We start from the raw sequence: 282,353 nt of genomic DNA on the forward strand, positions 1-282,353 counted from the left end.
ACCCTCTAGTTCACCCAACTGGCTACTACATAATACAAACAGAAATTCCTCAATATTAAACCATCCACACGATTTCATCCCACATGTCTACAGCGATGGTCTGATAGGCTTGCAGCATCACTCGCAAATCCGACCGCTAATTGGGTCACATCACATCGTTGAAATTGAAATCAAACAGGGCTTGAAATAGACTGGGTGAATGTGTAACGTGTCAAATCCTCAGTCTATGGGTCAGCACCGTGTTGGATTCATCTTTGAAACGATTGAAAATGCGAGTGGAAATTGAACTTTTGAAGTTGATTTAGCTGTTCGGGGTTTTTGAGTGAAGGACAATATGTAGATACAAAATGTGTCGGTTGTTTTTAATTTTGGTATTCATGGGATATGAGCAATACGGAGGATTGCTAAGGATTGTGCAATGAAACCGGCAGGTGACCTTTGAGGTTGACCTTTTTATCCAGTGATAATTAAGGATTTGGAATAAATCAAGTTTAAAGTTATTAAAGTCATAGGTGTCTAAAGAAGATGAGTAATCGGAACTTGAAGTGTACAATCTAGGTTATTAGAGTATTCAAAACAATTTTTTATTTGGAGTAGCTCAGTTTGGTCACATATCCGTAAACAAACCCCTCGGACGCTTGCCTAACATATTAATCGGTTAACAAATCCCACTGGTATTCAACATTACATAGCAGATATTACGCAACTTACTGATATATCAATTTAAAGCGAGTACTAAAAAGCTAGACTATCCAAAAACAATTTACCTCGGGCTTCGGAACTAAACCGTAAAACGTATTTCAAACTAACTTCAAAGCCGAGGCCGTCGTTTTTCAATGAACGCGTCACGTAATTAGGTTGCCAATGTTGCCATGTTGATAATTAAACTGTATGGCACAAAGCGAGTAGCTAAGTTCCTACATTACGGACTACTACTGAACTTGTTCGGCGTTTGTTTGACGTTTTTACTCGGATTTTTAGGGAATGAATAAGTAGAGATTGATAAAAAGTTTTTAAGTAAGAAAAAATAGTAAATTCGTAAAAACACACGTAAATTGTCGTTCACCTAAACAGCCTAGTGACTACGGGTGCATTATGAAATTACATAATAATATAGTTAATAAATAAACATATCTATCTATCTACCTACTGAAAAAATCTCTAAGATTTGTGCAGTGCATATTACTAAAAAGTTACTCTGTAAGAAGTCGTTCTACGTTTAGAATAAAAAGAAAAATCAATAAAAGAACAAACAACTCCAAACCAGCAATACATCAAACTTTAAACTGCAGCCACTTGTAAATTCAAACTGTTTGAACATACATAATATTTCGATTCAACTATACTCATAACTCAAATTTTAGAATACAATTCCACTCTACGCAGTTTCATATAAAGTACTAACACAAACAAAAATATTTGCGCGACAAAAAGAAAGCGATAACATAAATCACGCAGAACGGACAAACTCGAAACTGATAGTTGGAAAACGCTCACACACGAAAGGGACGTATCGGCTTATCGTACGAACTGAAACTGCACTACCAGCTATTTGTCAAACTTTCGCCGCCAACGAAAACATAAGCCGCCGAAAACCACTCTCAAGTGACCTCTCATTTCCTCAACAACATCCGCAGAATACCCCAATTCATTTCATGAATAGAGCAGCGCGGGAGCTCCACCAAATTGGCCACTTCATGCGACAGATTGAGAATATCATCTCATGTATAATTCACACACGAGTTTGAATCGAGAGCGTACCAACTTGGAACATAATGCATCGCTGTTGCATTCTATGAAAGATTGAAGCGAATAAATGAATATTTTTACGGTGAACCGATTCGATTTGTGTGAACGCCTGTTTATCATATACGAGCGAGAATTGTTTTCGAATCAATTACTGTAGTTGATCCCTATCGAGATAAATGTGATTTATATTTATTTCGTTTCGCTAACTGTTTGTGAGAGGAAAGTTTGTTATAACCCTACTTTTATATTAAGTCCATATATCTATGAGAGAGCATTAAACATGGGAGAAAGACGCGTCTTCACATCCATTTTCCCCAAAAAACGGGGAAAATTGTAATAAATAGAGAAGTTTTCGCTCGCTCGTTAAAAGTAAACAAGCATATAAGTAAATATGAAATCTTAGAATTATAATAATAAAGTAAGAAATAACTTTACTTTAATGTACGAGTCTGACTTTACAGAACATAAGATAAATATCTTTAAAAAAATATCAATGTTTTTATTTATTAAAAGCCATGAATCACTTGAATCAAAAAAAAGCGTTTGATACTTTAGAGCATGACGTGCTGCTGCGCGCTATGGACGAGTGTGGTATAAGAGGACCCATCAACCGCTGGTTTAAAAGTTATCTGGAGAACAGAACCCTTCGCACATCCATAGACGGCACCGTGGGAGACGAGGTAAGTGTGGACCTGGGCGTGCCGACCGGCTCCGTGTTCGGCCCGGTGGGGTACATAATGCACGTGAACAGCGTCATCAACGTGATCAAACACTGCACCACGTACATGTATGCAGACGACATGTGCCTGCTATACTCGTCCACTAGCGCGGCAGACGCGCAACACCACATGCAGCTAGATTTTGAAAACATAATAAGGTGGGCTCATGACAACGGAATAATACTAAATTTCACTAAAACTAAGTTAATGCTAATATATTCCCCATATAATAACAATAAAAACAAAATACAAATACACATAACAGGTCATACATACGAATGCTTACACAGTAATAAATATAGATGTCAATGTACAAATATAGATAAAGTAGATAAATATAAATATTTAGGTTTAACGGTAGATAGTAATTTGAACTGGAAGACACATGTCAATGATGTGTGTGCTAAACTCCAATCAGTCTTGGGTAAATTCTTTCACCTCAGTAGATTTGTAAATAAAAAAGTATTATCAGTATTATATTTCGCACTTGCTGACTCACTGATTAGTTATGGCTTAAGTAGCTATGGACTTACATTTAAAACACAATTAGATTTAATTAAACAATTACAGATTAGACTGAGTAAGTATCTTGTTAGCAAAAAGGTTAAATTAAAATACAAACAGAATTATGACGAATTATTAAAGTTCTGTAATATTATACCAGTGCACGAAAAAGTTGAATATTTGATAGCTATAGAACAATACAAAATAGATAAATACAAAGAAACCGCAAATCATAAATATACAACTAGGAATGTCGTTCAACGAAAGCTTGTTATACCTTATGTAAGGAACTATTATGGTAAAAGAACTAGGCAATATTTAACACCAACAATATTTAATAGAATAGATTTTATAAGGAACTCGGACATAAATAATATAAGTACTCTGAAAAAAAGACTGAAAAACTACTACTTAAAGATATAAGAATGCCATGTACCTAAGAAATAAATATAAAGATAGATATAAGATAAATATGATTAAAATAATATGTATGTGATAATATGATATATATAATAAGATTTAGTTTTATATAAAGAAAAATAACGTATATAGTATATATTATAGTCGATAAGTAATAATATTTATATAATAATAATAAGTGTAAATTAAAGAGCGCCATTATCGCCAACAAACTGGTTGACAGTTTGGCGATTTTTGTATATATTTTATAATGTGATGTATTATATGAATAAACGTTATAAAAAAAAAAAAAAAAACTTTTTGCTTTGCATACTCTGGTGTTGTAATTCCAGGCTTCAAATGAACTTGTTTTATAGGCTAAGTCGAAATAGAGCCGAAATTAAAAGTGTTCTTCTATCCAAACTGTCCCCAATCATAAACATATCTACAAAGGCTACCAAAAAACTAACAAAACTGTCTGTTTCACGAAATTTCGTTCATAAAGTTGCCTTTAAAAAGTTAAAACACATTCGAAGCAAACTGAGTGCGAAGGGTGCGTTAGTGACGTCATATCTCTCTTTTTTATTACTCAAAGGGTAAACTTTGAGTTTTCTAATTATTTGAGGTCCACTTGGATGAAGTGGACAGTACATTTTAATTCGTGGTCTCCGCAACTGGTTTTGTAAGGGCCGGGCAAAGAATATGACATTTTAGAAAATGTAGAGGGGTTTGTAGGTATAAATAAGTGATAAAAATAGTAACAAATTGAAATCATTACTGGACAATGATGAGAGAAGGTGAAAGAATTCAAAAATGCCATCATGATGGCCAGGTGACGGCTGACTCAACATCCCTTCAAGAACTGTTTTTGTGGAACTACGTTTTGCATAATGATGTTATCATCAACATTCGAACAAGAGCTAATTCTTTCTAAACCATAACTGCTTAAGTCGTTCGTATCTCGTTGAAACCCTATTTGCATGAGAAGCAAATACGAAACCAATTGCCTATCGCTACTCTAATAAGTGATAGTGATGTTACTATTTATTGATCTACGAACGTTTTCGGGTCACTGATTTTTTCCACGCAGCAGGTGAACTGGATTTATTTCTGCACGGAGAAGTTATCTCTTCGTATAATGTGCGTTGAATATTATATGGGCTACGGATAAAGGTGACACAGTTCCGTCGGCTCACTGAAATAGTGCAAATAAGTTGATGTGGAATGAGATTAGATTAGAGCTGCACTCTCGTATGTTTTCATAGAAAGGTACGTTTTTTAAATTGTATTTATTTAAATTTTCCCTATACAGATATGATGTAAAGTTATTTAGAAAGCTGTTTCTTTTTATTATGAAAACTGTAGATACGGCTTTCACTTCACACACTTTAGTAATAAGCCATTCAAATTATGAAAATTATATGCGTCGCCTCCATAAGATAGCAAACCTTTGTTCAACCCGATTTTATAAAAATCGAGCTATAATTTAAAAATATATACAGGGTGAAAAAAAATATGGGCCATGGAGGGAGACACTAACAATCCACATTTACAAGCTTTTATGCCATTCTGCGCCATACATTATACCTAACACCGCATCTACAAAGAATGTAAAAATCTTCCGATTCGCACGACTAGTCTGGCCTACGTCCAAAACTCGCTAATGGAATTCCGTACGTCTGTGGCGGTCCACTTCACAGTAGCAAGTACACTTGGTTGTAAAAATTATGCGCCGTACCGTTCCAAATAGGCTTTTATTAAGAAACTCCTTGACGCGAACATGCCAATAAGTTTTAATGCATCGACTGCTACATATTTATAGTTCAGTCTGTCCATTAAGGCAATACAGCTTGAATGAATAATACGTAAAATTTTACTTTGCCTGTTTTATTTGAAACGCAATCATAACACCAAATATTTGAAAGTAGGGGCTAAGCCACGCTTTATTAAAAATATATTTCACACAACTCCAATAACCTAAATACCGTAGAAAAAAAACACGAAAGAACGTCAAAAGTTCACAAAACGCGTACCAATCAAAAAGCTTACAGCACAAACAAATAAAATTCTCAAACGCCTTACACACTCTTAAGCCCGCACGTGCTCCCTAATACCCAGTAAAACTACCTAATTAGCGATCATGCTTCATAAATCCCGCCGTGAAAAACCTGGAATTTAAAAAATAAACATCGCATAGACGGTATCAAGATGCGGCGCGTCCTTATATCAGGGTTGCTCGTTAAATTTTCAATCTGCCGCGAGATGTTGGCTAATGACAGCAAGAGTCATTACACGTCGCTTTCTACCGGCCCTCGTCTAGTCAATGCGGATCGTAAAAAAACTTCGTGCACCGTATAGATAGATCGATATTGCAGCGCTGCTAGTTATTTTAGTTAAGATTTTTTGCTATATTTTTCAATGGTAGTTTGAGTAATTTGTTTGGTACGTTTTAAATCAAATACAAGAAACTTCTTCAATTAAGTTGAGTGGGTTGCGTTTGTTTATCTTGTGATTTGATTGTCACAAATACTGTTGTAGTTGTTTGTTACTAGATGTTCCTTAAATACATTTTTATGACAATTTTAGCCTCGAATTAAGCATTACTATGCGTGAAGTTTAGCCGTCAATCTGTTAGCAACGAGAATACATGATCGTAAACAAACTTTAAGCGCAGTGGTTTAAATTAGCATATCGTTATCATCATAATCATCTTTTACGTTACGTTTTATATGATTTAGTATGATTTAACTTAGCCAAAAGAGAATTGTATAAGACACATTTTGACTCTAAGATTTTCATGTTTCATATGTACATGAAATTTGTAATCAAAAACGTGGACCCCTTGTTCATTGTCCTAATGACTTATTGTCTAATTAGATGTGTTATATTATTATTTTAGTGACATTTTTAAATATTTACGGCCATACAGCTACAAAAGCTAATGATAAATGATTCTACGAACATATATGTATGTGATTACAGTAATGTTCAACTGAAACATATCGCGAATATCTATTATATTCATCTTGTCTTTCTGCAATGGTCTTAAGGTTTCCACTTCAGAAAACTACGAGTGAAAATGATGATTCTTTACCGAGACCCGACAACGTAATTCAATAATTACAGACAGTGTCTGGCTTTGAAATAATGCGCAAAATATTTTTCAAACGGGAAAATTTAAAATGTAAGAAGACATTGTTCTCTTCTGAAAAACTATTTATTTTTATTATCTAGAAGATTGCGGCCAGCTTTTTTGGGGTTATGTATTGAAATGTATTTATGAGACTCGAAAAAAATATTTTAAATTACCATGTAGGATTAATATAATTTGTTACGTTCGTCCTAACAAGTTTCTAAAGTTAGTATATAGTGTAGTATGATAGATAGTTCATTGTAAAAAAAAAGGAAAAGTTTTGGCTATTAAATTAAAGTTTTATAGAAATGAAATAATCTCATTATATAATATAATCAATACAAAATCTCCCGTCCTATTTATAATCTATCTCAACATTTACAAGCCACGTAAAGTCAAGTTTAATCACAATATTTTATGGTCGATGCACATTGCTGCCAACCTAAGAATATTGAGTCAAAGCGTACATTTTATTTACAAACATACATGTAAAAATACGTGAAGGAGTTCCTTTGATACAAGATCAACGTTCAAGACTTACTTCGGTAAATACTTTAAATTAAAATTTGCTGTCTTGAGTGCTTATTGACTTTGTATATAGGTTAATCTTAGTAAGATGTGTACAGTAAATTTTATACCGTATTTTCTTTAAGTTAGCTTTGAGTTACGAGGCCTGTTTTAACTTAGTTCAGTTTGTCTGTTTTAACAGTTCTATGTTATAACCTAAGCTTGATAGGACTAAAGTTTCATATCTAATGGAAATAGACTTTGACATTTAGTTTTTTTTTCAGAAACTTCATGAGCAAACTATACTGAATTAATTTGGTTTATAAAATGATATCGATAGAATTTAATGTGCTCGTAAATCGATATAATTACGCTTATACTAACACCTGATGGTGTAGGCAGACGTGTGTGAAATATACCCACGTTACGCTATTGATATTGTTAGTCCTATGTAATAGGGGGCGAGCCCACTGCCATAATATCTTGAGCAAATAAAAAATACTCCTGCTATTTGTTATTTTAAAAAAACTCGTACCACAGTCCGAAGGTTTGGCTATAACAGTATATGAACATTGAATATAGTTGGAGGTTTTTACATGCCCTAAATTGCGTATAGATTCTGTCGTTCAAATATCGCTTAGCTCCGTAAAGTTAAACTTCCTTAACCTTGCTGATCGCTTTTTGATCACAGATTTCAACAAGGCATAAATGCTAGCATCAGTCTGATAATCTACTATCCAATCTTAAAATTCTATTCACAAGTCCGTTACTAAATGTCATCGGTCCCTAAGACGACCTTAAGTAGGTAGATGTTATTACATATATGTTTATATTGACTGTTACTCTAAAAGTCGTGCGCTATACAGAATGAAAAGGAATATTTCAAATTATCATACAGCCAATCTTTGAAAAGTACGCACCAAAGGTTGCTTACTTTACCGATCGTTTACTCATAAGTGCCAACGGTCTTATGAGCTTAAAAGGTGTTAAAATGTAAAATAAATATGTTATGTGCAAACTCTACAATATTTGAGAAAAACTACAGCAAGACTAAGCCATCCACAATAAATAACAACACTTACTTTAAAAGTTCTCAAATAAAATTCACTGTTACGTGTTGTAAACAGTTTTCGCTATCAGATACAAACAATTGAAAACTGGGTTGCGATACTACTTTATGAAGAACATTCGAGTTCTTTTGAAAAATGTTGACGAGCAAAGTTTTAGTTTGAGACTCGACGTCTGAAACTTATCGCACCATTTTATCTCGAAACGATTCAATAAAAATCGGTTCGCGTTGTTGAGGTAAAACCAATTTGTCCGGTACTATCACGGAAACTATCTTGAAGTATGAACGTTTTCCAAACGAGTGCGTCGACCCGTGGCCGCTTGAAATGACGAATGTTATATGAATATTGAACTCCATCCAGTTTATAGAGATGGTGCAGTGTCCTTTTATTTTTATGTTTTCTTTCGTATTCGCGTCGTGAAATTGAGAGATTGGTCAGCGTTTCACATTGTGGAGAAAATTATAGTTATAATATCAAATATTTACAAAATAACTTGTGTTTATTTATACTAGGCACTCTAGAGAAACTAAATTTAAATTAACTGTTCAATAGATTTCTCAATATTATCTCATTCTCAGTATCTCTTTAAATTCTTGCCTTAAAGAGAATGTGAACTAAAAAACTTAAGATTGTAAACGAGTGGCTGAGTACTCAGTTTCAAGAATTCAGAATATTTTCTAAGTGTTACTCTTAACTCTATTGCATACAACTATATTTGAACATCTTAAACCGCAAAGGGACTAATTTTTTTTATTCAAAATATCAAAGAAAGTTCTAGATATACAGTAAAAAAAACACAATTATGATAAAACCAGAGATTTGAAACACAAACCCACTGTAATCTCAACTTTCATCCTTTATACCAAAGTATTACTTTGTAACAGTTATGAGTGGTCTGGATTACGTTTTTTGCTATCTCAACAACAGCACAAATAAATTGAATAATGTTAACAGTGCCCCGGGGAAACACTGGCTAGCTTTGTGTACTAGATAGTTCGCACTGATTTACTTTTTCGTATGAAAATACAAAAGTCCTTTCTTCTTTTGGATTTGTTTTAATTCTGTTTTTCTATAGCTCTCTGTATCCTTTGATACAAAAGGTAATTTCATATTTTTAGATCTTTGACCGCAAAATCTAATAACACACTTTTAACTGTTTTGTTCTTAAATTTGACATTGTCTTGACCTAGTAAATTGACTAGCTGTATTTTTGACTATAATAAGTGTCTGTTTTTACCTAAAGAATTTATTCTTAATACTTTATTAAAATCATTTAAACGCCATTTAATTTTGTGATTGCTAGAAGCGTGGTAATGCATAGAATTGATAAACAAACTGTAATTCTTTGTAGAAGAATATATTTTATAGGAATCATGTTGAACTGTTATTTGCACAAATAAAGTTCAAATAAAACTTAACAACCAATTCAAGTACCATTTAAGCCATCGCGTATATTACCAGCGACATCGAAGGATCTTTTGTGCTTTACAGGATGGTCGAAAAAAGGTCTTATTGCAGCCCGCCCTTTAGGTGGAATGCACATAATTCTGGTCCGCCCAATATCGCGCGACGTGAAGACGTGGCGCTATCCGATAGTGAATAGGGTGGGCACGTAATGAGAGCAATATCTCGTTAGTTGTGTCGTTGTCCAATGAGTGTGGAATATTGACACTGGGCAATAAATAGACTTTAAAATAAAAACTTCTGCGCGAAACAAAATATCATTGATTTATGGATGATGACACTGGGTATACGCAATATAACCAGATTAATAGCATTTTTGTGTAAATCATACATAAGTATTTTACCTCTAGGTTTGTGTAAGAATCTTTACTACTAGGTACCTCACCTCATGTACGAGTACCTAAGTGTGAGATAAAATCTGATTCTCTAAACCAGTTTTAGTTTAACAGGTAACCGAAATAAACTTATCAGAAACGAGATGCATAGAACTAATACAAATGAAAACAAAACAATGCTAACAAGCTAAGCGGGTTGGATTAGTTTTTTTTTTTTTATCAAATAGCATTTCAAATATATTTAGTAAAGATTCCTTTTTCCTTAAACCCAGTGCACCCCCAACTTTGTGACAGAACAAGACTGTTATTTTCAGTGCGACGCCCTCAAGGGTGACTGACCCCTCAATGACCAACATTCACTTAGATATATGCACCTTTATTCTCTCCAATAACACCGTGAAGTGAACTCATGTGCATTTGAAACTTATGAAAATCCATACTTACATACGGAAAAATGCAGATGTCTGTCTGTATATAACGCTTTTACGGCTAAACTTGTGATATAGTTCAATTTTATAAATAAACATGGGTTTTTTTAGATGCCAGTAAGTCTAGCGACGCACCTGCGCATTGTCCGGCGCCGAACTTTCCGTGCAACACGCTCGTTGTGCTATTTAAGGCAACGTTGACACACCAGTCTCAATTAGTAGTAACGAAACTTACGTCGTCATACATTCAGCGCTGAATGTACGGCAAGTGTGTCGCTACGCTAAGATACCAAAAAGGCGATGGAACTTATTCCATGAACAAAGCTACGGGGCCAGTTACTATTCCATATTTCCTAAGTGTTATTCAACTTTCGTAAACTTTGGTGTAGTAGTAAGTTGTTATGTGGTTTTCTTTTGTTTCAAAGTTATAAGAACAACCATTTACTTTATTTGAAGTGATAAAAGTCGGTTTTACTTTGAACCAAAATCGTAATATGCAAATAGTGGAAATATCTATGTTGGAACTAGTTATAGTTTTGTAAGAAGCGCTATGACCGCCTTTTTAAGTTGAAATTTATGTACGGAAATCCTACTATTGTTAATGCAAAAGTTAGTTTCGATGTTTTCTTTGTACCTACTTTTTCAACCAAATTTTAATGGCTTTTGATGAAAATGACTCAGATCAACACATTGCACATCTACAACGTAACTGGAATCACGTGGGTTATCCACGTAAAGAAATTCATCTTAGGATTCATTGTTTTATCATGCACTACTGTACTTTTTTATTTTGTTTGTTTCTGGTTGTATGTACTGATTCGAAATGAATATAATTTAGCAACCTAAAAATCTTTACTTACACAAAAAAGCGGTAAAATAGTCAGAATATTAAACAAAAAACAAAAAAAGAAAATACAACGGTTTTGTTTAGTATTCTTTTGTCACAACACGGCGTCACAACGGATAAAGATTTACCTAATTATCTCGGTCAATGACCCGTGAAATCCACCCGAAGACAAATGATATCATCAAGCTTATAGTTCAAAGCTCATTGGCCAATCAGCAGTTTCTTCAAATAACTTTTTACGATAACCTTAATCAAATAAATATAAAGTTAATTTACTTTTATGTCAACATTAGCACTATTTTACAACCAATAAAGGGGCGACCACGAATCACATGATGAAGATATTTAGTATGTATCGTTAAGTTTTTAATGTAGAATTGCGTAGTATATGTCAAAATAATTATCTTGATAGCAAAGACAATCTCCAGGCCTATTTAGGATAGATAGAACAACAGATGTTAGTCCTAACCTTTTCTGAAGTTATTGGAACCGGCCGTAAAACTAACGACCAATGTCAATAGCTTGTAGTCAATAAGAAAACAAATACTTTAGGTCTATAGTTTAGTTGCCTAGACGTTGTAAAAATACACTCCTTTGCTACAGCTATCCGTAAAAAAAAAAAAAAATCATATAAAGATAAAAAGTATATTTGACTGACTCTGCTGTCGAAGCTGCAATATGTATGAATGTTAATCGATAAAATTTTTGGATCGTGCAAAATGCGATTGGTCTTTTTCTAATTTCTGTTATTAAAAGTAGCCCGAAATTCGGTAACGTGCCCGGTATATAACAATATGCTTGCTGCCACTCATTATATGGGATTAACTTCATAAAAAGCGAAACGTGGATATATTTCTTCTTACTTCTAAACTACAACTTTTGATATACCGTGCGTAAATTAAGTATTATTAAGAAAACCTTGGTAAAGTGACACCATAGTTATTGAAAATCCGTAATCGCGCTCCTACTATATTAATGCAAGTAACAGATGCGACAAATTTACGGTTCGAACGTGATGGGAGGAACCCATAAGGAGCCCTTAGAAATCAAACGACACGTCACAGTCACAGCTGGTCACAATAGCAAATAAAAGAGGGAGAGTAAAGCAAATATACTGCGTTTGTCGTCAAAAATACTTGGTATTATGTGAATACTTATCGAGTGCAAGTTTTTAAGACCCTTCTTTTTTGGGATGCTTGCATCCTCTTGAGTTATGAAGCGAGACTGGAAATGGATAGTGTCAGTTGCAGTGTGTTATTTGATTTATGAGTTAAGATATATTTTTGTGAAACTTATGTATGTCATTTAAAAAATAATTTTGTTAAATAATTGTTACGCAACATAATATGGGCACCTCACTTAATCTATACTAATAGCGAAGTTGCGCGGGTCAGCTAGTTCATTATATATTTATTTGATTTAAAGACACATTTAATTTAAAACAATTCATTGAACTGTTTATTACCACAAATGAAATCGTTTAAAAAATATAGTGAATCTTAATAGACATAGTTTTGGCTGAACACTAATTACCTTTTATTTTCCCGATAAACTAATTACCTCATTAACCACGTCACAAATGCCATCAATACTCCATTTAAAGTCACAATAGTCTTAGTAAAAGAACTATTGCAACATTACTGCCTTCGAATAAATAACAAGGAGATTTTCGTCCAACATCCTATCGTTTTACCTGCAACAGGCAACCTAATAATGTTTTCTGCATTAAAACAAAGAACATGAAGGCACCGTGTCCATACGCTTTGCACGATAAATGGTGCAATTAGCGTGGCTAATGGACCGTCGGTGTAATAGTTTCAACTCAGCAAACAAACTAAAAGTCGCAAAGGTAAAAAGATGGTTTAGTTTACAACGTGTTTGTGTTATGCTGCTTGTGTTACTATTACATCTGGATTCGGCTTGAAAATACAGAGATATTTTATAGCTTTGCTACGTTATATTAATTTCGTTTTTATCGACAAAAGCCAGCGTTTTCAATTTGCTCAATTTCTCAACAGTTAGTTGCTTTAAGTGTAGTCTATTATAAATAATATTTTGAATATTTTGAAATCATCGCAATACTTAGCTTACAATTTGTTGGTCTGTTCACTCATCATGTATACAAACGACAAAGCAGACAGAGGGTTTTAGTTGAAAACTGATTTTTAGCATTCTGACGAGCAACAGCGGCAGTTTTTTTATTAAAATATCATTTTTCCACAAGCCTATACATAATCAATGAAGCACTTCAAACAAATCTATAACTGATCACATTCATTTTATTCTAACAAGGCGAATTCGCCACGATTCTTAAGCCCCTATTATCTGTAAGGCCTACTCTATATTAGGGACGATTGTCTGGGGACTAGGGTATTCGTATCCAATCACGGAGATAAACGAAGCCTCATAAATGAAAACCTTTATCGTTGTCAATGTTACGTCTAATAACCTGCCTAATAGCTTCTGACATTGTTTTCGTTCAGAATACGTTAGAGTTAATGGTAATCTCGAATGGTTTTGGGGAGTCGTTTCTTGAAGCATTAGTTGTCTTATGTTGAAAATAATAGAGGTCAAGGAGCACATTAAACTGAGTTTAGAGATATTTATATTTTTTATTATTATTACTAGGAATCAACAAGTCTTTATATGTTGCGACATGCAAATTAAAGGATTTAATGAAACTCATCATCGTTCAAACATTGAAGAATGAATAAAATTTAGCAACAGAAAATTGTACTGCATAGAGCCAGCGTATTTTCTAAAAATACAAATGTAAAATAGCAAGCTAGAGGTCCGGTAAACACAGAATTTCGGGATACATTTATCAAACAAGCTAGTCCGGTGACTTAGTAAGCCAAATTAGAACTCATTGTAGTCCCAGCAAAGTCCTTGTTGAATAAAATAACACTTAAGACTTGTAGAGGCAAATGTTCAACTCCAGATTATTCTAAAGTTTCGGCACTCGAAACCTCTTTATGCTTGATGGTTTTGAAGTACCGACATGGTTGAAAACGTTTGAATTTGTTAGCAATTATGTTTGGCCTTGATTGTCGCGATAGTTGATAATATTGTCAACAATAACATAAGAGAAGGTTGTAGTAGTTTTATAAATTTACTTCTTCAAAAATAATTATTTTCATATACTTTTATTAGTAGGAAAAAAAAGGATTACACTGATATTAGGTATTTATAGTATATAGTATTCATTTCCAACGCTAGTTGTAATAAATGTCACTTATATCGGACTTAGTCTTCTTTACTTTACAATTTTTAAATAATTCTTCGTATCTACAGCAATTGCATTGAAACTTCTATACCAACGGTGTACCGTGGCTTTCATAATAACTTTTACATGATAACTCACTTAAACACTTTAATGTGCCAACTAAAACACTTTAAATGTACTTAGACGACACCTCTAATTATACAAGACGAGTTATTTGAACAAAGCTTCAACATCTTCGCGAACATCTCACTGCTGTACTATTATGTACAGCCAGCAATACATTTCGCTTAACAACTTCTTAGTTTCAAAAACTCTTTCGTGAATTTTAATGGGTAAACTGAATAAAAACAGGTAGAATGAGAAAGTTGGCATCAATTTTTTTTCAATGGAATAATATGCGTACTTCGGAATGTAGGGTTTCAAACGATGTATGCATAACTGCATACTTTATATCACGCTTGTTATACCGAGAAGTAAGTAAGTAAGTGTAAGTGATAGGTACACCCACGTTTCGCCATCAACAGTGTTAGTTCCATAATATGTAATAGGGGGCGAACCTATTGTCATTCATCAGGCACGATACCAAACTCTGCTACTATTGAAAAATGTTCAAATTATAAAAAATCAATAGCATTTTGTCCGACCCGGGAATCGAGCCTGAGACCTCGTGATCAGCAGTCGGACACACCGTACCACAGAGACAGTCTTCTACTACTAGTATTATGTTTTACATCAAATGTACTTAGTAGGTTACCGAATAAATTAGTGCCGAAGTTTTAGGCTCATGTAACTGCGAGGAGCTCGTAAAATATAATTTAGTAGCTGATATTAATGATGGTTAGACGTGTAGTAGTTATAATTACTCACTGGCTATTATACCCTAGGGTGACCTTGACCTTAAGTGACCTTTATGGAGAAATGTAACGATTTTCAAGAGACAACCGTCCGACATAGACATAATATATGTATATTTATTGCATCATAAAAACTGTGTACATAAGTTGTTACAATATAAGAATAGTTCCAACAGTTACCCGTTTCAGGTGTTGCAATTTTAAGGGTACATCTGTAAGTTAAAGTACATACGTATTTGTGTATATTTAAGGACACCTGTAAAGCAGTTTGATTAGAATTTTGTAGGTGTTGATTACGATTGACATGTAGTAGGTAACCGTGCTTAAATGTGTTCAATATGGAGACAAGAACTTCAAGTAGACGTTATTTTTCGTTTTAAAAACGTAACAGACAGAGATTCTCTCCCATTTATAACATTATTTTTAAGTCAATAACAGCTAGAGGGATAAATACGAAATTGAATAATTCATTGGCGATTTTACCCTCGGGTGAACTTGACCTTCAACGGAGCCGTTAATACGAGATATCTCAGAAATGGAATAGTTTCCTCGTGTCTACTGTTCTAGGAAGCAATGGTTTAGTATAAACTGGGAAGGTTTATTAATTCAAAATAACAGTGTTTTATTTATTATCGTCCTTGAAATGTATTATGTAGGTACTATAATTATATATTACATGGAACTATCACTGTTACTGGCGAAATGTGGGTGTATTTCAAAAACTCCTGTCTACACCTTCGGGTATAACAGGCATGATGTTTATTTATTTATTTATTTATTAGATTTGTTTATTAAATTAGTCCAGTTTTTTTTTTCTATTGTTATGAAATACGTATAAAATTATTACTAAAATTAAATGTTTTCTATCATTAGCAAGATTGCTCTCGGCAACGAAAATACAAGATTCTTACCGCCTACAAAGAACCTACGAAATAATTATATTTTTAGCATCAATTCCGAAGGGGACTAATAATGTTTCTCTATTTTCGGAATAAGTTACATCCGTTTGTAATAATTACTCCCACTATCCGTTAATTTTTCCCCATCTATAAATATAATAATGTAATAATGGATTACATACAACGGCTAATTGACGAATACGAGTCACGCTACGCGCTACGCCGTAGCAAATGTGTAGCGTTATTGATGCGTTGGTGTTAGAGCTACGACCGCTACGCCACGTAGATAGATGGCGAACATTTTATGAACTCCATAATATAATGATACTGGGAAAGAAATACGCGAATTAATGTAGTCATATTATTTTCATCTACTTTTTTATTGTAATTTGTTTTAGAAAAAAAATTATAAATCTTAATGCAATGTTTTACTTTGACCTTTATATTTACAATAGTTAAAATTCTGTCATTAACTGACATAGAAAACTTAAGTGATAAAAAAATAAAATACAGTCGAATTGCCTCCTTCTTTATTTGAAGTCGGTTAAAAAACGATACAAGATACTCAAATAAAAAAAATGTCGAATGAGAACGTTTAGTCCAAATCCTCTAGGTACAATAAAAATACTTCAAAACAAGCATTCACAAAGTATTGCATATTTCTAAACCACAAGACAGTATATAAAATAAAACGAACGAACACCACAAAACACTCAATAGCACACGCCAATACATTTAAAGCTGATTTCAAAGTACAATGAAAACTACCAATAACTTCAACATTGTTACTTCACAATGGTCAAAGTATACAACGGATATCGGCAAATATACGAACACTGCACAGTGCACAGTACATCATAGAAATATGTGGACGTTCAAACTTTTTCATTGGCCACTAAGATGAGATATCGCCACCAATTTTAGTTCGACAAAATTCGAAATATATTTCATGTAGGCTACAACTTTTATCGGTTTTAGATTTAGTGTTAGCATGCAGTTTTTGAATCATTTTAGTGTAGAATATTTTAGTTAGAAGTTATAAAAATATGATATTGGAGGAATTTCGTAAAAAACTAAATGACGTTTGAACACTGTACGCATTAAAATTACGCAAATATTATCAAACGTTACAATACCAAAATATTCATTGCATGAAGTAAACTTTAGAACTGAACTGGCGAAAAAGTTATGCACTTTTTTCGAATTCCTATTTTACTCTTATTGTAACTCTGCCGCTATTTCCTCAATAACAGAGACACAATCAATTCATAAACGGCCCACTGATTTAATATTTCCTTTAATGACATCCTGCTTCATTTACCGCCTGACTTAATGATTTTAACGACGACACACGGATTTCATCAACAAAAATGACCTATGCCGTCAAATTGCGAGTTAAATCCGACGTTGTGCATCGTTCCGCGCACGGCGATAATGGCCGTCCGGTGCCGAGGATTAAAAACATCGTTAAGGGCACCTTCCTACTATGCTGACAGTTTCATGCAAAGTAAATATCTAGGTCATATCGTAATAAGGATGAAGTGCCAGCTTGTGCTTTTAAAAGTGCTATAATCGTTGTCAGTTAAAGGAAAACTTGTTGAGATAAGGTAAGTAATTGTGCAAATTTTACTTGCTTTTTAAGCATTGCAAGAAGTGAGTAGGATTGCTGAATATTTATTTTTCAACGGTTATTTTTAGATTGCAGCTCAATTTGTAAAAGTTTTCGACTGCATTGCAACTCGTTTCTTCTCTAAAATACTTAGTGAAATCGTTGTAGTTAATCCTACTTTAATATCCACTGGTACAACTTTTGCCTAAACTACGAACTTGCTTAATAGTCTTAAAGTCAAACAACCACCTACAAAACTATTAGTCCAATGAGAACACATCCTAACTCACAAAATGAAACACAAATATTTGCGTCATTCAACACCGTTATGTGTGTATGTGTCCGACGGATTATAGTTGAAATTAATAAGCTTACCCTGTTGTTTTAGGTTCGAGGAGAGCTTTAAATTATTATAATGGCTACCTGAATAAATTCCTCACAGAATTCAGTTATTTTTGAAGATAATTTTCGGTCTATTCATTACTGAGATTACGGGAATTGCTGAAATTCAATACGAAAGGAGAAATGGCGAAGGGATAAGGGGCATTTTAATCACTTATTTCTTGAATTTTGCTCGAATAATTTGGACGTTTATTCCATTATTAAGCGGCTGAGTTTGTAAGGGTTAAGTACGTTGAAGACGGTTTAATGATGTTCCGATTCAATGCATTTGATAAACAATTTATTTTCGAACGAGACACCAAAAGTCTTTAGAATAACCTTGTATTTTACACATTTTATTAAGATACCTTAACATGTTGAAATACTTTAAGAATAAATAATAAAAAAAAAACATTTCAGCCGGCTGGCTCTCTTAAAGCTACTGACAATACTGCTGTCATTTACGGTTCAAGCCCAACGTCTTTTTTCCCGCAAAGGCGGAAGATGTGTATCATGTTTTGTTATGAATAGGTATAGTGGAATTTTGCCAACCAATATGTTAAAGTTAGGAATTCGATAGCCTATAAAGAGGAGCCCAGGATACGACACCCAGACCCAACATTAGCGTCCTATAAGTATCCTAGCAGAAGTAAAGCTTCATTGTTAATACATTCGATTACGAATCCGGATTCTGGGAGTGTTATGATCCCTACAAAAACATAAAAAATTAAAACTTATATAAACTATAAATGTTTCATGAATCTTCATTTTCAAGACAAGTCCGCCACACAATATCCACACCCAGTCACCCACTATATTACATAGATAGGTGCGCTTAATACCGAAGCCGTTTTTCCTTTGTGAATCTCACAATGATAATATCAGGCCCGGATCTCATCTTCAAATGGGGGATTACATATCCTCGATTCACATAAAATATTACTTTCAATACATTCGATAGAATATATCTATATAATATACATATACGTCTTAAATATAACGTTGAACACAAAAGAGAATTGGTCGGATTCCTAATAAAATAATGCCGAATGATTCTTTCCCCGTTCCAAGTAATTTAACAATAGCATACTTGAGATAAGTATGGATATTATTGAAAGAAAAATATCGGCTTCCTAAGGACTTATTTTATTTTTCCGACCGATTGCGCATTGGTTACATGATTCCTTCAAGCTAAGTTATTGAATGGAACTTATACTTCTACAATGGATAAGTTTGGACTTAGGTGTGACCTTAGAATATATCAGTATTCAGGCATTGAAAGATAACTCGTGCAGAAATGTTATTCTGAATATACGAATCGCGTTTGTAAAAGTTGATACCTGAAAATTCCAATTGAAACTATAGTTTAATTTTCCTACATTATCTCTCAGTTAATCTATGCATATGGTCGACTATTCACACTGTTTTAATAATCTATTTTTATACCTCTATAATACTCTATATGTAAACATCTGAAGTATATTATCATCTTTTTAGTCACAGGTATTCGAAGCTAGAATTTGAATGCGTAATTCTTCAAACGCAAATTAGAATCTGAACCTTAGTAGAATGCAGATTTATTTTCTAACCCTATTCACATTCACAGTATCATTGGAACGACCTAAGAATAAAATCCAGACCTTAATACAGAGGCTCTCAACATCGTCGTAAAGACGTACCATCTCACACATCTCTTTGCAGTCTGGTTTGTGGACGACAATCCACATGAAATATTTACTGTCGTGTGTCTGTGTAGTTCTAATTTATTTCACAACTCAATAACTGACGGAAGACCTATCCAACGGATTAAGTGACAGCAAATGTATTAAACTGCCTGCCTCAATTCCTTCTAATAAAATCACTAATACTTATTTGGAAGTAGTGAAAGCCATAAATGAGTGCCTACTTATTCTTGTCGGATCTAGATGTAGAACAGTAGGGAATATCGGTTCTAGGAAAGGATCTTCATGGACTATGTTACTCACTACGGCGGCTCTCAGGTTGAGAGCCACTGCTTCAGAGAAACAAAGCTCAGAAGCTAGAACCATCAGTCATACAAAATTGTCTTGATTGAAATTCTAATTAAAACACCTTTTGAGAAAGACTCTTTGATGTCAGTTTGTAATTATTAAAATTTCTAGGTAATACATACATTAATCTCTTGTTTCTATTCAACACCTTTGGCAGGTGTTGAATAGAGATAGTCATATAACTTTTAGATATAAGTTTAATGACGTGAACCTTTCATTAATATGTATTTTATTATTTTGATAAGTGAAGCTTAATGGAAAGTGCAGGTAAACGCATTTTTTTATTTAACTCGAGAAAAATAAACAGCTCTTGCTCTACTAATGACTGCTTTTTTTCTAGTGAGAAAGTCTCTCTGTATTAACCTTTATTTCCCGATAAATAATAACTAATTACGTAGATACCTATCCCGATATAATTATTTATTTTCAGATTTACTACCTAACTTTTCTTAACAAAATCCATAAAATGGATGCACACGTTCGTAACGCAATGTCACACTACTACAAGTTAAGTCTACAAGAAAGGTAAGTGTTTCCAAAATATAAAGCATTGAAGATGTTTTATTACATACCTAATAAGTGTAGCAGCGTAGGTAGGCTGGTGCGTAGGTACTTTTGCATATTTACACTCGCAGCTCTACAAAGGTAACTATGTAATAAAGTAGACTTATTCACAAGTAGGTGTTAAATTATTTACATAAGTAAGTTGGGTCACTAATTAAAGACCACGGCCGTACCCCCAGGGCACTGCACGGTACTAATTACATCATTTATATTGTCTCACTCCCCCACATATCCACAAGGATATCCCAGAGAATATACTCCGGAAAATTAGGACCTTATTGACTGACGTACCTTCTAATAAGCCCCCTAGCTTCACAACGCTAGCATATTTCCTAGGAATATTCCCTAGCTCCACTTCATTTTCCCAGTTACTGTTGCACAGTAGAAAAAATGTTTTAGAATTGTTTAGAACATTTCTCCGAATAACGGAAAACTATTTTTAATTGAAGCAGTAGTTCGCTCGTCTCGTGGGGATTCGTGAATATCTTTTTTTTCCCAGAGGGTTGCTTCTAGCGCATGAAAATATTTTTCTCTCGACAAAAAGCCTTGAGTTTTCTTGAAAATAGCCATTAAATTACCGCCCTCATAGTTAATAGAAACAAAACACTAAGTTAGGCATTCGAAGAACGAAGAATGACATTATAACAAAATTTGTTTAAAAACCAATCAGAAAGCTACATTTACTTTCCCGTTGCACAAAAATCCAATTGAATGTGTTCTACAAAAGCGTCTACGAATTCGAGTGCAGTGTTCTCACGATAACAACTTCAAATAATTGCTCCTTTACGTCCCTAGACAATATAAATGCACGGAATAAAATTTTCGTACGTTCGAGTTTCCCCTGAGCCAGAGCGCGTAGCGTCCAGTTTGTCGTCTGGATCCAATAAGAACATGTCACGATCATATGCATCGTCCACGTATGCTATATTTCGCTATTACCGGTTCGAACGTCTCTGCAATATTTCCGACGGCAAATGAAGCTATTCAGCTGAATAAATAATGTACCCAGTGAACAAATCGACGTGGCATTTTTGTTTTTGTAGGAGCAAACGGTCGAATAGGTTTTCGATTAACTGTTTATACGCTGTTTCAAAAATGATATTTTAGTTCGTTTGTTAATTCGGAGCGTTCAATTAGTTTTTGCGGGTTTTACTGGCCTGGATTTTCTGTTATGAATGTGAGGTGATTTTTAAAAGCACGTTGCATGATTTGAACTCTTTCCAGTTTAACCTAGTTATTTTAGTTGCTGTTAGGTAGTTTTTGGTGATGGAATTTGTCATTTTGAATTTTTTTTCATGAGATAACCACCTAACTTTGTAACTTAGAAATCGTATTAAGTACCTACCTACCTATTAAGTACTTACCTACTTACAGCGAAATTGGTTACAGCGGTATTGTACGTACCTATTAATCTTAGTATCTAATTAGGTAGGTATATACCTACATACCTACCTACAAAATTTTGATCAAGTAGGTAGGTCCATGGTATGGTATGGTATGGTCATATTATGTATGTAGGTATAAGAAGGTGCCGCCAAACAACTTGAACAATTTCGCTACATCTTAGTGAACGATTTTTAGGTCAGTTTAGGTATAATAGTTTTGCGCAAAGGCGAGGTCGTTTCAGCTTCGACCACCCTACTGGTGTAACAGCAAACCAAGTGTCCTCTGCACTGGGTCTACATTCTGTTTACTTTCTAATACAGCAAATTATGTTCAAGTTGTTTGGCGACGTCTATACCTACCTACACGAGCAAATAATACTTTGTTCGCTAACTCATAAAGGCCTCGATAACGACGAATTGTCGATAACGCATGTTACATTACATACCTTTACGAAGCTATTACGTTTATGATCTTTCAATAATCTGTTTCAAACGATTGACTTTTACGAGTCGCGCATAGCGGTCAAGATAAGCAAACGGCACATTATTTTGGGTATGTTATTGAACGTAGGTACCTATTCTGAGCACTATAGATAGATTTTAGACTGAATTTGATAAGTGACTGGAACATTGACTAGTAAGGTGGGTGTACCAGTAATTTAATATTAATAAAATAAGAAATAAAAAAGAACCGGATAAAAAATCTCTTTTTGGAGTCGCTTTCAGCCGAAATAACTAGACTAATTATGTAGGCAGGGGTATACACGACAATGAATACATGCAGTTTTCGTCAATAACAATGTTAGTCCCGTGGGGGCGAGCCTATTGCCATTTATCGGGCACGTTTTACCCGGTTATCGGCAAATAGATTCTGTATGAAAAACTGAACGATGCTCCTGTTTCGTAAGTTTTTTCCTGCAAAAATATCAAACGGTGTCTAAAAAATGGTCTGACTGACGGTATAATGTCTGCGAGTAATGTTCGAAGGGTCAAGAAGAGTGCTTGTATTTTGGAATGAATGCAATCCTCTTAAGGTCAGCTGACACGGTGGCGTGATGCATTGCGCACTTTGAGGGATTTAAAAAGCTTAATTTCCTACATGAAAAGATACACATTTCTTGAAGTCTCGAAATGTGTCTTATTGCCTACGATTATAAGGGACTAGCTGACCCGCGCAGCTTCGCATGCGTCACATAAGAGAATGGGTCATAATTTTCCCCGTTTTTGTAACATTTTTTACTGGCTCTCTGCTCCTATTGGTCGTAGCAATATATAGCCTATAGCCTTCCTCGATAAATGGGCTATCTAACGATTATGATATAACGAAAGATTTTTTCAAATCGGACCAGTAGTTCTTAAGATTAGCGCGTTCAAACAAACAAACCAACTCTTCAGCTTTATAATATTAGTATAGATTAGAAGGTGTAAGATGCATCTCGCAGAGCAGCGCGAGCTAACTATCGCGCCTCGTCGCGTCTCAGTGTGAGCTGACCTTAACTGTACGTTATTCTTAGTTAAACATTGAAAAAGTCCCTTTTAATTCGTTCCTATAGCGTTTCATTCATACTACAGCTAGCCAGTTGTAGACAGTCGACAGTAAGCATGCCCCAATGCACACATATTATTATTACCAGCAATCCCTACGATTTGACTACTTTATGATAGTTTGATAACTAGACTAATTTTTTGTTCAGTTTTTCTGTTCTGACTTAAACTCTGAAAATACTGGGGAAACTGAGTATACTACTCGTATAGAGACAGACTTTATCAGTAAACGTAAAATGATGTTAAAGCAAAACAATACGTTATAAATTTATAAGAATATTATTTAATTACACTTAATAATTATAATTTGGTTCGGGCGGGTGTGGGGGGAAGGGAGGATGTCCGAACGGTGGTGGTCCACGGGGCGGGAACTGGGGTCTGAAGGATGGTGGCGGTGGTCTCCAAGGCGGGGGAGGTCTTGCACCTGGAGGGGGTGGAGGTCCAAAGCCTGGGGGTCCGAAGGGCGGTGGTGGGAAGTGATGGAATGGGGGCGGAGGGGGTGGTGGTCCTGGCGGTGGTGGTGGCCCAGGTGGGGGCGGCATGGATGATGGTGGCGGGGGAGGGGCTGTGAGCGGGAGGGGCGGCGGTGGTCTCGCGTTCATCGGCGGTCCTTGCGGCGGCATTGGTGATGGGGTCGGTGGCGGCGGCGGCGCCATTAGCACTGGACCCATCATGGTTGGAGGAGCGTCCGCGAACAGTTGATGAGGACGGTCCGCGTGTGATAGTGGGTTTTGGGCGGCGAGTAATCTGGAAAAGATAAGTCGATTTTTAGTGAAATGCCACTTCACCAGTTAGAATACGCTAAACATTATTACATAAAAAAGCCCATTTACTTTAAAATACCCATTAAATAAGCCAATATTATACATTCTCGAAAAGAACAGATACAATATTGTGCCTATTCTAAAACTTTTAACTATACACTATATTGATTCCATCCAACATTAACACTGGTGTAAGTTTTCTAAAACATGATGTGAATTCTTTGTTCTAGTCATTATGTTCATCATTTTAGTAATTGTTTACCTAAACTTAACAATTCCTTTAAAAATATGTAAGTATTTATTTATATGTGTACTCTTTACCTTTCCGCAGCAGATCCGTGCCTCTCTCCCTTGACATCTTTCTTGAAAGCGTATGACACAGATATGGGTCTGTTACAGAGATACTGATTATTCATAGCTTCTATCGCCGCGTCGGATGCTTCGAATGAAGCGAAGTTTATAAATGCAAATGCTTTTGAGTTACCGGTTTCTGGGTCTCTCATCACCTGAAGGAAAGAGTTTGCATTTTGATTATAAATATCACATTGACACAAAGTACAATCAGACCCAATCTTATTATTTATGTGTCACAGATATCTGTGAGACCCAAATTTACTGCACCTCAATGGCAAGGAAATGACAGAAACCGTTATAGTGTATCTCTTTGTAAAATTGTGTCTACATTAAAATGATACTCAACTAGCTAATGGATACAAGTCACTTAGCTGAGCTGATTAAGAGATATTTTTCAAAAAACAGCTGCCGGTTCAATCCTGAATTCTTCAACTGCCATCATGTATTTCATAAATATTGCTTTTAATCAATTTAACTATGAAAAAATCTTTATTCTTACCTTTGGTGTTTGTAATATAACTCCAAAAGCAGAGAATGTATCATACAATAGTTTTTCATCTACTTCTGGGTCTAAGTTTCCTATGAACACATTGGCACCAACGTCTAGATTCTTCTGATGAGCTGAAGCTTTGTTCACTCTCACCGGTTTACCATATAGCTTTATCATATTCATTACCTGGAAAATAAGACATGTCATGTACTTTTGTAAACATTTCTACTTAACTATGTATAAAGTTTTGAAATGGTTTCAATGTTGTAACAAATATAACTCGAACAAGAGTGACTAGTCAATGAGAACATACAAAAATTGGGCTCATAGTAGTTATGCTATAGTGACTATAATATTAACAAGCAAAACATAACTACTATGCTACTATACATACTTACTATACAAACAAGTTTACTATACATACAAGCATAACTACTATGAGCCCAATTTTTATTTTTTTGCTCTGGCTATTATAGTATAGTCTAACAACATCATAGAGAGTACTTACTTTTATAGCATAGTCTGCATCCTCCTCTCCCATGAACTCCACAAATCCATATCCTTGATGTGTTTGGGTAACTCTATCTTTGGGCATATGGACATTCACTGAAAGAAACAAATATAACTCATAAATACAATACTTACTATAGTCTTATGGCATAGTAAAAAATTTTTGATGAATTTGATGAGATTATAAAATAATCCTGCTTCTTTTTTGAGAGTAGCTTTATACATTACTAGCTGACCCGCGCAACTTCGCTTGCTTCACATAAGAGAGAATGGGTCAAAATTTTCCCCGTTTTTGTAACATTTTTCAGTGGTGCTCTGCTCCTATTGGTCGTAGCGTAATGATATATAGCCTATAGCCTTCCTCAATAAATGGACTATCTAACACTGAAAGAATTTTTCAAATCGGCCCAGTAGTTCCTGAGATTAGCGCGTTCAAACAAACAAACAAACAAACTCTTCAGCTTTATAATATTAGTATAGATATACCAGGTCTATGTCAGCTGTATATGCAGGTCACTGTTGTTTTACATTCTGGCAATTGTATACTGCCAGCCATTAACCTAGCACACAAGGATACTTTTTCATATGGGAAATAGTCTCCAACAATAAACAATGTTCTACCTGTTAATTTTGGTCAAAGATTTTCTTGCAGAATAATAAGTACGCACAATCAAGCATTTTTCAGCATACATAGTGCCTAATTTGAGCATTTAAATTCCAATAAATGCCAGTAACAACATTAGATAAAATTATTAGATATTTAAGGTGCGTATTAATAGCACTGTAGTTTGTTAAACGTGTAATTTATTAGTCGTTTACGTACCCACGGGTCCTGATTGTACAAATAGCTCCCACAACAAGCTCTCCGTGACTCTGTCATCCAAACCGCCAACGTAGATCGTAGCATCTAAAAAACACAATAAAACAATGTTTTACAGAAAAATTATATTGTATTCACAAGAACATAAACCATAGAAGGTAATTTGATATTCTCGCCGAGCAATGTCCTCTAATGTAATTAATAAACGAGTTACAACAAACTTAAACACAGTACTTAACCTCAAATATCTGATAACTTTTAAACTTGTTATTAAAACTATCTCATGGGATTCTGTTAGTGCACACATGACAAACATTATGTTATTTGAGGATAGTGGAATATAAATTCATTGAAATAAGCGAAAATACCTTGGTTTCTTTCGGCGATAGGTCCCGCTGCCATTTTTATTGACAAGCGTCCGACCTGATATGACACTTGACAGAAAAATAATGAATGAACTAATCTTTCACAGCACAGATATGATATCAACCGTCCTAGCTTGTCTGATTTCGATCCAATGGTAAAGATAAAAATATTTCTAAAATGTTAGTCGTTAGCATTACTATTAACTATTTACTAAATAACTAATCTAACGCTCTTACTGTATATTACGAACAGTGCCTTTCAATCTTCTATACAATTTAAAAATATTAGTAAGTCAGTGAACTGTTCCTTAAAGTAAACGCTTATTAATAGTTTACATTGATATATTTTTCATGTAAATCCTTATTTATGTCCCCATTATATAAAAACTACCTAGGTACATTCCCTAATATAAATCATCACATAGGTAGGTAGGTACCGCACGTCGTCGTCACAGAAAGCTTAGTGTTACCATTATTTAGCAAATGAATACGCCAGCTAAAGTAAATTTATTGCAGAATGTGCGCATTTGTTATGTTTGTGTTGTGTGTGCTTGTCAGCTGTCACTAAAAAAAACAAACTCATTAAATTTCATTCGAGCGCGCATCTTCGATAACTTCGTTCGCGTGTATTTTTCCATTAAGAATTCTGGAAAGAAATAATAAAAATGCAGAGTGCATCTGATGTGTTATCTTCTTTGTTTTGGTTTAAAGACGACAGTGATGTGGACGAAGAAAAAGAACACCAAATAATAGAACAGTTTGTGCACAATGTTGAAGATTTTAGTTCACAGTACGGTAGCGAAATCAGTGTTTCGTATACGGCGTTCAATCTTCGTGGGCCGCCTTCCAACTTTCCTGATTACGGCGATTATCCCCAGGCTTTCGTGATGGTATTATTTTATAAATTTATATAAATCTCTATTTTCGTTACATTTGCCTTTTGCTTTGATGTTATTTCAATATTTTTCCGCGGAACATGGGTTTGTTATTTATTACTAAACGGTACCCCACGCGGCTTCTAGAACTTAGAAGCACTTGCATAGTTTTCCTGCCTAACTAGAGTTCTTTTACTTACGTTTTGTTTCTCCGCATACCGAAAATCAGTATAGTATAATTAGCTTGCGTATTTTTCTTAGAAAAAGTTATAAATGAAGACCATCATTAATCGGCGTATATTTTTTAAAATTAGAAAGCTTAGTAGTCCTGAATATTGAGTCAAAGATCTGCATTATACTTCCTGATGCATAAAAATCAAGGGCACCCTATTAATAAACCACTTCAACCAAACATTTTCTTTTAATATGTGAAGGGAAGACAAGTTTGTGTGTTTTTTAAAAGTAACCATAACATTAAACAATCATTTAATAACTAGCCTTGAAAAAGTATAAATGTCACTGGACTTTTTTGATAGTGGTTTATTTACACTTACTTTTTTATTTTTTATTGTTGATCACTAACAAGGTAATAAATAAAAGTATAATAAAAAAAATCTTAACAGTTCCTTGTTTGAATTTTGACTCAACTTACAATGAAATTGTGTTTTATTAATTGTAATAGTTTACAAGCAATTTTTAATTATTTGATAAGATTGTCTCTATGGCTATGTAAACTATCCCATTATTCTGCAACTGACCGGTTGCTATGTACTATTTATGATAATATGATAAAATGCATCTATGATCATTATTACAAGATTAATGCATTTACCTTTACTATAAATGCTTTGAATCACATAGGAGGAATTTTAACTAAAGGTATAAAAAGCAATAAATAATTCATCATTTTTATAGAGAACCTATGGGACTTGGTGGGAGGAAGCCCCGTCAGCCCAAGAAGACTATATGCCACAGAATGCTAATGCTATAACAAGCCAAGATTTTGTAGGTAAGTTCATCAATTTAATTAAAAAACAATACTTGATTGGATGAGGAAATCTGAGGAGGTAGTAGTAGTCAGAGGAAAGAACTTTCCCTAAACCTTGGGAATAGAGGATTATTTTCTGTAATCATAATCTATTATGTATTTTTATTCTTTATTGTTAGGATGGGCAGTACCTAGTTCAATTGTTTTACTGGTATGGTTGGACATAAATTGTCCCAAACCAAAAAATCCATTCACTAGATTAATTATTTAAAAAAAATCTTTTTGGGGAAATTTTTCTTTATGCATGTATTGTAAATGCTAAAACATGTTGTGTTTGTTAGTGCCAGTTATTTGGCAAATATATGTGGGGGTCAACCCATATTATTTATCTTGACCTTGAGTTTTCACCTAACTAGGTACCTATGTAGTAATTCATACATAACATGTCATGTGTCATCAAGCCATGATATTAATTGAAAGGAAAAGACACTAGACTAGAATATAAACAAGATATAACTATTTAACTGTTTGAAATAGATATCTATTGTATGAAGTCACATAATGCACATTGTCTTTACTTCTAACTTTCTCTATATGTGTTAATTGTTTTATGTAAGTGTAGGGCAAAGGCTAGTAGATTATGAATGGTAGACTCAGACTACATTATTCTTCATACATATTTCTATACACGATACGAAATATATATAAAATCATGCCCTCTTCCCTAGGGCCTCTTACATAGGGGTAGGCAGAAACTAAAGAACGCTACTTGGTACGACCTATACGAACTTTAATAATCGTTATTATCTCTACCCTGATTACTTTATTTGTATCGCATTTATAGTATACTAGCTGACCCCCGCAACTTCGCTTGCGTCACATAAGAGAGAAACATAATTTTCCCCGTTTTTGTAACATTTTTCGTTGTTACTCCGCTCCTAATGGTCGTAGCGTGATGTTATATATACCCTAAGGCCTTCCTCGATAAATGGTCTATTCAATACAGAATTTTCCACTTCGAACCAGTAGTTCCTGAGATTAGCGCGTTCAATATTAGTATAAATGTATCTATGGAACTTTCTAGTAACCTACTTCAAAGTGGCGTACCTTATAAGTTCGTGGCCGTAATTTTGTTTGTATAATGGTACCTTTATCCGAACATTTCTCTCTCTAATGAGTTTTAACTGCTATTTATAGGTATATCCAACTTGAAGGCGTGTGAAGTTTTCAGTTAAGTAAAACAATGGTCCTTGAACCGTTAATGAACTAGTTTCTAGTGCTTTAATTACACGATGCATTCACATTGTTAAATATTGGCATATTCATTGAAACTAAATATGTATATGTATTTTGTACAAATACATATTTACTAATTTGACATCTAAAAATTGCAACAACTAGGGGTGATATTTTTTAAAGTCTCACCTATTTTACATAATTTAAAAGTACCCAAAATTCCCTCGAAATAAATCTGTTTATAAGCCGAAAGCTTCGCGGAAATATGCAAATTATCTAAACCAGAGACGCTCTATCCGCAGTCGTCAAGTTGCTCATTCTTCTCTCTATTAGAATTTTCACGCACTTTCGACAGTAGCCAGGCAACATCATTCATCCAATAAAACAAAGTGCGAAAGTCGGAACAGTTGCATTGGAGCTCGTTTCAACTATATTAATGTACAATTACCAACAACCATAGTCGTCAGTGCGTGATAGTACTAGTTCTAGATGCAATATATTTGTAACTTGATACATCTTGCGTCTATTGAAGAAACCCAGTTGCAAACAACATAATTTTCGACAGAAGTATCCTTCGAAAAAGTAGTGTACCCACTGGAGGTGTCTGTCTTCGAGACTTACAACCCTGGTGCGTTGGTGAGGATCTGGGCTAGAGGTCCTTCCACCTGGATATTGCTGTGGGAGGGAGAGCCTGAATATGTTGGAGACACTCCTAGGATCTTCAGCCCGCCAATTAGGCAGCTTAATGTACCAACGAGGTAAGTTCTTTAGATTATATTTTTGTTTATTTATCTATTTAAACCGGAGGGTATTTTTTTTTTAATGTCGCAAATCTATTCGAGTCTAGTCGCAAGACCGAATATCCTAAAAAGTTACATGGTACTGTAAGAATATTACGAAATGCTTACGACCATCTCTACCATAGAAATGTTCTACACAAAGATTTCAGGAAACGTCACTTACATTTAAAATAAAATATATAAAATAAATTTCGTTTGACAGGATCTTGCGGCTGGAGTTCAACCATAAACTGCTGCCTTATTATACGGAACTAGACGCAGTGTTACTTCGCGGGAAACAGCCCCCTGACTTAGTGAAGACTATGAGGAACAACTTCTCATACTCCTCTCTGTTTTATAAGAAAACTCAGCCCGTGGTTGAAGAAGGTATGTGCTATTTACACGGTCATATCCATTTCAATAATTTTAAGACTTCTTTTTCATTTATTTCGTAAAAAAAATCCACAGCTCTTATTTAAAGGTGTTATAAACTTTATGAAAACTGAGACAACAAATATTAGAGATTTTCTTCCCCGCGATCGATAATATGAAAAGTTATTGTTCCTTTTTTAAGTAAACAAATTATATAATTTTTGTTTATGCCGGTAACCTGTAAACACGAGACGAAGGTCCAATCGTGATTCCATTATGTTCGTGCAGTCACTTGTTTGACACGAAGCCTGCTATTTTTCTAACTTTTTCTTTGTCGCGTGCTTTTCCGGGTTAGTACAAAGCCCAGCAAGAACTGCTCGTTTTCCTGCTTCCTACTCTTTGATGTTTCAATTTTGTTGTAAATATTAGGTTGGAGTTTGTAATTTAAGTAATATGTACTGCGGAATTCAATTGGTTATAAAACTGAACAATATTTACTTATACTTGAATGCAACATTTACATTATTTTGTTGTTAGTTAAAATGTGATCATTCATGTGATGTACGTCATTACTATTTTTTGTCGTATCGGCTGTAATCATGAACCCAACGCAGGAATCAGTAAAAAACTAACAAACAAATTATTTTCGATATTAGATTTTCTTTTCCGAAAGTTGCATCAATAAGATTCAGTGAGACCAGTGTCACCTGCAATTATTCAGTACCTTTTTGCTATAAATAGCTGAATCTAAATGTAGCACGAATAATTATGTTAATCACTGACGCATGCAGTATTTTATAACGTTAAATCTACGACCTCGTAGGTCTTCTGGACTAATTTACGGTATGATGAGCCACACACCTTATGCAAACACCTTTCCTATTAATAGGCTTAAAGATAACATGTATATAAACTGTTTATGTAAACATTACATCATATAGACATTCTTTGAAGGTTTTAGTAGTATATTACGTTGAGTATGTAATAGGGGATGAGCCTTTTGTCGGCTGTCTAGTAAAGTAGTAGTCTGCCAGACTGATATTGTTACATGTGTTGGTAATATAAATCTATTTATAAAATTTCTTCATAATGCTGGCTGTTGCGAAATTGGACCTAAAATTGGAAGTTCTTTGGTTGATAAAAAAATACTATAGCAAATAGTTTCGGACAATTTTTAAGCCCGAGAGTGGGAAAGATCCTTCATAAAACTTATATTAAGTCAATATATTAAAGGAATACTGTCGAATACAGAACTTTAATTTCAACACTTTTTAAAGTTTTCCTTATCCCAGATCTTATTGCTGCATCTAGTACATTAACAAAAATAGTAAGGCTTTTGTACTGTTTAAAACAAATTGATACATATAGATCCGTGAGAAAACAATTTGAAAAATTTCTTCCATCGATTCAATTGAACCGTAATCAAGGTACTCACGTGACTATAAACACGTGATTGCTTCAGTGATTAAAAAATGTTATAAGATAACAGAAGCGATCAGTTATCCTCTGTTTGTTTTGCAATAAATATCTCGAGTATGCATAACTACGTAACAGTCATTGATTGATATTATTGCCTATGGTCATGTTCAATGACACATGCATTTAAAGAACTTTCAGCCATTTGGCGAACGTATTTAGGTTCAAATTTGCATTTTCGTTGCCAAGTAAATCTGTTAGTACGTAATAAGTGGTACATTTAATTTAAGTGTTTCACGTTTTCACTGACGAAGTATTGACGTAAAAGTATCGAGTTGTCTGAAGTTCCGTAACAGAACGAGTATTGAATTTGCAACCAGTAGTTTTAACCACCATTTATTAACAGTAGAATTTCTTTCACCTTACATCAGAGAAACTATATTTTCCTAACAACTACTACCTACATTTTTTTTATTTCGGCCAGTGGCGGAATCGACTATATTTATCCTGTAGCCCGTCAACTGATATTCTATATTGTAAATTTTATACACTACCGCCACTCGGGCGCCTCGCATACAAGGCTCTAATTACTAAGTTGTCTACTCTACTAAGTTGTCGAATTACACCAGTTTTTCTGATCGGTAGATGTCATAATACAGTGTTATACATTATCTTGCAGGCAATAAAAGAAGGCGTGGGCTAGGATAAAATAAGTACATAATTACGTAGCCTAGTCTCTAGAACATCTAGGATATTGACGTCATTCTGCAAGATGTTAGATTGTGTGATAACATCTCAAGACGGGGATAATCTGTACTATAAAACTTAAAAGATTTGTTTATTTGTTTGAGTTTAAACGCATAAATATTCTTGTATAAGCCATACTAACGTTGAGCAAGCTCTCAACGTTAATATGGCTTATACAAGAATGTAACATCTCTATGTAACATCACGCCAGCATCGTTTGAAAGTGTCGTATTCAGGAAATACGCAAATGATACGGCTGGGCTTAGTTAGCAATGTATTCAAGGAAGTGAATTGTCTACGCTATAAAATATAATCAAGCAATATTAGAATTATTGGTCTGTTTATTATCTAAATTAGTGATTGTTGACTTCACGAGGCATTTCCCTTCTAAGTATGTTTTGCTTGTTTCAGGTCAACTTCTGAACAGGATCATAGCTTCAAATCTTCACGAGTCCATCGTCTCCCAAATTCCTCCGCCGCGCACTCAGAAACAGATCGACACAGGACCACCACTTGGGGATTTCCAACAACTACCGGTAAGTTACTCAAACCATTTGATAAAACAAAAAAACACCTCTTTTTTTCGATATGTGTTGCTGAACCAATTATCAGGGATATCGCATTTATTAAACTGATGTCACTGTTATCAACGACAGCACTGATCTTCAATATAAGTGTCTTGACTGTTTTCTAAATTCGCAATTTTTCGGCCATCACTTACCCATAAATTCAACATCTAAGAAGATACACACGTAGTTTTGAGAGAGACAGACACTCAACATAATAATATATTCTTGTTCTGTTGGTTAAGTCCACTATTAACCACTGAACGCAGTGGTGGCACATCAATTCCTTATTGCGACCAGTCACGCAAGACTCAGGTTAGTCTTAGAGCAAACGGCAACTTGAGTTATTCACTTTTCATAAAATCACACCAGTCAGAGCCAGTCCGATCTGAACTAACGCCACTTGGTACGATCCTTACAAACTTCCCTTGCCTCATTTTCATCTATAAATCTTGTCATACAGGACAATAAGACATAGCCGATTTAATCTGTGTATCTCTTTCTAGAATTTTTAATCTGGTTGTAATATATCCTCGTACTGTTCAAAACTCATCGCAATAAAGATATTTTTCCTGCAATCGTCTAAAGAAAAATCTTATCATCTCGACTGTATTTAAATAGTACCTATTCTATAAAGTTCCTATCTACCTAGTGATAATTTTTGCACTAAGGTTACCAAAGGGGGCGATGCCATTATGTTTTCGTTACCTACAAGGTGACCTGCTGTTTAGCATTTTTTAAATATATGAGTTTGTTTAAATCATGAGATACTGATAGATATTACCATGTACGTATGTTGTTCTCGAAACATTTTCAGTATTAACATAGAGACAGCTGTTGTTGCCTACCAAAGGCTGTTCTGTGGGGTACATTTGAGACGAAGCTTGACGAAAGCATTCCTCTATTGTAACGTATAATTGAAAACGTTATTGTATTAGTTACTAGTGGATTTTTATGCAGTAGTCTTCATCAGTTCTCAAACTCAGTTTTCAATTGATAACAGTCTGCAATAAACCGTTCAGTGATGGGTTGATTAAAGAAGGTGCGAAAGCTTATGTAGCAGTTTATAAGTGTTAATATGTATTTAGTTTACGTGAAGATAGATTGTTGCATTTATTTATTTATCTCGAGTCATTTATTTCCAAAGAAACGACAGTATTTGCGGCAGGATAGTGCAAATAGAAGTGTATGAAACACTTATTAAGAATTCTGTTTTGCGAGCGAACGAAATACCTAGCACAAATAACAGTAACAAAGATTCCTGGATAAAACCGAGATTAGAAGCTAGCTTATCAATATGAACAGTAGTTAAATTAAAACTATGTATAGATGTTATCGCTATGATCGTTAAATCTCGCAGTGTCAATGTTACGTAAATAAAACTGACCTAGACAGTGAGTCATGCGCATAACAATAGCTGCAGTTCAACTATATAATATGCTTGTGGAAAATATCAGCGGAAGAACTCTGTCTATAAGACAATGTGTTTTGTCTAGTGGCTTCAGAATACAGGAAGGAGTTATGTTGTATAGAGACTTGTTCTTTTAATTTTAACCTGCCCAAGTCAGTTAAACTCACTAGAGAGTATTACAAGTATTTTGGCACCCAGTAGCCAGCGATCGGCCACTAAATGTGTTTTTTTTTTATTAGACACACAAGATAATTTAACATTTTACCAGGGAAAATCGGGTATCCGAAGTTTTTTTTTTCAGGAGTCTTTTACTACGTCGATCCACGACTGAGACCTTCGACTACTTCTGTTCCAAAAACATTTTCTGCACATAAGTAACCACTAAAGTCTGCTTTTTCGTTGCCAATCTGAATTGATTCTGATTGATATTGACATTGACTGATAAAAACTGATATAGTCCTATTAGTGGAATGAGCTTACGACAGGGCTACAATCAGATACTAGGCAACTAAGTGCTCGGAGTAGAGAACCGGAGTGTATAACAAAGGTATACTCTGTTTCATTACTCTCATAACCCGATTGCCTGTAGACCTACACACTTATAGAGGTCAATCAGCCTTGATAGTTAGCACTCTTAAAAACAAATTATCACCAAAAAAGCACACAACTGCTAGACTCACAACAAAATACTATAGTAGTTAATTTACTCTACGGCGAGACCGTGTCCAAAGATTGCACAACTGACCCGTTCTTATCGATATATTGTGACTGCATATCAACATCTCGGTTTTATTCCTGCATTAGACATACCATATAGCGTACTATTTGATACAAGTAGACATGGCAACACGTGGGAATATGAGTACAGTCACGTGATGAATGAAAAGTAAATTATCGGTTTTTATGAACAATCGTAAACTATCGCATAAAACATCGATTCAATAATATCACTATGAAATTACATTTTGGACTGTACTGCAATTGTTTAAAGTACAAATTTAAATGCAGTTTTTTTAGAGTAAAGTAATTGGGACACGCTTATCTGAGCTATGTATGGTTATTATGTCATAATGCATCGAGTAACAAATATTTACGTCTATAATTCGTTCTTTACATACCGATATCGCATTTCAGACATACTTGCGATTAGTGATCACACTAATAATAAACTTGTTTTAAACTAAGATAAAGTCTGAGAAGTAATGTAAACATCATGTGTTTACATTCTGGTAGACGTATGTCGCTCTATCATAGATAGACGACTATACGTATACACTCTTGTACGTATACGTAAAATGTACTTACTAATCGTGCATATATTCTTATGCTTTAGTTTAGGTACTCGTGAGCCATAAAAAGCTAATGTAGGTTGGTACGTACATACATAATAATATTACGCCTGATATATCCGAAGGTGTAGGCAGATGTGCAATACACCCACGTTTCGCCATTAACAGTGCTAGTCCCATGTAATAGGGGGCAAGCCTATTGCCGTTTACCTTGCAAGTTCTCAAACTTCAGGCTACTCGACATTCTAATATAAATTAGAAAATATCAATAGCAATTTGCCCAAATGGGAAATCGAACCCGATACCCCCTCATGATTACCTGTCAGAAACGCTATTGACCACGTCACAGAGGTTTTAACTACTTCTTTCTTCTCTTCTTCTAATCCGAGTTTTAGCGCTACAATAATTCAAGCACTACTCTAGCAGCACAGACTAACTACTTTATATTTTTTAAAGCAGTCATAGGTTAGCCGTAATTGAAAATTATCGCAGCTTATAACTATAGCCCAATTAATAGCTATATGACTAACTGCCATAAGTGGTTGACGATTGTTATTTTTCATATAATGGAAATATACAAATAACGCTACGGGGTGCACGTTGTACGCGTCAAGGTCAAACATAGTAAGATTATAAATGTTGCGAGTAGGTATGAAATTATGCGTTTACTGATAACCACGAAATTATTCATAATATTTGTATAGGTATCTATCTTATGCTTGATTATGAGATATTTATGTAATTATGAATGTCAGGATTTTGTTATCAATAAATATTTCAGGATTTATGATTCCGAAAATAAGTTTCACAAACAAAAACGGACATTTCACATCACCATTTAAAAACTGGAACCTGTGTTGCAGTATAATAAAGGTATAGGCACTCACCACACAATAAAAAGGAAATGTATTACAGATTTATTTGACTGTTGCCATTAAACTACACTATGAGATGTACATATATTTGCTATCATATTATTGTATTAAACTGCATGCTAGGTTTAAGATTTTTGTCTGAATTTAATTTAATTTGAGTATATATTATTTGTTTCAGGACGAAACCATACTATGTGTGATGAAGTACTTAGACATCCAGTCCCTGTGCCGCTGCGCGCAAGTCAACAAACACTTCAACAGACTCGCTTCAGACGCTATCTTATACCGGAGCATCGATCTCAGACCATATTGGCATTGTGTGCAGTCTCAGGTAAAATATCTCTAGACAGTATTTATTCTACATTACATTCTTATTTATTGTGAGTAATTCGCAACGTACCTGCTACGGTATAAAGGGGCCAGGAGACACAAAGAAGATTCAGGCGATATGTTTCTTATCACTAAAAACAATCAAAAAGATCTTTGAGGTCTGAAGAAAACATATCTACATTTCGGATACGGATACCTTTTTGGCGATGCCTAGCTTATGAATTTATACTATCTTACAGACTTAATAAGCTCATGCTAGACTACCAAATACTAGATTATGGTCGTGTGTCGATTCGTTGGTTGTTCAAAACGTGCACGTGCATGCTCGTGTACGTTCGACAAAATATGCCGCTAAATGGCAAACGCTTAAAGATACTTTGTATATGGATTAACTTTGAATAAACAACAACACCTAAGAAACAACAAAAAAAGACAATTGTACTAAGTTCTCATTATCCATTCACTTTATGCATTCATTTTTCCTCAACAGGTACTAGTTACACTATCAATGCGCTGCAAGTTCCTTCAAAAACTCGACCTGTCTTGGTGCGGAAGCCATCGCATGATACAGTCTAATTACGTAGTCAAGTGAGTTGCAATTGCTATTTTACTTCGCTATCGACATCACATTGTGTGAATTTAAACAATGAATCGCGTGTATAGTTTACATTTTTCTAATGAAAAAATTATACATTTTATAGTTGCACTGATTGAATTTATTGAAATTTGTATTCATTGTTGCAATGATGGTAATTAAACAACATTTGTTGTAAAACTTATGCATGAACAGCTGCATCTATCCATTTTATTTTGGCGCATTCTTCTAGACTTTACGTTTTTACTCTGCGTCTAATCCTACATAAATTATTGTCTTATTCTCGTGGGGCAAAAACCTAAAGAACGCCTTTTGCACCGATTTAAGCAAATCTTTTGTTTCTTCCTCATTCGTATCGTATGCGCACCTGATAGGCAGACAGACTTTCACATCAAATAATACTTATTATTCTGGAAGCGTAGAAGTACTAAATGGGTCGATGCATATCTTATCATTCGGGAAATGTTTAATTACATAACGTGCTTGTTTAATTTAAGTTATTATTAATATATGTATATTTGTTTAATAGTAAATGAGTCAATGTAGGCAACTTCAAATTTGTCTGTCTTTTGTTAAGCTATGACGTCATTGAAGTACGTGACGTCATTATTAAACTGTAATTTAACTTTATGACTATTGTTTCTGCGTGATTAATACTTTACGGCCTATTTGTTTCAAATACTTAATTTTATTGTTTGTTTATCTATGCCTACTCCTTATTAGTTAGCCTTGGTGTTGTATGACATCAGCGTTTTCCTATTGAACAATAATATCTAAGTTAGGCCATAAAATTTTACTTTATAATATTATTTTGCACCGATGTACTAACAAAGACTTAATACGACCTAAGAAATCCCTAGATCATACGAATTTTATTTCCAAATAACATTTCAGAAAGTATTTTACGTTTACTATTATTTTCTAATCCTACATTTCTAACGCAGAGCTAACTTCTAAGACAAAACTGTATATTTCAATCATATTTATTTCATTTTTTCGATTTAAAATGATCGTATCTGTTAAGTGATACAGTTCAAAGTATTTCAAGGTTTTGTTATAATTTGCAGTTTCCTCAAAGACAGCGGGGCCGAATTAACACATCTACGTATGAATTGCTGCAAATTCGTTGACAATTCAGTGCTAAGAGCGATTGTTGACACCTCCACTCACTTACAAGGTACTTCTTGTTCTTATTGTATCAATAATTAACTTTAAAATGTTAGTCATTCTATTTTTACTTTTGAATATAGCTTGCTGATTCAAATAATATTTACAGGTAGTTAAATTTCGGACTTAGTTAGTTGCATATTTATGTAAGAATTTTTGGTCCATCGTATAATTCAGACCCTAGTAACTTCAAACTCTGTCAATCTTCAATGTATGTACTCTCGCGTTGCATGTTTAATGTATGCATGTGATTGTTATAATGTTTAATGTATGTTGCACTCGCCGTGGTCGCTGGCTGGCTGACTGGCTGTCAGCCTGCGACCACAGCGAGTGCAACTTGCGCCGAAACGTTAGGCATTTTGAGGAAAAATGCGAATTCGCGTTAATTCCCGTATTCTATTATACATTAAACATGCAACGCGAGAGTTTAAAAGTTCTGTCAATCTTATATCCTCTGCAGTGTTAATTGTTTCTTTCGACATTTATAAATATAGTCCTTACTTAGTCCCCGTTGATCACGAATATACGAACGTGATCTCCTTTATGAACATTACCTAACTCCTTTAGAGAATTAAATCAAAAAACAGCATTGCCTTTAAATCACTTTGGCATGTGAATATCGTTTTACTCAAAACAATATTCGTACTCATAAAGTATATTGTCTATTTCAGAGTTATGCCTCCGATCAGTGGTCGGCTGTTCAAATTGGTTGAGCCTCGCGTCCCTCAAACGACTGAAGAGATTGGATGTGTACAGAACAGATATTACTACCATAGCTGCGGTGGCGATTGTCAGATCCAACCCTGGGTTACGCCATCTTAATGTTGGTATGTTGATATTAAAAATTGTTATTCTTTTAAACTTATTTTTTGATTTAGTTTACAGCACGTTGAGAAGCTTCCGAGATAACAAAGACAATATCTTGCGTAACGTATAAGCAAATATTAAATTATGAACCTAAAAGTAATATTCCTTTTTAATTTTAGGTCTTTAAATGTTTTATTAATAAGCAGAATATAACTCATATACAATAATATAATGTTCAATAAAGTCCAACTTTAAAATGATGAATGGGTACATATTTTAAAGAACACTAACATTGTCGTATATTTCATTATTATACAGAGAGCACACACTGCAAACATACAACTACTTTGTACAGAATTTCAGATACCTCTTTTAATATTTCAGGCTCATGCAAGATGATATCATCAATGGATGAGGTAGCGATCGCTTTGGGTGCAAACTGTCCGGAACTAGTATCAGTCGACTTTTGGAAGTCATACTCTTTGACTCCCAACGGCATTAGAGCTCTGGGCAACTGTAGGAAGCTGCAAGAACTCGATGTAGGGTGGTGGTAAGTGTCAGGGGGTATTACAGTTTATTTTTAAGCGGGATAAATTTTTGGACATCATAGATTTAAAACACATTATTATTTTATTATAAGACGAATGTTTTCAACTTAAGTATATAGGAATTATTACAAAAAAACTGTGTTAAAAATACTTACTTTTGTTATGATAATCGGAATAAATTGACTGACATGACGTCACCTTGTCACTATTTAGACAACAGTTAGTTGCTAACAACTGTTGTGTAACTACTAAAAGTTAGGTTGCTAGTAGTTCTAATAAGGCCCTAGGTATGTTTTTTCCCAAGAACTGTCCATGGAGGGAAAACAAGGCGTTTTTAATATAAATTTATAATTATTTCTTTAATAAAGTAACTAATCTATGCAATTTTTACTTAAGCTCTCACTACAATACAATATTAAAACACTAATCTTTAACAATTTCTCTTACTATTCCAGTCTGCAAGCCGGTGGTTCAGGTGAATGGCTAGCGTGGTTATCGGGAGGGGAACTTCGCAAGCTATTCCTCGGTGCTCTCCGCGGTGTGTGTGACCGTGATCTTCGCGCGCTACTGCCCCGTGCACCGAAGTTGGCACAACTCGACCTGTTGGGTGTTAGAGCTGTTACACCGGACATTTGCGACGCGTAAGTAACATTATTTAAATAAATAAATATTAATAAAAAAACTAACTAGTTACTGTTGCTGACACGCTCATCACGATTCACGAGTCTCAAGGCCTAATTTTGCTCTCTCTGGTTACGACTCCGCCATACCAGGCCACCGTCACTCGGCCGTACTTACAGCTATAAGTGCCTACAAATTCGCGTGGCGTCGGCACCACTCCGAGAGTCGAGTGTCGACGCTCACGCGTAGAGCTCGTGTGTGCGTTTATTAGAAGTTTTATGAGTAATATTATTATAAAAACGTTTAAAATAGAATGGCAGGTTTAAAGCATTGCTTATTTGATGGATGTTTGTCGAAAAAGAAGGACGAGGGATTGACATTTTTTTCATTACCTACAGATAAGGAAAGCTAAGTTCAAATTCATTTAAAAACTATAAAACTTTACAGTACCTACCTACCACAAAATAATAGTACTAACTATAATTAGTTACTTTGTTGATACTAACAATAATATGGACTCATGTCTGAATTATTAAGGAATTTGATACTTTATAATTACGAGAGCAACTTGCAAATGTGACTTTTTGTTTATGGAGATATTTCAACGAATTTGGTATTAAATGAAAGGTCTAAGACTAAAACTATTTTATCCGTTTGAATGATATAAATCGGTTCACAGGTTTAGGACATATGAAGAATATAAAATAGTAGAAATGTAAACAAACCAAAACAGGTAGCAACGATGCGGCGAGCCGACAACCCTAGCGTCATAGGTAACGCGTTACTCTACGCCAGTCAGTGAGAGAGTTACGCGTTAAAAGAGAGCGGGAATACTTAGGTGAATATGTCGCTAGGTACGGAGCGCTTATACGAGCTGAATTAGACTTTATTGCTTAGCAGCAAGAGTCGTTATTTCTATAAATTGTTACGGGGAGTGCGTGTTCTGTACTATAGTACTTATTATTCTGTGGCCATACGTTGAAAATTTATTGTAAGCTTCCCCTGGTTTCATTCAGAATGAATAGATGACAATTAATCCCAATTGTACTGATTGTTTTTCTCTTAAAAGTACGTAAAAACTAAAACTACGGGCTTTAAATGGAGTTTAAGTTAATCTGGATTATTTTATAATTTCAGGATCCTAGCAGAGTGCAGAGAGCTTAGACTTCTGGACGTGAGTTTCTGCGATCAGATTCAAGAATCTCAGGTATGACAATCTAATTAAATTTATAGTATAACTACATTTTCATTTGCTTATCTTATAATAATTCTTAATGGTTACATCGCAATAATAACAATTATTATATCTATAAGTACTAATCGTAATACTGTATAAAGGGTAAGAAAAGTAATAAAAATGAATTATATTACAGGTATTAGAATGGCGTCAACAGTACCCGCACGTGAGTATCAAAAGGTCATTCCAATCCGCCAACCTCAACACGGCTCCGAACCCACTCTTCCTGGCTCCGAGTTTAGAATAAAACAACCAACGACTTCTGGAAAACAAAAACATCTGTCAAACATTTTTGTGCCTTTATTTTCTATATTTTGATTACACTTTATTTTTTATACCAGTGGAATTTACATAGTCTAGTACTGCCATTTGAATACAAGATTTTCAACGACGGACGTGACGCGATATAACAAAAAACCGAACAGAACTATTGTGACTTGCTTCTTTCGTTTAACTTTCATGTTGTAATGCAGCAACAAGCTGGTTATCAGAAGGCAGAAAATATGTACAGTATACGCATAGTAAGGCCAACAAGACGAGATACAGAATGTTAACAAAGCTTCAGGGGTTCAAATGTTGACAACTCCGGTACTTACTTACGGTACGTACTGGCTGCTTTCGTGAACCACGAAACACAACGACATCTACTGCGCGTATGAGTTATAATGACAGAGATAATAATCGCTCGCTATCGCAATGTAACCTAGTAACGGTCTGTTTGGTTAAGTTTTTTATCTCGTTTGCTTAGCCTTACTTTAGACAAGAAGTCCCTCCGTTTTGTCATGCCATACTTCTTTATGTTCAGAACACACAAAATTAAAGCACATGCGGTTTGGAAACCGAATGCTTAACTGCTTTTTGTTGTGATGCATCACGTTTGTTGGTCATGTTGAATCACGTCTAAGGAAAAAAAAGAATCTTGACCTGTTTTATATTGAAAACAGACAGATGGGTTTGATGCAGATGGTAGTGTCTTCTAAAAACGGCTACTGTAAGATACTTCTTTTGTCTTCTGTATAGAGCAAATTTAATGAGTGCTCGTCAATGTTAAGTAAAAAAGTAATAAAAATGGAAAAGCATATAGTAGAATCGTTGTTGATGTCGTTTTGATACGATATAAGAGGGATTCTTTCTACAATTTTGATATTAATTTCTTAAATAAAGGCAAAAGAACTGAATTTCTGACTTCATAAAAACAACATTGCATTTTCGTATATATAAAAAACTACTGCAAAGTGTTGGCAGATTAAAATTTAAAAAATGTACTGCGCCGTGTTGCTAGAATAAAAAAAGAGCTATTGTGTATGTCGTGACTGCTTCTTATTGTTTATAGCAGTGTTCCTTTACCAGCTGTAGACGCTATTTAATTTTAATATATTAATGTGAGAAATGTTATGGAACATATTTATTGCTTTTAAAAGCTTGGGATATAGAAATATGTAATTGTACGCACTTACATTTTTCTTTCAATAAAGTATTGAAAAATAAAATTAACAGTAACTTTCTTAAATAATCTGTAAATTAAGCGACTTTTGATATTCAGATCGAATAAAAATCAGTTAAGTCTTCATCAGTAAAATACATTACTGTGCGATGAATTGAATTAATTATACCAATGTCTCATTGTAGTGATTCGTCGCTTAGAACTGAGAAACATTTTCTATTCAGCCATATATCTAAATTAAAAAATAAATTTAAAACCAGTGCATTATAAAATTCTAACGTGAAATTCTATACAGTCTGAGTCTCATTCCTATTATGCTCAGAAAATGTATTTTCCAACATTTAGGATAAAAAAATGTGTCATAAAAAAGACAGGACGTGTGATCTTTTATTTATTTGGCTTTAAACTATTACGTATCGATAGAGACTGCGCTAAACTTGACGCGAAAGACTACATTTTTGAATGCCAAAACATTTTAGACTTTAAGGCTTCTTCAACTAAGCTGAAAATGGAATAGCACAACCTGATAAAAAAAAATATAGCTAGTTTCAGGAAACAATCAATAGGCTAAGCAAAGGCTAAGCAATAAACTCAAAGGTTTATTGCTTTGTCAGGCCCGTTAAAGTTGGTGGTTGTTAGTTGTCTACTATTATATTATTAAACCAGTTTCAGAGGTTTTCGGGCGTTTCCAACCTTTTGACACTAGTTCCACCTTGTCGATGATGTTTTGGCAAATAAAATTCTCTCTTACGGTTTAACTAAGACTGACTAAATTTAAAACAAACATTCGTAATCTTTGTACGCATTTAAAATGGCGATAAATAATCTCCAAGTATAGGCAAAGCTTTTATTTGCTTGCTATTTTGTGCTTTTTGGAGAAAAATACGTTTTTACTTTTCGTTTTAAGGTCGCTTCCACTTTGTCAGCCATATTTTGCTATAAGAAACTATTATTATTGAAACAAACATTTTAGAAAATAGTTATATGATAACTTTTAAACATTTTGCATTGTAATACTATTATATAATATTACACGTTAGCTTGCGACCACGTCCAGTGTAACCTGTGCCGAATCGTAAAGCGAGCCAAGGTAAAATGCTTAATTGCATTGACTCCCATAGGAGAGAAATAGTATATTCACTTGAAGTGAAAGATTTAATATCGCAGCTTTGAAAGACGCTTAACGCGAAAAGAACATTATTTACTAGGCTTATAGAAGCTTATAGGAATATTATTTTTGCATTTGAATTGATATTTAAACGTTCATTTCATAAACTAAGTGTAATGGGGAAGAATGTTGAGCCTATAATTTAAAGTTTTAGATTTTATTTAATAATATAATATTCGTAATTGTAAGTCCATGTATCGCTATTTTTTATTATTTGCTCAAAATAATAATTTGATATTAGTCATTTTGTTAGATATATTATAATTATAATTTCAGTTGCATGTAATTTCTATAGTTTATGTAGTTTTAAGTATTGTCTTTTGGATTTATTGATGCTTGATGTGTGACTTCTAAACGCTATTTCAAGAACTGTGTGGTCAAATGTCAAAAGTTGATGAAAATCTTTTGGAACGAGAATTGACTATACGGTATCGAAAGAATAATATTGTCATTTACATTACCTTATATTATATATCTCGAAAGTTCTAACAACTGTCTTACAGTTCTTTAAGTATTAACGCCGTGTTCACTGCGTGCACGTCCATGCACGTGCAAACGTGCAATTTTTAGAAAACGTACACGACCTTTAATTATTTTTTTAAGTTCCTACAACTCATTACAATGTTAGAAAAACTATTAGATATTGCGTCATAAGAAAATTGCGGTCATTCAATTCTCGTTTCAACAGTCTTGTCCATGTTTTAGCGTTTGGATAATATCTACGTCTTACCTTTATGTAGCAACGAACTTTACTTGTAAGATTAAAATGACAGTTATCTTTACATACAAAGATATCTAAGCTGAAATTATTCATATTCTAAAGTACTATGCCCAATATTTTGTAAACACTTGTATGGGGTTAAATTATATTACTCGTCAATTTATATGTGTAGTTTTTCATGATATTATACGTATTGCAATTTAAAGTTTAAAACAAAATAATAGTCTTTCTAAAACCTTTTTAGGTGGACGTGACTTTCTTATTGCATAAAAAAAATTATACTTCCTATAAATAAAAATAATAATATTTGATTTTTGAATTTCATCTCATTCATTAATTTTATCCCCGGATTCACAAAACAAATTTAAATTAATGTTTGGATAAAGGCGTAGCGCCTTTTATTGACGCGGCTGTAAATTGCAATATTTATAATATTACTATACTATCTATCTACTAACTATTATAATATTATTATACTATCGGTACATAACATGATCTGAGCATAATATATCCTCATAAATTTTGGAAATATTTTACACAAAAGACATATAATATTTTTGCATACTTTGTAGTTCATTGGTAAGAGTAACTGTAGCTATGATATTGAGACTTACATAATTATAATATAGTATTATTTAAAAAGACGTTGGACTTGGGAAATGGCTAATTCTTTTACGCATCTGTAAAGCCAACAAAAGAGATATAGATATGAAACAAATTATTGGAAAACCTTTCTACGCGTGAAATTTTCTGAAACTCGAAAACGGCTTTTACCGACTGAAAGTTGAGGTCGTGATCATCATTTAATAGAATAGAATATCAACAACTAGAACTTTATTTGTATGACTATAACATTTATGTGTATTTTCGATGATCCGTAAAATGTATGGTCTACAAACAAAAGAGATATTGCTTTTGCAAAGCGAAAGAATAAAGAAACGATGTAGCAAAAATAACATTCTTATTGTGTATCTGATCTAACGTGTAACTAATGTCTAGGGGTGCGTTTCCACTTTAGCGGAGCTAAGTAGCACGGAGTGGAACCGATCACGACCGACCAATCACTTGGCTCGAAGCCACCGTTCTACATCAGCAGTGTTAGTCGATTGTCGATATGCGCTAACGTGTAAACGCACTCAAAGTATAAAATGATTTTTAAATATGATGCGTAAAAGATATAAGCCAAGATACAACAGCGCGCGGGGTGTCAGTGCAATGTCACAAGTCCAAAATTTCAGTCATAGACGCTAAGAATAAAGATTTAATGGATATTTTATTTGTTTTTTTTTTCTAATAAATGTATGAAACTATAACCAGTGTTTGATTTGAAATATTCCTTGATATTTATTACTCGAAACATAAAAAAAATTAATTGACAGATTTTTGAATCTATGAAAAATACGGGTTTTTCCTATTGCCTTGATGATTTTTGTGAAATCGTGCTTTGGGTTTCCTCAGATTTTCCGAAATCGAACTCCAACCTTACATACTTCAATGGATAAGATAAATAGTTAAGTATAATTATTACTAACTTCTTACCACAAATATGTATTTTTTTGATAATTAACTCATCTGTTACACATTAATTACAACATTCACCAGCAATCATACTAGATTTTCAAAACACTGATAAATTCTTAATTCTCTTGAATTGTCATGATAATACCTTACCTACGTTGTGACGTGTTACCAATCTTCCCGCTCAGCCGACTACAGAAATAGACTAATCATGTACCTATTTTATATAAATCGCAGTGGCTTCGCAGTTGTGAGATGACCTTCGTCGCAACGATTGTAGTTGCGTTTTTCTTGCTTTTCGTAATGTACTATGTACGATGTAGACGTAAACGTAGATGTGAAGCTCTATAGATCTAAGTAATCCGACAATATCGTTTTAAAATCCAGCGGTATAAACATAGTTCTGAGTGCTTATCTATAAAAGATGAAATGAGCGTATCTTACAGATGTGCTGTAGCTAGGAATGGAAAATGGTGAAAAAATGTATTTACTTTCTATGGATTTATTATTCTATTATTTTATTACATATTTATTACATAATGTAAGTTAAAAAAAACCAAGAACAAAATGTGTAGGTGTAGAATTTTTATACTTATTTACAGCGTTAGGAATACCCTCATCTAACGCTGTAGATAAGTATAACAATTTCCATATATTCGCACAATCACACCATAAGAAAGGAATGTAACCCTTACGTAAATTGTATTTAAACCATTTGAATCCCAAGACTAAACTCTACACTATCTTCTTTATCGTTCAAAATTATGACCTTTTCCCAGAACAGTATCAGCGATATTTTATAGAGTTCACGACCGGTTGCTCATTGCTATTGCGGAATAAGGCCGAACTATCGTAAACAACTTACGTATAAAATTTTGCCTTTGTCACTCGTTCTAGTGTTTAGTACAGTAAATACGTATAGATATGAATATATAATATAATGGATGTATTTTCTAATATAAATAGTGATTGTTTAGATCAGTATCGTGATAATCAGTGAGAATAAACTAGTCCACAATAGTATATATATCATCGGCATTATTATTATAAATATGTAAGTATTGTTAGGGTAATGTTTTTGAGAAGGTTTTATTCCTATAAATTACTTGACCGCTTTAAGTGGTGTTGCAGAGGTGGTATAGTTTTTGCCAGTATACATACCTCTCGTATGTTAAATGGTCATTTACATAAGTGCGTACTTGGTTTGTGTTTCTAATATCTTCAAAAGCAATGAGTTGTTGAGAGTGATTTGAAATATATAATATTGTGCAAAAATAAGGTAAGTTGTACAGTTATTACTAATCATGATTAAGAAAAACTAAGCATTTATTAGAGTATCAAATATTGTTATCTAAAGATATCTATGCGTTATTCATAATGTCTCGTAGTTCGCTATAAAATTTGGATTTCCGTAAAGTTTTCTCCAAAAAAGTCTGTATAAACGTATTTCAAGACACACTTAACTCCTAAGCCTAGTAAAATACTTAGGCGCTTGACATTTCCAGACAATGAAAGTACTAATACCGTCACTGTATCTTCTATTATGTGGTGTGGTGTATTGTTTCCGAGACTATCAGCACCACAAAAGAACTAATCTATTGGCAAATCGCACGGTCATCGTTCAACTGTTTGAATGGAAGTGGCTGGATATTGCTGATGAATGCGAAAGGTTTCTTGGACCTAAACGATATGGAGGTGTTCAGGTGAGAAATTACTATAGCTTTATTTTATCTAAGAGATCAAGTGGTTGTATTCAAGATTTGACTTGTTGGTATAATTATAGTTAGATAAAAGCATTTTTTCAAATTAGTTAGGTACTTTCTAAAATTTGTACTTACCGGTTAATGTAAATTAGTGCCTTAAGGACGATGTAAGTTTATGTTTATTTGGTAGAATACTTTAAAAAGAATATTGTAAAATAAAAATTACGGCAATACAAAGAGCTGACGAGGTACGTGACGTCACAGCTATGTAGAGTTCATACGTACTAAGTTATCACGTAATTGCCAAACTTCAATTCACGTCAGTTATGTTCAGGGGCGTTTATGTAATCAAGGATAAGGTTACTACAGATTACTTGTGATTTTTTTTCGCATTGCGACACTATAATTAATAGGTATTAAACTGAAGTACCTACGTGAATTTACCTTGTATACCTACCTACTAGCATAATAAAGATAATGCAATTCCAAAGAAATCCCCAGTTTAGTTTATTTTGCCAACTAAATAGTAGGTAGCTACCCTGATATTAGAATAGCAGCTTATGCTTGCTTTTATCATGCGAATAGACTATGCATAAGCTATTCGTGAGAATGCAGGTACCTACATGTGTGATTGTTACTCTTTGGCGCAAACACTACTGAACAGTTTTTTATGAAATTGGTACACAGGTACTTTACAATCATTAGAGATTAACACATAAAACTTTTTACCTTGAGAAATCTCCTCACACGATTGAAGACGCAGACAGTAGCTAGTTATTTAATAAAGCCTCTTGCCCTTGAAATCCTTTCGTGCAAGATGTCAGATGAAGGTGCCATCCGGTCCGTCACCCACATAAATTAATCTCAGAGTCTCAGAGTACATAATTACTTCGCAAGTCTATTAACGAATTAGTCACGTAAGTTCATGCGTGAGAAATTGCTTTATAATGATGTTTTGATTTAGGCGGACTAAACGTCTGGTGAAAAATTACTATAATTATAGGTACGTTTTTTTTGTAGATTTTTGGTAGTAGCCATGAGGTTTTCTTAAATAAAGCTATGTTTTTTTTGTGGTGCTAAAAAATACAATAGGCAAGTGCCGTCAAAATCAGAGTTATAAGTTTTTCTTTTAATAATTCAATCGAAAAGGTAACCATTTATCATAGTAACCAGATGTATTACGCCTGATTTTGCACTATCTGTATGGAAAACCAGCTCTCACTGCCTATGCGTTATTATTGTTTATTTATTTGTGTATTTTTCTTTAGGATACATCTATAGATCCTATGTAACAAACGTTTTCCTATAAATCAAAAGCTGACTAGGTTATAAAACCAATCAACTCTGATAGAAATCATAAAACACTAGGTCAATTCTACGTTTATATTTTAGACATCACCACCCTCTGAAAATGTGGTCATCAACCTTGCCGATGTGGGCAGACCGTGGTATGAACGATATCAGGTCATGTCGTACAAAATCCAAACTCGTTCAGGCAGTGAGGCCGACTTCTTGAACATGACTACAAGATGCAATAAGCGTGGTGTTAGGTAAGTAAATAACATATTTATTTTTTTTAAACATACCTATACTCACGCATCTACCTCGGAATGTCTGATATTTTGGAGCAGGTTGTTGTAGTTGCCACGCCGCGATCACGCACCTCAAAAGCTGAAAATCTATGAAGCCTGATGTTATTTTTGTTTTTCTACCAACTCATTTGATGTCTTTACCATGTCATATGAATCGTGTTAGTTCTTTATTAAACTAACCTTAATTAGAGGTCCTTCTTTAAACTACAACTGCTTTCACATGAATACTCGGTTTGATAAAGAATCCCGCATAGAGCAAAAGGCTCGCCATCTCTGTAAAATAGTATACAAGTTGATGTATTTAATACCTAACCTACACTTGCAAATGTAGCAGACGACTTGATATTATCTATGAATGCCCAAAAGTTCCATCCCTACCGATTTGATATGACTATATTCGCACTTGGTAGACAAAGCGGTCAAGATAGCGCGAATTAAAAACAAATAATTACTTTCACCATTCCGGTTGGTGATATGATGATGCTATTACATTATCTTGTTTACATGATTGTACATTCGATTATCCGTATTATCGCAAATTATATTACTATCTTATTCTCTTACGAGCACATTCTTAATCCGTCCAATTCCGCATAACAAGATGATAACTAAAAACACTAGATTAGTAAAAAGCTGGCTTAATTATTATCTTGCATGTCTGCCAATTATTTCAAATAGGTATTAATAGAAAAGTAAAAATCATTAGCAATACCGATACTGAATTTAGGCACTGAAAAATTGCAAAGTAACACAAAATAAGGAATTGTTAAAAGCAATTTATATCTCCCGTCGCATGTCTAAAGGGTGTAAGTAGAATCGTTTTAATAAGTAACCATACATATATGACATGATCACACTGACGAGACGAATATTTATTGCACCATTTAGACATTCAACAAAAACATTGTGATGTAATTATTCCAGAATTTACGCAGACGTCGTAATCAACCACATGACTGGCAACGGTGCTTTAAACATAGGTACCGCTGGTAGCACGGCTGAGTTTGAACAATACGACTATCCTGATGTACCGTATAAAAGAGAACATTTCAATCAGCCAGAATGCGATATGAATAATCTTGATAATGCTACTGAGGTTCGTGTGATTTGAGTACATACATAATTTTCTACTTCATTTAACTATTAACATAGACAATGCGCTTCGGTTAAAAATAAAATGGATCTGTCCCTTTAAATAGTTGTTAATCACAGAGGCATTAGAGAAAGTTTAACTATTCTTTAAAAAGGCAATGTGTTCGTGGACTTTAAACCAATATAATCGTGCACCAACCGTATCATATTCGTGTTATTTTTATTTGTTACGTGTGAAATCTTACATTTGCTTATCAAAGCAATAGTAAGATTTCACAACTTTGTCTTGTTGCATAGGTTCGCGTTTGTCAATTGGTGGGACTCAAAGACTTGAATCAAACTGAGCCCTACGTTCGTCAAAAAATCGTAGACTATTTGAACAAACTCATCAGTCTTGGTGTTGCAGGTTTCAGGTAAGTGTTGATAACTGCATAGGTACTATATCTTATTGTATTAAAAAAGAGGTCATTGGGAATATCATAAATCTAATAAATTAGTTATCTGTATTTTAATCGATAACATAGAGTTATGCTGCCCTTCCTGGGTGAAACCAATATAAAAATGTGCTTCTTATGTATTTACATGCGTTGTGACTTGTAATTGGTACAGCTTCTCCCAGCGCCGGTAGAAAAGCGCTTTGAATCTGGTATCCTTGACTTGAAAGTTTCACCTACAAAGAAATAATAACCTGGCCTATAAAGAATGCAAAGATTTTTTGTCTATTGTTCAGGGTTGATGCAGCTAAACACATGTGGCCAGAAGATTTGGAAGCAATCTTTGACTCTGTCAATGATTTGAACACCACGTTTGGGTTCCAACCACATTCAAGGCCTTATATTTATCAAGAAGTCTCCCGAGGTGGTGTGGTAACTCCATTTAATTATACGAGTATAGGAGATGTTACGGAGTTTACAGTAAGTACTAAAAGTATTTTTACGGAAATTTAAATAACTAACCATCATTAACCTTTGCTTGCGAGCACGGCTGGTTCAGCCTGGCTAAAACGTAAAGCAAAATCAGAAAATTTAAAGTTACGCACACTACGTACTTAAAACACTAATTTGATGCTTTGCTTGAAGATGTTTTTGACAAAAAGAGATTGTTCTGTGGGTTATTAACTCCAATTATGCATGTATAAGTAACTAAGTATTCATAAAATATTCTATAATGGTGATCTTGAGTAAAATTGTAAGAAGACGTGAATATGAATTTCAAAATTTTTGTTTACGTTACTTTTGCTTGTGTTAACATTTCTTCTTTATACCGTGAGATGAGTTTCCACTTTAAACGTTTTTAATTTGGATTAACGATCGTTCTTAAGTAATTGTTTTCGAAGTTTAACCTTACTGCTAAAACATGTTAATAATAGGCTGCAATAAATCCTCGAACCTCTTTAGAAATAGGGTCCCAAGAAAATCCGAATCATGGTTTCAAATGAGAGTGAATTGTTTAAAGAGGTCGAAGGGCTTTTCTGTTTTAATATCCGGCCAAAAGCCATGTCGAGTCAAGTTGTTTTGGAAGTAAAATGTACCATAACACGTTTATAACAATTTGCTTTGTTAGCCCTTTGTGTGGTTGCTTCAAGTATTAATCTCGTAGCAAAATTCAGGTAAAAATCAAATTGTGACTGTTAGTACAGACTGTTTTGATTTTCTCGTTAGATTTTTTTGATTGCAAACTTGCCAAAGCTATTTCATTTTTACTATTCGTCGAATTGGAATAACCCCGGCTTTGACGAGACTCGAATATGTAGTTCAAAAATCCTCGATATTTCTCTTCGATCTATCATCAATCTACGTTGTTTTTCTTGTATTGTAAAACTATGCTGTCATAGTACTAAAATACAAGGAAAATAAGGTAATGGTTTTCATTGCAAATCTAAAATCATAGGCGATGAGAAAACGTAGTCATGGCCAATATTTTTTCTTCTATAACAAATTATATTATTATTATATCCTTAGCCTGACCTATTAATAGTAGGGTGTTTAAGCCCTCTGCAGAACAGGGGTCTCCACCCTAATTTGTAAGTTTCTGGTTGATTAAAACAGTTTTTTATATACACTCTTGTCTAAAGCTTAGTTTTACTTTAACATCGAGGCTATTTTCTCTTTTAAAGAATATTCGGCACGCCTAATTGTGACCTTTTTAAGTTGGACATTACAAACAAAAGGCGGTGATTTCAAAAGACTGATTTTCTTCACCTTTGAGGAAAATCACGCAAGAGTGTATAACAATAACAGGAAACATCTTTTGATCTTGTATTTCGACGGTTTCTCGGGATCTTCTTCGAGAAAGATCCGGGGATTTGCACGGCTTATGGGAGACATGGGTTAACACGGTGAACTACTTGGAGAGCTTTGATATAAAATTGAATAGGTCATTTACTTACCCACTGGAAATATTGCGGCTTCGAAGTACATAGGAGTGACAACGATAAGTCTCTATACATTCCGATATATATTGAAATGGTCCGGTCTTTAAAACAGATTGAAAGTAACACTGTCTTATATTTCTATTATCTTAGTTATTTTATTTGCCCTGAGATCATAACCTAAAACGTAACAACGAGTTTAACGAATAATATAATATCTTTCTTTGTTTTATAGTGCCCAATTTAATTCAATCTTTGTGCTTTCAAATAAAAGAGCGTAAAAGATTTTTTTATATCGATTCTGATATTGCATTCTATCTAAATAAGAATAAATCCAAATTTCCTTTAAACACTTCGATAAAATTGTGCGCCGTCTTCAGTATTCTTAGTAATAGAATGATACGATCTTAATACACTGTAAAGATGATAGCCAAAGCACTAAAATGGGTACTTTTATAGACCTTGTTGTATACAAACTCTTTTCATGGAAGGCGCCTCAATGCGGAGGTTTCGTAATATTCATCTACTAATACTTCGTTGTAAGAAATACGCTGAATCAGTTTACCCCATTAATCTTTTAAACTCTTTGTAAGATTTTAAGAATATTAGCCTTTGATTGTAATAACATTTTCTGCTATATTTAAAGTAAGGTGAAAGTTGAGTTGTAACTTCACGTTGAAAGAAGCCTGACCCTGGAAATTTTTGCCTAAAGTACCTTTACTGTTTTTTCGTGGGTTTATTTTCAACGTATGTTTCTGAAGATTTTTGCAAACATTCACGTTTTATATATTATTAATATATTTTGTTCAATTGACCCCCGTTTCAATAACTATAGTATTACATTTTATGACTGGTTTGAATGCATCTAATTAAGTATCGGTTAACTTATCACGTAGAATACTGATAGTATTTTTAGTGAAACTGGTTTTTAATCTTACTAAAGAAGTTATTTTATTATTTTTTAGAGAAGGTTTGCATACAAGAAATCAAATCACGTTTTAAAATTGTATTAATTTCTTCCTATGACCGCTGTCTCCATTCCGAGAGGAAACTCATGCTCAACAGTGGGACTTTAAGAAATTTACTTTCTATTTAATTTATTTAACTATTGTATATTATTTTCAGTCAGTATCAGTACTATACGCAGTGTTTACTGATCAAAAAGCCCTAAGTTCGCTGAGATCATGGGGCAGTGCGTCTTGGAGTATGTTGCCGAGTTCACACGCTCTGGTTTTCACAGACAACCATGATACACAAAGATCGAGTGGCTCGTTGAATTATAAATATGGAGCCAGGTATCAGGTAATGTATTTTTTATCGATATTTATTTAGGAAATACGACAGAGCTGGCTGGGTCGAGAGAAAAGATTTGAATACATCCGAATTATTTCGTATTTTTGTGTAAAGCACATGTTCATGAGTGAATCTATAATTTTATTTATTTATTTATTTATTTTAAACTTTGTATACAGAGCTGTATAAAGGCGGACTTAATTTTACAAACATACTACAACTTTCGTAAGTTAATAACATGAATAAAAAAAAATCATACGGTATCCTTGTAGGTATTAGTACCTAGTATTTCAATTAGAAGTTACATAAAGTTAATACTTGCGAGAGTTTATAGGTTTTACCTGAAGAATACAGATGTTACTTGTATTTTTCGCAGTTAACATGCAAATGTTCTATTCTAATCTTGCCCTTCAAGTAATATTATAGTCATAGCACTTGTGATAATAATTTGAATAGGGACCTAAAATAATAAAGTTAATTATAAGCAATAGAAAATAAAATAAATGTTTGTTCAGAGCACGTTATAAAAATATACCTGACTTATTTATATTACCCAAAGGTGAGATTAAAGAATTAGCATTTATATAACACTATTACTTTATTAATCTTAGGTATATTTTATTTTTGAAAAAGTTAGTTACGTAATTTTTAATTAAAAACATGATTCAGCTTTCATTATTTTATAGTAGTCGAATAACAATTAACATAATAGTAAAGAATATGGGTATTATAATTCTTTTTCAATCTTCTCGTTCTGCTCAGCGCTATTGACGAAATTGTAGCATAATCAAACGTAGTAGGCCGTCAAAACACTTTTAAAATGCAGTAGTTGGCGAAAGGTTAAAAATAAAAAAAAATACTTGGCGTGCTCATCACGTATCTCAGTTGACAGCTAGCTTACGTCAAATTGATGATCACTATTCAGTACATTGCTGCTTTGACGTAACGTGTTAACCATTATTATCTGAGGGAGAAAGCAACGTACAGCTAGCTTTCAAATAGTTGTCAACTGAGGATACGTGATAGCCCCTCAGGCACAGGTTCAAATATTACCGCGCAAAATAGTATGTGGCATTGACCATACCACTTTTCGCGGTAGTAAAACAATCTGTGGATTGTATGCTTGCAACGTTCTGTGCCACAAAAATTAACTGCACGTTTGGCGCAGTCATTAAAGTGGTCAACTCGCCGCAATAATTATAGCGCCTCGTGTGGTGGGTTCGAATCTCACCCATGACAAACGTTTTGTGTGATGAGCATTAGTAGTTGTTCTAAGCTTGGTAAATTTGTGTATATAAGTAGGTATCTAGATAGATGTATGTATATAAATACGTATGTTTCTTAGTTATCTGATTATCATAACACAATACAAGCTCTGCTTAGAATCAGATCGAGTGTGAGTTGTTTAATGATATTTATTACTTACTAGCTGACCCGCGCAACTTCGCTTGCGTCACATAATAGAGAAAGAGTTTTTGTAACATTTTTCACCGGTACTCTGTTCCTATTGGTGGTAGCGTGATGATATATAGCCTATAACCTTCCTCGACAAATGGACTATCTAACATTGAAAGAATTTTTCAAATCGGTCCAGTAGTTCCTGAGATTAGCGCGTTCAAACAAACAAACAAACAAACAAACAAACTCTTCAGCTTTATAATATTAGTATAGATTCCATTAAACTCATTTTTTTCACATTTTCACAGGCAGCTGTAGCATTTCTTCTAGCACATCGTTACGGACAACCTAGGTTTACTAGCAGTTACGACTTTACTAGAAATGATCAGGGCCCTCCTAGTGACGGTAGGGGACATATATATTCTCCAATTATAACTAAGGTAAGAGTTTATTATACCGAACCAGTGCTTACGAAATCAAAATACCTTTATTGGTTGACAAGAAACTTAGTAGTAACAATACTCCACAAATCATCAAGTACTTCAGCTTTGGTTGGGTCAATAGTTTTCCCGTCATTAAAAACGTTTCGAATTATATCAGTAGCTGAATTCGTCTACATGGTTTGCCTTATCCGTTCGAAACAAGGAAACAAACTGTTCTAAGATAAATTTATATTTTTTGTACATTTTGTTTTTTGTGTTTACTTACCTCAACATATCTTCAAGTATTTATATTGAAGAAAACCATAAGGAAACCTTGCCTGAGAGGTTTTTATAACAGTTTTTAAGAGTGCATAACCAAGCAAAGTGAAGCCTAGTCTCTTTCTCACTCGCTACGGCACTTTATCTTTAATTGTATTTCAGAATGGGTCTTGCAGTGGCGGTTATATATGTGAGCACCGATGGGACACCATTAGAAGAATGGTTACATTCAGGAACGTAGTCCATGGAACCAAAGTCCAAAGATGGTGGGATAATGGAACTGACCAGATTGCGTTCAGCAGAGGCGGCAAAGGGTTCATTGTGTTTAATATTGGATCAAGTATACTGGAAAATACTTTTGATGTAAGTTCTATTTCATAATGCTAGGTTATATTATGTCTGAATTAAAAGTAAGCTTGATTAGTAAAATGTTGTAGGATTTTCAATATTTTCTTTTCAATTTTGAATATATAAATTTCTATTTACAGTTGTTTATAATAGTAACAACTAAGAACTGCTGTATTCGAAGACAGTTGAATCTAATATCTATTAATTTAAAATAAGAAATTTCAAAAAACATGTCGTTGTGACGAAATATTCTCGAAAAATCGACTGAGTTGGCAATAAAACTGCCAAACAAAAGTGAAATAGGGCAAGTAATGTCGTTTGTATGCATCCAGATATGTAAGCAAGTCTTAGTGTCATCATACAACGGATGCCAAAATGTCGATGACGATGTTGAGGTAGGCCAAGAATACATTGGCGTGACGACTTGGACACATATCTGGGTGTTTAGCAGGGAATGATTGAGAAACGAGCCCAATGGAGAAGTTTGGGGGAGATAATGAGATAGAATAGGTTGAAAAATGACAGATTAGCATTTAAAACAATGTTTCGCGAAGAAATTTTTTAATTGATTTAAATTTACGTTCATTTGCAGACTGGACTACCCCCAGGTACTTATTGTGACATAAAAACTGGAGAGACCAATTGGGAAGAGTGCACCGGCAAATCTGTTACAGTATCAAGCGACGGCCAGGCTGATATACGCTTAAACGGCAGGCTAGGCGATTTGTATCTCGCTATTCATGTGGGCCGAGAGGTATGACATAAAATCTGTTACAATAGTCCTATAATCAGTTACAAATGTGCGAACTACGTCAAAAGAATGAAATGAATGTGACAATGTGTAAGTGCGAGCGAGAGACTCCGATAAAATGATATGACTTGGTTCGCACGTAGAGAGCTTTGTATGTAAGATTCGCGGCTGGCGGCGGTATATTGGTAATTAAGAACATCAGTTGCTTACACAGCTGATGGTTAACTGATGCCTTTGCCATCACAATCGACATTTCAGCCAATGTTTAAAAAACATCGAGTAGCAAATGTCCGACATTTGATATTACTTGAATAGTTCATGAGGACTAAGCTAAAGGTGCTGATCATTTTTTCATACATTCTCGATAGCTACTCGGTTGGAGATAGTGGTAGAAAAAACCTCTACAAAAAAGAAACACATTTCTCCTTTAATACCATCTCTCTTAGGCTAAGTTCATATGACCGCGCTATACCGCGCGTCGCGCTATGACCCGCGCGCTAGTTCTTGAACCGCGAGAAACCGCGCGGTTTCTCGGTTCTGTTACCGCGTGGTGATGTAGACAATACTAGTTGTTTACTCCGATCTTGTACCGCGCGGTCGAAAGTTCCTCGCGGCTCCGTACGGTCATATGAACTTAGCCTAATTCCAGTGTAACACATTTTTAGTACAATTAGAATTATTATCAGTAATTTGCGTAGTTTATTATTATATATTATTATCTTGTTTTTGTTTTCTTTATTTTGCTTTATATTTTATCAGTCTACATTCTAGATTAAAACAAGCTTAGTCGTGATTGTTTAGATGTCTGTTCGATTTTATTACTCAATATCTGCAATACATATAACAATATTTATATAATTTAGGTATACGAGGTAATCTTTAAGGAGTTTTTAAAAGATAGATACTGTCTTACTGTTATGTGGTTATTTAAATATTCAATTATCATAATAAAATATGTGCCTCATAGGATACAAAAGAAAAATAAAATAAAACATGTAGCAAATTATTCTCTGGTAACAATCTAATCAAAAACTATCCATTTAATCGCAATGTCAAGGTTACCACAATAACAATAATACCGCTACACTTTTAAATGTATCTTGATCAATTGATCAATATTTAGATAGATATCTGAAATATTGATCAATTGATCAGTATCGATAATTATATTTTCAAGTTCAATGTGCGATCAAGTGACGTCAGTCTCTGATAAATCTTATTTGTTTTCAGTCTAAAATTGAAGTACTGTGAATGAAAAGAAGCTCTGAGAACAAAATCTACAGGATTTTATCCCTTTTTCTTCATGTTATTTTAGTGCATTGTTGTTTAGGAGATAACTGAATTGTTGAATAAAAATGCAGTATTATATATATGTTTATAATTTTGTTTTATTTACCACCATATTTTTATTATATCGTTAAATATTTTTTAGAAATTTTAATTCATTTAATCATCAATTATTTTCATACGTTAGAATCTATGTTTCATTGTCTTGTTATACACATTACATGGTTTGCCTGTATACGTTCGTATTAATTGTACACACTGATTTGCATGCATAAAACTCCCAGGTGTGTAAATGCTTTTGAATGAAGATGTACGTTAAAGGGCTGTTACCAGCAATTGCGTATTTACAAATTTTTATATTTGAATTAATACAGATAAAAGTATATTATTATACAAACTTATTTAATGTTTGGTTAAAGGTCTTTGATTGTCGTAGCACAAAAATGCGGAAGATGATTAAATACCAGGAAGCTTGATACTTCCTCTTACATAATTCATTATTACTAAGTCCTTTCGGCACATATCTATTTGAATTGAATTATAACATTACTTGGAGTTAAAATAATAGAAAGGAGTTAAAAGAATAGAGTCAGAGATCGTAAGCATAAGTTTGTCTCATCGCACTACCAACATAACACAGGCCACGGCAAAATTTGCTTGCCGCAGTTTTTTTTTATCGACTGGTGAAAGCAACACAGTGCTTCACTATATATTCTAGAACGACGAGGCTTACGTAACTGAGATTCAGAACATGATGACTCGATCAAAAATAAATATCAATCGATGTTATTTGATAATTATCTGGGATTATAACAATTATGATGATAATAGGTCGTATCAGGACAGAAACTGTTGTTTTTATCTTCTACTATATAAGAGTTGGCGATGTGGGAGGGCTGCAGTAGATATATTCCTTCTGTTAGTGATAGCTGGTGGTAAACAGGTGAGCGAATGTTCTAGAAATTATTTCGAAAGTTGATTTTTGTTTTGACGCGGCTTGATTCTCTTGATAATTTTCCGGTAAACTGTGATATAGGACTTTTAACTTCCTTATTACCATTTAAGAAATAAGAATAACATCGGCTCGAAAAATAATAACGGCAGAAATCTGGATATTGTAGGATACTATTCTGCTCACAATAATTTTTATGAATTGTGATTTTACTAAAACAACGACCTCGGTCTATTAGGCTATACGTATTTACATTTATTTATAAACTTCGGACGCAGAACAACTTACTCATTCATTCACCTAGCAGTCGTTAAGGTATTACTTAAACATCATTTTACTAGACATCACTTCCAGTATTAAGTTATTTTGTAGTTTTTATGAGCACCCAATAATACAAGTTAACATTGTAGTCACACAAAGGCAATAGATTCATGAAGCTTTTAGTACATACATTCAAAATGTATCTCTTTTATTAAGTACAGTGCAGTATACCTAACTTAAGTTGACATTAAAATTTCTTCACGAACTCGCATGATATAGAGAATGTGTGTTTCAACATATTAATCTGCTAATTTGGCGGGAATCCAAATCGATTTGGCCGTTGGATGCACTTTGTAAATCTTGTGACTTTGTACGTGACTTTATCTTGTGTAGGTTCTGAGTTATAGCATATTAAATGACTACTTAGTTACTTTTTAGTGTTATGTGATTTTTTGAATGAGTAATTTTTTATTTGACAAAAATGTATTAAAAATTGTCAATAAGTAAAAGTGCTAAAAGGAGTATGCAACTCACCCGACTTCATTCAAATTATGGGTGGTAATTAAACATTAGTGTCTTTGTTGATAATGTTCATATATTCATTCTCGGGGCTCTTCGTAGCACCATAAATAGCGGCTACCAATCAATAAACTGTTGCATAAGAGGTTGCTTAACAAACTGATCGTTAACCAAACCGTAATCAAAACTGGCTATGATCGCTTCAATCATAATAATAATCAACATAATCCGATACCGCCTTCGTTAATTTGGATACCCCAACTTTTCCTTAATAATTTTCCCCAAACAATCTCGTTCCCGTAACGACTCGGCCCTAATTCCATGGGAATGTCGAGCGTAGATAAAAACATGACTTACAAGTGTCTGCCGACGAAAACGGCTTGTTTTAGCACTTGTAGTCTCAGAGAGGCCACCTGTTGCCATTTATTACGATTCCACTTGTCTTGCCAAATATGAAGAGAGAAATGTATGGTGCTATGTAGAAAGATGGTGTTACGACTTTGATAAATGAACATGTCGGAACAAGAGTTCTATTTGCGTTGAATTGTTGTTAAACATAAGTTATGGGCGTTCTTTTTATGTTATGTTATTTTTATCACTTAAATTCTTTGGATAAAATACGCGACGTATATTATTACAATAATCACTAACGGCTATTTTGGTACATACTTAGATTAATTCAAATTTTAATTATGTAGGTATAGTTAGTATCACATATCGGTTGACACCAGTCACATGCAATATTTATATTCAAGTGCATTTCTGAGTTTTTTAGTATTTCCGTGTGTTTATACCTATCAGGAAATAATCAGCATTCATCATACCGTACGTAATAGCATAGGAAAACCTGTACCAAAACTTAACCATCAATATTTATTAAAATCGTTCCTATTGTCCTATTGTTTTTTGTTTGTTTAGCTTTCCACAAGAAAACATCATTTCTAAATTATGATTTAAGATTAACTTTGTAAAGTAAATCACAATAACCAACACCGGTATAACTGTAACAGCTACAGTTAGCATTCATAGATTATATACATTAAGTTAATGCGAGTCAGTCGAGTGCATTTCGCGCACGAAACTAGTTCTGTTAAAACAATATTCACGTAAGGAAAAATCATCTTGAAAATATAAATCCGCTGACCTGCAGAGCGTCAGTTGCGTGAAAAAGTTCGACCTGTATTTAAGTGTATTAGAGGTTTCATTTAAGAAAACGTAACCTATGTTTTGTCACGTGTCTTCAACTATTTCCATGTGTGATTTCAACAATCAGATTAGTGCTCTTGCCGTTAAAGCCTAACAGACAGACAGACAGACTTGCGCATTTTTTATAGTTCTTCAAAGAAATTTGTTGTTCTAGGATGATCCGTTTCATCCTCCTCCTTATGGCTGCGAGCCTGGTGGTGGCTTACAAGAATCCCCACTATGCCGATGGTCGCACTACCATGGTGCACCTCTTCGAGTGGAAGTGGGACGACATTGCAGCCGAGTGCGAGAGGTTCCTTGGACCTAGAGGATATGCTGGTATTCAGGTAAGAACAGCTAATTATTTGGGACAATAATTATTGTAGAAATTTTGCTGTCACATTTTTTGGTTTAGTTCTTAGTCTACTTTGAAAAATATCGAATCTTTACTTTGAAAAGTAGGTGTGTACAGTGTGTTATTCTGATATACCTAGTGATCAAGATAATGATGTGATCGTATACGACAGCGAATTATTTGTGCTGATTTTTAATATACATATCTATAGCTTATCATTCGCGATTTTCTTGAGATATGAAAGGAATAAATACATTGATTTTATCAACTTCAATTTCGAGATCAAAAAAACTGATTTTAAATCAAAACTTGTTCTGGAAAATACTTATAATTATATTCTTTAATTCCTAGATCTCTCCTCCCAACGAAAACTTGGCTATCTGGTCTCGTAATCGTCCATGGTGGGAGCGCTACCAGCCGATCTCTTACCGCCTAGTCACCCGCTCTGGCAATGAACAACAGTTCAGTAACATGGTGCGCAGATGTAACAACGTTGGTGTCAGGTAAGTCTCCATACAAACCTTAACTTGTAAATGTTACTTTCCTGAATACTATGCAAGCAACACCTTAGTTGCTTTAAATGTTAGAGCTAGTGATCTTCAACTGTAGTGTAGTGCCTTTGTCGCATAAACTAATTAACTTACGTGGTTAACGTGTGGATAATTTATTGGTTGCATGTGTTAGGGCGCTTGTAATGATCTCTTTAGTTACGAATATAACACTTAGTATTAACCTTACTGAGATGAACATTACTGTTATTTCCATGAAATGATCTTTAAAATTGTAATTTTCTATATAAGGTCTTTAAAAAATTATGACACATTTTGAAATGTCGAGTAGACTTAAATGTGTTGCCTTATTTTGCTAGCTCTCCTATTGGCTCGTAGTGACACTTAATTGTTTTCAGGATCTACGTTGACGCCATCATCAACCACATGACAGGCACATGGAACGAGAATGTTGGTACTGGTGGCAGCACCGCCAACTTCGGAGAATGGCACTACCCTGGTGTTCCTTACGGCAGGAACGACTTCAACTGGCCTCATTGCGTCATCTCTGGCAATGACTATGGCTGCTGTCCTGATAGAGTGAGTTACGAAGTCTACTTCAAACGTTTGTATGATTTAAGGTATTTTTATGACCTGTTCTGATGTTTTCTTTTTTTATTTTAGGTTCGTAACTGCGAACTTTCTGGCCTCAAAGATCTGAACCAAGGTTCCGAATATGTACGTGGCAAGATCGTTGACTACATGAACCACCTTATCAACTTGGGCGTTGCTGGATTCAGGTAGGTACCTTAAAAATAATTGAAGCCCCGCATTTTCGAAATTAATTGATCTGTTTATTAAAATCTTGAAATTTCCTTTAGAATTGACGCCGCTAAACACATGTGGCCCTCTGACTTGAGAATCATCTACGACCGTCTACACAACCTGAACACCGCTCACGGTTTCCCATCTGGCGCTCGTCCTTACATCTACCAAGAAGTCATTGACCTCGGAGGCGAAGCCATCAGCCGTGATGAATACACACCAATCGGAGCAGTTACTGAGTTCAAATTCGGAATGGAACTGTCCAGAGCTTTCACTGGTGGCAACCAACTTAGATGGCTCGTCAATTGGGGACCTAACTGGGGTCTTCTCGCTTCAGGCGACGCTTTGACCTTCATCGATAACCACGATAACCAGAGAGGTCACGGTGCTGGTGGCAACATCCTTACCTATAAACAGTCCAAGAGATATAAGGGAGCTATTGCTTTTATGTTGGCGCATCCTTATGGATACCCTCAACTCATGAGCAGTTTTGACTTCCACGATACTGAAGCTGGCCCCCCAATGGACAGCAGCGGCAACATCATTTCTCCTTCTATCAACTCTGTAAGTATATCTTTTGATAATTGGAACAGATACAAAGAAGTCGTCATATTTTTATCGCTGTCAGTTATGAATCGTTTTGACCCTTGACGTCAATTGATCAATATCTCCTTTAGTAACAAAGTATAAAGACACTAATAATATTATTAAACTTTCTGTTGAATCATCGGCTATTAATCTAATTCGATATACGAGTATAAAAAGGTCGAATTATTAGAATCTCTTTGTAGAGGATCGTCATTAAATCGACACAATTACATTTTGGTTATTTGCTGAAATCCCTAAAGGCAATGTGTGTCCGCAATTTGAATAAAACACGAACATTGTTGATTCCCATGTCTGTTGGGAATGTTGGAATCTAGTCATCATGCAGATTATTATGATTATTGTACAATTGTAGAACCATCCACTAGAAATATTTCGATATCTAAACTAACTAATACTTGGCTTAAGCTGGCTTGGGTTTAAAAAACATAATAGCCTGACACAGCCTGACTTACATACTTACTCACGGGGGTAACATTGGGCCGAAAGACACAACCGGTTCTTTTTTGTCTTCGTTTCAATAATTAATTGGAGGGAACAGCTAGTAGACTAGCTTGTTATTGATTATTGTGATTCAAGAAATAAGAGGAAAATTAAACAAATACGTCTTCAATTAATTCATTTCTCCCAGGATAATTCTTGCGGTAATGGATGGATTTGTGAGCACCGCTGGCGCCAGATCTTCAGCATGGTAGCCTTCAGGAACGTAGCCGGTAACACTGGTATCAATGACTGGTGGGATAACGGCAGCAACCAGATCGCTTTCTGCAGAGGAGGACAAGGATTCGTCGCTTTTAACAATGACTACTGGGACCTCAACCAGACTCTTCAGGTAATTACTGTCTATTATTTTTTTTGCTGGAAATTAACTCATAATTTGTCATGTAAATCAGTTTAAATCATATGTATTTAGTGGTAAAACCATGGTTTCCTGGCGAGTTTCCTGAGATTTTGTAAGTTCAGAGTTAAATCCTAATATTCCTTTGTCTGTTCAAAGTTGATTTTTAACAACATAAACATCAATGCTGTAATACTTAACAACAAAACTCGAAATTTCCGAGATTTCCCAAAATTCAAAAGTCCCTTGAGGGTCTGCGAAGTCACGACCCTTTAAGCTCATTTAACTCACCTATCTTCAAGTCATATAATTCTAAAAACGAACCCTTAACCAGTTCTTTCACAACAATCACAAAACAATTTTCTTCCTCCAGACTTGCCTCCCCGCTGGCACCTACTGCGACGTGATCTCCGGTTCAAAGAGCGGCAGCAGCTGCACCGGTAAGAGAGTCACCGTCGGCAATGATGGACGCGCTCACATTTCCCTAGGAGCCAACGAGTATGACATGGTGCTGGCTATCCATGTTGGAAGCGAAGTGAGTAGAAAAATATTTAGTTTTATTGCAATAAATGAGACCTAACGAAATTTCATACTACATACATTTCGATGAAACTAGTAATCATAAGGGTTAATAATAAATTATCGTATCTATTTAACTTAGTGTTGATGAAAGAATAATAACATTTTTTATAAGTTAAGTTGGGGATTCGTTTAAATTTGAATTTGCATGTTGAAGGCAAACTTTGAGTTGGATTTATTTTTCATAAAGTAGTAGAATTTTACAATTTCTAACCCGCTTTTTAATTTCAATCGATTTTTCCTATTTCGTACATCTAAAATATGAGTGTGTGGATTGTATTTTCTAATGTTATGTTTCTTTTGTTTCAGTCAAGACTGTAAATATCAACGACTTCAAGCTACAACAACCCATCGATGATCTAATTATAAAACTAAACTAGTTGTTACAACTACAGTTACTTTTAATATAACATTTGTTTCGTTATTCATCAATAAACATAAATAAACTCTGTACAACAGAGATTTACTCCAAAAAGACTGAAAATAAATTACACAATACAACAAAATATTGTAGAAAATTGTTTAAATGTACATCGTTTTTCATTTACATTTTAGGTTAATAAACTGTTAACAATTTTACAAAATAAAAATATAAAAATTAAGGAGCTGATTTATTATTTCATTACCTTAGCTTCCAACTTATATTAACGCAAAACAAGTAAAATTACACAAAAAAATTTGAATCTCCTTTAATTTTCATTGAAAATACGGGAACTAACGCGAACACGCATTTTACTCGGCGCAGGTTGCACTTGCCGTGGTCGAAACGTTAGGCATTTTAAGGTAAAATGCGTTTTCGCGTTAATTCCCGTTTCCTATCAACGCGAAAGGTTAAAAGTTATGAAAAATAGTTTTTGTTACCTTCTATATATCCGGGACCAATATTGGACTGTATTTGACCATCATAAGTGTCTATCCTTAACCTAAATTAATAATTATTTTGATTTAGGTAGTACTACAAATCGTTCTTTTCAAACCCTACACCAAAGAGTATGTATAATACCTTTTTTAGATGCGTTAACTACAGAATAAAAATAAATAGAATAACAACCAATTCACGTAATCAAAACCAATGGTTTTCCAAATAAATCTCTCACTAATACTCCTCCCACAAATCGCATTAGTCAAATATAAACAATGGAGAATGTTACTAGGTATGCCAAATCGCTTTAAATTTTGACTCAGTAAAGCCTGTACATGTACATGAAAACTAGTTTTTGTTTTAGTCAAAAATACCAAGTAGTTTTGATTTTACAAGCATTCAAAGTTTCGAAAATATCGAGTCCCGCAACAGCGTGACGTCATTTTACACCACGCCGCGCGAGCCGCATCCCGCTTAGTATCAAGTCTCCAGCCGTAGATTTAAATAGCTTACGCAGTATTTTGTTGTGTTTTCGTCCGCTTATTACATTTATAGTGTAATAATAGTAAATATTATTATTAAGGACTGTGTGAGCCAGACTTAGCGTAATGTACAATGACGTCACACCGTCACCGTGCGGTTACAACTTGTTTTACTTATAAATCGGAAACGAATTGACTTATTAAAGTAATTCTTTCACTAGTATTTTTTATTTTTAACAGAGAATATGGAGTGCTAATCATCAAAATTTGTTAACATTCTCCATTGCGGTTGTAAATCGACTGTTATCACAAACATACCGACAACTCGTGGACGAAAGAGTACTGAGCCAAAGTAAATATTGTACGCTAAAAATATACTGTTGAAATTATGTATTTGTAAATACGATGAGTTATTCCTATGATGTGTTTTTGTTAGTGAAATAATCGTTGACTGATATTTGCGTATAATATTTGGCAAATTTAGACTTACATTAGTTTAGTTGTTATGTGACTTAAATAATATAATAGTCATTTTAAATAATTATTTGGATTTCCGAGATTTCATGTAATTGTTGACTTATTATTTGTAAAGCTTTTGGATTAAACTCATAAAAAAATGGGTTTACTAATCGGTCCAAAAAAGAAACCCTTTTGTATACATGTACTTGTTTATATTATCCTATTTATAATGTTTTTATTTATATACTGTTATCACAAATTTTCGGGTAGTAAGATGTCTTTTTTTAATGTATGTTTTTACTAAGAGCATTGAAAAGTAGACTTCACTCCCGATACTAACTTCACGAAACCTTCAGTTTGAAAGAGCAGTTAACAGTCAAAAGGTGAAGTGATTCACGTCCTTGATTGCAATCAAAGTTCAATGACCGCTTACAAAATAAATTCTAATAAATCCACTCATACATTTTTATTGGATTAAAACATTTTGTTTATTGATGTACTGAAGACCGATTTGTGCTTAACTGATTTGTCTTGATCTACAACTTGAACTGCTGCCAAGATTGAATTTAGATGCGAATTAATGCTATTGCTGAAAAATACGCCTTCAGATTTACTAGAGTTGATCTAGGCTGATTTTGACATATTGATAAATAGGTAGAAATAGGGAGATTTTACAATACCATATGTTGATAAAGTTAACTAGTTTCTTTAATAAGTTTATAAAATTAAACCTGGGTTGTAAAAAAATGCCCTGTATGTTTTTATACAAACCGGAAAGTTAACCTGGTCATTTATATTGATATACGAGTATGTAATGTGTCAAGTGTAAAATATGTCCTTCATCCGTAAATGAAAGTGGTTAAAGAACTAATCTTTTTGTTTAAAAAGAATAAGTCGGCGAATCCACGAGCATAAGTTAGTATATATTCTAAATACCAGTCACTGATCATTCGGCAATTGTATTGTAGCACCATCGTTATCAACTGAGACATCGAAATCTATTTTATAGCAACAAGCCCAGAACGCGAATTGATAGCTATGACTGGTGTGTGGACTGACGCGTTCGTATGAGTAAGCTTGCGAAAAGCTGTTGTCATCGGACGTCGATCACTGACGCTAAATGCAACAAGGCTTTCAATGTTCCTGCACTATTTTTCAATCAAATCAAATCGTTTATTAATTGAGGTCAAATATTTACACTTATGATAGTCGTTACAATTAGTGAATCTACCACTGGCTCGGAAAGGGGGTAGAGCCTTATGAGAAGAGATAGCAAGAAACTCTCGGCCATTCTTTCGCTCAATCGCTAAAAGATTTAAAATGTGGTTGATACAATAATTAATCATGCGAGGGGCTGCCAACAACCAGCGATATTTTGCTGTTGTACACAACTCTATTAATTTGTCTATGAATTGTGTGCATTTAAAAGCCATTTTCAATGTACTTCTGCAACAAAAAGCAAAACACGAAAATAATATTCAAGAAAAATAATCGAACAGGTAAAAAAATATATATCTACCACAAAATCTTTACTAATAATAAAAGTAATTCCGCTTGTGCAGTTTAATTTCAAAAAGTGGTTTGCATTGTCCATTCAATAGGTCGAATAATCAATAAGCTTTTGTCATTATTAGACGTTCTTTTTAGTGTTCCGCACCCAAAGGGTAAAACGGGAACCTATTACTAAGCCTCCGCTGTCTGTCTGTCTATCTCCAGGCTGTATCTCATAAACCGTGATAGCAAAAAGCTGAAATTTTCACATATTATGTATTTCCGTTGCCACTATAACAACAAATACTAAAAAAAATATTAAGGGGGTTCCCCATACAATAAGCTTGTGTTTTTCGTATTTTTTTTTGCTGAATATTAAAACAACACAACAAACAAGTAGACGCTTTAATTTTTTTTATTATGATAGTATGGAATGTTCCGTGCAGGAGTCCGACTCGCACTTGGCCGATTTTTTCCAACGTTAGGTAAATGTAGTGTTTGAATGATTATTATGTCACTATGATTCTATTTTTGTGTGTCCTATTTTTGGCAACAACCATTGTGAAGTGTAGACATAGTTATTTTTGTACGAATTTGATTTAGTTAGTGACTTGCTTATTATGTAGGTTAGGGAGTATTTTAATGTAAGGATGTGCTTTTTATAGACTATATTATTTCGAATAACCGTTACGTGCTAAAATTGTACACATACTAGATGTTTATAATAGGTGGTCTTTTAGTTTGAGCTAGCTTTAATTACTGATAAAGAACTTATTTCTTTTAAATTGATTAATCTAATAGCGATGCGGTGTTTGAGTATATTTGGCTAGAAGCTCTTTTAAGATCATATTTATATAAGCGACGGCCAAAATAAGCCAAACTTTCCTATAAGCTGTATTTAATTACTCACTGCTATCTAACTAATACCCATACCTTACTACACTTAACGATCTTAAGTATAAAGTCTTAGACAAAGTTGGGAAGAAATTCTAGTCTTTAATACGTCTCCAACAGATATTGCCTCAGGGAGTTCGGGACACCATCCACTAAAGAAGGCACGTAGGATAGTAGTAGGTATCTAACTAAATTTTACGAGGTACTTATGTAGAGTCTCGAACAATCTGAATGTCAGGTAAGACTTTTTTTAACGCGCTTAGGTGTAGATTTTAGTGTTACTTATTTGATATGCGATATAATATTGTGTGAAGTTATATGTGACAAGCGCAGGATCGTAAAAAATGGCGTACCTAATGAGAGGCCTCAACTGTGTGTCGAAGTGGGTTGAATAGATAGACAGAAAATTTTACACCTATTATTCTTTTAAGAAAAAGTTTAAGTAAATGGAAATAAGGTTTTTTGCTATTTACACTAAAGTAAACATTACTATATACAAGTATACTTACTAAAAGATAGTTTGTTAAAAGGAAAAAGAAGTAGACAACTTTATTCGTAATAGTTTAGTGTAAATAAAACAATAAAAATAAAGAAGTAAACTTTCGAAGAACACCAACAAACAAGAATCCACAGCACCTAAACAGAAACAGGAACAAACTTAATACTAGAGTAGAGTTGTCCAACAAAAACTTATGACGGTCGCACAAACTTGGTTGCACACGAACTTTGGCCCATAAAATAAGTTTTACAAATGTCTCGGACATTTCATAGCTTCGGGGGATTGGTGAAACAGTGTACAACTTGTAAAACGAACGATCGTTAGCAGAATGCCCGCGGCGTGTGTTACATGACTCGAATCGCTAAATTGAAACTTTATATTCCTGTTGCAGGCAGCTTTTAATTTGATATTTTTAGTCAATTCTGTTGTTTGGGAATAGGAGACATGTTGACTTTTTTGTTGCGATGCAAATAGGTTTTGTCTGTTTGTTATTGGAGTTGAATTGGGTTTTTGTAAAAATAGATACCAGGTCCTGTTATTTTTGGATAACTTAGTTTGTGCATGAATTTGCCTTGTAATGGAAGGACGTTACACCAAACAATTCATATAATAAATGACAATTGTATGTTCTGTAATATCGTTTAACCGTTTGATGAACTTAAGAACAATTTAGCGTAAAAAACTTTGTCACTATACATTTCAATTGATTTTGTTGGTTTTACCGATATCTATTACTTTTATAAGAATAAAATATTATTTAATATTTGTTGCATACAGAAGTAAGATTAAGTCATAGACTGTAGATTCCATATTTTGAAGCTCTAGTAAAACTATCTTGACATTTTCGCACAGGATGTGTCGTGACATTATTCAGATAACCGCTTATGCAGGAAGGCCGTATAAAAATGTTAAGCGGCAGATGATTTGAATAATCGTATGTATAGGAGGATTTATCTGAAGCCTGCTATATTCTACACCCTTCTCGATAAAATTGTAAAGGATTATGGGCTACGGAAGCATTACTACAGCAATAACTTCAACAATACATTTTATGGAAAGACTTTCAACTTGATTTCAAAGATAAATCTGAGTGTTATATAAAAATGGAGTTTACAGAAGTTGTGTCGTTTAAAAAAGTGCAATAATATAGAGTTTTCAATTTTGTTAAAGTAGGTACTTAAATTATAAAGTTTCGCGTTGTTATAAAAATATTTTAGTACGCTTTATTGGTGATGTCACCAATGGTGTGGGTGGTAGAAGATACGGCTGCTAGCTACGAGGTTTCAGATTTGATTCTCGGTTTGGACAAAGTGCTATTTGAATTAGAACATCCTTAACTAGCTGACCCGCGCAACTTCGCTTGCGTCACTTATGAGAATGAGTCAAAATTTTCCCCGTTTTTGTAACATTTTTCGTTGCTACTCCGCTCCTAATGACTGTAGCGTGATGTTATGTAGCCTATAGCCTTCCTCAATAACTGGGCTATCTAACACTGAAAGATTTTTTTAAATTCCTAAGTAGTTCCTGAGATTAGCGCGTTCAAACAAACAAAGAAACTCTTCAGCTTTATAATATTAGTATTAGTATAGATAGAAGCCCGGAGTTTGGTAACGTGCGTGGTAGGTATAGTAATACACCTACATCTTACTACAAAGGACTAAAATTATAAAACGTGGGTGTATTTCATACACCTCTGCCTACGTCTTCGATTATAACACAATATGTGTATGCTAAGACACTATAGAAGTAATACAGTATTAAACGAAGTTAAATCTTAAAGTGGTAGAACTCAGTTAATCTAAAGCAAGTTCTCAGTAACACTTCAATATAATATTCTATTTAAGCAATAAGTATTCATTACATCTTCAGTTAAATACTAGGTACCTCTCGAATTCCAGTAATCAACTAATTGTCTTTATTAAGTACCAGTATTTTACTCGAAGAACAGAATACATAATATCCGTCTCAAACTAAAATGAAGGCACGACAAACGAACCATTAATGAGATTTTCAAGACTGTTTTTCGATGTTCACCCTTAAATTTACAAAAAAAAAACAGCCTTGGCATGTATTGTTAAGCTGGATTTTAAAATATTTCCAAAATAAAGAAAACCACCGCGCCGACTGCTTAGACTGCGGGAAACAAAAGTTCTCAATTCGGAATTTTATATGCGTCTGATAGCTGCGAACCTTGCATATAAGGCTCTTTACTAAGTTGTTAGACTATAATATCCGTAACAAGTGTATGCCAGTGAATACGTTATGCTTTAGAGCTAAACCACTGTACTAATTTTGGTATACAATTTAGTATAAGAATAGATAGATAGTAGAAGACTCGGGGTCAAACATTATACTACTATTATTATCAAGAAGGCCTGGATTTCCATTATTTACGATAAAAAGACGTTTTCTCATTTAGTCCATTACAATTGGACTAACGTCTTGTAAGATAATGTTATTGCTTTCTAAAGCCTTGACCCACTCACCTTTGTAAAGCTTTTTCTTAGAACGAATTAATTACAAATATCGATCTATATTTCAAGGCTACGTTATTTATATCGTACATGTAACCAAGTATTATTTGAAATTATAGGAAATCAATTTCGAGCGAGTTTTTAGTGGAAGTAGGCAGATGGTTGGTTTTATTCATATTTTTACAGTTAGGGCCTCCTTTCCGTATAGTAGACTAGAGCTTATATCCAATGTCTTGCTTGCTAATATTTTCAAAGGAAATGCATAGAACATTTTTAAAAAGACAAGTTTACATAAGGTTTCCTAAACCAAGTTATTACCATTAAGAAAATTCTTTGAAGCAAAACGAAAAAAACGAAGGTTTGTGGAAGTACGATAGTATTTTTTAGTTTATGTATTTTTACTGGACTTACAATTAAAAGTAAAATAATTGTGCTAAGCGTAATAATATTATCTTTTGTAAAAACCAAAAATCAATTTTCTCACACGCAACCTAGACATCATTTCAGAATATCCAAAGCGGCAGCGTTACAAGAGGGCTCTTAACAATGAATACGCGAATGAAGCAAAAATGGTTCAAGCATCATTTGCAGTACAAGTAGCCACGTATCGGGTATGCTGTGGAAAAGATATTGGTTTAGAATAAAATTCTACATATTATATAATAATACTGTAAAACATTTAAAAATAATAACGCAGACATCAAAATTTTATTGATACATGCATACATTTATATGAATTTATATGAATATGTAATGTGTTTTAACAAGAACATTAAAAAAAATGTATATAAACTTATTCGTTACAGTACTTATCGATGTTTCTTCCTAAATAGGTACGTACTCGTCTAAATTATTACGCCATTTTGAGCCACTATTATAAAAAACGATTTCAAAATAGGACGACATAACCATCATACGTTCAAAAACAATGCTATATTACACCTAAAATATTTCATTACCTTCTCAAAATTTCACACAAGAGATTCCTAGACACCATTTAATCTCTAATTCAAAACCATAACAATAAAATGGTACATAAAACGGCATCATTTCACCCATTCCCGTAATTCTACATATCTTCACGCTCTGCTGGAAAAGGGTTAAACAAATTATACAACTCGGAAATTGTAACGTCAAGCGAGCTGGCAGAAGGCCATCATTAGTCGAGTTTTTGTCGCAATGAGAAAGGATTAACGAATATACGACGCGCATCATAAATTTCATTTAGAGCACATAATTTTCTTTATCAAAATAAATGAATTGAGCTTCATTGAACGATTAATGTTGCCCATTTAAGGATATTAATGTGTAGATTGCTTCGTAAATTGAGTGTTTATGGCTAGATGGAGTACAGGCGTTTCAGTGATGTACTCAGTGTGGAGAAAAACAGCTGTAAGTTCCGAAAACAGTATTCCCTATCATTATCGACTATCGACAAACTTTCGAGAAATGTGGTTTGAAAATCGGACCAGTTTTGAATAAAAATATTTTGAAGGATGTGGTGATAAAGTCCTTGTAATGAAAATATAAAAAGGCGCTCTATATGTAATTATCATTACTATATATTATAATTCTACCTACGAGTTATTTCAGCAAACGACATTAAATACCTGGAAAACTCAACCAAATATTAAAGAGGTATTCCTTTATATAACCGAAGATGTATGTCCGACCAAAATTCGACAATTGAAACCCAAGGAATTATGTATTCCGCTGACCAATTTTCCGCTAGCTTTGCTTACAAACCCAGTCATCTTTCTATTCAGTGGTCGGACTCTTGCCAAGGAAAAGGGCTGAACAATACCTGTCAACTCATTGCCGTTACAGCCTTCTTTGTTTCTCCAACATTTCTCCACTTTTTATTTTAAAGAGGCTGTTGTTCAAGCATTTTCATTTCGCTTTGCTAATATTAATTTTTACAATGTGTGATTTCAGTATTTTGTTTTACCTAATTTGAGAATAATATTTGAGTCAGTGAGATGCTACTTAAGAATCGAGGATCAGCTCGGTAGCGGATATTACCAAAAAGCTAAATGGCATTAGTTAGTTAGTTAGTTCTAAAATAAGTCCGTAACTAAATAATAATAAATATAAATAGCACTGGACAACTCACATGCGGTCATTTCATTCCATACTAAGCAGAGCTTGTTCTATAGTAACAAAATAATTTATAAAAATACTAATATACTTCTAAATACATACTTATACAGATTAATTAACAATCAAACTTCTTTCATTATCGAGCTTAAAAAGAATACAAAAACGGTAAATTTTATATCATTGGGAGAGTATTAACAGGATTAACAAAATATATTTAAAAAAGTCTCGCACTTTCAATGGATAAATAATTATAGTTTGATAATATTAAATCTGAAAATATTAATCCTCATTTGCATAAAATTCATGAATAATCCCGCGGCGATATTGGTAATTGAGTTGCATCAAAATACAGAGATAGTGAACGAAAATCAAGCGATCTTCAGACCGAATAATCGGATCTATAAATTGAACGAACTCGCTTAGAGTGAAGTGGTGAATAAAAAAGCTAATAAGACTGATATTATTAGCACTATTTAGAGGTGCTTGCATCGTTTGATAAGAGGTATAGCAAGCTAGTAGCAGTTTAATAGAAGCGATTTACCTAATTAACAGCACAACCAGCCTAAAGTGAAAAACAAAAGCGCAATTTTCACTTCACATCGCAACAACAGTAGGCATAACAAAATCGAACTGACCAAAGCATCCCACATAATACCTATCACAAAACAATATCCATCACAATCCACTCAATAAAGGAAATGTTTGCACTTAAAAGTAAACTACAGTACGTTTGCAGCCGCCCTTATACGTCGTACCCTCAGTTCTGATCGAGTCGGCCTCTAGTCCGCACGTCCGCGCGACCGCGTTGCTCGTTCTCAGCGTAAATTTTTAATACCCGACCAAATAACGAAGGCGTAAAGCCGAAAACTTCTTTCGAAATATCCTTAACGTTTTTAATAATTCGTGTAGTGCTGATGTGGTAACAAATGGATGTTAATTACAAATGTGAACTGTTGAGCACGGCTTTTTTCTAGTGTTTAATAAGTTTTTTGAAGTGTACGCTTGTAGAGGCGCTTGGGCGGTCGTCCTGAAGATTATTTCGAGAGGTAAGTGTGTCTTGTTTTGTTTTCTTGGTTTTGCGTTTTATTATTGTTTAATTTAAGTAAATGCGATCGACTCATTTGGGTTATTATAAAAGCTCTATTAAGTACTATTTTGTAAGATTCTACGTGTTTCATGTTTTTAAGTGCGTATAATGTATAGATGTATAAAGATTTTAAGCAACTAGTTTTATGTTCTAATTTTTAAGAGAAAAAATATTTTAAAAACCTCAGTGTTTTTACTGAGTCAAGTGATTTTCGAGTTTTGTAAGTTATATTCGTAGTCAAAATGCGTAGCCGTTATATTAAACGAAAACTGTGGAACATAATTATTTGATACCGTACCTAGTGATCATGTATTTATTATGAACTCCTCACTTAACAACAAGTTAGTAAAACATTTCATTTGTACCGTCGAACTCCATCAAGGTCGAAGAAAATCGTTTGAATACCTAATTTTTATTTAACGCTATAAAATAATATACCATTTCGACATTTCTAATACAACACTTTGTAGAGAAAATATACCTGTGTATTTGATACTAAAATACAAAAATAATAACTACTTAGGTTTTAACGTAAAAAAGGCGAAAGTTTGTAAGAATGTTTGTACGTTTTTTACTCATCCAAGTCAAAACTACTGGATTGATTTTGATGTAATTGGCACCTAAGTCGTTTATAACCTGGATTAATGCAAAATTTTCCTTTTGACCAGAAGAATAATACTTCCCACGTCGTAGACATGAACTAGACAATATAGAACATTTTATATAATTAATTACCTTTTTAAAATAATAGCCTACAAAAGAAGCCTAAAAATTTCAAACGAAATAAGTATTAAAACAATCTCAGGTTATCTTGTAACGTTTTAATTAGAAAGTAGGAGAAAAATGATTGCTATTAACAACATCGGCAAGTCTTTAATGAATCGGGAAACAATAGGAACTTCTCAAGTTTGATTTTTATGTAATTGATTTTGTAGGGGTGTTTTAAACAAGGCAATGGTTTAACAAAATATTTTATTTAGACTAGAGGAAGTTTTCATATCTTTAGGGCATAATTTTGTCTTTCTTCATATATTTGAAATGCAAAATAACTTAAGAGAGATTTGTAGGATACTTACCTTCATACTATTAAACCCGAAGGTGTAGCAAAGGTATATAAATACAGTCGCGTTTTGCGTTTACTATTTTGGTCTCATGTATTAGTAGAATAGAGTTAGAAAATAGGAATTTAATAGATTTCGCGTTTTCATAAATTGAAACTTTCACAAAATTTTCTATTCCATCTATCTTCTTGTTATTAAGTGAATGGATGAGACTCGAACTCGTAACCATTTTATGACCGGTCCGCCGTCTCAACCATAAAACTATCGCAGCACATACTCTGAGTAATGACCGTCTTACGTTCGAAATAAAATATATTGAATAAGAAGTTTGTTTATAGAAAAAACTTTTGAAAATTCGACAAATGTATATGCGATTGGAGTTCTATCCAAAATTATAAGGAGCTAATCGAAGCAGGAACACTTCAACAAACTTCAGAACGATGGAAATAGAGTCTCGTCGAGTACAGTTTACTTTCCAACACAATACACAATCAGCTTCGTATTTAACAAACGAAACATCCTGAAATAGCAAATCCAGCGAAACGGGAACTCTTTAACAAGAAAAGCAACTAATTTCAACACGTTAATACGAATACAATGTATCGTATCAAAATGGTCGGTATAATTTCTGTTTTAAAAGCGTATTTTAACACATATCCTTTGTTTCAGTTATGAATTTTAAATTTGGGTAAACGTATCAATTTTGCGGTTTAAGGTAAAACAAATATTTGCTTGCGGGTCTGCTGTCAGTTTAAGCTGAGATTGATCGTATGAGCTGCGTTTTCTTTTATATCATGAGCTAGGTGTGTTTGGTGTTGATAGACGTTGTGTGTTTAGAAGGGAGTAATTCGGTTTTAGGTAGTTGGATGCAAATATATAGTACTTTTGTAAGTGGTTACGGTGAAAATTATATATTTTCAATATTGTAATTCTAAAATACTGTAAATATCGTTGTAAATGACTTTCTGATCATTGTAGATTCTTTCCAACTTTATATAACGTTCACTTTTTGCGGTTTGTCATTAATAGCTGAAATAATCTAAATACAAATGTATAAAATATATCACTTGCAAAATCTATCACCAAAAAACAATACCAAAGTTGTTTATAGTGAGTATATCAAACTGATATACAAATCATTGGCATATTCTCGGAATATAGAAAGGTAGTGTCTTGAGTAAGCGTCAAAGCGAGGCCCCTGACAAGTGTCACGACACAATTCACGAGGAAATTCTGAACGACATCGACATCTACCTTATATTTACGCGTTGACAAATCTTTTGTGAATTTCTGTATTTTTAGTATTGGGAGAATAGAGAGAATATGTCAAATATCATATAAATTGTAGCAAAAAAGTCTTTTCTGCGAATAAGAATAAAGAAACTTCACAATAGAGGTTTAAAAATGTGTCATGTATTGTATTTTTACGGGGTTTAAGTATTTCATGTTTTTAACCGACACAAACATCAAAAATAAACGAAAGGTTTACTTAAGTTCTACTTTATTTAAAACGTAATATAATTATTAATATGAAACTTATATTTTAAAAATGCGTTCAAGGTAGGTATATAGGAATTCAAAAGTAATTTCATTTAAGGACCCAGCGCAGTTCCTTGCGGCACGCCACAATTTTCTAAGATAAAAGCATTAAATTTTTCTCGTAATAGTCTTGCACAGAAACCGCTGTTGTTTACCGGTACTATAGCCTAATTAAGTTACGCATCTACCTTCAAGTAATTAATTCTGTTTCATGTCGCTTAAGCTCGGATCTGTTTTCCAAGAGATGCTTTCGTAAAAAATAAATTTTAAAATAATTAATTTTGCTTAAAACGTGTTTTTTATTGTAATTTGATTGTGAGTGTGTTTTATATTAATGATCATTTGATTGAGTGTATTTTGATTCTCATTAGGTATTGTAAAAAGGTTTTATCAGAGCAATTATACAATTGGTTTTTTTCTGATATCTACTAGGTGGACTTGAAAGGTACTTTAAACGTTAATGATCAAGAATCAAAGGTCCCTAATCATTTAAGCAATAATTGCTACGAAAATCTTTACTTTTGACATCAGTTTTGTACGTCACACGTTTTATTTTTATGTTTAATGTAAATAACTATGTTGCTCTTGAGTAAATAATCTAATTTCATAAAGTAATTTAGACTCCTACAATGACATTTAGACAAGTCCATTACATTCACATAGAAACAAACGTGTTCAAGTTTTTATAAATGTCATTGGTTAAGTTTCTCGAACTTGTAATATTTTATTCGTCCCACTCAAATAAAAGTATGTAGACATTTAATGATAATTCGTCGACCTTTCAACTCACCTACAAGTCATTACGATTCTTAGAATTTGGAAATAAACATATACTAAGTTATTAATCGACGATTATCTATACTTTGTAGAATTTGTTTTTTTAAATATCTTTGATGTAGGTATTAAAGATGATCACGAAGAAATTGAAATAAAATAATTGTAATGTATCTTAACCGGGTATATCAAACAGAATCAGTCTTTTAAAGTTAGAAATAGACAAAGGGACAGTTTCCTTTAGATTTTACTACCGTATTTTTAAAAGAATAAACTTTAAACTATAAATTGCGTTTAAGGAAATAAATCTCAACCTCTATTCAAAAACCCGTCCATACAAATTAAACAATTTAAACCTAATAATGTTATAGTATACATCAAACGGAGCTTTCACATTCTAGTTTATAGCCCACTAATATCATCAAAGCGACGCATTATGTCCGCCGAGTTGACAGAACGTTGCATCAGACTGTCAGATTAAGCTGTGATGGATCAATGCTATGCGGTGATTATGACATTGTTTCACAGCTCCGTTCATTCAGAATGAGACTACATTCACTAGGCCGTACACGACTAGATACAATTGATCTCATAGCATATAATTTACATGGGAACCCAAACAACTGACAGTCTGAACGTGTTTTATTCCAAGAAATATCATGAAAATAGAATGAGTTAACTCTATACTGACGTGACTTGATTAAGCCTACAGCTATTTTCTTAGCGGTAATTTTTTCTTTCAAATATTTTTTTAGGAACCTTTTTCTTGATGGTTCGGAGCAGAAAAATCTGAACTGTGTTTGAAGAATTCTTGCTGGTTTTTTACTAAAGCAAATTTTACTGACACGTGTAAAACGGGTGGAAGAGTATGGATCGTTTTTCTATTTGAGGATGTGGTATTCAAAGCAATGAAAAGCTTCAGGTAAAATCCATGCAAAAAAATAAAAACTGGAATCAAAGCATTGTATTCCCAATTTCTGTACAAATAAATCAACCTCACATTTGTGAACTCCATTCAATGTGCTTAATAACTCATATGGCCTTGCCCAATCGATGGTACTAGATGCCAGTGACGATACCAGAGTGGACTATGGTACTTTTTGTAGATAAAATCAGGCAATTTCCGTTAATACGTGACTGGAGTGAGCGGTCCCCAAGTACTTATCCGAAGTCTACGTCACATCAATGCTCGGATTAGGCCGATTGTAAGAAAGAAACTGCTAATGGCTGTACAAGTGTTTTGTAAGTTGATAAGCGTCTCCTTTTAAGTAGTAAGTTTGAGGTTGAAGAAGTTTGTTTTGGGAGGAAAGTGAAACCAGCTTAAGTTTTTACTTAACAACTTTACGTACTTTTTATGCGTGAAAAGGGCTTGTTGCTTTTTGTTTCTTATATTCTGGTCTACAGATGATCACGTTTTTGCTTTTTTTTTGTTACTCATAGCTATTGTTGTATACTAAATAGGTAGTAATTTGTCAGCCTGTGTCCCTATGATGATTCATCTGGATGATTCATCCGCAAAAAGGAGTATTGAGGATTACGAACCGCTTGATTAAAAAAGTCTTCTACAGTATAAAATAATAAAAATAGCAAGGTTTTTGTATAAAACTAAAAAAGCAATTTACGTATTAAAACAAATTCTAAACAAAAATATTTTAAAGCTTTAGAAGCGAGGTAAAAGCTAATTCATTGCTGTCCCGAATGCACAAAAGCTAAAACCGCTGTCATCAAGTGGCTATTAAAATATTTCACAAGTGACACGGCCCTTTATAGTTCTAAAATATGTTTTTATTAAATACCAACTTTGTGGTTAAAACCTTCGAGCAAGGACAAATAAAACTGAGCACTTAGCGTCGAGTCTTTGGGGACCTCCAGGGAAAATGTTTTAAAGTGAAAATCTTTTTCGTTTAGTTTGTCTAGCGAGACTAGGTTTCGTACTTTTTGATGTATTAGACATCAGACGCTCACTGGACTCGAAGTTTGAGGATCTAAATTACGTCGAAGAAAATTTTTGGTTGATTTTTTAGACGCGATTTTCTTTGAGACGTCTCGCGCCAGTGTCGTATACAATTTAATATTGCTTGATTTTATTTCATTGTTTGCATGAAAGTAGAAACCAAAGGAAATTAAGAAAAGGCACTCAAAAAAATTACAGCATTTTTTTATTTTAACCACGCAAAGCAAATAATAAAATCGGTTGTATAAGTACACTTCTACATAACTACATACTCAGAAACCAGTGATATGTTTTTCTGTGTACTCAAACCGTAATATCGCAAGTTGTTCCAAGTTTCCTGCACTTCTCCCCACTTCACAACTTTTCGGTATAGTTCAGTTTCCCTTACAGACAAAGAACTTTACTTATTATTCAGTCGCCGTACGAACTTTAGTCACTTTAGTACCTCGGGGAAGCGTTTCGTTAAAAAGTCAAACACTAAATTTAGTTCTAAGTCCAATCTACGGGTAATGAAGCAGTGGAATTGAGTTGTAACGAACTAATGAAATATCCACAAAACTATGTGTGGACTTGTTCCCGTTCGATATTATTCGAAGTGTATTGACCAAGTTTGATTGTACGTCGGTTTTGTGCTAGCATTTGACTTGTTTAATTACCTACGTATTGTATTGAACACGGAATGGGGTTTCATACCAATCTAGTTTCTAGTAATTGAATGCTGCGTTAATAGAAGCCGCGTCTTGCGGTGTTTGGTTCATATCGGAAGTTTCGTACACAACTTTGAGCTGCATTGTTACGAAATCATGTTGTTTTGTTGATTGGTTTGTTTGCCAATTGTCCAATACCTACTCGTACATAAAAATTTTGAAAACAACAATTAAATAGAAAGCTTGTTTACAACCGACATTGGCAATTTATCTTTTGTATTTATATTTGTTTTCGATACATATTCCGTAACTGTAAATACCGTCCCGTAAAAAAAGTCAAATTTTCTCATATTTACACAACAACACGGCAGATAACAGCACTCATTATTTTCAAGAGCCTTACAAGTATTGCAGTTATTCTTCCGTGCAGTCTCCTTTGTCCAATTTAAAGGAAAGAAAAACCGAAGCTGTGTTTACTTTCCTTGTTACTAACTACTTAAGTGTTGAGGGAATATGCCAACATCAAACACTACGATTTATCATAGAATTCCAAAGAGTGGACTTCACGTAATTTGACTGTTCACTACTACATAAGGTAAAATAAATCTTAATGTCTTTTTAGTAAGGTTCAAGTTTGTGTAAATGTAATTACAGTGGCCAGTCTTTCTATTCACATCTTGTAATAAATTATTACCTCGGACGGCGTTATTCGAACCGCTATTTAATTCTTATTAAGGGTTTAAGTTTCTTCAAGGTGAAAAACTTAACTAGGAATATTACTTGACGGTGAATGACAGGAAGTTGAAATAATATTTTATATGGATACAACTAAATAGATTAAAGAAATACTTTTTTTAAAGATTTCAAAAAGGAAAACGTTGTTAGAAACGAAAATGAGACGATTTTTGAACCCAATAAAATAAAAATTTTGTAATCTCTCCTCCCTCATATTATACTTCCAGTATCTTTCGATAAAAAAATGACTTAAGTAAGTGTTGCAAAAATGTATAGTAGTTTTATCTTCTTTAAACAAATTTTCAAATCTTCTATCACAAATACTAATAATAAAGACATTTTTTTGTAAGCTTATAGGCATTATACACCCAAAACATATTATAACCAAAATGTGTTCTCAAACAGGCCTACACATTTAATTTACATAACAAAGTGCCGTGTAGGTTCAATTGACCTGTTTGCGACAACACAATCATTTGAAACAACACATTCTTGCATTGCTATGTTTTAATTCCATTGATGGCGAGGCCCGCAGTTTTTCCGCCTATTATTTAGTAGGCAATTTGTTAAGCGTCCAATTATGGAGAAAAAAGAAAATTACCCACACGAATAGCGGTCAAATATTCAGAATGGTGTAGTCATATTTCGTTGTGAACCTTTGTTTTGTGAACTCTCATTTGCGTGTTTTTGTAGCGTCATCGATGCGGAAATGTTGTTAGGTTATTTATATTCTTTTAGCTATTAATGTAAACGCAAAGCTTATTAGAATATTATTACACATACTATATATATTTAAGATACTCATACTCATCCCCCCAACATATAATTTTAAATACATCCACTCAAAATCATTAATCAGCTGTCTTTCGAAACGAACACTTCATAATAGGTACACAAAGATATTGGAGGGTTTCAGTTCAAATGTAAGGTTTACCAAAAGGCAATGGAGTGGATATTTTAATCTTAAAGATCACTGACTTCAAACTATCAGACGTCTGGAAACGTCGTGTGTGTACCTTTAATCAGTTAGGCAGAAAACAGATTAAACATTTCACTCAATAAGATAAACTTTCGTATGTACAGTCAGCACCAAAAATCGCTGAACATATTCAATCTTTCGAAAACCTATATTTGTAGTATTGCATATTTTTCCACCGAGAAAACATCTGACGTTGATCTAAATGATTAATTCTACAACTAATTTCAAATTTCAACTTATTCTACCTGATTTTGTTCATGTATCTATTAGCATTTGGTAATAAAGAGGTTTTGAAAACGTGAAGGTGTAAAGCGACTTATGGAGCTGACTGTACATAATTTTTATAATTGGCAAAGTCTATACATACATATATTGTTACAATGAATATGTAGTACAATGCGGAGATGAATAAGATCATATTTACAACCGTGTCGCGAGTCACAAAGACTCAAGTTACAAATTCAATCTACTTGAGACTGAAGATGGGGTTTAAGAAGTTATGTGTATGGCTGGTACAAGGTGGTTTTATTACTCTTCATAATTTTCATATAACTCAAGCATGTAAAAGTTATGATTTAATTATGTTGAAATCGCAGAACATTTTGTCCTCTACGCTTTCAAGTGACAGTGTGTACCTACTCCAAATAAGACACTAAACTATTATTTTGTCAAAAGTGTACAACTTTATTTTTTAGTACTTAATGTGGTCTTGCAATGCATACCGGTTATAGTAAGTCATAAATTAGCATTCTATTTTCTCTTTGAACTGTTAAATCTATCGTCAAGAGTTTTATAGTTGATTCAACCCATTCTGACTTTAAAGGTCAAAAACCCATAAAAATACATAAAATTAATACCCGTATATATTTAATATTGCGTGTCAAAACATAGCGTGACTTACATAATTTAAACATGTCGCTTATTAAAAATAAGTTATACACTAAATTGTGGCAATGGGCAATATATTAATGTAATTACTTATAATGGCTATACGCACAAACGTAGCTGTAGTTCTAAATTATCTTTGCGCCGTAGAACGGTTGACAGTTGAAGGCTGTTCCAATGGACGGTGTATATCGTAAAAAAAATGGTTTGTTTTGGAAATAAATTAGAAATGTAAACATAATTATTTTCTTAAAATTAATATACGGAAATCAGATGCAACTTTTTTATTAAAAATATAGTAAAACATACTTGTTGATGTTCACTCTAAATAGCATATTGTTACGATATTTTCTTCTGGATACTCCCCTTCAGATATAACAGGCGTGATATTATGTATGTATTTTCTTTAACTTGTCTGCAAATATTTAACTAAATTATTCTTTTCAGAAAAATTCGTAAACTAGTCAAAGGTATACTTTTGAGAAACACAAATTAAACAATTTGAATATCAGGAAGAATTCAGGAAAACTCAATTAGTTTTACCTAGAATCACTGTCAAGTAAAATATTCAATACAAATACAAAATTATTTCTGTTATTGAAAGTACGCTTCAGTACGAGACGAGTTGACCTAAATATCATTAAACAGGTCACTTACAACGTGCCATTACATTTTATCTTTTGAAATTGAATACAAATATGAATGTTTTCCAACAACAATATAATCTCCTGACTGCACTTAAAAAGCCCTTTAAAATTCCTAAAGCTTAATACTTCATACACGGTAAATTTAACTTTATTGTCACAAGTTTATGGTCCATTTTCCTAAAGCAACATTGTAAGGATGTATTACAGCATGTGATATTATGCCGTATGTTGAAATTTATCTTGAGAGAACATAGGTTGGGTTAATCTTGGTGTAACAATGTTTTGAGGGAGGCTTTGTTACACCTCTATATGTAATAGATAAGGTATAATACCTATTCACTGAAATGGAAGATTGTTTTTGTATTAAAATGAACTGTGAAGTAAATGGAAATGCCGGGAGAGGACGCCATAGAAAATATACACAGATCATATCGCCCTTGTCTTTCAAAAAGGTACTCATAATCGGCGGTCCTGTATGACAAGATGTGATGCGATTAAATTAAAACATGTTTTTCAAGGGATCGGAGCATGTGGCGTTCATTGGTTACTTACTGTCTTGATAAAAATTTCATTCATAAGAATAAAGCGTGATTTTCTTGTATCTATGTGAAAAGATCTGAGAATAGTAGGGTAACTGAATAATTAATCGATCATACACCGCATTATTAATGTATATATTAAAACAATGACTCAGCGGAAAATGAATGTAGAGTCTATGACCTCATCGTAGCCTCGTAGCGCTCGTAGCATGTCGTAGCATTTCGTAGCGGTGTGTAGCTTACTGTGGTAGACGTTTTATTAATCTAATACATAATATATGAAGGTGTTTTAACACTTACAATTAACTACCGTTTTCATTAAAAAGTCTTGTCATTTAATTCTTCTTAAAGGAATATTTGTCAGAGGGTCTCATTTGCAGGCTTAAATTGTAAAGGGGAAATCTCATTTCACACCGGGAAACGATACGTTTTAGGCTCTTAATATGACCGGGATTGACGAAATGAGTTAAACTTCAAGAGAAAATATATCCATTTGAATCCTCTTTGAAGTAGTAGTGAATTCATTGTCAATGTAATTTCGTGGGGTTTCTTGTTACGTGGTGGTAACCGGCCTTAAAATTGAATATGAGTCACTTAATTTGTATTAAACTGTTGTTATTCGAGTGAAAAATTACATTTGTTTTTTTTGCATAATATAGCTTTTACTGTTATTTAATTTTGAATCAAATTATAATTTTTAATGACAAAAAGCTCATTGAAGTTTTTGTTGCGTAAATAGAACGAAAAGTACCAAAATATCGTGAATTATATGAAAATGATGAATCGTCATGACTAATACTATTGTCTTATTTCGCATTATACAAGTAAATGAGTACGCATAGTAAAATAAATACGCACATATTTTACTGCGATTTCACCATTATTGAGTACGATCACTTCACCTAACACCTCACTACTTTATACAAGTACCAACTGCCACATCCAAACACATCGCGTGAACATTTCCACTTTTTCTGTATAAATGTTTGAAATACTTCCACACGCGTGCCTTGTACGAGCTAACTTAATTTTCATGAGCCTTATGTGAGTGAGAAAGTATATAAGTGGTTACGTCGTTATGGTAAATGCTATGTGGCTTCGGGAAGCGTTAGCTTCGCCGGTGTATGCTCAGGCTAAATATTTTTGACTGCAGCGCGATTTTATACCTTTAGTACTATTGTAGCGTTCATGTATCGTATCTTACGGTTACAAGGTGCTTGAAAAATTTAGTGTCTTTACAATGTTGAAGGCACTGATTCGATTTTGATACATCGGTTCTCTATAGGAGTAGAAAATCCCCCCTTTCTTGAAGCTGGGGTAAGTTTGTTTTTTTGTGGAATATGTTTATAATCCTTTGTTTTACTTGTACCGTGAACTCAGCCTTCCTTCATTGGTTGCCGAGTATAAAATAATAATTGCAACCTCACCCACAGAGCTTACTTACCAGTTCGCTAGCTTATGAACTTGCAAGATCTAAATCTTCAAGATCTTGAAATAAATTTATTAATACACGAACACGAAGGCATAATATAATTAGCTTTCTACTCAATATAAACGCGCTGCGTGTAAATTATAATTATGTATAAAGGAAAACTGCCTGAAGGCTAAGTTAAGACTAACAGGTTATTCTAGAGATTAAATAATTCACTTATTTTTATCCACCTTACCTTTTATCGCTTCGTTCTATTACTTTCAATTACAAATAACTTAAAACATCAAATCTACATCAGAATGTCTCTTTCTTCACGAAACATATTTTATATAAAGCCTATCTACATATATTAAGAACATACATATAAAATCACGCTTTTCCTCTACGAGGGTATACAGAGACCAGAGAACGTCACTCGGCACGAACCACACAAACTTCCCTGGGTTCATTCACATCCATACATCTTATTATAACCCTATTTGTACTATGCCAAAGTTATTTCTAACTATACATATTTGCTTAACATAATATAGTTTGTATATGTAGGCAGATAATTCACTTTGTATCTCGGCAGGACAAAGTTATTTTTGCCCGGGTGTTGTTAAAATTCAGAACATTTTCTTTTAGGCGCTGTTTTATTGTCCCAACAAGATGGGAAGGATTATCGCCCGCTTTTGTATACATATGCTTCATAAGAATAATGTGATAGTTTATCTTTTGCGAGTTTATAAAAGTTTATTGCTCTTGGCAGTGAAACGATATTTTGTGTTTTAGTGTCTGCGATAAGTATTGGGATTATTGTTGCGTAGTAAAAAGAAAACGTGACGTCTTTAGGTAAAATATTTAAACTAACGCACGAAAAATTACTGGCTGTGTACACTTTTCCAGAATTAATACGTTGTACAATGCCAGTGTTTACAATGTTAAGTCGAATAGATCTGATATCTGGATAAGGTCTGAGCAAATTTAGCAGTGCGATTTTCTACAGATGCTACTATCGATTAACGAGCCTTTGACATTTGAAATTATTTGAAGGAAATATTAAAATAGTTCTTATAAAAACTGTCTAGAGTATTTTACAAATTTTATTGATAATGGATAATGGTGGTAATATAATATTAATTTAAATATTCTGTAACACAGCAAGTACTTATCGTAGTTTGCGAAAGATTGGGTTAATAATTAGAAATATCATTCTGTTGAAGACAATTCAATTAAAATTACTATAAAGTAGTAATTCACAATTAGAGTATTAGTATTGTAACGTAAGAATTACGGATGCTTTGAAGTATTAAGCTGGGATTCAGACATCTTTGAGGTTTCCTCTTGTTTTTTAACATTGGTAAATGTTGGGAACAAGTAATACTGTTAGAAAACTCAATTATTGTAGGAGATTGGAATTGTGGCCAATAAAGTAACGCCCCTTTTGTGTTAAGTTCTTGTTCAATGAACTGAATTACTTTGATAGTAGCTGGAGCGTTTTCTAGTTTAAGTTTGTAATGTAAAGGAATCTTGGTAGTCAAAGCAATAGTCTTGTTACTAATCATTTACTACTAATATTATAATTGTTATGGTCTAAGTTCGAAACGTATTGCGAACGATTGTAGATCATGCGGTCTCCAGTTGGATTTGAAACTTGGGAGAGTTTGGCTATTACGATTTGAATATATCTTAGTTCTGGAGGAATGTCCTGGAAGTGGGTTTGAGTCAGGTTACGTGTGCAATGCAATGAGCAACAAAAAATTGGGTTGTCTTTGTAACGGCTCTAAACCTTTAAGTAGCTAGAAAATTTAATAAACACTGTATTTGTATAATAAAAAAGAGCTGCAATATTATCGATTATTTTCTTTTTAAATATATTATGTTACGACGCGTGTTTAGAGATTTACGCTAATATCCCACATTTTCCGCGAAACGCGTGTCTTACTAAAGTTGACGACTTTGTTACAATGTTGTACGCCTAGGGATTGCTAGTAACGCAATTTTGAAGGATGGTCAACCGTAAGATAGTTAAGAGAACGATCTCCTTCTTCGATCCTTTCACAAAACGTTAGTATGAAGTTGATAGACCCAAGAGTATACCGATATGTGAGTTGGGGACACAGTGAGACTCGTTTAGGAATATTTTCTTACTGTTTTGTTAGCTGAAGTTGAAATTGCTGTATCATTTCAAGCGTTTGAAATTGCGCTCGAATAACTATAATCCTAGCTTTATAGTATCTTTGTGAATATTAATAATATAGTTCAAAATTCAAGGAATTGTAGTAAATTGTTTACGTTTAGTCTACGATAGTTCATTTTCAAGAAATATTAATATAAAGGTGGCAATTTCGTGACCGCTTCTGAGTCGATATTATTTTATTTTAGCCTTCTAGGAACTTGTGTTCTTGAGCTCTAAATTAGTTATTCTTTATATTTATTATCGAAATATAATTTACACGACAAAATATTTCAAATTATTTATTTTCTCTTACAGAAAACTTTTCTTTCTTTCTCTAGTGGTTATAGAATTTCAACTGTTATTGCATCCATACAAATATTTTATCTCGACATTCTTCTTATCGTATGGTTAGTGGTCAACCTAGTGTCAAAGTTGTTCAAGCCACCCAAAGGCCTTTGACGTGACTGTTATCCTAATTGACAACAACTGAGACCGACTTTTTATGTGCCTTCCGACGTACGGAGACGCCCAGTTCGAATACCACTATACGGTTACCCATCTCTGAAAGGACCGCTCCAGCGGTTGGTTAACCCGCAGAACTGCCTATGAGCGTCTCAATTCTCAATCTTGACATTAAAATCCTAAAAGCGCATTCTTCATAGCCCCTTAACTCGTTATTCATAAGTTTGCCGCTCGCGGTGTTAAGTTGTCCAATGAAAGTATTTATTATTGGCTTAAGAAGTTGGCAATACGCTGTTTGTTCAAATCCAGCAATATCTTTTCTTGATGGGAAACAATAATTCATAGGGTATTGTTATGTCTGACATTATTAAAGCGGCAATTTTAACCAGATGAGACTTTAAGTTAGATAATAGAAGTAAAGGCTGACTGTCTTTTTTTGTTAGTTTATTTTAGAGCCCTTAAACTGACTAAAATCAATTTAATTCGTACTTTATAAGGCGCGCTAAAATTCTCGGTAGTTGTCAATTATGATTAAAGCCGTTAAATCATGTGACAGTCCTTTCGGTTAGTAAAAACAACTCGATCATTAGGTTGTCTGTTCTATCCGATAAAATATAAAATAATTATTACAAAAAACAACGTTTTATAGTTACAAAGGTGATCAAAAGTTTTTCCTTGAGTTAGCTTTTCAGATTTGCACGTTTTTTTAGCAAAGATATAAACTAAGGCTAGAATCATCAATTTTCACTATGTAAGACATATTTTTAAAAACCTTCAGTAAAAGCGACCTAATTTTATAATTAGATTTTTTAAGCTTGAAGTATGTTTTGTCTTTGAAATATGATTTAGTTTTTTGGAAGACAGCGCTTTGCGAAATTAATTTCAAACTTTCGAACTACGTTGAAGACACCGCATGGATGTTCGCTAAAATAAAAAATATATTTCAAAAGTTTTGAGCGCTAAATAGCATAAGTATTTATCAAATATTTATTAGTTAGATATTGCTATCACATTTTCTTTTGTTGCGATAAATAATAAGGTATTTATTTCCTAAGAAATGTTCAAAAGATACCGAGTAAAACACTTATTACCTACATTATAATACCAAGTTTCATGGCGTAACCCATCATATTATACATACACTTATTCGTACAGAGAATAAAGAAAATCACAAGCATGATTGCATGAGCACACAATTTTGGCTACAACTCCCTCGTCGACGTGAATTTTAGCGATAAGCATGTGTGCCTCTACCCTTAGTTATATGGAAAGAAAACCTTCTCTTCTCCCAATGGGCCTATAAGGGCAGTTTTCTTGATGAAATTTGTGTGTTACAGTCAAACTTATCTGACTGTACCCATGTTATAGTTTGACGTTTTTATAGACGATAATAAAAGCCTACTCCCAGCTGATTTTAATAAATACTGTTGACGACATGAAATGTGACTTTAGAATTCATGAATACGATAAAAAAACTTTCAATATAACGCTTGTCTCTGTCTAAATGTCAAGCTGAGAATAAAGGCTGTAAATCTATAACAATGACAAAAGTAACTCAAAAACGGAGTACCTAAATAATACATAATGTAATAGTTCTATAGGAATAAAGAACATAAGTTGAATTTAAAATGCAGAAGACGCATAAAATAAATGTAATACTATTATATGCTTTTTGTTATAAATAATTAGGCATGTATAGATTTTTTCTTACACTCGTAATGTAATTCAACAAGATCCACTTTGACCATTTTTTGTTATTCCATTATCAAATTATCTTTGTATTTACTTTGTAGTGTTCCAGACTACAAAAGGTGAAGAAAGGAGTACTATTTTTCTTGAAATAAAGTAAAGGATCCTTCTAGAATAATTTATGTTAACTACAATACGCTTGTGACTAGTATTTTTTGTGTGAAATAAACTAATTTAATACAAAACTCAAAATTGTAGTCTTATCCTTTAAAACTGCGTTTAATCCTGCGGTTTATACATGATTAAACTCTTATCATAAACTATAATAATATTCTATAGTTACTCAACAAAGAAAAAATATTATAGGTATGCGTTAGCTAGTCATTTAGCATTATTTGCATCTATACTGTTTAAAAAAAAGCCCATTATATCCAAATACTGGACATTCATGCCGTCTGAGACTATATACTTATACGAGTATTATGTAGTAAGTCATGTAAAGACTACCAAGTCCTTTACAGCCATGCATAGGTAAAGTTTACTCAAACTTCGTACTAACGACGTCCACTAATCTTACGTGGTCTTGTAGTTTGGTAACAGTACTAATTATAGGAAACTAGGTATCCGGGCTTTAGGCCTGCATTTTGGAGCTCTACGCAAATGATGCCTAATGGTTCTCTCGTGTAGGTATCGACTAGTGACGTCATCGCAATATTTCGATGTTGTCGTATCGAACTAGTGTCCAATGGTCGCTATTTTTACGATACGGGTTGTGATATGATATTAATTTGTGCAATGGTGCGTAAAATATAGTACTTAGTTAAAAGTTTTTATTATGATTTATATTTGGTTTGCTCATGAAAAATTTTTATTCGCTATCAACATAAATAACAACTTTTTTCCTTCTTTCTTATTCTAACGGTGTCACTTCAAATAGGGGTCGTTTGACCTGCCATTAAATTTTATATGACAAGCACATTGCTAATGTCCATTCACTTAAGCCCCCTACTTTCCGGTCCCCGAAGTGTTATTCCGAATCATTCCTATTTCGCCAACCCCATGGGAATTCATTTCATTAGACACCTACGTGGAAAATTCCTGAAAAAAGAAGGTTACATATTGAAAAAAATATTTTTCGTATTTCAATTGAAGGTATGAAAGGGCCGAGGCCCACACGATACTTTAGGTTTGGGTTATTTTACGGCTGTAATAGTCTAATAGACTGCGCGTTTTGGCAACTTGCTGTTTTTAACCATTGTATCGAAATCGGTTGTTTTGTGATTTTGTCGAATTTCCTTTATCTAAACTGTTAAAGAATCGTTTTTTTTAGCTGCATCGTTAAATGAATGAATAGAACCTAGTTCTCTACCACTGGAATTTATAGATATGCAAATTGAAGCATCCGAGCGTAGCATCGAGATTGAAAAAATCTTTGCTATTGCCAATCGCTGACGCAACGTATCGCGTATGCTGTAGCCCTAACAGTATGCCAATGGAAAATGAAAATCGGAAATAATATTCGCAGTGTTTTTCTTGTAACGATACGTACGTTTCTGTCGATATGTAACTACGAATATATGCGCTTCGGGGCATTCCTTTTTGTTCAAACTGTTCCGAGTTCTCTTCCTGTTTCATATTTTTATTGTTTTTTGTATCGGTTTTTTCGATTTCGTTTGTGATGATAACTAGTTTTGCTTGGTCTTTGATATTTACGTTTTTGTACGGATCGTTTACATTCGCCAATTTCGCGGCTATGAGCTATCGGTAGAATTTCGAAAAAGGCTTTTAAACTAAAGATAAATTTAGCTCATCTTGTTTCGTATATTAATTGTTAATATATCACTTCAAAGGTTATTTGATGCGTTTAGGACAGCAGTATAATTTAAAAACTTAATATATATGAAATGTATTCCATCGTTACTTAATGTCCAGCTATTTGCCATATACGGTACCCAATATTTCAAACAAGATTTATCAAATACATTCCGATGATTAGCTTTCAAAAGTAAACTAATAAACAAAACAATATCTTCAGTTTCAAAGTATCGGTAAGTATCGTTTGAAGTTGGATATTGAATGAGAAGTGCAGCCGATGTTTAATGTATGTGTGAGTGGCTGAGTGGAGTGAGAGGCCATCCATGTAACGTGATTCTGTTCTGATCGATGGACCAACGGTTGTAGTTTCTGTTATAACTGATAGGGTTAGTGATGACGTCATATGTAGATATACAGTAACAGAACTGTTTTGACAAGATGTATGAACGTATGGAACAGAAAACCTATGCAGAGATCGAAGCGAATGATGATGTTTAGTCTCTGTTTGTAGAAAGTCAGTTTTATAAACAGTTTGATCCGATTCGTGGCTTACAAAACTATTCCTGTATAATTAATTAATTTTGTTAGACTTTAATTATTAGTAGAGTCAAACTAACATTTTATAGATCACGTTAAAACATATTTTTTTAACGAATGAAATTGATAAACTATTGGAGGTAGCCGACCATATTGCCGATGTCGTAAAAAGCATACATTTTCTCTAACTTATTTAGTACATGATAATTGTATTAGTATAAAGACACATAGAGGTTTAATTTGCATTTCGTATGATGTAATTATTATGAGTTCACTTGCATTATAACTAGGTACTACTGTCTACAACTTACTGACATCTAATTATCTTGAGTGCGTTGTAATTGATGGCCTACACTTACTTGTTCCTACTCGTGTTATTATGGTATTGAATGGATATAAGCGCTGTAATATATGGATACCTATATTATGAATATTTAACTTTTTAAAGGTTTGCCATTGTCTTATTAGATTCTTTGTAAAAATGTGAGTATCGATTAAGATTTGTTTTATATATGTATGAAACCAGCTAACTATGGTTTCATACGTGATGTAGACATACGTTACTGTGATAATCTAAAATATTTTGTGATGGTCGCTAACCATAAGTGTTAAGAAAACCATTGTCGTGTTAACGCATTTAAAACATTACGTATTATACTTAAGTGTATCACAATTCTTCGAATTTGTCAAAAACTATGGCGCAATGCCATGATGTCACCTCATATTTAATTCCGATACGAGGAAGTTCAAAGATTCCAGTTTTCGGGTCGATCACTATTTCACTAAAGAAAAAACAAACCACAATTGGTCGGAATCGATGCCGTAAATAAATAATTTTGAACGTCGATTGAAACTACCTACGCATAATAATCCTGTGTCTACCGTATGTTGGTTAATAGCCTACACATATGGCGTAGTAGAATTACTAGGAATAATTACTACAAAGCTTAGTAATTTCACTTAGTTTAGTAATAATTGCAGCGGGAGCAATCGATAGGAAAGGTTAAGCAATTTTGTTGCTAATGTGCGTGATACTAAAGAATAAAAAACATATTTATACGACTTTAAAGAGTGTACTGCTATAGTATTTTTTATTTTTTCGTGTTTGGAGAGCATGTTGTCTATACAGATTATAATATTTCATTACAGTATACAGTAAATCCTCTCGCCTCGTCTGTCAGTACCTTTATGATAAACATAAAATCTACTGACCGGATTAATCAGTTTTTACAAATAGATAAAACTATGCCCGAGGAGGATTTAAGTTTACATTTTGCTAAGGCTAAGCTGTTACCCAGACAAAGCTAGGGCGGACCACAAGTATACTACCTCTATAATATCCTTATTTCAAGGAATAATTTTCATCAGAGTGTAAAGTACTCTTCTCCTTCAAGCAGTAGTACAAATTCTGTTATTTATTAGCAAAACCGGGTTGAAATTACTACAAACATACATCTACTAAAGATAGTATAGACGTTATCCACACGTATCGTTGATCAAAGCTTAGTCATACCGTAATGAAGTAATACGCTTTAGTACATTACTTTACAGTTTTATCGATTCGTGTGTAGGTGACTTTGTGCGTAAGGTTTCATGTATCGTTTGAATATGTAAACAATGGATTTGATAGGTTTACGAATATAAGGCTTTTGTTTAACATATGATTAGGTAGGATATTTTATTGGGTATTTTTCTAGAGCTACGATCATTTTTTGGTAATCCTAAATATTTAATTTAGTGAACGCGTTATCCACCTTGAATTATCAAAACTCGCCACTATCGTATTGCATTGGAGTCTTTCGACAAATAAATTCAAGAAAATTTAAATTCTTATAACAGATTGAGATGCTTATCAATATTCGATACAAATTTCCTGACAGCTGGTTCAATAGTGCTAGTAAATGGACCCTTAGAAAGTTTTGTCACCAAATTTTAATTTGTGATCTAACTAGCTTTGGATTGCATCATTCTAAATGTCTAAATAATAAAATATTTTTGCGTATAGAACGTTAGAATGAAGCGCTTTTGCAATATGTGAGCTTCGCATATCAATGTATTAATCTCTATTTATAGAATCTAATAAAGGTCATTGATCTATATCCATCCATATATAATATATATGCTCAGCGTTATTCAAATCATAGAAGCTATACTCATGCTTTGTACAGATTACTGGTTCAATTATAATACATACTGTTAAACCAACTCATAACCAACGGCTTCCATCGGGCTTTAATTTTTTTTCAATTAGGAGAGCTAATATTTGGCCTTGTGTCTTCAATATCTTAGTGTTAAATTTCAAATCAATTTAGAGGTATAGCCATAAAATTATAAAAGTATAACAGACACACCATTTAAAATATTAGTACAGATGCACAAGAAATAATATGTATTTGACCTTTCAAATGAACAAGGATATAAAATAATGAGTAACAAAAGGTCATTTCACTCCACTTCAACAGTAATTCCGTTAAAATGATTCGTATCTTTTACTATGAACATATTACAAATTCTTAGTGATACGTAGAACAACTAAAAGTCCAGTGAATGGCATTTTTCAACGAAATTTAAAAGGTTATTAAGCCTTTCAGAAGAAACATTAGTGGATTCTTTGATTTAGTTATAACGCGAAGAGCTTATACACTGAAATAAATTTGATGTTTGAAGAACGCAGAGATATAGAAGAATTGTATTATTATGTAGGGTTTTGTAGGTTTATTTTACAAACATTTACCTACAACTAAAATTTGTTTCAACTGCACGTTCGGCGCAGTGGTTTAAGCGGTCACCTCGCCGCAACAATCGTAGCGCCGCGTGTGGTGGGTTCGAATCCCACCCGGGACAAATCTTTGTGTGATGAGCACGAGTATTTGTTCTGAGCCTGGATGTCAATTTATCTATTATCAGTTATCTGGTTACCATAGTACAAGCTCTGCTTAGTTTGGAATCAAATGACCGTGTGTTAGTTGTCCAATGATATTTATTTATTTATTGTATTTACATTACGTTTACTCTCAGCTTGACTGTACTCAAAAAAGTATTCTCTTAAGTCAAATCACGCTAACAACGATTTTGAGGATATCTACTTTCTCATTCTAGCAGTTAGCAATATACTCAATTTATAAATTATAGAACACAGGGCCGTGATTTGACTTTACAGTGCACAATATATTATTTGTAAGTTTGTAAAAGTTCCCGCAAGGATATATGTATATTATTACTTCGACCACAAGACTTTTATATTTACGTAAACGTATTATTACATTACCTCACCGCTACTAATCAAACACAATAATATCATAATACGTCAGTATTCCACAAAAGAACTTTCAATTATAGTTCCAGTAGTTCGTAGAAATTCCTATTAGTTGTATCAAATTCTTGGATACTATGATATCATATTCACTATTTAAACGTAGAGGCCTACTTTGAAATACTAAGTAATTACTATAGTGTATTTACTTTGGGATGTGGTTCGTGCAAATATAAGTTAGGACTTGAATCGGCAAATATGATGTTAAGCTAGTGGTAAATGGCTAAATGGTAGTGTAAGGTATTCTGTTTTCGTAAGGTTTGCCGATTAGTTGATGATGTCATGTGTCTTCTGGAGACAAAATTATGTCTACATTGTGTGTAGACCTAATTTTGTCTAAGACGAGAGGAGTTGAAGGGATATTTGCATATCTTTTAAAGACATAAAATCCATTCATGATTGTGAACTACAACATGGCATTTAATATATTAAAACTGCAACTTAAACCACTTCTTATTTAGAAGCTTCAAACATAACTGAAAATAGAACATTTAAAATGGTATTCACGTCTATATGCATTACACAACAAAACACAAAAAAAAATATTTTGCCTTAAATTTTAACCTCCCTGCATCTAACTTTTCCTATTTTGCTCTTAATAACTACCATGCCTCAGATGCTAAGATAACCCAAGGACAAATTAAATACAGGGTGAAACTATTTACAATATGTGCTCAAGCAAGATTGTGTATAATCTCAATGACGCAAGCGTCCTACTTTCTGTTCATTACGTCCTCTCCCTAGAGGTGTCAAATTGTATTAACACAGTTTTCTTCAAGAAATAATACACCGCGAAATAGCGGAACGACCTGTTGGATTAAAATAAACAGCAGCTCTATTTTCTACTATCAGTACTTTCGAGTATGAAGAATTTGACATTTAAAATATATTTGAAAAATAGGTTCCAAGGAAGCTCTATACTCTACTACTATCGACTACCGACAACCGACTAGCTCTAAGCAAAAATCTGTTTAGCGCCTCTACCAGGCTCCTTAAGAACTATTTTGGCAGTACATCCTAAATGTCCCACTCACGATACTCGACAGTACCGACTGTAGAGAATTAAGCTACGGTTTATCATTTCGGTACCGAAGTCGCCGCCTCCTTTGTCGACAGCTAATCGGTTGCCGATAGTGGATAGTGTTAGTACTCTGTGGGACAAAATATTTTTTTGGTACAATAGTTTTCGTATTTGGAAGACATTTCTACAAAAACATAATTCCACACTTACATGTGTATTGATTGCTTTAAATAGTAGATCGGGACTTGGGATTCATATTCTATCAGCCGATTTTTTTTCCAAATTAAAGAAAAATAAACAAGCTAGGAATACACTTTATATGTCTATAATAATAAAAACGGATTGAACAAATAAAATGATTAACTTAACTGTTGTTCATCACTAAAAATATACTTTTTTACGAGATATTCAATTTTGAATAAGTCAACCTTGTAAGTGAATGAATTATATGAGTGTTTTAAATGAATATTTTAAGTTAATTTGGTAATTGAAAATTAGAAAGTTAATAAGAATGTATTAGCTCGTTTAATTTTTGTAGTAATTCAATATAAGATTATTCAAAATTTATTTAACTTTGGATTCGAAAACTTTTATGACTAAAGAATGAACTCAATTGAATAAATAATTTCAGAATTGTTTAAGTTAGTCTATACTTAGTTGAGCGTAAATCTTTAATAACTTCTTAAAGTAAAATGCCGTCAGCTTGTTTCTGTATAGTTATTTGCTTGCACTTACTGAAAAAATATCACTATTGGCCTGTATCTATTGCAAATGATTACGGGTCAGTCAGGCGGAATCAGTACATTTTCATTCATGATCAAAAGGGTGCGGCTAATTACTGTAAAACAGAAGATAATGTTTGAAATATTTTAATACACTAGGAATAAATAAACAGTGGTATTAGTGATACACGCCTAAGTTTTCAATAACTAAAATTACTATGCATATAATTAGTGCATAAAATGAAGCCAAAAAGCTTAGACCACTAATTTCGCTATTACCTACTCACAAGGCTATAATTTATAAGCACTATTGTTGCCTTACTTCCGATACTCCGTCTAATACACGAACATACAGCCAAGAGGCCACAAACACGTCGTGTCCGAGCCCACACTATGTGAATCGTAACTGATTACTATTGATCGTCAAAGGTGACTTGTTTATATGTCTAAATACAATACCGTTGGACTATTGGTAGCTCAGGGACAGGTCAGCCATACAAAATCGATACTTTTGAGCTCGCGTGTAAGTAATTTATGAAGACATTTTGTGTGTGAGTAGGTTTTTTTTTGATAATTTAGGAGCAATTATGATTAAATGTATTTACGTAATTTTGTTGGAATGTCGAACATGTTTCTAATGGAAAAAGATATTCGATTGATGATTTAGTTCGATGGCAAATCTTTGAAAGTATATAAATGCCTTCATATTTTTTAAGTCTAAGCGTAAGGGAAAACGTTTTCTAATATTCATCATTATTTATATACAATATTAGTTCAGCATTTTAATATCGAAATAGGTCACATTTTTTCCTCTTTTTTTTAATGACACGAATGGAGGCGCTATAGAATGATTGATCAGAACTTACGGCCAATAAGAGAGTTTTCAAACAGAGGTGGCCTTTGCTCGTAGATCGGCAAATCAAACTATAGCAAAAAATATTCCAAATCACGCTTAGTTTAACTTTCTATACGTTATATAACTAAACAACTCACGCACATACTGAATGTTTTCGTAAATAAGTAGCATCCACCCGCGACTTCGTCGGCGTGAAAAGATTTCACTCGGTAAAAAGTATCCTATGTGTTAATAATGTGTTAATCTAGGATATAAACTGGCCTTGCATCAAATTTAAATAGTTTTTTCGTACTATAGTAACAAGCATATATCTATCCATCCTCAGAAATTTTCGCATTAATAATAGTATTGTATGTACCAACATATTATTATGTAGTTCCACACAACATTGACATTCCATCGCTCGCGAGTTGACTGTGCACTTCGCCGCTTAGAATTACGTACAATTCGATTGTACTTGTATTTGTGTGTTCATTTTGTCAACACTACTCATTAACTAATAAAGCAAATGTTTAGTTTAATTACTGACAAAGCTTATTAATTATCGTTTTGTCTAATTATCTAAATGTTATTTCAACTTGTTGTATTTAAATTAACAATATTATTATATGCATTTAATTAATATTGCTTTACTTTGTATAATATTATCACATTTGTATTTTCTGTTAGAAATTGGCAGAGAGCCGCTCTCGAAATATAACAGCCAGTTATGTTTGAGACGCTGTACTGTACTGTAGCTCCTTAATTCATGTTTCCAGTTGTAGTGATAGTCTAACGCAATCCTCACCTCAACTAGAGTCAATTACTTTTATTTTCAAAGCTAAATACAACTACAATACAATTATTATAAACTCTTAATCAGGCTCTTAATACTATTTTTTGAATTGAATAAATGTAATGCTACGTAGATCAGTGTTTAAATGCATTTCTTATATTTGCTTGACATGTCGACATGATTGCACTAAACTCAAGCTGATTGGTTGAATTACCTTGTCAACTAATAGGTAAAGCATTACGGAGATTAGAATCGACATAATGTATTAGATATTAGACTTAATATTACTACTGTATTTAAGTTAGAATAGTCAATAGAAATTAAACTCAATATACCTACTCTATTTGACTTTTTTGTGATTATGGCGAAAAATTAGATTGCATAATAAATACTTATTAAGTTTAAAATAATTTTGAGGTTGTTAACATTTAAATATCAAACTTTAGGTGGTTCAGTGAATAGTATTTGAATTTAACAAATGTTTGTGTTTTATTAAAATGAATGTTTGATAAATGATATTTCAATGTTGCCCCGGGCGTGCATGTGCGCTGTGTATTTACAATATTGAAACAATGTACGAATATATTCATTAAGTAAAATGTTTTGTGTTACTAACTCTCTCATACGTTTATGTTTTAATGAAGTAAGAATATTTTTGATTCATTCATCAACGACTAGGTTTTAAAATTTGTGTTATTATTAAAAATATAAACTATTGTTTACAATTATTAGCTTTAAATTATATTTTTTGGCGTAGTTTTCTTTTAATTTCATCATTCCTATAATCATCAAAACAAATACAAAATACAGTACATCGTTTTCTTGAAAGTTTACGAACTCGTAACTAGACTGAGTCAGGTCATTGAACCGTACAATTATTTCCTAAGGCACACTTGAATGCACTCGCATTTTTCCCTTCCTATTGTTGGACATTTTCTACAGAATATTTGTCCTCTTGATGTCTGAAACTGGAGAGTGCTTGACGTTTCAATTTCGAGATGTTCCCAGCGTTTGAGAGGATATAATATATTTACAATAATGTATACACATACGCAGTATATTTATTTATTTTAAACTTAATATACAAATTTGTATAAAGGCGGGCTTAATGCCAGAGGCATTTTCTGCCAGTCTACGAAGGTGTTTAAAAGAGGAAGGAAAGTGAGTTAAGAAATAGTGTACAAATAAATAATAACATAAATAAGCGATATGAGTGTAAATACATAAACATAAATAATATGTACATAAACATAATTAATATTATTATACGAAGAAGTGTAGGCATTCTAAATTATTAGCCTGTGCTAAAGTAAATAAGACTGAACCACCTTCATATAGTCTTTATTATCCTCAAAAGGAATATACAGAATACGCATGCTACACTAACATTTCGTTTGTATCATTTTAATTCTGATGACTACAAGAATTCATCGACAAAACTCTACTCGTAAAGATGTTAGAAGCAACACAAAACACAAACATTTACATAAACATTGCAATTTATTTTCTGAATCGTCAATAAAATGTATGATACTGTGCCAAAGTCATTTCGATCACGCTTGTAAAAAAATGTCTTTCTGTCAGACTAGAAAATAGATGCATTAATTGATTAATTTATTATTAAAACATTTTCCAGCGATTGTTATTATGTATATAATATTATAATGTGAGTGAGCGTTGAGCTTACCGGTCGGTAAGTGATCAGTAGGTTAAGCATTCTATAGATGGGTGACCGCATAGTGGTATTTTTGAGCGGAGCGTCTCTATGCTGCGAAGGGCACGAGGGCAGTCCGTCCCGTTCGTTATCTTCTAAGGTAATAGCCAATAAGATAATAAACATTTGGCGCGGCTTTGAACAACTTTGACACTAGGATGACCACTAACCATACCATAAAATTCAATAAAATGACGTTCAATACCCTTATGATCGTTAATATAAAGTGGTATATAATGCTATGCAAAATAAAAAGTTACACAATGTCCGATTGCGAACATGTAAAACAAAACATGATATTCAACTGTTTTAAAATAATAAAGGTATAATTTAAAATTCCTGCGCTTTAAGTTTCATGAAATTCGTTAACGGTACTTCAAAACTGACGAAATTTATAAAATTTTTGACGAAATTTATATAAATTTGATACAATTATGTTCCGGGTCGAGTGTTTTAAATGATTACTATCCCGCGATTTCGTTCGCATGGAAAATTATTTTTGAATTGAAAATATTTAGCGGTACCTGCATACTACGCATGTTATGTGTATCGCAGTTGACCACTGTATGTAAATTTGATAATCACTATGCAACATACTAATCACCATTACTTCAGGAAAAAACCATTGTCAACTGAGATAGACGATAGTCTCCCAAATCATCTGCAAAGTTAAAATCCATGCAATAGTTATCACTGAAAAGAGTAACAAGCTTCCATTGATCCTCACGCATTTATAAAGTAAATAGTAGTAGGAATGTTCCTTCGACAGGAAAGTGCAAAGAGAAAGACAAATGTTTGTATTCACGTCAATTGAAGTTGTTTATCGTACGGTTGGCGTAAACAACAGGTTTGTGTTACTTACGCCGATTTAAGTTAAGTTGGAAAAGCTCTTGATGAAAAGTACGAAATGAAATTTCATTTTATTGTTATTTTTTTACTGTCTGTCTTGATAATCATAAGGTTGAAGTATGTACTGTAAAGAAGTTTTGGCGGGCTTTAAAGTTGTGTTCCAAATTACCTTATTTTTAAAATTTTTAGGTGCCTAACTCTAGCTACAATATATACGCGTGTAACGCGCGCTTCAGAATATCGAGCAAAAAACATCAGATATCGCGTTTAATAACATTACATTAATAAGGGAAAAGAATATCAAAACAGAAACTGACTATCAAATATTAGGAAATAACTATAGTAAAATAACTTTCGGCAATACAAACATGAACATCGGATAAAGTTTACATAAAGTTCCCGAAATATAGCTCCATATTTTTGCAGTTTTAAAACCCAAAAATTCTATATAAAACGTTATCGAAAAATACGGGCATAGTTATTACAAATAGACCGAAAGTCTTCAGTCAGAGTTTCAATATATTTTTGGACCCCTTATTTATTTACATGCAAAAAATTTAACGCTTTTCCCCCATAGTAGTAGTGAAAGAATAAAGAATGCTTGCTACGAGTTTTACTGTACATCTATGCCACAATATCCTCTACATATTATTATGGTCCTATCCAGTAGCGAGCGTTCGACAGTCGATGGCGAATGGGATTTTTTTTTATTGTCACTTTTAATGCCCTAAAGTTTTTGTCGGCTTTTTACTATAATCAGGCCATTACAAACTTGCGAGCTACGTCATAATCAAAAGAATGAAATGAATGTGTAGGTGCGAGCAAGAGACTCCGATAAAATGACATGACTTATGTCGCACGTTTGAAATGGCCCCAGTATAGACGATAGCTTTTCGATAGTTGTTGGTGGTAGAAACTAAAGGTTGCAAGTACAACGCCTAGACAAACATATTATGACATTAATATCATCTGTGTAGAACTGCTTCTAGGGGTCATCTCCCCGCATTATTTCTTGCTTTTTTTATTGTATTGACCGGTCAATGTTCGAGTTACAGCTTGGTCTAAATTGAGTATCAAATAACTTTTATAATTGGACATCGGCGGTGGGGGTTGTTTTTATCCACTTTTTTCCCTTAACGAGCGGAAAAATATGCTACCAATTAAAAGGTTAGTTCAATATAACATTTTAGCTTTTAAGGAAATACTGTGTAAATATATTTTGGTAGTATTCCGGCATTGCTAAATTAATTGGATGGCTGTTCTAGGAATAGAATGATGACTTCTAATTTTGGAATCTGAAATTAGTGTCAGAAAGACTGCCAGGTAAATATTAATTAGTATTAAATCAACAGAAATGTTAATTTTGATTACGTAATTAAATATAATAGTCATATTATTAATTAGTTAGGACTTGGCTGCAAAAAAGCAAAGTACCGAAAGAAATAAGTATATAAACTGTACACATTTTTTCAATGTTAACGTTCTACGTGATAAAAAATATAATTTTTGTTAAAAAGATTTTTTAACAAAAGTAAAAGAATAACTACAAACAGATTCAATCTGATCTACAATCATATCAATGTTGGTTTTTCTTTTGTCCAATTACGGTTCCTACAAAATTGCCACTAAGGATAGTGACGTCAGCAAACATTGTTTGACGTAACGATCTACTAACACTAAGCTAAATATATTACAACCACATTTCATTATTAAGGCATTATGTGTTTAAGTTAGTAATTTTCCAAAAGAAAATTACATAGCCTTTAATTGTTACTCTGTTTTATTTCACTTCATTATATTATGTTCAAAATAACGACGCGAAAGGAACATTTAGTTTTAAAATGGCTCTTAATAAACATCCAACCAGAAATTACGGTGACTAAGTGACTATTTTATTACCAAGGTTTGTTTGTTTGTCGTATGGTTAGTGGTCAACCTAGTGTCAAAGTTGTTCAAGTCGCCCGAGAGGCCTTTGACATGGCTTAACGACTGTTATCTGAATTGACAACATCCGGGACCGACTTTTTACGTGCCCTCCGAAGCACGGAGACGCCCAGCTCTAACACCTCTTGCGGCCACCCATCTATGAAATGACCGCGCCATGGGTTGCTTAATCCACAGATCACACCGATCGGTGAACACAACTGGCTATATGCGCCTAATTACCAAAGTGACTGGGATAGATGTAAAAAAGCGGTAAAATAAAAAATAAATGATTGTCTTTTCACTAGTTTCTTAAAGAATTGATAAAATTTAGGCCAGTGATGTCATAAATCTAATTTTCATTTGTCTTTCAGGTTCGAATTTACTTACTCTGTTTACGCTAAACTTTAATAAAGAAGTTTTGCAGACATCAATCTGCGAAACGAGATTGACTTCTCAATTTCAATCATTCAATCAATCATTGGACAATTAGCAGTAGAACTTCAAGATAAACAGCCGATCAAATGTAAGAGTCGTAGTTCTAAAAGAACGAATATCTTCTGACGCTTTTCCCAACAATTCAGTTTTAATTATTTATTCGGCTACGGCGTAATTTGTTCCAGTTTGAACAAACTAAACTACTTTCAGTTCATTACCACGATTGGCTACTGGATGAACTTTGATATTAAAGATTTTAGTATTTACTTCTTTGGACGTTGAATAATCCTGAGTGCTAGATGTATAAACAATGGTTTCAGTTTAAATAATTAATTATAATAATTCTTTGCTATGAAATCAAAGCTACAACTTAAATTTTTCTGGCGTGGTGGACTCTACTTTCATTCTGAATCTCGCTACAAAGTGGGATATGGGCAATATCTTTAAGTAATAAAAAAAAACGCGTGTTAAAGTTTGATTAAAACTCGGAAAGTCCAATATCGAAACTATACTGAAATTCAGTTTTTCCATGTTGTCCAGAGAAACTATAACAATAATGATTATGTCATATGATTATAATTGATTTTGAAGTTAAATAAGTTAAATTAATATGTTATATTGCAAATTGTAAGATATAATGCCGTGTTAGTTGAATTCGATCCAACAAAAATAAAAATGTTAATCACGTGAAAAGTTAATTTCACTCAGCAAAATTGGGGAAATGACTGTATGCGGTTAGAAGATGCTTGTTTGCGGAGGTAAGATGGCAGAGATCCAAGAACACGTGTTTTTAAACAGCCGCATTGGTAACAGCTGACTACCTACAGCATTGCTTTCACTTTGAAAATATATATCAGAAAATGTTATTCGATATGGAAAGGTCCCTGGAATATTGTAAGTTTTAAGTCAATTTTGTAGACTCGTCTTTTTTGGTTATGGTCAGAATATATTTATAACAAAATATGTTAAGTATAAATACCTAAGTGTAAAGCTTTAATAGTGGAAATTGGTCAAATTTCATTGAAACAGTAAAAGATTAAAGAGTACATTTTCATTTACTACACAAAACACAAAATATGTTATTGAAAATGAAAAGGTGACAAGGTCCAGGTACTTAAAAACTAGATTTCTTATTAATTTGTATGCTAGTAAAATGTTGCTATCGTAATGAATATCTATTCTAAAGAACTCTCGTGTTTCTAGTTACAAGACTCAATAAATAAAAGAAAATATAGTTACAAGAGTGCATAAATTTAATATGATTTCTCTTTAGCTTATTCAAGTGTTTGTTGAAGTAAATGTAAAATTTAAATCCGATGTCAAAGCACTTGTTAGTGATGCAAAAGCTTAAACATTTTAATTAATTTACGAAAGATTCTATAAGAGTAGAAACGACAGTTTTTGCTTTCATATCATTAGTTATAGTTTTACTGCATAATTTGTTTCTGTTTTTTTATCAGAATATTATTCGTGGTATGATATGTAGCTAGAATTTCTAGAATTTCAGCTTTCAAAATTTTTTTCGCATTCTTTCAAATAGTAGACAAAAAATACTACGTTCCGAACACATCATTTCCAATATCAGATGCTCGTTAGTGAACACAGTACACACAGTGAAATACACAGTGAATTCGTTTTTTACCAGATATTTGCAAAAAATGCAGTACCTTCATTTACAATTTTATTACGGAATACAACCAAGATATTGACCAGAGGGATTTTTGAGGAAAATCTATTGTTGAAAGAGTGTTTATTTTCTTTTGTTAATATTTCAACAAGGGTTTAATAAAGCAGGAAAATATTTAATAGGTACGAAATAGTAAAATCGCAAAGTTATTTATGATATTCAAGTTTGAATAATGTACAACTTGCTACTATTGACGGCTACATTATTTCTCGGCTTCATTTTTAATCAGCGTATTCAAAGAAATGGTACTTTTTTCGTCTTGACCTTTCACTTTCAGTCTTTAGCTTCCTACCGATAATGTTATTAAGGAGTTCTCGTAATTTTCCATTGACTTACTTAACCATTAATGTATGGTTGGTTAGGCCTTAGTTGCTGAGTGCTCGGCAGTTTTCGTAGAAAAAAATACTTCGGCATTCATCGGCACTTATTTAATATACTGTTAAATTTTACTTGACTACATTTATTTCCGTTTTTCGTCACATAAGTTTCACCCATTGTTGCACTTGAATTTACTTTTCTGAAAAATTTGGTATTAGTTATCAGCGGGTCAAATTTGATTTAAAGCGGTTCACCAATTTTGAACATGAAAGCATAACAGTCATATTTTATGTCACAATTTTTTAAACATATTTTTAGCTAGTATAACTAAACATTAAACTTTTCAAAGTAACAAAATATAGAATAAGACGGCAAAGTTACAAAGGTCGTTCTCATAAGATTGAAAGTATTCACGATATAAAATCCTAAACCCAGCAGACAAGTCTCGTTAAACCAAGAAGCGATCAATCACTTAAAGCGGCACACAAAATGAAGTGTTCTGCTTCGACCCACAAATCTTTTCTCATACAAAGTTACCTGAACATTAATCGTACATGTATTCAACACATTTAAAAAAATGAAATGAAAATGAAAAATGTTTATTATAGTACAAAATACAAAAGATCAGAGTGAGATCAAAATATCATACTACTAGATTGTACAGTTGAGTGTAAATCAGCGGATGCCGTGGTCTTACTAGGCATACCTGTATCGTGGGGTCCCAGCTATTTGAATCTCTTTGTTCCATCAAAGCCCAGATTAAGCCCAATATAGCTCGTCCCAATTACAATTGGCTGGTATCAACCCGCGAACGGTTAGCTCGGGTATTTTTATACCCAATAAATCCATTACAAATTTGGCTCGGGTTACACAATCGATTGGGTCCGTTTTACTGTGAAAGTTTAACTGAGCTTCAGGTGGATTGACAGTGTTTTTCCTTAAACCGGTGGGTAAAAATATTTATTCAGAGAATCGACATTTATCTACCTTTTGACGAGCCTTTGGTAACACGTGTATATTTTAACAGCTGGAATATAAATAATACGTATTTTATACGAAAAGTAACTTTTTCACTTTTATAAATTGCGTGTAACACAGTATTTTGTGGGTTCCGTTGTTACATAGTCGCCTGCTTCTTCGAGTATAATTGAAATCATAACTACATTATTACCAAGATCACCTCTTTACTAGGTTCGAAACATAATTTCAATTTTATTTTAATCTATCATACTAATTTTACCAAGCTCTGGCAATATAATAAACAGCTCTGATTTTTACTGAAATCTGTGCTTAATGTTCAGATTTGATTTAAATCACTAGTTTAGTGATTCCGAGAAACAAAAGGATCTAAAACATCGCGTTTAAGTTCACAAAATCGTGTTTTAAATTACCTGCCCATTATTTTATAATGACTTCGATGTAATTTGAATAAATTCGTTTGAAAATTGTCCAACAATAAATATATAAAATGTCCTCGAGTAAGTTAATACAGGTCATTGACCTCAGTAATCCAATTTTCTTCGGTTCTTTGTAAAATGTTGATGACAAGTCATATATAAAGTTTTACGGTTGGAATAGCTAAGTAAACATTTAAATAAGTTGTTGGAAATCGACTTGGGTTTCTCACACGGAGGTGCAGTAATTTGCAAGTAAATAACTTGTTAGAATAAGATGAAATTAGATGAAAATAAGTGTTTTAAAAATAGTGGTCTTTAAAGGATTTGCGTTTAAACATTCGTTATTCGAAAACATGAAATATGAGATTAAAACTTATGTTGGGTTTATTTCATCAATATTCGGATACGAAGTATTTAAATTTACGGATTTTAGGATTATTGACATTGGTTAACAAAAATAAATAAAATAAGAAATAATGTGATAATGCGCGCATATGTTATCATTAAATTTGCTTAAAAAAATAAATATTTTAATAACCCATATGAGTAAAACTATCCGATAGTTTGCAAAACTCTTTATTCATATAAAATTCATTAGCGATCACAGCTTCAGCTTCCTAACTCATTTTAAAAGCATTAGTTTTCGATGTTTACTCTCAAAATTAACCCTCCAAACCTCTATTTGCTAGTTCAATCCTTGTATGTCAACGGCACACAACAAATTACTTTGGACGTCCCTAGTCCAAAGTTAATCGGATTTCTGCCCCTAATCACATGACATCGAGTGGTTTTCATTTAACATACACACGTATAATATAATACACGAACAGCTTATGAGGGCTGTAAGTTCATTAGTTATAAAATTAATGTGTCTAGAACACATAAACAAGTCAATTGCTTTAAGCCTTTAATGATGATAATAGTTCATTTGTAAGTGTATTGGTCGTTTGTTTTTTGTATGCAATTTATGCAAAAGGTCGAGCTTTTATTGCTTCGTATTATTCAAGTTTATAAACTCTCACTTTTTATAAAATTGTATTAACAAATTGGTCTGGCTCTGAAGTATTTTTTACTTACTTTACTTTTCTTTTGAGTGGCGATTTACTACGTATTACCCTAGGGCATATATTTATCGCCAATTGTTTTAACTTTATAAAACTTTTCAGGTAATACAAATCATTTGATGAAAATTTATTAACAAATATATTTTTTACGTAAGACCATCCAACAGTGATAAAAACACCTTAAAGATCGAGCAACCTTGTAACGACCTAAAGAAATAAAAAGCAGACAATATAAGAGGAAAATCACATTAGATTTATTAAAGGCGTACAACCAAATAGTAATTAAGAGATTATGTTACTCAAATATGAGATACAACTGATGCTTTTAGTACTAATGGAGCAAACAAAGTTCTGTGTAGCTTCGAAATACGCTGCCTAGCATTTTAGATTCAGAGATTAACAAACGTTTGCAGAAACGACTATGTTCATTTTGGTTTATTTGGACGATGATTTGGTTTATGTAAATGATTAATGGCCCCGCTATTCAAGTATTCTTTTTATTATACAAAAGATAATGCATGATTTTTATGGTTAAGGTAGAATAATATCTAGAAAATATATATTCATAAATATTCTTTCAATGAGTAAAAAGGTCCTCCGAGATTTATATTATGCGATACATAAACAGTTTGAGTTTAAAATCCAATAACTGTATTTAACTATTCATACGTATTACTAGCATGTCAAGAGATTCTTTAAAGCGGAAGAAATCATAAACAAAGAACTTTACACCACGTTGAAAACATTTATCGAAATTAATATCACCATCAGTAGCTTTCATTTCAACTATACATTGAAGACGTGACTGTATGACTGAGCTAGATCTTATAATATTTAGTAATTGCCTTCAAGACCTATGAGAGGAAATATACCATAATTGCCTCACTGAACGCGTCTAATAGTTATTAATCCCTGGGTTCGCACTCCAATTCCTATTTATTATAATTGCCTTTCTCCTAGCGTTTTAGTACTTATTAGTACTTAGAGTCTTATTTACTTAGGTAAGCACATTTAGGAGTACTTTAGTTGTGCAATTTTGTTATCATCGTCAGAAAAATACGTAAAACCTTTGTATATGTCTTTATATTCCAAAATTGTTACGAAATTAATGCCAGTGTCATAGAAACCATCATGATGACATTTATTTTATTGGAGGTACATTAAAAAAATACGGAGATGTCATCAGCAAATGTGCACTTTCATACTTAGATCACACAAACTTTCCTTACACTCACTTGACTCACACACTTCACTTACACTTATTTACAGTCTCCTTACCGTGTTCCAGGTAATTCATTAGAACATTCTTCATTCAGACTCAATTCACACACAATACACTTATACTCACTTGCACTCGATAAGACTCTAGAGAAAGGAAAACGCTGGAAAAAATCTTTAATATTTTATCCAAGCATGTTCGTCGGTAGTGCGATTAACCCCAAAAGGCCCGCAGAGGGCAGCCGCGTCGGTTTCAATTAGAGCCGCATGTCGAGTATTACCGCGACACGACCCAGATGCACTCACAGTTGACTGTTTGTACTACCAACTTTTGTTAGGAGTACAATTTTTGAACGCCGAAACGTCCGTTGTACTTGTGAAGGATTAGGATTAGTTTGCTTGTTGGAATTGTGGAGTGTTTTGCAGCTATGGACGGTTGTTCGAAATAATTGAATATTTTTTGTGGGTCGACTTTTTCTAGGTATTTTTTTTATATTTCTTTGCCATGCTGCAACTTAGGTTTGGACTACTGTCTAACTAAAGTGCATTTATTCTCATTTTAACCGTAGTGCAAGTTAAGTTGTTTGTCTACTTTGTGTAATTTTGAACTCCCTCTGTTTTACTCCTCAATGTTTTGGGTTTTTAAGCAACAGCTGTTATGTGTTAAATTACAGGGACTCAACTTAAATCTAAACTAGACAATTCTATAGAATTAGTCACATTACTTACATTACTTACTTCCCATTAGCTGTAGTGTCAAAACGAATCCCAAAACATTTAATATAATCTTTTCATCAGAATACTAATCTACCATATTACAACCTCGCAAATGTCCCACTAACGTTTCACACAATCGTTTACCCGCTCCGGTCCTTCGGATATAGTCATCATACTCAACGACTTTTGTTTGATAGCCGTATTAACCCTAAAGGTGGCCGCAGACCGACAGCCGACTTCAATTACAGCCATATGTAGCCTATTATGAATCGACACAGGTGCACTATTACGTTTCAATTTATATCCTGGCTTTTACGCTGAAGGGATTAATTGTTGAATGTGTTATGTTTTTTACGACTCGAATGTCCGTGTATTGTGTATTGCGAAATTGTTTTAGGTATTTGAATTTATATTTTTGTTTTACTGTTTTCATTGGGTATTTCATAATTGCAAGTCTGTTTGGATTTGTATTTACGAGTCGCTTTTGATCTGTTTATGATGGATTGTTTAGTCGGTTTATGAAGAGAGTTGTAATATATAATATATATAAAAGTAGTACAGGCAATACATTACTTAAGATTCATACATTGACGACATCGGTAAAAACGTATTAAATATCAAAAACACTAGTAAATTGGATGTTTAAAATCTTGAAAACGAGAGAACAATCTAATTTTGACCTACATATTGACAGAATACATTGCATGCGTTACCGAATATTGTTAAGAATACAAACAACGTATAGTACCAAGCAAAAAACAGTAGAAAACGCGTGCCTATATAACAAACAATTAATCACTACCTGAAGCCTGAAGGAAGATTATACCGAGAGCCCGCACGTTCGTCATAAAATATGATACGTGTATGAACGGTGACGGCGTCGCCTGTCACGTGAACATTTACTACCAACGTAGTCTTTTAGAAGTACATTAGCTACTTCAATTTGCGAGAATCGGGGAATGTTTCTGAGAAAACGTTGCGACGTGACTTTTATAACAATTTGTTTACATAGTGTGTGAATTGTTATTCTTCTTAAAAAGGCATTTCATTTCAGCGTCGGTAATGCTTTAATCAGTATTTTTTCGGAGTCTTACGCGTGATTTAAATCTAAACGAATGAAAAGTATTTTCCGATCATACATGTATTTTAGATTCAGAAGGTAAGGCACTGTGTATGTCCTTGATAAAAATCATGGCAAATAAGGTAATACCAACTTATTCTACAAATTCCGTAACAACATTACTATAGCAACGACTGAAGTAAAATGCTTGCAAAATATAAATGCATTTTAATTCCTTAAAGCGTCTGCAAAAGCGCTAACCATCTTAGCGAGATAAAGAAACTGTAAGCGAATTACTTAGGCATTCTTTTATTGTCTCTGCTTACAACAATCTGTAAAAGGGAGACAAGAGCTTTACGGCCTTAATAGACAATTAGTCGGATGAGAATAGCCTCCATTATAATTATTTAGAACGGCCACAAGGTTGCAATCCCTTCCGCTATGATCCGGGACTCGGGGCCTAGTCGTTGTCGTTTGTAGGTTATTAAATTTTATTAAAAACGACATTAAAAGATATTCCGATTGTTTTTAAGTACGCAATGTTAAGTACTTATGGGGTATTAAGTGGTAAGTAAGGAAGTGCGATGGTAAATAAAATGCTGCAATTTTTCATATTATGAACCTACATATTTGTTTTTGTGATTTTGCCAGAACGTTTCGCATTTGAACCGGACGTAATTTATTATTTTTGTCATTTTTTATACCATTGTACTAATTGTAGACAATGTATGACAATAATTGATAGTTAACAAAGTGTTTCGAGTCTCATTAGGGAAACATAAAATATTTAATGCTATTTATTTTTCCAGCCAACCCAGCCTTTAGATAACAAGGCTTTTTCTCCAACAATGTAAAGTAAAAACTAGAGCATTATACATCACGCGCAACACATGCAAAATAACAATTTACTGCATTAAATTACCCACTAACCCTAAACAGCTAATAACTATCTAATAAATCGATGAGTTAACAACATTTATAATCTACTAGACTCGTCCTATTAATCCCCTTTGGAACTAATTTCCCCTAAACTCATAAACCTACGGCCTTAATACGATAGAACCTCGCATAATAGCATTACTAATATCGTTTGATCGCAATTTCAATGGCGCTTTGGTCAAATGTCCTCTGTGGTGGATTTCAAATGTCATGTTTTAGGTGAAGGGTGATGTAGAGATGTATTGGAAATTTAACTATTGCCGATTTGGGCTTTGATTTTGCTAGGTTGATCAAACTAATAAAGTTAATATTCCAACTGAAATATGTGTATAAGGTTATAAGATATTTCTTTGAACGATAAGAAAACAACCGTCTTTATGAAATGGCTAATTTAAAATGCAATTTATTGATACAATTTTTTTTTTGTTATACAATAATATCGTTTCAAAATATATTTGTCGTTACAATTATAGTAATACACCATGCGTTAAAAAGGCTGGTAAAGTGGTAATTGTGGACAAAAAATTACAAACACATAATATCTACCCAACTTCGTAATAATAAAACCCATAATACAATCAACATTCATCATCATAATAGGATTACTAATATCGTTTACTCACAATTTCAGCGAGCGGATCAAACGTCACTACTTATAACAGTGTAACGCTTGATGCATCAATATTCATGGGACGGACATGATAGCGGGATGTGTACTTTATATTACCATAAACGCTTTACAGGTTATTGATGAATGTTTCCTCCTCTTGATAAGTATTGGTTGGATGAACGTTTTCCATTTTTTTTAAATTTGCTTGTACCCATTGAACACCAATTAACTCATAATCGCTTGTCAAACAATATAATAATAAGAACCGACCGAACCGTGTCCACATAATTTGATAATGTCAATTTATGACGCCATGAACTCATGGAGAATGATCGTTCCAAATGCTGAGTTGCCCCGAAACCTGTCCTCCCAGAGACAATGGGACGCGCCGCTCTGCAGTTTATTAAGACAAAATCTTTTAGAGACGTCATCCTCTCCTGCAGAGCGTGCTCGCCTGTTGGCTGTGGGAGAGTGGGAGTCGGGCCTTTGGGTTCAAGCACTTCCATCTTTTAACGTGGGCACGATGATGGATGATGCTACCTTTCGCATCGCCACTTGCCTCCGTTTGGGTGCTCCTTGCGTTTCTCCGCATCGCTGTCTCTGTGGAGAAGCTGTCGACCGTCTTGGGCACCATGGTCTTTCCTGCAGTAGGAGCTCTGGCCGTATACCCCGACACGCACACCTCAACGACATCATTCGCCGGTCTCTTGCCGCCGCTGGAATGCCAGCCATCTTAGAACCCAATGGGCTGGCGCGCGATGACGGGAAGAGGCCGGACGGTATGTCGTTGATGCCTTGGAGGATGGGACGGCCTTTGGTGTGGGATGCAACTTGCGTCGACACCCTTGCGCCGTCTCATCTTCCAAGGACGGCCGGTGCTTCTGGAGCTGCTGCTGCGGCTGCCGAAGACCTCAAGCGGCGCAAATACAGAAGTCTTGTTGGTGAGTATGTGTTTGAGCCGTTTGGGGTCGAGACGCTGGGACCATGGGGCCCGAGCGCCCACTTACTTTACAAAGACATCGCCAAACGCCTCGTCGACAGTTCCCGTGACCAGAATGCTGGCATTTTCTTGGGACAAAGGTTAAGCATTGCCATACAACGTGGCAATGCTGCCAGCATTCTGGGAACGTTCCCGATAGACAGCGATGTGGAGGAGTACTACGACGCGTAGTGCGCTTCCTTTCTTTTATATTCTTAATTTTTTTTTATATATTTTTTTTTCGTCAATGTGTATATATAGTTTTAATTTTAATAATTTAATGTAAATATTTAGTTATATAAGTTTTGTACTGTATAATATGTAATAAAATTCTATTGTTAGATGAATAAATATATATTTGATAATGCTTAAAAAAAATGTATACCGAAATATTTTTTTTGTTTTATTTATGCTAATGCTATTTATTATTTAGCTATTGGCTCAACTCGTTCGACTTGATTAGCAAAATTTTGTCTTACCAGTTGACCCGCGCAACTTCGCTTGCGTCCAATAGGAGTGAATGGGTGAAATTTTTCCTCGTTTTTGTACCATTTTTTACTGGTACTCCGCTCCTATTGGTCGTTTCGTGATGATATGTATAGCCTATGTCCTTTCTCGGGTATCAATATATCTCCATACCAAATTCCATGCAAGTTGGTTCAGTAGTTTAGGCGTGATTGAGTAACAGACAGACAGACAGAGTTACTTTCGCATTTATAATATTAGTATGGATAAATGTGGTGAAATAATTCGATAAGTCCTGACTACGGTTGCAAAAAGACTATTATGCAGCTTTTTCGTAGCAGCAGTGAAATCTAAATCTAAGGCGTCATGGGCAATTCTGACTCAAGGTCAACCATTAGCCACACGAAAGCGAAAAAAAGCTTGTGAAAACAGCCCATAGTAAACAATGACGAAGCATTTCTATTTTAATGCAGGTTTTTCTAAACTTAGATATAGATTTTCCTGAATATTAGAAGCTGATGTACGTGTGTCATAAAACACGTGTAACCAAACGACTTTATGATTGCAGTCGCAATACGTCACATGTTGTACGAAGTCAAATTAAACTTACGCCCTTCTGGCTCGGAAAATTGAGTGTTTACGCACTCAGGCCTTGTAATTTTAAGTGTGAGTTTTCTCTTTGACGTTGTTTTATTCTTATTCAATGTTGGTATGTAGATAGAAAATTGTTGTGATAAATTTGATAAGGTTTGCTTTTTTATATTGCTGGCTCTTTATAGTTAACTAGCTGACCCGCGCAACTTCGCTTGCGTTACATAATAGAGAATGGGTCAAAATTTTCTCCGTTTTTGTAACATTTTTTATCGCTAGGTACTCTGCTCCTATTGTTCATAGCGTGATGATATATAGCCTATAGCCTTCCTCGATAAATGAACTATCTAACACTGAAAGATTTTTTTAAATCGGACCCGTAGTTCCTGAGATTAGCGCATTCAAACAAACAAACAAACAAACAAACTCTTCAGCTTTATAATATTAGTACAGATATGAATAGGTTATTAACGTAAATAATTTTGAATGTTAAGTTAGTTTTCAATCCAGGACAAAAATGGAGTCAAATATGTGAATTTAGTGTATTTATTTCACGACTAATTTTGTCTAGTTAAATAATACGCTTTAAAGTACTGCATATATTATGAAACTCATGCAAGCTTAAAAACAAAGTTCTTATTTAATTTTATGTAGACAGTATTTTATATGTATATTTTATCGAGAACCTTTCTATTCACAATTTTATTGTTCAAAACCAAATTCATATAATTCGACTGGCCTTAAAACTAATTTCCACGTAGCAAATGAAAACCGTATTCTATTCCATACAGAATGCAATGCAGTTTTATCGCCATTACCTACAAAATGACAGTAATAATTTATTTGTTCTGACCTTTAGTTTTAATGGTACGATTCGAGGCAAATGTAAACAAGCATACAAATCGTTCATAAAACATTCTACTTTTCATGTAGAAATGTTTGCCATACGATTGCTATCTAGATGTTATTTACATTACCAACTCGGCCACTATGGGTTTCGAAAGGAAATTTCAAACGGTCATTTGTTTCACCAAATGCTTAGGGGAAAAAGTGTTGATGGTGCTTTAGATTTCGTTGCCGTTTTTCTGTAGTTTCCGAAGTGTTTTTCTACTCAGAAAATTTATTGGCATTTGCAACGAATGACAGATTGTAGTCAGATTATCGAACTATAGTTTTTAAAGCACTATGCATGTTTTATCTTATATCATGACGTGGCACTCGTTTAGTAAATTTAAATCCGTTTGTAAACGTTTCTCTTTAAACCCGTAAGTACACGTGCGTGCGCGCTTACTCAAATCATACAACTATCAAAACATAAATACAAACGATATAAAAACGCTCAAGCGGAAAGTTTCGTTGAATCGCTCAAAGAGAATACATTTTTTTGAACCAACATTGCAGATATTTGTACACCAACATACTGGATATTTCCGCGAATAAAAACTAGTTCACAGGGACAACTGTCATTAATTTAGACTCGTAGGTGTTAATTAAAATTCGTCAAGGTTTGAAAAACTTGGCGGTACCTTATCTAATGCAGTTTCAGAAGTTCAAATGGTCCATTTTTTTCAAAGTCTTACGTTGACACACATTTTTTGTTGGCTGCATTCCAAGTAATATTACTATGAGGAAGAATGATACGTCCAAATTTGGGTCACGTATATCATTGAAAGTGTAAATATTTCAGTTCTAACGGTAATAAGTTCTAGTGAATATGAGATCTTGGTGAAGACGTTGTTAGTATGAGGGTTATTTATTAAGGCCAATTATGATGACGATTTGTATTCATTATTTGAGTAGGTGTAGAGTAGCTACTTTGTAAGTGTTGATAAATGAATTATTTCTTCTTAGTGACACATCTGACGTGATTGTTTTATATTAATTTCTAAGTTGATATTTAATTTCGTTCCAAGGTTTATTAGTTTATTAATAACAGAATTCATTCACAGATTTATTCTCTGCATACCAAACTTTTAAGGGCCATAACTGCCCATATAAATACACTTAAACTCCGAAGCCATAAAAATAAATAAGAAGTAATACACGAACTGCTTCGTAAGCTTCATGTGGCCAAAACGCACAAAGTTAATTAGACCGCCACTCCCGCCGAGTGTTCTTAACTCTTAAAACGAAAGTAACTTGGAACTCAGTATAAACATAATTATGCTCTTCAGGTTAAAAATGTAATGAAAAACCCGTTGATTTATTTTTTGTTGTGAAAATTTGTATTGTGATGTTGCATTATTTTCGCTATATTAATTAAGGTTATTGTATAAAATTCTTATCATGATTGTATGCGGTCTATTGTGAAACAAAATGAAGGGATTTTCAACCGACTTCATGAACGTCTATGGAACTATCTCGAAACCGTTGATTAGCTTACATAACTGTTACTTTACGGAAACTGAAAGCTTCATAGAGCGTAGACTAAGTGGCTTAAATAATTACAGCTTATAAATAACATTTATCATTAGTACCTAAAGTAAACAAAATATAAGCAAAATAATGTTTAATATACGAATACCTAAGTATGCTTGTTACTAAGAATACCTTATTCTCCAATACTACCTACGCCGCCGCCGTACAATTGTCCAAACTACAGCCTATTTTAGTGTGAGTACAATCATTTATAAAAAAAGACGTCATTTACAATTTTTAACGCGTTTCATTTTGATTAATAATGTACACACTACGAGGTGTGTCCGTCAGAATTTTTATTCGTTTCCATATAACTGGCTTGTTTTGTTCGCGGAAAGGTGAAAGGGTGTTAAATGACGTATATGTTTGGTCAATGTTTCAAAAATATATAATTATAGGTTGTTGAACAAAATACTATTGAGAACAGTTTTCATAATGAGAGGATCAATTACTTGACTACTGCTAATAATCTAATTATTGAAATAAGTATAATACAGTTAAATATTTATTGTTTGTTTGTTCGTGCTAATGTCTGGAACTAGGCTGTTCAAAAATATATTATTTTGTGATAATTATACGTAAAAGTATGAATTATATGTAAAATTTGACTACAAACTAGGATAGCAAAAAAATAACAATATCGAAACAACAGGACGTATGTGTTAAATAAGTAAAAAACGGGACATTCACAAATATACATTATGAAAAGTTTCGTCATTATTATGACACTGTATCGTCGATAAAAATCTTGTTCACTTATTTAGCAAGAAAGATCTAAATATTGCGATCTTATCATAAAGACTGCGTTCCTTTGAACTCTTGAAAGCATCAAGAAGTATATAAAGCTCACAAAACTAGTCCAAACTACGTCGTAACTAAAACCGAAGGACCCAATAAATGTACTCACCTTTACTAAAGTTTTACTACTTTTCTAATACTGCCCAAAGTGTAATTAACTCGAGAAAAAGCACTAACTCTATTAGACTTATTTCTATCAGACTTAGAAGACGACTGAAGAACAAGATGGTTTTCTTTTCAATAGATCTTTGAGAAGATTTTCATTGAATTTTAGTTGAACTTTTAACTGTGGTTAAAATATAGTTATTGCTTTGTAAATGTTTTTTTTTTGTAATACCTACACATGTATTGTAAGAAAACAGCAAAATAAAGATCTTGTTAGAAGGCTCTAATTTGTAGTGCTATATATTTACATACTCGTGTTCCGAAAACTAGAAAATTCAGCCTTTGTGACAAGGAGATTACATTTTTTTCTATGTTTCTAAACATGTACATAAAGTAACGCATATTTTTCGTTATGTTTTATTAACTCGTTCACTTTATTTTATTAAAGAAGAAAATATTAGTTGGATCTATTTTTAAGCACATTACAAAATTAAATGATTCAATGCCACTGTATCTATTGAAATCCCTTCAATGACCTTTGTCAGACAAATGGATTGATAAATAGAACATTTATAGAGTTGATTATGGTGTGCCAATAACATCTGGGTTGTGTGTTAAATGAGATAGCTATTATAGCCAGTTATAACCGCACTGTGTTAATTTGTTTCTCTTCCGATCGAAACGATTATTATATTGCTTCTTTTTTGACATTATATAGTCAGACAGTCAAAAGTTTGTTTATCATAGTCATTGGTTTAACAATGGCAAACTACAACTTAAAACAAATTTGTTAAGGTATGATTGATAATTAAAAAAGTTTTATAAAAAGGCTGAAAGGTGAGATACCTTTCAGCCTTTTTATAAAACTTTTACTCTTGTATCAACATTAATGTCTTCTTTAATAGAATATTATCAAGCTATATAACTGGAATACATATTTCTTGATCAACTAACACTGCACCAATATAGATAAGCAATGGTGACTCCCGAACTCTTACAATCATCTCAATCTTTAGACGTTTCGCGCCTAATCGAAATACCATAAATACTTATTTTTAACATACACGTGTAAATTGTCATAAACCTGTTTTTGTTAAAAAATCACATCTTAAAATAATACATTCAAATAAGAATTACGAGCTCATAAGGTCCATATTCCAAGAAAATTTCCTATTACCATTTTCGGCGAATAAGTTTCATCGGCAAGCAGAAAAGTCGTTCTCAGCATAAAATGTGAAGATTATTAAGTAATATTGGAAATGTGCAAACATTTTCAACTCCATTAGGTTATAGGCGAAGCAAAATCGCGGATTATGATTTCGGCACTTTATTGAATGTAATGAATATAAAGTTTCAATACGCGATCGGATTTGCAAGTGTGGACAGATTTGGGATTGTTTTTCAATATCACTATATTAAAACAATTGTTAAATGTACAGGTTCAATAAAATTTGATTTCGATTCGGCAATTAATGAGTAATTAGTATTTAAGTGTATAAACTTGATAAATCTGCTCTACCTAATCACCAGTCGGGTTTCGAATGGTGATAATACATTTTTGTTGGTATCCCTGAACGCAAAGATATATTATTTTCTCTCACCGAACCGAGTGATCAAAGTCATTGACATTGGCTCTTGCACTCCATAAAATTTATTTTAAAATGTGATATTCGTAGATGTTTAGACCATGCACTTGGTTTTTTATCTAACTTATCTATTTACCACTGACGAGTCAATATGCATTTTCATATTAAACTCATTATATCATAACAAGACATTTCTATGCAAGTCTTAGGTTAAAGCTTAGGTCGGGTCTTGCACAGAATAGACATTGTAATATACTTATAGAATATTAATTTTACATATTTATGCAGTAATTTGCATATTGCTGAACAGGAAAACTTAAATAGAGAATTGCTTGAGAGGGAGATAGGATCATTATGTAAAATTTTATCGTAGTTTTAAGAAAGAGTGTTGATTATAAATCGCTTTATACTTTATCTACAAATCAGAATGTAAGAATAATTCTAGTCCCTAGCGTAATATTAAAACTGCTATTTTATATACTTTCATATAAATCTAAATGTCAAGCACCCGGCACGAAGGCGACATGATAGTATCGAAACTTCATTATCACAGGTCAATGAACTCTCATAAAATGCTAATTCATTAACACATTACGATCTATTCAATGACACGTGATGTCAAAGGTCAACTTTAGTGAAACACATTTTACACGTCCTTGGACATGATACTAACAGCGTTAAAAATGAAAAAATCACTCGCGACTTAGATAAGGACGAGTGTATTTTGGTGTTCGAAGCTGAAACTACGAAATTACGAGTAAGGCCGTTAATACTTCAAGATCTACAATATTTTAGGTTTGCTATAGCAACCCATATTCAAAAGACAATGAAGAATAGAGAGAATTGAGAAAAGAGCAATTTATGTATTAAGTTAATTGATGGCGGTATGTGTTTTCAAACTTAATGTTATCGAAAAACAGGCACCAAAATCGCATTGAAAGAACTAAACTAAACACTACCTTCATTAAAAACGATCAAAACCCGCAACAACTTATTAAAACTTCTATCTAGGCCTTCAAACCATTTAATACTCCCCATGGCACTAAATGACAGAAGGCGTAACATTCCATGAAAAGCATTTCATAATTAAACAGAACGTTATTTGCCATCAAGCATGCGTCATATTTGCATACCGTGACCATCGTGGAAGCACGTAAGGTCAGTACAATCAGCTAGAACATTAGACACGCTGCAGGTCTCTAGAGCCTATTTTATATGACATTATGGTGAGAAAGACCTCGGTTTACATGTTGGGGACACATTGTAAGGCTAGACAGATAGCTGTTGGTTTTAGATTAATATTTTTAGTTACCTTGTTGTTTTAGTGTTGATATAGTTTTGTGTTTGTTTTTGTAAGCTTGCTTATTATAACTTTAGGCCTAGAGCTATGTTATGCAGACAGTAAACCGAAAAACAAAGACCTAAAAACTGATTACCGACTAAATAAATTTGGGTTACGTAGTTTTTGAGCTTTTTGTTTATACTTATGATATTAGCAAGTAAAGATAAAGAGATTTATAGATCACAAGTCGTAATAGTAATTACACATGAGTACATTGGGTTGTATGACGCAATTCTCTACTGCTATTGAGAATCGACAATGTATTCGTTTTGTATGTAAACCTAATCAGCGCCACTAGCGGATGCTTTAGGAACTAATGGTTAAGTACATTTGAAACTTCAAATTCTTGATATTCGTTAGAGTAGAGAATCGCGCTACTGTTTCATTTAGTTTTCTTTTACACTCTTTTCTTTGAGATTCCGACCAAACAGATCAATTTTCTTTAAGACTCTTTATTGACTTTAATGAAGCTCTAAAGACATCATTATTTTCAAACTCTTATTTTTTCAAAGCGTTATAGATGTTTATAATAGAAAAAGTTATCTCTATCTCATTGGTCACGACGGTGGATAACAGAAACTTCCCGAAATAATTCTATCCACAGAGTTTTCCTGTTAGGAAAAATGGATAATGCGTTAACACGTGTCTCCCGTACACGTGGCTACTTTAAAACTGCCTGAATAACACTGTATTGTTATGATAAGATTAGGGCTAATATTTTGATCTTTCCCTTTTTTATTTTATTTATTTGACTTTTTGATTTATTTTTGTAAATGCATTTGTTTATTTTTGTATTTTCTTCGTCGCATTTGTGACAGTTTTTAGCGATGCGATAAAATATGTAAGCTTTGTTTAGTTTTGTATAAAGAGTTTAGTTATAGAGTGAAACCAGTGTAATAAAATTATTTTACTCAGTCATATACTTACAGAAAAATAGGTTGAAAAATACAGTCAGTATCAAAATAAAAAACAGTTCTAAAACTAAACTAATAATATCGTTAATTTGATGACCTATTTTGTATTCAGGTCTACTCTTAATAAGTAGGTCAGAGTTGAAGAGCTTCGTATAAATAGTGATACGGTTAAGCTCCATAAATGAATAGAAAATTATAGAATATAAAAAGTAAATCAAAGTATTTTTAAGTATTTGGTACTTTGAACACCCGCGTTTGCATGTTTGTAAATTGGTTAAAATATAATTCTGGCCCTAAATATTAATACTAATATTATAAATAATAAACTGTTTCTTGCTTTTTTGTTATTCGAATCATTTCGCTTTGCCTCAGCTTAACCTAATCATAAACCAAATAAAGTGGGTACCACGTGAAGTAAATTCGATTTATCAATCGATAAAGAACGTTTCGGGGTCGATGAACTCTAATTTACTGAAGAAACATTTTACTGTCCAAGGTTGTATTGTGATGCATATAACCAATCGATTTGGGCCCAATATATAAATATACCTATCGACGATGAAGTGCCAATACCTCCTAACTGACATTTTATCGATTTTTTGATGTTTAATGCGTTGAACATAAAATTGCATTTTGCGTGTACTCGTCAAGACACCTAACTAAATATGTTGATAGTTTTGAGAGAAAATGCTAATAGAAATAGCTGCTAAGTCAATGTATGTATTCATTTAGCAAGACCCGCTGACATTACATCCTAAATTCAAGTGTAAAAAGCTTCTAAATTACTTAACGAAATTTTTGATGCCAAAATCTCCTAACTACGCGACGCGTTTTTTTCTCCTCCTGTAAAATGGTGATTTTGTAGTTAAGAGGTATTGGTACTTCATCGTCGCTATAACATCGAATAACTTCCAGACTCTAGAAATCGAAGAAATGAAAACGATGATAATAGAATAAAGATGACAAATTATTAATCATTTTACTTCCATTGACATATTATAATACAAATTCTTCACAAGCCAACGCTACTTACACGAGTCACTAACCCAGTTACACACTCGAAGAACACTAAATAAGTCAACACCACCAATATATCATACGTAATACCTCTAATTACACCTTTATCGACTGTTATTTTCTAGGAAAAATGCTCACGGTTCTTTTTCACTGTGTGTATCCTTCGCTTAACGGCTTGCGTGTCCAACTCCATGCATTTTTGATGCATGACCGCACAACTCCACCAAATGTTTTATTATTTTTAGGCCGACTTATAAAAGTCACAACGTATTTAGTGCAATAGGTCGGGCCAATCGATTTGTTCGAAAATAGAGGTACTTTTATTATTGACCTAATTTGAAAGTTATGATTAATTGTGGAAGTCTCGTACTGTGTTTTTGTTTCATGTAGATGATTTGGTGATATCGGAAAATGTTTTTTTTAGACAAATTAAATAATGTTTTGTCAGCAGTGTAAGTTTTAGCAATTGACCTAATATTTAGTAAATTAAATTTTGTCACAAATTTAACAAATATATTAACATTTTCGATACTTCTTTCAGGAGCAAGAACTCGATTTTTAATACGAATAACTGAATTATTCAGTCAATTAAACATATTACACACTTAATTAAAAAATATCAATGTTTAAGTTGAATACAAAATACTGAATTTGAGGAAGATACCTGTCCATTTTTTAATACCATTTAAATATTAAAATACAAAAGTAAATACCTAATGAATACTGACACAAATGTATTCCTCACCGTCCGGAATACGGAACCCAAATTGAATATTCTTGTTTCGCCGAATACGGGGATTTTGGGGATCCATGTGAACTAGGTACCCTAGATTCTGAAATAGCTATTTGAGTAGCTAAAGCCTGTTTGGGAAATTGAAATACGGACGGCCATTGTCCTTTATGTGGGACAGGAATATTATGTGAGGATATTTCGATGAATTGCGCTATTGGGTATTAAGAGTCGGCCTGTTTGAACATCAGTATTCGATATAAGTGTATTCCTGGTTGGTTAAGATAAATGGAATTGGATTGCAGTAGCTCTTGTTTAGTCCGGTGAAGCTACAACAAGGGGATAATTAGACGAATATATATTACGTTAGTGTGTTATAATTATAATATTGGATTATTGAATGTTTAAAACTACTATGTTCAAAATCTTAATCTTAATTAATTTACAAATATAGAACATAACTAAATTGAACCCAATAATGTCCCACTGCTGGGCAAGAGTCTCCTCCTGTAACAAAGGAGGGGTTTGGTCTTGAGTCTACCACGCTGGCCAAGTGCGGGTTGAGCAATTAATTTAATTAACTGATTTAGACTTGCGCAATTTAATATTTTTTATATCGCGAAACGTACATTTGCAAATACCAGAATCTTGCAATAAATGCTACGTTAAACACAACACAGTTAAGAAAAAATATTCCAGTAAAAAGTTACGAACAAAATAAAAGACAACGCAAGAATAAAATAATACACCGTACACTTAAACGACATTAAAGTCTTACACGCTGAAATATGAAAGTGGGGGCTATGAATAATATAGGAGCATTCCCCCACGAGGCTCAAAGAGAAACAAAGTCAGATAAAGTAAACATTCCTACACTGTCAATATGTGCCTACAATGTTTGGGTTCAATGTTACTTTGATTTCCTTACTGTCTGATAATGTACTGAGTGAAATTGTTTTGAGAACTAAAGATTGTAGTTTTTTCTTTGACAGTGTAATGAAAATTTTATTGCAACGTCACCTCGAAGATATTATATAATTTTGTAGACTTATGTAAATTTATACCCCCGCAATCGATTAACTATTTCCGTTTTTATTTCTAAAACAAGAGAAATTGAGTTTATATGAATTACGTAGGATGTTTTTTATAACGTTACAATTCAACAATTGTTGTTCTACGTATGATAAAGTAACAATTATTAACATAATCCTTTTCTTTATTTACAGGTAACTACGATACTTCACAATTTATCCACAAACACGGACTATTTGCCGTTAATATTTGCCATTAAAAATGGCAAATGTTAACAATTTCTTGGTGTAGTTTTGGTAAGTCACAAAATACATCATAAGGCGTATCAATTAATTCTTCAATTTCAGCTCCCAAGAATACTTCATGAAACGTTTTCAATGCTTAAAAATCATTTCGTAAACTAAGTCTTTTCATTGCGTCGGAGCTCGTATATTTTCTTACTACAAGACATTGGTTCAGCGATAAATGTACGTCACTAGGAAAACAAATCGTAAAAGGATGACGCGTGGACATCAAGTGATTCAATCATCACTTGCGTGTCATCGACTACCTTCATCAAAACACTGAAAAATGTACCCTATAACATGACAGATAGAGCTCGAAATCCAATGGTTTAACTTTAGTCCAGTCGGAGTCGAGTTGATGCGTTGTGCTTCCCCCGTTATTCTGGTTTCAATTTACACTTAGCAGTCTATACAAGTCGGGCCTATTCACGTAGACTAACGTGACAGTGATTTATGAGTGTGTGGTCTACGGAATATCTCTTTAGGCATTGAGAGATAGTACTTTTTGAGTTGTTCTAGTGTTTTGTTGGAAAAGGGTGATTTCGTTAAAGTAGAAATGATAATTTAAATAATAGGGACACCCCGCGCTTGTTTTTTTTTAAGTCGTTAATATTTTAACTATTGTTTTAGAGTCGATTTCCATTTCTATGCACTTGATTAAAAAAAACAAAAATACACATATTAAATGATGTCAGTGTTACTAAACAAATGCTCTGCAACGCTTCCACGGTCAATGACTAGTATATGATAAACAAATAACGGAACTAGACAACATGACGGAGTGAGTAGATATACAGTATTTATATCTTGAATATACCTAATTTCCTTTTAAATAAAAAAAAACTTCTGTCGTGTCTTCCCTGAGAAGAAGAATAATTAACTAACAAAGACGTTATGAAAATTTTGAAGAATAGCTATTGTAAATAAGGTAACTAATTCAATAGACGTGGATTTTAACGCAGACTAGTCTATAAAAAAATAGTAATTAGGATTTTAACGCAGACTAGTCTATAAAAAAATAGTAATTAAATGAGGCAGCCAACTTCAAAAGCAACTTCTGAAAACAAAAATAGTAGTAAGATTAAATCGTCTTAAATAATTACTTATTCTAAAACGTGAAAACTACTTTATTATTACGATAAAGTGACGTCAAAACATCAAAATTCCTTTGTAACGCAACATCAATCAATTTTATATTCTAATTCAACGGCTTACGTGTTATATTTCCGTGATGTACCGCAGAATACGCGTGTAATGACAGCCAGGGTACATAAATTACTAAGGCCACTCCAACTTCTATTTGTAGTAAGGCCTGTTTGAATATTCTATTGAAAACAACCGTAAGGGCACCTCGCGTTTACACTCGGTAATGTCGAGTTTTTCACTTTTTTCTCGACCGAGTGGACGAGTCATTGTCGACTTTCTGACATTTATAAATATCGTGTTCGAGTAATGAGGCGAATGAACGAGTTGATGGGTCATTACCACGGGTTTTAGTTTTAAGAGCTTGTCATCTTGCTAAAGATTTATTAGCTGTAAATGAATTAATACAACAGAACCCAGTGTATGGAATTAAAGGATGGAGGCGAACCAAAAGATCAACAGGATCGAAATGTCATCGGGTTATTCAAATCCGCCCCTGCCTTAAGTTAAAATTTAATTGGACAACAATGAAACTGTACTGTAAAAACGTCTTAAAAATAAGTTGTAGGTATGTTTTGATTTAAAAGATAGAGACAGATAACCTGGTGCACCACTTCTCAATATCTATGTGACAGCTAAGCAGATGGAATTTCAAAATATGTTTTCATACATTTTACTGGTCACTCAAATGAAAACTGTAAAAGTCCCAAAAACACATGTTATAGATGAAATGTCAAAACAAAAAGCTTACTACTCATTACGAATAAAATAATCTCCAAAACATAACTAAATTTAAGACAGAGCGGAGTTATTTACAAAGTTGTGGGCAACAATTTTATTGCAAACGACAATTGTAAAGTAACAAAAGATCCCTTTTTCATCCCTATTAGACTTCGACTAGCGGACGGTGAATTAATTGAAAAACTGAATAAATTTCACAACGCATAAAGTATATATTTCGTTTTGAGTAATCGGAGCATTTTCAAAGGACTAAAGCAGTCTAAACTAATACCACTACATACGAATAAATAAACTGCAAAACATAACTAAATTTAAGACAGAGTTATTCACAAATTTGTGGGCAACAATCGCAAACGACGATTGTAAAGTAACAAAAGAGTTAAATAACTGCGGTTGCATCCCTATTAGACTTCGACTAGCGGACGGTGAATTAATTGAAAAACTGAATAAGTGGAACAAAGCATAAAGTTTTAAATGGAAACGCTGGCTGTGTCAGCCGGGAGCTTTGTCATCGTGTAACGAACGTATAATAAACCGGTTACAATTTCTTTTTAGGTTATTTTTATGAGAGGTGCCCGTTGCAGTTGACGCGGATATTTTAGGAGTTTGGAAATACGTATTTGTTTTAAACAGGTGACTAAAGTACTGTTTATGTCGATGTTTTAATTAAATTGATATACGTATTATGTAATTTGAACATCATTTTCAAAGCTTTAGGTTTTTAAGATTTCAATTAACCTTTACAGTATTTGGAGTAAGTCCAAGTGCTATTGTAAACCTAATTTTCTTATTTATATTAACGGTACATGTACAAATAAATCCAGCTTAAAAATATTACACCGCATTCAATTGAGAAGCTTCCGTTCATTTCAGTGACTCGGTAAATGAAATATAAAATAATTTAACTACATATTTAAAGCTAAAGTTTCAAGAGGTACAGATGTAAATAAAACTGTATCTTAAGAGAGTTGCTGGCAGTTTGTTTCATCGCGGCAGTCGGGACTCCTTTGTGGACAACATTTGTAATTATCTTCTTTCATGCAATAATTAAGGCTTTTAACGAGAAAAACAGTTTACGGCTTTCAACTGTTGAGTGAATTGAAGTACTTTGTTGTTAAATGTTGATTCCTGAAGAGCTTTTAGGTATGTTTAGTAAGTTTTAGATTGAAATAGAATATTTAGTTATTTCATAGTAATTTTAGTAACATTAAGAACGGCAATACATGTTTTCCACAACTAATTTATCATTATAGTACATAGTTTTCTGAATACTAAGACCTTTTATCTACAGTCTAGTATCATTTGCAATAAAAATATGTTATCTGCAATTATTTATCAATGTAGTCGGAAAAGTGTGAATGACAAACCGATTTTCTTTGTATTGTTCTTAAAATAAAGTTATTTTTATTTTTGAAGTTATTTTACATATAAAATCAAAAATACAAACGCTCACGAGCTTACAAAAAGTAATTAACCTCGCTTCAGAATACGTCAGTTCAATCACTCTTGAATCAACTACACCCGTCTCATTTCACCACAAAAAGTATACCAACTTTTAATATCAGACTATTCAAAGAGCACTTGTAATTTCTCATCAACCCAGTATTAACAACAACGTGCTCCATAATATTAGAATCTATGTTTTTTCATTCCCCGCCTCGTTTCTGTGAAAGGATTTTTCGCTCTTCAACAAGACCTCTTCTGTATGCATGAGCGCTTGCAAATGACGCTTAGAAACATCTTACACGGGAACTTTGAATTTTATAACTAGTAGTTTCGAGACAGAGATTGTCTTGCATCAATATTTTAGAACAATGGAGTTTTGAAAGACGTATTCATGAATAGGTGCTGAGAGCTTGAAATAATGTTTTAAATTGTCTCAGTGACTTATTAATATTGAAGTTAAAGATAGAAATTTTGTTCCTAAGTTGGCTTTTGGCCAAATATGGCTCTTTTTAAAATAGTTTTTGGAACTAATATTTACTTATAGTGGCAACATTATTGCTGTTTGTATAACCGTAACTTTTAGCATTTCGACTTTATGGATAATCTGTAAGAGCTTTTTAAATAATATTGTTACGATATTTTTTAGGAGGCAGGATTTAAATTACCTAAAAACTAGCTTTGAACAAATTTCACTCCTGTATAAAATGTAAAGTGTTTTCATCATAAATTTCGAAGCTTTCAAAAATAATACAAGCGCCATACTCAACACAAGATTGCTTATTTTATCGTCACAATAACAAAAGCAACGCACATAATCGATCTCCCTCTAAGTAATTTTCGCTGTAACGTTTCCCAATAATAAACAAACACCCGAATAAACAATACACACGCCCAAGCTATAAGGGTCCCATACAATATTACACAATCCATGATCACAATAGGGGTCAATGACTAATCAATGGCTTGGGACTACCCACACACGGTCATCTGATTTCCGAACTAAGTAGAGATTGTATGATGATAACCAGGCAATTTAAAAATCATACTTTCTCTACACTTGTAACTTATAATATTAATTCAGTATTTAAAAATGCATTATTTATTGAACAAACAACTCACGAATATTATTTACAATATTTATTATTTACCTTGGTTTTCTTGACGTTTCGGCGGAAATTGCACCAGATGTAGACGCAAACTAGCTATCGGAGGGCAGATTTGGAAACAAATGAACTTGCTCATCACACAAATAATAGGGTAATTGAAACCCTTGCACAAAACGTGCAGTAAATTTTAGGGTCAGTGTATTCTGATTGAGCAATAAGTATCCCAATTGTCGCATTCGACCAAGGGCTAACAACTCAATTTGCCCTTTGGGCTTAAACATGGTATATTGAAAAGCCCGATGCTATTACCCTTTAGTTAAAATTGGATGAAGTTTTTGGGTCAAATGTTTGGCGGTAATGAAGGGATGTGTTTGCTCGGAGTACGTTGGACTCGTTGGAGTGCGTTTTGGGGTGTAAATGAAATAGGACACCGCTTTAGGGAAACAAGTATTACTTTCACTATCTTTTTCAATGAGTAGAATTTATATATCTGCTATTATATGACTCATAATGTAGACAGTCCGTTTACCTGAAGATGAAGCAGAAATCCACGACGTTTTGTATTTTTTATGCCAGTTAGTTTATACAAAATAGGTTAGTAGTCAAATAAGTTACGGCAATTTATTTTTTGTGTTTTTATATCATTTTGAAACTATACTATTTCTTTTGAAACGACTATTTACAACCAGCTAGCTATCGAAAATGTTGTATGAAAATCTGATGAGCGCCTCTAGCGGGCGCTGTGGGAATTGTTTTTGCACATTTTTAGTTTAGTACATTTTAATTGTCCAACACTTGCTTGATAGTACAGTCTGTAGAGAAACGCGCCACAGAAAACCTTTAATAAATACCATCTAAGAATATTACTACTAACTGCAATATCAGATTTAATAAACCAGAGATCTTTATCATATTAAAAGGATTAAATTGTACAAAAGCGGGGCTTTAAACTGCAACCAAACAAAAAATGTAAGAGCTGTCTTGAAAGCGCTTACTATGCATATTTCTGAAGTTAAAACGTTGAATAAAAGAATTGAGAATATTCGTTATCCATAGTTGGCTTTCATATTTCTGATCAAGAAATTGAAATTGAATGGAAAAATCTTTTAAATTTAACGTTTTGGGATTATGCATAGTTTGTGTTTTATAAGACGTCTAGAAATTCGGGTTAACGAACCAACTAGCTTTTGTTACGAAGTTAACTTACATGAATACCATTTATAAATGGAAATTACAATCAATTACCCGAGTAAAGTTAATTCTTAACAGTTCAGTTGTTACGTCGCAAAGTATAAAAAACAAACATACATACACTATATCCTTATTTATGCATTCATATCATTAATAGGGCTTTACAGTATCAAATGCTTTTACAAAAGCAGTACTATATTGACAACCGTTTCGCGAGCATGAAAATGTATACGATATTATATACAATGACTCAGCGAACTTACTAACGTGGTGTCCATGACTAAGGCTTTTTAGCTATTAATTAATATAGCACATTACACGATAGTGCTTAAAATATGCATGTTTCTAACATAATGTTATACACAAGGTAACTAATGTTGTTTAGTTCCGCGAAATGAAATAGAGAAATATGAATCAAACGTTACATAAATGTATCAAATTTAAGCGTTGTTATTTTTTTATCCGACTGTTTTAATAATAACGTTTCAACAACTTTCTCGTCTGAATTTAAACATGATATTCTTTTACGTTCCGCATTATTTTGGGTATAGCTGTACCTAATTTAAAGCTATGTGCCGTGGTATGTAATAGTATTGTTAGACCCCGATTTGGTTCACATTTTAGACAAATCGTTTGAGCCATAGTCACAAATTGACTAAATGCGTATTTTAAAAGTTACTCTCATTTTTATTTATAAAGGATGAAAACCATGAAAACGCAATTATTTTAGTAGATTTTTTTGTTTAGTAAATATTATGTCTCATTCAACATTAATCCTATCGCAAAATGACTGATAATTCCCCAAACCCAGACTTACCAAAGAACAGTCCAATGAATAACAAATTAGTCGATAGTAAAAATAGGACCATCGGAAAGTCACGAATCTTTATGTAACAGCTTTCGTAAGGAAATTTAATTACCGCTGCTTCTAACTCAATTTCGGGTAAGTAACGAGTATTGGGTGGTTGATTGGCTTTTTGTGTCTAGGTTCCTTTTGAACGTGATTTTAGGTATTGGAAGTGAAATTGTTTTACGCAATCAGTTTATTCTGTATGTAAGTTAATTAAGACAATTCGCAGTTGACTAGATTGAAAGATGTAATTGAAATGTGTCTGTCTTGTTTTAAAAACCATTTTTATCTTATTTTAAAATACTATATTTTTTGGGAACGAAACCATATATTCATAATGCATATATTTGTAGTTATTTTCCAGTTCTTCATAATATTTTATTATTAGTAGATTTAATAAAAAATATTAAATTCTAAATATGACTGAAAGTTAGCGTTCTGTTAACTTCAAAATATTCAAATCAATTTATTGCATATAAAATTCAACGATCATCAGCATTGCATTTAAATTAACTTTAATCACAAACGATAAAATACTTAAAAAGGAAGTCCGTTTTAAAGCATGAAGAAAAATGGGCAAAATTCCGGGCACGTCCAGTAAACTGTCGTAAATTACAATCATTTGACAAAAAAAGAGAAATATTCACCTGTGAAGTTTATTATATTTATTTAAGTACAGCTCGAAAACGTCGGCTACATTATTCATTTGTCACGCGCACGGAAGCTAGGGATGACTCTGCGGGAAATTCAAGAAAAAGTATGGGTATAGAAACGGCTCGTGTAACCTGCGCCGAAACGTTAGGCATTCGATGGTAAAATGCATGTTCCCGTTATTATTTATTTATAATCTTATTCTAAGCTCCACAAAACCGTTTACACAATTTGTCTGTGGGAAATTTAAAAAAAAAACTTTTTCCCATGCAACCAAGTTGTGTATGGTAACCTATCCCAAATATGCACATATTGTAATATAATACATATTACATTCAAATGTGCATAAGTCTATAATACATTTTTTGGCCTTATGTGTCGACAAAAGTGTGAGTGATAGGTTTTTTTTAATTATTTTCTCTGAATAAAATAAACATAGACACATTTTACGAACTTAGTAAAATCATACATAAATAGGCACTGATATAAATATTTGCTGACATTTGTTGTTGATGACTATATTTTCATGCATGGGACGTGACAAAAATACATTTCAAAAAGCAAAATTAAAGTTATAATTGTTGCTAATTTGATGCGTGACAGCCCTGATTTACACGGAGATAGCAGCTTTTAGGCAGTCAAATAATTTGGATTTATTTTGAGGATTATAACGAAGAGGGTTGGCGAAAAATGACACGACACATTTATTTTTTATTTGCTTTTTATATTGTCACGTTTTTTTCTATCAATGTATGTCGGAGAAATAAAGTGTTTAGAAACCATTTAAATTGAATATTTATGTTCACTCATAACTGGAATATGATACTAAGAATTGCTTTTGTATCGCGGGGATTTTTAGAAACATACAAACAACGGACACAAAGTACAACCAGACCCGAAACAATTATATTATTATGTGGATCGCACAAATAATTGTTCCGAGTAGGAATCGAACCCACGGCTTCCCGACGCAATGGTAGCGGCGGCGTGGCAAACAAAACCAGTGTGCCAGGGAGGCAGTAAGCTTGACACGTGTATAAAAATATGCAAAGATTCCCTTTACATTTCTACTGCCATCAGTCATTTTATTCCGTTGCTACTGGGAACGCGTTGAAGTAATTTGAAATTAAGCTTCCAACTGACTTTTACAATAATTTTCCAGCTAACTCGACTTATAATGTATTTAACAATTAAATGAGTTCTTAGTATAAAACTGACTTTCCTCTAGATACTTAGGCGTGTCCAGGAAAAGCTTCTCCTTGCTATTAATTTATTCAAAACTTGTTGCTGTTTTCCGTACATCGTATTATTTATGATGAAGATGCTAAGCGTTTATTATCCAGCGAAGAGACAGACTATAAAAACACTGTAAAAAACTTTAGTCCAAGGCTTTAGTATTTTTATTAATTAAAAGTATAAATGTTTATTTGCTCTATATTTACGCCAAAATGCCTGAACCGATATTAAGTGATTTATGAGTGAGAGAATGTATGGTTAAGTTAAACCTATAGGTTACATTAAAAAAAGAAAAATAAATTCTAAAGTTCTTTTGTAACTGATAATTTTAGTACGAAAGTAAAAACTTTAATTAATTTAAGGTATATTAGCTTCTCTATCTTACTCACATTACTAGAAAACTCCGCAGAAAAATGATACTTAACAGAATTGGAACTTAATAAAATTGTTTTTTTATAAAAGAAACGTTTTCAGTTGAAAAGTTTCAAAGCTTCGAAGATTGAGAATTAATTACTTTCTTTTCGGCAGTCTGTAGTAATTTTCTTTGCAAACTCCGAATGGTTTTAAGACCTTTTAATTTTGTGATTTAATTACAAACGGAAAGTGATTTTTGAGATTGAAAAAACAGCAATAATGGTAATTAGAGGATTGACTTTTTAGGTAAATAAAGAAAAAAGAACGAAAATAGCTCAACATTGGTTATATCGTAATATGACTATAGAATAAAAATTACCTTATTTATTAATAGAGTTAAGTAGTATTATAATAGTACTAGAAATAATGATCTTATACTGATCAGATATATTTGTAATATTTTAAAATGCAATATTTTTACGGTACTTAAAAGGAATAGCAATTTGCAATTACAAATATAAAAAATAATGCAGACTGGTCAAAAATGTTTACTTGATTTTGTTTCAATAATTTAATAGCACAAAGTAATAATACAATGAAACAAAAACACAAAAAAAAACATTGTACTTACGATCGTGTAGTATAAAAGTAAAGTACTAATTTTAGCCCTTACATTACGATAACGACCTTTACTAGAACCAACATGCTACATTCTAAACATTCACTATGACGTGAGACTGCGTGAGCCTTGACGATGTTTTATTTAAGCATACTACAAACTTGAACAAATACGCCTTCGTGCTATATAAATATAACTACGTATGTTCACTAGGCCTTCGTTAATCCTTGTTTTTATTTACTGGTTTAATTATTAACTTGGGTTATTTAATTTGGTTAACTACAATAAAATTGAGTAAGCGATTAGCTTTCTACACTAATGATTTATAAACACCGCAAGTCGCATTTTTTTTCAAAGTTAGGATTGTGGCTGAATTGGTTTTAAAGTAACCTAAAATATCATTATGAAATAGACTTGACAAAACATCATCACTAGGTTTTGCTTATGTCAACGCCATTTTTCCGTCAAATACCATTAATCATATTTATATACATATTTTACTTTAATATTAACAAACTCTTTAAAGAAAATGTTTTACCAAAAGTAATTATTTGACAAATATTAAAAGGACACTCTACCACATTATATTTTGGTAACTAATAAGTCCTTAATTAGTTTATTTAATAGGGATCTAAAATAACGTTCACTTAATTCCTTGCTACTCAGCGGAACCAGGTGCATTTATAAATCATAATTACCTTAGCAATACAATTTAAGACGGTCCTAAAACCGCATTACCAAGCGGAATCCCCACAATATTTTATGTCCTAAACAATATCTTTGTAGGCAAAATCTCGGGAATTAATTACTCGAACAATTGGTGATCAGATACCGTGGAAATAAATGGTGCAGTTGGTTCTTCCTCATAACTTTTTCGCCCTTTCTTGCTGAAGTTATAAATTTGTTGGGTTTTTAATATACTTTCGCAGATAGTTTTATAAATTAAACACTTCAATAATTTAAACTGCATCTGATACGAAATTATTCCTAAACAATTATTTTAATATACTTATTAAATACTTTTTGACACCGTAGTACTATAATAATAAATAGATTTTTTTTGCCCATTTATGTCCGACTACTGGATCAGGATGCATGGATCTCTTCCCGAACCGAGAGATGGGTCAGGCCTTGAGTCCTCCACGCTAGTCAAGTGGTACTTAGGGTACTTTAGAGAGTTACTAGTTAAGTGTTAATTAAAATGTAAGGTGACTTTAATTAGTCGATACACTGATTCTTCCAATTTTCCGATACCTAAGTATATCTTTATCTCCTATCAACTTATTTGTACTTAATATTTCATACGTTATTTTACGAACAGTAGGAATACTCAACCCAGATTAATATTCACAGAAGTAGGATTCAAATATTCGTAATAACACTTTTTCATCTACCAAAGATTCTGTTGACTGTTATTCCTGCCGTTTTCAATTTGCTTTAACAAAATGTATGGAAGAACTGGCGTGGAGATTTCTTTGTGTAAAAATAGAAGGTAATTTCTTTAGTGGCTTTGTGGGAAAAGGGTATTGTTGAAACTAGCGGGTATCTAGTGAAATTCACTGTATTAATGCTTATATTTTTCGCTTTGGTTCATTCTATCTACATTTGAATCTTTTTTGAACATAACTGAAGATTAGCGTAAAATAGATGGAGTATATTTTAGGGTTAATCATGGCATCACATATCGAACTCTTTCTAATTGTATGACTCGCCGTTATAGCGATACTTTCTTCAATAGTAATGCATGTTTTATTTTTTTTGTTATATTATTATTACTAGAAGTTTTATTAAACCTAATAATAATTGAAGTTTACAGCGCGTATAATTGTCAATGAAAACAAAGTGAACAAGACTTTTTAATCCTCAATTTTGGTACCCTAAAGCAGGAAGACTGATACTTCAAATTAATATAATTTCTTGTAAAAGTAAAGCAATTTTGAACCGCCCACGAAAGACGGAACCTTTTTGAATGCAAATAATCAAGTAGAAATATAAGGATCTTGTGGGCACGGAAGCTCGCAAAAACACATTGTTTTCCGGGGTTTTATAGCAAGTGGTGATTTTTCTTGGGCCCCATTAATTTGACCTTTCCCCTTTGGCATCGGAGAGGTCTCGGAATAACAGTCTTATGTAAACGTATTTATAGCGATGGAAGTCTCAAAAGAGGAGCAGTAATTCATGTTTGAAATATTGGAACGACTTTTTTGGTTTTCTTTATAAAAATTGCTATGTGGTACTAACACATGTTTTGTTCTAATGGCTTGAGACAGTTTATGCATATGATTATTATTACTAAGTTATATCACGTCATATGATAATAAGTATGTCTTCGAAATTGGTAGATATTTTCTTTCAAATGTAAACTGAATTTAAATAAAAGTATCCGTCAATATATTGTACCTTTATAACGTTGAGTTGCTATTAATGTAAAAGGGCGAGGAAAATATAAATACATTTTCCAAAAATACGCCGGATGTAAAAACGCCCTTAAGCTACATTGATTTCAATTAAAACTATGCATCGTATCGACTTAGCTTCTATCAAAATTTTACACAACATGGTTCAATTTCTAGGAACGCATCACTCATGGTTTTAGAAATGAATGATTTTAAAACGAAACATTTTGCGGATTTTAATGCATTTTCAATTAAATAGAGTTTTTATTGGTGTTTTGTGTACCTAAAGTTGCAGTTCTTTATACGTTTTTTTGTCTGTCATTTAGTTTAAATTTGTTGTAATAGTTTTGTACCTTCAAATATAATTTTCAGAATATCAATATTGGGCATAACAATATACACACTTTATTACTTTTTAAATTATAATTTATAGTTTATAAATTATAGTACGGTTATCTTTTTAATAATTTAAGTAAAAAATAAAACAAAGCCAAGCTCTTCAGTGAGGACGAAGTGGTGACGTCATACTTATTATCCTGTTGTTAAAATAACGTCCACTCTACGCTTAAAGTGGCAAAAATTTCGTGCACGAGCATTTTATTTCAGTAATGAGTTTCAGGAAATTAAACCACTTTTTCACCTTAACATTGTTTTGCTATTAACCGCGGTTTTGGTATTCAACGCTTTTGAATTTTGTATACATACTTTCTGTGGTATTTAATGAGAAACTAAATGTATTTTCTTCTCGTTAGTTTTGCGTCAAGTAATAGTTTTCTGCTAAATCGTTTGTGTCTATAAAATTAGAATTGAAAAAAAATATTCAAGTGAATTGGCTAACCCCCAGTTTCTGAGGTACATTTAGCGCTAGTTTATCTATTCAATAGCGTTCTAACTCATATAGATAAACTACCGTTAAATGTACTCAGATATATCATATCTTACGTAGTCAGCTCACTTTAATATTTTATTTCAATTTGAAAAACCCAACGTTACGACTAATAGAAAAAATTTTGATCCCTGACAAATAAAACTCTATTCTGACATACTCGTATCATTAACAGATCTCGAAAGTCTTTTAGCGTGTACAAAGTCGTGATCCGAAGTTTTGAGATAGTTCAAACACAACATCGAATTACTGATTTTCTATTTCACCTGTCTTCTAATAAAATACGAGTATTTTGTTTTACAGCGATTTTATTAGACCAAGTCTTTTACGAGTCTAGACGTGTTTATTCACTATCCAAACAAATATCTTTGATATAAAACTGGCGCAATAAAGTTACACAACTGCATTGATTTCGTGATTTGTTTTTCTGTCATTTGCGTTGACGCAAGGTTGAGGTCATAGCTACATTGGTAAATAGACTACAAATGTACTGTTGCAATACTGACTGCACTTTTTATTTATATTTCGTGTGCAATCCATTCTTTTGGTTTTTGACAGGCAGATCACAAATTAAAAATACATAATATAGTTCATAATCTACTGCCATGTAATATACCTAACTTACTGAATAAAAAGTCCGGAAGATCGTCTTCCAGGTCTATATTAATTCTTTTAAAGGTTTTACTCCCTTTTGTAGTCCAAAAACTATAATTATGGATAAACATCTGTGAATCATAATTTACCTACTTTCTATGAAAATCTGACTCACCACATTGCACAATCTTTAACCGTAAAACGACTTTACAAAAACACGTTCAAACAAGTTATTAGGAGTGGATTATGATGTAAGCGCGCTTCAAAGGTATTAGGAATCCTTACACCTACAAACTAGCGGAACAATCGATTTTACTCATATCCGTTACAAGCACTACGTAATAGTCGAAAATTGAAAATTGTAATGTACTCGTAGGTATGTACTACAATTATATGCAACCAGGTACTAATTAATGCAGAGGACCTCTGTTTGAATTCCTTGGTCAGAGTAAGTATTTTTAGGTATACCCAACTCAGTATAATCCGTATCTTATAATGATTTTTTAACAGAATCCAATATAGTTGGAATATTCTGGTAGCATGCCATTTAGGTATAAACTGTCTATTATAATGATATGAGACCAAAGAAAGTTTTATTAAAGACGAAAAGTTAGAGATATTTCATACACATTTATTTTTATCTTTGTTTATAACTAGCGTGAAATAACTAATGAGCAGTAACAATAATTGTATTGTTCGTATTCTAATCTTAACTGACCTAGACATTAGTGGTTTACTTTCTACCAGAATGCATTCGTAATAATTATGTGAATGTGATTTCAATGTAACCTTGACCTGATGCAAGTAGAGCAGCAATGCCTTGCAGCAGATGGGCTGCGGTTACGCTCGTTTTAATTAATACGAAATTATATTAAAAGATTTCATTTGTCGCATTATACTATTTATAAAGATCTAGATTTTTATACTCTTATTTGGTCTTGGAAGTTATTCAAATTGAAATAAGCTGAAGCTCAATATTCGTTGTTCGGCGATTCGTGGATTCGTCTCCACATTTTTAAGTGTCTGAGCATTTTTTACAAGATAATGCGCAAAAGTCAACTTACAAAGTGCGATTATTTATTCTATAAAATATAGACAATTCATGGCTTGTTTGGATAAACCTGTATTGACTCACATAGGTAACGTTTTATGCATAACATAGACACACGATATTTTATACTTGAATTAATAAAACTAATTGCTTTTGTAGTCCTAATTAAAACAAATATTTTGTGTTCTTTATGACCTCATCAACTTTTGTCTTAGAAATAAGTTTTGAGTACTCATTGGAAGTTTATAATTTTCGAACATTTAATCGAAGATTATTACTTGAATAGACTAGAAACAAGTAATTGTTCAAATTTATATAACGAATTATTAAAGTTTAATGTTTTGTACAAAGTTTCGTGTTTTCTGTTCAATCAGTCTTCGTCCAATACTTTATTGAAGATTACAAGGTTTCTTGTGTTCAAAATGTTTTTGAAAATTAATAGGACAAGAATAAACCCAAAAGGGTAGTGTTGTTTAAAGTATAATAATAGAATAACCAACTTTCGCAGCCCCTGATAATGACGTAGAAAACTTTTAAATATATTTTTTTCGCTCAAACATGAATTGAATCAATAACATCAACATCAACTTAAACAAATAAAGGTAACTACTAACTAACTACTAGGATATACACACAAAGATTTATTCGAGTGCAAAGAGAAAAAGTGTAATTTTAAAATGTATACTTCATTTTTACAAATCCAAATTCATTCAACTATCTAAATGTAACAAACATTAACACACAATTACAGTAGCGCAATTCTCTACAGTCGGTGCTGTCGAGTATCGAGACTCTGACATTTTAAAAGTACCGCCAAAATAGTTCTAACGGAGTCCGGAAGAGGCGCTAAACAGGTTTTCATGTAAAATTACTCCAAAGCTAAGTGGTTGTCGGTAGTTGATAGTAGTATAGAATCGAGCTACAGATATAATATTTCAAAACAATACACGTCAAATACTTGTATTTTCAATGTTTCTCGCTTCTCTACAGTTCTCTCGCATACCTACTACCTACAAACACATCGTACTTGAGAACACACGAGATTGCATGTTAGTTGCATTAATTAAATGTTTGTTTTCCAATTACAACTGCAGTGACGACTCTACGGAACAAACATTTGTGATATTGTCGTTTTGTGTTTGTGATTTTAGTGTTCAGAGACTCTCTTGCTTTGAAGTTCCGAAACGATATCTAGAAATTTTTATTCATATAGTTTTAGAATTTAACTAAGAGCGGTTTTCCATGCAATCGGATGAAGAAGGTTTTTAAGGTAAAAAAAACTTTTAAATTGACAAAGTTACTTATTTAAAGATATTATTGTAGGTTTAGTCAAGGTTTAACTCTTCCTTCGATTCGGAACGAAACCTTTGCCCAGCAATGAGACAGTAAATAATTGGTCAAAAAAAATAACAGTTTATGATTTTGCTGTTATGTAGTCATCAAATCAATCACATAACCTTTTGGATGTAGGGGTACACTTTTCACAAAATTACCGTTATTAAAATCGCTACCCTTGTATTTGCCGTGACTCAGATATTTTCAGTCAGTAACCTTTCTCTCAATTTTCCGTCAAAATACCAGCATTTCATGGAATTAGACTTTAAAACGAAGCAAATCACGGGATGTAATGTTGAGGAAAGAACTGAGATTTGTTTACAGCGTAGTAGGCGCGAACAAACGTTCATTACACACGAGTACACGCGATTAATTTCTTTGTCTTAAGCCAGGTTCGCTCGTATTGATGCACGGCTGCGCCTTTAAAGTGATCATTTTGTTTACTAGCTGCTGTATCTTCTCTAGAAGATTAACTGTAAATATAAATCAAGAAGAAGAAGAACTTAATTTTATTTAAGGAAGATTGTAAGGATCGTAAGTGGCGTTTTTTTGTCTCTGCCTACTCCTAGTGGAAGAAGGTGTGAAGACCTTTATTACTTTCCAGCTACCAAGTTATTTTTGTGATCAAAAAATAGTTCTTTTAACAATAGTTAAGTTTTAATTCTCTTATATGTATATTAGGCTTCTCATTCATTCTCCTGTAGGAATCTTATCTTCAGAATCTAAGAAACTTACTGAAGAATTCCTGTAATAATTAAATGGGTTTATAAAAAGTATACAGGACATAACGTACTTCATCTTGTATGAAGTTGTGAAACCAATTTTCTTACGAACTTGGAACGTCTTATGATATAAATATTTCATGAACCTAGCATATCCTAAAGGTACTCATAATTATGTAGGCAAAATCTCGAAAATTAATTCCTTCCGGCAACGAATCCTGCAAAAGATTATGTGTACGCAAATTAGCCAACAAGCAAGCTAGATAATAGCCTTTTAAGCTAAGATTTAAGTCTTTCAACTTAATTAAAAGCAGGATCCTAGACCTTTTACTTTTATTTCACAGAACAAGCGCTTTCGTTACTTAGAATCCTTTTGAAGGATCGCGGTATTAATGTATATTTATTACCTCTAAACGAAGACAGTCCATCTTAAACTATTCTCTAATTTATCTTGAAATGAATTGCATAATCACTAAGACAACACTAGTAGTTGCTAAATGTTTTTTTTTTTTAAATAGTCTGTTGGTTCTAAGTAATCCATTACATAGGTGGTTTCATAATATAAAATAATCAAGACTTCTTGGGTAAATCTTATTTCAACCGACTAGGCACTTGTACAATACAGAAATTACGTATATCGTTTGTAAAACAATTAGTTGACAATATGCATATTTTAAAACTCAGTCAAAATATATTTTAAATCAGTTTTGTCATATTATATTCAGCAAAAGTTATTCTACGTTAAAATGACTATGTTACATAGAATTTTACGATGTTCTATTTTAACTTTCTATTTTTCAATTTCCACGAACGGTGTGTATGATGGATGAAAGTCATAACATTGTTTACACAACAAGGGAAAGGATTAACGCTGGACTACCTTCTATAGTTTTTGTAAATTAGTTTTTACTTTGTTCTAGCGTTTACTGTGTTTTTTCTCCTTTGTGCTAAGGCTTACCACGTTGAATGCAATTAAGGTAACAGTCTGTGTTGTTTTTTAACCCAAAGGCTCTATGAACTTCAAGTGTGGGAATCTGACTAATAGTTAACTGGTGAATTAAATTGCAATAAACATTGAGTGATTTTGCACGTTAAACTTCTCTAAAAATTATGCGAGGACCACTACATCAACGTTGCACTAATTATGTCATTGGACTACATACTATTAAAATAATATATTATGTTTCATTATCTATCTAAATTTTTGACTGACCCAAATTAATTAACTATACCTATAGTAATTTTTTATAAAAAAAATATCAACGCTCTTGGCATATATCGAACGAACTACTTTTCAATTAATTTTAAGCATCAAATTGTTACATTAGTTACACATCGATTACAGGAAATTTGCTAATGATGCATTTGCAACTAAACGTCTGAATAAGTACATCTAAATATGGCTTTAATATATTTACGACTTCACTACAAAACAGCTATACTTATATAGTTTCTAGTAGTACTAACGATCTCTATTATGTTACCACAAGAAACTGCTCATCAGAGTGATGTAAAAGTTTGTGAGCGAAACTTTGAATTAATCAGTTTACCGTCCCTGACTTGTGCAATTTGGACGGAATGCTAACAAGTTGGTGCTTGCAGAATTTTCAGCAAAAACACTGAAAAACTTGTAGTTAAACTTAAGGATTTTGTAGTACGGTAATATTAACGTCTTTTAGGATGTAATAGTATGTATGTAAACAACTTGTTGATACACTGAAGTATGAAAAAAATATGTGCTTGACTAAATATGTAAGTGACCAAACCAAACTTAGGAACCGATGTAAATATGCTTTAAACAAGAATTTACATTTATTTTAACAGAAATTAAAATAAAAGGATATATTATACTTCTTTATATGTGAGCAGCGTCCCGAGTTGAAATCAAATCAGACGTAGAACGGTCAAAGTGATATCTCTCAGGCGGAGATTCTTTGCTATGAATTAAAGTAAATAGGGTAGGTTATATGGAGTAGTATAGAGTACCTTAATCGTATTCAATGGGTAACTGATGAAATCTCATTGCTTTTGTTGTTTTGAAATCATAAAATAGGTTTTTAATTTTCGTAAATTCTCTCAGGCAGAGATTCTTTGCTATGAATTAAAGTAAATAGGCTAGGTTATATGGAGTAGTATAGGGTACTTTAATCGTATTCATTGGGTAACTGATGAAATCTCATTGCTTTTGTTGTTTTGAAATCATAAAATAGGTTTTTAATTTTCGTTTCAATGTAAAAATTTCATTGAAGTATTTGAGCCATTAAATTAAATAAGGCTCGAAAAATCATAAATAGATATGACGTATGGGAAAAGTAACTACATTATTGTTTTAAATTATATATGTGTTGTATTGCAATGTAAATATCAACAGACATGGTTGTCAGATCGATATAAATTTAAAATGCTGGCATCTTGCCAATTTAGAAATACATTAGCAGAAACGTACTACGTAAATATGTAATGTTAGATTAATTTATTAATATCATCATTCATTCGGCAAGCTTGTTAAATAGATTTACAATGTGCCTTCCTGTATATATCTTGTATTGCATGGAATATTTTGGCTTACTCCTATCCCAACAAAATACGTATAAACATTAGTATTTCATCAAATTTTAATTATGTTTACCTCACCGACTCATTAAAGTACCCATGTACTGGTGATAATTATATTCAATACCAATAATTATTTAAAAGCCTTGAGCAATTCAGCTATAAAGAGTTTTTTCTACTTTCTCTTCACCCTGTTTTAACAACGTTTTCTAATGGATCGCCTGTCTTTAAATATATCCGTAACACTTTTTGAATTTATTGGTCTTCTAGAACGACATTTGCCGTGAAAAATCTGCGACAAACACGATACAATACTTTCGAGGCCCTTAGTATATTTTACAAATCTGTTGCTGTTTAATTTCAGTATAGATAATTAGACCATATTCTAATCACACATGCTTTTTGATGCCTACAGTATTTTTCTATGTTGCTATTACCTTTACGTATACGTGTGTTGAATTCGAACTTAATCAAAAAGTTAAAAATAATCTCCATGACGCAAACCAACGCAATACACTCTACAATACATTTATTTTTTTATTATTACAGCAAATGCACGCTCGTATTTACGTAGTGCCGGTAGTTGTCTAACTTGTCAAGTGACGTCACACTCGTACCATTCAGCTTGCCTTCACCTCAATGGGAATCTAGTACGGTGTGCGTTTAGTAGGTCACAATACAAAAAAACAAGGAGGCACGAGGTGTGTTGACGAGTTTCGATTTTGGAAGGAATAAAGGTGTAGGGTGATACAAATATTATAATGCTAGCTGATACATGCTTAAAGCCCGTTTTACGAATTAAAGCATAGTTGTGTTACTTTAACTCGTGAAATTCAGTTTCCAGTCGAATTGAACTGGCTTTTTGAAAAGTATTTTCACCATTTTGTATTCTAATAACAAATTGTTAAAGGTAGTAGGTAATGAGATATACGTCATATATATCGAATAAGTTTTGTAATCACCTGTAGGTAAGGTTTACTTGTATAATACGACAGGCCACCAAAAATAAATAAATCCGTGATAATTTTTTCACAACATTCAAAATTCTATTTCAAAATTCAATACTTCCCATCCTTTCAGCAACAGAACAACAAAATACAAGCTTATATCAGGCAACTAAAAACAAAAAATAGTTTTCCGAAATCAATTTCAAAGCACAATTCCCTCCCATTCTATTTATTTATCAAAATAAAAGCCCGACATACGATATTCACTCACGTTTCACGAACTAAATCGACATGACGCGGGCACAGGTGTCCGACATTGTCAGTTATAAATGCAGTTGTTGTTATGAATTAATAATTCACTCAAGTGCCATACGTTGTGGGAAATGTACGATAATTTGTAAGTTGTTTTGTGAATGAAAATGGAATATAGAAACGGTTTGGGTTGGTTTAAATTTAGTCTTCTTGTTAGTTATTGTACAATTAGATCTGTAGGTTGTAATAAGGTTCTAAAATATACATAAAAATATATATTAAGAATGTTTTGGTAAAACCCAGCCCCTTATCATAATTTATTTATATTGCATTACATTGATATTAAGTTTATGAACACGTCTGCGCAATACATAAATCTTATCGTAGAAAGATTCCTTATGTCCTTTTATATTTAACTGCAGGGTCCATATAATATGAGAATGAAAGACTAATCAAATGAAGCATGGATTAAAATTTACGCTGTTAACTCAGGCAATTCAATAAATGGACTACATAATCAAGGGAATTCTATATACGCTTTTAATTCCAATGATTGGCTTCGGTACTTCATCTAACGATACGGTTGCGTCACTACGCCCTTAGGACTCTGGCGCCTGGCGGCTGTGGCTTGTGTACAATGTACCTATACTGTGTCATGTGTACATACCCTTATCTAATTGTGTTGAATACTGTCCGCCTCACGTGGTTTCGTTTGCGTAGAAATTATTTGAAGAATATTATTCTCGCCATTGTAAAATACACTTATGCCGACTAAGATTTAAACATCACGCCAGTGTGAAAAATTGATGCTGCCTTTACGCACGTCAGACAAATCGACAGGAAAATACTTCTGCCAAAGGTTCTATCAAAACCGCTCCCGCCGTTTCGGACGTGAGCCTGACAAATCCGACAGTCACGTATTTAAATGTACCCCTTATTTTTTTCTAATTTAAGTTAAAAATCCAACTTTTCGGAGAATTTAGCAAAAATACGCAATATAGAAAGATCTTCGTAATGTTTTGAAATCGTACGCGATGTTTCGACATATTTTCATCTAACAAACGATACATTATTAGCGAATGAAGTATCGATTTAAAACTGAAACAAATTAACGCTAATGATTTGTTGATTCATAGCAAATTGGCAGTCTAATTTCAGAATCACTGACGACATGGACATGACAAAGCAATTGAATAGGCACACTTAATCGTCGATCGATAACGCCCACGGTAATATTATGCGACCCGTTTCGTATGTTAGTGACGAATTCTCTCTACAATCTAGTAAATAATATAGCGGAAGAGTATCACAATAAATACTTAATAAAATTAAAGTCAGTATACTTTAGACAAATTTGAATATTGACACTAATGATTGTCAAAATTTAAGTCAGTTTCGTAAAACCAGACAAGAGTACTGAGTTTTTCTTTATTTGTAGCGCTATGTCAACTCTACCTGTTTTTTTACCATAAGTTTCAAGAACTTACGTTCTGCAACTCGGGGTTCGGAACCGTTCGGGAGAGAACCATTGCCCAGCAGTGGGATACACAGGGGTTAAAAAAGTACTGTACACAAAAAATAACAATTACGTTTACAATATCAACTTCATCAGGTTGTCAGCCATACAACGCTAATGTTTAACCCTCTTATTCATAATAAACACACGTAGTTAAACAACTACTATAATATGTTTTATCTCTTTCATTTCGCTAAGGAGTGAAAGATACAAAACACTTTATAAGCCTTTCACAACTTCATATATTTTTATGAGAGTAAAAGTTTAAAAAATCTACTCTACAGTGCATAAGCAACCTTATTTTAACACGTGTATTAAATCAATACACATCAAAAGCTTGAGCCGGCGTGGCTCAAACAGGCTAATCTGTGAAGCCTTCAGACTCGTCCGACGGCACGAAGCCCAGCTGATATTGTTTCTACTTACCGCCCCAGGCTGTAATGAGTTACCGTGTGTATAGGTATTATCTACTCTCTATCTCCCTAATACTACACGTCCCTTCATAAACTTTACCTTACTAAATAAAATACGAACTGAATTAAATATGTTTATTTTTTGTCTTTGTGAGTAAGTTTCAACTATTAAACTAAATGTTTTTTCAATTTAAATTCTAACCGACTTTTGCCTTCAACGTTAAAGTGCTTAAAATGAATTATTTTAAATCCCAGACGAAAAAATAAAAGGTGTTGTAAATTTGACGCCTTTTTATGTCTGTCTCTCTTTGACACTTTAGCGCTTCAATTAATCAATTTGATATTATTTCTACTTAAAACTCCGGGCTGTAATGAGTTACCGTATGTTTAGGTATTATCTACTCTATATTGCCCTAATACTACACGTTTCCTTAATAAACTTTAGCTTAACAAAATACGACTGAATTACATTCGTTTCTTTTTTTTGCCTTTGTAAGCTGTTAGTTTTAACCATAATGTTATTCGAAGCGGTCTGTCGCTGAACGATAATATAATACGTTAACGGTTTCAATTCAATTTAAAGACGGTTTTTGTATAATATTAATTGCCTAAGGGTAAAATATAAAAATAATATATATGTCTCTAATTCCTAAGCAATAAAATCCAGGTTATAGTGGACGCGTCGAAATATCACTCAACTTTAAGCCAACTTTCAAAATATTCTTAAACATAAACCTAGTAACTTTCTAATAATCCGGAAACGCTACTTCAGACATTTTGATCCAACGCTCAGATATCCAGTTAGTCAAAAATCGACGCATAACTAAATTAATACAACCAATAACGTGGGTCAAATTTCTGATGTCAGCTTGCTATTGATTGATGTTAGCTCCAACCGCATCTTAGTCAAGGCCTGTTAGGGCTAAAACGTAATCTCAAGACTACGTCTACTCTAGTGCGGTTAACGGAATCGGGCACATTCGATAGGTAGGATTGATTGAATAGGCACATTTTGGACTACTGCTGTAACAATGCAGTGGTAGAATATTTAGGTAGATACCTATAATATTAACCTACCTAATGACAGTCACGGTACTAATAGAAGAAGAATAAGAAATAGTTTATTTTATGATTTGTTTATTTGAAACACCTAATATAATGAGTGAGGCGCCCATAGCCAGTTGCGCTCACCAGTCGATAAACGATCTGTGGGTTAAGCACACCTTGGTGCGGTCATTAATAGATGGGTGAACGCATGTTGGTATTTGAGCTGGGCGTTTCCGTGCTTCGGAAGGCACGTATAAAGTCGGTCCCGGTAGTTGTTAATTAAGATAACAGTCGTTAAGCGACTTCAGAGGCCTTCGTGCGACTTGAACAACTTTGACATTATGTTGACCACTAACCATACGATAAGAAGAATATAATTATTATTGTAAATGCAAAGCTGTATTCTAGTGTGTATACAAAGTATTGTATGAAATGTATTCAAGGGTCAAAGGAAGGAAAATCCAACATCATAAGCAATTTAAGTTATTCAAGAAACACTAAAATTTTTACTACCGTAAATCACAATTAAATTGTTATAAAACCAATCAAAAATGTATACGTACGCCACATTTTTTTTATCGTGGATAGACAAAAAGTATACTACTCGTACTTACTCAAACATATTATTACAGGGAAAAAAGGCAGAAAAATATCAGACAGCCTAGAATATGATATAAAAGTTCTCAAGAATATGTACTAAAGAATATTTTCTAAAGCAGGAAATTGGAAAAGTCAACGCACTTTGAATAAAGCGGCTACACCAGTACTTATCGTGTCATAAACGCGTTCCACCACACACTTAATACATAGTTTCATCGCGATCAATAATTCTATACGGCTTTACCTTGACTGGACTATTCAGTTATTTACCTGTAACTTTTATTTTAATGAATATTTTAACACGTTTGTCTGACGTTTTGGTGTTTCCATAAATCATTTATTATATTGAAACAAAAGAATTAAATAGCTGATTCTACTTCTCAGAACCTAATCAACCTGCTTGTAGATCGATGGGTTTTTTAACGGTTTTTGCTAAGTTTCTCTATTGAAGAAATCAATCCATGCATTCAAAGAATTAAAGAAGTCAATTCTTTAAAAAAGAAGGTAATATAGTTCTATAGCTAGTCTATCAGTTCAACTTGATAGACTTTGAAACTTTACCGAAAATAAGGGCAAAAATATCTTGTTTAGTTATGTATGACCCTTCGTTTGCTTAATATTTGGTAGTAAAATTTATGCAGCACCTTTTAATCTAGTCTAACGATAAGGTGTTTCTCCCACAAGAACACCAAAAGAGACTTCTGAAGACCTCTGGAACTCTTATTTATTAATCCCCAATCAGCAAAACAATAAAAAAAAACTGTCATTGGATCGTGATATTTATGTGAATAAATTATCGGGTAAACGATGATTATTTTTAATTGTTTGGCCCGACAGATGGCGCCCTCAGCCGTAATTCCCATGGAGTTATACGGCCGTTTAATGATACAAAGTATATGGGAATCCTCGTTCACAACTGATAAAGTTTTTGAAAATCTGACTTAGTAAGGTAAAATAGGGATATATTTACGTATATTTTGATACTAAACGACGATTACAAACTTATTTCAGGCTCGAGTATATGTAAAGAAAAAAATCTTAAGGTACTACTTTTTCTTAATTTTGATGAAAACTATCTGTAATTTTTAGTTTGGAAATTTGTTCATCCCACATTTTTCTGCTGCTTTATCACAATAGATTTCCCGTGAGTTCTTTTTTTTACTACAATGTTTCAATTGGGAACAATGCATTAGTTTTCGTCATTTTGATATTTACGATGCTCATTTGTATTCAACATTTTTAGTTCAGTTCGTGTAATAAACCCAGTCGTCTCAATCAGTCATTAGCGGTAAACCACAAGACTATTCAAATTACGTCATTATCTAAACTACATCACTAAGCTTTGAGGCCACATACATTGATAATGTATTTAGTCTGAAGCTATCAAGTATGTATAGAATCAACTTACTCCTCGACGTTGAGACGCCAATAACGTCAATATCTTATTGAAGCACTTCCATCTAAGTTGTAAGAGTAATCTATAATGTATTCACATAATATATTATTATATTATGTATGTCTTTGAAAACTATATTTCGATCTTAATATATTAGTGCATAGTTTTAAGGTATTTTGATTATTCTCGACGCTTTTTTATCTCATCGTCGATCGATTGATTTTATTACACCATGACTATACACCGATTAGCCGGTAAACCAAGAAAGCTGTAACGCAACCGATTAATCAGTGGACCAATAGTGCTATTGCAATGATGATACGGCTGTGTATGATCTTCTACTTCAATATGTTCCGGTTTATAGCAAAAAAATTTTTACCTGGACGAAAATGTTCTGTCAAAAATTTATCTTTAATGTGATTTTCCATGTCTTGATAATTTGATTCAAATATATTCTACTATCGGTTCTCGCATATTTTTTTCTTAAGGACTCTATTTTAAACACTTCTATTCCTGCCATAGTCATTAGACAATAAAACTCAGACTACTTAACACGACCTAGCATGTATAAAATCTTTTATGCCCGTATCAAGGGCTTGGTTCATCGGTGAGTGCGGTTGAATGAAAGCCTTTGGCGTGGCGGCCAGCGACAGTGTGACGTCACAGACAATGTTTTAGCCAGCTGAATACTGCCCCGTAATCGAGGTCGTCCATCACGCTTGTATTTCTAATAGGGTAAACAAAGCCACGAACGATAGCGACGGAAAAAAGCCGTCAGACTAATTTCCCCTGTGTATAACGACACGATATATCGTGAAGTTTTATGTTTGCTTTCATAATTTTGTATCTGAGAAGTTTTGTCATATTTGTTAAATTGTATTGGAATTTTGTTGAAGCGCGGTTTTAGGCTGTAAACAACTTTTTGATTAGGAACTTGTTTTCTTACATACTGTAAGTAAGCTTAAGTTTCAGCAACGTACTTTAAGAACATGCTATAAGTACGAAACTTTTCATTCAACAAATAAATGCATTATAGAAACGGTATCATTCAATTTACAAACAAGAGTAACCTTACAATATTTAGCAGTACAGCATTAAAGTTGACGTTTCTATTTTAAAACAACATCAATCATGACCCGATAAACTATTCAGAACTATGTTCATGGCACGTCACCATGATTTGCCTTCGAAACTGATGATAAATTGAAATACTTCCTGCTACGTGTTAAATGGAATCGATTGATACCAGCTGTGGTATTCAATTTCGACATCTAATACATTATGTGGGTACACCATCGAACTCCCATAATTAATCACCAAACGCCGACACTGTTTCAGCGTGTCTTATCAACAACTTTGCTAATCAAAGTTCTGTCATTAGTTGTTTTCCAGCTATCGTGACATTGTGCCACCTACAATATTATTGGAAGTTAGGTTGAGGTCATAATGTGAGCGGATAGAAGAAAGTTTTCGAGTTTTGTTGATCGATTTACTTACTTTTGATGTAAGTGACATAGAAGTTTTGTGATTGACGAGGTTAAACTAAAGTTTTAGTATTATCTTATTAAGACCTATCCTGCTGCTGCATAACCTCATCGTTATGCATTCTTCAGTAATAATACGCGAAAGATCAAACAGCTTTTTTATATTTTTCATAAAAGCAAAGGTTTGGTAACAAAGCAACTATATTTAAAACCAAATTGATTAACTTAACTCATAGCGAAATAATCTCTTACCAATAATTATAGCCTTTGAAATATATGTTACTCTGGTATAAAGTATCTTAAAAAGTCGGTTGCAAATTAAAAATTTTCTATAAACCTTAAAATTATATTGTCATAAATACAAAACCCAAACAAATAATTCAAGATGCAACCCATTCAATTATACAAAGAGGCCATGAACCAATCAATATCAACTACAACTAAATCTGTTTGATATAATTACTCCATTATCATGTTCCAGATCCGTCAGTCAAGTGCATTAATTGACTGGTAACAAGCCAATGCGGTTTCAATTACATTGCGCGCCGAACTGTCGATGTAATTGTTTTCCGCTTACAGTTGCACCTAACTATAGTTAAGTACTGCGGGTCACGGTATTGAATAATTGTAGAGTTTTTTTATTTTAATTATTGGTATTCGGGGAACAGGGAAAGGGTATATCAGGATTTTGGGGTAAATAATATAAATAATAGTTATTATTGTAAAGAGATAGGAATGTGTATGCATAATAATACTTAGTACGTAAGGTTAACTGAAGAATATTATTGCTCAGATATTAAACTATTATAGCATTAGAGAAAAAAAAAACGCTCACAATATTTTTTTGAAAGAAAATTCGAGGCTTTGGTCAACTAATCCCGCTTGATCTCATCCCGCGGGATGAGTTGTCCTAGTACAATTTTTGAATCGGACAACTCATCCCGCTGATATATTTTACGATTTGTACAGACTTGAAAAAAGTGGTTCACGCGCATTAGGGCTAATTCTCAGTGTGGCAACCGACTCGCTAGTGTACTCGTTATGGCCATATAAATATTATTTTATTATAATCTGGGGGCACGGAAGTGCCCCCGCAAGTCGAGCAAAAAAAAGCGGCACGGCCGTAACATCCTTTTCTCGAAGCAATTCGGGCTATTTTTGACACCCCTATAATTTCGTTGTGGATAAAACAAGAAGCCTGGATTTTCAGCAACTAATCAGTCATTGTATAAACACGGTATATTTAAAATTTCAGTCAATTTGAACCAGTAGTTTAAGAATGACAACTTGTTAAAATTTTGAATTTTGTCACTCACTGATTCACTGACTCACTGACTCACCGATCATCAAAAGTCTAAGGTACTTCTAGCAGACTTAGAAGCTTAAAATTTAGAATACAAATAGGGTTTAGTGTCTTAATCATAGGAAAATTTTATTTTTTTCTAATTTCGGTCCAGTTTTCTAAATACACCAACTGTAACAATAACTTTGTAATCCCATATAAATGTATAAGATTACAAGGTTACATTTGCAGTTAATGAATCTGGTTTTTATTACTGTAGAAAATAAAATGCCATCAAAAACATTCTGTAAAACCCTCAAGTCTCGCCGTAAAAAGTTGTGAGATCTATATAATACCAAGTCGATTAATCTATTTAGTCTCTACTTAAAGGACCTTCTGTCTTAAGTTATTACGTATGTTATTATCATGCCAATTTAAAAAAAATACCTCTAAAACAAATAGACCGACCTGGCCATCGCATGATTTGATTATTAGTATGTATCACGCTACACAGCACGACGAGAAGTTAATGCTCCTGAAATGTTAATGGCGAATTTGTGTTTTCTTGCGATGACCAAGTCGATCTATTTGTTTTAAAGGTATTTTTTTTAAATTGGCATGATAATAACATACGTAATAACTTAAGACAGAAGGTCCTTTAAGTAGAGACTAAATAGATGCCATCAAAAACATTCTGTAAAAACCTCAAGTCTCGCCGTAAAAAGTTGTGAGATCTATATAATACCAAGTCGATTAATCTATTTAGTCTCTACTTAAAGGACCTTCTCTCTTAAGTTATTACGTATGTTATTATCATGCCAATTTTAAAAAAAATACCTTTAAAACAAATAGACCGACCTGGCCATCGCATGATTTAATTATTAGTATGTATCACACTACACAGCACGACGAGAAGTTAATGCTCCTGAAATGTTAATGGCGAATTTGTGTTTTCTTGCGATGACCAAGTCGATCTATTTGTTTTAAAGGTATTTTTTTTTAAATTGGCATGATAATAACATACGTAATAACTTAAGACAGAAGGTCCTTTAAGTAGAGACTAAATAGATTAATCGACTTGGTATTATATAGATCTCACAACTTTTTACGGCGAGACTTGAGGTTTTTACAGAATGTTTTTGATGGCTTCATATTACTAGAAGGTACATACATTAAATGTCGTTTTGTAATGATAATTTTCTTTAGTGATCCGAACAATCCAGCGATTAATAAAGCAACACAATTGTGTTTCTTGTCTTAATAAGCAATTTTATTTTACGATATTTAATGTACGTTCTAGTAATGTGAATTATAATAAAATCTCAATAAAATAATATTTATAATCACAATATAATATTTTACAAGTTATTCGATCTTCTACTATCACAAACAATTAAAATTAAGAAAAGAAGAGACTACCTGAAACTATGGAGAACAAGAAAAAAAAATCCTATGCCATAAACCAATTGATCTCCGGCCAAATTTCAGTAGGAATTCTTTTGGAAAAATTAAGAAGATGGATGATATGTTTTTATTTATTCAGTTTTAAATTTAGAGTTTTTTTATATTCGTACATTTTTATATTTGGCACTTGTAATTACAGTTTGTGATTTTAAGCCTTTTGACCGCCACAAAAAAAACACATCGCCGTGCCCTCCACGCCAAGCCACAAATTCAATGTCCAAAATGTTATCGATTAAGCATATTGATTTGACTGCCTCCATGGCGCAGTGGTTTAGGTCGCCACGCCGATACCACCGCGTCGGGAGGTCGTGGGTTGAATTCCCACACGGAACAATTATTTGTGCTTTCCATAAATTATTGTTTCGGGTCTGGTTGTACTTAGCGTCCGTTGTTTGTATGTTTGTAAAAGTTCCCGCGACACAAGAGCAATTTTTAGAGCGGGAGTTGTCCTTTTAAAAAGAAAGAAAATAGAATATATCGATAAATAAGAGAGTAATAATATTCATCAAACATTTTTGAATATACAGCTTATAACACAAAAAGAATATTTATTTAACCTCATCTCCTACTGTAATAAACTTATAAGACCACATTTATAGCAACACTTTTGTTCACGAATGTACAAATATTTCAAATAATATGGCACATTTTTACCTTTTCTTTAAAGCGGGATGAGTTGACTAAAGAAAAATAATAAAAATATTAATGTGGACAACTTATCCCGCGGGATAAGTTTTAAGCGGGATGAAATGACCAAAGCCTCGAAAATTCTTTCGCAAAAAGAAAAATTGACTGATAGTGAAAGGCAAATTGGTTTGTCAAAAAATATTCCCCGATTGTCATTGTTAGATATAGGTTTCGAGATAATAGTGTAAAGTTAATAAAACCAAAGTTTTGATGAACTAATCTGAAGTCAGGGTCAAAGCTACAAGCGGAAAATATTTTTAGTGTTTCTGGGAAGTTAGTATAAAGCTATTTCTTAACACAAAAGCCTAACGACGAAACTAACGTCGCGAAGGTTTTCACAGCTCTCTATGAAAGGCGATGGAATTTTAATGGGGTACGCCTCGGGCTATTTACACAAATGGCTATGTTTAAAGTTTCTTACTAAACTTGTAACCATATTGCCTTATTATTGTCTAACACGAAATTTGACTGTTAGCGTTACGCAAGAAAGTTGACAATGAAATCGTGTAGAATATTTCCTTGCGTATATGTTTTAAAATTTACTAGATTTTCGCATGCTGTTTTACTTAGCCCCTTTTAATGTAACAATGATTTATTTAATTTTGAAACGTTGTGACAAAAAATTACATTAATAATTATCTTCGTCTTTATATCTGACTACAAGAGGACGCGAAGTAATCATAATACATATTAAATAAGCGTAATTAAACACAAATGGGTATTCGATTTGAAGACTCTTGTAATATAACTTTAATTTAAATTGGCATACAACTCAACATCTAGATAATACGATAGTTCCTAGTTATGTCTTAGATTAGTGATCTTGTCAACCTATCATAACCTACACAAGACGTAATTTGAGATATCAAACAGCATTGATAATAGAATACTAATTATATTCGTCACATCTACATAAATACTATAGTAATAACATATTAGCTTCGGGCTATTGATCGACCGACTCAATAGAAGTGTGGAAAGGACGTTCCTAGATAAACATTCTTTGATCACATTGTAGCCTTTTGAAAAGGTTCTCACGCTAACGGACGTGCGTTGTATGAAAGTTTCGTGAATGAAAGTTATGAACGACTTTTCGCTTTAGGTATTTAAATATAGACTTCAATATGTTTAGAAAATAAGTAAAAGTTCTTCTTAAGCCTTTTATTTTACTAACTAAAAAGTAAAGTACTTCAATATTTAATCCTTAGATATTTTTGGCAAACATGCGCGATTCTCAGCCTATTACAAGAGTTGAAAATTTTACAGTTAAAATGTTCTGTTGAATCAGTTCCTACGGCACTCGCTAGGGGCACTGATCGAGTCTTCATATAAAATTTTGTCGATATCTAGCCGGTTGACCATATTCCATTGTATATTAGAAATTACCTCTCTTATTCATAAATATCTAGTTAATCGTACGTAATATTGTTACATACTTGTACATAATATTGTCATTGTACCGTAATTATGTCGACAAAAAACTCAACTTCATCACGGCTATTGTCGGCCACAAGTCACTTCGTTACATTGTCACTGCATAAACGTTACGCTAATAGACATTCCCAATTACAAATTGAAATTAATACTATCTTAAAATCTAAACTGCGTGAAAATAGAGGCGGTGTGAATTAATTAAGATTTTAACGAGCACAAACTGATTATAATTTCGCAATAACGTCGAAGCAAAGCGGGGTTCACACAAGCGGATAGATACCGCGACCGAATTAATTAGTGCAAAGTCGCTTTAAGCCAGGAATTATCACACAGCCAATCGGCAACAAGTTGAAACCAGTTTAATTGTAGGGATTAGAGGGATTCGATCGTAAAATTAATTTACTAATGCCATTTTGTCAGAAAGCTGAACTGACGTCAGGCATTGCGTATTTTCCATATTGCCTATTAATAATTTAGTAGACACAAGTTCTATCTCTGTTTAATTGATTCCATTAGAGTAAGACAGCTTATTGGATTATTACTGCATAGTGGTTGGATGGTAATGGCCAGACGCGCTTAGGCATATTCAATTTGATTGGTTAATTTGCCTATCTCTACCATGGGAGAGTCAATGTGTAGCTGACTTAGATAATGTTGACATAAGCCGATACGAATACATCGATCGTTGAATTTTTATAGAATGTGGGTGAACTAGCCGTGAAACCTGGTTATAAGAATTGCACAAAAGTCTAAAAGACGAAGCGTAAAAAACAAACATTACACAAGTAGTTTTTACACATAATGTGTACATATAAAATCCACCTGAGAGACATTTCGTATCCGAGACATAACATTAAATTGTCGACTACTTCAACCTATGCTTACTTAATAAAAAAAAACGAAAAATAAAATAAAATCTTAACCCCTAACTAAACAATATTTACGTTGTTTCAGAAGCGGCATGGCATGAGCGGTGGGGTGGGCGCGACATGCGGCGCGCGCCGCCCGCGCAACCCGCCGCCGTCGCTCTCGCGCTCTCGTTGCTGTTGCGTCTCGTCAACGCCGGTGTGTACCTACCTTATGTTCAAGACTTGTATATTACCTATGTTGTGAGCACTCGATGTTTAGATTTTACGAGCCTAATTAGAGGGCTCTTGAGAAGTTTATGCGTACCTATAGGTTTTTTACTACATAACATTATATTATAATGTTAACAGTTAATACAATTTTAATCGACACAATTTTTATCATAACGATATATAGGAAGTACAAATTTCATTTCAAAGTATTCCTTTTTGATCAACTCAAATATCATCATTACTTTTCACCCGGTACAATAATTTAAAGTAAACTTCATCAACATATACCACTATTTTAACAATATAAAAATCTAAAGAAATCATAATATTATTACTATCAAAAAAGGTAACATCACAGGAAATCGCATCCCTCATTCCAATAGTAAACAAAATAATTTCTTTCAAAACATACAACACTGTACATAAACTAACAGTTAATTAAAGCACTTTACAGTCTTCCTTCGGGACGATCCTACCCTCGACCTGCACCTGACCTACTACGAACTTGAACATTGAATCGACCTATGAAATATAGAACCACTCATGGGATTGTTAATTTGTTTAATAGTTATAATGACTCAGTATTTTTAGTTTTAAGGTTGGTAAGGAATATTGTGTAGGTGTTATGACTTTTATGTCATATACCGTAAACCTTGTAATTAATTTCAAAGAAAACAAAGGTTGACAAAAAATTCAAATATTACGGCAGGTGAAACTTTTTTTTTTTAATGGCCTTTCTTACCTTACCTGCACTTGTCTCCTAGCTGTAAGATAAAGTAATAGTAATAATCCAAATGAAGAGTTGACTTGCCCTTGCTGCAATGTTAACTTTGTTTATTATAAAACAGTGACTTACCTAATTTTTGTAGTCAGTAGTGTCCGCTTATAGTTATTGTCTTAGTAACTGACTGCCTCTGTGGCGCAGTGGTTTAGGTCGCCACGCCGATACCACAGCAACGGGAGGTCGTGGGTTCGATTCCCACACGGGACAATTATTTGTGCGATCCACAAATAATTGTTTCGGGTCTGGTTGTGCTTTGTGTCCGTTGTTTGTATGTTTGTAAAAGTCCCCGCGACACAAGAGCAATTCTTAGTGCGGGAGTTGTCTTTTTAAAAAAATACCAAAAAAAAAAAAAAAATACCAACTGAAAATATATACAACATGTTTTTGATACTTACTGTTTAATTATATTCCTTTAGCAGTTGGAGAATTAGTTTTTCTTTTTACGGTTTGAAATTGGTCTGAACATGCATTTAAAACATCACACCTTTTATCCTCGTAAGCAGAATTGAAAATTTATTGTACAAATTAAAACTGGTTTCATTTAGCAATAAGTTTTATAATTATATAATATAATAAATCTTATGTACATTTTTGCTCTAGGTTCAATGGGCCCCGGTGTACCCGAGAACATAACCGTGACGTTCCTCAACCCGACAACGGTGAGGGTCTCGTGGTCAACCACCGCAGACCTGGTAGAAAAATATGACGTCACATACAAGCCTTCAGACGCGAGGTAAGACCACTACTTGCAGTGCTCTTGAGGGAGTTCACAGACAAAAGAACTTCTATAGTTGTAATAATTGGTTAATAATTAAATTTCCCTTTAAAAGAAACAGGTGAAATTTCTTACAACGTTTTGCCTTCAAGGGCTGAGGTTTGGAATTTAGATAACGGCCTTTGAGTTTTTGATTTTTACAGCATGTATAGACAGAAGTATTTTGGTCTGTAAACTCCCAATTAAATAGTCACTGTGCTTTTATCTGTTCTCTTCTATCTGTCTGTTTTTAACCCTAATTCTTTAAAAGAATAATTTCATTATTTACCGACTCATACCTTCGAAATATCGTTATAAGTTTTATTACATTTCAGTCATGTTTGTTACTTGAGTAGTAGAAATATAGATCCGAATATAGAATGTCAGAGAAACGGTTCCCGTAAATTTCACTACACAGCTCTAGGACAACACGTGCGCGGTCGGTAAATCAATATGGAACAGGGCAGCGTGCCGTCAAATCCAATCAAAACAAACTACCCTACAATGTCGAGAACTACCTTTTAATATCCACGTAAATCAATTTCGTGAAACAATTAAAACTATCGAGTGCTTTATAACCCGCGAAACATGATTAAACTTGTCGTTTTCTGAGAATTGATCACAATTTAATTTTGCCGTCGGAATTCACCGCTAACTTTGAAACGAGTCTTATTGTTGATTTTATGTAACCACTATTGGATAAATTAAATTTAAATGTAGCCTATTATTGTCCTACTACATGGCAAGGGTCTTCACACATAACTTCGAAGAGTCATTGGTATATTGCCTCAGATACGAAACCGCGACAACTTGCGTGGGAGGCGCATACTTACCAACTCGGCTATCATTGCTTTTAAATTGAATTAATTAAAACATATTTTTACGTGACTAATGAACGTAAACTTTAGGATTCGTTATTTCTAAAATGTTTAAATAGGAGGTTAATGAAGGGCGAGTATGAGGGGAGTATCGATCGCACCTTGTCTACATAAACGTCAAACTTTATATGTTTTTTATTATCATAATACTTGAGCACTGTTTCAACCTTAGAAATATCATCTAATTCTTTGGTTTTTATTCTTTATAAACCATTATCGTCTAGATTTTGTTTGTTTTTACTTTCATCATAAATCGATAAATCGTAATTAAATGTCGTTAACCTGATATCTTAGACTTCCAAATTAGCTTAGGTTCATAGTGAACCTATAATAGTTGACTTATCACTATGATAGTTTTGGCGTCATTATTATATTGCACTAGCTGACCCGCGCAACTTCGCTTGCGGTCACATAAGAGAGGATAGGTCATAATTTTTCCCGTTTTTGTAACCTTTTTTACTGTTAGTCTGCTCCTATTGGTCGTAGCATAATGATATATAGCCTAAGGCCTTTCTCGATAAATGGACTATCCAACACTGAAAGAATTTTTCCAATCGGACCAGTAGTTCCTGAGATTAGCGCGTTCAAACAAACAAACAAACTCTTCAGCTTTATAATATTAGTATAGATTTATAATAAGCTACAATAAAAATAGTCTTAAAAGTGAAGTACACATCACAATATACAACGAAATTTCTTGCACAATGCGTATACAATAGCTTTTTATATATTTCAACCAGACTAAAAACTTGTTTGTTTTCAAGATAAAAACCTTCGTATTTCACAAGACTATACTTCCTCTTATAAAACGAAAGTCGGAGGTAAATATAAATTCAGTGAACGGAAACAACGTGTCACTGATAAAACTGAACAAGTTATTTTACTTTTTCTTGGAAAATCTCGTTTTGGCAACGTTCAGGAGGGTTGATAATAGGAACGCAAATGATGTAAACAACTGTTTTGTTTGAAAAACATGAAAAAAAATACGTTTCTTAATGCTTAGCGAATCGATCACATCATTTTTGTATATTTATACACATTTTACACACTAAAGAGTGACACTTGTCGACACTTGATTCTGGACCTACAATAACTACAACAATGGTTTCGAATCAATCTATAATGTCATTTAATTCTAGCTGAGTAACATATCTAGGGTATTAAGAAAGTTTTAGCCATTTAATAAAAGGATATTAATGTATACAATTTCGCTTTGAAATATAACAGAAAGACAGATGCTGGTACATTTTGATAGCAAAATATACTTAGGTGACGTAACTAAAACAATAAATTACTTCTTAAACGACAGAAAACATTTATTTGAAGATGAAATAAATTAAAAAGACACAATTGCGTTGTCTGAAGAGTAAATGTAACTCACGAGAAACAAAATTTAATGGATTCCAACTGAAATAAGAAACTGGAACTTGGTAAAAGTTATGAAAATATTTTTATGAATTGTCAAATGGTCTCGCTTTTGTTCAATTTATTTCATTGTGATATTTTATTTCGTTTTACATTATAACACATTAAAGAAGAATAAGACACCTTTAAGTATATGTTTCTATGTACATACCTACACTTTAGTCGGAAAATTATTATTGCAAGCGAAAGGTGCTCTCAATTTTTCATACTTTTTAAACTACTGAGTCGAATCGTTACTGTTCATCTACCTCCGTGTAAAATATTATTTGGTAGTAAGAATGAACAATAATAGACAATCCAAAGCATTTGTAATATTAGTTTGATTTTCAAAATATCAAATATATCAATACTTTGTCACATCTCGTCCTATGAGTGCTAAGGTTCTTAGGGCTTATTTCTACAAGCTGTTGAATACACTTAGTCTTCAGTTCTGAAGTGGCAATAAAATCGTCTGGAGTATCTTATTGGATTTTTTGTTACAGCTCTTTTCAGTCACTATAATATTTATACTGAGAATCCAAAAAAACTAATTGTTCTTAATCATTTCTACTGAGAATCTAAAAACTAATTGTACTTAGTATGCTGATTATATTATTTAATTAATGGCACACCATGAAAGTTCAACAACCAATTTATTTGTTGGGAGAGCGATCGCACTGGAATTATTAATATTATTTATATACTTACTTAATTACTACACACATACTTCTAACACTCGGTAAGACTCGTTGCAACAAAGTAATATAAAGTTATTTACTAAAACAATAAATAATTAGGTACAAGTACATTATAATGCAAATTTACTCCAAAAAATATTCTCTATTATATTATAAACTATTTGAAATTACGTTGACAAGTTTATTTCGAACAAAACGGACTCTATTCCGAAGTATCGTTGACCCTATGCATTCGAAAGATTGGCTTTCATTTGAAATATACGGTACAACGACAGAAGATAAATCCGGTTGCTGATGCTTACATTATTTATGTCCTAAATTTACCAGACGCGAGTTGTCATAACTCTTTGCGCTGCTCGGTTTATTTTAGAAACGACGTGTGTTTGAAATGTTGAAGGAAATAGTACGATCTGTCTCGGTTTACGGTGAATGACTAGGGCAGTCTTATTTTGGTTAGTAGTCAGTAATATATAAAAGATTGTGTAACTTTGCTAATAGTTTTATTAGGTATTATTTTATGATGCAAATGCGAATGATGTGTTAAAAAAGAAGCCTATACAGGCATTTGTTGGAGAAATTAAAAAACAAATCTTTATCGGCATGTACCTTACCTTAGGATATTATCTACACCACACACCTGAATTGCTTAAGTAGTTGTAAGTTGGCTGAGTTCCTAGCTTTTATTTTACGAATGTAAAGAAAGTCAGAAGTTTTCACAAATAAAGTTTGAAATAATGAGCTCCTTTATCTACGTACTACTATTTTCAATAAGATTTCGAGTAAACTCTGAGCTTAATTATTTGAAAACTATACCTTCGAAGCTTGTAAGTCGAATCCTATCAAAGGAGTTCTCTTCACAGTGAAGATTAAATAGCAAATCAGTACGAAACTGCAGATAGAATAGCAATAGCGTTCAAACCACAACTAATACAGCTGCAGCGGAATTACGTTAGAGGTGGAATGTGTTGCGATAGAGGAACATTGATGGTCTTACCGCAGAACCGGGATAGACTGGGAGAATCTGCTGATGAACTCTTAGTAAGATTGAAATTAGATTTTGGATAGATCTAGATAAGTATTAAGTATAAGTAAGAGTAAAATTGCGAAAGACGCATTTACACCCTACAGTCGTATTTTTCACCAACACGCATTCGGTACAGTTGATTACAATATTAATATATAAAAAAATAATTCTCCTATTACGCCACGTTGCCAAAGACAGCAAAATGAATTATAACACTGACTATTTAACTGTAACTAAACCAAACTGAGTAGTTTAGCTACAAAAAGTAAAATTACTTTATTTAGGAATGTTGCGAACATGATCTACCTGTCATCTGCAAACTAATGTGGTGGCTCCTGCAAAAAACCTAAAAGAACATCTTCTGTTGTTTGCATTTAATTGCATAAAAATATACTCTATTTAGATATCCAAATGCGCATAAAGTAAATGGTTTTCCTGTTTCGTCCACATTAGATGGTCATTCAATCTAGCAACGTCCCTCATCATTGTAGCCGACCTCTGTTACACAGGAAATAAACGTCTTGTGCAAAATAATTGAGGTAGGTGGCTTCAGTCACAATTAGGTCACTAATTGTATTAGTTTCAAGAGGTGAACTGATTTATTTATACGAGTAAGATAAAGTTAATAAACCTCTTCCGTTTCTAAGCGACTGACTGACAGACATATTGAGGCGCTCTTAGCCCGTTGCGCTCACCGGTCGGTAAGCAATCTGTGAGTCAAGTAACCCTTCTTCTTAAGGTGCCTCTCTAACTAGTGAAGGTTAGCAATTGGTTCTGCATATTTCGTCTCATTCTTTTCCAGACGAAAGAGTGCAGCAGCACTCATGCTGTCCATTCTCTGATGCAACAACCCTTAGCGCGGTCAAAATATTTAATTGTCTTTTCTTTTCATCAATAAACAATATTCCCAGTTAAACTTATGGGTATATGAATTTGCAATATTTAATATTTATTTGAATAAATTTAACATTTTATGTTAAAACATGCTGCTTGCTAACAACAAGCTGAGTTTATTTGGGTGGAAAGCTACATCGGTTTTAATTTTACGCTCCAATATCCGCATATAATACATTTTAAAATCGAAATATTTCAGAATGGATGTAAATTTTATTAACATGTTGCATTCCGTTTTACATTTGAATAAATATCAATTTTAACTGCGCCATGATTTTACGCAAATATAATTAATTACAGTTTGTTGAGCTAATTACTAATGATTGTGGGAATCAATAGTTAATGATTTAAAAGCTATTAGAATATTATGTTTGAGCTAATAATTATCAAATGGTAATCATACCATAGAACAAGCTATGGAGCCCAATTACATTAGTAGTTAATGCATCCTCAAACTTTGGCCAATTTAAGTTCAGTAAGTCAACAATCCGTTTGTAGTTTCAAGACTGCAATCAAGAAGTCACGCCAATATAAAACTTATAACGTTTTAAAACCGTGTTTATGATTGCAAAAATGCTCGACCATTATTAGACAATACGAATCAAAAGATGATTTTAGATTTTAGTAAACACAAAGATTGCTTCAAGTATTCCTTATTACACGTGACTTTCTTATCTCAACATAGGTCGTAAGTGGCCTCTACATGTACGTGTATATCTCAGAGTTATCGACCTAGCAAGTTTCATCCACCGTCGTCCCAAACTTTTGTTATAGAAGAATAGCTAATAGACTTTGTGTTACCTCCTTCGACAGTTTTATTTTACTTAATTATTCCTAACTAAACTCGATAAGAAGTTTTCCTGTAAAGCTTCGAGTTCTAAAAGTAATTAAAAGTGCTGTTAATAAAATATTAATTTTATGGCTTAGCGATAATACTTATGTTTAAGAATAAGGCTGTTTGCTGAACCGATAAAAAGTTTAAGTGATTATTGAAATTGGTTTTAAAATCACTTTTTTTACATAAACAAAATCTTTATTCAATTTTATAAGGAGCGCTTGTTTTACGTGCACCAGACACATTTCTAAAGTCAGAGGTAATTACCTTAAATTTAACAGCAGATGCAAACATTCTCGAAACAGGAACAGGAAAACAAAAAGTCAGTTTAGAAGATATTCTTTACGAAAACTTCTTCGAAATTCCACAACAAATGAAGTACAAAATAATTGAAATTTGTTCCTAACAAAACGTTGACTCAATTCAAATTATAACTCGACACGGTTCACGAGAGAGCGAAGTGACAAACTGTTTTCAGCACACAAGCCCGAGGCACCGAGTAATTTAATCTTAATATGTATTTAGATACACCTGTTAGGTATATTGTATTTGTATTGTACTACACAAATACACTTCGTGTACAAATTGTAGGCTCACTTAATTGTGTCAAGAGGGATTGAGTTCAGTGGTACACAAAGATTTTCAACATAAAATAAACGAGATATATAGGGGATATGGCAGAGACACTTGATATTTAAACGTATGTTTTAAAAGGTTTATATGTTATCTAAGGATTATAATAAAAAAATGGTCGAACTAAGTCCTTTTTCAAACACACATCCATTAGTTAACCTTAAATAGACAATTACTTGGTATAACACTTAGTGTCGAATCATATTATTTATTTGATACTCATAGGTAAAAGAAAAGATTGAAAACATAAATCAATAATGCACAAACCAGTACATCCCCATCCAAAAATATAGACAGTTACAAATGTCCGCCAAAGGTATACGCAGTGAATAAGTAATGCAATCAACAAAGAAAATTACCTGGAGAAAATCTCAATGGGGAAATGAGATAAATGTCTGTGTCAAAACACGTAAAATGTATTGAAGTGAGTCGGTGTAATAAGTAGGTATGTGTGGAAAATGATAAATTGGAAAAATACAAAATTATTGACATTATGCTAAATTGTTTGAAGCTTACCGGTCGGTAAACGATCAGTGGGCTAAGCAACCATTAGCATGAACGTTCCATAGACGGTTTGGTGTCTTGAACTGAGCATCTTCGTGCTTCTTCGTGCTTCGGAGGGCATGTGTAGTAAAGTTCGGTCTCGGTTGTTGAGGATAAGACAACTGTTGTTAAACCATGTCAAAGGCATGTAGGCGGCTTGTGGTCGGCCACTCATCATACGATAAATAAAGTACGCAAATTACAGCAGTTATTTTGTTTTGAGATTATCATTTCGTTAGCCAAAATACCTGTAGCTCGATTTTTTACTACTGTCGACTACCGACAACCGGCTTGACACCGAGAATTTTGTATGAAACTCTGATCAGCACTTCTGACGGATGCATAGGAACTATTTGGCAGTACATTCTAAATGTCAAACTCTCGATACTCGCCAGTGCAGACTATACATAATTGCGCTACTGTAACTATGGTCGAAATAATGTTACTGCAGCATTTGGTGTTAATTTGAATTACCAATAGTTCGAACTAACCCCAATGTATATTTTGTACATTAAACAGGTGTACTAAATACGTTTGTATTGTTTGTCTCATTGTTATTGTTTGCTATCGATTTTACTGAATAAACAATGGAGTTGATATCACGTTTATTTAGGATTAGAAATATTTAGACACATTCGTGTCTATAGAACTTGTATTTGTTCATTTCTGTTCAAGTCAGTTCATCTTAACGTTAGATTTAATTAAATATACAAAAATTAGATTTAATTTCTTACAAATTGAGGAAAACTAAAAGTGTGTTAACAATAAATGATGCCATTGGTTCGAACTTACACTTTTCTATAAGACTTTTACCGTCTCGAATCATTTGTATTCCATAATTATCTTAATCAAAATGTTCAGCGCAATTCAATTCTCGGTAAAAGGTATTGAGAAAAGAACGTTTAAAATTTAAAATAATCATGGAGCTAATCAGTTTTTTTTATATAAAATGTATCGGTAGTTGCTCGGTTGGCTATAGCAGAAGGTGGAAAATCGGCTCTTAGAAAAGCTCATTATCTCTATATTCAGTTCTACCCTCCATGTATTCTTATATACAGTGTGCGCAATTAGTATATAAACTCCCCACAAAACAATGTACTTTAGTGATAAAGGCCTAATTCCTTTTTGTAGTGAAAGTGCTATTGTACTCCTCTTTGTTGAGTACATTATGCTTTAGGCATAATTATTACGTAATGAGTATCATGTTATTAGTTTTGTGTTCTAACCAAGTGCTCATGAAATTCAAAATGTTATCTATTATTCAGAATTAAGAAGAAAAGCAATCTGTACTTAACCAACTTTTTTATTTCTTAAAAGAAGCGTTTTGGGTTATTTGGAACTATGTATTTGAATTGAAATAATCCATAAATACATGACTTCTTATTGTTTTTAGGTTAAAAGGCTATTTATTCAACTGTGCTGTGTGTGGTATCCTGTCCTGTACAAATGCATGACGCATGTATGTATTCCATGTTTGTTATACAAAACAACAACGCACAAAAGTATTCTATCCCAGAAGAAAAGATTGTCCTTGATTTCGGCTTCCTTTTTCACTGATCACATTTTGGAAAGGACACATTTTTATCGAAGGAATAATTCCAATCATAACAGTAATAATATGAGAGAAGGAGGGCGAAGTACAATATATTTTATACCAATACAAAATATAGGAGAAGTAGATTGCTGTTAATATTACAATCTGATTGAAATGAAGGAAATTCTCGTTTGTTGCGAGAACGTTTTGTTCTGATTTTATTAAAATTAAAGGACTTACGATTGTGACTGACGGAATATTCCTGAATTTTTTAGCTACTAAATGGTAATTTTCCCTTCTAATACATAGGTTTTGTAACACACTTCATAATTGGTAACTTTTAATCAAAGCCGCGGGTGCATGAATCTTCTTAAGGTAAGGGCTTGGCATTTTTTAGGATATAATATATATTTTTTATTTATTAAAGTATACGATCCATACTCACAAATACAAGAGACATACTGAACTATTTATGCAGAATTGCTTATAATTTTCTCATTCAAATTCTCAGCACGAGTTATTCCAAACAGGAAAAAGGATGACATAGTTCCAACTTATTCTATTTACGGAAACAGCGTCTGGGATAAATTAAATATGCAATATTTAAATCGGAACACCGCGGGTTCTTTAATATTCATCAGTTGCCAGTCGATAGGGCAAAACCAAAAGAGGAAAGTTCAGAGCCACTAAAAGTGGGGGGAGGGGCGCTATATGATAATGAATGTAAACTAGCCCGCCTTTCCTGACTCGGCCGAATAACGTCTTGACACGAATCTTCAAAATTAATCGGTTAAGTATAGGTCGCTGTGAAGTGTATCGACAAAACTTATTCTGCAGCTCACAGCGCTATAAGTTATAAGTTAAAAATAAACTGAGAAATTACAGTATGAAGATTTTATTTTTCTATCGGAACTGTTATATTTTAACACTAAAATTGAAAAGAAATAGAATTCAAATTTAGTCGAAGTGAAATTTAGTATTATAATTTAAATTTGTGTATTTGGTAATTACAATATTATAACTATTATCGCATAACAAATCTGACAATAATTACGATATTTCTAGTGGAATTTCATTTAGAAAGTCCAAATATTCGATATGGCAATTCACAATAGTAAACGAAGTCGTGTCGGCCCGCTAAACTACTTTATAACCTAAAATGATTACGTCAAAACGTCTTGTACCCAAGGTCTTCATATTAAACACTTCCTATTCATGTAACAGTATCGTTATCGCAGACGTTGACGGGAAAGTTATAAAAAATTATACGTGGGATTTTGGTTTGTGGTATAGGACTAGAAATTTGCTTTTGTTTTGCGAATAACATGTCTTTGAGAGTGAGGCAAGTAGTGTTTGAGTATTAAAGTTTATGCTCATTGATATTGTTTTATGAAAACGTTAAGTTGGCTGGCTGTGTGATGATTGGGTAGTGATGTAACATATTAAAATCTAATGTTGTATTTTTATTAAAATAGTGATGCTTGTCAGATGTAAAAGTTCCAGAGCCTTAATTTTTTTAGTGGCTCTTACCTAATGTTGAAGATTTGGATAGTTTACAATTTCAGCAAAAGCGTGGAGCGTACATAATCGTGGTAGACATTCAAAAATATAACGTGAGATTAAATAGAAGTTTAATCGTTGAATAACCACACTATTACAGTCTTATTAAAGATCAAACTTTAACAAGCCAATAGTTCGCTACTTACTGTCACTGTAACATCAGAATTAGACTTCACCCAAATATATCAATAAATATACCCATTTGTTTGAGAAGTCCCTTCAAATATTGATGCGATGCCATTCTACTGAGAAACATACTCAATTATGTACGGGCTGTGGAGAAATTCACACCCGCAAAAAAGGGCTGTAGCTATAATAAATGTAGGTACCTCAAGTCTACCTGACGGTCGGGAATTGAATTTTGAATTGACTTCTGGACCTCTTGAAAGCTCGAGTTTTCTAGAAGTTCTGCTTATTTATTGATATTACTACGTCTGTGTATTTAATAAATAATGTTTTCTGTGAAATGGATCGCTTAATTTTTTTATGTGTCTTTTTTTATTGCGTTCTTATTTTTTTATCTCCTAACTTACGGATAATATATATCTGTAGCGTTTAAATATTTATAATACTTTATCATTTACAGTTACTCTCTCTCTCTCTCTTTCTTACATATTATTAGTATTTCACATTATATATTATATATATCGAATAAATACGAAAAGCTAATTCTAAAATCTAACCTTTCATAACATGAAAATCTTTCAAAAGTACTACTTCTACAAGTTCTTTAATGTTGACGAACGTGTACGAAAACTTTACCTTCAAAACTTCAAGGTACTTACAGGCTTTTCGGCTTTCTAGTAAATAGTAAGAGATTTGAGGCAGACTTGCATCGTTCTTTAGCCTCAAGGAATAACCGTTTCAAACTCTGCATAACAAACTTAGATCTACCCAAGTTTGGAGTAAACTCTCAAGGTAATATTCAGGTACTTTGAACTTTAATGCTGATAGTAAATCTTTAAAATCTTTAGGTTTATTGACCAGGATTAGTATCTTTCTATTAATATTAAAATAACTTTTGTGGTTAGAAAAAAAGTAAACTAACTGGCTGATTAAGCAGGCCTAAGTGTTTAATCGGGCGAGAATTAAGTATAACAAAACATATCTAATGCTTGTAAATTGACAACATTTCAAAATTTTAAAGTACCTAAAATAAAAATACCGTTTCTTTATTTTCTCATCCTGAATACAAAAAATATTTTTTTTAATTTTTTGGCTCAATATTTCGGGAGAAATAAAATAAAAACCAAAAAATACGCTGTGACGTCACATATACGGAAGAATAACGTCTTACCTTTGCCTTTGCAATTTCAATAAAAGTTATGTAGATTGACATTTGAAATGTCAATAATGTTTTAAAGTAAACAAACACGAAAATACCACAATAAATAGGTTACTGAAGTATTTAGCATCATTTGAGAACTTTAAACATTATAGATTTCTCAAAATGAATCCTAGTTAACAGTATAAGGTTATGAAGGATCTCAAATATTGATTTGTGCCATCTTGCGAAAACAGTTTTGGAGACGATCGAAAACAATTTTTAACTGCGCCTAACTCAAACAAGCAAGAATGGTGTAGGTAATGCTGCGGGTGTTGTGTGTCCGTGTTTAAGATACTCAAGCCACACTGTTATATATAAATATAATAAACTAATTCAACATTCAGATGAAATAGTCACAGTATCATGTGGGTCAATAAATCTCCATAATCCTATAATAAACAATGAATTAAAAGACGTAAACTAATTTCAATTTGTTTTATTTAAACTTTCTAAAATACTCTTAACAATATATTGCTTCCGGAATGATTCAGCGTCTTCTAAAATCTTTGTAGTGTAATTTGCATCATCCTCAATTTGTGTTTAATAATTTTGTGTGTTCAAAAGTTGGATCAGCAATACAAAACAGATCTTTCAATTTATGTGCAGCATGCATCTGAACCATTATTTGGGCCTTACATTATTCTTGGAGTTTGCCATTTTTAACATAATTCTTGATTGTTTTTCCACTTATTGGGCATTTTATCTCCAGAACAAATTTCGCAGAAATCCCATCTGGTGAAACACCAATAACAGGGGAAATTAGAATTAGGCCTGAACTTACAATAACTCCAAAATCATTTTCTAATATTTTAATTTTGTAATTTGTTTTTATAATGTTTTACGTTTCGTCTTATGGCTTTAAATTCAGGCACCTTATAGCCACCTAAGATACTTTGCACCAAAACACCATTTTCTGTTTGACAATGTACTGCTTCATCGATTTTAGAACCAGTGACTCTTCCCTGACACATGGAAGAATAGCTTATAATAGCTTTGAATCTGCTTGATCTTTTGTTGCTTCAGCCACACTGTCAATCACCTTTTCACTTTGATTACTTGACAGCACTGATTACAACCCCTTTAGTTGGTCTTCCTGCTGGTGTATATACTGGAGCAGTAAATGAAATATGCTGTAGTCATTTAAAGTAGTCTGATGGTTACCACAATAAGTCAGTATTAGTCCTGAGTCTATTTTACGTTTCTCACATTCTTCAGAAAATATGGACAAAGTAATGCATAAGTAAGTATGTTTTCGTGCATTATATTCCAAAAGCATTAAGTAATTTACGATGGGCAGGTTCCTACTATTAGCAACTTGGAGTCCTTCAGATACCTTCATGACTTATAAATAACGGAGAACGGAAAATAATAACTTATAAAACAATTAATGTATTTGTAAGCAAACAATAATATGATAGACGTGCCAGGTTGACAAGACACTGACATTTATAAAATTCTTTTTCTAAATGGTGTGACTTGTGAGGCAAAGGCATTATGCTATTCCGCCGTATATGTGACGTCATTTGGCACTTACGTCTGTTTAGAATGAAACAATTTTCAAAGTGAAAATCATGAATTAAAATAACTGAATATCACAAAAATAAAAAATATGGGTCCCTTTATTTCACATCTAGTTTAAAATAAAATGATAATATATGTTACTTAAAAAAATGAAATGTTGTCAATTGTCGCTTAAAAGGTGTTATAGGTAATTATTTAGCCATAATATGAAGTCATGATATATTATTTTGACCGAAACTGAAATGAACTAACTCGCATTATACAATAGAAAAATATTAGTGATTATATCGATTAATGTAGGACATATACATATGTACGTAGGTTTGAAGAATCAATAGCATATTATTACGCAGTCTTCTTTTAATAAGGTATAATTTAAATTGACAGCATTATTGAGGTATTCAGGTCAGCGATATGCTTATTCAAAGGAACGCAAATATAAAAACGTGTCTAGTTATTCAAACCCCAGTTCTAAGTTGCAATTCTTCAGAAAGAAAAAGTTTTACAATGATCGCGGTGTCTCAATATTTATGTTATAGCTATCTTAATAATTTAAGTGAAATTCACTGATTAATGGTTGATAAATATATTGCTATAACTGACTTGGATCATAGATAGATAAGAAAAAAAACATGGTCAACCCCTTATCTGGGAATTAACATAAAATATGTAATATTTATCCAAACGACACCTCAAATGAGAGTGAGTATTTCTAAAATGTATACGCATTTACTTTACACGCAGCTTTATATTTACCGAACAAAACGAACGTACTTTTTGTTTACTTGTGCGAACAAATTGAATTTATGTATGATAGCAATTTTAAATTCCCTTTGTAGCAGTTATTGGATAAAATATGGTACTGCGATTAATATTTCGGTATTCTACTGGAAAAATGGGCCGCCAAGTAATTAAGGAACTCCCGGAAAATGTATTTTGTACGCGTTATTAAGATTCTATGAACGTTGTGGAACTTCATGAGAATTGGGTGTTTAGAAAATATTTATGTCGATGTTGTGAGTACGCTAGTTCTCGTTAGGCGATCAATTTTCAAGTTAATTTCTTTTAATCGCTTTTAGCAAAGTTCTTATTTTTTAAATTATTATTCTAACTTTGCTCTTAGTTAATGTTAGGGACGCCGTAGAAAGCATTGAGTTTTATCAGAAAACAAAGCCTTATTTTTATTTATAACATCTTGGTGTCGCATAAGTGGTATATAATATATAAAAATAATGGTTAATACTCGCGTAACGCAAAATTTGAATTACTTTTTAAAATCAAGCTTCCTTAGCAAGCACTTAAGATTATTCAACTTACACGTGGAATATGTGTTTTCAGTACAGCGATGATTATAATACATAGCGCGATTTTCTAAAACTATCGACTATTGATGACCGGCTAGCTATCGAGATTTTTTATTAAAATTGTCAGCGCCCCTAGCGTTTGCAGTAGGTACTAATTGTTAAGAAAGTTTAAATGTCCGATTCTTGATACTAGTTAGTACCGACTGTAGAGAATCGCGCTAATGCACGCGATGCAGAACATATATACGTGTCATAGATGCTACAAACATGATACACTAACATATATTATGTACGTCTATAATAGAACTAGCAACGCGAATGAGAATGCGTTACGATACGTGACGAATCAGGTCGCAGGTATTGATTAAACATATGGTAATGGAATTAATGCCGACTGATGCTACGATTACTGTATTATACACGTTATTGTTTCACCGTAGAATTACAACAGACTTAGTGGAGGTAATTCATGACATGGGTGTTTTTGTTGGTTCTTTATAGCTTTTGTTACTACATAGTATTTTGTGAAAAAGTGATGTCTATTCGCTTACGTTTAAAGTTATTTGATCAACGTGTATTTAGGGTCAAGCCGCTTTTTTTAATTTATAACAACGTACATTATGACAAAAAATGTTCAATTTTATTGTTGATGTTTGGAAAAGGTTGACTTTTATCAAATTATCCAAAAGTAAGATACGTCTTACAAAATTGTCTGTAGAGAAAAACTTTAAATTTGGAGAGTCAAATATCAAATTGGTATTTTCCTTTCTCTTTACGATTAAGATAAAATCAGCTTTTCATTTATGGTTTAGTATTATAACGCGCACATAAATTCTATTTCGGATGTTTTGACGCAGGTTAGCCAAGGCTTGGTAACATGCTAACTTACTATTTGTATGTATATAAGTTACAACACAATCAGTTTGTATTCTCTAGTATGACTAACAAAATAATAAATTTAATTTACCAGCTTAATCGTACTTTTTCCTTTAAAGGGATTTCTTACTGGACTTTTCCGGTCTCAAATCTTATCCCGTGTAATTCCTATAACACGTTTCTTTCTGTTAATTGCAGCGTGGGATGGTAAAACTCAATTATTTATAAGCTTTTCTTAGTCAAAACTAAGGTAAAATCTTTTCAAAGCACAGTAGAGACGCCTAAGGCAAAAGTCTGTTACTATAAAAATATTTTGTTTTCTTTATCTCTAGTAGTATTGTCGAAAAATGTGGAGGTGGGTTTGCTATTTTTTCCAGATGTTATTACATAATAATTATTTCATTGAAAAATATGATAGACATAATATTCAGCTGTTAGCAATGGAACAAGTAATGTTGAACTCTTGCTATGTATGTAGTAGGTATTGTTATCTGAAAATACGATTAGCTTTTCGAGAACAGAAAATCAATGTAAAATATGAATAAACTACTTTGGGCTATCCAACGTCAAAACTATGACGTCACACCGAATTCATCATCCTCAAACAATCCTAAGAGCAGACGTACTAAACTTGATCTCATAACTACTCCGAACTATATTAAAGTCTTGATGAGATCTCTTGGCCCGTATATCCTGACTGATCCATAAATTCTATACAGACTTGTGACGTCATTTTGTCAAAACTTGAGAGGTGTAATAACTTCTGTAATAAGGGTGATAACTCGAATGAATTTATAATCGTCAGTTAAAAGTTGGGAATGTAATCTTGATCTCATTAGGAGGTGCATACGGTATGAGTTGTTAATGTTTTATAATGCTATTGTTGGTAGCGTTACTTGAACACGTGAAGGTGTGATGAACATGTAAAATTGTTTAATTCATCGTGTTATTACAATTTGGGTTGATATTTTTGGCTTCATAATTATACTCAATATATGAAGCTAAATTTTAAAACGGCATACTACTCGTAACACTTATTGATACATATTATGATATAAATATTATTATTAGCTGCGTAGTAATACATGTAACTGAAAAGATACGTCGGTATTATAGAAGTACAATTGTTTGCACAAGAATCTACTGTAAATACATAACAGCATTTTTTGCTTGATATTTCAATGTAGGTATAGAACGTCTAGAGTATTATTTTCACGGCAAAAAATAAATACAGAAACGAAATACTGGCTAACCGAAAATTCCGCGCTGTCATAATAAAAGTAACACAATGGAACACAAAAAAATCAAAGACCTACCGTGAATTGAACGGAATGGGTAGGGGTGTACCCCGGAAGTTGTATTACCGATAAATTTCCTGAGGAAAACGTGGCCGCTTTGTTGTCCCGGCGTAACCCTAATTTGTTTCGATAGAGTTTCACATTGATTATGTGTATCGGGAGATAATGGACGGAAATCACGTGAGAAAGTATTTGTTGTTGAAGTGAGTGAAATATTTTGTTGGCGTTACTTCGATATATTTCGATGCTATTTATAGGAACGATACTTATTGTGACACGCAAAGAATCAATTGTGTTTAGAAAAGAATTAATTGCATCGCCCACGTAGTACACACTACTACAATTAAATAATACTTTACTTTAAATTGGGTTTAGTTCTGTCACGAGCTTGCCGTAATTTGCTACTGCTGGGAGCATCGGAATATATTTATGACTTGGTAAAAAATATAGGCTGAATAATGGAGTTAAGACTCTTTGTGAATGACAAACAGTGAAGATGCTTATACTTGATGAACCCTATAATTTGCTTACATGTATAAGAAAATTACAAGAATATTAATTTATTTAGGCTGCATACCATTTTTGCTAGCTTATTAGAATAGCTCCAGAAATTGACAATTCACACCCTAAAAGAGCTGAGTAAAGGGGGTGAAGGCATAGTCGTCAATTTATTTACATCGTCATTCAATTTGAACTTGCAATATGAAATCTGAAAGTTGAAACCCCTATATTCTAGGATACGAGCAAAATGATTGGAAGTTGATTCAATTATTGCTAAAACTCAACCGTTCAAAACTTTAATACTAGATTAGGATGGACGGTTAGGGTTTATACTAAGATTTATAGCAACATGTTTTCCGCTTCCAGTTGTTTAATGAAACAACTTTTCCGCTATGAAACTGTTAATCAAAGTCGATTAGTCAAAGTTCCAGTAACATAATTGTGGAAACTGTTGGAAACTACGTAATTGTCTATAGAGACGAGTGACGCGTAACAAAATCAGTTAAGATTTTATATCTATATGGTATTTTCTTGTCATGCGATTAAGTATACCAAACAAGGATGCTCGAAACCTACTAAATAAATTTTACTATGCTGAGATTTTCGACAACCGGCCAGCTATCAACAAATTTTAAAGTGCCTCTAACGGATACCGTAGGAATTTTGTTTATTTTTATCTTCAAGAGTTTGTGAATTACACTCATAATTTTAGGGTCCACACATTTGCAGCCTAAGGTATTTATTTATGCTCTAGGTAGAAAATACATTGTTACTACTTACCAAAATGATACAGTGAATTATTTGCCTGTCAAATGGAAAAATTGTGTGAAGATTAAGCAGATAATTAGGATGTCACTTCGGTAGACATATTATGACAGATAGCCGACATTGAGCAGGACCATGGAATTTTGATAAAAGTTTTTTTCTCTTTATTACTTTAGCAAATAATATTATGTTAAGATGATAAAGACTTAAAGCTAACATTTAGCTAAGTTTTTATGTATTTATATTTCAGAAACTTTATAATGAATGAAAATATCTTGCAACTTAATTTATTTTGTATGCATGAAATCAAAATCAAAATCAAATTATTTATTCATTTAGGTCAAGTGCTGACACTTATGATAGTCAATGATACAGAGAGTGAATTTACCGCCAGTTCGGAAGGTAGGGCCAATGAGAAGAGCTGGCAAGAAACTCCTGGCCACTCTTTTTAATCGCCAAATGATTTGAACAATATTTATGCTGGTATAAAACATTGATGGTGTAAGTAGCTGCTACCTACCAACACTACCGAACACACTTTGGTCATAACATAAATTAAATTCAATCAATATATTAAGGTGCTAAATGGCTGAATGTTATTGAGTATATTTCCTTGAAAATTGTTTTAAACTTTATTTTTAGTATAAATGATTGTGAATATCTGTAATCTGTACACATTCTATGTTCTACCCTGTACTGCTTTCTATAGAACCTGTTCTATTAAAAGCTTTTTTCCAATATTTTTCCTACTTCTTTCTTCTCCGATGAGGCCACATTTGTAAAATTTTGGTAGGATTTCTTTAATTGTTACCAATAATTACTTTGTTCAAAGATTATATTTATTTATAGATATGAGTCTTAATTAAAATTATCCAGAAATCAGGAGCATCAGATCATTAACTTTGCAGAAAGGTTCTTTGACGCTGAAAGAAGCTGTTAATAAATTAGGTTGTACTTGGTATTTTATAGTGTTTTGAGTCAAAAATACTTATCAGCACTTGATTTAGACCGATGTTTCTGCATTTGGTTCTTAAGACTTTAGTTTTTTAAATATAGTGTTATTTCTTCAAAATTTATTCTTCTTCAAATGTGGCCTCATCTATATCGTGCTTGTCACCAGAATTCAACGAAATTGACTCATTGTACGTTAGTTACAGAGTCGTGTTGGAGGTGGCTGGCAACTCAGACGCGGTCATACTGAGCGGTTTAGAAGCAGACACGCAGTATCAAGTCACTGTCGCCGCTCTTTGGGGCGGCCACAAGTACAGAAGTAGGCCCATTGTCTTCCGCACGCTGGGTAAGTAACATTTAATTAATAATCCATTGCAGTTTTATCTTGTAAATTGAAAAAGTCTCTCATTTGAGGCCGTTAAGGGATACTGTATAAATTTGAACGGTGTGAATAACCAAGTACTTGTTAAAGTTATAGTACGTAGACAATACTGTTTCTTACTTATTTCGAGTCTGTTCTATTAATTAAAGGTAAAAATGGTTTGCATGCTATGGTATGCATAGCTAAATTATCGAAACGTAATATTTGCCCTTTTCTTAAAAGTTGACTACTGCATATTCAGAAAGGTGTTCCAGTTCAATAAGAAAGATAATAGTATCCTGTTCCCATAATTGACGATGCACTTTTCAATTTCTATAGTGCCTTTAAAGAGGCGGAGAGAATAGAACGAGATGCGTTCTCGGGTTTACTTTTATTAGCTACAAAAGCGCCATCTGTTTTTAATATTTAATATATTAATATTTTATTGTGAAGTGACGTAGTAGAAATTTAAATATGATTTTTGTGAATTAAATTAGTACGTATTGTAATCTAAACTTCTTTCACGAGAATTGAGCTAATGAAGCTAATTGAACACAATACCACATGAAATACACATTTCTACATTAAAATTAGAAATTAATAGAAACAAACGATATTTTTTTATGAAATAAGTAAGTAGCAGGATTATACAGTAATTTCGTATAATAATTACCATTAGTAATAATAGAATTAATTTTAAACGAAGAATATCACAACAAAATCTAGTTTTCGTATTAAATAAAACCTAACTAAGCTAATTGAAAGAGCTATATAAAAAATAAATGAAAATGAACCAAAAATAACTTCTGCGAAATGCGAAGCGACATTAGGCAATTAAGCTTCATTAATTATATCTGTGAAGGCTGAATAAAAGGTCTGGATTGCGAAAAACTTTCCCGTGACACTCAACGTTTAGTTCTTTTCTAATGTTTTTAATACGATTTTTGTATAAAAGAGAATAGCTAGCTCTAATTTCAAAAAGAATTCAAGTGTATAAACTGATACTATTGTTTTTGTTTTATGATTAACGTATTCATTAATCTTACTGAAATGTATTGTTGAAATGTTATAACGATATATTTTCAATTATTTATTTTTACAATAGTGCATTTCAAAATGCTTATAAAATACCGTTTATCATCAGTAGCACGGTTTTTTCCACTCAAGATAATCTAGTAACGGGTATTGAACACTTGAAACTGCTTTAAAAAAAGTTCTTGTGGAATACGCTAGGGGCGGTGATGACTGTTTCATTCAAACTTTTCTATATTTATTGCGTTTTCGATAGCTAATTAAGCTAAAAATCGTTCATATGTTTTTTAAGCAACGAGAAAAAATTGCGAATGTCAATATGAATTTTGAGGATACGTGTTTCAATACTATTAAAACTGATACACAATTTCTTGGTGCAATACAATTTCGCATAGTAACATTATGTTATTTCTAATTTAACATTTTCTCTTAATAATGTTTTCGTTTGTTAGAGCACGGTTCATGTTTTTGTTTCGATGTATTGTTAACCGCAGTTAGTTTTGTTTGCTGTTTATTTTCATATTTGGCAACTAAATAGTATTGTTCAATGTCTGCAATAGTAATAATAATGTGAGCAGACAGCTGATTAAATTATTATTTTGATGGTGAATTAAATAATGTCAACTTTAATCATTCCTCTTTCACATTATTAAGTATGATAGAATAGTAATGGCAAGACCATTGTGATTCATTTTTGCCAAAGCACTCTTTCTTTTTGGCTATTTGTTCCTTATGGTGGTGGGGTCAACCTTCCTTACACTCTCACTCCATTCGCCCTATCCTTAAAGTCATCTTCTTCAACCTCACACGCCTTCGTATCTCGTCGCAACACTTTTGTCCACTAGGTCTTGGGTCTCCCTCTTGGTCTTTTTCCGGGAACGGACAGCTTCTATACCTCGTTGCCAATGTAAGGTCTTCTTTTAACATGTCCATACCATCTCATCATTTGCAACAGTAAAATAATATGATATTCTAAAATTACAACAAGTGTTCACATCCTTAAACTCAGAAACTACGTAAACACTTTAATATATATTATGTTTCTCACAAGCTTACTACAATTTAACACACATATATCTTACGTGTGAATGAACTTCAAGCAGAGTAATAGCGACGTTTCGCGTGTTAACTATTAATACGGTGGCCGGTGGGCGAAACATGCAAGCGAAACATTAGCATTAGTGGGATGAGGTCTTGGGATAGGTATCTACGATTTCTGAAGTAATATTACGGGTTTATTTGATATTGGATGAAAGTTCATCAATTATAAAAATGTTTAAGGATATAGAGATACCACTGAATACTGAAGCGAAATTTCGAGAAAAGCGCACACGTCAAATCAATAGTGACAGATTCAAAGATCGAGCATTGTTTGAGTATTATCTACGAATTTTGCATTAATGTTAGATAAAAAAAAGTCAATGAAATGTTTTTTTATGTAGGTACCAGATAAAACAAAAGTATGAGTAAATATTATTCAGCGCAATAATTCACAAACAACATAAAAACCAGCTTACCAGATAGAGTTTTGCTACTAACCTCTTAAAAGTATCATGATTTTAGTTTTTATGAGGCACATGGAGCCGCTATTCCGTATGCATCCAAACAGATGGTGCAATATACGTTAGAAACAGCAGTAGTAAGTTAGTAGTTGCATATCCTTCTAGAAAGATCTTTTATTGATTGTATTTCATATTAAAGTTGACTGCACCTGTTGCGTGTCAGTGTCGCGTGTGTCCCAAATACCATATCCAAATAATAGGTCAATGACTTCTCCATTACGATAAATTACAACAAAGTTTGTAGGTAATTTCCATAGGTGGCGCTTTTGATGAAATTGAAGGAGGCGTGACCTTAACGACAGAACTTATAAAAATCACAGTGTTCGCGTTAATTCACGTATTCTATTATACATTAAACATGCAACCCAAAAGTATAAAAGTTACGATAATAGAATTCATGACTGAAAATAGAATATACGGAACAACATAGCTCTTTGAAAAAAACCTGTTGTGTAAAATCCTTGCCCTGTTTAAAAAAAAATGTGAACATGAATTGTCTTCCCTCTATAATTTTTTATGAAAAACTTCTGTCTATAAGTCAAATAGCTTAAAACATCAATCCGTTGATAAGAAGACGAATCAATGGTATCTCTCGAAAGTTAAGAATTACACTTCAGTAAAAGCAAATAAGTGATTGTTCTTAACTGCCAAAAAATAAAGACGAATTTAGGTCCCAGCAGGCCTACTAGATTGTGAAAAGCCTTTTGAATGTAGTTTCAGAGTCAGTGTGTTTGACGTATTACAGTTGCTTTGTATACGGTGTAAACAAGGTGTGGAGTTGATACCAAGACTGTGTTTCCAGTCTCAGTCCAATCGTGAAATTGTAAATTCAATGTTGAGACTTAACACCTAGCAGAGTTTGTGCAAAACTATTCAAGATTATTTATATAAAGTATGATGTCTGTGATATTTATTTCATGGATTTAGAATTGAACCTAGAATATTAAATGTCCTACAAAATCTGATTTTATTGCCCATTCTAGCATTAAATTAACTTAATCCTAGTCAACCTAATTTATTTATTGAATTTAAATAAAGTATACAAGCGAAATAATATGCCTCGGGCATTCTTTGACAGTCTACTTTAATTGTAAAAACCTGCTGAAAAAATAATTTAGAGACACGATTTTGTCCGTAACAGACTAGAAAAAAGCTTACCTACTCACTATTTATCATATTTCTAAGTATCTAGTATCTCAATAAGTCTCCAAGGATAATAGCTCAAGATATCAGCAAATAATACACTCCCACATATACCGAACTACAAAAACTATGACCTACATAACACGACAATAGATAACTTGTTTACGTTCAACAAAAACAGAAGGTCAAAGGTGAACTCAATCTCTTGGGACTTACGACCATATTTATCCAAGCATAAGTCCAGTGAGTACATTGTAGCTCATATTTACTCATGTACTTAGCGGGTAATTCTACCGTCCTTTTATATAAAATCCTATGGGATTAGTAGCATGCACGTGTCGCACGCAACAGGCTACAAACATTTGTAATGTCGGTGTAACATTTGTTCTGCGTAAGTTTTTCTTTTTTTGTGTACTTTTGTTTGGTATGACATCATGTTTTTTAACGATTTTTTTCGCCTTTTCTAAGTACTAAATTATTTACTTTCATCGTCGTAGGCCATATTTATTATAGTGATGATAAAGCAATGGCTGCCTAATACTAAAGCATCAGACTTGCAATCGAAAGGTCTTGGATTCAAATCCTAGCAAATGTCTTTATCAATGCAAACCCATTGGAACTACTAGCGTTATTTAAAAACAAAGAGCTGTAATACATTTTTCCGAAACAAAAATGTACACTTTTAAAATTTTCCGTCACAAAAGTTAATGTCATTTTCCTCGCACGTTTCTGTCATTTTCATACACTTCATATTTTAAATTAAGTCCCTTTCACATATCAGAATGAACGGCACAACAGGTGAACTTAAAAGCATTACACAAATTAAACGTCAAGCTAACAATTTGCTAACATCATGCAGCGTTTCAAAGAAGTTGGTAACAAACTTCTTTAATAGCGTATTATAAAGTTCAACGACCGATTGCTTCCCTTTATAACATGTGACTAATGTATTATTTCTCATGACAGAAAAACGGCTGTTGCTACCTAGTAACAAAGGACTAACACAAATACCTCTATCGATTTTGACAACCGGCCAGCTATCAACTAATTTTGTATGAATACCTGTACAATTAGACACATCGAGTATCGAGAAAATGACATTTAAATATACCGTCAAAATAGTGTCTACGACGTCCGATAGAGGAGCTGATCCGATAGTCATATTTTTTTCGATAGCTCGCCGGCTGTTAGATGTCGACAATATTTAGAGAATCGAGCGACTGATATTAAATTTTACACTACATTTTAAGAGTATATTCTCGATACAACCGAGTGAAGAAAATCGCTTTACTTATATAATAAATGCAAACTAGTAAAATAAAATAATATTATCTGGGGGCACGGAAGTGCCCCCGCAAGTCGAGCAAAAAAAAAGCGGCACGGCCGTAACATCCTTTTCTCGAAGCAATTCGGGCTATTTTTGACACCCCTATAATTTCGTTGTGGATAAAACAAGAAGCCTGGATTTTCAGCAACTAATCAGTAATTGTATAAACACGGTATATTTAAAATTTCAGTCAATTTGAACCAGTAGTTTAAGAATGACAACTTGTTAAAATTTTGAATTTTGTCACTCACTGATTCACTGACTCACTGACTCACCGATCATCAAAAGTCTAAGGTACTTCTAGCAGACTTAGAAGCTTAAAATTTAGAATACAAATAGGGTTTAGTGTCTTAATCATGGGAAAAATCAAATATTTTTTAATTTCGATCCAGTATTTTAAATACACCAACTGCAACAATAATTTTGTAATCCCATATAAATGTATAAGATTACAAGGTTACATTTGCAGTTAATGAATTATGATTACTGTAGAAAATAAAATAAATAGGTACCTACTATATAAGGCATAACGGGAGGGGGTATAGGGTGGGTAAGGGTGTTTAGCTCAATAAACTGAACAACATTCCCATAGGAAAATATGTTGAATTATGAAAAAAAAACGTCTTTCCATACAAATTAGACTTATGTTCGCTCTACAAAAAGAAGTGAGATGCCATCAAAAACATTCTGTAAAAACCTCAAGTCTCGCCGTAAAAAGTGGTGAGATCTATATAATACCAAGTCGATTAATCTATTTAGTCTCTACTTAAAGGACCTTCTGTCTTAAGTTATTACGTATGTTATTATCATGCCAATTTAAAAAAAAAACCTTTAAAACAAATAGATCGACTTGGTCATCGCAAGAAAACACAAATTCGCCATTAACATTTCAGGAGCATTAACTTCTCGTCGTGCTGTGTAGTGTGATACATACTAATAATCAAATCATGCGATGGCCGGGTCGGTCTATTTGTTTTAAAGGTATTTTTTTTAAATTGGCATGATAATAACATACGTAATAACTTAAGACAGAAGGTCCTTTAAGTAGAGACTAAATAGATTAATCGACTTGGTATTATATAGATCTCACCACTTTTTACGGCGAGACTTGAGGTTTTTACAGAATGTTTTTGATGGCATTAATATTTCGTCTAATACCTAACAAAATTGGAAAGACGTTCGTTTCGTCTGTAAATTATTCAGATTTAAATGTATTTCGTAAATGTGAGCGTTGCATGCTGTTTCTAACATATATTTTGCTATACCAACATAATGTGCATCGTTGTATAGTTAGTACAGTCATACACATCAGTGAAATACTATAAGTCAATACAATGAATAACTATCCACCGGTCATTATTAATAAAGCCTACGATATGTCTAAAAGAATCTATATTTACAACTAGCTGACCCGCGCAACTTCGCTTGCGTCACATAAGAGAGAATGGGTCAAAATTTTCCCCGTTTTTGTAACATTTTTCGTTGCTACTCCGCTCTTATTGGTAGCGTGATGAAATATAGCCTATAGCCTTCCTCGATAAATGGACTATCTAACACTGAAATAATTTTTCGAATCGGACCAGTAGTTCCTGAGATTAGCGCGTTCAAACAATCAAACAAACAAACTCTTCAGTATTATATATATATATATAATATAATATTAGTATAGATAATCGAGACCGACTTTTTACGTGCTCTCCGATGCACAGATACGCTTAGCTCAAATACCACTTAGCGGCCACCCATCTAAAGAATGGCCGCGTTATGGTAGCTTAACCTACTTAAACGTCTGCCATTGAATGCGACTAGCTATGAACATGTAGATAATATTCAATTGAATCTATAACTCTTACATAACACAGTATCTACCTACAAATGCACGTGAAACGATGTGAGAAAATCACTTTAGCGGTTACAATCATTGCTCACGGCTGTACATGTTCGGTGCGTTTTGGCAAAGCTCCAGTCGGTTCATTTACCCACCCGATCTTCCGGATGCACGGCTGCACGCGCATATCTATGTAACCGCCGGTTATTCTGATAGTTCGTGTAATAAACGTTCAATATATTGCTCGTTTTGAAGATGAAGGTTGTGATTGTATTGATTTTATTGCAAGTATTTGTAGTTATAGTGTAATGAATATTAAGAAGGTTATGGTATAGGTATTGTACAAAATATTTTATGTAAAATTATATAATGTTAACTTTATAATGCTCACGTATTTAAGTTAGTTTTTAGGAAATTATTTTCACATCTTCTGTAACAATAGTTATATAATCCATAACATAGGTATAGTAATAAAGAAACTAACATTTAAAAATTGAACATCAAGAAAGTTGCTATTCTCGAAAAATAATTCTACAAAATACACGTACCTACCTACATATAAATAAATCATTCTCTACTACCTATTCTACGATATCCATAGACTTAATCACAGTAACACAAACCCTTCAACCTTGACAAGAAAATGAATAAAACAAACTTCAAAATGTTTTCACAATCAAATTCTTTTAACTACATGATTGGGATCAAAACGAGTTTGGTTTTTAAATCGGGTCTTAATGAACTTCGATTGCCGAAATGCGATTTGCGACTGATGTTTTACGTCGAAAACGTTTTAAATGTTTCCAACTGTTCGGCTGATGATTAAAAGTTTAAAGCCTTTATTTACTTTTTTGATAATGATCGTCGATGTAATTTTGTTTGAGTATAAAGTATTTTTAACTTTGTTTTTCGTTGTTATTATAGATTTAGAGGTATTTCTTATTGATGAACGAAAACCCAAAGATCAGTTCATGAGTTTATTTTTGATTCAAAATCGTTTCTATTATTGTCCAAAAACCTGTATAAAGAGTTATAAGACATGTGTTTAAAATTCAGCGGCACATCCTCACTCATTTTCTGATAAGGTAAATTTAGAATATAATAATGGGATGGCTAAAAATACGTTTAATTTATTTATCATTACTGAATACAAGAATGGATTTATTTTTCTACAAAGCCACCGTTTTAAGATAAATGAAATAGCCATATGACTTACCTGTATGTAGGTTTCGATCAAATTTATACAAAGTTGTTGTTTAAATATTACTCTCTTTTGTAAAAATGGTTTACCAGGTTCCTTTTAAAACTTCACAATAATTGCTATTATATTTACTAAGGCCTGCTACATCAAAAACTTAGCAACGAAACTTTTTAGATTGTATTTTCGACATTTCTAGATTCGCCTTCACAGCCGTCAAGAGACCGATAAATCTAGTTTCATTACTAGGCTTATAACTTACTTTTCCTTCAATCTTTCTTTGCTAGACTGAAACTAAGTGGCAAAGGATTCGGTTCGGTAATCCCTGAGTGCCCGAGACTTGGAGATTTTAGTTCGATCGCTCAAATTGGGTGGAAATAGAATTGAAAATTCTGTCTCGTAATAGTTTGAGATTCGTCTTTTGCATATAAATATTGGTTAAAGTTGGCTTAACATCTAAGAACCCCTTTATACACTTGCTTTTTAAAGAAAAAAAATCTTCATTGTAACATAAAATATGATATAAAATCAAGAAAAAGTGCAAACCACTTTGGCGGCGCTCAGTATTTCTACATGAAATCCAGTCAATCGTGGCTGTGGTTAACGTCCTGCAGTTAATGGTGAAAATGAGAGAAAATACCTACTATTATAATACGATGAATGAACTCGGAATAAGTTTCCGCAATATGAAAACTCTTACAACGGTACATAAAATATACGAACCTCCAAAATATAACCAGATCTCTCTCACTTCATTCACAGAAATATTGAACACCGAGTAAGACGTTATAGTGCTGTCACAGTTAATTTCGACTTGCAAACAGAATACTCCTGCCGAGTACAAAGTACATAGCCGAGAGCTCTGACCGATTTCTAAAATTGGATCCGACATTTAGTTTACTGGGTCTTTCTGAAGAGCGTTGTTGCGTATCGACGTGCATCAACGATGTTTTCGATTCGTTTTACTATTCGAGTTTTAAGGTTATAGTAGTTTTGGTAATAAAATATAATAGGTAAATATTTTAGGGTCGTTTTAAGTTGAGGAGCTTTTAATAATATATGTTGATGGATTGTAAAATGTATTTTAGAACGATTCCGCGATTTTCAGATGAGCTATTTTCTGTTGTCTGTTAGTTTCTGTAATAAGCATTGTTCTGTAATAAACATAGAGTTATAATAAAATAAATACAAAAAGGAAATTGCAAAATACCAGATATTTCACATTAGACAGAATAATAACAGTTGGTTCTCAAAGTGTCCAGTGTAATCGTTCAACGACGTATAAATGATGAAATTAAGCTATCTCTCGTACATTTTTTTAAATATTTATTTGCCACTTAAATTAGAATCGAAAATCATCAAGAGGTCTATTCTTCTGGTTTTTTATTCCTCATAGATCTAATATTTTGATCTCCTATACAAAGTTTACGTACAAATACAATTCATCCATTTCCATAGAAGATGTTATCCTTCTATTTGCTTATTCTTCCTTATCCAGTTCTTATTTAAACCGACTCCCACGTTAGAAAATAATCTCTATTTCACGGAGGAAGTAAGATAATCCGTATACTAACTTCACGTACAATAAAATCTTCCATACACAATTTTCTCTGAGTATTTTTATTTTATACTCGTATCGTGGTAGTAAGCTTTTATTTTTATTAGAACGGCTTGTACTATGGCTTCATTCATAGGGTTAAAAGTGTCTTCTTTGATCTTTCTTTAAAGTGTTTTGAGCTAGAAAGCCTAGACTTTAATTCAATTTAAATTATTGTAGTCTTTTTCAAGAAGATCCCTTTGTGTTACGTGTAAGGAACAAAAAAGTAATTTCAGTTTTGTAGACCCTTCAACCGATGATATTTCAAAACTGAATTGATAAAGGCCTAGGCGTGAATTTGTAGTAAACCGAAATTATAACGCTGAAACATGAAATCGGTATATCTACAAATTTTTTCATCCTATTTCAATTTTCTTCGTGTGATGGAAATTCATAAGGTGCAAAAAAATATTTGCTCTGTCGGTTGCCTTAAATACAAATCAATCTTATTTTAAGCTACATATTAAAATATAACTTAATCAATAATCATTAATTAATTAATCAGTCAATTAATAAGTAAAATTTTCAACTAATATTATCAAAAAGTTACCACCATAATAATAGTTAACTGAGCGTATTCAATTCCAACTAATCTTCAAACTTCATATTAAGTTGTTGGGCGATATTATTCAGTTAATAACAATTAAACAAGTATTTATCTCTATTGCATAGCCAATTGAATTCAAAGCACATTCAAGTAACATCTTAACGGGAGCATCAAGTTATGAATGCTTGTATGAGATTCCATTCATGATAAGTTCGGATAAGCTTGCTTTCTCAGAATCTTGACTAATAAGATTATGGACTTAAGATGGTTATGGTCTTAACAAGTTATAAGTAGTTATACTAAGAATATAGAGTTATGAAAGTATATCAAGCTATAATATTCATGTAAATATCTGTATAATTATATAAAACTTATTTTGAAATAAAAGATACCAAATTGCGAAGAGTTTGATTACTTTTATGTAAAGTTATACTTTACAATTTACACCATAATAATTATGTACTAAGTTGAAAGCGCAACATATAACAATATTTATTTAAACATCGTTAACTTTCCTTTAAAATAGAGTCTTCAAAACTTCGAAACGTTTATATAAAAGACGCATTTACTCTTCCAGCAAGTCTCAATTTAAAAACTCAACATAAATTCATTTTCCCGAACTAAAAAGATTTGACCCGAAATAAAAAGCTAAAAGACTCAAAACTAAATAAACTTTTTAAATCGGTTTCACACTTATTTGACACTGACTTGCAGACTTCGTAAAATGTTTGAACGAAAAGCGTTCTCTTTGAATTATACATTTTTAAACATCGTCTAGACATCTCTCCGCTTTATAATTTGATTTGAAAATATCGTGTATAGTATTTATGTATTTTATTTGTGCATGAAGTTGTTTGCTTAAGGCCAAAATAGTATTTGAAAAGCCTTTAAAGTGTTATGGTTTTAAAGAGTCTTACTACTTATGTGTTGAATACGAAGATGCTGTAAATGTAGGCACGGTAAATTCATGTTTTGACTTTAGGAGCTAGGACGTAATGATTGACGTAATATGTGTAATAGAAAACATAGCGGTCGTTTTAATTCGACCATAACTTCGGGTAAACAAATAAGGTATTCTAAACCTTAATTTTCCATCGCGCTTAAAACCCGTTACATTACAATATTAAACATAATATGTCTTCACAATCTTGGCAATTGGAATAAAGTAAAATCAATAATATAATCAACCATACGCACGTACCGATACACATAACAATTCGTTAGATATTTGATAACGTAATAACCCATCAAGTAAAATTTGTAAGCTACAAATTTTTTATTCATAAAACCAAATTCAATTCTTCTCATCTCTCCTTCTTAATGTTCACTGATTGCCACTTCTTTTTAAAGCGCACCATTGCATTACAATACGTCAATCAGAATATTCTCGGCGCCGACAGTCTGTGCCGTAATTGGAGGGTCGCGTATTTTTTGCTATTGGCACTTTGCTGTTCGAAGGATTACTCTACTCTTTCTTTTCTTTTTGTAGTTCGTGGTCAACTTTGTATGAAGTTGTAAGCTCTTTTGATTACTTTACCTTTATTTAGCCGTAGGTTAAAAATGAATATGTGATTAGCATTTTTTTTTTTCAAAAAAGACAACATCCGCACTAAAAATTGCTCTTGAATTGTGGAGACTTTTACAAACATACAAACAACAGACACAAAGTATAACCAGACCCGAAACCACTATTTATGGATAGCACAAATATTTGTTCCTTGTGGAAATCGAACCCACGACACCTTAAACTTTATGTATTTTTTTAAATTATATCAGTATCTTTATTTTAGCCGAGCAAAATCGATGATAGTACAACCTTTAAATAGGTTTTTAACATAAATAATTCACATTAACATACATAGCAATGTTTTAAGATAAGTAAGATTATATAACACTGTTTTATCAAGACTAAAAACATGATATAAATCTATATTCGATTATACTGTTTTTAGAATAATTACACACTTGCATTGATGGAAAAGGTCGATGCGTGGCCATTAAATATGCATTCGAACTTCACCTGTCAACGTCGAAATACGTAACACTGTTTGTTTTAAACTTCCCGTATAAAGTTCAAGTGAAAATGTGTGCTCTTTTGTTGGCCATTAATTATTTATTCTGTTGCAAATTTGTTTCGGACGAGAAAATGGAGTTAATGTTTTATTGCGTTGAGTATGTTGAAAATTGTTAAGTCAAAAGTCATTGTTTTCGTGTAGTAATTGGTCCTTGAAATTGTAGTAAGGAGATGTTTTTGTGTGTATTCATTTATAATGAGGTTGCTTGCTTATGAATTGAGTATGTTATTAGTGGTAGTTATATAATTTCTGTATTGTATAAGTTTATTAAGTTCAACGTTCAAGACATCGTTTTCAGATTGCAGATGGAGTAGTTAATTATATTATTTCCAAAAAATCTATTGAAGATAAGATTAATGAACATTTGGTAATGAAATTAATTTACAAACAATACTGTTAATATTCTAGAGTTTTCAGAATTGTAGATAAAATCTACTGCGATATTAAATAACTAAGTATTTTTTTCACAAGACTCTTTATTTAACTATAATCTAAGTAAAGTGTATCATCATTTCACTTTTGTTTTAACTTACTCTTATATCGTACAATAAAAATGCAGTACAATAATTTAGTTAAAAGATGCTCTCAAGCAGTTCTAGGGCTACAATACACGAAGTGACGAACAGTACGAGTTGATTATAATAAATTGTTATCTTGATAAATTGTTACAATAACAACCTATTTTATACCCCACATTACATATACTTCAGTACTAACTATATGTAAAATGTCAATATGTTGTTTGTGCAGAGCCCCCGCGAACGTCGCCTCAACAGGACGGGGGTCTAGTTGGAGCTACGCCCCGGTCGTCGGTCGCGCCGCCCGATCCTTCGCCTACGTTCCCGACGGTAATGTTACACAACACTTAAATACTGCACTAGTATCATAGTACAAAGAGATATGTGATAACATAACGGTTCAATCGAATAGAGTTTACACATGTCATCACAGCCGTCGACTGTCGATGACTTGACATTGCTAACTTAGTTTCTACGAAATGAACTAACATTTTGTAAAGAAAGAATTGTAGACGATGTTGGCACGTAACAATGCCGACAGCATTTATATATCGCATGAAATTAGAACCAAATAGACACTGGACTAATGAAATTCTTGTATGCTGAGAATTGATCTTCAAATGGCTCTAAGCAAGTTAACACTGCCTGCTAAGCTAGTGGTAACTTGATCACAGGAATGTCATTGGATCAACGCCGTCCAATGACATGATGTGATACATAGTAACATGATAAGTGGTAGTTAATTGTACATAGTTATATTTTAGATACAAATCAATTTGATTTTGTAATTGATGTTTATCTTCATGATGGTGACATTGTATTATTATTTCAATTGTTTATATTTTCAAGAGTAAAATAAATAGGTGATACAAAATAGATTTATAAAATATCACTGTTATAGGCTTAAAGGATTAGGCCCAATAAGAACGGTCAGAAAACGAAGATTAACTCAGTTAAGTTCGACAATAGCTCTGAATCTCACTGTATTCATCACTAAAATTAGCAATTCAGATATGATATTTGGACGGACGAGCCGCTTTGTTATAAATTATCAGATCGTGTTCGAGAACCTTCGTGCCAATCAAACCTTGTTTATCTTTGAATTAAGGATTTTCTATTCGACATTTAGAATTTTAATTGCTTTTCTAGTATAAGTGGAATTTTCATTAATTTAATTGAAGACGTTATTGGATTTTTTTTAAGGTTTAAAATTTTGTTTGATAGTTGAAGTTTGTGGTAAGTATTGACAATGGCGTCAAAATTAATTTTGGTTTTAATGTTTGGAGATGAGAATTTTTAAGAAACTGATCGATTTTATTTAGATTTCTTATACGAGGTAATCTTTTTTGAAGTTCAACCACCTTAAAAATAATCATGCTTGTTTATTAAATAAAGATGTTCAACAGTAATTTGAATCAAATGCTTAAAATAGAATGAGTTTGATTCCTCGCGAAAAAATCTTCGATTCACTAAGATTTTACCCTCTTTTAAAAATAATCAAGTTAGATGATTCATATTTTCGGAAATTGACAAATTCAATCTCCGGCTCGGTTTTGTCAGGAGCGCTGCCCATTGATGTGAGCAATCTAAATAATTTGCAATTTTCTACTGAAAAGCGTGTCCTTCCTTCAAGTCTTTGTAGATTGTCTATTTAGATTTTTATTTAAACTAAATGCTGGTATCAAAAATATGAATCTCATTACTCCAATTACTTCAACGTCTACCTCAATAAATCAATCAATACACGAATTAGTACGAACTAATATTTTGGTAGTGTTCTCTCTTGATGTAAAATGTTCGTCACAAAAAAAATATCGTAAATTAAAAGGAATTTGGTACAACAAGACGCTTACGTTATTGACTCGTTTATTAATTCCTTATATTTCAAACACAGATTCGGGGCGTAGAAATCGGAATAGTTGTATTGGTGCTGATCGTGTGGATTGGAGCGATAGCGTTGTTCTTCAATAGATGGGGAAAGATCAGAATGCTGCTGCCATACCAGCCGGACTATAAACAAGAACAGTTGAAGGTAAGACTGAAACAAATCTAACAATAAATATAAAAGAAACTAAAGCACTACTAAATAAATAAAACGAAGTAATGAAACATATAAATAACAATCTAAATTCCAATGATATCGTAAATTTGTTTGCGTTTATCTTTTCACTTAAACAATCTAATGCAATCACTATTTTAATTTGTCTTCGTTTACTATTTTCAAAGACTTTGATTAAATTCAGATTTGAGGTGAGATTATTTTAATCAAACTGGTGATAATTTGTTTGAAGTATTTTATTTATTAGATGTTTACTTTTATTTCGTTTAATATATATTAATTTTATTTTTACCAACGACAGTTATTTTATAGAACTAAAGACTAACAGAATTGAATAATAAACATTTATAAATCCAACAAAAGAATAACATTTCTGCAGGTGGAACAGTGTACTTCCCATGTACCAACATCGCTATAGGATTTCAATATGGTTTGTTCATAGCCATGAGTATTGCTACTTTATCAATAATCCCAGTATTATAGATTCCTTTACTTAGTATCAGGGTATTTAGTACAATTTGTCTCGCGTAATTGAATTTTGATTCGATTTCATCTTTTGTATCTACTTTTTGGTCTTCTTTGTTGAAATCTTTAGTGCCCAAACTCGCGTATTTATTGACAATGCTCTTAGTACCTTGTATTTTGAAATTGTAAAAATATATGATTTATGTATATTTGTTTAGCTTGCAAATTAACCTTTTCGCATATTTAATTTTTCATAGTTGATTGGCCTTTCATTTAATATTCTTAATTGATCTTAATTAAGTACTTATTATTTGTCAAAGCGAATATGCATTTAACTGCTAAGTAACTATCATAATTAATCGATAATCATGTAAGATAAGACATATTTTTTGGCATATTGTTGACTGGTTTCCGCCTTTCATCAATGTCACACTAATAAAATTGTGATACGGCAAGTACTACGTAAGGTATATGAATTTCATTGAAATATACCCATAAACATAGATTTACATATTGATACCCGTTGGACCCTTACAATCAAATTGAATCGTTTAATTTTTTTTATTTTTGAGACATTATAACTAGCCGGTATACAAGGTACGTCTTTCGCTACAAGATATTCTTCATAATTATTACCATCATCACCGTGACAGTCATCGTCAAAATATTGTCCAATTTAATTAGATCTTTTAAGTATTTTATCCTTCATCCTATTTACATGGTTACGTAAATGATTTAACTCATCATAGATCTTTCCTTTGAATTTTAACACCCACTCCTAATAATAATATATGTTATGACTTACATTTACAAATACTTTTAATTTGACAGGTGCCAGGAAGCAGTGCGTTAGCGGCTGCGCAGGCAGGAGGGACGTGCGGAGCCCATTCTGCTCCATCAGCGTGTTCTGTAAATATGAATTCTACTATTTATTCTCTTACTATTTTACAGTCAATATTAACCTTCTCAGATACATCTACAATATTACCAGTAGATCAGTTTTTTTTTTAATATTGACTGTAAAATGTTCTCCCATATTCTTAAAACTCTTTACTGTCCCAGACTTAACTGTAATCTTCTATTTCTCTTACAAAACTAATTTTACAACTCACATGTTTCACTACTAATATCAAACTAATTTCTGAAATAACAAAATTATATTGGAATCTTTTTAATAAGCATTTTTTAATTCTTCAATGACAAGAATTTACTCTAACAACCTGTTTAGGCTTTCTTAGAGTTGATTAGTTACTTTCTATACTTACAGCAAAATACTTAATATTCATAGCGTGACTGTTCTTGTTACTTGTTTCACACAAACTATCGTTTACTTCGGAATTATTTTCATAAAAATAATAATCGTTATCGTGTAAAGGAAGTAAGTTTATTTCACGAAGGTTTATTATTTTAAAGAATCCTAATCTGATACTACGTCAAAAGTAATCTTAACATTCAAGGTTGTATTTGTACCGTAGTGTTTACAAGAGCTAGTAAAATGATAGTACTACATTTGAGTTCATGTAATACGATAATTTTCTTTGTCTACATGTGACCTGATTTAGCTATCGTGCTTCATTTCTTGTATGAAAATTATGTTATCTTCAAAAATACATTGCTATTACATTTATGTCTTCACTGTTTTCATAATATAAAATCAAGATAATATTAATGTAAAAATGTTCTACGAAGGTTACTATAATCCAACTTTTCAAAAATATAGCTATAACATGAAATAAAATTAAACTATCCATCACAAAATGCAGTCAGAATTAGAGGAAAGCAAAATTATTACTCAGATAAAAATCTTCCAATCGTACTTTTAAAGTACGTACAAACTACCCATCAGATAAACATAATGACTGCACAACCAAAACAGCAACGAAGTACAAAGCGAGTGCACAAAATCTTATCTCTATCTCCGTATCATTGATTGTCAAGGTCAGTAAATACTTGGCTTGCAGTAAAACGAGGCAATGTAGCGTGATGCCTAACCGCATTGCAGCATTACTACAGAAGGTCACGGCAAATCCTGCAGCTAAGAACGAACAATACCTTGAACACCATAGCTTTATTGTTTTAATAGTTTCGTAGGCCTAGATTTTGCGTGATAATGGCTTCGAACGTCTTTCCTTCGTTTTCGTTTTGTTTAGGTTTATTGTTCAAGGTGTAGGCTATTCGAATAGTAGAGCTTTTAAGGCGGTGAATTGAGTCCTACTCAGTTGAAGGTTGGCGATTTGGAAAAAATAAGTGTTAATTAATCTTGATTCGGCGCACGACAAAATTGACAATGCCGAAAGGTACCATAATCTACACTAGTCAGAGATAGCCTCTGTCGTCAAAAAAAAACTAAAAAACAAAAGCAAAAAGTACAGAGATTTCCCGTTTATAATGAAATACCGACAGTAACTTCAAACGGCAAGCCATTGAACGTGCTCTATGCACGGCCCTTCAGACCCTCGGGCTGTTTGAATTTCTCACGCTTTTTACCGCGCCACCGGACAGTTGAAGTTTTAAAGGTTCAAATCACGTTTCATGTTAGCTTTCAAAGTTATTTCAAACTGGAGAGGAAAATTGCAATTTAAAAGACTTTGTTTTGACGGATTCTTGTGTAACTAAGCTGTTTTAGAATTTAAATCAAATTAGCTTTTAGGAGATTTTTCTCCTTCACATTTTTTTTTCTCCTGCAAAAATAACATAGAAGGCAGATACGGAGTACATTTTTGTTCCTATAGGATATAGCAATAAATATATGCCTATATACTTTTAATTGACGTGTATCCTCTTTCTACCAAACAATACCTTTAAAGAAAATTTTACATTGTTGAATTCAGTAAAAAGTAATAAAACAAAATCTCTACAAAGTAGCTTTAAGTACATAAATGAATCTATATCACGGCAGGGGTCCTTAACTTTTCCGAAGTGGCCTTATTCATTTTATTGAGTGAAGGCAGCGCGGCCGCGACGGACGAAAACGAACCAATTTTATAGCTCCCACCTCCTAAAGACTGTTACGAGCGGCAATATCTTTAAGAAGTTCAATGAAAGGTGTGAAAATTATAGGTAGGTTGTTTAAATATATTTTTCTGATTTTAGATTACATTATAGTCTGATTAGATAAACAGATGTTTAACTATATATATATTTATTACTATTACTTTATTTATTTACTATCCGCTCGTGGTTCATCAAAACACATAGAATTTAAGACTTAATTTTCTTGCGATTAGCGTAAGTAGCTTGATAGCACAATTGATTGCTAATATCGTAATAATAAATAATAATAATGGATGTGTAGATTGGTCAAATTTAAAATAAGGAAAGGCTCTGAGATGGAAAAGCTAGACGTACCCTTTTTGTATTATTTGCTTCGGTAAGATTTCTTCAAGACAGAGAATAATCCTTGAATAGGCAATATCAGAAAGTAGTTTTTGTCTGCTAGGCAATTTTGCCAAGTTTCAGGTAATGTACTCTAAAAGATATTCGTTGTACGCATATTGAGATCTGAATTTTTTCACAAAGACTTTAAGCCCAGGTTGTATCCGAATCACGTATGCACAATGTCGTTTCAACTCATACAAATCCTTTCAGAATCCCTCCGTATTCAAACAAAATAAATCGCTACGAGTAGAGTCGTTGAACCAATTATAGCCACTAAAATCTGTCGGTACAGTCCGAAACATAAACTGGCAAATAAAACATTATTCTTATTACAATTCCTTTTAGCGTAGACGGAAGTACTGAACTTTTAGTGGTCGTAAGCAAAACATGATAGGTCTGACAATCACGTTGTGGGTTCCATCTTTACCACTTTAGGAATGCGATAAACTCAGTTGTAAAACGTGTTTTATATGACATTATACTGCACAAAGCTTCTCGTTCCATAAAATTGAGGGGACGCATTCGCAGATGTGCCTTTTTTCATTACTCCGCCGTGATTTGCAGTTTTTATTTTATTTCTATGATATAAAACGCATCGTTAACGTGATCTCGTTTCCAATGACTTGTATTGTCTTTTTTGATGGATTGTTTTGGATAAAAGATAGATTTAACTATTACTAAATATTTCGTGAAAAATATCGTTTCTTCTTTACAGTATTTGAATGAAGTTCTTTGATCCCTGTCTATTTCTCTCTTTCTAAAATCTTATATTAAAGTTCTTCACGTAATGATATAGTCAATCATAAGTTTCACCAACTAAAGTTGTTAGGCTAACGGAACCCATGATATAATTATTAGTTATACTGTCTACTAGAAACTCTGTGGTTATTTTTGGTAAAAATTTAATGTAATTTTTTATAAGTTTTTCAAATTTAATACCATAAATATCATAGTTTAGTCTATTTTTCGGTGACAGGTGGAATTCAAATCAAATTGATTAGAATCAGATTTTATTAAACGCTTGTTTTGGATTATTATTTTTTGACTTTTCGCGATGACTTTAAATACCAGTCAACCTAAAGGTTAGTCATGGCTATGCAATTGCAAATTAATAAGTGTAGCCAATTTTCCCTTCTTGTTTATCGATAGTGTCATGCATAAGTACTTTTGAACAATCTCCATAGAGGTCACCTAAGAAAGTCGAAATCAGAATTCCATTAAGATAAACTTTAAAACTAAGCTTAGTTTTCTCAATGGCTCGTAAAACTTTATCTCCCGATTGACACTAACCACGCGACAGAAAATGCACTAAAAATTCCTTAAGAAATTTCAAAGCACTTCGATATCTTCAGCTAAACCGTTTATCTAACTGGAAAACAATATGTTTGAACTTATAAAAGAAAACTGAAGGAAAATATTTGGCGAAACTCCAAATACAACTAACGTCGGATGCATTTGTTCACCGAAGCCATGTGGAGAGGCTACGTGCTGAATTTTAAATCGAGTGCCTAGTCTAGAATAAAATTCATTTCTCAAATGTTAGTGTTCCGGACTTTTGGGTAAAATGAAGGGTTATTTTGGGTATAGCATAATATTATTATTATAATCTTATCCACGTATGTTGAACCACGGTTGCAATAATGAGTTTTGACACAGAATTTTTTCTTTATACTGAGATATTGAGTCAAGAAGAAAAATGAAATCATAAGTCACAATCAATTAAATTGCTTTATTAATTAAAACTAGAAAGAACTTAATTTAATGCAATTCCAGCTCAGCTTTTATTTATTAAAAATCACTTTAGTGATCTTTAAGAAAGACTAGATAACGAAGTGTTCGTTCAGACTGATAGACTAAATACCAAATCCCTTTCAAAGCATCTCAATAAATAGCTCTAGCATCATCTTAGTACTTAATTAGTAATAATGGATTCAGTAGTGTACCTGAAGTGCTTTGAAAGATCTACAAAGTTAGAGGTACGATAGTTTTTTACTTAACTTCTGAACTAAAGTGCTAAGTTTACCCGTATTATCTCGAGACTAAGTATCTATCTTGGGGCTAAGAATCTTGAGACACTATTTGTGTTAAGGTGTAGAAAGAGTATTTTTTAAAATATGTTTAAATACTTGTGTGTATGAAAATATAGATTAGAAATAAAATATACACGTCTAACTTTTAACATAATGTTTTTATTGTATTTGTTTTTGGTTCTTCAATGAAAAGATAGTGTGTATTTGTCATAGTGCTTATTTATTTGAAAAAGTGCAGCTATCAAAATATTTTTTATGTTTTTACTAGTACTCAATCGCCTAATAATAGTAAGAGTATCACAAAATAGCTATGTAATAAATCCCGTCTACAAAGATAAGCATTATCCTTTTTTTCTCGTCGCTTAATATAATAGTCTTATAAAAATAATACCCTAGGGTTCATGAAAATATCGCCAGTATTACGCCTACGTTGTTTTTAAGATTGATCGAAGAAAATAGTACAGGATAATCGGTGGACGAGAATCTCTCGAGAACGTTCTGTAGGTGGGCGTTTTGTTCATTAATAGATGATGTTTTTGTGCACCATAGAAATCTCTTTGTTTTATAAAAGATTGGTGGTTTTCCGAGGTATTCATGGCAATAGCCGCCTTTACACACACGCTCTATTGCATGTTCTTAGGAGCCTACAAGAATAATCTTATGAGCGGGAAAGCACCGCAGAGATGAGTGCGGCGCGTGGTCTTTCCTTTCTCTTACACGCGCGCTTTTTCAGGCGCGTTTGTTGTTTCATGCGCTATAATAGGGTGTGTGTGTAAAGGGGGCTGATGATTTAAAATAATCTTGACAAAACTTTTTCTAAATTCGTTTAGCAGTTTGGCTATAGTAGCGTTACAGTCGCTTCATTTTTCTAGCAGGTTAGTAAAAACATAACAAGCGGGCATAAAGTATTCATTATTTCCCAAAAAAAAAGTAATAAAAATCATACTAATTAAGTTGATTTATTTGAACCCTAATGACAATTGAAGCAAAAATACTTTCAAACTTAATTCCAATATTACATAGTCCTATGCCAAATAATAGTATCTCCACCTCCAGACATTTTCAAAGTAGATCAAGAATAATTTCCAGATAATTAGAGTATTAATGATCCGACTAATAAGACTTAGTATTCCGTCGCATCATTGTCTGCCATTAACGTACTAATTGAGGAGTCAATCCGAACTGACTAATCGTAATCGGTTTAGCTCCTCAGATTGAATAATTTAGTGCTTCGAGAACTTTAATGTTCAATAAACTTCATTTCAAAGAAATTCGCAAGGCTTTCATTAATCTTGCAGTTGGTTCTACAAATTGTGTTGCTTCGAAGTAGTAGTGTAGTAAGGAGAATGACTGAATGGGTGAAGTATTTCTTGAAGCATCTATTGGCGCTGCATCAGAATTATTTTCTTTGATATTTCAATGCTTTTCTTATTTAAATGGATTATTCGAATCACATGATTGCAACTTGTTTGCGAGTCCGTTCGCATAGACTATAGTTATAAAAATATTCTCTTGTTATCATAAACTATCTGTAATAAAAAATGCCATGTCCTTTCTCTTTGTAATCAATTTTATCCAAAACGATTCAGGGGTTTAGACATAAAGGAAAGACAAACAAAGTTACTTTCGCATATTATTAGTCTGTATCACAATACACTTAATATGCCTGCAAAATATTGCAAAAAGAAGAAGACGAAATTGCAATCAACTTCCATATTTCATTTCTACATGCCAATATTACTATTATAATGATAACATTTACTCTCTAAATTGTCTCTCAAATTTGCCCGTCAAGATAAACCTCAACGTCTGTATCCAGGCATAAGACAGTTGAATCTACATAAGCCGTTAGCTTAAAGTCGCTTCATAGACAGATTAACTACTCTATGCAATCAAGCAACACAGGCAATGTCTAAATGTACGAAGGCACTCATATCAACAGAATACCCGGTTTATACCCTCTACAATATCAAACAAAATTCAGTGATATTTTACTTGCATTATATCAAAGATTTCAAGATAATAAACCTTTGTGTTTTCTTCAAAAAATGGTTGTAACATTATTTTCAGACGTAGCTTGTTAGAGGTCGTTAACCTGCAGACATAACCAACTACAATGTGCACAATTTTCTTGAAGTAATATTTAACCTCTTGTTTTGTGATAAACAGGCATTAGGTACTTGAAGTTCATTTAATAGATTGTCACACACAATTATTTATTTACTGTTGCGCGGTTATCCACAGTGGATACTATCGAGTTTTGAGAGTGGAACATAAAAAGTACTGAAAATAGTTCTTACGGCGCCCGCTAGAGGCGCTGATCAGATTTTCATACAACAATTCTTGATTGCTAGCCGGTTGTCGGTAGTCAATAGTTGTAGGAAATGGCACTTTTGTGCCTGTACTTTGCTTTTGGTGTTATATTCCATATTTTGTTTCTGTCTTGGACTCTCTAGACATTAGAAGTTAAACTATAGATAACCTAGCATTTACATAAACTAAGATCCACCAATAGTCTAAAGAGAGCAATAAACAGCGTTTTATGAACCTCACGTCGGCACTACATCACGGTCGAAAGCCTTACTAAATACTATTGAAGATAGCTCCTTGGGGAACTCCAGTCACTAGTACTCCAACTATCCGATATCTGTCAAGTATTGGCTGCTTGTTGTCCGTTCCTATTTGCTCTGCTGGTCAATTATTTGCGGGTAATTGAATTTGTTTTATCTTGTTCAGTATTAATACGGGATCGTTAGCAAGAATAATGACGTAATCGTTCTGTGAAGTGGGATCAGCATGTTAGGGAAAATGTTCAGATTATATTTCGTAGTAAATTTACGACCTCTACGTCTAAGTTTACAAGAGCACTCACCAGTACGACTTGTTGTATACGAAGATTTCAGTTTTAACGATAAATTAATTGGGGGTTACCTATTACTTACCAAATAACTATTTACATTTTTTAATAAAAATTCGTCCAATAGTATCCAATCGTAATAAAAACCACAGTTATACCTTTCCAAACCAGTTATCACTTGCATGTATTACGGCGACAATTGATCTTGAGTGGTATAACGAAAAAAAAAACTTCAAGCCAAATACACGTCCAAATTATCCCTTGCAGTGAAAAAAACTAGTGCTACGCTTACACTCAATGTAGGTACTTCGTATACTGGCTTATTTTGACATTGGCATTTGAAACGGTGTTCTAGGTAACAAAAGCTTATCCTGTCATACAGTCGTGTTCACAGATCCCTAATCTGTGACTCCCAACACAAAGGTTTCGTTTATATCCAGTATTGTGCTCGGAGACATACAGGGGTAATGCTCTGTGAAGGATTATAAATGCATCGCAGTGAAGATGCTGATATGAACTTGAGTATATTATTATTGTTATTCATTGAGTTTAATGCAACTAATTAGAAGTTAGAAAGGTGACTTAACTTGTGCAGTTATGATGTAGATTTATGTCACGAGTTTTGTTAATAAGTCTTGCTTCAGACAATGCATTTAAAATAAGTGTGGAGATAGAGTTTGAATGAAAAATTTACGAGTGGCTCTATTTTACTTTTTAAATACCTATATAATGGTCGTTAATCGGTAGTACCGAGTTGCTTTTCCATCCATTGTTCAATAGAGATTAGATGTCTGACTCGATTATAATTAATTCAAATAAAAATTCAAAATACGGGTGCAGCTGTCTTTCACCTTATTCCGCATTTTTTTTAATGAGATTTGCCTACAATTTTATCAATAGAGTATCTTTGTCGTTTACAGCTGTATACCAGCATTCCGTTCAAACAAAGCACTAACAATCAAGATCAGGCTTGAATAACAATTGGTTGGCCTATACGATATCATTGTTCGTAGCCATTTCACCCAAACACCCCTTTCAATTTGCACGACCGATATCTGTCGCAAGCCTTTACGCAATCTAGATCAAAGATTTTAATCAACGTGAATATTGTGTTACCTTTGGCCAGTCAGTTTGACTCAACCTAAGTATATAAAAGTCTTTGAGTTAGTAGGCGATTGCCGCGCACAGGTTTCGGGTTTGAATCCTGGGTCGTGCCAAAAAGTCTTCACTGAGTTTTTCTGTTAACATTAACAATATCTAAGACTTCGGATTTAGAATGTTGAGGTTGTAGACCTCCGTGCCTTGGAGAGCACGTTAAGCCATCGGTCGGTCACGGCTTAACCGTCCAACCGGGCTATGAGAGTAAGGGAATAGAGAGTGCACCTATGTAGCCACAGTTCGCTGGTTTCAATGAAATTGGCCACTGAATAATAGCCACTAGGACATCATTAATATCATAATATGAAAGTCTTGACCCCTATGAGTAAAGTACTAAAAAGTCACTACTGAATCTTATTTCTGATTCAAATAGCGTACTAAAGTATTGGCAATCTTAAAGATTTGATCGTAACCACTCAATTCTGATTCCTATCTTCTGATTATCTCAATAAAATATTGAGCGTCGATTTCTTTTGATTTATCGGTACTCTCGTTTATAAATTTGAAGTACTTGATTTGTAAAAGCGTACTTTATGACGGTAGTTTTTTAAAAGGAGAAAGTTATATATCGACTTCTTATGAATTAGAATTACGTGTTACCTCAACTGCAGCAACATAGTTTTACATCTGAAGAAGCGCAGAAGAATTGAGGCGCCCATAGCCATGATCGCTCGTCGGTCGGTAAACGATCTGTGGGTTAAGCAAACCTTGGCGCGGTCATTCCATAGATGGGTGACCGTATAGTGGTATTTGAACAGGGCGTCTCCGAGCTTTGGAGGGCACGTAAAACGTCGGTCCCGGCTGTTGTCAATTAAGATAACAGTCATTAAGCCACGTCAATGGCCTTCGGGCGGCTTGAACAACTTTGACACTAGGTTGACCCCTAACCATACGATAAGAAGAAGAAGATCTGTAGAAGACAAGGTTTCATAATAAAGATAAACGAAAGTTAGTTTGTCTGACAGACAAAGTAATCGAAAGTAATATAAACGATGTGTCAATCTTCCCTTTGTGCTCACCAATCTTAAGTCTTTATGTTTTTCATCTGAAAGAAAAAACCTTACATAAAAATATTTATTTGTTGGTATCTCGTGCTCTTTTGATCTCCGAGCTGCATTTAACATTTTCAATATTACTTTGTCCACTCCAACCTATTAATATCCAAACAAAGAACGGTCCTTCAAAGCATAAATTGAAAATGAAACATTTGTATTAAGACATAAATAACTTGCATTATTCCAGTCGTGAACTAAACTAATTGGTGACAATTAAAACGGTAAACGCCGCGAAAAGTTCATTGTTCAAAGTTTTTAATACACCGGTAAAGTAAAGGTGCTTTGTAGAAGTAGTTTAACGAAATAGCTATTAAAATGTAGCAGTAAAGTTGCATAAAACGGCGAAAATAAGCGCTGTAAAGTAGCTTTATGTTAGAAAATGCTGTTTAGCAGAAATTGCTTATGGTTGCAAAATCTTTTGTTAATATCTTGGTTATAAGAATACTTTAAAATACGGTTTAAGTTACTTTGTTAGCTAAGTAGCTTTTGCAGTATGTTTTAACTGTTTCTGAAGGGATGTAAGGTTTTCTATCGTACTTGATCAGTAGCGCTGTTCTTTACTCTTATTGATTATCTACAAATGTGTCATTAGCGCCTCTAGCGGGCGCCGTTGGAGATCTTTTGCAATACATTTTAAATAACTCGATAGTACCTATTGTAGAGAATTGAGCTCCAGCATTATGGGCTCGGAGACTAACACTTCTTTTATTACGAAAGACTACTCCCAGCAGTGGGACTTTTTCTACCATTCGTTTCGAACATTCATCATCATCATACTTAATAAAACACATTGGAATAGCGAGGCAAGAGACGTCCAAATGCATTAAACGTATTATGAGGCTGACATAGCGACGGCCGGCACCGCCGAGTGCATAAAAAATTTACGTTGATGAACTTTTTATAGATTCATGCTTCTAATAAATTGAAAATTTTACGAGCAAGACTATAAAAAGGGGTGGTGATTACTGTATTGTAATCGTGTTACCAACTTTAATGGCGATTGGGTGGAAATTGCATTAGGAACGCTTCATTTGGTAGAGGAAAAAATGCACGGATAGACTGTTAGATAGGCAGTACTACGCGTCGTTAGTACTTTTAATTAAAAAATACCGCAGTGAGACAATTAAGAATAATTACGTAGCCACAAGCAAAAGTACATAAACCTTTTTTATTGCCAGTTTTAAAATAAACGCTGCCCTATATTTGGTTTCAAGTTCATTATAAACCGTAGCCGTATTCACATAAAATTAATCTTACGAGTAATTGCGGAACCCTACACTTTATGTTCTAAATATAGCTTTAAACGGTATTTTTCAAGCAAAGCCGGGCTCACTATGTTGAAGTCGCGTGACTGAGACAAATCAAATTAGGTCTAATTTATCGAAACTGTACCCCGAATCCAATATACCGTTTAAGTAGGCCACCTTACGAATATGCACAAAAATATTTTGGGAATAAAATATTGTGACATTAAATATTTCGGTTCATATTCAAATAATGCATTTTGTCCCCGAGCCTTTTGTATTCATTGTATTTTGTGCTAAGTATTGCATTGCAGATAGCAAAACAAACCGAACCCTTTAATCAGAGTGACTCAGAATTTTTTTCTGTGTGGAAAAACCAAAACATCTTAAAATCCTGTTACTTAGTCATTGAAATAAAGGAATCTTGAAGAAAAGTCTCCGAAAGTCGCTAACAGATTAATAAGCTGTTAAAATATTGAGAAATGTAGCGAGGAAACGAGCCGCCAAGCATCTCATTAATATTGTGTTTAATTCCCTTTGTGTTAAATATAGGATGACCGTGATTAGCCCGTCCTCAAACGTCAAAACAGTCTGGAGTTTATTAATGCGTAATTTTCGATTAATCGTCTGCTTTATTAACAAACGTTATTAGCTGATTTATGCTTTGTCCCTTTCAAGTTTGAAACTATTTGTCAGGGAAAATCAATTTACTTGGTTAAACGATTTTAAACTCGACTTGTATTCATAATAGTATTATGAAACGGGTCTTAAAAGCGATTGAAAATTAAAGGTTAGGTTTCCTTATTTGTTTATCCGACGTTTTGATCGAATCCATTTGACTATGGACACGGGTAATTATAGTGTTACTATGGGTAAACAAACTGTAATGATATGAGCCATGTATTATATTGTTTTATTCTTCCGCCGTTGCTATGTGAACAGTCTCATAAAAGGACAGCAAATCCACTATCTCACATCCACACGACAATGCCCCAGAAAGTCACCATCAACAACCGGAAACATCAACATAAGAGCCTCATTCTCCCATATCACTACTCATTAGTCCTTTAAGCTTCCCTACGATTTTATTAACCTCCTTTCTTTTATCCTAGAGACTCCTCTCAAGACAGCTATTAACCCGGTCAGTTTTATTTACTTAGATCACGTGATTCATTGAGGGTAGATTAATTTGTCGCGAACGTGTCCTCTTGACCTGCCCAGCACAAAAGGTTGATCGTTGATCCAATTTTTCGGTGACGTTATTTTAGCGCTAATAGACTTACGTGCATAAAATATGATGGTTATATTCTAAAAGGGTCAGGTCAAATTATAATTCGGAACGGTTTTGGGACTTATTATACGAGTTTTAAATATTTTATTAGGTCACGTTGTCTTTGGATGTTCGCATCGGAATTTCCCCGAAGGGACGAACGAAGGTGTATAATATGAAATAATATCTACATTCTGCATGCTATGTTATGCTAAAGAGGATTATATTATCTCCATACAATAACACAAAGGCTCGTTTACATGGACTACAATAGTTTCTGAATTTAACATTCTAGCTGGTAATTATCAGTCGAAATATTCTTTAATGCGCATAACAGAACCCTCTAGAATATTTTTCTGACTGTCATTTTGATTTTCAGTTATTAAAACTGAGCAAAGATATAGAGATTATATTTACAACTAAAAATACCATATTAATTAATGCTCAAATTACGATAATATGTCATAACAAATGTGGCCTCACCAGCTGTTTTTAATAACCACGTAATATGAGAACAAATTGCGTATTTAATTCATATTACTTCAATCATAATCAAAATAATATAATAATATTATAACGTACCGTCGGTAAAGTTGACGTAGAAGCCAAGGTAATAACTTATTAAACTTTGCACATGTGTAAAGCTTTGAACTGCAAGAACTAGACGGTTTCACTAGAAACTAGAAACTCAGGCTTTGTCAACAATAAATATGTGATATTATATTTTGAAGTTGAAATTACTTTTCTTTACGAAGCTATGACATTTGTAGCACGAAGCACGGCAACAAACTCTAAGAGTTTCTGTAGAATAATTACTTTTACACATTTATTAAATGTGCTTTGAAAATTGACTGGAAAATCGATCTGTTTTGCGTAAAATAAACATAAATCTACGTGTATCACATGCAATACAGTCTAGATAAGAGTGCATTTCATTAATGGGACTATTGTACTCCGAGTAAAAAGAGAGAAACTTCTATTTAATCTTACAAAAATAGCACAAATAAACATGAGAAGACCTTTCCAGACTTTGTAATTGGTCTAGAAAACTCATGACAGGGCTTAAAAAAAATAAAAGGCTTAAAAATAGACTAGTTTTAGATCTGTTATACACCGAAACAACAATCTCCCATCAAAAGCTCAAACCCTGTCTACTATAAAACTGACTAAAAGTCTATAAAATAATCTTGTTTTTCTCTAACCACCTCTTACAAAGGTTCTATTTTTCTAACAATGTTGTTTAAAGCGAGGAATATTCTAACTAGAACTGCGTAGTACCACACGTCCTTGCAGACCTTAGATCTAAGCCACGATTGTGAACAAAGAAAATGATTAGCTTAAAGCAACCTTTTGCATGGGACTGTTAAAGTTTTACTACTCGTATAAATTAAATACATTCTAACTAATAATTACAGCCCACTATTATTGATACTTTAAATGAAAAAAGTAAGTCTCTCTGGCTTTCCCAAGGATAAACTGCTGAACAGCTTTTGATGAAATTTGGTACACGATATAGGAGAAGACCCGAAGTCTAACACTGACCACTTAAAGACATTTATTCTAACCACATTTTTGAATATTCTACAAAAATTACACGCGAGTGTAATGAAAAATACAAACTAACCATATCTGATTGTTTTTCTTTATCAACTCCGCCAATTTGATCAATGATTTTTCGATAGGAAGGGAGGTTCTAAGCGGTATTTGGCCGGTTACTAGATTATATGATAATAATCATAGCAAGAACCAGAATTCTATAAGATCTATAATAAGGGATCTACCAATCTATTTGAGGTGCAGATTGTATAAGTTAACAAAGTTTCACAAACTATTTGAGGGACGTTCAAACATCCTCACGATGATTTCCTGCACCGTTAAAGCAAGCCAATTAATACCTAATGCATAACTTTGTGAACTCGAAACCGTGCTCTAGATCTGAACCCCAATTTGTAATGTAGAAAGCCAATATAGATGAGTTAATGTAATAGTTGAAATAGAGAACAGAATTTTGTATAAGAACTTTTATTTATTACGTAGGATCCGTAAATAATGTTAATGGTTGCTGATTGCGAGGTACAGGGTTTGATTACGGGTTCGGTGACACTGAGGTTTGGCGAACCGATTGTATTATTATTATTAGTAAAAGTTCTAGCTGCCTGCACTGGTTCTGAAACTTTACCTGCCCACATCTAAAAAGTGTGAAATTCACAAAGAAGTACTGTGGTAAAACAAAAACACCTATCCAATTTATTTGAATATTCAAACTTATCACTCAAGCTTCAAAGCCAATCGATTTAAGAATAAAACCTATATCTGAAGCTAATCACACGTAAGAAGCAATTGACCTAAAAATAAAAAGCGGGCTTAGGTCGCCACGATATAAAACGTAAAAAGCTGAATGACGTCACAGTTGTAGGTGGGGCGATTATCTGCTAACAAGGTGTTTACAGCTTTTGATAAATATGCTGCCTTTACTGTTTATTGTCGAACCACTTTAGATTATTTACGATTGATTGTTGAGGTATTTGATCGTTGTTGAGGACTTTTTCTTTATTAATAATAGTAATTTGTCATTTTATTTTGGGGATGTCTAAAAATATGTAGTTCTCGAAATAATGGTTTTAGTAGTAGATAATAAAAAAAGTCGCAGTTTATTTCTATTAGGTAAAAGTTTGATTGGTTGATTACTAGTGTAGTTGAATCATTCCATGTTACCAAACATCAATCTATATTAATAGGTATCAGTGTGTTCAGATAGTATTTGTAATCCTGTGAACTCTTACAGTCACAGTTAACGGATAGGATAAGGAGGTGGTTCACTGTAATATTAAGCAGACCATTCATGAAAATACACTTTGTGTACTTTTTGACAAATAGACATACATTTTCCGAGACGAAGAGCCTAACAGATTTATCCTTTGCGTTTGAATGCAGCAAAAGTATACAAACATAGGACATATCAAGATTGCTACACCTAGAAGCCATCCAATATTGTTTTTTACACTATCAAACTATAGACTCCTTCTCTCAATAAAATAATTTATATAGAAACAATCGATATATTATCGTAAGTTCAAAGACGACATCAGATTTTTTCAAAAATACCATCATTCTATGAACACCTTTCTCAGTGACTCTCTATATAGAATACCCCCATCGTTCATTACCTTTACAGCAGACTTCGTCGTCATCCGTCTCTCTCACTCTTACACGCCTAAGATAAGTAATTTTGTGCTCAGTAAGTGTCGCGTTTTATCTCCTTGCTTTATTGTCGTGAGTTATGTTGATTTTTTTATTTATTGAAGCAGTCTGGAGTACTAATGAGATGAAGTCTTTACTGTCTCAAGTTTCAGTCAGAATTATGTGCGGTAGACTTTTGGTATTGTGTTATTACGATACTTTTTGAGTGTTGGTTTATGTTTATAAAGTTTGTTCTGTTCAAGTATTTGTTTAAAATTGGCTAAGGTTATATGAGACAAGGCTGTTTCTAAGTTGTTGTGGTTTAAAATATTTAATGCTTAATTGTAGTTTATATATTGGTATTATCCTTTGAAGTATATGTATACTGAAAAGTACTTTTCGAATGAATTAGCTTAGATTGTTTTTATTATAGTAGATTACGTGGAAACAAATACTAACGTAATAAAACTACTACTTGTAGAATAGAAGAAAGAGAATTCAAAATAAAATTCCTACATTTGTATACAGTTCTTTCTCGTATAAATGCAGTAATGACAGGCTATTAGCCGGTGTATTTTGCAAAAGATTCTTGCAGCTTTGCCTTGTAATCGAGTCAACAAATTGGCTATAAACGGTCTTGCTTTCCGCTTATATTTGTTTAAAAATATTTCTACCTTTTGTATACATTCTCGGTTTAGCTATTCGTATGTATGGTAAAAATAAGAAAACTTTGTAAGTCCACTAAGAATCGTTACTTTCATAAAATATTCGTTTAATTTAGGTTATTTTTAGTAAAGAAGTGGGATACTGTCGGTCTTATCGAGTATCAAGAGTTAGATATTTAATTCAAAAATGACTATAGAGATAGTTCCTACGGCACCCGTTAGAGGCACGTATCAGGATTTCATATAAAAAATTATCAATAGTTAGCCGGTTGTCGACAGCGATAGATAATTGCGCTGTAGAAGGACACCGTTTGTCTTTACTCTGTAGAATTTAAACCTAAAAAAAATACTGTCAAACTTATATGTAATGATTTCACTGTCAACACGTTAAATAAAAATGTGTATCAAACTTAGAAACTTTTAAAACATAGCCTAAAATATATGGTTAAGTTTATAAGACGTGCTAAATACTTGGTTTCAAGTTCAAAGTCTAAGTTAATAGTCTCGTTCTAGTGACAGGTTGCAAGTCATCGCCTTAAAGCATTCTTTAAGCGCTTATTAACTTGTCGGACGTCGAATGTTGGGTGAACAATGTTCAATACTTTACCTCTACAGGTGTTCCACTGACGGTTTCACATGAAAATTATTTTTACATTATTTATTTATTTAAACTTCTTATACAATTTGTATAAAGGCGGACTTAATGCCTAAGACATTTTCTGCAGGTCTACCTTGGGGTGATGCAGAGATTAAATGAAGTAGGTGTTTAAATTATAAAGGAGGAAAATTTAGTTGAAAAAAAGGTTTACAAATAAATAACAATGTGGTCATGTGACTATACATAAATATAGATGTGTATATACATACATTATCGTTAGTAGATAATATAACATAGAAATTAGTGACTCTGAATATAAGTATTTTTATGATATTCAGTCGTATTTTGCATTGCTTTCACTCTCTCCACTTACTATTGATTCTACAAGTTCTTTTTAATTTATTTATTTTAGAAAGTGTGTGTCCTCAACATCGTCTTGGCGACAAAATGAAGTGGAGGATAAATAATAGAAATTCTGACCACACAACAGTATGAATGGATAGCAAGGCAGAGAGAGAGAGAGAGACATCTCTCCTCTTCTTATTTATCTTACATTTATTAGCAGCAAACCTGTCTCACCAGGTTTCTTCACACAACTAGACAAAAATTACAAGCCAAGCGTTTCTTGAAGTTTGCTTTCATAAAATTGGATTATTTTCTTAATGGCTGAAAATAATATTAAATCATTATTATAGCTATTAAAATGCATTTTATAGCCAACAATTATAATTTTATTGCGATAAAATTGTTATGTGCTGAAATAAAACACAAACTGTTGTTTGTGGTGGATAAGTGCTTTTTAAATGGTTTTCAGATAAAATAATAATGGTGATATTTTTAACTAGTTTCTGCCAGCGGCTTATAATATTGCGGAGTTAAAAGTATTATGAATTATGACAATGTGTTCAATAGATTACAATAATAATATAGAGATTATATCCTAGACTAGAAAGTTTTAATCTGTACATTCCTACAGTATACACATACATAAAATCAAGCCTTTGCCCATAGATGTAAGATGAGACCAGTGAACGCCACTATTCTTATAAACTTCCCTTGCTTCATTTTTTTATGCTTTACGTATTAAATTTCATCAAAATACGCTCATGAGTTTTGGCGTGATGGAGTAGGAAACATCCAAACTTTTGAATAGAATATAAAATATGAGTAAAATTGTAAGAATGAAAGTAACGATATGATTACTTAATAGTTCATTATTTCCCGTTAAGATTTTATGACCGGACAAGCTGTGGGAGGAAAGTTAGACTATCTTATTATTATCTTTATGAAATAGTCGATTTAGAAGTTTAAGCGTTCGAAGCAAAAGTTAACTAGCAGAAAAGTCCGATAAAACGTCTGCAGTTAGTGTTCGACTAGAATTTTATTACCCTATTTTCTTATTGCAACTTCACGATTTTGCAAATTTTCTCTGAAATAAGACCTTTATTCTGAAACCTTATCTATTTTTTATATGATAGTTTTAAAACTATTGTTTCATGGAAAAATAACAAAGATTTTGTTAATTATAGTCAGCCTGCGACCACGTCGAGTCCAACCTGCGCCGAAGCGTTAGGCATTTTAAGGTAAAATGCGTGTTCGCGTTAAATTCCGTATTCTTTTATACATTAAACCCATTCCAATTTTCCAAAATTTTCTTTATACAGCCACTGTACTGCATTTTGTAGAGGACATACAGTTTAGAATAACTCCATAATTTGTATAAGTTCGTTATTTAGTTAAACAATTGTCCTTGAACATAGTACAGTTTTTTCACCTTATTAATATTAGTATTAACATTCTATACCGAGAATTTTCAGTTTCATTTACTTTTATTCAGTTACTTGAACTAGCTCTCATGTATGTGCATTTATATGTGCACACACAAGTGCTGTAAAGATTTGTGTAAGATAAGCCGTCGGAAGAAAACCTTTACACCACAACTCGTCGGAAATGTAAAGCTGTAGTGTAAGAACTTCGATAAGGTTTTGAGAAAAACGAATATGCAATGTTCGATAGTATTCGAGTCATGTTTGAATGTTTAACAATACTTCGTGGTGAGATTCTTTAAATATATTCTTTCTTTTTTTATTCATAGTTTTTGATTAATAAAAAAAAGATGTTTATATTTTTACTAAAAGCAAACAAAGCTCTAATTTCTTTATCATTAGGGAATTTGGTTCTTAAAATCATTACAGATTGAGGATGAATTCAAAGATCAAGATACGAGCAAAATCCATTATTTAATAAAAATAGATTTATTTAAAACCTTATTTACATCAGGTTTTCAATGCTAACAAGCATGTTTCTTTAATAAGGCAATTTGTATTCTTGAAATAAATTGCATTCTCAAGAAACGGGATTTGTAAATCAAATAACTAGAATCCAAAATAGTATTGAGAAAAGGACATCGAATTGGAAACTGAAGATTTTATTGTGTAGTATAATTTTATTTTTAGAGAACTAAAAGCCTTCTTCGTATTATAAAACAAATGAAATAAGAGATTTTTCTACACAGCGTGTCACGTGTAGTAAGCAGAATCAACCTGCAACTGACTATTTAGGACATCATTTAAAAAGTAAACGTGCATTGAAACCTTGCATGCCTAAAAGTTCATTAGTACATTTCTTGTGGGCGTGCAAAATCCCCATCACGGACTTGGCCAGCGTTGAACCCTTACTCCTTTGGGGGAAGACCCTCATCCAGCGGTCGAATAGCCATGAGAAAAAAAAAAACAAATTATAAATTAATTTCAAATTCACAACCAATTTACAAATATCAGTGTTAAAAAATCCAACGTTTTCGATTTTCAAAGATAATTCCACATGTGCCTGTATCACGCCAACCATTCATTACCATTATATCAATTTTAACATCTACTTTGGCTTTTGTTTTTCATATTTTCATACTTCCATATCACTATTTATAGAAACTATTTTACAATTTCAATGAGAGATTAAACAATCGCAGAGTATGATAACCTACTTTCCAATGAACCTGATATTTTTATTTTTAATTGCCAGCGACAGATATATCATTCTTCATTTCTACTTAAAAATACAACGTTTTATTTTAAAGATTTGATTTTACCAGTTCTCACCTATTCTCTACCACTAGACGAGAATTTTATGAAAATCGGATCAGCGTTTCTAGCGTAGAGCGTAGAAACTATTGTGGCACTGTATTTTAAATGTCAAACTCTTGTTACTCAATAGTACTGACTAGAAAATCGCGCTACAGTTAGCCGGCAAAAATTGTATTTTTAATCAGAAGACTAACTTATAACATTAAGTGTACATTTAGTAAATCTAAACTGAAAATTCAAATGTGTTAAACCTTCAAATAGTTCCAATTGATTTCACAATTAAAATGGAAAATAACCGACTAATTAATCATAATCCCTTACACTTTATTAATATAACATACGATTCCAAAATGAAACAATTTATCAGAGCTTTTATAAAACGATATAAACTCATGACGTACAAAATAATACCTTCACAAATGAATGAAATCCAGCCTTTGTATTGTAATAACTGAAAATGAAAATGGGAAATGCATTACTATACGTCTGTTGGATTAACTTGCTGACTTAAATAGGATTGATTTTGATGTATTGTGTAGTAAATTATAATATTCTCAAAAGATTTGGTTCATATCCAAATGTTTCGTAGTTAATATTGAAATAGAAAATATGAGTGATCGGCCGTCTTTTTAGTAGTGAGGGTAAGGGCTATATGCATGGGGTTGGAAAGGCTTTTAATAATAAGAAACCAATGTGATATCTAACAAATTGAATTGAAATGAGCACGGTTCTATGATTGTGAGCAATATACATATTAGGTCGGGGAAAAAGTCTAGTTCATACATACTATACTGCGAAAAGTCTTTTTCCCCGACCTAATATGAAGTAAAACCTTTCTTAAATATAACTCTACATAGCATTTGATTTTATAAAGCAAGCGCTTTGAAAATATTGTACAACATTATGCAAAAAGTTTATACATTGAATTTCAACGCAAAGATATTCACATTTTCACGAACTCCAAAATTCACACTTGAACTATTGAAAAATGAAAGTTTTAATCCCTAAGCTTGAACAAACTTAAAAGATGCCACACTTGAAAAGTTAAGCATGTCTTTATAGAAATTGTGAAGAAAATCTTTAAGATTACGGCGTACGTGACACAAAGACTTGACTACAATAGAATTTTAGTACATTACCCTTCGCCGAGGGTAACTAACTCGATTTCAAGGGCTATATTGATATGATACGTATGATAATACCTATACTACATGATCCAGCGGACGTTATTCTGCCCGCAATAACAGCTTGACATTATGGCATACTTACTCGATCCAAGTATGTGTTGAAATCATACAGGAACCTAAATATACATCTACAATTACATCCAAATCGGACCTACTGTTTCGGAGGTCTTATGCGACAAACACACGTACAGAAGAATTATGTACATTGACATTAATATTGACTTTTTTTTGTTCTAGGCCTGTCAGTTTTTAGCAGAACCAACATCTACTAAAGTAAATATACTTAGTAGTTTTTTTGACACGAATGCTACCTAGATTATTTGTTTAGATGCTTGTGTGACGAACTGTTGGCAAGTCATAGTATAGATCACGTTTTAAAAGAAGTAGCGACAAAATTGTGCAAGGTTTGCGTGAGTTCAGGCATGTGGAAGGAATTAGTGGAAGACGATTAACGAAAAGACGATAATCGTGTCAATATCAGTGGAAGTTAAACCGGGTGTTCTTAAAGGAACAATGGCACGTTTAGACACCGGTTGGCTGTTTGAAGGAGTGGTTTTGAAAATGCATGAATAATATAAAATAATTAAATACATGGCATGGATTTGAAACCTAGACCCTCTATCCAAATCATATTTAGAAGCATGAACCCAGATTCATGTGTTACAATATCTTAAAATCTTGTTTATCGACTTAACGAGATTCGCAAAAAAGAGGTGTGGCCTTACACCGTTATGATCAATTCAGGTTGAAAGAAAAATTACTACGTAATGAACGTTATCTCATTTAGTTAGTAGAACTAGTTTCGGATACTTACGATCCCTAGAAAAGGAAATTAGATTTTTTGATAAATAAGCATGTGCCTGCAAAATTTAAGAACCTAGAGTGACCCTTCCATTTTTTATTGTCTACAAAATATCTTCGTCGATGCGAAACTAAAAATATTTAATTTTATTATTTTTTTCTTCTTGCTAATGTTTTAGAACATTGTATTTTTATAGAAGAATATACTTTCTATGTCTGAAAAAAATACATATTAGCATAGTATTATTGTATAAATAGTACTTCACCTTACTACAATAATATACCTTTAACAAGACCACTAGGAATTTCATAAACAAACACGGAAGAAACTGTGTGAAAACAATATTTTCTTCGATTTAGCGATTTCGTACTACTAAGGCTTGATAATCAGGATCAAATAAAGATTAGTCGTGTCACTTACAAGCTCACATACTCGATTTAAAACCTTACTACATAGAATAAAACAAAATAACAGAACGTGAGTTTAATTAAAACGCTCCGTACATGTTCGGTGAAAAGTTAATTAGTGTCGAGGAAACTCGCAATGACTTTCGCTAACAAATAATATTTAAATTGTCAACATGCGCAGATTTTATTTAAATATTCTACTGTCCATATGAATTTATTTATTCCAAATTTAGCATAAATTCAATTTCAATCTAGCATAACAAATTTCAAAGCTGTTATATAAAAAATATTTGCGGTTGATACGAACAAACGGCATACGTATTTCGATAAAAACAAAAAAAATGATTTGCGGTTAACATGACTGAAATTAATTTTCATTGAATTCATCAAATATGCATTCAGTTTAAACTTCCAAGTACTTATGTATTTGTGTTATTTAGAATTTAAATCCGTTCTTCGAAACTAATCAATGGAGTTGACGCTGTTTCAAACAATCACACAATACAGGAAAACATTGACATGACAGTTACTGAACAAATGCAGCGTAGATTGCTATTTGTATTGTTCTTCTGTCGCCTTAGATTATGTTTATTGATTATGAAGCGAGCTAATGCTGGAATATTTTATTTAGACCAACAAATACTTCATTATTGGACTAATAAAAAAATTGTGGGTCGAAGTGATTTTATTCCAGCATTTACGCAATCTGTGTTAAATTATGCCCCGATCCCACTTTTAGTTGTTCCGCCCCCAAGTGAAACAAAGTAGGTAGCGGTCATTGTTGCTATGTGCGTGTTGCTTAAATGGTGTCGTGCGCAGGACGTATGCTGTCTCCTGGACCGTTGCTTCCAATACCCGCGGCGGAGCGCCCGCGACTGCGGCTGTCAATTTGCATTGCTGCATGCCGCCCAAGACGAGCAAAACCACGGTAGCTAGCGGAGCCCTGCCCGCGCTAAATCGCGGGCATGCTCCCACTGCCAATGCCGGTGTGCCGGTTGCGACCACCAAGTAAGCCGTAGCACGCTTACTAGTGTGTTACCAAAGTCGCGTTTTACACGTATTTCTGCTACGCACGCTAATTACACGGAGTCGACACTTGCACCGGTCACGTCTTTTGTTCATTTAAGGATACGTCCACAATGTCCACGCCCTATTTATAGGGCTATGATGCTACAACAAGTCACAGCACTGTACGGACGTCGAATATATTATTATTGACCCTGTAAATCCCTTCATCACTTTTTTGTGTCACTCATTATGGGCTAAACAAGCGCCCGCGAGTACAATCACAGTCAGTTGACATTTTTTTTTTCATCTAATTTAAAAGCTAAAACCACATCCCCCAATATTTTCGTCCTTTTGATGAAGAGATACTGTATACATACTGTATTAAAATAGTCAAAGTAACACGATTAACTTATAATATTGGTTATGTAGGTCCTAACGCTAAGACGTCCTAGACTTTATTAATTTATAAACGCACGTTGCAATATTTTTGATTTGACCGGCACCGTTCACGTTTGGACATAAAAGCACTATAATTGAATACCAGGAACAAATATTACTTTGTAACAATACATATCTGAACAATAACTATTCTTTTCTCTAAATTATAAACATATTTTACGACAAAGAATCACAAAAAACACAGAGAGAAACAGTCTAGTTTGCTATACAAAAGGACTTTTCTTATAAAGCAATAAACTATATTAAAAACGGAGTTGTTAGATTTTATAATTCAGTTTTACTAAAGTCCTCTTTCAAGTGGACTCAAAGCAGCGTGCCACTAAATGAAAGAAACAAAAAATGCACTTCGCAGAAGTAAAAATGTTAATTTAGAGAGAATCAAATTTAATTCTGTAGTTCTAAAGCAAGTTCATTACTGTAAATGCAAAATTTAAACAGATTTTTCTGAGCAAAAAGAGTTTTTAAGTTACTCACTTAGTAGATCTTACAAATCTATTCAAAATTGTGAAAATAGTAGCTAAAATATAAATTATCATTTTTGATATTTTGGTCAAAGCTGTATACTTATCATGGAATCTTTGTTAGGGCTTTATAAATCAAATAAGCATCGTAAAAAGTTCTCTTAGCAAAAAATAATAATGTGCTAGAAAGTTAAAAAGTCTACATAATTCATTTTGCTCTACACAAAACCATAGTTAAGAATCATTATTAACAATTCGAAATCTCGTCATTAAAACGTACAATAATCGCGACTTGCTCCTAAATTGCATTTTACCACTGTTCCAACCGAAATGGTCGGTTCAACTGCCTCTATTTTACCGGACAAAGGAAATATTACCGTTGGTAACAAGCTTGCCACATTTCCGTCCGTAAATTTTCAAGGGGCCGTGATCGATGTTGTGGTTAAAATAATTTTGTTCGTAAATCAAGTTTGAGACTCGCTAAGTCCATTATGTGTTGAGAAATGTTTGTGTAACGTTTTGTGGTGACAGCAATGAGTGATGAACAAAAATATATAGCAGTAAGCTTAGTCCTGTTTAAAAATATGAAAAAGCAAAGTTTGTTTTTGAGAATAAAAAAAAGAAATCATAATAAAAACAGCAATTACATTATTACGTACTGATTAGCAGTGCTAGTTAGATGTAAAGTCGTTTAATAATTTCAATTATGAATCTACGAATTTTCAGAAATAATAATAAAAATGTTTTTCAATTATATTCTTCGACGCGCACATTAAAGTACATTATTAAAGATAAACACACACTAATATAACACAAGTGTCTCAAGAAAATAATTTACTATTGTGCTAAGTTCAAGTTAGTCTCAACAAATTACTCCCCAAAAATGCTTAACAATTTGTCAAACGCAACTGACAAATCCACGTAAATTCACATTTTGGGACACATTCAGGCTCAACGCTTAAATAAATGAGCGCTCATATCCTCATTTGTCACTCTCAAATAAATGAACGAACGAATCTCTGTAAATTTAAATTTAGAGGAATATTCACCTGTCAAATTGCGTAACAAGCGGATTGCCGTGTAGGTAGCAATATGCACGTCAATTGCAGTTGCCCTCACCGTTCTGTTACACAACTCAGGCCTGCACGCCTCTAAAGTTGCTAATTCAATTTCTCTCAAACTCCAAACAGTGCACTAATAAGTACTGAATCCATTTTACAATGAGTTAGTTGTTCTCTGTTATGAAATTATGAACAATGCATTGCGGGTTTTGTTTTTGGTGAGCTATTTCTGTTTTGTTTTATTGAGTAAACTTTTTTTTCAAATTCTAGGGGTACCATAGTACTTTAACAATGTAGGGGATTGTTTAATCAATGTAAATTATCTTAAATGCATTATTATATAATAGTCAATCTATTGTTTGTTAAGATACGCTAATTTAGTAAGCTAGTTAGTCAGTTCAGTTTTAAAATATTTTAAATATTTAGTATTTTTTAAAAACTTTAACTTACGTAAAATTTATACTCAAACCAATCTCTTAATACTTTGAAAAAATAAATAGCCCACGTATCTTCCATTTCTCATACGTGTTTTAACCATTTTTCTTCGTTGACTCTTAGAACTAGCGCAGAAAGAGTCAACTTAAATAAATGTTAGAGACATTTTAACAAAGGAACTTGCGACTAGATTGAATGAAAAAATGAAATAATTTTGTTTAAGCGCGAAATAAATGTTACGGTGCATACACATTATACAATTAAATATAACAAAGAAACAAAATTATGGCATATAGAAATAAATAGAAATTTTATATACATATAATACGATAGGTACTCTATAAAAGGTAAAATTTGTTTTATTACATGGAAATATAATTGTAGTTTAAGATACATACAAAGCGTTGATACATCTTTAATGTAAAAGTCAGGTTAAAAAATATTAAAAAATGTTTGTATTACACAAGGTGGACATAAATTAAAGCACTTAACAAAATTAGTTAATTTAATAACCCCCGGAGTCCAACAAACAAAATACGTGACGTCATAAAATAAAATCTTTCACCCGGAAATCTTACTCACAAAGAATATAAAATTATTATTATAATACGATTATAAAAGTACATAATTGGGTTTAATTTTCGGCTTTGTACAATTTGTTGAATAATTTATTGGCGGAAGCATAACTTTAATGAGTCATTATGAACGTATTTAATGACCTTCGTAAATTTTAATATTAATTAGAATTCAGTTCATGACTACTAACTCCTTCTTTAAATAGAATTTCCGATTTGTTTGATCATAAAATATTTGAGAGTCGAGTTTATTGTTCCAGTGATATTACCGCCAGGTGAACCTAAGGCAATGAAAATTAAGTAATGCTAATTTTAGAACACTTAATAATGTACTTTATTCTAACAAAATAGAAAGTAGTCATAACGGGGATAATAAGAAACTCACTGAACTAGTCTTTTCTGAAAAAAATTATATAGTCAAAGAAAAATAAAATAGTGACAAATATGCACTTAGTGCTGTTATTGTAAAGCTAAATAGTACTACTGCATCGTGTACAACAATAATAAAATTAAAAATAAAACCTATTAACTCCCGTCATAAATTACAAATGCACATTACTCATAATTATGGGGTAAAAAAAATAAAGGTTAATGTAAAAATAGCGGGCGATAAAACCTAGGTCACTCATCCTCCGATGTAAATACTAGAAGGTGAAATAAAATCTAGTTTGAATAAAAAAATCAAATGTTCCACATTTACAATGGAAGGTGTTGCACGCGATTTTTTATAGGTGAATTATAAAAATTTTAATACTCACCTAATGGCTCGACTACTGTATGTTAAGGTTATATAAATTTTACAAACGTTGTAGGCATATCTTTATGTAAATCTTTAGTACTTGAACTGTTGAGCTTTAATATCACGTTTTTATAGATTGTTCACCCAAATTTAAAATTAGATTGGCTACTTGGACTTTATTGAATGTTTGTTATTATTCCTGAGGTTATGAAGCGTCATCCCGAAATCCGTCCCTGCAATATTGACAACATAAAAGTAATCTAAATTAGGCTATTAGCAAAACATTGGAGCTAAACGTATGACTTGTGCTGATGAAGAATATATTTTTAAATGAATGTAATTGTAAGTATTAATATAAAGCATAGAAATTTTAATGAAGCATTGAATGTTTTATTAAGATTGAACGAGCCTATTGCCACAGGACGGAAACCTACCCTGTAAGTGACGTCACCAAAATTGAAAAGGTAATAGTAGCTCGCTATTTGAAATGAAATAATTGGGGCGTGTCACCTTAGCGCTAGTTAATTACATTTAACAAATGTGTCGTAATATTTCTTGTGAAAATACCTATGTATATCACCGCTTGGGCACGAAAAATTTGACAGTTTATTTTATTAAGGAAGCTAGCTATTTCTCACAGTGTGTTCACCTTACTTGTAAATTTATCACTGCTATTCTCACTAAGACAACGTTGTATATTAACACGAACACAGAGTTTATTCCATTTATTTATGTAAATACGTTTACCCAAACAAAAGTTTACCTTTCCAAACTCGCGAATCGCGTGTCCTACGATAGCAAGCGAAGGCTTGAGAATATCTGAACATGTTCACTGAAAATTCACCCCTACGCCTTTAAGTTAAGGTTAATTAATTTTGTATTTTGAGTTATTCGAATTTTGAGTGTGTACATTCACTTAGAATCATGGATTTGTTGATGTCACAAGCATCGCATGTCCGCCATGACGACGTTCTTCCGACACGCAAGACAATACGGATTTACTTGTTTGTATATTCAGATGTTTGAATTTTTACTGAACGTGAACTTCGTTGAATATGCAAGGAATGTGATTACTGAAACGAAATGGTAAAAGAGAATTTATTCACTGTTTACTGGTACAATTCTGACTAAGGTGGATATAAATCCTACCGTACGTGAAAATAAAACCATATTCCTGTACTGTCTGCAGACTCGCGTCTTAAACAGATCTAGCGCGACGGTGGATCAAGTGAGGATTGTTTTCAGGCGTTTATGATGTCTAGACGCTACTTGAAATTAAATTGTGAATATAAATAAGCCCGTGAATATTATCTTAGGCTCCACGTAACATAGCTAGAACATGCACTGGTTTTTAAAATTCCATAGCACATTTTGCTAATCGTCCTCCACGGTGTAGTTTAGTTTAAAATATGAAAATGTCTTTTACATAATTCATCGTTGTATACGTACATTTTGTATCCTCAAATCCCTATAACAAGTACGGCAAGGAATAGAGGTAAAATTGAATTTATCTCGGTAATTATTATGCGGGTTTAGTTGAAACTTTCTCAAGAAGTTATACCACACCGGCACGGGCTCTTGTGAAACTTGTTATCTGAATTCAATACGGCAATTGTTTTTACATTTGTAAAATCCTATTCGAACACTTTGCGTGTGTATTTCACTTTATTTGTTGTTTTTTCTTCACTTATCACAGACACTTTACCTCAGATTTTGTTTCTGTTTTTGAAATGAATACGCAAAAATTAAAGATCTTCGCGTACAATAATATTATTCAGATGATTAATTAGGTTGAACTAATAGTTCTGGATGACATTTGTCGACTGAACACTAACAAACAAATCTGAATCTTCAAATACTACACCTTTACTTTTTTCCTTTTTATTATCTTCTTACGGAATGCTTTTGAAATTCTATCCTTTCTCTCTCTTAGATGCAGAATCTTGTCTTATTTTCACTTCTTTCTTATCTTCCTTCTATCTAGTTATAGTTATTTTAGATTGCAGATTCACTTCACTGAATAGCTCTGGGTTCTTGAATAATTATTTCATCGTTTAACATTATTTTTCTTCTATTACAGCACATGCGTTGGTCGCACACGCACACACAGAGCTTGGAGTGTGAAGAGCGACTTTTGGCTCGATGCAGTCGTCCTCGGGTCAATTCGGCTATCTTCGTATCAGCTGAGCCTGCAGGCTTCCCTGGTTTTGATGCCGGCGAGTTTCTTAGGCGACACGGCTCTCAGTCTAAATTATGTCGTAAAGCCAGGTGAGTATATACTACGTTACTTATTTATGTTTGTCGATTGTATAAAAAAGACATTTTCGTTGTGTTGTGAAAGTTTAACGACCTAAACGGCGTATTGCCGGTGAGCCTTTTGTACCCAGGGACTCATTGTGTTTGAGTCCGTGTGGTACAAATATTTGTCTGGCCTACAGGTATTTGTTTCCAGACTGTATTTGTTTATGGACCGATAACACAAAAGGGTCATGGATGGACAATGTAATGTACCGAATACGTAATGGACATTTATGTTAAAACGAGATTTTTATATTTGTGCGTGGAATCGAAAAATGACCAAATGTTTATTTTGGTTTTTAACATTTACTTCGCTTGCAGATCGGCCGACAACATACCTTTAACAACAATGAGTGACTCATCAGAGCGACTGTGCACAGCCAAACCTCCTAGAGAGGAAACCATCAACGAAGAAGCCAGTAAATCAGACGACAGTGGCAGCGTCGAGACTGTCAAACACTTTGGCCTACCGATCCTCTCGGTGTCCGGCCCCTCACCCCCCGACGAGGATTATGATCAGATAGATGAGTATCTGTAGCATTTCCATACCAGTTTCCAGCTCAAATATGTGCTGGAAAAAATGAGGCCACCATGGCCTAGTCCCGCACAAAGTCCCAAAGCTGATGACTAGACTAGCATCGCACTGCACTGGACTTCTATAAACTTTTCCTTTTGTGATATAATAGTGTGTGTTTTTTGAGCGTATGGTTCAGACTTTCGGCGTCACAACGAATTTCGAAGACTTTCCGCTGAAGTTCTATGTGTGTGTCTTGATGAGGGACCATAGCTTTAGCGTGGTGTGTTTTCATTGATCCTAACATTGATATTTTTGTATCTAATCTCCCGTGTCTATTGAGTGTTAAGATATTGCGATTAGACTTTTAATTCACCTTGATAGCGTAAGGACTGCACAATAACTTTACTATTATTAATAATATTAACAGTGCCACTTTTAACTTTATTGGAAGTGTCTATAAATTTATCATAAGCAATCTCGATGTAAGTACGTCTTAAATATGATGTATTATAATAATCTGCAGTGTCTTAGAATTTTTCATTTACTTTAGTTGCTAGTTCACTGTGAGTGTAATAATAATTATGGTACATAAATTTTGTATTGCATGTAGGTATGAAACATTTTGCATGTAACTAGTATATTATGTAGCGGTAGAATCTGTGAAAGATTTGAAGGTTGAACTTTGGTCCAATGAAATGTATTACCTGCACATGGTGTGTTAGAGTGTAAAAATGTATTGGTTAGTGGAGAACCTGTGTGACGGAAGTAGGAGAGAATATAATATTTAATATTAACGTGTGTATATCGTGTATTTAGTCCTCTGTATCATAGTCTTTTCAACTCTGCCCACTTTATTTTTTCTCTATACTAAAATAGGGCTATTATTTTTGTATGACACATCTGAATATTTTTTGATCCGTATCCTACTACAGAAAGTATTTTTGAGATGTCAATTAAATCCGTAAAAACCTATTCAATGACCTTTCTATTTACCCTATGCTAGTGACTTTATTAATTTGCAATTTTCTACTTCGATGTTTATGTAAATCTTTGTCTCAATTTGTTTTGTTAATTAGAATATCTTTGTAAATAGTTATTATAGATATTAAAGGCACTAATTAAAAGTGGATAAATTTAGTCTGTACTGTAATAAATAACTGTTTATTTTCTAAATGTATGAATCTGTACTGGTGATTGGGGACCAGAAGGACAGAACATGTCAATGTAGGCCTTAAATCCAATTCACGGAATATTTCCAAATCCTATAATTAAATATTTGAAATAAAAATACCTATTTCAAAGCTAAGACTATATTATTCCCTCCACTATTTATAGATTTATCCCTCATCGATTTTAGATAGTCGTGTGCTGCACTACCTTAGATGATTATGATTTCGTTTTGTTTTCAAAAGTAGGTAATTTTAAATATCTCTTGGGATCGCACGTAAGTTTTGTAAAAGTGTGTCGATATTATTCAGCCAATATTTCGCAGTTTCAGAAATCGACTTCAGTAAAACTTGTAGGGCTTGCTATCCTCCCTATTTTTAATAAAGTAACTATAAAAAATCTACCTACCGAATAGCAGTCATTATTATAATCACGTATGGTATAAATAATCCATGTAGTGGTCAATTTTAATCCCAAGTTTTAGACTACACGATGTTTTTGAATTAATAGATAGAGTAGGATAAAATATTACGGAGCTTAAATTTATTTTATCAGTTTCTTTTAAAGTGTCTGTAGTGTACAATCTAATCAAACTGAATATTAGGTATGAGTATCAAAATATCTTAGGCTTAATGAATAAATTATAATCCATAAATAAATAGAGGAAACTAAATTAAGAAAATATATCTTTTTGAATCGAATACACGAATACTGAGTAGCATATCGATTCAAAGCTGAATAGACGTTTAAAAGGAACTGTGTAATTAATTTTAAACATTGTATAGCGATTGTTACACTATTCTGATATATTGATAAAGGTACATGCATACATACATCAGTGACGACATTGATGTGACGTCAATCGGACACCGAAAGCTGACCAACATTGACGCAGTCTCTCTACTGCAGTTGACATAAACAACTTGTTGCAGATTTACATCATCAAAACATCTTATAAAACCTAATGAATTATTCATTATTATTACTTCAACAGTCAAGAGTATGAAATAATTAGCTTCATTTTGCGGCAAAGTATCAAGTAACAAAATATATTGTATATTACAAAGTGATTTATAATCAGACGATCCAAAGTTCGTAGATGTACATGAAATATAAATGAAACGGATTCGTAAATTGATGTGTATATGCGTGTCCCTATCTAGAAATGGAATTTATCTTCTCATGTTTTCATTGATATCTTTGTATGGTCGAAGTTGTCTTGTGCCAATACTTTGTGAATGTATCTCAAATTTTGTTACTTTGAATCCTCACTACTATTGTACCTAATTTAAGTATGATTTTTCTCAGATGTTTTAATTTGAAAGTCAAATTGGGCCTAATTGAAAACGATCACGTTATTGCGTTGTCAAGGAAAAGTTCAATAAAGGAAAGAAATTAATTACGTGATTATAAATTAGGCTCAAATATGAATAAAATATTTTCCCTCAAACGTTCTCAAAAGTATAATAAGCAAATATTTAGATATTACACCACTAAGTATATTTATTTTGTATTTTAAAGTACTTATTAGAATGTAGCTTTTACATGATATTAGAATGCGTACCGTATAGAGTTTTACTAATTGAAGTTGTACATATCTAAGGATGAACACGATTATTAATTATAAATGCTCATAATTTTAATGTACATTATAAAAGGTCTATTAAGTATATTGTACAATTACTATTTACATCCTTACGTCTATTTACTATCACGATGAAATAAAATTTTGAAAATCTTATCATTTGTTTTATTTATATAAAATTTTAAATATTGTTTAACCATCTTGAAGCACATTTTCAGGAGTAAAGGTCTTAACAATTAAAACAATACTGACTGCGACATTATTAAAAGAAGAGCATTTACTATAAAACAGTTTGTTGTTTACTAAAAACTTTAATATTTCGGGAGCAGTAATGAATGAACAAGCAAATCCCACTTGAAGAATTAGCTAGACCTATAAACAGCAGATTATCAATGTAACTGGCATTTCGCAACCTGTTTTAAAAAAAAAATCTAAGTTGACTGTATTCTAAATTTCAGTATTGGCAACAACAACCTCTATTTAGGCTCCTGAAAAGTCTTCGAAAAACGTCGCCTAAACTACCCTTAAATGTATCAAGAGGCCTTTTAAAACGAAACATTAATAGTGCACTTACAATTCACAATAACAACACAACTGTTTGTTCAACGTGGTAAGACGTGTTTGATAAAGTATCGTGTGTACATTGTGTACAGAGCCTCGATACATTCTTTATGAAGCTTATTCGGAAAATGGGTTACCTTAATCGCTCTTACTAAGGCCGTTTTATATCGAAGCTTGGCGTAGTTTAATTTTAATACTGTGTAAATATTTTTATGAAATTAGTTAGGTTGAATAGTAATCTGGTGCATATTCAATCAAACTAAATATTATTAAACTTGTACTCGTAAAAGGTTCATCCAATGTGGATGCCCACGCTATGTAATTATTATTCATAAATCTATACTAATATTATAAAGCTGAAGAATTTGTTTGTTTGATTGTTTGTTTGTTTGAACGCGCTAATCTCAGGAACTACTGGTCCGATTTGAAAAATTCTTTCAGTGTTAGATAGTCCATTTATCGAGGAAGGCTATAGGCTATATATCATCGCGCTATGACCAATAGGAGCTGAGTATAATAAATAATGTTGAAATTTAAATTATTACGCCCTCAAAATTCAATCCTGCAAGATTAACAGTCAACTATCCTATTGTTTTTGCATACTTAAGGGCAGCTCTTTTTAGTGTTAAGCTATAAAGACTATAAAGATTCTAAATAATTTGTCGTTAATATCTACAAATAATAGGTATGCTCTATAGTGTTATTATTTAAGTGATATTGAACCATTAGTTGAAATTAATATTTATGGTGGAAACGTTGCGGGTACTGTTCACATTATTATAGTACTAATGAGCATTGTGCATCCAGTTGTTACATCTTTTTACGAGCTTAGATTGAATCGATAACTAGGTTACTAGTAGGTATTACTCATAGTTATACTAATCTCATTAAAAGTCAATTATTCTGTATGCAACAATTTTTCGTATTAGAAAAATATTGAATGCAATAACGGGAGAAGTGCTTAGTAATACTACGGTAAAGGTGAAAATGCGTAAATGTACTATGTAGAATTAGTAGTCCCTAATCAAGGAGAACAAAAAAATATTTGTAATTATCGCTATCGTAGTTTATTTCCATTGAAGCAGTTTTTATGACTGTTATAACAGTTCGTTAGTACCAGTATGCGCTATGGTGTAAAGGTACATGTTAATTTACAAATTATTGTATACTTCAGCTTTTTTTAGGCTGGTGCATAAAAATTCAATTCTATTTATTCAAAATAAAGGCTTTCTTTTTAGCGGAAAATAGAACAAGATACTATAGGTATAACATATTTTACAGATATTTGTTGCTACTGGCTATTTTTTACTCTGAAATAAAGATAATATTATTTGAGATTAACAGACGTTCTGAGAAATTGATTTCTGCTGCTAAGTCACAGCAAGTTCATATAATACGATAGCAAAAACAAATCTCTACGTTGATCCTGCACATGACATCGCTGCCTGATGGATGGTGATGCCTGATATTTATGTGAACTGTCCAACTACTTTCGTGGAATCTCCTCAGTACGACATGAGTCGTGTTAGTGTGTGTAGGAAATAGTACAAAAGCCATTAAAACTACCTCATTGATGTAAAACAATCCAATCAAAAAATATGAATAACATTTTATTCTAACTGCTCTATAAGGAAGCGTTTGGTCTATAAAATACCTTTTATGGTCCCATAACAACGTATTTAAGTAATATAAGTCAGAAAATATAAGAGAGCTCGGATTTATTAGTTTTGTCACGAAGCTCTTGCAAACGATTGTATCAGCTAGGAATCTGAACAAATTATACTGCATTGCGGTTGAATCAATTAAGGTATAATTTAGACTTTTTTATGTACACCTGTATTTTCCGTGAAAAGGTAGGTAATGGACTAAAAACATTGGTCAACGTTTTTGACAAAGCTACTCTCCTCGTTTATTTAGAACTCCGGGTAGGTATAAAATTTTCGAACAAAACTTTTTAAACATTATACACACCGAAAAATTAATTTTGGCCACATTGGATTTATAAGCCTCATAAGTAAAAAGGCGATCGACAATCGATCTATTGGTGTGGTAATGGTCGTCGAGTAATTCTTTCTACCATCCATCGATGGCACCTATTTCCTATCAGTCGATTGGTGTGAAAAAAAGAAAACATAACCAGAACTATACTAGACATTAAAATAGTAGTTTTCTATGCAGTGAAAAACAGTGGTGGAGAATAAACGATAACAAAACTTCTATTTGAGAATTGCTTAGCAAAGAGAGAAATAATTAATTAATGCTTTTTCCATTAATGAGAAAGCGAATGTCTGAAACAAATGTAATCTTGGGTAAAAAATGTAAGTACAAGTAATTCTACTTAATTAAACTGAGTCCGGTTAATCACTCTCTAGACTTAACCTTCCTGAATAATTCATCTTGTTTCTAAGTCTTATGCATATACGTGACTTGTTTGATATTGAACAAACTTACATCAAGTTGGATGTAGTTTTCAAGAAATATTACTTACACTGATTGTCTGTCGTACACAACGACGTTTCGTAATATTTTATGTATTTAAGCAACAATAGAGCCTCGTAGAATTTAATAACCTCATTCATGCACATTTAAAATATTTTGAGGTAAAATAAAAAAAAACCTTGTGGCCCGTAGCGTAAAATTAGGCCACACCCTCTTACATGTTCTATAACAACTATATTATGTGATGATTTTTTTTCCTAATAGAACACGAGTCCAACTAATAACATTGTTAAGGTAAAATCAATTAGTAGTTTACAACCAATTTTTGATATCCACACAAACGTGTGCCAATACAAGTCAGCTGCTGCAGCGCAAATCAAATCAAATCAAATCAAATCAAATCAAATCAAATCAAATCGTTTATTTGTCCATGTAGGTATTTTACAAAAGGTGTTATATATAAATAAGGCCGCTACATAGTATCCTAATGGATATACAAATGTGTTTTACTTAGTGTCTACTTACATCTAAGGTTATTTATTATACAATACCGTAAAACGGGGTGAATAGAAACAATTTTCAACTTTGTCCTAAAAATTTGTAGCGAATAACTTGTTATTTTTATTGTCGGGTTATTTTATATCATGTCCGGCGCCATGAAAAAAGAGTTAAAACCATATTTGTTCAAAAATATGCATAATTTTACGATATTTCATTTAAAAAATGGTCAATTTCTATTCACCCTGCGATAGGGGTGAATCGAAACGACCAAAGGGGTGAATGGAAAAATTGTGTTTTAAAACGTTTTTTCAGTTAACAATATTGTATCTTTATAGATAAATATACTCCTAAAGAGATAAACACTCCAAACAACTCATTAGAAAAGAAATTCCACTTTAAATCCAAAGTTTTGAAAAAATTGTATGGACCATTAAGGCATTCGAGGACGGTTGACTTTGAAGCATTTTTTTGGGTATAAATATCAATTTAAACATTTAAACAATTATGACACCGCAGAGAAGTAATATCGACGTGTAATCATTTCAAATTTGAACAAAATTCTTAAACGAGGAGTACTCAAATATTGGGCTTGAAAACTTTCCTGATTTTTTTTCTATTCACCCCGCGAATTCTATTCACCCCGTTTTACGGTACAGTTATTGCACTACAACACTAACCTAATTAATACTGACAAATATTTTAAATATTAACTTACTTATTTATTACATAGGAACATAGTAATTCGTCATCAGTCATATATTCATTGGTACTATAATAGCATTTTTTAATTAGGAATAATTTAAGTTCTTTTTTAAACTCCATAATATTTAAGTTTCTTATATTTTGTGGTATTCTATTATATATCTGGGGAGCCATCACAAAAATACTTTTGCGGAAAAGAGCTGTATTAGCTGATTCGAGTTCCAAAATATTATTTACTCTTTTTCTTAATCTTGAATCAGCTGGAGGTTTAAATTTAAATAAATCGACCCCTCCTACGTAGACTATGGTAACCCCAAAATGACAATTTTACAGTAGAGCTGTTTGAACATATAAAGTTGTATAAAATTTTGTTCTGTTTATATATTGACTTGAAAATAACTACGTAGACTAGTTAACAATTGCTCTTCAAGATGTTATTATATTTTATAAGGTTATTTTACTAGTTTTTGAGAAAATGATGTTACCATATTTTACTTCGTGCATTATGTTAGTAATTTTATCGTATGTACTACTTGCCACATTTCACATCGCAAAATAAATATCTGCTAATATGGTATATACAACTTACTACTTTTTACATGGTAAACGAATTAAGGATTTTAGTCGTTAGTAACACTTACTACAATATACGTTGGAATATTTTTACGTTTCCAAATATAGTAAAACACAAAATATTGTTCAATCAAATTTATTTTATTCTCACTATCTTCATTCTTACAAAATATTAAACAATATAAAAAATATGTGTTAACCTTATATTTTATATCTAAATTATAAAGTTATACTTTTAATAATCATTGAGATCAACAACAAAATCAGCCTTTTAAAAAGTACCGTCAAACATAAACAATTTTTTTTTACTTATTAAATAAAAAAAAAATAATAAAACAGAACAAGTAATCAAATTGTAATTTCGGAAATTTTTTCATCAAATTTCAATAAAAAACAGTTCTAATAGTAGACATAATAGTAAGGTAAGGTAAGGTGAAGTAGGTTTGGTATACATAACGAAAAAGATCTATAACTGCTTATGTCAAAAGGTGAAAGAGATGCATGCAATAAAATGTACTAAGTTTACTTAAGCCAGCTATGACCAAACTATTGTTTACTGGACATGTTGCAGTGTTTGCTTTTCCTATTACAGGTTACACAGTGAACCATGGCAAAAGTTGTTATATTCCAGATACAGAAATTGAAATTTTAGCTAATAAAAACGATAATTTAAATACTCCATGCCCATCCATAGAGTGTGATTTCATTAATCACCTAGATAGTGACTGCCATAATAATTTCTGTCCATGGTTCGTTTCAAATAATACGGAAGACATTATGTCCATAGACTCACCATTTATGTGACAAAATAGTTATGCTTCTACTCCTCAAGCAAACACTCCACTCTCATGCTCATCTGTAACGGCTACACCTCTGTCCAATAAACGAAAACTTCCAAGAAAAGACAAAGCAGATATAAGAAAAAGACACGTCTCTGAATGGATTGATGTTAAAAGAAACGAAGAAGAGCGCTTAAACATTTTAAAAAAATTCTGGGACCGTAAATATAAGTTAAAAACATTCATCATCATATTAACTTGTACTTGTACTCTAGTTCGTCAATTTTGCTGCAGCATTTCATGCGACATGTTTAAGGACATGGTGCTTTCATTGACTTCTTTGGCCTAATAGTTCCATTACGACTCGTATATTACTTGCCGGTGTTCCTTAAAGCTTTTCTTTTAACATCAATCCATTCAGAGACGTGTCTTTTTCTTATATCTGCTTTGTCTTTTCTTGGAAGTTTTCGTTTATTGGACAGAGGTGTAGCCGTTACAGATGAGCATGAGAGTGGAGTGTTTGCTTGAGGAGTAGAAGCATAACTATTTTGTCACATAAATGGTGAGTCTATGGACATAATGTCTTCCGTATTATTTGAAACGAACCATGGACAGAAATTATTATGGCAGTCACTATCTAGGTGATTAATGAAATCACACTCTATGGATGGGCATGGAGTATTTAAATTATCGTTTTCATCAGCTAAAATATTTCAGTTTCCGAATCTGGAATGTAACAACTTTTGTCATGGCTCTCTGTGTAACCTGAAATAGGGAAAGCAAACACTGCAACATGCCCAATAAACAATAGTTTGGTCATAGCTAGCTTGAGTAAACTTAGTACATTTTATTGCATGCATCTCTTTCACCTTTCGATATTAAGCAGTTAAAAATATTAAACCTACATCTCTCGCACTAGGAAAAAAAGAGATGATTTTTTTTCAAATATAAAAGTAGTTTATCAGTTTAAGAATGCAAAAATGTAGGTAAATAATAAATTCTCGTAGCTCAAGAAAGTCTCAGCAAAACAAACCAACACAAAATAATAAAAATAGGTACATATTTTAAAATGAGGAAATAAAGAAGCATACATACTGTTAGGAATAGAATCATTAAAGGATTGGTTGCAAGTGTTAATCACGTATTAGCAGAAACATCTACTAAACTATTAGATCTCAATGTCACCAACACCAAGCGGCCAAGTGGGTCGCAAATTATCCATTAAACTATTTATTTCTTCTAAATCTGCTCCGGGGGGCAAAGGAGAATCTGAAATATAATAATACCAACAAAAATCAATATAATATGAATAAATCAATAATATTTAGGAACGTAATATATCGTATATTAATTATCTATCCACTGTGAATTGTGGTAAGTATTAGATACAATATTTTTTTTGGTGTAATTTACGGTGTAAAGTATAGCAAGTGATTGTACAACATAAGGTTTCCTTATTTGGTCCCATGGAAAATATGACAACTATCACATACATTACATGAAAAAATGTGATTTCCGAAGTACATTATGGTATGTATCACTAACCATAAAATACGTCGGAGAAATGAGCAAGTAATATAGCACACACAGCTTCGACTTCTTTACGTTTTAAGTATTTAAATATTTATAAAAAAGTAATTACTGAAGTAAATGAGTAATAATTTAATACCCATAGCTAATATTTACCTGGTTTATCTTCTGTTTCGCCGCTAACATTAAATCGGTTGACGGCTAAATTAAATATAATGTCTGACATAGACGAAATTTTCTTACCTGTACTATACACTTTATATCTATCCGTCATTATAAAAGTATTATAAACACGTACAAACAATTTTTCGTAAAACTCAGCAAATAAACCGCGCAAGTCGCTTCGTCCGGCGTAAACAACGGTTACTGATACTTACAATGCGCTCGCGACCGCACGGCTTCCCCGCGCACCCGTCGTAAACGGTCGCATCGACTCTTGCAATATTTTACATCGTGGACGTTCAGAACTTGCCATATTATACGACTGAGAAAATAGACTTCCTTATGGAAATTCGTTACAATTTTTTTTTTATACATTCTTTAACTAATTTTATATGCATTTCCGTAAAAAAAGAAAAATTGATTTTTTGTGGGTTACCATAGTTTACGTAGGAGGGGTCGAAATGATTGTTCATTTTAATAAAAACAGCAACTTCGTATATATACAAACATGGCAATGTTAACAAATTTAAATATTGGAAATGTGGTTTGCAGCTGTCCCTGGGGTGTAAGCTGCAAATAGCGCGTATGCACTTCTTTTGTATTATAAATAGACGATCTCTGTCTATTGAGTTACCCCAAAAAATCAATCCATATCTCAATATTGATACTACATAACTGTGGTAGGCTATTAGTACTGTATCACGATTTGCAACCCGAGATAGTTTATACAGAGCATAAGAAAAACTATTTATTTTTGCACATGTTGCCTCTACATGTGCTTTCCAATTTAATTTACTATCAATTGTTAATCCTAGAAACTTTATATTATCTTTCTGTGTAACTATTGTCCCATTATGATTTATGTTTAATTCTTGAGGTATTCGTCGTTGATAGAAATGCATCAAATGTGTTTTTCCTAAATTAATATGGAGATTATTTGACTCTAGCCATTCTACAGTTTGTGTTAAAGCTTTATTAATCTCTTCTTCGTGACTAAATTTCTTGTCAGATTTAATAATAATTGTGCTATCATCAGCAAACAGTATAGTAGGATGACTTAAGTTTTTAGGAAGGTCATTTATATAGACTAAAAAAAGCAAGGGTCCTAAGACGCTTCCCTGTGGGACTCCATATTTTACTTCTCTGACTTGTGAGCAATATCTATGTTCTTGTTTGGTTTCAGTGACTACATTGGTTATTTCAGTGTATTGTTGTCGACCGCTTAAATATGATGATAGTAGATCCAAGCATGTACCGCGTACGCCATATCTTTCTAACTTATCGAGAAGTATATTATGATCGACATAATCGAAAGCTTTCGTCATATCCATATAAAGCGCGCAAATCGGTATCCTATTGTCTACACTATCCATAACTTTTTGGAGGAAGTTAAATATGGCTAAATTAGTCGATTTATTCTTTCTGAAACCGTTTTGCTCATTGATTAGAATGTTTTTGTTTTCGAGAAAGTTATATAGACGGGAGTGTATACTTTTTTCTATAATTTTTGAGAAGATTGGTATTAACGCAACAGGCCGGTAGTTTTGTACTTCAGTTCTATCCCCTTTCTTATATAGTGGTTTAATGATAGAAGTTTTTAATGCAGTTGGGAAAACCCCTTTCTCGAAACATAGGTTTATTATATGTGATAGTGGCTGATTAATTACGTTATGTACTTTCTTTATTATGTTTGTGGTTAAATCGTCGGTTCCTGTAGAGTTTGTGTTTTTTAGTGACTGTATATTTTTAGATACTTCTTCTGGCGTGCTTGGCTTAAAAAATAGCGTGTCTGGGAGACGGTCTATAGGTGGTATTCTATTATTACAAGGTATAGTGAGTCTGTCTACATAAAAATCATTGAATGTGTTACAAATATCTATTGTGTTAGTTATTTCGACATCATTGTGGATAATTTTTGATATTGGTTCATTAGGAAGATCTGATTTATTATTGTTAATAATTGTCCAAGTGGCTTTACTTTTGTTGTTAGAAGTTTTGATAAAATGATTATTCTGAGCGTACTTAGTTAACTGTATTATTTTTTTGTATCTGGCTGTATACGACGTGTAATATTCTTTATTTATTTTGTTTTTTATTTTGCGATATTGCCACAATAGCTTGCGTTTTTTTCTACTACACGCTTTAATCCCTCGAGATAACCATTTTTGTTTTTTAATTAGAGTTTTTGTTATTAGTTTTTTAGGGAAGCAGAGGTCGTAAAAAAGTTTAAAGGTGTTCAAAAAAGAGTCGTAGGCTAAATTTGGATCAGTTAGTTTGTAAATTTCATAAAATGTTAAACTTTTTATACACTCTATAAATTTTCCCACATATTCTGGTGAAAAATCTCTAACTTCCTTTTTCCATGAATGGATGGAACAGGTTTTTTTTACGTTATATTTTAATATCTGAGCGGTATGATCAGAAAGGGCAGTCTCAATTACTTCACCTACATTTTTACGGTTATTGTGAATGATATTGTCTATACAGGTGCGCATCATTTAACATTTTTAAGTTGGGCAGTTGAGTGTTTTTTATAACGTAGTACCTTTTCCTCAAATCATAACAAAGCTCAATTTTACTATAATTTGGAGTATCAGCCAACCATTGATTAAGTCCGACCTTGGAGGGCCTCACGTTATTGAAGTCTCGTTAAATATTAAAAAATAAACGTTGCCTGTTCTTCAAGTATCTATTATTATCGTCTTTTTGGACTGCTTTTTAATTTTTCAACCCTTTTGTGTTCGTTGTTCTCGTTAAATTGAAAATATGAGATAGGTTTCTTAGGATATATTTTCGTTAATAATATTATTTTGTAGGCTTCTTTGACGCTAGAAAATAGAATGTACCTACAATCAAGTTGAGACATACATAAATAAATGCGAAAATAGTTTTGTCGTTTAAAAAAATTTGACACATAAAATGTGTAAAGAAAGACAAACATACATCCATCTCCAAAAACTTGCACGCAATGCTTTAATTTCGTGCACAAGAATATGTCTGGTCCGCTTATGTACGATATTACGGCTAACACTATACAAAGTTTTACCAGTACAAGTCTTAAACCTATTTCAGATAAATTGTCCCAAATTGTTTTTATATAAACACCTCCCTGGGCAGTATATTATCTCGCCAGTAGACTTCATTGTGCCACCCGTGTTTTCAAACGTCCGTCCAACTGATGTGGGCACAAACGTGACGTGAAATCGAACAGCTATGTTACAGCCTTCAGCCAATAAATTGGGACAAAACTTACTTTAGACCAATAAATCTTTCGTTTAGCGTTATGTGAGCTTTTTTGTAGAATTATTCGTGTGTAGATCTCTGTTGGTAGGTCTCTGGGGGTTGAAAGAAGGTTCTTTCTTTTAGAATTACACGTAAATTGTCTTAAAAACTAGCTTTGATAAAGGTTCTCTAACTAAGTTTTTTTTATTGTCAGCTAAATAATATTATATTTTAGATTTTAATATTACGTTTGATTAAATAGTATTTCCAACTTTAGTATTCAAATGTAAAACTTTGTCAAGATTCTGTACATTTTCATAATATCACAAAACTTAACTTATTTGTAACGTTTTTACACTTACTACATATAAAGGTCCCATTTCACAGCATTTAAAACTTCGTAATACAGCAGACTAAACATGACCCTTTTAACATTAAATAAAAGTCTAGTACAAAATAAAATAAAGCCACAAAAATCATTCGAACTTTGTTTTGTAAAGCAATATTATATTCGAACGGCAAATTCAAAAACATTTCAACATTCACAAAGTAAAACGTAAAGTAAATACGTAGCAGTATATTAAAAAGTCGGATCCCAAATATCAAATGGCTTACTACCGACACTCGAATTTGAATATCGGATTCGAATCTACATTATTATGTTAAATTAAAATCGTATCCTTAGATTCAAGCAACCACATGATCAAGTGCTGGATTTAAACTGACGATGACATAAAAAAAGGAGGGGAAAAAAGGGTATGGATGATAGTTCTTTTACTACTTGACCCAGATTTCAGGAGAAGTTTATAGATATTTTTAACAATGCATATTGTATATTAACATGGTCGAGTTTATTGGGAGTGCTACTTATAAGACAGTCTGCTTAAAATTTGTTTTTTTTTCTAAGAATTATAATAAAATGTTACACCATGCGACAATTTTGATTAGCTCGAATCAAACACGATTAGATTCAAATTTGAATGCCAAGAGTATACCACCAGTTGGCTTACTGGTTTGGTTCACTTCAGTCTACATATTGTTTAGGAAAGGGTCTGTTGAATATCGCATCGTCCGGTTTCCTGGTCAACAAGCCTTTTGTGAAACTTTGGGTCTTTTCATATTGAACTACGTGGAGTACAGTTTTTAGGATATTGTTTTGTATGGGACTGTAGGCTTATTTTTGGATGCAAATGTTTTGTACTAATTAAATAAAAAATCGAAATTATTATCAAAGCTACACATTACATTGTTATTACACTGAGCATTTTTACAGTTACTCATTAATGTGTTTAAAAAAAACATTGTCAATGACATCGACCAATTTTATATTTACTCCGGCAAAAATTTGTAGTGCTTTTCTTTCTACTATAGGATTAATGATTCGGTATACGAATATACGAAGGTACCGTGTGTAGAAAATCGCGCTACTAATTACCGATATATGGGAATGCTTATACAAACATGGGAAATGCGTGAAAACCCGTTAATCGGTGCTTTTTGCGCCATCCTATCGGTCATTTAGTCGCAAAACCGGCAAATTATTCCAAATATTTGTTCAGTAATAGTGAAATTAATTTATTGGAACATGAAAGGGAACTGTTTAGTTTGTTAATCTTGATGGGTAGTGGTGTTGACTGGTCTTAATTAATTCTAAAATGAGTTGCTATTGAATACAAATATGTATTATTAAATATAACGCCCTATTTCCCATTTGTGAACTCGTGGCCGTGTGAAAGGTTATAGGTTAGGTTTACTGCCAACGTTCTACTAGTATCAGGCAAGTAATGTAATCATAATTACTTTTTCTATAGACATTGATGAATTTTAATGACTATAACGGATGAAAGTAAAAAAATGAGTATTTATTGAGACATTTATAAACATTTTCAGATAATAAAATAATGATAATTATGAAATCCTAGTTCACGGACACGGTAATCAGCGTAATGTTGACACTGATCAACGTGCAACTTAATAATCAATCTATTACTATCCACGGTGGTCCCCAAATGAGAGAAGTTCGGCTTTTGTCCAAACTTTGATTGCTATCGTAATTATACTCCCATATAAGACGTATCAGTATATTTTCAACGGCCTTGAATATAAACACTTAATAATGTGCGTGTGCTCTGAGGGCCACTCTCTCGAATTTCTTTGAAAACATGTTCAGGATTTAGTGAACATTCCCAAAGAATTGTGAAAGTTGGAACCAGATTTTGTGAAAATCAAATAAGGGAATTATGGGCTTTAAAGTTGGACCCTCAATCCGCACATAGAGGATTGAGGGTCCACTTGTACCGGATAAACTAAGGGCACTAAAGAAAAAGTCTTTACGCCAAAATGTAAGATAATGCCAAGCAAAAATTGCGGACACAAGAAATTACAAGAAAAACATTGTATTATTTTCCATACCTGCGTTCAAAATGGACCCTCACGTGGAAAGATTATTACGCTTATAATAACAAAACCATTAACTTTTGGCTACTCTTTGAAACCCTATATTATAGTATATAAATTGTGACATTTTGTGAAAGAAATAACAGATCACGATATCATGTTGGTTAAAAATTATCACCTAGTTAAAATTCGGACCCTCAGTCGTCCACTTTTTGGTTTTCGTTTTGTTTCGCTTAACGTATGATAGCTAACAAAAACACAAAATTGTCTCCTTTTGTGGAAAAAAATGTGCAACAAATTGATATAATTTGTTAATAATAATAATTACGTTAAAACAACAAATTTTAATTTACACTGAATTGACTATTAATGTATGTGGGTAGGGTGACATTAATTTTGTTTTTGCCCACCTTTAATTTTTAATGTAGTGTTAATTCTGAGTGATGTTTTTGTGTTGCACAATAGTCGCTATTAGTTTAGTAAGCAATATCGTTTATCCTCTCGAATGCCCCAAAGTCAAAATTCAAATACACCGTTAAGCGTCCAGGCCAAAAATGGCGCGCGAAATTGAAATGGCGGTTGGCGTTTAAGCGCCGATTCCGTCATATTTTAATACTAACACCCTAGTCATACCTTATATATTTGAAATCTACATAAAATTTGCTATAGATTAAAACAATAAACCACAAATAATATTTGATAGTGGTAGTACAATAGTCGGTTTAATCTGAATATTGTGTGCTTTAGGCATGTGTTTGAAGAAAGTCTAAAAAATATTTTTAGGCAAAAAAAATAATATGACGAAAGGTCTTATCGTGTAGTTAATGAATAATGACATTAAAATCCAACTGGAAAATATACTCAAATCTTTAAAATTAGTTAAAAAAAGGATTTACAATATTGGTCATAGAGGAACATGTCGTTGGGTCAGATGTTTAAGGTGCTCTCTGGCTTACATCAACTACTTATTCAAGTGTGTGCATTAATTAGATCGTCGTCTCGTTTCATCAGCTTCAATGTCAAATATGTTTGAAAGGGATAAACATAGCTTTAGCATTTCTTTTCTACGTTTTTTAAATGTAAGATCGTTTTGCCGTACCACGGTGGCCGGGCGCTTGAGAGGTTATGTGAGTGCATCGGAAGTGATTGGTGATAAGGATTTGTTGCGAGTTCTATGTAACAGTGATAATTACGTTAATGCATTTATAAATATTTAATGTGCAATCGTATCTTTGTACAAGCAAGACACTCGCGTTCAAGGAAATCAAACTTTTGATTTAAAGTAAGTCTGATTTCGATATGTACCTACCTAGTCTTATAATTTAACAACTACTATTAGGTACACACTAATTAAATTTCTCCTAAAGTTGAATATACTGCTATGATATTGATTTTTTTCACGTGTATATCTGACCTACACTGATGTCAGATTTTTCTCGCCCAGGTATCTATAATGTTTTAACGCATAAGTGCCTGTTATAGTGTACTATTGTAATTTACCAGATGTATGATGTCTTTATTATGAAATTTGATTACAATCTTCTCTAAATTATTGATAACGTATATTTTATTTAATAATATAATAGGGATTTTTCTCAACAGACCTATAACCATGCCAAGAGGACGCATACCATCTGTTCCAATAGAAGAACAAATATCATTATTTACAAAATATATAGCTAATCTGCAAGATGTACACATTAAATATAACAATCCAATATTTTTAAAAATGTCTCAAGAAATTAATGGAAGAATGTCTAGTAAAGCTCTGCACATGTCATTCTTGCGGCATCGCTGTTCTATAAGTACAGAAAACCTGTCCAGCGATGTTATCGACACCAACCCTTCAATAGACACCACAACAACTGCTGATTCTGTGTCTGCTAAAGAGTCGGTCAATAATTCTTCATCATTCTCGTTTGATATTGATGTACATGAGTGGGAAAAAATTAAACCCGTTCGATCTATCAAGAAACGGTGTGATTCTAACCGCTACAGGACTTATTTAACTTTACCTAAATTTAAATGGTCGACAATGCTAGAAGAAAATATTTGGCTGAATTCAAAATTACCGTGCACATGGGTTCTAAAGACGAGCAAAATTTCAAGTGAACAAGTCGTAGTTAAAGGCCACTGTTCTCAGTGCAATGCACAAATCAATGTTAATATTTTTAAAAGGACTCACAATTTTCATACAGCCTCCTGCAGTGTATCGAACTTTTGTCTCGAAAACAAACACAATGTCTTAAAAAAAACTAAGCTGAGCCCGTATAAGCGACAAAAGTTAGCGAAGATATTAAAACACAGACCGGCTATCGCAGTGCACAAGGATTTAGCTTCTGAGCTATTATCTGAGGGACCTGATGATTTAAAAAATGTATCATCTCCACCGGTATTACCAACTGTTAATGCCCTACGGAAAATTAAGTCAGATGAAAGGATTGGCCGGCAATTTCACAATGATGTAGTTTTATCTTTGTTGACTATGTCTCATGACGACAAATACAAAAATTTATTTCGCCAAATTATTACATTTCCAAATTTTACTGTCCAATTTTGGAGCCAACAACAAGTTGATTTCTACAAAGTGTACTGTGAAACAAGAAATAGGTCAACAATAACTATTGATGCTACAGGCTCAATTTTTAAAGCAGTTTCTCTTCCAAATGGTGCAACTATTACCAAACGTCTGTTTTTGTACCAAGGACTAATCACGTGCGATAAAAATTTGCGTTCCGTCCCAATTTTTCAGATGGTAACTGATTCTCATAGCCATGTATCTATTTGTAATTGGTTAAGGATCTGGAATTATAGTGTAGATGGGATGAAGCCTCAAGAAGTCATAACTGATGATTGTGCACCATTAATATCAGCTGTGATCACAACTTTTACTGAATTCACTTCTACTAAAACATACATTGAACATTTATTTTATATTTTGAGTGGAACCAATCTAGAAATGCCACCTGTTTATGTTAGACTCGATACGAGCCACTTCATCAAAACGTTGCACAATTTACCATGTCTACAAGGAATTGACAATGAAATCAAATTATTCTATATTAGATGCATATATTATTTAAAAAAATGTGAAGATTTTGATAATTTGAAAAGTACTATTAAGGACATATTAGACATGTGCTACAGTAAAAAAATATCTTTTACAAAAAGAAAACTCGACAGCATTTTAAAAAATAAAGACGTTTGTTCTCCACCATTAGATGATAATGAACACACCGAGAGTATAGATTTTGTAATTGAGGAACATGAAGTTAATAACGATTTCTTTTCTTGGTTTGATAAAGAAGTTCTTTAAAAAAAAAACAATAACGATAATCACGATACTGATGCTAGAGAAGACAATCCATTCTATTTGCCGACAATTGCGGCTACACTGCGTAGGATATTATTCAAACTTCCACTATGGTCTAATATATTAGTTTCTCATTTTAAATCTGACAATCTGACTCCATCGTCTGCGGGTGTGGAAAGCTTTTTTAAAACAATTAAACATTTAATCTTCAAAACTAAAACACAGAAATACAGAATAGATGAGTTCATTCAGATTTTTGCACAATATATAGAAGGTGACCTTAAGTCGTCAAAAGTTGACCTAGAAAATGGAGTTACCAATGTTGTGCTTGGTACCAATGTACCAAGTTGTGAAGAAAACAGGTGTTAATAGAAGAAAAAGGATACATTCTCAGAAAAAACAAATTATAAAAAAGGCCACGTTAGTTAAAGTACTTAATGAGGACTCCGTTTTTTCAGATAAGCCTTCATTAGTTGAAAATTGGAGAGGAGAAGGTAAAGATGACGATACAGCTACTAAAATACTTAAACAAATTAAACATATGCAAAACGGTAACTTATGTTCTACTGTTGAAGTTAATAATAGACAAACAAAAATTATAAATACGTGCGGACTAGATTCAATATTTTTTCTTTTGTGTTTCGGTTATATTCAAAATCAATATATAAATGATTTGATTAACATGTTCAGCTCTGAATTAATCTCAATGTACATTAAATGTTTGGCAGGTACAACAATAAGTTACGATCCATACAAAATCCGAACAGATTTAGCACTCAAACATTACTTTAAAGAATCTTTACTAAAATTAAATAACGACGTCGTTATTGTTGATTGCCAAACTAATGTGGCAAGTTTTCATGAAACTGTTCGTTTGAATAATTTTTATAGTGCCTTATTTTCAAAACGATGTGTTAACGGGTTTTGTACATCGATTTCAATTGAAAGACAATTTGCTTTCTTACCACTCAATTTGGATATGTTATCCATTTTTGGGATTGAGTCTTTGGAGGACGCGATTTGTTTTGACGAATCATCTAAGTTATGTCTTCATTGTGGCTCTAACGTATCTGTAAATTACGAATTACACGTTATATTTACAGTTGACTTAAACGGTACCGGTGAGCATTGCTTATTGAATATTCCATATACAATAAGAATAAAATCAAAGGTATATGAACTCATCGGAGCTATTGAATTTGTTCCTCCACCCTTTTCAGATAGTATTGGTCATTACAAATGTCATGTTTTAATAAATAGTAATTTCCAATGTTATGATGATAATAAGAGAAAAATCGAACCAAGTTTATTAATACCGATAACTCTACATTTATTAATCTATGCTGCAATTTAAAAGGGTAAATGAAGTCCAACGCTGCTTCCATTACAAATTTTAGACATTTAAAAAAAAACATTCTGAAAAAGCTATTTTTAGTAATAATTTTTAGTAAGTTATGCAAAATGTTGTCACCCTATTTCATTGTTTTCATACTAAATTAAAATTGATTTTCTTATACAATAAAAGATGTTTTTATTAACCAATGGTACTGTATTTGTAGCACATTTTTTTCTCTACAAAAGGAGATAATTTTGTGTTTTTGTTAGCTATCATACGTTAAGCGAAACAAAACGAAAACCAAAAAGTGGACGACTGAAGGTCCGAATTTTAACTAGGTGATAATTTTTAACCAACATGATATCGTGATCTGTTATTTCTTTCACAAAATGTCACAATTTATATACTATAATATAGGGTTTCAAAGAGTAGCCAAAAGTTAATGGTTTTGTTATTATAAGCGTAATAATCTTTCCACGTGAGGGTCCATTTTGAACGCAGGTATGGAAAATAATACAATGTTTTTCTTGTAATTTCTTGTGTCCGCAATTTTTGCTTGGCATTATCTTACATTTTGGCGTAAAGACTTTTTCTTTAGTGCCCTTAGTTTATCCGGTACAAGTGGACCCTCAATCCTCTATGTGCGGATTGAGGGTCCAACTTTAAAGCCCATAATTCCCTTATTTGATTTTCACAAAATCTGGTTCCAACTTTCACAATTCTTTGGGAATGTTCACTAAATCCTGAACATGTTTTCAAAGAAATTCGAGAGAGTGGCCCTCAGAGCACATGCACATCACTTAATATATGATTTAAAACAGTATGTAGTTAACAAAGTTGGGCATCTTGTTACAGTCTAATTAATTACGTATACTCTGCTTTATGTGTGTAGTGTGAAGCTTAATAAGCCCTCATTTTCTAAAGAACTATTAACTCTATTATATTTAATACCGCCAGTGTTTGATACCAAAGAGTAAAAATTAAATTACTTTATAGCTGTTATGAAGAGGCAGCTGGTATTAGGTTAGGTTAGGTTGCCTGGGCTTTTTCCGCACTTAGCCTCCTAGTTGGGCCTTTGTGCGTGTATCTACCCTCTTACATTGTTACGTTTGATTCACCCTCACTCCAGCCATCCTAGTTCCTCCCAGAACTTCAGTAGCTTTTTCAAGTTGCTGCAGGCTTCCTGGAGTGTTGTTGGCAATATTTTAGTTCGCGCTCGTTGATCCGCCACGCTGTTGCATTCCACAAGTACATGTTGTGGTGTTTCCTCTGCCTCCATGCATCCTCTGCACAGAGGGCTGTCCGTCACACCTATTGTACATAGATGTTTGTTTAGGGGACAATGGCCGGTGAGGCAGCTGGTATATAATGCATAATTGCTGACACCACTGTATTTTATTTTTATAACTACAAATACATTAAATATTATTACAGTACATCATTATATAAAAGTTATGAAGTGATAAGAATTAATAACTAGATGCTTACAACAAAACTTTTACGTATTCCCGGTCTCAAGCAGAATGGCTTAATACAAAATACTAAAGAACACACAAGCACAATGACATGACAAAATAAATAATCTAAAAACACATAAACTTGCTACAAACACAGAATTTGGGGCCTAACACCTTCCGTTTCCGTAGGCGGGTGGTATTCGCGTAAATTGGTACATATTTTACGCAAATAACTTCCTTTGAAATTTCCTTTTAAAAATTGTGCGCTGGCTAATGCGAATTGGTAAAAGTCAAAATGACTGATGACGTAAATTAGAGTGATATTGATGTGACGTAATATCAGGTATCTAAAAATGGTACTTGTGTTTTTATAAAACATGTTTTCCACAGGATAAAAATAGCGCAGTCGGTGGATTTTTTCCTTCTTCTAAGGACTTTTAAGGCCCAATAATTTGCTTTTTTTATGATGCTCCGGTCCAACAAATGTAGTTACTTACGCTATCCTTTAACACAAAGGATCAGGAATGATCGAAGTGTCAGCCAGGCATTAACTGGCACTCCTCCTCCTTCTCGATGGCTCTAAGAAATGCTTTGAAATTGACGGCTTGCTTGTGGAGCATATCGTCGAGTTTGCTGGATGATCCCCTTGACACGCGAGTAGCGGTTGCTGCTGCTGGTGGCTCCTGCGTGGTCTGACGTTTCGATCTGCTCAGTTGTTCTCCTTGCTCATAGTCTTGACTTCGTTGACTAAGTTCTTCTAGTCGCTCGCTTAAAAGTCGTTTTAATGTCAAGTAAAGCTGCTTAGTACTTTCGTATTCAGAATTGACGAAGTAAATATGATTCGTCATTTCATAAGGAATCATTTTTTCATGGTTGTTATTGAATTCTAGCCAGTACTTTTCTAATGTCTCTATTTTACGCTTACAATAATCAATAGACTTACGCTCTACGCTATCCTTTTTAAAATTAATAAGGAGCTTCTTAATGCTCTCTGCAATCTCTGTTTGAGACAAATACAGGCTTTCCATCTTACTGCTTTAAAGAATGAAATAAAAGAACGATCTCACTTGTTTGCTGCTGGACCGACGACGACGGGAAGTTTCTCCTCGTCTCTCTGTGGCTGTCGATGAGTTGAATGCTCGCTAGATCTGCTGTACTGAGTGTCTCGACTCAATACCTGCTGCACAACAGTGAACACTGCTTGCTAGCTCACTGCTGGCTAAGTTGCTGCTAAATTCACAAACACTGCTTCCCAAAAAGACACTGATATTGTCCAAGTTCACTTCACTTATTGTCCGTACCGACCGCGAAGCCCTTGGATCCGGCTCGAAGGACCATAAAATGTTGGGGACGCTATTTAAGCTGCTAGTTGATGCTAAATTAAACACTGGGAGAACAGTTAAAGCGTTTATTGCTAAAACACTGTTTGTTACTATGCTAAGATATGGATAAATGCTAATGAACGATAGATGCTTTGCTAATAATGACGAGTACAAATGCACGCGGTTTGGTGTCTGAATATGCACTGAAGTCGCCGCGTACATAATGTATCGTATTTAGTTGCTGGATCAGCAAAACGTGTTCGGTTGCAAATATTGCATCGAACACATACTCTATCCTAGAAATAAAAAGCTCAATGTCAACCGTGCAGGATAAACAACACAAATGAATTCAAAGATCTTAAATAAAAATAAGTGTACGTGCTCTTACTTCTAGCAAAATACACCGGAATTTATAACTTTAATGAAAAAGTACTTGGACACTGATCATATTGATGATGTTTTGCAAAAAGTCAGGTGTGAAGCGTGTAATCAGATGACAAGATGGATGTGAATGAAGCAAGGAAAAAAACTAGTCAGTTTTAAATGAAAACTGGGTAGCAGTTATAAAACATGCTATGCAACTTTCTAAAATGAATCATTGTTTTAAAATGCCTTAAATCAAAATCACTTAGTTTCAACAACCACTATAATACTAATAATGTAAGTACTTCAAACCGCAAAATTTTGCTGCAGATATTATGATATTTTACGATTGTTTCAGTTTATATGACTGCAATTAACCGGCTTGTGTCAGCTATGCTGTCTGCCTTTCATGTTAAGACATAGTCCCACTATTGCGGACATTTGATGCTTGTACAAAGAGCGTTTTTGCTATTGTTATGAGGTAAAGGAAGGGACCGCAAGGTGTTCTTGTGAGCTGTATAATGTGCAACTATGTACAGCTCTTAAGACTTGATTTGGGTTTAGGAAACAAAGGCTATTCAAATTATATGTAGTCTTCGTATATAGTGTCATCTTACCTACAATTTTAAGATTTAGCCTTGAATTTTTTCAGTGTCTAAATTATTTTTGATACTACCCTTTTCGGTACAAATGCGAATAGGTTTTTCAAATGATAAAAAAGTTTTTTGGTAATTAATTTTATTTCTTCAAATCAATCAAATTTTACACCTGTATTCGAAATCGTTTCACCTTACTTTAAAAAGCTTCGCGAAATTATTATTACACATAGAATAGTAGGACATAGCAGGTGTAACCCTACCCTAACAATTTCCTTGTTCTCATTCTACACTGTTAGGTAGAACCGACGTTTTGTGCTGTCGTATAGTTTGAAGCCAGCAGACAGTTGCGTTATCACCGCTTGCCATCTTTATGTCCGCGGCTTTATGTCCCCGTGAATGATATTAATAGTAATGAGCTGGTGTTTATCTATCGTAAATGTAGACCGCATGTACACTTGGTGTTATTTGTCCATAAATTGTATCGTTAGCAACTGAAAAATTTGACAAGGCTTGGGATTTCGTCATCGAATATTTTCAATTTCCTATACGTTGGTTGTTCTGGGTCTACATTGATTCTCTTCTGCTTTGAAATTTCTCTTTTAACAAGGCCCCTTGCATGTAAAAGCTAACAAAAAACAAGAAATGAAACATTTTATTCTATAACTAGCCGACCCGCGCAACTTCGCTTGCGTCACATAAGAGAGAATGGGTCAAAATTTTCCCCGTTTTTGTAACATTTTTCGTTGCTACTTCGCTCCTATTGGACGTAGCGTGATGAATATAGCCTATAGCCTACCTCGATAAATGGACTATCTAACATTGAAATAATTTTTCAAATAGGACCAGTAGTTTCTGAGATTAGCGCTTTCAAACAAACAAACAAACAAACAAACTCTTCAGCTTTATAATATTAGTATAGATAATATTCATAATAATATATATTATGGAAACATAAATATGATTGAAGAAAAATATACCTGTCTCGAGTCAAACAATACACACCATTGTTCGGAAAATAGATGAAAATTTCAAATACGGAAAAGGATAATTTCCGACGATTTTAAACAACAAACACGAGGCAACACCATAGCATCAAACAAATAACTTATCAGGAAACAAAACAAAATAGAATTAAAAATGTACTCTACACTAGTTCTAAATAACACTAGAAAGTTGTACACATAATTGAATTATTTTGTAGAAGCGAAGCAGTTTATCGAGAAAATTCTCAGTAAATTTAATTAGGCCGCACTAACCGAGCTTGATGGAGTTACTGAAGAATTGAATCATGTATTGGCTTTTTCTTCGTATATTCTAACATATTTATGTCAAGGATTTACTGCGTTTAGCCTGATTACCTTATAACCTATTTTAGATAAATATAGTTAGGTCCGTATTAATAGACTGGTATCAACTTGGAAGTATAGTTTTAATAACCTAAATTGGGCTAGAATGGTTTTGGTATGAAAAATGGGACCTTAAACCGTGCTTTCAAGTTGATGTCAGTCTATTAATGCGGACCTTTGTCTCTTTGCTGTGACCAAATTATGTACTACTAGCTGACCCGCGCAACTTCGCTTGCGTCCAATAAGAGAGAATGTGTGAAATTTTTCCCCGTTTTTGTAACATTAATTACTGGTACTCTTCTCCTTTTGGTCGTAGCGTGATGATATATAGTCTATGTCTTTTCTCTGGTATCAAAATATCTCCATACCAAATTTCATGCAAATTGGTTCAGTAGTTTAGGCTTGATTGAGTAGCAGACAGAGAGACAGACAGACAGACAGACAGAGTTACTTTCGCATTTATAATATTAGTATTATATTATTACTCTAGTACTGCGCCGTTGTGACCCATAAACGTGTGTTGTGTTTTGTGTTCGTTATTCGTATGTATTTAATATTTCTCTACCTACACCTAAGGGAAAAACCCTAGTCTGGGAACAATCCTTTAAGAACTTAAATGAAATAGATTATAACTGATACCACCTTCACAGTATCAAAAGATCTGTAAGAAATCCGATCCAAATATCTCATATGAGGTAATAAAGCTAGTCCCTGACATTCACAGCATTTTACACCTACGGTAAAGACGACCCGAGAAAGTAATCTTCTTCAGAATTAACGGCTATGAACTCGGAAAGATATGAGCTTGTGTAGCCTGAGGTTATTGCTTTAAAGACCACGTATGACGTATGTTGCGTTTATCATCTTTTAAGTTGAAAAGTCTATAGTTTTAAAAGTAGATGGTAATATTTTCTATAGGTAGTAGCGCGATTCTGTACAGTCGTTACCTTTGAGTCCCAGGAGTTTGACATTTAAGATGTACTGCAAAAAATGTTCCTATGGCACCCGTTAAGGGCGCTGATCAGGTTTTCATACAAAATCAATTCGATAGCTTGCCGGTTAGTCGATAGTTGTAGAGTTTATTTATAGTTTTTCTGACGAAATAAAAGAATACATACTTGCATACTATTGCAATTTTCAATCGTAATTACGGAATTAAAGATTTTTTTAACGCTTCTGCCCTAAAATCAGTATGGCGAAAGACCCGTTGTTTGAATTATAGAGTTCAATGACATCTTCAATATAGCGTAATGACCAAACAACATTTCATCTTCCCTCAGAATACTTCAAAACATCCATAGCAAGTTACCTTTATATCCCAAACAGGAAGCCACGCAAAACCCGTTTCACACCTTAGGTCAACGTCCTGATTTATTATTCAAAACCCTTTCCCGATACTGGGGAAGTTTGCTTTGTAATGAATACCGCTTAGTGCTATGGCACGTTCAAGCAAAAAGCTCTCATAACTTGGCAGTGCGAGAGACTGTGACGCTTTGTGACGGCGCTACATGGCTTCGATGCCGGCACCGTGGGAGTTCATTCAATTTATCAAGGAAGTGGGAGAGATGGAAGGTGCTATGCGTTAGTGTTTAAGAGTCTTTAGATACATTTTTGAATTAAAGTAGAATATAATTTAGCTGATGGCGCTTAGAGGATTTTTTGCCTCAAATTACTGAAACATATCAAAAACGTAAACTTTCTGTTATATAAAAATTAGGTAGAATTGAGAAACTTCACTTTTTGAAGCCGGTTAAAATTTAATAAACTCTACATGTCGATTTTGCCGAACACAATGAATAAAAATGTTAAGTTTAAAACCGTTTCCTAAACAACTCAAAAATTGCCTTGTATACCTTTCAAGAAATAGAATTATTAAAGCACTACTTGCAGAAAAATCTGATCTAGAAATTCAACATCTGAATGCAAAATGTCTATTCGATTCTTGTTGCGCGTGTCTCGTCACTATTACACAGATGGTATCGTGGAATCTATTCCACTGAGCGAGGGAATGTGTTCGCCTTCAAGGCATTTAGTCAGACGTGCAGACGGTTCAATAATACGCGTATGCCGCATGTAGCTAATAGGTATTCATTAGGGCTTGTCTTAATTAGTATTTCAGCTAGGTTGCTGATGTATATAATATTACAATGTAGACGTATATTACTATCATAACACTAGTTAATGTTGAATTGTATACAAAGACATGGCTGTTTAGTTTTAGGTAAAGCGAACATATTATTATTTGTTACCCTGAGTAAAACCGAAGAATATTTTTAATACATTTTAATTTTAGGTGTAGGTAGCTGAGTTGTGGAGGCTCGATAGGCAGTTACTCTATGTAAAATGCTGATATTGTTTAAGAGGTAATGAATTAGCGAATAAAATGAATAAAATCTGTCCTTTAAAACTAAAAAGGGCAACAATAATTTATTCTCTAGTGTTCCCGACTAAGAGTTTTACTTCGAATTGAAAATATTAACTGATTTTATCTCTGTTCATTTTATTTGTCAACGACTGTCGGCCTGCGGTCATGAATTCTGAAAAGTATCGGAATCGTATAGTTAAATATCGTTTGTAGAACGAAATAAGCTTCAATAAATTCTGTGTAATTATTTCATTTTCGCAACGTGGTATTTTATATTAACCAGTATTTTTAAAGCACTCGTTACCTAAAAATAATATTTTTTGCCTTTTAAAATATACGCAATAGAAATTTTGTATGGTGACGCGATTTTCATCCATTAGAGACTATGAACAACTGGTACATTATCCACAAATTTTCTATGGAAACCTGAACAACGCCCCCACATTTAAAATGTCAATCTCTCGATATTCGATAGTACTAACTGTATAAAATCGAGCATTTGATCGGTAAACGAATGAATCCAAGCTAAAATTCAAAGCTACTAGATATATTTCCTGATAAAGTTCCGCTTAATGAATTCAGCAGTTAAACCCTGATACCGTTACAGAGAAACATATTTATTTCTTTATTTATAATATCGACAAGAATATATTAACAAGTATCGATTAAAGTCGACACTGGTTATCGTCAATTCATAGAATCATAGTATGATACATCATTAACGTGTTATATGGGAATATAATATGTGTAATTATCTACTCATATGTTTCGCTTTGTTGTAATAATACCCGTAGATGTTTGATGATTGTTGATGCGTAAATTTTCACAGAAATCTCTGTTTGATAGTGTATCGTGTTAGTGTACTCGTATTTACTGCGTTAAGTAGGTCATATCATTATAATTTACTATCTGCATACTACTTCAGTTTACGATTAATTGCACGGGAAGATTGAATTTATTTGAAGATTTTTAAAAACATGTTACCTACTAACAGTAGCTCGATTCTCTACTATTATCGAAACCTGCACGAAAATTTATTTGTCGTCTCTACCGGACTCTGTCAGAACTAATCTACAGTACATTTCATATGTCAAACTCTCGATACTCGACACTACTGTCTGTGGAGTATTGAGCTACAGGTAACATGTTTTTCACAGTACCGGGTAACATACATAGCGTGCTCAAACTAATATAACTTTTACTGCTTCTGCCACGAGTTTATTACTAGGATGAAATTACAGTTGATCATAATTATGTCTACTTACAAAAAAGTCTATGTTTCTTACACAAGAATAATCTGAAATATATTATTTCTGTATCAATAATGATCATCACTTTTGACCCTGTAAGGAATAAAATTAAAACAATACCACTGTGCTATAATTCTACTTATTTGAGAGAATACCAAACAAAAGAGTAATTCAAAAAGTGAAGTATAAACTTACTTTAGCTGAACGCGCAATGCAACCACAAGGGTTGCATAATTACGTATTATTTAATTAAAAAGTTCAAGCTTCAACGAAAAACAGGAGTGTAGTGCAAGTTCCTCTGTTTTTATAGTTTGGGATATTGTTTCAGTTTCGTACATTTCGTTTTTTATAGTCTCTTAGTAATTTAACTGAGCATTAGCTAGTAAAGATAATGCTAATACTCTTTGTTCTAAATATCTGTACAAATAGTCTGGTATCAACTTGGAAGCGTTTCGGAACCTATTCTAGGATGTAAAACGAGTTCTTAAAACCAGTCAAGTTCGTAGCAGACTATCATGGGTGTCCATGATCCAGAAGATCTTGTATAATACCATACAATTATCATATATAATTTAATTAAAAAACGTATTTACGCGTGTTTTCTGCTTCTTCTCTAGCCATAGGACGAAACCGAAGTTAGTTTAGTTTGAAGTTGAAAAAAATTATTATTATCTTTACTTGATATCAAAGTGGAAATTAAAGAGTTTTACAAGTACTAGAAATTCCGAAATAAAAGTAGATATTCATTTAAATATCACATGAATATTTTTTAAACGTGTCTGACGGTACAGGATAGAAAAGGTATAAACATTACATTCTCCACGTTTTGCACACGATATCTCTAAGAAATTACGTATGTAAATATTTTACCTGACATAGGTACTCTTAATATTAAATACGAGTAAAACATGCATAATATGTTTCAATTTTAACATACGTACGAAATGACGAACACTTCATACATTTTATATGAAAAGCGAAATGTCTTACAAAATTTCGGAATCTAATCATTTAAGTACTTCTTCCCAGAAATGTTTTTTTCGCTTTTCGCGAGAGTTTAATTTTAACAAAAAGCCTTTGGAAAAATAATTTTATATTTTCAAACGTGAACAGGTAGGATTCTCTTTGCATTTTTAAGATTTCCATACGAACAATTTGTTCGAAATTATTCGTTTATGTTCTGCTTTGATCTTCTCGTATTTCCGATGTTTTAAAGTACGTTGAGCACTCCCGCTTCATAAAATTATATTGTCATTCGATTTGTGTATGAAATGTATGTAACTGTAACCTACGATGTTGCGTTACGGTTTAATGCACAAATGCAAAACAAAACAGTGCAGTTTTACTTTGTTTTTAATCCTTAGACCTATTATTTTTTTTAAATTAATTACATGATTTTACAAATTATTGTTTGTTTGAACACAAATTAATTATATTTTGCTTTTTAAAGTAAGCGATTCAACGTTTATCAATATTTATATACCAAGTTTTGCGAATGAAATTGTAAAATTGAATCGATTGTAAATAACGCAAGTATTTATTCAGTGTCCTGTAGCGCGATTCGCTACAGTCGGTCGCGAGAGTTTATCTTTTAAAATGTCCTGCAAAAATAGTACCGCCCACTAGAGGCGCTAATCAGATTTTCCAATCAAAATTCCAAAACGTCGTTAGCCAGCCGGTTGTCGATAGCTGTAGAGAATGGCGTATTTTGATAACACGAACGTTTTAAAAAAATTACAATGGACTATATAAAAAACTGTCAGAGGAAATCACAACTCCGTCATTAGAAAAAGAAAACCCCATGCGAGGTTAAAGCCCGCTAGTTCGCAGCTATTTCCGTAGACTTGCATGAATTATTCACAATACTGGTGCCTCTCTCCGCTTCTGCTCTGCTGCACAAGTGACGTGGCGAGAATAATGGACGCACGAGGAAATTTGTATAACTGAATCTTGAATGACGTCACGAAATGGACATACAATGGGTTACAGGTTTGGATTTTGTTTATTGTGTTTTTACGGTATTTTCTATACAAATATATTGGGTGGGTTGTTTTGTTATCAGTGTTATAATATTCAGAATTTATGCTTGGGTTTCAGTTGTTTGACTCTTAGGTATATTTAAGTGTATTTTTGTAAGGTTTAGTTGTTATGCTAAACGTGTGATTTATATTAACATAGAGTTGCTCCTTAATGCTGCAACGAAATGTCTGCATTGTTAAAAAGATAACCTATGAATGGATTTAGACAAGCTTTTAATTTTTGTTTAAAAATCTTAGGTATTTCATTTCGCTTAACTATGTCACACTTAAATTGGGTCTTGAAAGCAATGAAAATATTTTACAGTATACCTTTTTTATTTCTCCTGCTCATCGGCTTTTACACCGACTTTCGTCTTTAGGGAAGGTTTCAGTAAATCTCTACTATAACACACTAACCTAATGTTTATGCAGTAAGTTATAAACGCAAACATGCATATTACCTCTCATAATTACGTTAATTAATCTCACATAATAACCTGTACAAGGAACATAATATCAAGGATAACGCAAGCTCACGAACGTGTGCATCTTCACTGAATTATGTTCATTGCTCCAAGCACTTTGGCACAACTTTCACTACACAACGCGAGTACATTGCACTCTACAACATACATTGCTAGTTACACATGAATGTTTTCACGACACGTTTATACAAAACCAGCAATGTACGAGTAAGAGGTTGTAGACTCGACACTTTATTTGTAAGGTGTGTATGAAGTTGTACAAGTAAGTCACCAAGTTGAAGTACTAGGTGTTCGGATGAGTGGAGCAGATGTATGCGGATGTTAAGAGTTTGTGTCGTTCTGTCCATATACGAAACTTGTGACTTTAAATTAGTTTTGATATATAAACTAGGTTTAAGCCAGGCTGTGTTTAGTAGGAAGTTAAAGTACTCAATAATACTTACGTACGTATCTCAAGAAAATACTTGGGTGTTAGATTAAAGCAGGACGTCGCAGTATTTTCAATTTACTACTTATATAGTTTCAGTCACTGTTTATCCCAAAAATAGTTTAGAAATTCAATAGTTTAACGCGACACCTTACTCTAAAATAAAGTGAAATTAAGTAACTATTTATCAGATATACGTACATCCGGCAACAAGTAATACTTTAAACAAACAATAAAATAGTCAGCAATATAGTTCTCAAGACTTTGAAAATAACCTTACAATATAACTGCAGTCGCATATCAAAGAATAAGTTAAATATTCCTAGAGAGAATAAAGGCGTAATGAGGTAGCTCGCATTGCATCGTAGCTATAAAACCTTGTTCGCTGGAAGACAGTAAACCGAGAAGTATTGCACTGCATTACGCACTCAACGAGTATATTGTCAAAGAGAATGAGTCACTCAAATGCCTTGAAGTTGTACTTGCACTGGGAGTTCTTATTTCTATTCTAGTGTTTTCACTGGCCGGTAGTAAAGTCTTTGTAATGAAAGAAGTTAAAAAGAATGAACAAATGCTGGTTTATATACAAGTTATGATGATTGGATTTTCTTAAATATTTTTACGTAATATATGGATTGTCCTTTTAGTGTTTTCAAAATATATTTCACCTTTTAGGATTATTTTAAGAATATGAATTTGCTATATTAAGTAATAATTTCACTCACTTATAGTTTTAATGTCAAACTTTCAATAGAAAATTGCGTTGGACCTTAAAAATGTCGTACGCGTACGCAATACAAATAGTACACTAAAACAAAAATGCCATTATGTGTTTAAATTTTGTTTGTCCTACGTTTCAGCAAAGGTTGTACTGACTTAGATCGGATATTTAAAATCACGTCAACAATCAACCACAATCACGTCACAGTACTGCAGCAACAGACAGATGCTCAACCATAACCGTCATTTTATAATTCATAAAACAAGTCAGTCGGTTAGCAAATACTCGCTGGGCATTACATTGAATAATTGAAAGCCTCAGCCATTGTAATTTACGTGATTTTAACCCCATGTTTGACTTGTAAGACCGTTTCCTAAGGGATTGTTATTTAGTGCAGGATTTGAAGGGTTGATAAATGGGGAAATGTCAAAGTTCAGGCTTTATTATGTGAAGGGACAAGACAGATATTGAGAGCATGTTTGCTTGCTTATCTTTTAATTGATCTGATTGCAAACTTTAAGATTTTCTCAATTTTCTTTAGTTCGATTTTAACTTTGTTCAACGTGAGAGTCGTTTGTTAATTAGTTAGTACACGTTTAAACAATAATATATATTGCATTTGATATAGCAGGCATAATAGCAACACAAAAAAATAAAATCAGACAACTAGCAAAATTATAAGACAAATCGTGAATAAAATGCAATATTTGTAGCTCTGTAAGAATTAACAAAAACATTATTCGAGTGTATAATACATTCCTTTAAAAAAAGATAGATGCTATTTTGCAGGAAGTTATTTTCGGTGTTATTAAGTACTTAAAACATTGTATTTTCGATATTGCTATCATGAAAATCGAAATAACCATAATAGTTAAGCAATAAACAGTAAACACTGCAGTTATGCTTGTATTAATTTTACCACTATTTTGATATCTCTTTCATAACATTGTACACAACCTCGGATCGTTTTCAATTGCCCGGGTATTTATTATAATTGATGTGGTGATCAAACCACAGGATTGCGATCGGTAGCTTTTTAGTGGTCGTGTTGTTTTAATTGACTGCATAAAATATTTAATTCTCACTATTTTCATTTGATGCTTATTAAAATGTATAAATTTAACTTTATACATTTTATTTAAAATGTATAAACCAAAAATACATGATCACATAAAATCATTAATTAAAATTTAACGTAGCTTAGTTTTTTTGCGCATGATCACGCCTATTATAAAAGTAAGAAGGTGTAGGATACAAATAGCGACAGGGAGTGAGGTCTTTAACCGATCGTAACCAAAGTCTAGTTATTAGTTAGTTATTAATTTCTGTAAGACTGTTATTTAAGAATCATTCTAATGTGTGTGAATTATTTAATGAAATATTTTAAAATATATTCATACACGATAACAGAAAATAAAGTAAATATAAAAATATATTGTTACCGTAAACCCTCAAGGAAAACAAAGTTTATCCTTTAAAATTGAAATATATTCGCGTGAAATCTCATCGCCTCCGTCCAGCGATACATTGTAACAGGATCGGATCAGAATAGGGCAACGTACTTCTCGCTTGAGTATACAATAACGTTGCAAACTGATAACGATATTGTGACCAGATTTATTTGTTCAGTTGATTTGTTTTGTGAAACACGAATTTCTGCATGTTTTCGAGTTTGTTTTGGCGACAATTGTTTGTTTTGAGATTTGTCTACTTTCGATTGTGAGATGTAACCAGATATTTTTACTTGCTGAAAGATTTCTTTGTGTAGGGCAAATTTCCCGTAAACAAAGACGGATCAGGCCCTAGGTTTGCCGCGCTAATAAAGCGAATGTTGATAAAGATTAAGGTTCCTACTTTTAGTTAAATAAAGTAATATGATAAAAATATTCGTGAAATAAACATACAAAATCTTTATGACTGACATTTTAACGCCAACGCCATGTCTAGCTTTCAACAGATCTAATACAACACAAATACTTTATCATGATTTTAAAATCTTTCACAAAACATATTTACGTACTTTTGTTAATAAATAACATGGAATATAACAAAGGCTTACATCACGTTATCAATAGTGGCTCTGTGACGTAGGTCGGGTTGCTTCAACGCAATCTGATAACTTCAACGCAAATAGCGAGCGTGATATCTAGCGGAACCCAAACGCTTTGGTGTGAAAAAAGGACGTTGACTTCTAGATGACTGATAATCCTGAATGTGACACAAATTTTATTCTTCTACAAGACAAGTAATACCCAACGCATGAGTTTTTGTAATTTTATAGTATTACAAGTGGCATGCTACTTACTCCCGGTTTCTGAGTACATTTATCGGTAATTTGTTCATTCATTAGCGTTTTTTATATGAGTTTAAACACTACTGAATTGATAATCTACCGTTAAGTGTACCTCAGAAACCGGGGGTTACTGATTTGAAGTTAGAAAAAGTAGTAATAACAAAACGAAGTCACGTGTTTTTTGGAATATGTTTTTATCGTATAAGATTTGTGAAATTTCTGACACTTCATTTAAAAGATTTTCCTAGCGCTAGGCTTAGAGCACCAGTCAGTGGGAAGCTTCTATTTATCAATCAGCTGGTTTAGAAAAAAAAACGAATTATAATCGTCTCATTAGAAGTCCATTTGCAAAAAGTATTAAACTAAATCGATAATATCACCTAAAATTTAAACCTCCTAAATTGTCAGACTGGCCGGCCTATTTAACACGAAACTTTGTTGTACTTTCAGAATTCCAGCTTAATAATTCTAAACTTTTTAATTCCGTCACGTTGATAAAAAAGGTAAAATTGTTTGAAATTCAATTCATAGCTTAATCCGTTGCCTTTCAAGGGTCATTGAACCTCTAAAAACGGCTTAAATAAGTATAGAAACATAGTATACACCTATGTTTTTTTACTTGTTTAATCGGTTTTGATGTCATGTTTGATGTTTTGATGTCTTTAATTTACAGACGTGACTAAAACTTACCATCGGTATTCCGTCATCAGACCTTTTTCGTTGTTACAATTTAAGCATTTCAATCGTATAAAATAAAATAACTGGACTGTTTACTTAATCGTAACATTTCCGAGCTCACATACACCTCTATGAATATAAAGCGACGGCGTTATTAAAACACGTTCGCCGCTTGTGATTGGCTGTCGACGAACTAAATGTAAAGTGAGGCTAATGAAAACGAGATTGTGTACATATTTAAATAACGTTGTAATAAATTTCTCGGTCCGGTAACGTACTTTAATAGTAATGTTAGCGTATTTTATTTAAGTGCTAAATTAATTTGAAGCAATGTAAAATTAAATGTTAAAACAAATTTAAAATTGTTCCTGCTCTCGAAATACGGAAATGTATGTTTTGTTAATAATTAGTTTTGCTCTCGTTGTTATAAATAACTCAAAAAAGTAAAAAATAAAATATTTTTCGTTCCGTACTTACTGATAATTTAGAACCAGGCATTTTATTTTTACAAAAAGAAGAAACACTAAATTAATACTAAACCTCAGACTTTATTTGTGTAAAAGAATATTCCAACCAAAATACTTAGTTTCTACACCGCATAAATTAGAATAAGAATGTAGGTACCTGCAAAAATTCTCAGAATCTTTAAGAAAAAAAATGAGCTGAAAATAACAGAGCAAACGTTGTTTAACGAACTGAAACAACGTTTGTACGTAGACGTAACCGATATTTGTTTACGAAAGCACGAGATAAAGGGGCATTTTGAAATCACAAATTCATATACTAGAAAGAATATTCATACAAACAAAGCGTAATATGAGCATTTCATACAACCAACTTATAAGGTACTATTAAATCGGACATGCCTATCTTCACGGCATAATGGCTGAACCGATATCATAGTAAAGTCCATATTAGAGTTACAAACTAAATTCTGGGGAAGATCATAGTTTAAACATAGCTATTTATTTTTTTAAAGTTAGCTGTTTATATTGTAGCCAAGAGAAATAAACAACGGAGATTTTCTTCTACGTGTCTAGCTCGTAGCGCCGTAGCGCGTAGCGAATGTCTACGTCGTAGAACACCCGCGTAGCAGATGGCTTCTTTTAAGGAGTCAAAAAATCATATCATTTATAGATATGTTTTGTGGTATTAACTGAACTGTAAGTAACTCCTGCTCTATATTCCATTTCTGAGAAATTTTCACCGCACATAGGTAAATAAACCAACAAGTTAGTACTTGTAATATCGTGTTACTGGAAGTGACGTGTCCGTACAATCTCATTGAGCAGTTACGCCATTGTACCTTCAAATGGCAACACCACTGATATACCTGGAAGGCTATCAATAGACACCTATGTGGACGCTTTGTGTTCAGAATAGTTATACAGAATTCTAGGCAACGTGTACCAGATAACTTTATTCGTAGAGTATATTATGAAATAGAATTGCATATATCACGCTCAATTGAATGAAGGCTAACAAGATCATGTTAGCTGTAGCGTCAAACATTAATTTATAAACTGCGTAACATTGTGAGTTCTTACTAAATATTTATTACAATAATGATTGCGTAAAATGCCATTTTTTTTTTTTTTTTTTTTTTGTTAACCCGTACTGTCCCATTGTTGGGCAAAGGTCTCCCCCAAAATCTTCCATCGGTCCCTGTCAACGGCTATCTCACGCCAATCCTCCAGATAGATGTCCAAGTCATCGCTCCAACGTTTTCGTGGCCTACCTCGACGTCGTCGGCCCTCAGGTGTCCATTCGGTCACGATTCTTGCCCACCTATCTGAATGCATCCTGATGATGTGTCCTGCCCAATCCCATTTTAGCCGCGCAGCCTTAGTGCCCACATCAGCGACTCCCGTTTTTGAGCGGATTTCGGTATTTGGAATTCGGTCCGCTAGTTTAATACCTAAGACGCTTCGCTCTATGGCTCTTTGGCAAACCTTCAGCTTGGACTTTTGAGCTTCAGTCAGCGACCACGTTTGAGCACCGTAAGTTAGGACAGGCAAGATACACATATCGATGAGTCTTCGTTTATGTATCATTGCAAGGTTACCCTTGAGCAACGATTTCATTGACCAGTAGCTTTTCCAGGCGTTTTCGATACGGCGATCGATCTCTTTATCCTGCCTGTTTTCGAAAGAGACTAGCTGGCCAAGGTAGATATACTCATCGACATATTGTATATCTTGCCCGTCTACCACGACCTTACGCATCGTGCTGTTGGTCATGACCTTAGTTTTGGACCTATTCATCATCAGTCCAACCTCAAGGCTTGCCGCGCTCAGATCTTGGAGCATGTCTTGCAGTTCTGAGGCGGATGATGCAAAGAGGACGATGTCATCCGCAAAGCGTAGGTTTGTGAGTTTTCTGTCCCCAACCTTGATTCCTTTTGACTGCCATGCGTCTGCTAGGGTTTTAAATATCTCCTCAAGAGTGCTTGTGAAAAGTTTGGGAGACAGTGGGTCACCCTGTTTGACACCTTTGTCTATTTTAAATGTTTGTCCGGGGCGGCTGATTTTAATGTTTGCCGTGCTATTAGAATATATATTACTGAGAAGGTCTATGTAACTTTGATCTATTTCTTGTTGTGCTAAGGCGGTAAATATGGACTTATGAGTGATACTGTCAAATGCTTTTGTATAATCTATGAAAGCTAAGTAGAGCGGTATATGAAATTCAGAGTGCTTCTCTATTACTTGATTGATGGTGTGTAAGTGGTCAATTGTTGAATATCCTGGGCGAAAACCGGCTTGTTCGGGAGGTTGGTGAGAATCGAGATAACCGTCAATTCGGTTGTAAATTATTTTTATAAAGGCTTTATAGAGGTGTGGTATTAGACTTATAGGTCTGTAATTATTGATGTCAGCTTTGTCGCCTTTTTTATGAAGGAGAATTATGTTGGAATGGCACATTTGACGAGGGATTTTTCCAGTTTTTAGAATAGTATTAAATAAGTTGGTAATATGTGGTAAAATAATAGGAGATGCAAATTTGAGAATTTCCGTTGAAACACCATCTTCACCGGGAGATTTGTTATAAGGCATTTGGTTTATTATCTTTAGTACTTCTGTGCTCGTTATATCATCGATGGTATCTGAGAACTTAAAATCTATTTTTGAGTGTCTTTTATTAGGATCTGAGTAGAGTTTGCTATAAAAATTTGTGCAGGTTTCTACGATTTTATCCCTATTGTGATGTTTCATACCGCTGTCATCTATACTAATATTATAAAGCTGAAGAGTTTGTTTGTTTGTTTGTTTGTTTGTTTGAACGCGCTAATCTCGGGAACTACTGGTCCGATTTGAAAAATTCTTTCAGTGTTAGATAGCCCATTTATCGAGGAAGGCTATAGGCTATGTATCATTACGCTACGACTAATAGGAGCAGAGTACCAGTGAAAAATGTTACAAAAACGGGGAAAATTATGATTCTCTTATGTGACGCAAGCGAAGTTGCGCCGGTCAGCTATCTCTAATATTATTAATCCAGGTTTTGCCTTTGGTGATTCCTTGTTTTGCTGTCCTCAAAGATCTATGTTTTTCCAATGCTATTGTGACTAGATGAGTGTTAATATTTCTGATGTCTCTTCTTATGCTTCTTTTGATCTGTTTATCTAGTTCCCTATATTTTGTTGTACCAATCCCATATTTATTTCGGTCATTTATTAAATCAAGGGTCGATGGACTTAGCTTTTTGTTTTTTTTTTGTTAGTTTTTAAATTGTTTATGCATTTATGAACACCGGTGACTATTTTGTCATATTGTGCTTCTGCGTCTAAATTTACTAAATTAAGAGGTTCAAAGTAATTAATGAGCTTTTGGTTCAGATGTTCTTCATTAGCAATTAAGTCTTCTGCTGAGAGTTTTCTAAATCTATGTTTAAATGTTTTCGCTCGGTGGATTTTAAAATTGAACTTAATTTTTGCACGTATTGGTCTGTGGTCTGAACTAAATTTTATTTTATTTATTACGCTGACATCTTTTACAATATCTGTGTGGGATGTTAATACAAAATCAATTTCATTTCTTGTATTATTATTTGGTGATACCCAGGTCCAACGCCGCTGGGGTCTTTTAAAGAAAAAGCTGTTTGAAATGTGCATATTTTGGCCAAATGCGAATTGTATTAAGCGGTTTCCGCGCGCATTACGGTTTCCTAATCCATGAGGCCCCATTATACTTCCAGAGTCTTGTTCCTGTCTACAACCAACTTTTGCATTAAAATCCCCCAGTACAACGTTCCATGTTCCCCGATTCTCATCACAAGCCCTATTAAGGAGGTCATAGAAGTCCTCTACCTCCGCGTCACTGTGAGTTGTTGTGGGCGCGTAAACTTGGATAAAGGTTATTGTTTTATTTGGTGTGAGCTGAAATTTCAAGACTGCTATTCTTTCAGAATATCCCCTGAATTCTAAGATCTGGTCTTTCCATTTTTTATTAACCATGAAACCGACACCATATTGTCCATTTGTTTCTCCAATATGGAAGAAAATAATTTCATCTCTTTCTTCTGTATGTTCTCCCTGTCGTCTTACTTCTGCAAGGACCACTACGTCCCACCGAATCTCTTTCAGTGCGTTTTCTAGTTCTAGCAAGCGTTCATCTTTCATTAGAGTCCGTACGTTGTATGACAGTATGTTTAGAGTTTCGAATTCCTGTTTTGATTGAGCCAAAGTCGTTTGACGGTTAGCCGATCCCGACCGGAGATTCACCTCGCCCCTGACTCCAGCGTTGCCCCGGTGCCCGTCAACACCAGAACAAGTACTGGAGTCGCCGGCCACTTGGGGACAATTTTTTCTTGTATTATCCATTATTTTGGGGGGTTTGGACCATATCCCACCACGCTGGTCCAATGCGGGTTGGTGGGGGGCCAGAGCCTCGTTTGTTAATCAGCAGGGTGCACCGCGAGCAGGTGAGGTTGGCTTGGGGTCCTATGATGGTGTTGGACCCCCATACACCCCATGCCAATAAAATGCCATAGATTCTATAATTGTATAGATTTTTTTTGTGAGAGCTATAAGATCGTGTTTATGTCTGAAATTTAAAACACAATATTAACAGCGGAGGATTTATTAAATGTATAAATGCTCTTAAACATTTATAATTTGCGTTTTACTAGAACGCATATAATAAGTACTTTCAAACTTATCTCCCATTTTGTTTTAATCACCTAGTCACGGGCATGCTAAAACTTTCCGTTTGACTAAAAACTAATATGAACTGCAAAACTATAAATAATGAGACTCACCTAATATTCCTGCTCGAACGGTAATTCAAACAGTTCCCTGGTTTGTTTGTCTAGATAAAGTTGGGAAAGTGCGGTCTGTCCTCATAATTCGTTTGGTCGTCGACTTTTAGAACGTTCCAGACAAATTTTAGTCATTGCTACTAGTTTATTTGACTGATAATATATTATTTTTGTGATATATCTTTTTACACAATAGGATGAAAAATATTAAGTTGTTTTATAAAACTGGTTTAACCCTGGTATGCTGTGTGGATTTTAAAATTACAAAATTGCATCTTATACCATTTCGATGTATTCAAAGTGAAATTATTTAAAAAAATTACAAAAAAAGTGTAACTACAGCATAAGCTTAAACGTAGACGAGTTGTTGGATTTAGTAAAAATGCATTCCGATAAGACATACTATACCCGCGCCAAGTAACTAAAAGTCATAAAAGATACTATAAAATTTTCCCCTGCTATGAAAATAAATTAAATAAAAACAATTTGAACGAAAAAATATCAATAGACTTATTGTTATCATTATAGGGAACGTAAAATTAACTGTTATTTTCAGTACTTATTTTCTTAGTAAAGTTTGTTGCAAGAACACGTCAGTTTCACTTAGCTAGAGTTTCATGCGTGCTCTTCCACCTCGCTTTATAAAACAAACTTGTTTACTAGGTAATTGAATCGTTCTACTAAGTAAAGGAATACTAGCGCCTTACTCAACAAATATTGCTTCGTTCGTTAGTTAAACCACTTAGAAATTCTTATAGCTTATTTTTCAATCCAATTTTACAACTATTATAAAATAAAATAAAATAATTATTTGAACGTTTGCGAAGAATTTTCATGAAGAAAAATTTATGTATATATATGTATGTATGTAGATTGTAGGTATTTTCGTTTGTTAGATGAAATTAAGTACACAGATAGTTTATAACCTACATAATTACGTTGTACTTAAATGCTTTTTAACCCGGGAAATCTTTTTATGCGAACAAATTTGCGGACAAACTTAGTAATATTAAAAATGGCGATTTATTTGTTTGTAGTAACTCAAGCACGTCCAAACAGGTGCACTGGCTTGAATAAAATTTGGCAGACAGATAGTTTATGACCTGGATTATCAGAATACATGGTTTTATTTCGGAAAAAAAAACATTATTAATAAGAAAATTCTTTAATACTGCTCCGATTTACAGTATATATTTGGGTAGTAAAGATAAAATGATTCTTCGATAACACATAGCAAGTCTTATAAGCAATTACAGTAACAGTTATTCGTTTACAACAAGTGGCGAAGGCTGTGCTACCCCCTTGACACAGAAACAAATGCTCGGGGACTGTTCCGCTCTTGTCGGCGCTATTGTGGTGTCGCTCGATATTGTAGCGCTTTTGTTTCAGGGTTCATTGTAACAATCATTGTTAGTATATGAATAATGATAGCGCATCAATAAATTTAAGAGTTGATGATTGATATGAGTGTGTCGCGCTCTGAAACTGGTAATAAAAACTTTACCTCTAACATTTTTATTAATCACTGCTTAAAATATTCGAATAGAAAATAGCTATAAGCTAGCTCCGTATAGCGGGCGACCTCCGGGTATAACAGGCCTAATATTATGAAGGTAAAAATCCGAGATTAACTTTTTCTATTATTTGTAAGATAAAAAGTGCCTTAGACAAAGAGACTGTTTGATATGTTGATACATTAAACAGTTCTGGCACTACTATCTTATTATGACTAGGCCTTTTTTACTGTTAAATAAAAATAAATAATAACGTAGGACTTGGTAATGCCAATTTTATACTGTTTATTGTTCTACCCTATCGATTTATTATATGTAATCAAAATTTTGGCAACGTGTTTAAAAAAACATCTTTTATAACATGCTGTTATCGACAGATTCCATCACATCCTTTGTATTTCGAGTGAGTCTAGAATAGGTAACTATGCATGAATGTGGCCCTTAAAAGTACCCTTCTTGGCATGCGGCCAACAGAAATGTCGGCTGAAAAGAGTCACTTTATATTGTTAACATTTACCGGATTTCATTGTGCCAAGGTTATAGGGCTTAGCGCTTAAAACTGACATACTTTTGCAATGTTTGCCCTTGAAAATGTACCACGAAGTTTGACTGTTTTACTTGTGGTAACAATAAGGGGGTAAAGTTCCTCTCCTTTTATTAAAATGTTTGCGACTTTTACACTGTTATGAAGGTTTATTGATGGACTTAGGTTGAATGTTAGATTTGACTCTAGTCTAAGTTCAGATTAAAATTATGTTCTGAAATATAAAGAGAAAAATGCACTATAACTATAATAGGAGGTACGGACCCTACACAATATTATTTGTACTAATAAATACAGTCGTCACTTATAAAATGACCATTGCTTTTCTCTGTATACCTATATTATACGGTAAGTTTATTTAATCCTTTTCATTAGGAATTCGTCTAACACTGTTTTTTTAACGAAACGAAAACTGTCATACAGTTGGTAGTAAATGTAGTTTTCTTGTGTTATTTTATGAACTTCTGTGAGCTACCTGTGTTTGAATAGTAATTGAAGCGTGTTTTATTTGTAGGTTTTTTGAATCGGCTTATGTTAAATGTGAAGACAATGACATAAAAATAACACCTCACTGAGAATTACTATTGTGTCGCGTCTTCTAAAAACTTAAAAATAAAAAGTACAACAAGACCCGTAACCATTATTTGTGGAGCTTAAACGTATGTTTCATGAAGATATCGAATCAATGACCTCTTACCGCACTGGTAGTGAAGCAACAAATTTTCTAGAAAAGATAATCGACGCTTGAATTTGTTGTAGCATAAAATCAGTTCGTTAAACAACTCTATTTGTAGTATTTAATTGCTCAGTCAACAGTGTCTGTCAGTGAATTCAGTGGAATATTACCACAATTTTAGCGCGACGTTCCAATATGTTATTAACGTTAATGTTCGTATTGCGGTGACATGTTAGTTTGTTCGCAAAATTATTTAGCTATTCATTTTATAGAAGTTCTTTGTGTTGTTTAAAAAGTGTACATGTTCTCGAAAGCATACTTGTTTTAAGAAAAGACAACTCCTGAACTAAGAATTGACCAAATAAAACCTAATCTAATCGATTTTTGTAAATTATACGCCAAAATAAGCTGAACATAAAACAGGCCATAGTACCAATGTTTGAAGATAACATTTTATTTATGTTTTAATCGAGCCTATATACATTGTGTAATAAAAGTTGGCTAACTAGTTTATCAGTAACAGTACCTACTACAGCATCATTTAAAACTCCTAAAAAAGGGATAGCCAATCCCACATTAGCCATTTTCCTTTCTTTAAACTGACACAAAAGTGGTAGTTGACGTGAAAAGCTCGGGTTGAAAGAACGAGACTGTGCTGTGGTATTGGAGCGCGAGTGTGAAGCTGAGCTCAACACGGAGAATTACAAGCTCTTTTGTAACATCCAAACATGAAATGTTTCTTTTTTGTAGCCAATGTTTGCTCAAATGTTCGTTCCGTTTTAGTGGTATTTCATAGCTTTTCCGAGGTTGATAATACTTTGCTTTCATTTAAATATCTACGAGATAATATCAATAGGTTAGGTGTAGGCTGCATTAAATGGTAGATGGCTACAAATTGTGGTTTTGTGCAGAGTATACTAACTTTAACCAACGTGCTATACTCAAACCCCTCCTATTACAAAATGAGACAGTTGCCCAGCAGTAGGACGTTAATGGGTTAAATTTTTTTTTTGTCAACTTGTCATATACTTAGAACCTATCCTTCTCATAAAAAATACAATTAAAACTTATATACTTTAAAAAACAAAATTGTATTAACATCTAAAACAGCTGTGGCTTGATCTCAAGTTATGTACTGGTTTGCTCAACACTAAACTTTAGTTACAAAACTCGCAATGCTCGTTCTAACACTACCGAAAAACCTTAAAAAACATTCCATCTATAATTTAATCAACTCAAGTATCCCGCGATCTCTCACCACTATAGTCTTACCGTTCGGCTTCCCTTAGATTTACGAGCACACTGTCCCTCCACCAGCTAGCAGGATTTAATTTACTTTTACAAAGAACCCGTTTTTCTCCTCTGATGTTTTTCTCGACGAAAGACGAAGCTTGATAAAGTCCTCGGTACTTGGTGTTTTGTTGCGGTTGCCTTCAAAATGCTTACTGTGCAGTTTTTTACTTCTATTTGCTTGTTGTTGAGAGATCAGTGTTATAAGTATCTCTTTGGTGAGCAAAGCTGTGGGAATTTTCTTTGTATATAGAATATTAAACATGGCTCTTTGGTATAGATGTGGATAGTGGAATTTCAGGCCGTTGTTTATGCATGTTAGTAAATGATTAGGAAGAAAAATAACTGAGATAGTTAAAATTCGGTAGATTTCACTTCATAATGTGAACTTAAGCATATTATTATGTTAAAGTGTGTTTTTTTAAAACAACGTGGTCGGCAAATTTCAGAAGTTTGATCCAATTATGATATTTTTTTTGTTTCATAATATCAGTTATAATATGATTATAAGCAATAACGGCACTAAACAATTGTTTATACAAACATCAATGTTTGTACGAAGCCTAGCAATTATTTGGATTGTAATGAAATTGGAATGTTACGTTACTAATTTCAGAGACATTCACAAAACATTTGATTGCTCTGTTCGCAGTGCGAGACGGTTACACATTGTAGACTTAACAAAATTGATGTCTTTATATCTCCGGTTTTAATTGCCTCCGTAAAACAGCCTTAAAACAACTGCGCGAGTGAAAACATGTGAATTTTCCAGTCATACTTTGTATAGAATTGTGTTAACATTGGTTGTCTCTTTGGTGTAATAATGTCTTTCTTGCCAGGAATATAAAATTACTTTTATATGAAAAAAAATAACTTTGATAGCTCCGTATGTGCGCTAGTGCTTTTCTAGTATTTAAGTTAAGGCAATATAATTGTTTCGTCAGTCTGAATCGTCGCAAAACCGTTTGATCGTCAAGATTAATGCCCTAAATACACAATCATAAAGGATGTTTTGTCATTACTATCTTACTTTTCTTGATACTCTCAGATTTCTTATAGAATAAACTTAACTTGGTTGACCCAATATTTTATTTGTGATCCTGTAACATGAAATTAGAAATTAAATTACACGTCTCCATATCATTACGATTTCCAGACTGGCAGTAAATTAGCTCACATGCTCAATATTACCCCTCCAGTTAAATTTCAGTTGAAATTTTTGGACCTAAATGTTTGCGCAGGACCAGTTGAATTTAATTTGTTTGACGAACGACCCGTAGCCCATACGATATTATGAAGTTTACCTTACCATGCATTCAAAGTTAAATTAACTCTCAGAAATGGCTGCGCTGCGCTTGCAGTAAATTTTCATGTCTAATAAAATATTTAATTTTATGGCATTTATTAATAAGTTTCGGTTTCTAGCCTGTATATGGTATGTTTGTTTATTAGACGAACATAATAATATACGTGATAATGGCAAAATCATTATAAAATTAAGTCCATAATAATAAGAATATTAGCAAAGCAATGTGTTTAAATTATAGAAAAAAACAATTATTCGTGTTTCCCATTTTTTTACTATCTGGCTTGTTTTGGAAGCCGGAAAAATAAATAGAAAACACTTGAAAGTAAGAAGCAGTAAAATCTGTTAAAATTTATTTGTACACTAAAATTATACTACCAGAACAAGAAACAAAACATAAAAATAAAACCATTATTTATTCTTATAACAGAATAAAAACGTCTTATGTCCTCCTCGTACATATAATACTACATACCTTATAGAGTTAAGTGTTCGTGTCGGGGTTAACTCCATACAAAATGTATGCAGTCAACCGCACGAGTGATTTCGGTAGCCGTACGCTCGCCCGACTTGCACTCTGACCGGCTTTATTTCTGTTTTGTAGAGAGAAAGTTTACTTAACAACGAGTTGGTTGCTATGAGCTCAGTTAGAAGAAAATTTCTGTATTTGGCATGTTTCTATGAAATACTGGTTTACACCATTTTTATTATGATTTTATTAAAACCGAAGTATTATTTTTTCCCTGTAGTGTATAAGGGAATAAGCGTCTACTTTTTCAACTCTTCTGAATATGATATATGGCGTTTAAATAGCTGTAACACCATACCTTGACACAAATTCACTAACCTAAAACATGAATAATTACCAAATTCTAAATTACTGTGAAATTCGTTTCAATACTCTATTCTTTTTGTAAAACGTTAAGTCATTATGCGAGCAATTATTACTTTTCGCCTTTTTAATATCTTGCATTAATTATTCAGTATTCAGTGCATTCTCATATTACATACAACAGTCGCTACGAGACAGCAAGTATTAACTTAATGACGTATTCATGTCCATTCTTGATGTGGATTCATACAAGTTATCATGTCACGATAAAATACATAAAATATAACCTCACTTTGAATATGCGATTACTTTTGAATGAAAGTATTATTAACTTTCCCTTTAGTTTTATTTGGAAATTTTTGAAAAATATAGTTGATAAAATATCATGTATGTAATATATGTTTTTGTTACTTTGCTTTGTTGTGATTCGTATATCAATGTTGAAGCAAAGAGGTCGTTGACTCCTTTCGTTAACTTTCGTACAAGTATAAAATACTTGTAAAATTAAAACGTATATTTTTATTTTAAGTTGCCTTGTACGAATGACCGATGAGACCAATTTAATGTACGTTGCTGATACAGCTAATTAAATTGAATACGAAAGCAATAATTCGATTCCAATCCTTTAACGTATATTTCATTAGTCCAATAAAAAATACTAATATGTTCTCCAATCCTAGAAGACTATATTGCCACTAAAACTGCTCAAACGGGAGCCAATTTCATTTTCAATTTGGTTTGTTTATAGTGCCTCTATGTGCGCAATAAAAGTTATGATTCCCTATTTAATTAAACCTAATAGATTTTTATAGTTCGAACGTGCGAAGACGTTTGAGATATCAGTCAACATCGTAAAGATGGTAGACAGATTTTATGTATTGGTATGTATTATTAATGGGTGAGAAAATATTTATATAATCATACCTATAGATATATTATGACATTCATAACCAGTTGCAATGGAAAATATGATGGAAATAAGCTTCATCATAACCGGACTTAAGCCTTTTGATAATAAGGTTTATACACTTATTGTTTTTTACTATAAAAATTAAACAAATAAAAAGACTCGTGTGGTGTCCTCGAACACACATAATTATGAATAAAGAGTTTGTAGATAACATGCAATTATTCTTAACTAAGAAAGGGTTTTTTGGAAGGGAAGACAAATTAAATGAATACTATTCAAGCAAATAAAAGTCTAAACAAAAGAACAATAACACTAAAGCATTTCTATGTAATGCATAATTAGCGTGAAAACTTCATTACAGGAAAAGTAAATATCAAAAGAGCTGCTTCTCAGTAAAAATGTTCATTGTACTTAATATTTATTCTGACATTCTAGCGATTGTTCAACAGTACTAGGAACGGGTATTTTATAAAGTTCTCTTGTTAAAGTCGCTAGTGAATATACCCGTGACTATAGAATGCCATAAAACCTTCGTAATCCGAGGTATCTCTAGTGTCGAGGTACGGGGTTCGCGGAATCAAGCGGAGGTCATTGACCGCGGTTTCATACTGACAGGTTCGCTTTCCCTAAAGTGTACGGAATGATACGTTCGGTCTTAGCATAGGTGGACATTGTTGAAACTGGATTAGTGTTGGACATTTTAATGGGTTTGGGAATAAATATAAGTTGATGAGGGAAATCTTCAAAACTGACCAATTAATATTAAAATGATTTACATGTTAACAAACACGGTGGATGACGGTGTCAGATGACGTCACATTTCGTTCGACCAATGGTGGCACGTTTTGAAAGTTTGAATTTCGCTCCCTTATTTTGCACTTTTTGAATATTATTTTAGGGGTTTAAATAATAAGCAAATAAAAAAAATCCTTTTCATTATAATATTATGATAATAAGTATTCGAGAAAAAAATATTTTAGACCATTTCAAATTTTATGCATATTCTCTATTATGCGATTTTTGTGTAAAAGATAATGATTATGCTATTTATAGAGGTATGTTTATTCAAAGTACTTATCAAACTTTTTGACGATAAATAGTGTTTAAGTAATGAAATGCGAAGACTTTTATGATGTTGGTCAACAATCCTTGTAACTGTAAACTTGTTTTAATAACTTTTTACAGAACAATAACAAAACATTCCCATACAAACTCAAGGAAAGCCTTATCTTGTAAACTGCATGCACTATATGAATCTTTGAATCCCCGGCGCATATTTTCTGATCCCTGTTCACCGTCTCAACTATAATCGTGAAGTATTCCACACGTGGGAACTACATCAAATGATTTATGTAACAATTTATCTTTCATCTTAAATTCGCGTGCTCCCCAAGGACTATCTTTTAGAGATAAAACGAATATTTTGCATTGTATGGGATTTTGAGTTTACTTGTGTCTGTTGAAGATGAAACTATTTTTCTTGTGAGTTCTAACACCTTAGACGTAGAAATACCTACGATTATTTGTTATGATTGGATTTATTTCAGTTGATTGTTGGATGAAATTTATAATATTGTTATTAATGTATTACGGACTTAAGAAAAGTTAAAAAGAACATAATTTATGCACATCACCTACAATAATAACGAGAAAAGTTTATAGTCTATCAGTCTAAAATGCAGTTTTGAGCAATATCCGAGTAGCATTTTCGAGCTCCGACAAGCCTGTTACATTGCAATAGGTCGGTGCCTATTGTAATATAACATGTTTGTAGTTATGTACCGACTAATCTACATTCGAGAAGAGGAAAACGTGTGCGTATTAAAATAATTAGAATTTAATATTTGCCACTGAACGTTCAATTTTCAGTTTTAACTTCAAACTGTGTTTGTATCCATAAACATATAATTAGCCGACATAATTGCGAAAACAATGAACAAAATCTTTACATACAATAACAATTACATTATAGTGTTGTGTTATTTTATTGTTGAGCCGGTTCAGGTTTAACGTGGATATGCTAATGAAATTGTCTTATCTCTCGGCTACAGTTGGACGTGGTCGTTGTACAAACACTTGTATATTATGTGTGATGTTAAAGCTTTAAAATTTGTACATACAGCAGTTTGATGGAAATATATACATACTGATTTTGTATGACCGTAATCAACTGACAACGTTTTATGGGATCCTCGACTACCTAAGCTGAAATAATTTCAACTTTAGGGCAATCGAAATTGTCTAAGTTAACATATCGGACATACGTTTCTTGTATCAGTGCATCTCTCGTAAATCTGACATTTTGTAACTCACGAACTTGGCACAACAAAAGTAACGAACTGGGCAAAACACATTCAAAATTCATTTGCAAGACAAACGTTGAATCACTTACATAAATTAAAACCAAAACTTAAATGCCTTACAAAGCAAATCATACAAAAAATATGCATACAAATTTTTAGGTCACTTTGTTCCGAGCCCAGAGTTGGTTGAAGTACTCTCAAGTACTAACGAGGTTCCCGCACAAATGAAAATCCACTCTTATCCAGAGCCACAAGAACTTTGTCTCTATTTTAAAACTGATTCACTGCACAAAGGCAACTTGTCAACCTTTTGTGTTTTTTTTGAGTGACGTTTTTGGTCAGTCTGAGCGAGCGTTGAAAGCGTTTGTTTAGTTGAAAATGGGAATGAAAATACTCGTGTAAAAATTGTGGGAATATTATGACTGCTTTATTTTACTGTGAGCTATCTCATACATTCCGTTGATGAAAGATTACGTCTGGTAGGTTACACGTCGGATCACACCGGTATGATTTTATCGCGTACCTATCTCTAATAACAATAAACAGTTATTTATGATTATATTTGTTTATAGTACTTGCATTGAAGAAGCATTTCTAGCATACTAAATTAGCTGTTAACGTAAATTTCCGTATTCTATAACATAATAACCAAGCAACGCGAAAGTTTTAAAGTTAGAATACTAAATATATTCAGTTAAAGAATAATGTTTTTGATAGCCAAATCCAGCAAACTTAAGTCAATAACAGTCTATGGATTTTAATGTACAGACATTAAAATCCGAAATCGAATAATTAATTCTCGCATTCACAACCTGTCTACTATAGCCCAAACCTATTTAACATAAAAAGGTATTTTTAGAAATACCAGACCAAAATTCGACCCTTCCAAACTTTGCTATTCTAAGCTGATTTTTAATCCACTTCGTAAAGTTAGGGAACGCTCTTATCGCCAGTCGACCCATACGCATCATGTGCTTGAACCCTTTTGCTTCAAACCCTTTTCTTTTAGCAGACATCTTCACCCTATTGCGAAAGAAAACACCTAATAATATATTTACTCTCGTTTATATTGAGTTCTTATTCAGTGAAGCTTCTATTATGGGCACGGAAATTACAGCGACCGTTATTTACGGTTGTTTCCTTGTGGTAGATGTGCCACATCTTTATTACAACTACAGCCTCTACTGTAGAGGGGTTATCTCTCACACTTGGTTATAGACAACGGCAAGCCATCAACAACGGTTTGCTATCGACAACAATTAGCTATCGATGAATTTTGTATGAAAATATAACAAGCCTCTAAAGGGCGCCGTAGGAAACTTACAACATACTATATTATATATTTAAATGTCAAACTCTCGATTTTCAGCAGTATCGACTGAAAATCGACTGACTCTTAAAATATGTAAACGAGAGAATAATCAATCCAAATAATGAACCCATATATACTCATATTCAAAATACATACAAACAATTAATGAAAGAAAGTGTTAAAATAAAGGACATAACGTATAGTGCAAAGCAATATAGAGTTTTACTACGCACCTATTTAGCGTATTTATTGCTTCGGTGCATTATTACAGCAAGCGACGTTTAAAAGATTTTATAGGCCATTTCGCTTTTAAATGCAGCTGTTAAAGGCTCACGTACTGAAGGGAGTAAAACTAACACATGAATAAGACATTGAAAATGACAACATGAGGACTTAATGAGCTTATCTATAATCTAGATAATTGTGATATGTAACACGCAAATTATATGCAACTAAAAGATTTTTAAAATACCTTTTGTTTGCGACTTTGTTCGTGTGTAAAGTTTTTCCATGGTGAAAAATGTCTGAGGTGTTAATCTGGGTAATAGACTACCTATGAACCAAATTTAAAATAAATCTTTACTTTAGGCTAAGACTAAAATAAAATATAGTAAAAAGAAATTGTCAGACATATTATTATACATGTAATCTTTATTAAAACTGTACCGATAAAACTTAAGCGTTCATCTTAGTACGTATTTGTGTATAATTGTATTAAAGTTCCTTGAATATATCCTTCAACATGTTACGGAACAATTTTCACTACTTACAAATACCTTTCAAGTTTATCATGCCAGTGTTTTTCCACCGTACAAGCGAATTTTAATCGTCGGCTCACATTATGTCACGCTCAATTTCCTCGTCCACTAATTGTAGTGTCGCAATTTTCAGTAATTAAACAAAGTAATTTGTATAGTGTTGCATGTTTTAATTAATTAAAAACGTTGTAGGAAGTCGTTCGGAAAATGCAAATATTGTGTTTTATACGTCAGTCGGTTTACGTTTCATTGATACTATGTATTGAGGCTGGCTTTATGTTTGCTTTACTTTATAAATAACTCGAAATGAATTTTAATTGAATATGCGCCATCCCTTTATAATTAAATTTGGTTTAAAAAAATAAACTTAATTTAATCCCATTAATGTCCCACTGCTGGGCAAGGGGATATACCCGGAATGAGGCAAAGGATAGGGTTGGATTTGTTTTACTTGGATTTTAAATGTTTACGTCTTCGAAACGTAAAAAAAACCAACCGTATGCATGTTGATCGTAGATTCGTGTAATTATTTTGGCATGTAAGTGCGTTACACTTTGAACTAAAGATACAAAAAAAATTGTTGTTGTATCTAAACTGCTGTTAATACAACTACTAAAAATTGTGTGAAATTCTCGGTATTTTATCGAATGATTGATAAAGTGATAGATTAGTGATAATTGATTTTACTAATAAATGATACATAAATACGCTAATATTCTCAAAAATGTTATAAAAAGTTATTTTTAACTTCATAACGACATGTTGAAAATGTAGGGTGGTGAAAATTTTAGAATAATGGGACGAATTCCGGGAAAGTTCCGGGATTCCGGGACAGCAAACAAGGCTCCCGGGAAGAGTGACCGCTTTAAGGATAATCCCTGTATATCGCTCGCCGACCTATATTGTACGGTAAGCTTGGAATACCTATCTGTTTTGAAATTCTCTTTATTTTCACGAAACGTATGGTTTCAATAAATATTAATAACAATTTGTCCTGGATTAAAAGCAGGCTGTACGATGTTGTAACTGAATTTTAAATAAACAAAATTATGATCGGGTAATCTTATTATGATGTGAAATTAATAAATGGAGTATAATTAATATTACTTTGAATCAATACTTCACTTTGTATGTAATGTTTAATTCATCATAGGTAAAAGAAAATAGGGAGTAGAGGAGCAGAAAATAGTGCAGTATCGATGAATTGTTTTGATTGATTTACTTTTTAGAACTGCTAAAAAAACCTTTTGGCGTTTAAATTGATATGATTTTGCTGGGTCTGCCTTTACATTTTCATTAACATGATAAATCATATCGGTTAATACTTGCAAAAAGCTGCGAAGTAGTCGTAACTGGCGGTTCTATATGACAAAATGATACTGTGAATGAAGCAAGGGAAGTTTGTAAGCATCGTACCATGTAGCGTTTTTACAAATCTTCCTTCATAATCATTCAAATTATCATCCGTGTAAATTATAATATGAATCGTGTTTAATAAAATTATAAAGCAGCAATAATGTTTGCTCTCGCTCGCGTCATATTGAATAAAATATCGCACGTCATGAAATAAGAGAGGCATTATTGATTAAACACCCGGACAGAATGAGTGTAAAATGCGGTGAAGTTAATTATTGTGCCAATTATTTTATGTATCTCGAGTTTATTATTCATTATTGTTCTTTTATTTATGGCGAATTTATTATTTATGATTGTATGTGTGATGTTTTGGGAAATTGGTTACTTTAAATTAATTAATATCAATATAAAATCAAATGTATTCTTTAGTATCATTGAATTTATTCGTAGGTTTAACTGTATTTCACATTTTTGTAAAGTTTTTCTGTGTTGAAGGCAGCGATTGTTTTCCGTCCTACTAATACAGTGTTACTAATACATGTTTTTTACTATTTCATAAAAAAAGCATCGAAAACCTATAAGTACATAGATGTTTTATAACAAGACACAAAAGCCTTTTTTCCACTGGAAATCTTTCACCGTAATTCGCAAATAAAAATACAAAGCAGGAATTTCTTAACACATATTTTTTTAACTAAATTACAAGGACTTATAATTCAATTACGAGGATCAATTACTTTCATGCTACCTAAAGCCCATTCACTGACCCACTTCCCAATTTTACTTCGAACAGTGAAACACTCGATCCCGCTAAATAGGTCCCAGCCCTATTGAATAGATTAGGGTTCTTCGGTCTAAACAACCTATTTTCTAGGCCCTTCTCGACTGTTTATTATGTGATATAAATTGCCTATTGTAGCCCAACTCAATGCGGTAATATAGTGCTCTTTTAGCAATTTTCGTACATTCCATTACATCAAAACTCAACAGTCTTAGTAGTTTGTATAAAACTTATCACAAAAATAATTAAATCGAATAGAATTTTTTCTTCCATTTTTATTCATAGTATTATCTGTCTTATGAATAAATGTTTGTTTTTTCATAAATATTTTTCTTATACTGATACTGATAGCTTGCTGTAATCACACTACTGTGATCTTTCTATGCTCAAAATATGATTCAAACTTAAGTGATTTCAACAAAAAATATTTTAAATTATTTACATTCATGAGGTAAAAAGAATATGTAGTTAAAAAACAAGTGAAAGAAACTTATATTCATGAAATTTAAAAATTGTAAAAAGACACTTTTATGAAAATGTAAATTAACTATAAATTTAAAGAGTAACCGGCAACTAACAGTAAAGCCTTGTAAATCACCACTCTAACATGTTGTATAACGGTTTAGTTTTATAACACAATAACTTTTAAACCTTATAAAAAACGAGCTCTTTTTAAAGATAACTAAAAAATCTACATAATGCGAAGGTACGATGAGCTTAATATTGGAATAAGCTATTACAACGGCTAATCATTTCGTATTATCATAAACGAACAAGTACGCTAGTTGAAATAGGAGGAAGATTTTTATTGAACATTTCAACGCAAGTATTACTACTAAACCACCATTTTATCACTTATTTAGACCAATTTCTCTCTTTTGGAGATATATTTTATTAAAAGCTTCACTTAATATATTAATATTTGCAAATCTTTAAATTACTTACGTTACAACACGTCTCCTTGTCTCTGATAACCTAGTAAAGCTTTCGAACGATCACTTTCTTAATCATTTATCACGGGATCATAATTATTATGTTGTTCTTAACAAATTTACATGAATATAGTAATGAATACAGCGTTCTAAGTAAACCAATATGCTAATAATTTACAATCCGTAAAATAACATCTTAATGGATCCTTTTAGAGTACGATCAAAACAACTTTACCTATACAAATCATTTGCATTTTCCACGTGATTGATCCTAAAAGGGGAAACTTTGTTTGACGTTGTAACCTAATAGAAGTGACCGTCAGTAAAACTCAAATTATAAGCTCAGAGTTGAAACAACAA

The 282,353-nt window shown here is 33.0% G+C and overlaps 5 protein-coding genes across 10 annotated transcripts; 4 read left to right on the plus strand and 1 right to left on the minus strand.

Moving 5' to 3' along the window:
• Nucleotides 1-23,911: 23,911 nt before the first annotated feature.
• Spx (Spliceosomal protein on the X) lies at nt 23,912-27,049 on the minus strand. The gene is made up of 6 exons (XM_076121577.1): nt 26,955-27,049; nt 26,590-26,673; nt 25,765-25,862; nt 25,266-25,442; nt 24,734-24,918; nt 23,912-24,395 (listed from the first exon to the last, which is right to left on the minus strand). Exons 1-6 carry the CDS (start codon nt 26,986-26,988, stop codon nt 23,942-23,944), a joined length of 1,032 nt encoding a protein of 343 aa, XP_075977692.1. The 5' UTR covers nt 26,989-27,049; the 3' UTR covers nt 23,912-23,941.
• A 459-nt stretch (nt 27,050-27,508) lies between these two features.
• On the plus strand, nt 27,509-47,456 carry Fbxl4 (F box and leucine-rich-repeat gene 4). 2 transcript variants are annotated; one of them, XM_076122338.1, is made up of 13 exons: nt 27,509-27,841; nt 28,742-28,835; nt 30,619-30,808; nt 31,053-31,216; nt 33,776-33,900; nt 37,684-37,836; nt 38,326-38,423; nt 39,498-39,607; nt 40,269-40,424; nt 40,789-40,954; nt 41,408-41,593; nt 42,711-42,780; nt 42,947-47,456. In XM_076122338.1, exons 1-13 carry the CDS (start codon nt 27,617-27,619, stop codon nt 43,055-43,057), a joined length of 1,848 nt encoding a protein of 615 aa, XP_075978453.1. In that variant the 5' UTR covers nt 27,509-27,616; the 3' UTR covers nt 43,058-47,456. The 2 variants fall into 2 exon arrangements, with proteins under 2 accessions (XP_075978453.1, XP_075978452.1); XM_076122337.1 differs by having other exon boundaries at nt 27,510-27,841; nt 30,616-30,808.
• A 1,061-nt stretch (nt 47,457-48,517) lies between these two features.
• On the plus strand, nt 48,518-67,387 carry LOC142978063 (alpha-amylase 2-like). Of its 3 annotated transcripts, none has more exons than XM_076122340.1 (9): nt 48,518-48,715; nt 63,290-63,461; nt 63,821-63,972; nt 64,377-64,557; nt 64,642-64,757; nt 64,839-65,346; nt 66,020-66,220; nt 66,600-66,761; nt 67,115-67,386. In XM_076122340.1, coding segments are annotated over exons 1-9 (1,506 nt in total). In that variant the 5' UTR covers nt 48,518-48,713; the 3' UTR covers nt 67,127-67,386. The 3 variants fall into 3 exon arrangements, with proteins under 3 accessions (XP_075978455.1, XP_075978456.1, XP_075978457.1); XM_076122341.1 differs by lacking the exon at nt 48,518-48,715 and adding an exon at nt 61,076-61,140; XM_076122342.1 differs by lacking the exon at nt 48,518-48,715 and adding an exon at nt 63,015-63,035 and having other exon boundaries at nt 67,115-67,387.
• Nucleotides 48,733-60,278, plus strand: LOC142978062 (alpha-amylase-like). The gene is made up of 11 exons (XM_076122339.1): nt 48,733-48,940; nt 49,167-49,364; nt 50,757-50,914; nt 51,881-52,052; nt 52,346-52,461; nt 52,779-52,962; nt 55,545-55,721; nt 57,419-57,550; nt 57,974-58,174; nt 58,752-58,913; nt 60,141-60,278. The coding sequence occupies exons 2-11, from the start codon at nt 49,170-49,172 to the stop codon at nt 60,159-60,161; spliced, it is 1,518 nt and encodes a 505-aa protein (XP_075978454.1). The 5' UTR covers nt 48,733-48,940; nt 49,167-49,169; the 3' UTR covers nt 60,162-60,278.
• A 9,456-nt stretch (nt 67,388-76,843) lies between the features above and the next one.
• On the plus strand, nt 76,844-229,531 carry LOC142977942 (fibronectin type III domain-containing protein 5). Of its 3 annotated transcripts, none has more exons than XM_076122079.1 (10): nt 76,844-77,112; nt 160,242-160,352; nt 161,751-161,883; nt 180,651-180,796; nt 193,871-193,968; nt 195,533-195,670; nt 196,994-197,071; nt 218,105-218,140; nt 225,895-226,082; nt 226,434-229,531. In XM_076122079.1, exons 2-10 carry the CDS (start codon nt 160,277-160,279, stop codon nt 226,648-226,650), a joined length of 1,110 nt encoding a protein of 369 aa, XP_075978194.1. In that variant the 5' UTR covers nt 76,844-77,112; nt 160,242-160,276; the 3' UTR covers nt 226,651-229,531. The 3 variants fall into 3 exon arrangements, with proteins under 3 accessions (XP_075978194.1, XP_075978195.1, XP_075978196.1); XM_076122080.1 differs by having other exon boundaries at nt 180,657-180,796; XM_076122081.1 differs by lacking the exon at nt 218,105-218,140.
• The last annotated feature ends 52,822 nt before the right edge of the window (nt 229,532-282,353 follow it).

Source organism: Anticarsia gemmatalis, chromosome 13 (assembly GCF_050436995.1).
Source record: "Anticarsia gemmatalis isolate Benzon Research Colony breed Stoneville strain chromosome 13, ilAntGemm2 primary, whole genome shotgun sequence".
Taxonomy (NCBI): Eukaryota; Metazoa; Arthropoda; class Insecta; order Lepidoptera; family Erebidae; genus Anticarsia; species Anticarsia gemmatalis.

What these genes read in the sequence shown, in the direction of transcription:
- Spx (XM_076121577.1), bottom strand. Translation starts at nt 26,988, where the DNA reads ATGGCAGCGGGACCTATCGCCGAAAGAAACCAAG. An exon ending in TATCGCCGAAAGAAACCAAG is followed by an intron (nt 26,674 to 26,954) that starts GTATTTTCGCTT and finishes TGTGTTTTTTAG; the next exon opens with ATGCTACGATCTACGTTGGC. An exon ending in CACGGATCTGCTGCGGAAAG is followed by an intron (nt 24,396 to 24,733) that starts GTAAAGAGTACA and finishes TATCTTTTCCAG; the next exon opens with ATTACTCGCCGCCCAAAACC.
- Fbxl4 (XM_076122337.1), top strand. Translation starts at nt 27,617, where the DNA reads ATGCAGAGTGCATCTGATGTGTTATCTTCTTTGTTTTGGTTTAAAGAC. An exon ending in CAGCTTAATGTACCAACGAG is followed by an intron (nt 30,809 to 31,052) that starts GTAAGTTCTTTA and finishes TTCGTTTGACAG; the next exon opens with GATCTTGCGGCTGGAGTTCA. An exon ending in ACACCGGACATTTGCGACGC is followed by an intron (nt 41,594 to 42,710) that starts GTAAGTAACATT and finishes TTATAATTTCAG; the next exon opens with GATCCTAGCAGAGTGCAGAG.
- LOC142978063 (XM_076122340.1), top strand. An exon ending in ATGGCTGCTGTCCTGATAGA is followed by an intron (nt 64,558 to 64,641) that starts GTGAGTTACGAA and finishes TTTTTATTTTAG; the next exon opens with GTTCGTAACTGCGAACTTTC. An exon ending in TTGGGCGTTGCTGGATTCAG is followed by an intron (nt 64,758 to 64,838) that starts GTAGGTACCTTA and finishes AATTTCCTTTAG; the next exon opens with AATTGACGCCGCTAAACACA.
- LOC142978062 (XM_076122339.1), top strand. Translation starts at nt 49,170, where the DNA reads ATGAAAGTACTAATACCGTCACTGTATCTTCTATTATGTGGTGTGGTG. An exon ending in TACTGGAAAATACTTTTGAT is followed by an intron (nt 58,175 to 58,751) that starts GTAAGTTCTATT and finishes GTTCATTTGCAG; the next exon opens with ACTGGACTACCCCCAGGTAC. An exon ending in CTATTCATGTGGGCCGAGAG is followed by an intron (nt 58,914 to 60,140) that starts GTATGACATAAA and finishes ATTTGTTTTCAG; the next exon opens with TCTAAAATTGAAGTACTGTG.
- LOC142977942 (XM_076122079.1), top strand. Translation starts at nt 160,277, where the DNA reads ATGCGGCGCGCGCCGCCCGCGCAACCCGCCGCCGTCGCTCTCGCGCTC. An exon ending in ATAAACAAGAACAGTTGAAG is followed by an intron (nt 195,671 to 196,993) that starts GTAAGACTGAAA and finishes TTAATTTGACAG; the next exon opens with GTGCCAGGAAGCAGTGCGTT. An exon ending in CTGCTCCATCAGCGTGTTCT is followed by an intron (nt 197,072 to 218,104) that starts GTAAATATGAAT and finishes TTTTTGTTCTAG; the next exon opens with GCCTGTCAGTTTTTAGCAGA.